This window comes from Muscardinus avellanarius (genome assembly GCF_963383645.1).
Source record: "Muscardinus avellanarius genome assembly, chromosome: 5".
NCBI lineage: Eukaryota > Metazoa > Chordata > Mammalia > Rodentia > Gliridae > Muscardinus > Muscardinus avellanarius.
The window spans coordinates 69640066-69928423 of NC_137790.1; the positions used below are offsets into that span (position 1 = coordinate 69640066).

The 288358-nt window shown below is 39.4% G+C and overlaps 3 protein-coding genes across 5 annotated transcripts; 2 read left to right on the forward strand and 1 right to left on the reverse strand.

Annotated features, from left to right (window-relative positions):
* Positions 1-9300: 9300 nt before the first annotated feature.
* Positions 9301-18708, forward strand: NR1I2 (nuclear receptor subfamily 1 group I member 2; the record flags this gene model as incomplete). Its single annotated transcript, XM_080696270.1, has 8 exons — positions 9301-9509; positions 12448-12581; positions 12803-12990; positions 13870-14144; positions 16361-16503; positions 16709-16825; positions 17101-17206; positions 18564-18708. Exons 1-8 carry the CDS (start codon positions 9478-9480, stop codon positions 18706-18708), a joined length of 1140 nt encoding a protein of 379 aa, XP_080552396.1. The 5' UTR covers positions 9301-9477.
* A 9215-nt stretch (positions 18709-27923) lies between these two features.
* GSK3B (glycogen synthase kinase 3 beta) lies at positions 27924-240527 on the reverse strand (the record flags this gene model as incomplete). Of its 3 annotated transcripts, XM_080696855.1 has the most annotated exons (12): positions 27924-27991; positions 40354-40452; positions 56186-56372; positions 59026-59064; positions 79048-79143; positions 109687-109784; positions 114163-114269; positions 118666-118796; positions 122377-122487; positions 135304-135387; positions 163227-163420; positions 240440-240527. In XM_080696855.1, the coding sequence occupies 12 exons, from the start codon at positions 240525-240527 to the stop codon at positions 27924-27926; spliced, it is 1302 nt and encodes a 433-aa protein (XP_080552981.1). The 3 variants fall into 3 exon arrangements, with proteins under 3 accessions (XP_080552981.1, XP_080552982.1, XP_080552983.1); XM_080696856.1 differs by lacking the exon at positions 59026-59064; XM_080696857.1 differs by lacking the exons at positions 40354-40452; positions 59026-59064.
* Positions 240528-280725: 40198 nt separating this feature from the next.
* LOC308263315 (histone H2A.Z-like) lies at positions 280726-281112 on the forward strand (the record flags this gene model as incomplete). Its single annotated transcript, XM_080696271.1, has 1 exon — positions 280726-281112. One exon carries the CDS (start codon positions 280726-280728, stop codon positions 281110-281112), a length of 387 nt encoding a protein of 128 aa, XP_080552397.1.
* Positions 281113-288358: the final 7246 nt, after the last annotated feature.

The following is a 288358-nucleotide window of genomic DNA, read 5'->3' on the forward strand; positions in this document are numbered from 1 at the left end:
ATTTTTTATTCTTTATTTTGAAACAGGGTCTCACTGAGTTGCAGAGGGCCTCACTAAGTAGCTGAGGCTGTCCGTGAACCGCGATCCTCCGGTCTCAGTCTCTGGAATGCTGAGATTACAAGGGTGTGCCATCATGCCCGGGTAGAGTTTTTAATCTTATCTTCTTCCAATGAATTTCTTGTTTTTGTTCTTCTCTCATATAGTCCTCTCATGCTTAGGTTATATTATTATTATTTATTGATGGCATAAAAGGAAGCTACTGGTTTTTATGCATTTATTCAATATTCTGTAGCTTGAGCACTAATTAATTTTCAGAATTTTCAGCTGATTTCTAAGTACTTTTGATTTTGCTTGCTTTGTAAAAGTTACCATCTTATTTTTTTTGTCTCATGTTTTATTGCATTAGGCAACTCCCTAACTAATTATTAACAACACTAGTCTAGCAGATGTTTTATTTACCTCCTGATTTTACTGAAGATAACTCGAGTGTTGCTTCATGAAGCATACTACTGCTATTCGGAAGACAGATTGTCATTAATACATTAGGAAGAATCATTTCATTCCTGGCTTTAAAAGTTTTGCGTAGTGTGTGTGTGTGTGTGTGTGTGTGTGTGTGTGTGTGTGTGTGTTACTGAGGGTGGAACCCAGGGTCTTTCTACCTCCGGACTATACTCGCAGACCTATTTTATACTTTATTTGGAAACAAGTTCTCACTAAGTTGCTGAGAGCCTCACTAAGTAGCTGAGGCTGGCTTTGAACCTGTGCGATCCTCCTGTCTCAGCCTTCCAAGCGCGGGGATTACAAGCGTGCTCCACCACGCCCGGCTGCTGTTGCTTATTTTTTAATCATTTTTTTAAAATCAGAAGAGACATGGCACAGTGTGACCAGTGTCCTCCTTACATACGATTATACAGGAAGCAAAGCACAGCACAGAGAGGCAGAGGCAGCTTCTATTTTAAGTCCCCTCCAGACCAATTTTCAGCACGGTACATGGTGGATATTTTCAGTGAGATGATCCCCAGTACACCCCTCCAAACTTGGTGAAAGTAGATCTTCGCCTAGGGGTGTGTAAGGATTCTAATTTCTTTTACAGTAAGAATGTTCAAGCCGGGCGTGGTGGCGCATGCTTGTAATTCCAGCGTTTGGGAGGCTGAGATAGGAGGATCGAGGAGGTTCGCAGACAGCCTCAGCTACTTAGTGAGAACCTTTGCAACTCAGTGAGGCCCTGTTTCAGATTAAAGAATAAAAATAGGGCAAGGGATGTAGCTTGGAGGTAGAATGCCCCTGGGTTCCATCCCCAGTACCACACACACACACACACACACACACACACACACGCAAGAATGTTCAAGCCGGGTGCAGTGGCACACACCTGAATGTAGTGGCGCACGCCCGTAACCCCAATACTTGGGATGCTGAGATAGGAGGATCACAGGTTTGAGGTCAGCCTCAGCACTTTAGCAAGACCCTGCTTAAAGACATGAAAAATGAAAATGGCTGGGGGTGTAGCTTGGAGGTAGAATATCCCTGGGTTCAATCTCCATTTAAATAAATAAATAAATAAATAATCAGCCTCTACTGAAAGTCGAAGATGAAAACTACAGCTTGGTTCTGTGATGGCACATGCCTGTAATCCCTGTTACTTAGGAGGCTGAGACAGGAGGATGGGAAGTTTGAGGCCAGATTGGACAATGTAGGAAAACTATGTCTTAAAATAAAAACTAGGAGCCAGGCGTGGTGGCGAGCGCTTGTAATCCCTCCCGCTTGGGAGGCTGAGATACAAGCAGAGCACAGGTTTGAAGCCAGCCTCGGGTACTGAGTGAGGCTCTCAGCAACTTAGTAAGACCCTGTTTCCAAATAAAAATAACATAGAGTAGGTCTGGGAGTGTAGCCCGGAGGTAGAAAGCCCCTGGGTTCAATCCCCAGTACCACCTAAATAAATAAATAAATAAATTAATTAATTAATTAATTAGGGCTACATGTAAGGCTCAGTGGCAGAATATTCTGGGTTCATTCCCCAGTACTGGGAAAAAAAAAAAAAAAAAAGAAAGAAAAAAGATGTAAGATACAGATGAAACTTGCAGGCTTCCCAGCAACTGTTCAAAATCCAACGGATGGCTACCAAAACCCTGAACATTTCTCTGGTTATGAAGGACAGACCCTCAGCCCTTAAGAGATCATGGGACAACATTTCTCAAAAGAATTAAAGCTCTCTGTGAATTACTTCCTGCTTCCTGCCTGGGAAGGCGGGACATCAAAGGGTCACGTGACAGGCAGGGGCTCCGAGAGGACTGGCTTGGGAAAACTTGGCCCAAAGTTTCGGAAATGAAGGCTTAATACATGGTGTGCCTACTCAGAGACAATCTTTGTGAAGCATATTAGCATACTCTTGGCTTTATTCTTTTTTGGTTTTGTTTTTTTAGGTGGTACTGGGGGTGGAACCCAGAGGCTTTCTCTCCAGGCTATACTCCCAGACCTATTTTATACTTTATTTGGAGACAGCTCACTAAGTTGCTGAGAGCCTCACTAAGTAGCTGAGGCTGGCTTCGAACCTGCGCGATCCTCCTGTCTCAGCCTCCCAAGCGCGGGGATTACAAGCGTGCGCCACCACGCCCGGCCTTACTCTTGGATTTAGAACAAAGGTTTTATCTGGCTTTGGTGGTGCACGCTTGCCTGTAATTCCAGTACTTGGGAGGCTGAGACAGGGAATTGCAGGTTTGAGGCCAGCCTTAGCAATTTAGCAAGACCCTGTCTCAAAATAAAAAATAACATCTGGCTGGGGCTGTAGTTTGGAGATATAATGCCACTGGATTCAACCTCCATTACCCCCTAAAATAAAAGAAAACAAAACGAACACACGAAAACAGGTTTTGGAGTCACACTGACCTGAGTCATCTCCTCTTAGCTAAGCTGTCAAAGGATCTCTCACCCAAGGAGCCAAGCCCCGTGAAGGAGAAACAGCACTGCACTGGTTTATTCATTCATTTACCGATGACTTTCCCCTGCTGGCCTATAGCCCGCTCTTTGGTATTCAGTGTAAATCCTGGATCATTTTACTTTTTTTTTTTTTTCTTCAAAGTCCTCACTGAAGGAGACCGTCATTTCATCATTTCAACCCTCACCTGGCTAGATTTCACAGACTACTGAGCACAGTGAAGAGCCTTCTACCTTTGGAAGCAAGCATGGCGGTATTCGGTTAAAAGTACACATCTATTGGTCTTGTGGAACTCACATGAGAGAGATGGTTAGCACGGCAGAGAGCGCGTCACTGCCATTCCTGCAGATAGGAAGACTGAGGTAGGATTGGGGGGCAGGACCCCAGCTCAGACCACCCAGGTCATTCTACCTCTGAGCTACACCTCAGCTCCCACTTCCCTGTTCAATTTTAAAACAAGGTCTTGCTAAATTGTTGCTGAGACTGGCCTCAAACCGGTGATCCTCAGATCTATCTCTGCCTCCCAAGTATGGGGATTGTAGGCGTGTGCCTTCGAACCAGGATCAGATCTCTTTCTAATAAAATCCCAAGGCCTCCGTTCCCATTATGTAACAACTCCCTCAGTTTATTAGATTAAACCAACCACTGTTAATTTCTGTAAACGGGGCTTAACTGGGGAGTTCTGCTGCAGAGGACTTGGGTGAGGCCGGGGTCATCGAGGGCTTGCAGGCCGGGAGGCTTGAGGGGGTTCGCCCGCAAGCCTAGAGCTGGTGGGGAGGACTGAGGGCCGGGCGGGGTGGTGGGCCTCTGTCTGTGGGGTCCCAGGGCACCCCTCCTCACAGGGCTCTCCGAGTGCTCTCTGAGTGTCTCTCTGGGCTCAGGGCTCAGAACTGTCATAGTCTAGCACTTCCCCACATCCTTTGGTCCCTCGTGGGAGGGGACTGCACGAGGGTGTGGCTCTGGGGAGGTGTGGTTCCGTCTTTGGAGAAGAGCTGCTTGGCTTCTCTAAGCTTCCAAAGGGTATGAGAGAACCTATGGACGATTCCAGAATCTGCTCACTTAACAGTAAACCGGAGCAAAACACAGCAACAGTTCTACAGCACCAGGGAGTGAGATTCTAGCATTAATCCTAATGCCTCCTTTTTTTTTTTTTTTTTTTTTTTTGGTGGTACCGGGGTTCCTGGAAGCCCTTCTTCCTCCGGGCTACACTCCCAGACCTATTTTATATTTTTGAAACAGGGTCTCTTACGCCAGCGCGGCTGGCTTCGAACCTGCGCGATCCTCCTGTCTCCGCCTCCCAAGCGCGGGGATTACAAGCGTGCGCCACCACGCCCGGCCTAATGCCTCCTTTTTAAGGAACTGGGGAAAGTGTTAACTGGACATGGTCTGAGTGAATCCTTCCGCCTGTCTTTTTTTTTTTTTTTTTTTTTTTTTTTTTTTGCAGGTCTGGGGAGGGAACCTAGGGGCATTTGACCTCCGAGCTACACCCCTGCCCTATTTTTTTATTCTTTATTTTGTTGTTGTTGTTGTTGTTGTTGTTGTTGTTGTTATTATTATTATTATTATTATTATTATTAATTATTTTGGTGGTACTGGGGTTCCTGGAAGCCCTTCTACCTCCAGGCTACACTCCCAGACCTATTTTTACATTTTTATTTGGAAACAGGGTCTCCTAAGCCAGCGCGCCCGGCTGGCTTCAAACCTGCGCGATCCTCCTGTCTCTGCCTCCCAAGCGCGGGGATTACAAGCGTGCACCACCACGCCCGGCTTTATTCTTTATTTTGAAGCAGGGTCTCACTAAGTTACAGAGTGCCTCACTAAGTAGCTGAGGCTGTCCGCGAACCACGATCCTCCTGTCTCAGCCTCCCCAATGCTGGGATTACAAGCGTGCGCCACCATGCCCGGCTTCCTCCTGTCTCTCACAGCATGTCTTGCATTTTCCTGTCACCTGCCAAGTTCCCCTGTGATTCATGCCACCACATTGCAACGCTCGCCTCTGTAGGGGAGTGCTGTTTGTATTTATTTGTGGGAAGCTCCGCCTCACCATCTCCTTTGCTCCAAGTTCATAATTTGCATGCACAATCATCCTGCGGCAGTCTCTCACAGCCCCTGAGTGACTGAAAACTTAAGGAAGGTTTTCTCCTCTACTGTACACTCAAGAGCACTGCCCCCCTCAAAGATTTTCTTTTCTTTTTCTTTTTTTCTTTTTTCTTTTTGGTGGTACTGGGGTTCCTGGAAACCCTTCTACCTCCGGGCTACACTCCCAGACCTATTTTTATAGTTTTTTATTTGGAAACAGGGTCTCTTAAGCCAGCTCAGCTGGCTTCAAACCTGCTCAATTCTCCTGTCTCCGGCTCCCAAGCTTGGGGATTACAAGCGTGCACGACCACGCCCGACCAAAGGATTTTCTTTTTTTTACTGGGGTGGAACCCAAAGGCTTTCAACCTCCAGGTTATACTCCCAGACCTATTTTGTATTTTATTTGGAAACAGGGTCTCACTAAGTTGCTGAGAGCCTCACTAAGTAGCTGAGGCTGGCTTCGAACCTGTGCGATCCTCCTGTCTCAGCCTCCCAAGCGCGAGGATTACAAGCATGCGCCACCACGCCCGGCTTCAAAGGATTTTCTTTAGCTATGATGTTCTTTGATTTTGGAACACTGTGTGACTATAAACCCTTAGATGGTTTCATAAAGGCCCTGGATTTTTGCCCAAAGAGGGACTACAAACGGACCCATACCGACCTTGTGTGTAGGAGTAGGTGCTCACCAAATTTGAAATAGATACATGTTCTTGAAGTAATCGCTGAGAGGAGCAAATGAGTACTATGTTTTCAGTGTTTGTCTCCTTCTAAAAGTAATATGTTAAAATCTTCAGCCCCAAGCTGAGAGCATTAGGAAGTTACTGGAGTGTTTGGGGGTGATTAGCCCTCCCCTTAGACTGGGATTAATGAAAATCTGGAGAGCCAGGTGGGTGCTTCTACCTGGGAGAAGGTGCCACCTATGGACCAGGCCCTTACCAGACAGTGAATCAACAGGAGCCTTGATCTTGGACCTTCTGTCTCCAGAACTGGAGAGATAGATTTCTGTCACTTATGAGCTTCTTAGTTTATGGTATTTTGTACCAAAGCCCGAATGAACTCAGACGAGTTAACCTTTTGCAAAGGAACACTCTGAGTTTCAATAATTATCAGCTACTGCTGGGTGTGGTGGCACACACCTATAATTTCTGTACTGGAGAGGCTGAGACAAGAGGATCACAAGTTCAAGGACAGACCCAGCAACTTAGTAAGAGTCTCAGCAACCTAGTAAGACCCTGTTTCAAATAAAATAAAATAAAATAAAATAAAATAAAATAAGGCTCAGATGTAGAATGTCCCTGCGTTCAGTCCCCATACCACACACAAAAACTTTTTTGTTAGCTACCATTTTGGTATCTGCTCCATTCCTTATTCTCCAATACAAAATCTGCCCCAAAACACTAATCCTAGAAACTTAGATTTCCCAGTCAATCTGCTGAAACAATTTTTCTCAGTGTTTTTTAAACTGGGAACATTAAGCTGGGCGTGGTGGCACACAGTTGTAATCCCAGTGCTTGGGAGGCTGAGACAGGAGAATCACACAGGTTCGAAGCCAGCCTCAGCTACTTAGTGAGGCTCTCAGCAACTTAGTGAGACCCTGTTTCCATATAAAGTATAAATAGGTCTGGGAGTGTAGCCCAGAGGTAGAAAGCCCCTGGGTTCGATCCCAGTATGACATACACACACACACACACACACACACACACACACACACAAATAAAATGGGAACATTAAATGTATTTAGCTGACAATATGTTTGTTATTCCTACTACTCTCTTAAAAACCACTTAATACTTTTATTGACACACTATTGTACATTTTTATGGAGCACAATACAATAATTCAGTGCATGTGTACACTGTACAGTGATCAAATCAAAGTAATCAGCATGCCCCTCATTTAGCATTTCCAACATTTATCATTGACAACCTTTGGATGCTTCTAGTAATTATGAAATATATCATAAATCGCTGTAGACTGTGGCTAGTCGATTGCGCAGTAGATCACGAGAGCTAGTTCTTCCTATCGAATGGTACTTTGGAACCTGTGAATCGACCTCCCTCTCACTCCTCCCCACCCCCTCCCCCACTCTCTAGTGACCACTGTCTGGCTCCTCTTTCTATGTGATCCGATTTTTTTTTTTATTTGGTTTCCACAAAAGGGTGACAACACGCAGTATTTGTCTTTCTGTTCTTGGTTTATTTCATTTAACATTATGTTCTCTAGTTCCATCTACGTTGCCCCAAATGACAAGAGTTCATTCTTTTTTTAATTTTTTTTTTTTTTTTGTGTGTGTGTGTGGTACTGGGATTCCTGGAAGCCCTTCTACCTCCAGGCTACACTCCCAGACCTATTTTTACATTTTTATTTGGAAACAGGGTCTCGTAAGCCAGCACGCGTGGCTGGCTTCGAACCTGCGCGATCCTCCTGTCTCTGCCTCCCAGGCGCAGGGATTACAAGTGTGCGCCACCACGCCCTGCTGAGTTCATTCTTTTTTATGGCTGGAAACGACAACACCGCGCATGTGCCGCACTCTCTTTACCCATTCTGCCATTCGTGGAGCCCTCGGCTGGTTCCAGGTACTATCGGTTATGAATGTGCCGGTAATCATGAGAGTGTGGCTCTTTCTTTGACATATTGATTGCATTTCCTTTAGGTGAATATCCAAAAATATTCATATCTTTTGCTTCATATGGCAAATCTAGGTGTGTGTGTGTGTGTGTGTGTGTGTGTGTGTGTGTGTGTGTGTGTGTGATGCTGGGGAATAAACCCAGGGGGCATTCTGCCTCTGAGCTATAGTCCCAACTCTATTTTATTTTTATTTTGAAACAGGGCCTCACCAAGTTGCAGAGGGCCTCATTAAGTTGCTGAGCTGGCTGCAAACCTGTAATCCTATCTCAGCCTCCCCAGTACCGAGATTAGCAGTGTGATCCACCCAGCCTCCGTATTGAGGACCCCCATATTGTTTTCCATAGTGGAAAGGCTGTACTAATTTATACTCCCACCACCACTGTATTTTAGTATCCTCATTAGCACTTGTTATTTTGTGTCTTTTTGACAATAGCCATTCTAACTGGGGTGAGATGATAACTCATTTGTAGTTTTGATTTGCATTTCTCTGGTGATGCGTGATATTGAACGTTTTTTTTTTATATACTTTTTGGTCATTCGTTTGTCTTTTCTTTTATTTTTTCCATTTTGAAACAGGGTCTCACTTAAGTTGCTGAGAGTCTTACAAAGTTGCTGAGGCTGGCCTGGAAACTGTGATCCTCCTGTCTCAGCCTTCTAAGTACTGGGATTACAGGTGTGAACCATTCTGCCTGACTTGTCTATTAAAATTTTTACAGTCAATTTTCATTCATTTTCAAATCTGCTTGGCTAATTTTATGGCTATGGCTCTTAACTTAGGTCATCAATCTTTTCTACTATTTATTTAAAAATTGTGTGTGATGATTCAGAGAGTCTTTGCGTGTCTAATTCTGCTAGAAGTTGTTTTTCGGGTTTTTTTGTTTTTGTTTTTGTTTTGCGGGTCTGAGGATAGAACCCAGAGGCATTTGGCCTCCGAGCTATACCCCCTGCCTAATTTTTATTTTTTATTTTGAAACAGGGTCTCACCGAGTTGCAGAGGGCCTCACTAAGTAGCTGAGGCTGTCCGCGAACCACAATCCTCAGGTCTCAGCCTCCCGAATGCTGGGATTACAAGTGTGCGCCACCACGCCTGGCTTATAAGTTGTTTTTGCTGACTCTCACTCATGGTGTTGTATTAGTCTTTGAATTATGATCTGTGAGATTTTACTCATTCATGAAAATTATATGTATACTTATTTGTATCTAGTTTGAAAGTGGAACGTGAGTTCCTCCAAAGAGAAGGACTTGCAGCTGCCTCTCTGGGAGAACTACTAATCCAGGAGTACTTGTGGGGTACTAGGGGTTGAATCCAGGGGCATTCTACCTCCAAGCTACACTCTGAACCCTTCTTTTAATTTTTTTTATTTTGAAAGAAAGTCTTGCTAAGTTGCTGAGGCTCTCACTAAATTACCGAGGCTGGCCTCCAACCTGCAATTCTCCTGTCTCAGCCTCCCACACTGGGATGTAGAGGTGTGCGCCACTGCACCCGGCCCCCAATTTTCTTTCCCATGAGAGGTCAGTTCTGGGGTCCAGCTTCAAACCCGAATGTGAGCCATGCTGGAAAGAGGCAGGTTCCTTCCTGAGACTCAGGACACCGCTGTTCGGCCCATTCATTCCCTGTGGGCTTATTTATTTACTTATTTACTTCTAGTCAAAGAGGCTCAGAAGCCAACCTGGAGGTGAGACCTGAAGAAAGTTGGCATCATGCTGACCTCGTGCCCTGCGAAGAAACAGACTCTATCTGTGGAAACCCCACCATCAACGCAGATGGGGAAGATGGGGGTCTCCAGACCTGCCGGGTGTGTGGGGACAAGGCCAATGGCTATCACTTCAACGTCATGACCTGCGAAGGATGCAAGGGCTTTTTCAGGTAGAGTCACCCATCAACCTTCATTCACCTGCCACCACTGACACCCTGGGTCCCACCTCACTGGGGTCCTTCATTAATCCTCCGGGTAGTGTCTCGGGGCCTTGGCTGGACCTGCCTCCTGGGTTCAGAGCGTGAGCTGGTGGCCCACCCCAAGGCCTCCTAATTAGTCTTGAGTGAGCCACTTATACCTCAGAAGAATCCTTCATCATCAAGTCTTCCCAGGTCTACCTGGGAAAGGAACCTTCCATTGTGATACTATTTCTGAATAAAAGTAAAAGAATCAAGAATTTGAAAAATCCAAACTTCAAGTCTTTAAATCGGTCTTAGAAGGCAGTTGTTAAGTAAAGAATGGCATAAAATAAATAAAAATAAAACAGGCTCAACAAAAAATAGACAAACAGAGAGGGCTTCAAAATTCAGAACTTAAACATCCCGGCTCACAGCAACGTGGGCCTGAACAGAAGGCTCACATTGCCCAGCTCAAGAACGAGAAAGACCAAAGAGAGCTTGGCAAGGCTACCCTCAGCACAGGGCTCAGACCCAGAGGGATAGATGCAGATGGGGAGGGGAAGGGAGGAGAAAGGAGTGAGGGACGGAGGACGCGCTCCCAGTGTGCCCTTGGGCAGGGACAGGGGTGCAATTCCCACCTTGAGGCCTTGCATGTTCTCAAGATGGCCAGCCTAACGTGGCCCTTTGCAGAGCTCTTCCTGGTAGTTGGACATCCGAATGGCAATGAACCCCAGGGCTGAGGCCTCACCTTGCAACCCCCAATATGGGCTGCTGGTGTGTATGTGTCAGGGCTAGCCCCCAGGGCCCACAGGTACACTTCCAGGCCCGGAAGAACCCTGGGAGGCAATGCTGCAGCCTGCATGTTGAGACCAGTCCAGTGTCATCAGAATGAAAAGGCCCCAGCTTCGGGGTGGGCAAGGCCAAGCCTAAGTAGTCCTCAGGCTGCGTCCAGTTGACTCTGCCTGGGGTGGGTCCAGAGGCGTCACACTCCAGGGAGAAATGCGCCTTGGCTGTGTGGGCTCTAACGGGCTGAGACGCAGTGGCAGTGTCAGGCTGTGTTCAGATCCAAGTCACAGAACACTTGTCTGGTTAACAAGAAGGAAAATGTGGAACCTCTCCTAAGAAGGAGCCAGCTCCATGGCCTCCCTATGGGTGAGTTCTGCAGCTCAGTCTTTACATTTTTCTCTCTCACCACCCTGCCCAAGAGCTCTGGCTTCTGTTTGGAGAGATGCAGGACAGACCATGATGTTCAGCTGAGAAACAAAAGGTCCATCTCTTCTTCCCTTCAAAAGCAAGAAAACTTTCCCCAGCCGGGCACAGTGATGCATGTCTGTAATACCAGTGCTTGGGAGGCTGAGGCAGGAGGATTGCAGGTTCAAGGCCAGCCTAAGTAATTTAGGGAAACCATGGTTTGAGAATAAAAAATAAAAATAAAATAGGTTAAGGTATAGGTTGGAGGCAGAATGCCCCTGGATTAGATTCCCACCACCCTCCCCCCCAAAAAAAAGAATACTTTCCCTAAGTCCCCCTTATAACACAGGAGCTAGAGCTGCCCAGCCTACCTCTGAACTAGTGATCAGCAAGGAACAGCGGATAGATCCCTGAGCTGGGCACATGCCCGTAGCTGCCTGGAGGCAGGTGGACATTCGAACCAGATCTGGATCCTGCCAACCTGGGGCATCTGTCCAAGCAACATCCCATAGACTGCCTGGAGGGTCAGTTCTCTGTTCTCCCCTCCCCCGGTAGGGTGCTGTTCCTGGGACTTCCAGAGGGAGGCAACATAACATAGTGGGTAGGATACTGGACTGGGTATCAGGCAGGCCTGGACTCAAATATCAGGCCATTTAACCTGGAAGTCAGGTGATGAACTATCTTCTCAAAGCTTCATTCTCTCTCATCTGTCCCAGGCAGGTCACAGGATGAATTCCATAGGGGATTTAAAACTAAATTTGCAAAAGCTTTGCAAAAATGTCTGGCTCCAAATCTGATCTGTCCCATGCCTGTAATAAATATGAGCCCCGTTCCCCCCGTTCCGGGTGTGTTTGAGAGCAGCACAGAGGGCCTTCTACCCAAGCGAGCAGGCACATGTGTGTGGCATGGTACATGTCCCTGGGCTGGTTGCTGGTCACCAGCTTAGCCTCGGGGCCACTTTGCAGGCCCCTGTCTGTTCCGATGTTTCTAAGCCAGCATCCCTCATTTTCCATAGTGCGGCCAAGAACCAGAGGTCAGAGCCAAGAGACAACTTGTTCCCTGCCATACAGTTGTGGAAGTGAGAGGGAGGGAGTCCAGGGTCCCTGGGCTGTGGGAGAGGGAGGTTGGGACCGTCTTGGGCACTCATCACCCACCGCCTGCCCGCCTTGAGGACCAGGGCCCATAGGCTCCCGGCTTACAGCCTCCCCTCTTTGCCCCTAGGTCAGTCAGGATAATCTCCTTTGCATGGGGGAGTCATTGCCAGTTGGGTAGAGGAGCTTCCTGGCCCCTCCAGCTGCCCCGGCTCCCCATGTGGAAGGAGAGCTGGAGAAGGCAGCGGGCTGCTGAGCTTCTGCTCCTGAGGTCAGCTTCCCTCTAGTTCCCTCTTCCTAGGAGGAGACATCCAGGAAGAGGCCCATCTCCATGGAAACTCTGTGGAGGAGGAAGGGGAGGACATCTGGGGAGGGGCCGAGCCTGAAGTTGAAGTGTCCCAGCAAGTGGCTGGGCTACAGGGAAAGCCCACATCCCCTTTCTGGCAGGAATGAGGCAGGAAAGTCCTGGTCCCCTGTTCCTGGATCCTTATTGAAGAGCCCCACATCTGCCCCCTGGGCAGCCTCACCAACTCAGAAGGCAAAGGCGAGGCCCACAGTGTCTGGGGCTGGGAGAGGACGGCGAGAGGTCGCCGGCGCGGGAGCCCGTGCGCCATTCAGCCTGCCTTCTGCCCTTCCTCCTCTCACAGGAGGGCCATGAAACGCAATGTCCGGCTGAGGTGTCCCTTCCGCAAAGGCACCTGCGAGATCACCCGGAAGACGCGGCGGCAGTGCCAGGCCTGCCGCTTGCGCAAGTGCCTGGAGAGTGGCATGAAGAAGGAGAGTGAGCGCGGGGCACCCGGGGCGGGAGCGGGCGAGACCCAGAGAGCCAGGACGAGGGAGACAGAGGGTCTTAACCGGGCCTCGGCCTGGAACCTCGCTGGTCAGGGCTGCGCCTACACGTCTTCGTCGCCCCTTCCTAATTGCACTCCTGGAGCTGTACCAACTGGGGGAGGGTGAGTCTGTGGGGACGCGGGCACTGAGCCTGCCCTCCTGGAACTGCAGTGATCATGTCGGACGCAGCCGTGGAGCAGAGGCGGGCCTTGATCAAGAGGAAGAAGAGGGACCAGATCGCGGCTCAGCCCCCGGGGGTGCAGGGGCTGACGGAAGAGCAGCGATCCATGATCCAGGAGCTGATGGACGCTCAGATGAAAACCTTTGACACCACCTTCTCTCACTTCAAGGATTTCCGGGTAGGAGGCCAGAGCTGCTGTGCTAGCCCCACCCCCCTTTTGCAGGTCTGGGGATGGAACCCAGAGTCATCGGACCTCTGAGCTACACCCTCTGCCCTATTTTTATTCTTTATTTTGAAACAGGGTCTCATAAGTTGCGGAGGGCCTCACTAAGTAGCTGAGGCTGTCTGCAAACCCTGTTCTTCCTGTCTCAGCCTCCCGAATGCAGGGATTACAGCGTGTGCCACCCCTAGAAATGCAAATTTTCATTCTCTCCACCTTCTGCATCCCAAACTCTGAGGTGGACCCCTTTCCTCACCCCAAGGTGATGCCAGGCAGGAAGAGGTTTGAGAATCTCTCCTTTCTCTTCCTTCAGCAGGTAGGAAGTGAATCTTAACTACAAGTGGAGGCAAAGCTAAGAAGCTCCCCAAGTTGCTGGCCTTTGGGGCTTTATGAGACAGGAGTGAGGCCCTTCATGAACCAGTCAGTGTTCCTTAATATTAGCTGAGGCTCTGCTCCCAGGCCCTTCTCCCTGTGTGCGTACAGGCATCTGGGGTGATCTGCCAACTTAGAGACCCGTATGAGCCCAGAGCCCTCGTCCTCGGCTCTGTCCACCTACAGATGCCCTGACCAGCAGGAATGCTTGGGACACACCAGGGGACATTCTGACCAGGCAGGGGTGTGTGTGTCTATTAACTCATCTCTTAGATCCAGAAAGTTATGGTTTTGTGGTGTGTGTGTGTGTGTGTGTGTGTGTGTGTGTGTGTGTGTGTGTATGGGAGTAATGGCCTGCAACTGTGTCTTCCCAGACTGCAGGTGGCGCTCTGGGGTGTGTGGGGGGACCTGTCAATGAAAACACAGGCTGTTTCTCCTCTCTCTACCCACTGTCTTGTGTCCCAGCTGCCAGAGGTCCTTAGCAGTGGCCGTAAGATTACAGAGTTTATGCAGGCCCCGCAGGGGGAAGACCCTGACAAGTGGAGCCAGATCAAGGAAGATCTATGTGCCCTCAAGTTCTCTCTGCAGCTGCGGGGGGAAGATGGCAGCGTGTGGAACTACAAGCCCCCCGCCAGCAACAGTGGGAAGGAAATCATCCCCCTGCTGCCCCACCTGGCTGACATGTCAACCTACATGTTCAAAGGCATCATCAACTTTGCTAAAGTCATCTCCTACTTCAGGTAGGGCTGAGTGGTTGGGATGCAGGAGGGAAAAGCAAATGGCCCAAAGGGTCAAAAATGTGGGGTAGATTCCCCTGAGTGTGGGGGATGTTGGTGTCAAAAGGCCCCCCTTTGTCTCTGGCCACGGTGCCTCAGGCCATGGGTCCCTGGCTACGTGGCTCATTGGCTTTGTGGGTCTTTGCCTGCCATGTGACCCAGCTGTGTTTCAGCCTCCCCATGTGGAGATGGGAGTTAATAATATGTTCTCAGGCTGCCATGCAAAATAAAACATCTGAAGAACACCCAGCACATGGTGGGCATTCAGAGTGCAAGTCCCTTCTCTATTTTCCCCACAAGAGCAGGTGTCACAAGTTGACTGTTTCAGAGTGAAGGATGAATTGAAAGGAATAAGAAGGAAGTCCAGAGAGAAAGGGAAGGAGGGAGAGGAACACATGCTGGGCCTCCAGCTGTCTGGACCAAGAGGCAGCTGAGCAGGCCTGGGGAGGATGGGCGATCCTGAATCCCAAGGGCCATCTCTCCCCAGAGCTAGGCACAGAGGCAGCCGCCATGACAGAAGGTACCAGCAGGAGGCCCAGGAACCTCAGGGGCTGTGGTCCCATAAGAAGTAGCCTGGTGGGCCGGAGATGGTGCTGTGAGTGTGTGTCCTTGGGACGGCCACCTCGCCTTGCAGAACCTGGTCAAATGGGCCTGAGTCACACACACAAGGAACCAGATTTCACAAGGAGGCAGAGGGCGGGTTGCATCCCAGGTGTCCCCAAGTTTCCCTGTGGCCCTCAGGGAGACATGCAGGATTTACTTAATGGGATTAGGGTGGCAACAGCCCAAATTAGCTCAAGAAAACAGGAAGAGAAATCTACTCAGCACTGTGGACACTGGCAGATCCCTGCTGGCTTCCTTAACACAGATAACTTAACTGCAAGACAGGAGGTCACTGGCTGCTTCTCTTGACCCTACCATCACTGTTATTGTCTTTCTAATGGACACTGAAGTTCTCCCACTTGCAGGAGGTCTTATCTGATCAGTGGTGCAGGGCAGATCTGGAAGTATGGACTTTCAGAGTGTAGACTTCATAGTCAACTACCTGTCGGGGGCTGAGCCAAGCAGTGGAGACTCTCAAGAGAATAAGCTCAGTGCCATGGTGTTTGCAGCTCAATAGTGTGGATCAAGAGGTTTTGTGTGTGTGTGTGTGTGTGTGTGTGTGTGTGTGTGTTGCTCAGAATCTGAATTTCCAAGAGACCAATGCCAGGGATGGGGCTTCCTCCGGGGAATCCATGAGCAGCCTCTATTTCCCAGGGGTCCTCTTCAAGTCCCCCTGCAGGGTGGGAAGAGAGGACCCTGCAGTATGAGATCATGAATATCAGAGGTTTATTAATCAGGCACTTTGGTAAGGCCTGGTTTTTGTGCTAAGAGTAAGGCTCATCCAGACTGCCTGGAGAGAAACAGTAGGAACAGATACATATTAAATTCAACAAGCTGGGCACGACCATCGCATCTGTAATCCCAGTACTTGGGAGGTTGAGACAGGAAAATCAAGAGTTTGAGGCCAGCCTCACCAATTCAGTAAGACTCTCAAGCAATTTAGTAAGACCCTGTTGCAAAATAAAAAATAAAAAAGATCTGGGCGTGTAGCCCGAAGGTAAAATGCCCCTGGGTTAAATCCCCAGTACCAAAAAATGAAAAAAGAAAAAAATACAACCCAGACAGCAGGTAGCAAACACCCCACTGCATGGGGCTCACACCAAAGGAAGGGGCATAGGCAGAACTCTGCACTCTGGGAGGAGCAAAGACAGCCTGGCTGGAGGAAATGGCTGGATTTACTGAAGTGCAGCTAAATAGGCCATCATCCCCAATGGGGAACCCAGGCAGAAGGTAACGAGGCTCGGACAGGAGCCAAGGCATCTACTGGAGTCGGTGACTGCAGGGAGTTGGAGAAGATGGGCTGGGCTGTAGGGAACCTGGGAGCCAAGCTGAGTGGGCACGCAGGGGTCCTGCAGGTAGCAGGAGAGAAGACCATGGCATGGAAGAGTGACCTGCTTGGCTGGATTTTGATGGAGAGAGATTGGAAGCAGCCAGGGAGTGAATGCAAGAACCTCAGGGGAAGGGGCCCCTCCAACTCTCCCTTCACCCCAGATTCTGGATTAGGGGAGTGGGTGTGGGTACCAGCCTGTGGGCAGCTTCCCTGAGAGCTCTTTTCTCCTCCCCATTCTCACTGCCAGGGACCTGCCCATCGAGGACCAGATCTCCCTGCTCAAGGGGGCCACCTTTGAGCTGTGCATCCTGAGGTCCAACACGATGTTCAACGCAGAGACTGGGACCTGGGAGTGTGGTCGGCTGGCCTATTGCGTGGAAGACCCTGAAGGTGCCCAAGGGACCCTGCTCGTCCAGGCAGAGGGACGGGAACCCAGCAGTTGTGGGAGGGAGAGAGCCATGCCGGGAGGGATGGGCCCCGCCTGGGACTGCAGGGCAGGACGATTAGGGGAAGGAACAAAGATCTGAGTGAGGAAGGGCAAGTTGTTGGGTCAGCTTCCTGAGATGCTGCCCCTTCATCCTATACCCATCCATAGGTAACTTCCAGAAACTTCTGCTGGATCCCATGATGAAATTTCACTGCATGCTGAAGAAGCTGAACCTCCATAAGGAGGAGTACGTGCTGATGCAGGCCATCTCCCTTTTCTCCCCAGGTGATGCCTCCCCCAGACTGCCCACACCCCTCAGCCTGACCTGCAGGAGGCCTGTGCCTTCCCCCCCTCCTTCCCCTCCCAGGGAAGGGTCCAGCTCATGCTCAGCCAGGGTGGGGACTCTAACTGTTTCGCCCTGGGTCAGTAGGGTGGTGTAGGGTCCTAGTCCTTCCCTCCGGGCCTGGGTGACTCTGGTCAGCAGCTCCCTCTCTGGGCTGAACTGACTTGTCTTGCCCCTGCCGGCCCTCGCTGGCACCGCCCACCTTCCCTCCCTGCAGACCGCCCTGGCGTGGTGCAGCGCACTGTGGTGGACCAGCTGCAGGAGCGCTTTGCCATCACCCTGAAGACCTACATCGAGTGCATTCGACCCCAGCCCGCCCACCGGTGAGCTGGGGCGGGGGGGGGGGGTGAGGCAGGGGAAGGGCCTCCCTGTGGCCTTGCCTCACTTTTGGGCCCCACGTACCTGGGCCTTGTGGGATAGCAGACTAGACCTGTGCCGGGTACGGTCTCCTGAGTCCTGGCTGTGTCCTATCACCTCCACTGGGGTGTTCTGCCCAGTCAGTCTGAGCAGCAGTCTGGACATAGGAAACCTGAGAGGGGCTGAGGCTGTGCCCAGCTAATGGAGACTTACCTGTCCAGGGCCCTCCATGCTGCTGTGATCAGAGGGCTAGGTACTCTCCTGTGTCTCCTAGACAGTCTTCCAGCGATGGCCAGTAAGAGCTACAGTGAGGGTAAATCATCACAGAGAAATCTGTAATGGTTCCAATTTGTTGGGGAATGCTAAATCTGGTGCCAAATGGTTTATGTGTCTTATAAGCTTTAGCTCTCACATGTCCATGGGATGGGTCCCAACACCATCCTGCAAGGGAGCTCAGGGCAACCGCCCCAGGCCCCACAGACAGCGGCGGAGGCTGGCAGTAGACTCTACCAAGAGCAGGGCCAAAGCTCTAGCCTTCAGCCCTGCCGAGGACTTTCCCAGGAAGAGCACAAGATGGGGGTGGGAAATGCCTTACCTTGTTCTGGTCATGACTTGAAAGAGAAAAGCAGCTGAAGACCTGGCCAAACAGGGGCTTCCACATCCCCTCTGGTCCTCAGCGCCTCTGTGATTTGTGTCCAGTCTGAAGCCTACATACAGGCTTCAGGACCAGGACAAACACCAATTGCAATGAGCCCAAGACTATGAAGGCTGAGGCCAGCAGTGGGTATCATGACGTGAGCTGGGAACTCAGATCCTCCCTTGGCCTGTGCTTTCCTTTTGGCTCAGTGTCCTGGGGTGCTGGGAGTAGCCATGTCTGTATTTGTTCAGTTTTCTCACCTCTAGGAGGCTAGAGGTACCAGCTTTGTTTCCCGTTATGGGGAAACTGAGAAACATGGTATGTTCAGACATTAGACCCAGAGGTAGATCCAGCAGAGATTCTATCCCACAACCCCTAACCTCCACGACAGTGCAGCTGGGTCCTAACCCCTGGACATTGATCAGGACAGTGACTCTCCTCACCCTCCAACTAACCTATGCATATAACCCCTTGTAGGATGTGAGTTTTCCACCGAGGTCTCCATGTTCAAAGGCCTGTGGATGGGGTGGGAGTAGGGAGAGTAGGCTGTCCTGCCCTTTTTGTGCACAGGCTGGGGAATGCAGCCTTTGTCAGGGCTGAGTGGAGGTCGGCCGTGCCGGGGCTGAGTGGAGGTCGGCCGTGCCCGGGCTGGCTGGAGCACGACCTCTCCACTGGCGGGCCCGCAGGTTCCTGTTCCTGAAGCTCATGGCGATCCTCACCGAGCTACGCAGCATCAACGCGGAGCACACCCAGCGGCTGCTGCGCATCCAGGACACGCACCCCTTCGCCACGCCGCTCATGCGGGAGCTGCTCTGCAGCACCGACGGCTGAGCGCGGCCCTCAGCGGAGCCTCGGTGGACAGCCAGACCCGGAGACCCGGAGCTTCTACAGCTATTCAGATGGCACCGCTGACGGCCATGTCGCTGTGACCACAGCTGGCTAGCATTCCTCAGGAAGGGGACGTGGGTCCCCAGGCCCCATTGTCTGGGCAGAGGGACCCTACGTGAAGAGCACACTGGCCCAGAGGTCAGGCCCATGGGAGAGACAACATGGCTGTCCTCCCGCAGACCAGGCCCTGTGGTCTGGGACTAGCCCCCGAAATCTCACTGCATCTCAAGTCCCTTAAGTGTTGTGGTAGAGGAAGGTCACCGCGAAGGTCATGCTGCCCCAATTCAAGCCTGAGTCTTTTAGCTGCCTCCTGCCCCTCCTCCCTCCCAACCTCTAATCTCGAGAGTGGCCTGGCAGCTTCAGGCTCGTGCCCATCGACGGGTGTGTTCGTGTCTGCGGGGTCTTCTAGAGAAGCTGAGGCTGTACTCAATGTCAGACACTTGTCACGACTTCCTGGGCGCCACTGTGTGTCTCTGCGTCTGCGTCTATGTTATTTATTAAGCGCCAACACTGCGGACCCTGCGGTGTGCTAAACGCCGCTGCCTCCAGCCTGGATCCTGACCTCAGAGTTTATAGTTAAGGAAAGGCCAGGTCAGGTGGCGCACACCTGTAATCCCAGTACTTGGGAGGCTGAGACAGGAGGGTCACAGATTCCAAGCCAGCCTCAGCAGCTTAGTGAGGCTCTCAGAAGCATGAGACCCTGTTTCCAAAGAAAAAAATGGGCTGGGTGGGGGTGTTGCTTGGAGGTAGAATGTTCCTGAGTTCAATCACCAGCAAAACACACACACACACACACACACACACACACACACACACACACACACGCTGAAACCCCAGTAATGTGGATCAAAAGAACTGAGCTGTGAACTCAGAAGCTCGAGGGACATCTTCGTGTGGATGCTGAGCTGCGCTGGGTCCTCTGGGTACCTGGGACCCAAGTGAGGCTTTCCTGAACACCGGGAGGAAGGGGTGGGAACTGTGGCCGGGTGCCTGGGTGACTGGGGAGGAGGTCTGCTCCCCACCCAACAGGCTCCTGGCTTTGCTACTGAGGCTGGAACATCGGGGCATTCTGGGACAATGCTGCAGTGGGTGAATAAACGTGCTGGAGCAGAGCCCCTCGTATGGACCTGTAGTCCTGTGTCTACATTGCTTACAAAGACAGACGAGGAAAGCAGTTGCCTTGCTTATAATTATTTCTGAGTACCAGTGTTTGCATTTTCACAAGCTACACTTTACTTTTACTTAAGGCACTCAATATTTAAGAACTAGGTTTAGCAAATATGTTCCTGGGTTTAGTCTCAGATCAAGGCAAGAGGACTTGAATTATGAACTTTTGGTCAGCAATGTAAAAAAAAAATTTTTGCCATCTACTTTGGGAAAGAAATATGGGAATGAAAAAACAAACAAAATATAGGTGCACACATTTATTTTGTGACTTAGTTATACAATTAAAAACTTTAGACATTTGAAACTGGTGGCGTAAGAACATAAAATACATTATTTAATTTGGTTTGCTCACAAAAATTGTGTATAAAAACTTAAAAAAATACATTATAATTTAAAATGCGGTAATTAAAAACATAGCAATTGAGCCAGGTGTGGTGGTGCGCACCTGTAATCCCAGTACTTGGGAGGCTGAGACAGAAGGATCATAGATTTGAGGACAGCCTCAGCAACTTAGAAAGTCCTTCAGCAACTTAGAACCTGTTTCATAAAACAAAATAGCCCGGTGTGGTGGCACAGGCTTGTAATCCCCACGCTTGGGAGGTGGAGACAGGAGGATCGCACAGGTTCGAAGCCAGCCTTGCTGGCTTGAGACCCTGTTTCCAAATAAAAAATATAAAAATAGGTCTGGGAGTGTAGCCCGGAGGTAGAAGGGTTCCATCCTCAGTACCACACACACACACACACACACACACACACACACACACACACACACAAACAAAAAATAGGCTGGGGGTGTAGCCTAGAGGTAGGCGCCCCTGGATTCAATCCTCAGTACCGTTGGCTGCACGGCAACTGAATTTTAAGGGCAGATAATCACTTAGTTTCATCATTTTACAAGAAGCAAATGCCAGGTATGTTGTGCACACTTGTGATCCCAGTATATTGGAGGCTGAGACAGGAAGATTGCAGGTTTGTGGCCAGCCTCAGCTACTTAGTGAGGCCTCTGCAACTTAGTGAGACCCTGTTTCAAAATAAAGAATAAAAAATAGGGCTGGGGGTGTAGCTCAGAGGTAGAATGTCCCTGGGTTCTATCCTCAGTAACACACACACACACACACAGATAAACTTTGAGAATGTCAAGACATTATGAGTAATGTAAATGGAAGCAAGTAAACATATTCATTCTCATCTCTCCAGATTTACCAGCCTTCTCTGCATCAAGGAGATAAAGGATCCATTTTTAGAAAGGAAACAGAGGGAAGATAGAACAAACCCTGCAAACTCAATGAATAGAGCTTTTGCTTCCAGGATTTTTGACTAAGTATAGATTCTTATAACTAGAAACAAGTTTCTAATTTGAATATGCAATTTTTACTTCCCTTTATATTCATAATATATGCATCTCCATCTCCAGGGAAGTAACTTTCAGAGTGCTCTTCATTCAAGATCCTGAAAAGGTTGCTAGCTGTAGGTTTGTGTTAACAAGGAGAGGGTAAAGTGAGGTTAAGATGGGATGTAAGGTAAACTCCCGTCCTCCAATATTAGTTCAAAAATACCCAAGTAGTTCCTCAAACATTAAACTGATATGTATGATTTATGCAGATTATAAAAACAAGAGTACGTTCTAAAATAGTTAAGTTTCACAATCAGATGCACCAAAGAGCTCACACGGGATAGATACTTCCTTTTAGCAGCTTTGTGGATGCAGCTTAAAGGACCAGGAGCCAGGTTTAACTTGTGTACTCTCACACATATTTGGATGTCCTCATTAGTCTTTCCTGAGCTTCTAGCAAGTAGCTCTAAGCATCCATTTTGAGGCATCTCTTGGGCACTGTTTTGAGTTCCCAGTTCAGTTAGGAAAGGGTGACGTTGGTCTCCAAAGCTACTGGAGCACCTCTGGCTCTCACATCCATTTCAGCTATTGAGCAGTTTCAACTTGGCCTTTGTCTAAAGTCTTGACATCCACAACAAATCTCCACGTGGGAAGGCCCATCTCTCTTACCGAGAAGAGGTTATGAAGAAACACTCGTGGGCTGGCTCATCCTGCCATCTTCCCTAGCAGCTAGTTTCCCTGATTGCTTTCTCTTTCTGTACCCAGTGCTCTCCTGACTCTGCTGGTGCCAAGGGGTGGGCTGAGCCCACCCGAGGAATGGGTGGTTGTCCTGTCACTCCCGTTCCCTTGCTTTCACAAGATGGAGTCACTGTACTGCTTCCCTGATACATGATGCCAAAGGACTGTTTCATTACAACTTTTCGGAAGGACTTAGTTAAAATGGCTTTCAGGACACTTAATCCCGATTCAAATGGCTAAATTAGGACCCCCACAAGATAGCACTAGATTCCAAACAAATGCACTTCAACTAGAAGGCCTACCTCACTAGTAACACCTTAGATTTTTGCAGAAGCAACCTCAAACCCCATCTGTAAATGCATATAATTGTTAAAATGCTAATGGTAACCATCCCCACCACCCCAGGAAATAACAAGACCAGACTTTATCGAATATAAATTTGATTTTATTGAAGCAGCAGTCACATGACCTTATATCTAGCTTTTAAGATTAGGTCTGGCAGAGTTTTCCAGCCCTAAAAAAAAAAGTTTTTTTTTTTTTTTTTTTTGCACTAAGAGACATAACATGTTTACATACATCATCCAGTATTGGAAATGAGCAGACGCAAACACAACACGTGTTGGTTACTGGGAGGTACAGCCCCACGGTCTGTGGTGTTCATATATTTTACAGAAACCCCCAAAGACCATCGACTAATAGGATGAAAGTTAAAGAAAATACAGCTACACCAAACCATGAACACAGGAAAGACAGCAGCTCTTATACATGTTTTTACAACTGTCCCTGTCAGGGATGTTTCCTTTCTTTTCAAAGCAGTGTCTGCAAAGCTAACTCTACATCAAATCCAAAGGTTTCCAAGCTGGAAGCTGCACCTCTTGCGGCTACACAGCAAAGTAAGGTCATTTGAAACAACGAGACATGGCGTTTATATCTTGATTTTTACAACAAAGATTCATGTTTCCTTTGTTAGAGGAACAGAGATGGTGATGTGCTATATATTGCAGTGGCAAAAACAGGTAGGGTGAAGAGGGATGGGTACTGAAATAAAGACCACACACTTGTGAATTTTAATTTCATTTCCAGGCTAACCTACTTTTTATTTAATGCAAATTACAGTACCAGTTAACTATTTCCAAACCAAGTCACATAGAACAAAATGTATTTACAAGGGAATGGGGGTAAGGGGAAAAGAACATTGAGCATACTTTTCACAAAAATGTTTATATTTAAAATGAAAAAAATTCAGTCACAGAGGCATTCAAGTAGTAATAATGTTATACAGATTTTGCTTTTCCTTTATATCAAGACAGATTTGCACAAGTGTTTGCAATAGTTGTATACAACCCACAGTCCTTTATATATATATATATAATAATAAAATTTGTTTTTAGATTTGTTTTTAAGATGGAAGTGGTCACGCTAATTGGTATGTGTACAGGCCCAAGTGATCCATCGGCAACACATTTATAGATGCAAATTTTACAGGCAAGCACATTTTCATACACCTATCTGTATCTGCCTGTAGACAGATATAGTAAGAAAAAACAACTTAAAATTAACACAAGGAAGTCTACTTTGTCAAGCTAACCCCTTATGTACTGGTTGTCGTTTTGTTTTTATTGCGGAGGTGAAAAACGGAGCAACAACTCGAATAAAACGGCATAACCCTTGCGAAAATAACCCAAACCCCAGGGATTACTTTCAAAGCCTCTCAAAGGAAGACCTTAGTCTGGGACTTTACTGCGCTTCTAGTTGTCTCTCTTATTTCCAGTGGCTCAGGTTTCTACCAGAAAAGACAGGTTTTATTGTAGAGCATGCTTATTTTTCTATATAGGGGCAAAAAGTGTTCGTCTCTGTGATTATGATCACTAACATGGACAATACGAATCAGGTACAATTTTGGTTTAAAACAAAGAAAAAACCCCCAAACTCCTGGGGATCTGGCATTGGCCAAACTTCCTTTGGAAGATTCCAAAGTTAAATCCTTTAAAAAGGAAAGGGAAGAATAAATGAAATGCCAGTGGTCTTTATATCCACAGGGATAGAGAATAAAACAGTCCTCCCAGAAACCTTTGCATTGGTGCAGATGAGATGACTAGTCAGGCATATTTTGTTAAAACACGAACCAAAAAGGTGGGTCTAAAAATTAAGAGGACTTTTAAAAATGACACCACATGTCATTGGAAAGGAGGTGCAGTTTTCTGCCTTGCTGGAATGAACATAGGATGTTTCAAAAATAGCAACCTTTGGTTTGGTATTTTTTTTTTCTTCTATTCAAGACATTTTTTATGGAGTACTTGGAGGCAAAACAAATATTTAATTTTTTTCCAAAAAAGGCCTTCATGTTGGGCACACAGTAATAAACTAATTTTTTAAAAAGAAATTAAAATGACAATTCACTGAACAGGGGTAAAGATGGCAGGAGGGAGGGAATGGGTTAAGAATTCCCTCATAAAACCATAGTCCTCTATGGGCACAGTGGCAATCTCTGCAGTAACTGACTAGAGCATTTTAGACCACTGATGCATGATATCCAATACTACTAAGACACCTCAATTCATAAAAACAAAATCAAAACAAAAAACACCAATTTTTTCCCTCTCTCTCTCTCTCATTTGGGAGGGAAGTATGCAATGAGGAGAGAGAGCATGGAAGGCTCCCAGAATCTGCTGTTTGCTAAGACCCGTGGCTAGGGCTTGTGGAAGAGACGAGCAACACCTAATCTATTCGATATCCTCCAGCTCTAGGGCTCCCTGTGCAATACTGAGTCCCTGAACGGACAAAGTATGAAATGAAACCGGTCACTGCTACTGAGGAGGAAGCAGACATTCAGAACCAAGCAAATGCAGAGCTTGAATGAGATGAGACTATGAACATGGTTTCCTCTTCCCGCTCCTGAGCATGGCATCACTGAAACTTAGTTGTGGAGGGGGCAAAGATATTTTATGAATTATTTCAAAGGGAAAGGGTAAAGATAGGGAGACATGAATAAAAGGAACCAATTAAAAATTAGCAAATGAAAAATAAAAATAAAAACAACAACAAAAAACAAACACATGGAAGCGAAGGCACTCCAAACTATATAGATACACTATACATTGCTAGAGTTATTGTTACAATAATACAGGCCGGTACCTACTGTACAGAGTTAAAACTATATGGCTTTAAAAAGCTCGTCTACATTTTGTCTGATTATTAAACAGAATCACTGCCCTGAACAGTAACTTTTTGCTCATTAATAACAGTTCCTGGGTCCACATATTTACATACAAAACAATAAAACTTAAATTTAAAAACATTGAAAGAAAATATAATGTACAAGCTTGAATTTGGTGAGGAGCTTTTAATTATTATTATTATTATTTACAAAAAGATACTCAGAGACCTGGATCTCACTTGTATAAAAGAGTTCTGTGATCCCGCCATGATCCTTGAGAAAAAAAAAAAAATTGAACACCTCAGCCTACACGCACGCACACACACATACACGCGCGCGCACACACACACACACATGCACACGCAAACACACGAGAGAAAAGCACCTGACTTTTCTCTCTTCTCTTACCCCATTTATTGGGGGTGGGGGGAGTGTTTTCTAAACAAGCACTGATTTTTATGGACTCTAGCAAGTATACCAAGTCCAGAGTAGTGTCTGTATCCAAACATCTGGCTGGGCAGTTTGATCTGAAAACAGGTAAATTTCTGTCACAGACCTGCCTGTTCAGATTCTTTATAAATCCTTCCTGAAAATGGTCTATCAAAGCCATCTCCTTTAAGGAGCTATGCTACCAAATACTTTCAGACTTCCTTCAATTTAATGAGCTCTCAGAAGCGCTTTATAAAAAGTAAAACTCATGTTTGGTTTGACTGAGCATGTTTCCTTTCACATGAACTCCGACACAATCGGAGGTTTGAGAAACCCCGTTCGTGGCCTAAGAGCTTAGCGAAACAGTGAGTGAAAATGAAGAGGACTCACAGTTGTCTTTCTCGGTACTGGTTCACTTCAGCAGGCAGTACGACTCTCAGGGAGCCACACACGGTCAAGAAGCAGGACAGGGTGCTGGGCCTACAGGAGGGCTGCCACGAGACTCCACGCCCCAACCACCTGGAGGGCAAGACCCGAACACGACCCCAGGTGGCAAGAGACGGGTCACCCAGGGCTCAGCTCTGCAGCCCTACTCTACCATCATCAGCCAACCTTGGAAGGCATGTGGGGAAGGAGCGGCTAGGAGGGAAAGGCGGCCATCACTCGTGATCTTTTAAATGTAAAATATAACTGATTGTGCCTTAAAGATTCATAGGTCAAGTAATGGCCCATAAGCACCAAGGTGACTAAGGTTCATTTTAGAGTATATAAGGCCCACATAGATACCAACCTTAAAAGTAGAAAACAAACTAATTGTGAAAATCTACCTCCTCGCTACAAACACAACCCTTCAGTCCTCTTTGCTTGCCAAGGAATATTGCTTTTTCTTCAAAAACAAGAGACTGATTCTTATACCACTCACGAAAAAAACAAAAACAAAAACAAAGATTCTTCAATGGGTATGTGGGGGTAAACATTCTCATGCTTCAACCAGTCAATTTTGATACTGTAGACAAAAAAGAAAAGGCAGTATTGAATATATGTATATATAACATATAGACACACATTTATATAATCAGTTTTCCTATAAAGTCAGCAGGTACAGGTGACTGTTTATCATCTTGATGTATAGGTTTCAATATTACTACCACCTAAAATCATAATGGACTACTGGGCATGCATCAATAAATAAATTTAAAAAGCATGAGGTTAAAAAAGCTGAAATTAGGTACATATTCTAGGTTTGGCTTTAAAATTAGAACTATGTGTAGAATGTGGCAACTCCTGCAAGCTCGTCTTTCAATTAAAAATATGAAAAATAAAGCAGTAGACAGTTTCAGTTCACATTATTTAACTATGACATCCTCTCTTCTCAAGTGTATCTTTCCAAGGGAGTAATTGTAGGAAAAAATCTGGACAAATTCATTCACAGTGGTGAGATTTGCCCGCTATTTCCCTTTTGTTTACACTCATCAGCCTTTGACCTCTCCAGCCAGAGCAGCCTGTTCAACACCCTCTTCAGTCTCTTTCTCGCTCACTGGTTTTAAAGCTGCAAGAAGATACGCAGAGAACCTTTGGTCATGTGAACGTAGACCCCGCAGGCCTGAGTTCTGCTTGCTACTCCCCTCTGGGAGCCTCCTACACCAGTTTCTTCACCACTAGCACTGATAAAGAGCAAACCAAACCTAAACGAACCAACTAAAAATCTTCCCCTTCTCGCCTTATAACCTACTTGGGTTACAAATGATACACATTTCCATTTTTGTCTGCCATACCTGACACCAACATGCCAAAGGCAAGTCTTCAAATACCCGAGGATATGGATTAATTTTACAAGTGACATTTAAGTCCCTGTTGAGTTATACCTGCTAAGCTCCCAACCAATTTCAAGCTGTGCACTATACCAAAGTCTTATGCTAGACTTTAAAAGAAATAAAGTTAAAAAAAAAAAAAGAAACTTCAGCACAGGACAAGGTTTTCTTCTTGTGGAAGGGGCATGAGGCAGGAGTACTGTTTTTAAAGTATACAACAGCAGACCTCTGATAAAAAAAAGAAGATTGTCGTGGGAGAGAGATTGTGTGTTCTAGTGCTCCGCTTCCCCTCCCATGATCCCTCCCACCCTCTGGGTCTCCCGCAAAGTGAGAATACAATGAAACTGGTTTGTATTTATAGATATTTTACAAGGTTAAATAAGAACAATAATAAAAAAATTGAACACTAAAATGAACAGGTTTTTTTTCTCTTTTTAATTTTCTTTCCAAACGTGACCAGTGTTGCTGAGTGACACTCAAGTAACTGGTGGTTTTTCCTGTGCAGCTGGCTGCTCGGGACTGTTCAGGTGGAGTTGGAGGCTGATGCAGAAGCAGCATTATTGGTCTGTCCGCGGTCTCCAGCATTAGCATCTGGAAATCAAAAGTCCCAAGAGAGAACATGAGCAAGGCTCTAGCACACCAAGGAGAACGCGCACACTGCTTCAACCACAGACCATAAGCCGTGTGGCCTTCCAAACTGTTACCCGGAATGTTGGTTTAAATAGAACCAATAAGCCGGGCGTGGTGGCGCACGCTTGTAATCCCCACGCTTGGGAGGCTGTGACAGGAGGGTTGCACAGGTTCAAAGCCAGCCTCAGTTACTTAGTGAGGCTTTCAGCAACTTAGTGAGACCCTGTTTCCAAATAAAATATAAAAAAGGTCTGGGAGTATAGACCAGAGGTAGAAAGCCTCTGGGTTCCACCCCTAGTACCACCAAAAAATAAATAAATAAATAAATAAATAAATAAATAAATAAAACCAGTAGTGTTAAGTCTAAATTTCTTTCTGCTGAGAGCATGGTCCTATTGCAGGGAAGAGTATATTTGACTAAGTTACAGACTCAAGGAACCAGGGACCAATTTTGACAAAGCTCCTAGTAGAGCTGGGATCAGCAGTACACGAATGTACACTCAGTTGGAGTCTAGCTCACTCGAAAACAAATGAATACCTGGCAAACCACACTACAATATGCCATCTAAACTTCAGTGAATGAATAGGTGAAAAAATGAAAATATGGTCAGTGTTGACAGGAAAAGCACTGTGCATAAATCAAACTCAAATTGCTTGTTCTTTAAGTACATTCACTCACCATTACTCAGAGACAGAAGACAACAACAAAACCCCACCACCATCGACAAAACACAAAAAGGACAGAGTGCCGATTCACTTAATTCAATAAAGCAATAAAGCATCTTGTAGTCAAGTGTGTTGGCACCAAGAGCCTACCTTACCTGACCCCTTACAAATGCCCTACAAATGCTATCGATACCTTTACAACTAACCTTTGTTCCCTTCTTCCTTTAAACATCTATCAACATTTTAAGAGGGCATCTAACTGTGTCCAGAATGGCTCTCCATCTTCGATAACCAACTGGCTGCTGTCTCCACAGCTAATCACTTGCACCACATACAATGACTAGGAGTGTATGGCTGGTCAATTTTTCTCTCAAAGATTTCATGTTAAAACCCCCAAAAGAGAGGCAGCTTGATAGGGATGACCAACATTCAAAAACTATCTCCCTAGGAGCCACACTGCTACTGGCCATCAAGGTTGGTGACACCAAAAAGGAGACCCAGTTTTTGTTTCCCTGGTTATTTGGGAGATAGATCTGCAATCTCCCAAGTCTTATGATAGGCAAAATAACCAGTATCATGGCTGAATGCAGATTTTAAATTTCTGAATTAGAGCGGGACATGAAAGACCCCCAAGGACAAACGGGAGCTTTACTGCTTAAGGACTAGCTGTTCAGTTTATCATTTCTATAGCCACTTAAAAACCATACCTCCTTCAAAATTCCAGATTTTCCTGACCCCAAACAATCTGCCCTTACATTTACTTAACCTAGCCTTTGGGGGGAATAAAAATGAACATCTCTTAATTTGAAGGGTTATGTTCAACTCACTTAATCTCTTCTCTTTGTAGTCCTGCTATTGTGTGTGACACTGGAGGCCTGTGGATTAGTCCCATATTGCCCATGGCATGGAGTTACCCTAACCCACACGAACTGGTGGCAGGAGAGAGTATATGATGCCGAACCTACTCTTCAAAGCCAAGTAGATAGCTCTGTCTAACAATCAGTCAGTAACTAGGTCTAACACTTCATTTGACTCCTGGCCTTCCACAGCCATGCCCTGTCTAAAGGAGTTTTACTGGCCTTGATCATCCAGATTCTATGGACCAACAGTGCAACATCAACTGCTGTCTGGCCCACAGACTCCATCAAGCCTTTCTGAGGAATCATTTCCATGATCCAGGTATAGGCTGCATGAAAAACAATCTTCCAGAGAAAGCCTGGAAGACCCTCCACAAAGCTCATTCAGAACTATAATGCTCCTCAAAAACCTATGCATATTGTAGCATTTCCTGGGCTGGATGAGATTCAGAACCTGCACATGATCATCATCAAACGGCACCCCTCTCACTTTTAGTATGAGACAATGACAGGTAGAATTGTTATTCTGGTCTTCAAGATGAAAACTGAAGAGAGGCATCACTCACCAGGAAGTCATCTGTGTGTCTGACCACTACAGAAGCACACACACTAGCACTGTGAGCAGCTCTGGCCTAGGTGGCCACTGACTACATTGGCCGGCACCGGCCAAGGGCGAGTTCAGTAATCCTGTCACCTGCTTGATAACCTGACAACCTGCCCATTTATGTTAATTTGTTCCCTGTAGAAGTATATTTAGTTACTAATTTTCAGAAGTTCTTTCATTGGCAATGGCCTGTCACTAGTGACACTAATGACATTGCCCACACTAGTCTCCCCTTTCCTTGGGAAAATTCAAAGGCTGTTTGTGTGATTAAAATAAAAAGTATGGGCCTTTTATGTTACCATGTAACCAAAACCAAGTTTACTTTCTGATCAATACAATTTGACAGACATTCATATTCCTCAGATTTATAATTTAATGACCTCATGTTTTTCTCAAAATTGTTTCCAAATCCCTCTGAGTACATTTTAATAGCTAATTATTTTGGTTACAAACATTCTGGATACCTGAAGTCCCAGTACAGTACTCATCAAAAACCCTTGCCTGATGTTACAAGCTCCACTAAAAATCAAATCACACATGCCTTTGCAGAGAACAACAGAATTCTTGTACAGGGAGGGGAAAGTAAAGCAAATTAAAAAAAAAAAAAAGTATGTGTATAGAGTTCTACAAGCTTAATACTCAGTATAAGGCTCAAAAGACCACCTGGCCACTGACTAAACAAAGATACAGGCAGAAGCTCTTCAATCTTATAAAAAGTCATTAGACACTAAGTATGAAGTAGGAGCTTATGTCCAGGAGGTGTTGGGAAGAACTAGTTAAAACAGAAGCAGGAAACAAGAGAACGCAGATGATCACCTCTTCAAAAATAAAGAAACAAGTCTTCAGTACATGTTTTCTTTGCTTCTACTTCATTTTGCAAATTGATTTTACATAATTGAATCTGACTTAGTATGGGCCTTCTATAATAAAAATACTATTTTAAAATTCTTATAATTATCAGATTTGAAAGTTTATTATAATTTCCACAACTTTTCTTAAATACTTAAACAGTGACTCTATAAAAGCAGCAAAGTTCAGTGGCAGCAATTAACATCTGGGGTCTTGCTTATCAATATGCCAATACTGAGGACTTTGGAGCAATCACATGGTACTCTGAAGCAACCACGAAAAATAGGGATAATTAGAACCTCCATTTTGCATACAAAAATGAGGCATAAAGATTAAGTAATATATAAGACCTGATAGTTAATATAAACGGAAGAGCAGAGCACAGAGGAAAATGATAACCTTTGTGGGTTATAGGGGATAACAGATTTTGTAGCAAAGGGATAAAAGAGTTTAAGGGGACTTTTATTTAGAACTAGCTACAACAAATTCACTATAATTTCTAGAGGCCCAAATCTATTACCTAAAAGTTATTATATACCTATAATTCCAGTACTGAGGAGGCTGAGACAGAAGGCTCACAGGTTGGAGGCTAGTCCCAGAAACTTAGAGAAACTCAACATTAAAAATAAAAGGACTTGCCGGGCATGGTGGCGCATGCTTGTAATCCCCGTGCTTGGGAGGCAGAGACAGGAGGATCACGCAGGTTCAAAGCCAGCCGTGCATGCTGGCTTAGGAAACCCTGTTTCCAAATAAAAATATAAAAATAGGTCTGGGAGTGTAGCCTGGAGGTAGGGCTTCCAGGAACCCCAGTACCACAAATAAATAAATAAATAAATAAATAAATAAATAAATAAATAAATAAATAAATAAAAAAAACGACTGGGGTTGTAGATTGGTGGCAAGGAGTCTCTGGGTTCAATCTCCAACAGCACCAAATAAAATAAACAAAGGAATAAACAAGAGTTACTATATTAAAACAGAATAGTGAATTTATAATAAGAACTAAGAAGTAAGAAGTATGAACTAAGATTATAATTGTTTTCTAATTCTACTGACTTGAAACTTCTGGTAACAATGTTCTTTCCCACCTTTTTGACACTACTATGGAAAAATAATTCCCTTCTACTAAACCTTGAATGGACTTGCAAGAAAATGTATTGGGGGAGGGGAGAGGAGATAAAAGGGAGGCAGGAAGGTATAAAGACTTTTTTAGAGATTGGGTAGCAACCTTATAAAGATGACTCCAATGATTCATGCATCTTGGTACCTTTCGCTAATGTAATCCCTTCCTACACTGAATAGGACCGACTGGTATAATCAGTAAGATATTGAAAAGTATTTAATAGTGTGTGACTTCCAAAGACTAGGACTCAAAAGTCACATGATTTTCATCTTAACCCCTCTCCTGGATAACTGATCTAACAGAAGCCAGCTGTCATGGTATGGGATAATTTTATAAGGAAAGATCCACAAGGTTGAGTGGTGGCTAAAGCCAGTGAGCATTTGCTAAAAATATGAATGTACCATCCTGGAAGTAGATCTTCCTGTCTCAGGCAAACCAACAGATGACCACATTTCTGGCTGACATTTTATTTATATCATGAGAGCCTCTGATCTAAAACCATGAAACTAGGCTGCTTCTAAATTCCTGATCCCCAGAAACCATCTTACCTTTTGGTTTAAATTATTAAATTTTGGGATAACTTGACATATAGCTACAGATAATTTTTATGACCAAAATTCCATGCCTGGTACAAATATATTTTTATAGGATAGGATCCATTCCTCCCTCCCTTTCTCAGAAATCTGTAAGAGCTGCTAGATACTGGAGTAATGGAATAATGGTCAATTGTCTCAATACTGAAAAAACTGCTCTAGCCAGCTGTTCAGATCATAAACTCAGATGTTCTTGCGTTGATTCCTCATTGTCTTCCTTATCATCCACCAACCATCAGCAATCTTTTGGTGCATTTTCTCTGCAACAAAGGTAGATGTTCAAGTATGCAAATGGAGAGTGGGAAGAGTGAATAGAAGATCTCACTGTGGCCAAGGGTTTAAGTAAAAAAAGAGCAGAACACAGGGAAACAGGTTGGGAGGAGAAGAAAGACAGTGAATGGCGGAGGTGCAGTTCCAAAGGCTCTGCCAGCATTAGTCAGTATTCAAGAACTGTAGATCTGTAAAGGATAAAGATTTCTCATTTATATAAATGCCCACTGGCAATGAAAGAAATGTTCTCTAATATAGTTATCTAAATTGAAATGAAATAAAAACTAAAATTTAACTTCTTATTTTCCCCAAACACATTTTAGGTTCTCAAAAAATTACTAAACATTACTAATTACTAATTAAAAATTACTAAATTAAGTAGTTTAAAATAATTACTAAATTAAATAATTAAACATTACTAAACATTAATAATTCTAATTTTGGCATATTAGTAAGAAAATAACTTTTTTCCCGTTTTTTAATGTGGTATTGGAGATTAAAACCAGGGGTATTTTATTTTAAAATAAGATCTTACTAAGTTGTTGAGGATCTTGTTAAATTGCCTAGGCTGGCTTCAAACATCTGCAATGCTCCTGTCTTGCCCTCCCAAGTACCAGAATTACAGGTGTGTACCACCACATCTGGCTAAGATAGTATATTTTAGATGATCAAATTTGCCTTTTACATGTACAAGTGTAAAAATATACTTGAGAAATTAAAGGTACTTTTATTCTTTATATTATACTCTCTTCTAACCCCTATCTTTTTCCTTTCTTTCTTTCTTCCTTCATTTCTTTCTTTTTTTTTTTTTGCAGTACTGGGGATAAAACCCAGGGGCATTGTATCTCCAAGCTACATTCCTAGCCCTATTATTTATTTATTTATTTATTTATTTATTTATTTATTGGAGGTACTGGGGTTCCTGGAAGCCCTTCTACCTCCAGGCTACACTCCCAGACCTATTTTATACTTTGAAACAGGGTCTTGTAAGCCAGCGCAGCTGGCTTCGAACAGGCACGATCCTCCTGTTTCCGCCTCCCAAGCGTGGTGATTACAAGAGTGTGCCACCATGCCCGGCTTTTATTGTTTATTTTGAAATAGGGTCTCACCGAGTAGTGAAGGGCCTCGTTAAGTAGCTGAGGCTATCTGTGAACTGCGATCCTCCGGTCTCAGCCTCCTAAATGCTGGGATTACAAGTGTGCACCACCATGCCCGGCTTAACCCAATCGTTCTGAAGCCCGTGTTATGTGTATTTCTATTCACCAGGCAGCATCATGGTTAGAAACATGTCATGACAGGTCAACTTTAAAAGACAGTTTTGGCAGTCTGAGATATATTATTTATAATTTGTAGCTAATTTAGGATGTTCCTAGTGGAAATGTCTTCACTATAAAACTATGTCTTAGATTCTAGTGTTACACCTGACACAGGAACAATCAAGACTATTACAAGAATCAAAGTATATCCTAAGCTTACATTTATACTGAAATTGCAATATATACCAATAAGATAAAAGTCCCACCTGGAAGGAAGAGTCATTTTTCATTTTATCTGCATAATGTCTATTATTTTGATAAATTTTGTGTGTGCTAATAAGGGGGAGGGAAAGTAAACCCACCTTAGGAATGTATCATCAGCTCTCAGATACCTATGAGGCAACCTATCCTCTAGGATACAAGAGGGCCTGACAGCAAGACTGCTTATATTTAATCTGCTGGCAGCAGAGAGGGAGGTCTCAGTAAGCTCAGAAGTAGGGCAATTCTAATTTCAACTTTAATCAATCTAATTACAATTAAATTAAAATGAAAGCCTTGGTAGTTCAGGGTACAGAACTCAAGACCATGGGGACACTACTAACATTTTCATCTTTTCTTTAAGTTAAAATGCCTAACTCAGGAGTAAAGAAAAGTTTTACACATAAGAGCAAGTTACTTCAGTCAAGGACTGGAGAACATGTGATGAACACCCGAGGACCGGGGAGAAGGAATGAGAGGATGCTCACTGACCCCACAAGAAGGCCTTAAATTACTTGTGGAGGAGGGGGCAATACCTAGACAACAGTTTGACTTGAAACAACATGTTTTACACAGAAAGAAACAATTTCCTGGAAGCTGGTTTGGTTCTAGTTATTTACATATAAACTCACAAAATAGACTTCACTCTAATATTGAATAAACCCTACTATATCATTGATGTTAGTGAAATCGTTAAACTTAGGAATAGATTGAAATGCAAGTCTAGGTAACAAATGCAGAGCCAACAGGAGTAGAATTGCACTTTAAGGAAGACATAGATATTTGAATTCCAAGTTGGTAACACTTAAAATACATATGTATGCATGTGCACACTGTAACCTCCTCCCCACTCTCTGGGGAAATGGAAAGTACATACATTGCCAGTGGGGACTATAAATAGGGTAAACTTATTGCAATTTGACAGTATGTACAAAAAACTTTAAAATTCTTTATACCCACCGGGCATGGTTGCGCACGCTTGTAATCCCAGTACTTGGGAGGCTGAGACAGGAGGATCGCATAGGTTTGAAGCCACCCTCAGCTACTTAGTGAGGCTCTCAGCAACTGAGTGAGACCCCGTTTCCAAATAAAATATAAAATAGGTCTGGGAGTATATCCTGGAGGTAGAAAGCCCCTGGGTTCCATCCCAGTACCATAAAAAAAAAATTATATATATATATATGTATATAATATACCTTGACTTCTAAATCTACTTCTAAAAATTATTTCAGGAGAATAAGCAAGGCTTTATGCAAATATACATTCAAAGTATTTTTCAGAATAGCTAAAAAAATATAATCCTGAATTCCAAAAAGAAATTAGTTAAATTGGTATGGCCTTAGAATGAGTTAGATACTATAAAGTCATGTCTTTACCTTCAAATTACCATAAGCCAACTTAAAAGAAAAGGGCCTCTCTGTCCAATTCATTTATCAAGATTTGAAATAAAATTTGTTTTAAAAAAGTCATACTTTTATACAGTTCTACACACATTTGGAGTAAGATAAAGAGGAGGATTAAGAAGGGAACACTAGGAAGAGTATGTACTGCAATTTCTACAAACAGACAAGATGTGACTATAGCTTTCCCAATGCATGTGTAACACTGGCACAGAAGCAAAGGATAAAAGTACTTGGAGAGGGGATGAGGGATGGGAACTTTCAGTTTTGAAAAGTTTAACTTGCTTAATATTCCATCTCTTGAAACCAGTAGCCACAAATAAACAATGAAAGAAATTACTATGGAATTAATTTTGCCCAACTAGAAAGAATTTGCTGGTGAAATAGAAGACAATTGGAATTCTTCAATAAAAATAATTCTAATAGTATATAAAAAGGGGACTACTGGACATGGCTAAATCTGAAGTAGTCTTTATCAGCTGGGCGTCGTGGCACATGCTTGTAATCCCAGCATTTAGAAGGCTGAGACAATTCATGGACAGCCTCAGCTACTTAGTGAGGCCTTCTGCAATTCAGTGAGACCTTGTTTCCAAAATAAAGAATAAAAAAAAATAGGGCTGGGAGTGTAGCTCAGAGGTAGAATGCCCCTGGGTTTCATCCCCAGTACCGCCCCCCCCCCCAAAAGGGGGGGGATATCTGCTAAGAAATAGGCAATTATAAAAACCAAAAACTTGATTTTTTGCAAATAATCTCATTCCAAATAAAGGGGGAGCAATCAACTAAAAGACTTTTCTCTGAAAAGCTGAAAATTTAAGAAGGACACATATGCAAAGAAGAACAGAAAATAACAATTTGACCTATGAATAGGTCAGAATTGGTTTAAATAAGGTAACAAAAGGAAAAAAAAAAAGGTTTTGAAGGTCAGATCAAGAGCAGCCTGACCAGGTAAAATGACAGAGCAGTCTTCATCTATCTCCTACTATGATTCCCTTTTCTATTACAAGGGGTTTCAACCTGGAAAGGATACAGCAAAAATACTAATAAAATATAACCCAAAGATGGTATGGTAAGGGCAACCTAAACATTTAAATGTCTTTAAATGCATAATCTTTAATGTAAGAAACAAATCTAAAATGGATTACTGAATTCACTTTACAAATATTTAAGTTTCCTTCTGTTAAAAAAAGAAGGTAACAAGAACAAGGCAGTTTAATTTCCATCTTTGATAGAGGCATTTTAATAGACCAGATGAAAATGTCATCTTTTTTTATTTGTATTTGAATGATCTAAAACTATTTTTAGATGTCCAGGAGGCATATTCTCAGGCTATTAAAAATAGGTATTATTCTACTTGTTGAAAGGGTTTTGTTATCAACTACAAGTGGCTCTGCCTCTACCAATTACGTTGGTTTATGTTCTCTAGTACATTGACTTAAATCAAGTAAGCCAACTAACTACTCTAGTAACTTTGAAGCTCATATTATAATCTAGTCAACCCAGGGCACGCAGGATATCAGCGTGGTGATGCAGTTAGGGCACATGGTTAGAAATGTTGACTGTGAATATGTAAAATGGAGATATTTCCAAGTTCAGATATTCAAGGTCTAGGGGCCTTATAGCTTAAAAGTTTATTTCATTGCACCCTGGAGTAGACCCAGAAGTGTTTTAAGGGGAAAGCTTCCTTTGTGCCCCGTGAGGCATTCCCTCAGTATGTCTGTGTGGAGAGATGAGGCGTCTATTTATCCAAGAGAGGGGAGTCATAGGCTACTGTATTATAAGAGGATGGATTTTAACCTTGCCTTCCACATGGCTGTTTATTTTATTTCTGTTTTATGAATAAGAAAACTGAAATCTGTTAAAATTAACAGAGCACATGTGAATTTTAAAGTTTTACTACAGAATGTAACCTTGCCAAGTCATTGACTAAACTATACATATGTGTATTTCAATATAGGCATTGTTAAAGCCATATAGTCTAGACTAGCATTGGTGACATACTTATTTGGCCTTGGCTTACACTGAGGGACACTGTCACTACTACATTTACTGTTGAAATGGGGATGATAACTTTTTACTTTATCTCTTTCAGTACCAAATCTGATGCCTGAAAGAAGAAATACTTCTTAAAGAGCAGGGCCAGAAACGCTGCTTCTCCTAAGCCATCACCGCACTTTTCATCTAATGAACAATGGGAATTTATTTTTTTTGGTTCAGGTCTGGTGATGGAACCCAGGGGCATTCAACCTCCGAGCTACACCCACAGCCCTATATTTTATTCTTTATTTTGAAACAGGGCTTCACTAAGTTGCGGAGGGCCTCATTAAGTAGCTGAAGCTGTCCACAAACCGCGATCCTCTGGTCTCAGCCTCCTGAATGCTGGGATTACAAGTGTGTGCCACCACCCCTGGCTAACAATGGGAAATTTTAACAGATAATCTTTATCTACTTTAGCTACTAGGAAGCTCAAAGGAGCATCTGAAATACTCTTTGATACTCAAGGCAACTATTTCTCTAAACTAATTTTAGCTCTGACCTCAATTAACTATGCCTTTATTAATTTACTCATACAGTGATTTATTCAACTTTGGAGTCACTCCCAGGGTCCAAGTCCAATATTAGTTTCTGTTTTTAAGTTGGTATTTGATATAACTATAAAAATATATAGTAATATATTTTGGTAATTTCTATAGCCTGTATCAAAGCATAATAAAAATTAGGTCATGTTAGGCATCTTCTAGGAATATAATGTGTCCCAGAACCTGCTCTGTAATCATTAACTAGTTCAATATCTCACATTAAGAAAATTAAATTGAGCCGGGAGTGGTGGTGCACTCTTGTAATCCCCACTCTTGGGAGGCTGAGACAGGAGGATCACATAGGTTCAAAGGCAGCCTCAGCTACTTAGTGAGGCTCTCAGCAATTTAGTGAGACCCTGTTTCCAAATAAAGTATAAAATAGGTCTAGGACTATAGCCCAGAGGTAGAAAAGCCCCTGGGTTCCATTCCCAGTACCACCAAAAATAAAATAAAATAAAAAAATAAATAAATAAAAATAAAAAATAAATAAATTACCCCAAACTTACCAATCATAAATCCCATTTTTATACCCAGTCTTTAGTAAAACTCCCGGAAACTAGCTCAATAAGTAAATGTTAGTTTAGGATTAGGGCCCATTTCATACTGTGAGTAATCAATGTAATCTAACCGGGTTAGTAATGTACTAAGTTTATTAACAGCTCATCTAAGCAATTCTGTCTTTGACTAGAAGTAACAATTCAGAGTGTTTTTCTTAAACTGTATTTTTACACTTAAAAAATTTAAAGTACATTTCAGAACATATTTGATTTTTATGACAATTAGGATAGTACTGGCAACTCCATATTACAGATTGAGAAAACAGGATACTAATAAAAACTAATAAAGTTCAAATGACTTTATCCATGGGTTAATGGAACTGGAGCTAGGAAAGACACTTTCTGACTTTTCCTGGAAGGTCGGAAATGAACTAGAATGAAATGGTTTTAATCTTTAAAATTAACAATATTTTAAAAGATTAAGAATAGACAGAAACAAACAAGTGTTTCAGGCAACAGGAGATGGATTTTGACCTTTACTACTGGGTGCTAAGAAGTAGTGATGAAAGATTTTATCTCCTGTAGTGTAAATGTCCTTAAGTAAAAATGGGTCAGATCCTTTTCAGTCCACTGTGATAGACAAGGTACTGAAAATGAAGTTAGCCTCTGCCATCTACTTTTTTTGAGGGTGTACCAAATTCTGAGCCCCGAATTGTGTTATTGTGTCACTAACTTTATTTAAAACAGGATCAGTCATTCTTTGGAGGAATTCAATGCACCCAATGATTAGTTCTTTTCAGAATATCTGCAAGGACAGTGATTCTCAAAAAAGAAGGCACCATTGTTATCTGGCTGAGGGTTCAGAAGCATACTCAACTCTAACCTGGGAGTCCATGTGGAATTTTCCCTTTTTTGGGAGGAAATAAGTTTAGCTGCATTCTGATCTAAAACTTGGTTGAATGTATTTTTACTGTACTTTCAGCCTTTTAAATAGTTGAAAATGATGCCAACCTCTATTTAATACTTAAAAATTTGCTTCTAGTAAAATTTATATTCAGAAGGTAGAACTAAAGTAAATTATTTTCAATATTAATTACATTACGCAGACATTATGTTTTCTGTTCTAAGCATCTCATTTTATACATACTAATTAGGTACTAAGATTTACGCCTTATAGAATATATTTACAAAGTATTTACGGGTGCTTTTGTCTTCTGCATTTTATAACTAAAACAATCATTTATATTATCTTTTAGTCATTTGGCTGTGCTATATTTTTGACACTTTAAATCTTCATACTTATCACATAAAATGGAGGAAATCACCATTTTACAAAAACAGTATGTTTTATGGAAGCGACTTATGTGTCCTCACCTGAGGCTGCTGTGGCATTTGTAGGAGTTGAAGCAGCTGCTTGAATCCGAGCATGAGGAGGAATAAGGATGGTAGCCAGAGGTGGATTACTTGACAGTTCTAGAAAAGGTAAAATGCAAATATCAGAGCCTACTCTTAACCCTGTGAAATTAGTTTATTGGTAACAATATACATTTAAACATGACTTTAGCAGGAAAAGACATAAACCTACTAAATTAACCATGAGCTAGTAATCATCATAAAGAGGAAGCGCAGAAATACTGTATGATCCATAACAAAGATGCTATTAACATATGTCTGAGGACTAAAGGTTCTTTCTTAAGGAAAGGTAGTAGCCAAAAGTTTAAGTACCTAAGTAAGATGTTTCTATCTTTCATGGACTTCAATATGCCACCTTTCTCTGGCAGTACTTGACTATAGGAATTGAGGGGGAAGGTGTTAGGACAGTGAATGTGAGTGCAGTCTGTGTGTGTGTGTGTGTGTGTGTGTGTGTATACACACGCACATGCATATACAAATACAAGTGAAGGATGTATAGACCAACCCACCCAATTTTTTAAGACCTAACTAGATACCACTAAAAGCAGGATTTAAGAAACATATTTAAACTCTTATTCTTATTTAAAAAAAGAATGTTTTTGTTTTTAACTCAAAAAGGCTTACTTCTTAAAGTTGATAAATAGGCTATTTACTCCTCTGTCAGCTCTTTACTGACCAGTTTTCTTTAAAGAATCAAATTCTGTTCAGGTAGGTGACTTAAGAAATTATTTTAAGACATTATTGAATCTGGCTGGGCATTGTGGCGCATACTTGTAATCCTAGAGCTTGGGAAGCTGAGACAGGAAGATCACAGGTTTGTGGCCAGCAACTAGGTGAAGCCCTCTACAGCTTAGTGAGACTGTTTTAAAAAGAAAAAAGGACTGGAGTGGTAGCTCATATGTAGAATGCCCCTGGGTTTAATTGCCAGTAAAACACACACAAACACACACAGCAATATTGAATTTAATGATAGAGATAGTAAGTAGTAATACTGAGCTTGTATAAATAGGCATCTGGTGCTAGTTCTAAGAAACAGTCATGTCCTCCCAGGCAAATTGTTGTAGCATTTAACTTGTGAGTGCACATATTCACTCAAGTAAGTGTCAGTTTGAATGATAATTATATGATCATACTAGCCATATGAAAACATTATCCTCGACGCCACAGCATATATTTTGTATTATTATTATTTTTTGCAGTACTGGGGATGGAACCCAGCCAGGGTCATTCTACCTTTGAGCTACACCCCCAGCCCTATTTTTTATTCTTTATTTTGAAACAGGGTCTCACTGAGTTGCAAATGGCCTCACTAAGTGGCTGAGGCTGTCTGCAAATCGTGATCCTCCTGTTTTACCCTTCCAAATGCTGGGATTACAAGCGTGCATCACCACACTTGGCTTAATCAACCATTTAAAAGTGAACATTCAATGGCATTTAGCACACTCACAATGTTGTACAACTATCATTTCTATCTAGTTCCAAAATATTTTCATCACTCATAAGAAAACACCAAAGCCATTAAGCAGTCATTCCTCATTAAATGCCCCCCCCCTTTTGTGGTACTGGGGGTGGAACCTAGAGGCTTTCTACCTCCGGGCTATACTCCCAGACCCATTTTTATATTTTATTTGGAAACAGGGTCTCACTAAGTTGCTGAGAGCCTCACTAAGTAGCTGAGGCTGGCTTTGAACCTGTGCGATCCTCCTGTCTCAGCCTCCCAAGCACGGGAATTACAAGTGTGCACCACCACGCCCGGTTATTAACTGCCCCTTTTAAGACCCTAGCTGGTAAATATGTGTTTTAATGCAATAGTTTTAAAATGATTTGGGTATAAAGTGCTTGTCAATACTGGTTTGTTCAACTTGGAACCTAAATATCTAAATTCTGTATTAGACTCCAGATGATACCAGATTCTGTCAAAGAAAAATAAACTGATGCCAAGATATGGAAAGTAAATAGGAAGAAAAACTTAAAACTGAAAGAAGATAATTATTTCTTTCCTTTAAATGAGAAAATTTAGTCTAGCTCATCAAATAATAATCTTCCTTAGGGAGACAGGTGGAAATCACCACCCTGATTATCATCATGCTAGAGATGCTGTCTTCTCACAACCAGATCTCACTGCTGTTTTGGTTCTCACTGAGGAACGGGAAGCTCCTATGCTATCATCCTATTTTGAGTCAGTCAACATTCATCTTACATTCTTATCTAGGAAAGCAACAGAATTTTGGTAATTGCCACAGCATATAACTTTATATATTTAGAAACATGAAAGCATTAATATAGCATGTTAGTTAATTTTTATTAACCTATGATAAATTTAGATTTACCACCCCAATTAAAATAGAAGGGATTCTTTAAAATCCATCAATCAGGTCAGGTGTGGTGGTGCACGTTTGTAATCCCAACATTTGGGAGGCAGAGACCAAAGGTTCGCAGTTCGTGGACAGCCTCAGTTACTTAGTGAGGGCCCCTGCAACTTAGTGAGACCCTGTTTCAAAATAAAGAATAAAAAATAGGACAGGGGGTGTAGCTCAGAGGTTGAATGGGCCTGGGTCCATCCCTGAACCTGCGCGCGCGCGCACACACGCACACACACGCACACACACACACACACACACACACACACACACCCAACAAAAACCTGAAAAATGGGGGTGTAGCTCAGAAGTACAATGCCCCTGGGTTCCATTCCTAGTACCGCAAAAAAACAAAAACATGAACAAAAAAATTCCATTCATTTATTTACCCACCCACATACCCATCCAACTAATAATATTAAGCATGAACCTGTGTTAAATTCCCAGATAGAGAGATAAAAAGATATTTGTCTTAGTCTGATCAACAAAAGTAGAAGTATACAAGTGAACATCAAACCTATTTAGGATAGGGAAGCCAACCCATCAACCTCCCCCTCTTCCTTCTTTTGTACTGGAGATTGAACCTCTGAACTACACCCCCATTCCTTTTTAATTATTAATTTTGAAAATAGAGTCTCACTAACTTGCTGAGGCTGGCCTGGAACCTGCTGTCCTCCTCAGCCTCTGAAGTTCTATGATTACAGAAGCACACCACCATACCTGGTTGATAGGACACTTTCAAATTGAAAATCTCTACGACTGTGTACTTAATACCTACAAGAAAACCTTAAAAAGGAAAAGATGACCAGAAATTTTAATGTAAGACCGTGTCACAAAGCTATTAATCCTTAAAATAAATTGGGTGTAAATGACCCATGGTCATTTTCTCATGGCAATGCTGTCTGTTTCTTCATCCATTACACTTTATCATGAGATCACCTGTTCTGTGCACCTGCTCACCCAGTTGAGGGTCATGACAGTTTTCTGTCTTACTCTGGGTGAGGGTATTGTATGTACATGCACATGTAGATGCAGGACTTGGAAAAAAGCAACCCTTGCTTTTAATGGTAGTAGACTGTCATTCTGGCCTTGGATAAGAGGGATAGCTCATAAAGGGAAAGAAAAGAACTTGAAGAAAATAAGGAGAAGCTCCAGAATCCTGGAGGCTTTGCCATATGTAAAGACCTAGAAGTGAAGGGAAAGGGGATGAAATGTTTGCCAACTTTTTTGAATCACCCTAAAAGTAAAAAATGCTAAAATGTATAATCATTGCTAGTTCTATATCTCTCCAACTTCTGTACCCCATTGTTCTTGTCTTTCTTAACTTTAGCCTTTCCTTAAGATCCACTGCTTCCATCCTTTCACTCTTACCTACTCCAGAGAACTTAGGGAGTGGCAGTTTTTTCCTGTGTGAATGAGGAAGCTTCCTTGCACTCCTGCTAGTCTTGTTCTACCAGTCTGCACCTTTGTGGAAACAAGACTATAGACACTTCTATGGGGCTGTCACAAGCAGTCTACAATGGATGCCTTTTTCACGCCCAACAATTATTATATGCTTCTAGCTGCCTCTCTACTCATGAAAACAAAAGCAGTGAGTGTGGATACAAATGACAGCAAAGGAATGCAAAAACAGTGGCATTTTGGAGGAAAGAAATAGCAAAGCCATAGCTCTGTCAGGACTAATAAGTATATATGCTTGAGGCAGAGGAACATGGAAGAATTTGAAAAGTAAGTTACTATTTATTTACTAAATATGTGAACTAAGCTTGAGAGTAAGGAGATAATGAAGGGAACAAGGAGATCTGTGATATTAAAGTAGGGCCAGCTTTAGAAAAGTGAGAAGAACCTAAAAAACAGAAAGCAGTAGAGACAGACTGCTACTTTAGAAACAAGTTAAACATAAAATGGCAATAGGTCTCAAAAGTTAATACAGGATAAAAGACTTCTTCAACCAACTGCAGATACCAAGAAAACTTGTCGAAAAATAGTAGTTTATTCACAAACATTACAAATGTTTCAATGGTGTTTAAATCATTATGTGCTCCATAATCAGACTTTGCAGGGGCATTCTACCTCCAAGGCACACCCCGAACTCTATTTTATTCTTTATTTTGAAACAGGGTCTCACTAAGTTGCAGAGGCTGGTCTCCAACTTGCGATTCTTCTGCCTCAGTCTCCCAAGTATTGGGCTTACAAGTGTGTCCCACCATGACCATAGTAAGACATTTTAATACACATTTCTTTTGGGGGGAGAATGGTACTGGAGACTGAGCCTAGTGGTACTCTACCTCTGAGCTACACCCCAGCCTTATTTTATTTTTTATTTTAAAACACGGTTTCATGAAGTTGAAGAGGGCCTTTCTAATTTGCAGAGGGCCTCCCTAACTTGCTGAGTCTGGCTTCGAATCTGTGATTCTTCTATCAGCTTCTCAAGTACTGAGATTACAGGTGTGCACCACCATGCCTGGCTTTTAATGCACAATTTAAACAAAAACAAAATTACTCTAAAAGTAGGTATCACTAGCTGATGAAGACAGATATAAATCAAACAAAAGCTAGTTATAGTAAAATTTTCTGGATTGTTGCTTATACTGTAAACTATGGTAGAAAAGTTCCCCTGGTGAGAGAAACTGAATCAATTCAACCATGACTGATAAAGCACTCTTTAAATTTAAAAGAATAGCTGGGCATGGTGGTGTCGCTTGTAATCCCCGTGCTTGGGAGACTGAGACAGGAGGATGGCACAGGTTCGAAGCCAGCCTCAGCTACTTAGTGAGGCTTTCAGCAACTTAGTGAGACCCTGTTTCTAAATAAAATATAAAAATAGGTCTGGGAGTATAGCCTGGAGGTAGAAAGCCCCTGGGTTCCACCCCTAGTACCACCAAAAAACAAAACAAAAGAAAACAAAACAATAAAATCAAAATAAAATAAAAGAATAAATAAAACCTAAATCTAGTCGTCAAAGTCTGAGGTTTCCCTTAATCTAAGGTTTCAACTCCTGCAAGTATAAGATTCCTACATTCACTGGTAGAAAGGGTTAGGTAAGAAAGCCAGGCGTGGTGGTGCACGCTTGTAATCCCAGCGCTTGGGAGTCTGAGGTAGGAGAATTGCACAGGTTCAAAGCCAGCCTTAGCTATTTGGGGAGGCTTTCAGCAACTTACTGAGACCCTGTTTCCAAATAAAATATAAAATAGTTCTGCCTGGAAGTAGAAAAGCCCCTGGGTTTCACACACACAAAAAGGGGGGGGGGGTAGATAAGAACCTTCCTAGTGTTCTTTACAGTGATGGTGTGGTAGTACTAATGTATGCTTGTTTAACTGTTGTCAGAATACTAGAGTAAATTTCTGAGCAACAATCAATATGTAAGTCACAGGGAAATCAACCCCTTTATTTTTACTAAACTTATTATAGCAATGTAATAAAATGACTAGTCAGAAGGAAATCTTTCTTTGTTAGCTTTGAAGGAGATTACCCTGTGGATCTCCAGAAAGGAGTTAAAAACAAACACCACAAAAAATCAGGTCAGATGGACTTTCTTTTTGAGAAGTAGTCTGATGTCCTCATGTATAAGTAGTCTCATGTATATAACAGACCTTTTATATGTATATAAAAATGCCTGGTATCTATCTATCTATATATTTAAAACTACAATTTCTATTCACAAAAATATTTAATTTATTTAATAATGGAGTGCCTATTTCATTTGTGTACTGTATTTTATTTTATTGTGGCACTAAAACGTAAAACCAGGGGCGTTCTACCTCTGAGCTATACCCCCAACCCTATTTTATCCTTTATTTTGAAACAGGGTTTCATTAAGTTACTGTGTACTGCCCTTTAGCCTGTGATCCTCGGCCTCTCAAATACTAGGATTACTGGCATGTAATATGCTCCCACGTCCAGCTTACCCATTATCTTTAAAGCACAAATTCAAGTTTACAACAGTGCTCCTTGAGGTCACACATTACTAACATATTACTGTTACTTATTTGTATGTACTTTTTAGATGAGTAAATAACCACATCATAACTGATTATCTCCATTGCTAACAAGGTGCCCGGGAAATCCCTGATCAAGTTCCTAACACTGATTACATACTGTAGGCTCATTAAGAAAATTAAATCTAAACCAATCAGGAAATCAGATAAACAGTGAGCAAGTTACAAGGCATACTCCTGCAATTTGAGATACTGCTGATATTTCATGTGAGGACTACATGATCATTTGCATGACTCTTGTCTTACATTTCAATTGCCCAAAAGGGAACATTACAACTCATATTAGTCATCAAAAAAAGTCTTAATGTGTTAGTGTGCTACATTTATAGTACAGATATATTTGAGAAGTTATTTAGAAAAATGGTAGAATTTTCGAAGTTCTAGTGCTTAGCCTGAAAATGTTATACCCCAGAATTCCATTATTGGAGTCATTTGTTTTTATTCTTTTAATCGGGGAGGGGGTTCTACCACTAAGCTACATCCCTAGCCTTTATTATTTTTTATTTTGAGACAGGGTCTCATCAGGTTGCCCAGGCTGGACTTTGAACTTGTGATCCTCTACTCTCAGGCTCCCAAGTTGCTGGGCTTATAGCTATGCAGCCACCATGTCTGGCTGAGTCAATATAATCCAAATTTTGAAGGCTAAGGTTGAATATCCTATAATTATATAATTTTTCTTTTCTTTTCTTTTTTGGGTGGAACTGGGGATAGAGCCCAGGGGCATTCTACCTCTGAGCTATACCTGCAATACTATTTTATTCTTTTTTATTTTGAAACAGGGTCTCACTCGAACCTGCCATCCCATATACTAGGATTATAAGCACGCACCACCATGCCCAGCTTAATTATATAATTCTTTAAATGGGAAAACTCAGAGATAGTGCCTTTGCCAAGGTCTACAATTATCAACAAATATTCTCTATCAATTGGTTAGAAGGCACCAGGCTTTAGATCTGATTTACTCTTTATTATTTCATTACCATTTCATTAATATGTACCACAGTGTTTTGGTCTTCCTCGAAGTTTCTGTCCTAACTACACATAAATTTTTAGTTAAGATATTAGTATTTTTGGACTGTTTATCCCTACATCATTTTACATCCTTCCCAGTATTATGTTCAGAGTAGCAGAGTGGACCAAATAATTTTAAGAAAATGGATAGTCTTATATAAAATTGAAAAACTGGAGCTTAAAGTTCTGAATAGAGTCAACACTGCCCTCAGTACTATAGTGGCCTGAACTAAACTTACCTGTCCCCTTTTAGCCTATTTATGAATTTTCTTGAATTCTCTGACAGTGTGTCTCTTCTGGCCTCACATTTCAATTTGTAGAAAAATATCATCTGATTACCTAGAAATTTTACTCTTATAGATTATTTAAAAATTAATCATTCTAGCCAGGCGTGGTGGTGCACGCTTGTAAACCCCACGCTTGGGAGGCAGAGGCAGGAGGATCATGCAGGTTCGAAGCCAGCCGCGTGCGCTGGCTTAGGAGACCCTGTTTCCAACCAAAGAAAAAAAGTATAAAATAGGTCTGGGAGTATAGCCCAGAGGTAGAAGGGCTTCTAGGAACCCCAGTACCACCAAATAAATAAATAAAATAAAAATTAATCATTCTAAAGTCAATTCCTTTGATATATCCTACCTATAAAGAGCTCGTGTGTGTGTGTGTGTGTGTGTGTGTGTGTGTGTGTGTGTGTGAGATGCTGGGGACTGAACCCAGAGGCATTCTACCTTTGAACTATACCCCCAGCTCTTTTATTTTTTTAAATTTATTTTGGAAACAGGGTCTTGCTAGGTTGCTAAGAGTCTCACTAAGTTTTCGATGCTGGTTTTGAACCTGAAATCCTCTTGTCTTAGCCTCCCAAGTACAGGGATTACAGGTATGTGCCACTATGCCTGGTAACAAACAGCTCTTATCCTATCTAAATTTATTGTTGCCAGTGTAAATTATAAGTCTACAGACCAAAAAGCTTCATTTCAGGGTTCATCATAATTGAGAATAATATTAGACAATACTTCATTACCTCAGGCAGTTGAAATACTGTGTTCACACTCAGGTATATCTGAGCATAATACATTTTAGTAGAAAATATTCAGGATACAGAAGGCAGATGAGTTGACCATATTTATGTCTATTGATATTTTATAACAGAAAAATAGGTTTAAAAACCACTGCTATAAAAATGATATAATCTCATTATTTTACTTTTGTTTTTTATTTTTATACTGGTGCAATGTAGCTGTACATCTTAATGGACTACAAGATGGTAGAGGCATACATGCACACACCACCTATTAGCCCTTCCCCAATTCCTACACCATACCCTCCCCCTTCCTCCTTCTCATGTTTGATTAGTGAATGACTTCTATTAAATTATAGTAAGTTTTAATTAGTCCTTTAAGTAAGTTATAAATAAGCAGCCTAGCCAGGCATGGTGGCATACACTTGTAATCCCTGCGCTTGGTAGGCGGAGACAGGAGGATCATGAAGGTCCGAAGCCAGCTGTGTTGGCTTACGAGATCCTGTTTCCAAATAAAAAAAGTATAAAAAGGTCTGGGAGTATAGCCCAGAGGTAGAAGGGTTTCCAGGAACCCCAGTACCACCACCAAAAAAAAAAAAAAAAAAAAAGCAGCCTATTTGGTTGCAAATGAGCTAAGTTTCTAAAACACTTGCTTTTGTTGCCCATCACACCAACTAATTTTCAATTCCTGTTTTCATCAGTTCCTATTTAATAACATATTCCTGCATTCTTTTAAAAAGTCTTATATTCTCCTAATTTTTGTTTTTTCTTCCTCTGTCCTTCTTACACTTGCTTGCTAGAACCCCTTTCTATCTCATCATCTGCTTTCTTCATCTTCAGATATTCCTGACCCCCTACCCCACAACACAGTCTACCCGAGTCTACGTGAAGCTCTCTGGCTGTCCCACATGCACTGTTTTAACTCTCCACTAAGAGCTCTTGTGAATTCCTAAATCACTGTCTTTTTTTTTTTGGTGGTACTGGGGTTCCTGGAAGCCCTTCTACCTCCGGGTTACACTCCCAGACCTACTTTTTATATTTTTATTTGGAAACAGGGTTTCTTAAGCCAGTGCGATCCTCCTGTCTCCACCTCCCAAGCACAGGGATTACAAGCGTGCGCTACCACGCCCGGCCTAAATCACTGATTTTTCTGTCTAGCCAATACTTCCTCTTATTCTCTCACATACTCGAACTGTATATAAGATTCTTCAAATTAAATCATACTAAAGTAAATGCCTGATAATCATTACCTATCTCTAGATCCAACCTTATCCTGTTCTACAGAACCTTCAGGAGGGCAATGCTTACTAAAAATAATTTCAAATGGTAAAACTTCATATAAATTGGGTAAAAAATTGAGATTTGGGTGTATCTTGGTAAAATTAGAGGCAGACTCTCATTTAAACATAAAACAATTATTTCCTAATATGCTCTAGCCTTGTAATAGGCAGCAAAATAGAGAAAAAGAAAATGCTGATCCCTGTTGGGCTTTCTTCCTGGGAATGGGACCTGCTTCCTGAGGTCCATTTGGCTATGCCCAACCTTTCAGATCTAATGACAGGAGAAAAGGGAGAGAAGGGAGTGTGACAAAGGTTTGTCCTGGATTCTAAAGTCTGAATGCATATAACATTGTGGTACAAAGACCCGAGAGAGGCTTGTTATCCTCTGGAGGTATAGAGTCAGTCAGAAGAATCTCAATGTTTTTTGTCCCATATGTGTTCATCTCTCCTCTTTCTCTAGCGTCTCACGAAAATACCTCTGTGATTATATGGAAGTAATGCTAATTAGTGCTATGGCTAATTATTCAAGGTACTGTGGCAAACATCAAATTGAAGTTAGCTTTGTTGTAAGCTTTGTTTTAATGCAACACTGTATTTTACTCAAGTGTTAATCTCCAGTTTGGTTCATATGGCAGGCTTGACTTAAAACAACAGTAATAACAACTAGAGGAAACATTACAAATGTCCAAAGAATGCTAGTTGTATGAATAAATACTGTGTTTAATATTTAAAGTGGCATTTATGAGCCGGGTGTGGTGGCACACGCTTGTAATCCCCGGCTTGGGAGGCTGAGACAGGAGGATCCCACAGGTTTGAAGCCAGCCTCAGCTACTCAGTGAGGCTCTCAGCAACTTAGTGAGACCCTGTTTCCAAATAAAGTATAAAATAAGTCTGGGAGTACAGCCTGGAGGTACAAAAGCCCCTGGGTTCCACCCTCAGTACCACACACACAAATGTACACACACACAAACAACAATAATAATATTCATCCTTTAAAAAAGCTTATAAACATTAAATATGTATAAAGGTTGAACCAAATTCTTTGATCTTGAAATTGACCCTTTATTAAAATGTGTGCTAATGCTTTTTTTTCTTTTCCTTTTTTTAAAGGTATTTTTTTTCCTTTTTCCCCCCCAAGTGGTGATACTTTCAAAGGACTGATTCTACTAGCTAAATGGTATGAAAACTATTAACTTATAGAAGTGCTTTTTATATTTTCAAGACCATATTCTGAAATCTAAGCAAACTTACTTCTGTGTAAGTTTGTCTGATGGATGCAATTTATTACAGAATAGGGAAATAGTACTTATCAAGTCCTGATTCATTACATTGATTATATTGGAATATGCTTATGAACACAATGAGATACTATTCCATATCCACCAGGATGACTAAAAAAATGAAAAAATGACAAGTGTTGACAGGGATGTAGAAATATTAGAAAAACCTGTACATTGCTGGTATGGGTATAAAATGTGCAGCTGTGTGGAAAATAGTTTGGTGGTTCTTCAAAAAGTTACAGAATTACCTACTGACTCAGTAGTACTCCAAAAATGAAAAACAAGTATCAAAATATGTGTACATGAATGGTCATAGCAGCATTTTTCACAATAGCCAAAAGGTACAAGCAGTCCAAAAGTCCAAAATGTGATATATTCACACAGTGGAATATTACTCAGCCACAAAAGAATGAAGTACTAATATATGCTATGTGGCTGAAGCCTTAAAACATGTTAAGTGAAAGGAATCAAATACAAAAGGTCAAATGTTATGTGATTTCATTTGCAAATATAGAAAAAACTACACGGATAGAAAGGAAATTGATTGTTCCTTGGGGAATAGAAGACATATTACTGGGAAGTTACCACTTACTAGAAAAGAGTTCCCTTTAAGAGCAATGAAAATGTTTTGAAACTTGATAAAGGTGGTAGTTGAACAACAGTGTGGATGTGCTAAATGCCACTGAGTTTACTTTACCTTTTTTTTTTTAATGTTACTAGGGATTGAACCCAGTGACCTTCTACCTCTGAGCTATATCCTCAGCCCTATTGTATTTTATATTTAGAAACAGAGTTTCAGTAAATTAAGGGCCTCACTAAGTTGTGGAGGCTGGCCTTGAACCTGTGATTCTCCTGACTATGCCTCTCGAGAACTGGGATTAAAAGCCTGTGTTACCATGCCTGGCTTGAGTTGTTTTAAAAAATGCTTAATCTTATGTAGGTTTTACTTCTGTTTTTAAAACGCTTAGAAATTCATAGAATTAGGTTTTTTGTTTTTTGTTTTTTTTGGTGTTACTAGGGGTAGAACCCAGTGGCTTTCTACCTCCGGGTTACACTCCTAGACCTATTTTATACTTTATTTGGAAATAGGGTCTCACTAAGTAGCTGAGGCTGGCTTCGAACCTGTGCGATCCTCCTGCCTCAGCCTCCCAAGCGTGGGGATTACAAGCATGCGTCACCACACCCAGTTTGAATTAGTTATTTTTGAACATAATCTTCTTTAAAAGGTACTAATGAAAACTTTAAAACATAATTGTTTATAAAAATGGCACATATAAACTATGGGATATTAACTCTGGGTTTTAAAATCTAATTAAATAAAAAATTCTCATTTTTAATACATGTACACACAAAATGAAGACTACATAAAACCAAGTATGTTTTTATGTTTTATATGAATATTAAAAGAATTATTTTTCCAAATCTAATAATCATAAGTATCAGGTAGTACTTGATGTTTTACCAAACCATGCATCTGATAAGATTTCTTGATTTATTTATTCTGCACAGAATAAACTCTTTGGAAAAGAAAAAACCTTAATCAATGCTGGTTTGTAGTACTTTAAGATCACTTCATGGAAAATGGTAAAAAAAAAAACGAGGCAAAGAAATCCAGGCATAGTGGTGCACGCTTTTAATCCGAGCATTTGGGAGGCTAAGACAGAAGGATAGTGGTTCATGGACAGCTTCAGTTACTTAGTAACTTTGCAACTCAGTGAGACCCTGTTTCAAAGTAAAGAATAAAAAATAGGGCAGGGCATGCAGCACAGAGGTAGAATGCCTCTGTGTCCCAACCCCAGTACTGAAAAAAAAAAAAAAAAAAAAAAAAGGCAAAGAAATTTAACACTAAGTAGTCCTAATGGTGAGATCCCATAGCTGCAAGTGCAGATGTTACTGTGTCAGCCTTTTACAGATCAATTTAAAAATAATCCAGTAAAAGAGTTATATTGTATAGATAATAAATATATAACTACAGTATAAAAGAAGATCACTTGTAAATGGGTACTTATAATTTCAGGTGACACAACCTAAAATATTAGGGTAGTTCCGTTGACTATAAACACACAGATATACAAATAAAAATATTGAATAAAATTTGAGATGTCAAAAAGTAAAACTAAATACATAGCCCTATGCAATATGTAGCTTGAAATACATTCAAGTTAATAAATGCATTTGGGATCTTAGTAGGAAGATTATTTTATATTCTAGAATTATCAAACAGCATCTGGTTTTAAGGCTACATTTGGCATAACTAATTTTGCATCACTATAGTTCCAAACTCATCTGCCTAAAGTGTGGATTAAATAACAAATGTTATCAGCAATATTATCAGTAATTTGTCAAATTACTAATCTTGCACAAAACAGGAAGCATAAAAATGAATTTTACTTCATGAAAAAGCCTTTACACTTAAACAGATTCTTTTATTACTATGTTGAAATTTATCTGTGAGATCTCACTCTGGAGACGGCCCTCATTCTCCCTTGAATGAATATTTCTTGCTTTCCTAAATATCTATGTCTCTGAAAAAGGAAAACAATAAAGAATTATCAATATATATGTCAGAAAAATTTAAAACAAACTATACTATGAAATGCTAAAAACAAATTAGTTTGAATGCTATTAGTAATTATTTTGGAGTTATCATTTTTCATTTTCCTCTATTTCTCTTGTGTTTACATTTTCCTCCCTCTACATGTATTAAAACAAAGCAGTAAGGTATAAAAATAAAGTTTATCTTCTAAAGAGGTCTAAAACTAACACGGCATAGGATCAAAGAATCTTTGTACTGAAACGGTCAACTGTCTTTCAGTACTCCCTTTGTGATATTGGGGTAACTATCTATCACAATCTCATCCTACCTACCTGACTCCTCATAAACTTTATTCAATCTCTGTACCAGACACTTAGGTCTTTATAGTAAGTCCAAAATACATAGTTTTCTAATTTTATGCTACTATTTTCAATTTTACAATCTGGAGAAAGAACATATGTTCATTCTTTTCTTAAGCCTGTCCTTGAAGCCAGGCATGGTGGCACATGCTTGTAATCCCAGCATTTGGGAGAGGCAGAGATAGGAGGATAGCAATTTGAGGACAGCCTCAGCTACTACTTAATGAGGCCCTCTGCAACTCAGCAAGACTCTGTTTTAAAAAAAAAAAAGAATAAAAAATAGGGCTGGGAGCATAGCTCAGAGGTAGAATGCCCCTGGGTTCCATTCCCAGTATTACAAAAAAAAAAAAAAAAAAAGATTGTCCTTGAGGTTTTTTAGACAGCTATGAGCACCTTAACTTCCCTTTTCTAGTCTCTATATTCAATCTGCTTCTTTGGCCTACTAACCTACCTCCCAAGCATTCCAAATGATTTCCAGTCAGCTTTAAGTGTAGTGAATTATCCTAGGATATCAGGATATTCTCTCTCTCTCTCTAAGGTGGTACAGGGTATGGAACTCAGGGGCATTCTACCTCCAAGTTATACCCCCTATTTGACCTATTTGATTCTTTTATTTGGAAACAGAGTCTAAGTTGCAGATGGCCTCACTAATTTGCTGAGGCTGGCTTCAAACCTGCAATCCTCCTGTCTCAGCCTCCCAAGTACTGGGATTACAAGAATGTATCACCACACCCGGCTTTCAGGACATTCTCTTATTAATGTAGTTTAAGATCACATCAGCATTGTTAGTCATTACATAATACTGACAAACTTATGTTCAGAGTCAACTAAACTATACAAGTATGCCATTTATTTATTTATTTTATTTTTTATTTTTTGGTGGTACTAGGGGTGGAACCCAGAGGCTTTCTACCTCCAGGCTATACTCCCAGACCTTTTTTATATTTTATTTGGAAACAGGGTCTCACTAAGTTGCTGAGAGCCTCACTAAGCAGCTGAGGCTGGCTTTGAACCTGTGCGATCCTCCTGTCTCAGCCTCCCAAACGCGCGCCACCACGCCCGGCCCAAGTCTGCCATTTATATCATGCAACTTCCCACATTCAATTTTAGGAAAGTTTATATATGGGGTTTTTATATTCAGCTTAGGGTAAGGAAGTACTTCTCTTCCTTGGTCACACAAAGAAATCTGTCACCATTCTATATATTCTTGCTTGACTATACTTACTACTTAGTCAATCAAGATACCTACTACTCTTTCCCCTACTACTTCTTTTATCTGCTGGGAATTAAAAACCTTTTATGTTCAGTTTAAGAAGAAAATCACATTATTAGAGGCAATGTGAATGAATGGATGTTTTGGCATATTAAATCAGGAAGAAAGGAAAAGTGAACACAGGAATGGTAAAGAAATAATGACTATCCCTAGGTTTTTTCTTTCCAAAAATCACTGCTGAATGCACATATTGAGTTTTCCCTTTGATGTTTCCTCAGTAGCAGCAACGGTGCCAAATCCCAGAGGGGATGGTAATTTCTTTACCTACATCTTTTGCCTACATTCTTTGAAGAGGTTTGTAGGATTCTAGTTTTCCTTCCATTTATAACTGATTTTATATACATATAACCCCCTATTTATCTGTATCTTAAAAACTTGATATAAATCCCTGTGAAACAAAAATGCTAATATTCTAAGCTTCAGATTCAAATCTAAAGGTTACACTGTCCATTAGGTTTATTAATAATAAACTTACTGATATTTCTAAACTTCTCATACACTAAAATTTATTATAATCTGCAAAACGTTAGAGAAACTATGCCTATCTGATAATTTTTATCTGCCATTATTGTGTTCAAGACCATATAAAGATTGGCCTAATAAGTGGGAGGGTGATGTATACCTCCAAATGTACTTAATATATAGTCCTTTCATATCCATTGTGTGCTAAGTGTTTGGAATTACCTTGAGTGGTGAAGTTGAAGAGTGCAGGTGTGTCTCGCCCATTGGGTAGTTTGACATTTGGGTCCCGTAATTCATCAAAAAATGAATGTGCACAAGCTTCCAGTGGTGTCAATCGGGCAGTTGGTGTATACTCCAGTAGACGGCTACACAGTGCAATTGCCTCTGGCGGAGTTCGGGGTCTGAAGACCTGCAGTACAAGAAAGGAAAAGAAAGAATGTCTTAATATAAAAGTCTAAGTAAATAATCCTCTGAGTACTGAGTTAATTTCCACCATGTACAAAAACATGGTTGCATTTGGGAAAGGAGCCTTCTAGAATGAAAAGAGTTAACAGCATAGGATTCATCACACTGAGGTGAACTGCTAATTAAAGACTACATAAAAAAATCTACATATGCTAGTCATAAAACAGTATAAATCATGCTTGCATATAAAATATGACAGGCATATGAGAAAGGCTGAGTTCTGGAGGCAAGCACAAGAAAAATACTTTAAATTGCCTCTGGCATAATTACAGCAGAAAAACTGTTGACAATGGATGGTACTGTTCAAGTTAGGCAATCAATTTAAAAAAATAGAAAAAAACCCTGCTATTCTAGGTTCATTAGTGCTAATGATTTGGTATTATGTTGTCTATAAACAGAACCTATCATTATTTGAAGCAATACTTGAGTGCCTAGACTTTGATGATATCTAAAATTGTTTTTTTCAGTCTCATATGAAGAAATCTGACTATCAGGGAGAGAATAGTAAGGTCTCTTAAGTCACACAAAAAAAGTCAACTGAAGGCTATACTAAAGTAAAATGTAATTAAACTAATTTGATTAAAGGAAGAGAACCCAGGGGCATTCTACTTTTGAGCTCCACCCCAACTCTTTTTATTTATTATTATTATTTTTAAAATTTTGAAACAAGGTCTTGTTAAGTTGCTGAGGCTGGCTTCCATCTGCAACCCTCCTGTTTCAGCTTCTCAAGAACTGTGTATGTACCACCATTCTCAGCTTCACCTGTGTTTTAAAGGGAATCAATACATAAAACTATGAAAATAAACCTCATAGTTAAAAAACAAAAAGGATACAAATAGAAATAAAGAGATGGACAAAAAGCCTTTTAACTAAAGAAAAATGAAACATATAACCCTTGATAGAAAGATACAGCCAAAATAAAAGGTGTGGTGGCCAAGAAAGATAATACACACAGAGAAGCACACAGGCATAAATGGAGGGAAATAGCCCTGTAAGTGAGGAAAGGACATGCAGCTTGTGACTGAGCATGAAGGGCTCTGGGAGGCTAAGGACCTTAGGGAGGTTTCCTGATGAGACAGCTCATGTGACATGCCTTGTGCACTTGGCTGAGGGGAACTAGTTACTTCAGAGTTCATCAGATATTCAGGACACTAGGAGCACTTTCTACAAAAACAGTGAAAACTGGTAGCTGGTGGTTAGTTTGTTTCTACACACAGTTTATTACTAAAAAATGATTATTTCCAATGGAATTTGAGAAACTGGGTTGAGTAGGACCTTAGGAATTCATCTGAGAACTTTCAAGGTCTTAGCCAATTTACTGGAGATGTTAGAAAGCCTTTTGTAAGGTCAAAAATGGCCTCATCTTTATTTTTAAGTATGTTGATTTGCCTTAATATAGAAAACCTGAATGTTTGTGTTATTTAAAATGTTTACATCTTCTACTGCTTTGGGTCATTTTCCTTCCTCTTGCTCCCAATATCCACAGTCAAATACAGAATGGAAAATGAAAATGGTCAGGGGGAAAACTCAAGACACTTTTTCATAAAAAAAAAATTAAACATGCTGGGAATGCAGCACATGCCTATAATCCCAGTACTTGAGAGGCTGAGAAAGGAGGATTACAGGTTTGAAGCCAGCCGTAACCACTTAGTAAAGCCCTCAGCAACTTAGTGAGACGCCTTTTCACTAAAATAAAAATAAAATAGGGTTGGGGTGTAGCTCAGAGTTAGAACACCTCTGGGTTCAATCCCCAGCACTGCAAAAACAAACAAAACAAAACTCTACTGACATGTTTTATTCTGGAGAGCAGTCAGTATATGAATTTAATCCAAAATGATTTGGAAGAATAATGGTATCACATAAGAATAAAATCCTCACCAAAAGTAAAAGTATCTCCCACTAAAATTCAAATATAGGGTAACTAGATGCAGAGTTACTTAAAATTAAAAAGAAAAGTTGTGTTATATTAATGAAGATTTCATCTTAAAGGTTTAATAAACCAGTATTGTAAGCTGTATTTCTGATTCTTTTTAAAACATCATCTCTGTCTCTTTGGTGTTTTATTGAATACAAGTGATCATCCATTTTGGTACTAAGACATATATTAGCCTATTTTGTTGGGAAATCCTAAGTCATAGATTCAAAGTTTAAAAAAAATAAAGAAAACAATTCATTTTAAGAAACTACATTAAAGCCAAGAGTAATCTGCCTTTAAAAATAAGTATACACTGTTCCTTTAAACCTTTGCGAGTTTCTTGATGAGGAAGTCTTGGTTCAGTACTCTGCTCAACACTTAGAACCATTTGTTCCGTGGATATTCACCAGTATTTATTCTTGTAAGAATAATAACTTAAAAACCTCCAAATTCTTAAACTTTAATCTAGATGTCAATGGATCACCTAGGAAACTGCCAATCTATTCATACCAGAAGAAAACCTATACCAAACAATGAATAAAAACAGAAACCACCACTACCTACATTGTTTCTATTGCTACATTTCAAGAATGAACAATTGTTTTACCCTTTCAAAAAATGTTTTCCCCCTAGTTTTCTAGACTTGCCCTGAAATTTTGGGAAAAAAAAATTAAGTACATACCCGTACTCCTGAGGTGAAATGTCCTGTTCCTGACGAATCCTAAAGATGATAATGCAGTGAAATAATCCAAACAGGGGAAGTCAATCCAAAAGAGAATAGTCCAGCAAGGAAAAATATATCCAATGTTATGAGAAATCCATGGTGTGGGGGGACATAGAAAATGTTTATACAGTTATAAACTTTAAACATTAGTCTCCACAGTAGCAAGTCCAAATTTTTAAAAATTATTTCACCACAGTGTATGCAAAAATTTTTGATTGTGCAATGGTGAGGCACAGTAAAGAAACATTTTAGTTTTAGTTTATTATGTTCCAATGCCAGTGTGTTTATTAAAAAAATACAAAACCAAAAAAAGTTAAAATTAAAATGAAATCTAGAAGTAAAGTTCCCAAAGTAAAGTGGTCTTCTGTGACCTGGATTCATCATCCATAGACATGGCTGGGAAGGGGCATATTAGTCTGCTTTTAAAGATGTTAAGTTCCCCATATACTAATTTTTCACATTTAATGTGTCCCAGTTATATGGTATAACTTTTTTGCTAAATTATTAGTGATGAGAAATATATTACATATATTTAATTTATATTACTATAGATTTCAATCCAGATATTTTCAATTTGTGTGAGCTAAGAAGGTTCAGGCCACCGCGGATTATTCTCCATTTTTGGATTGACTTCCCTGCTAAAAAGATGTTTATTTGCTTACATTCTCATGATCTTAGGACTCTTTAGGAAATTGACATATCACCTCAGGAGTGCGGGTATAAACTTACTTTTTCTATCGTGGGCAAAATTTTGTCCCCACATACCCTTGCACCCACTACTTAGAAAAAGTAAATATAGAACATTCTTTCCTTTTCGAAAAAACTCACTGAAAAAAAAAAATCCTACGTCTTTGAGCACTACAAATTCAACAACATTTCCATCTGCAAATATGCCCAATTCACCCACCAAAAGCTAAACAAAAATTTATACAATAAACAATACAACTAAGGGACAGTCACAGTTACAGGTGACACATATAGTAATGTACACCAACACCTAGGCACAACGGAGCCAAATATGCGAGGGAGGTAGCAGGGTCTATTATGTCTAGGCATTGAGAACAACAACAACAACAAAAACAAAAAAAATTGGCAGAACTCACCAGTAGCTGTGAACTCCCTTGGCTATTCTAAGAGAATATAACATTCTTTTAGGATAGTTTCCAGTGGGGGAATTAAATATTTTGCAAAAATAAATAATCCGCGGATTATTTTTAGTCTGCAAACTAAAACTTAGAAAACCAGCCCATTAGAATAAAAATCTCAAAATACAACCAGGTGGACAAAAATAGAAAGCCATACTAAAGGAACTGACAGCACCAATTAAGATTCAACTGGGCCAACTAACAATTAGTGTGCAGACTAAATATGGCCAGCCAAGTATGCAGCAAGGCCATGGAGATCCCAAAACACCCCTTTAGAAACTAATAACAAAATCAATAAAATGAAACAAAACAAAGCAAAAGCAAAAGCAAAAAAAAAAGCAAATAAATAAAGCAAAATAAAAATAAAAATAAATTGAAATAAAAATTCAAAAGAACCAAAACACTGACATGAACTTTTAAAGTGATTCAAATACTACCTCACCTATGCATCAACATATTTTCTTATATTGAAACAAATATCAACTCTCATCATAAATATTAATCCATGGGAGAAACTAACAGAAAAAAAATCTTTTTTTAAACAAAAAGAGTCTCTGTGGTATTGAACAAATGCAAACAAATCTTTAAATAAAGAATTATTCAAAATAAATTTGCATTTGGTTAACTCAAAAATGACAGAGGCATTTTTTTTCTCTATGTATCCTAGAACAGACTTTAGCTATCACAGTTCAACTTGGAAATAATTGTTATGACTGACTCTCAAGCCCTTTAAAATGTCCATTTATATAAGCAATCGTATAAAACATACAGAGTCTATACTTAAGCTGCTTCTCACAGAATCAGCTCTCACCAATTCTACTGTATTTTGCAGCCAACCACAGCAATATAAAAATGCCTACTTTTTATGGCTATGGGTAGTGGTAATTAACTGAAGAGAACACAGAACAAATACTGTGACTGTTCAGATATTTCTCACTAGTTATTATAATAAATTTACAACACTGACCCTGTTTTCTAGTCATACACAAAATATAAGCCCCCAGTTTTTAAAACTAATAACCATAAATATTCCTAAAGAGCAACTCCAATATTGACTTTTAAGTACTCTATTAATCATCTAAAATTATTTGCAATTTGTAAAACCCAAATACAAGATTAAAAGCATAACAATATCACAGATCTATTGAATACCTATGTTAACTAAGAAATTAAATCTACCTAAGTGCTTATACATTAAACCTGAGTTAATTAATCTACTCTATTTTAAAAACCATTCTTTTGTAGTGTTTTACATGTTATTACGCATTGATCTAATACCTTGAGATACAAGATAATTCAATTCACTTTAATACTATCAGAAATAATTACCAACAGTTACGGACAACCAACTTTCAGAGAGTCCTCAAGCCAAGTATAACTGCTATGTTTAGATACACAAACTAATTATAGCTCCAGCCTACTGAACATATACATTCTTTAAATCTTTGAAGATGTCAGTTCCTAAATTCAGATAAAGAAGGTTGAGCACAAGAAACACAAAGAATCCCTCTTTAGTCATGACAGAGCTAGCATTCAATGCATTTCAGCTGCAGAAATTAATAGGCTAACTTTTCCTGAACTCAACAACTCATAAAAACGTGTATGTAGATGTTGGCATCTAACATCATCCACTGATAAAATAGTATTGCAGGTTTACCCATAAGTGTGATTTACCAAATGTCCACTTAAATAATGTAATCTTTTATTGTTCACAAAATAATTACTGCAGTCAGGCTGGCCTTCCCAAAAATACAGAAATATTTCCTTTCCATGCACATTTCCCTATTTTAAGGAATATTCACCTAAGGTTACATTTCCAATTTCTAACCTTTTCTATATCTAAGCAAATTCCAATTTTCCTTCTACAGCTCACCTCCTCTTACCATCTTAAAGGAAGCTTCCTTACCCTCCCTCTTCACTAAAGGCCCACCATCTAAGACCCAATGTGGAATATCCAAGTATGGGGCTATATTGTATTTTACATTATTTAATATTTGCTTCAACTAAGCTTCTCAACTGTAGACTTTTCAAGGACAAGAATTACGTGTTTTACTTCTTATCCATCAGAGCACTAGCTTCAGAGAACACACAGGATTTAAAGAACCAACAATAAATTAAAAATGGAAATTTGCCTTGTTTTTCAATCCGGCTATAGCCCCATCTTCTATCCTTCACAAGCAATCTTTAAATTTATGCTTTACAGCCGGGCGTGGTGGTGCACACTTGTAATCCCCGCGCTTGGGAGGCTGAGACAGGAGGATTGCACAGGTTCGAAGCCAGCCTCAGCTACTCAGTGAGGCTTTCAGCAACTTAGTGAGACCCTGTTTCCAAATAAAATATAAAAAAAGTCTGGGAATATAGCCTGGAGGTAGAAAGCCTCTGGGTTCCACACCCAGTACCACACACACACACAAAAAAATATGCTTTACTATTCTTCTCTTGTTACACTATTCCTTTCCCATGTAGACTAGCCACTCTATGAGCTGGATCTTAATATGTATAGTTTTCAGTTAAGAAATGGGAATATATACTTGACCTATACAGAAACGTGAAGAAGGCTATTCACCTAGGAAAATTAATACTAGAAAAGGAGAGGAAGTAATGATTTTGAACTAATAAAAATTGAGATAGAAATTTTAGTAGAGAACATACTATGTGTATTCATGAGATAAATGATAATGAATTAGAATGTTCAGGGCAGAGGGAATTGAGTAATATTATAAAGTGTGAGTAACCATAAGCAACAGAACAAGTAGATAGGTGGCAACTGCAAGAGCCAACAGAAATTCCCAACATGATTTTATGTTTTCTGAAATACAGTTGAAACAGTTCTGAAAAATCTTATATTGAAAGGGTCAGGGAAAAAAACACCACGAAGAACATTGTAAAAATAAACTTAGTGTGTTTTTGTTTAGCTTTAAGTGTAGGAAATAACCTGTGTGGTCTAAAATGGTTTCTTTGATAGCTAAAATGACTTCAGAACACAATTCTCTGTTTACTCTGTTAGCCAGTTAGAAACATTAGCATTCATTCACATTGAAGCATGTCAACGGGGTCCAAAGAAATCAAGTGTGAAAGGGCTAATTTTTGTGGATAATGCTTTCTGGTATACTTATTCAATGACCTATAGGCCCACATAACCTATAATCACTTAACTATTATTACATTATTTTATATGCCAAACTTGGCAAACAACATTTTGAGGTCATTCATATCCACATTATCATTCTGAAACAGAAATTAGGATATATATAGTAATATATATAATGTGACTTGGTAGGTACTTACTATGGCAGTAATAACTAACCATGGAGAATTTGGGCAATGAGAAAATGTTTCAAAGAAAGGTTAAGACTTGGTAAGCAGATAATGGAAGAAGAAAAAAGGAAAAGAGCACTCTAAGGAGGGCAGAGGACAGAAGGAGACATCATTAAGATAGAAATAAATGTAGCTTTCCGAGGAATATCAGATAATAGTTGGTTTGATCAGAAAATTTATCATTACTGCATGGTCTTTCTAAAGTAGACTGTAAGTTTAACAACATTCCCATATGCAACAAACATATTAAGCAGCCCTAATACAATTATAAAACATAAGGGCCCTTGGGATTCTAATCTACTTCCTTATTCAAATCAGTGTATCACTTATGAATTCCATTATTCTGAAAGAACATGCAGTTATCAATGTTACTTAACTGACATCATAGGATTATTTACTACCAGGATGAAGAGAAAATATTTGCTTCTAAGAAATTTAAAAAAGTAGCAAAACCATGTATTCATAATGGGGGGGGTGAATAGGCTCATACATACTATAATTTAAATTTTAAGACATTTTATTTGGTACATTATGGGTATACACAATAGTATAATTCACTGTCACATATTTGGACCCCGGTGTTCACATTTATTCTCCCGGCCCACTTCCTCCACTCTACCATTCTCCCTTCTATTTTCATGAGACAGACCTCCCCCCACCTTTCCCTTTTTCTCTCTAGCTTCTGCTCACGAAAGAAAACATAGCATTTGACTTTCCGAGTTTGATTTATTTCAGTTAATAATGCTCTCCAATTCCATCCATTTTCCTGCAAATAACATAATTTTGTTCTTTATGACTGAGTAGAATTCCATTGTGTATAAACACATTTTTTATCCATTCATTTGTTAACAAACACCTAGGTTGATTCCATAATTTGGCTACCCTACAAACAAAAGTATTCATGTATCACTAATACAGTATGCTAATTCTTTTATATAAATAGAAGAGTGGTATAACTGGGTCATATGGTGGTCCATTTCTCATCCCTTGAGGAGTTTCCACACTGATTCTGACAGGTGTACTAATTTATAGTCCCAGCAGTGTATAAGTGTTCTCCCACCCCCCCACATGCACACAAGCATTTATTACTTGTACTCCTGAAGAATGCCAATCTAACTGGAGTGAGATGAAAATTGCAGTGTAGTTTTGAGTTGCATTTCCCCGATGGTTAAAGATGTTGAACATTTTTCACACATTTGCTGGTCATTTGTATTTCTTCTTTTGAGTAATGTCTGTTTATTTGCCCATTTATTGATTAGGTTATTTGCATTTTTGCTCAGATTTTTAAAATTCTTTATATATTCTGGATATTAATCCTCTGTTAGAATAGTAACGGGTAAATATTTTTTCCCATTCTATAGGCTCTCTCTTCACACTGTTTCCTTAGCAGTGCAAAAGCTTTTTCATTTGATTAACTTTTGGTATTATTTCTTGAGCTTTAGGAGTCTTATTGAAGAAGTCATTGCTTGTGCCTATGTGTTGGGAGTGTTGACCCTACATTTTATTCTACCAACTGAACTTCTACCTAGTTTCTGGCTTAATTTTTACATTTCTGATCCATTTTGTGTTGACTTTTGTGCAGGATTAGAGATGGGGATCTAGTTTCATTCTTTACATATGGATATCCAGTTTCTCGGGCAGTATTTGTTTAAAAAGCTGTCTTTTCTCCAACTTATGATTTTGGTGCCTTTGCCAAAGATCAAATAATTCTGTGTAGGTTTTTCTGTCTTTGTGTTTTCTATTCTATTCTTTTGGTGTATGCACTAGTTTTTGTATCCTCCTGTTGGTTTTTTTTTTGGTGGTACTGGAGTTCCTGGAAAGCCTTCTACCACCGGGTTACACTCCCAGACCTATTTTTATACTTTTTTATTTGGAAATAGGGTCTCTTAAAACAGCACAGCTGGGTTCGAACCTGCGCGATCCTCCTGTCTCCGCCTCCCAAGTGCGGGGATTTCAAACGTGCACCACCACGCCTGGCCCCTCCTGTTTTGTTTTGAACTATGGCTCTGTAATATAATTTAAAATGGAGTATTGCTCCCCTTCCCCCACGTAGAACTGCTTTGGCTATTGTGGATATTTTATTCTTCCACATACATTTTAAGCCCTCCCCCCAGTTCTGTGAATAATGTCACCACTTTTTAAATTTTTGGTACAGAGGATTGAACTTAGGGGAATTCTGTCTCTGAGCTGAGCCTCAAGCCTTTTTATTTTGAAATAAGGTCTTGCTAAATTATAGTGTATTCTTTTGATCTCAGCCTCCCAAATATTGAGATTGTAGGCATTAGCTATAGCACCCAGCTATGCCCCTGGTATTTTGATGGAAACTACATAAATCTATAAATTGTTTTTTGGTAATTTAACCATTTTAACAATATTGCTTGCCTATCCATGAACATGGGAGGCCTTCGCATCTTCTAGTGTCTTTAATTTCTTTCTCTGGTGTTATATAATTTTCATTGTAGAGATCTTTCATCTACGATTAGGATCACATCATCTACAAAGAGTTATAATTTTACTTCCTCCTATTTGTATCCCTTTCATTTCCTTCTCTTGCCTAATTGAAGAGGAGTGGTTCACCATCCAGAACAAGATTTCAGTTTCCCCCATTAAGATTGATGCTGGCTTTGGGTTTGTCATAAATTTCCTTTATGACATTGAGGTTAGTTTCTTCAATTTTTTAAAAAAATCATGAATGGGTGCTGAATTTTCTCTCAGGCTTTTTATATATTAGAGATGATTGTTGTCTCTAATTCTATTTATGTGGTAAATGAATTTATTGATTTAAGTATGTTGAACCATTCTCGTATCCTGAAACAAAACCAACTTGGGCATGATGTACAATCTTCTTGATGTGTTGTTGAAAATAATTTGCTGAGACTTCCGGGAAGATGGCGACCGAGAAAAGCGGGGCTTAAGAGCCCCGCTAACAACCAATCTCCATTATCACAAAATCAGCGCCTTTAGCCAGAAAACACCATCAGCAGAGAAACAAAAAAAATCACTAGGCTCCAGAGAGAAAGCAGACTGAGAACAGAGCTCAGAGCCACAGAGGAGATACACCGGCCTCACGTCCGAGGATGCGGCAGCAGCACCATACTGCTGTCGGCAGCGGTGAGTTCACCGGACGGCTACAGCAAGCCGAGGTGAGCCGCTGCGGAACAGCCGGGCGGGATTTTTCAGCGCAGGGAGCATCTAAAGCTCCCAGTGGCTGAGCTCAGCACACGCTGCAGAGACTAAGAGTGGAACTCAAAACCAAGAAGAAATAAGCCAGCCTCACGGCCAAGGGCGTAGCAGCCGCGCCATATTGTCACCAGCGGCAGCAGCAGCGAATTCACCGAGTCCAGTACAGCTACATCTGCGAACTCAAGAACAGTGAGTCAAATTGTGGGCCCCAGTGGAGAAATCCCAGTACTGTACTCCCTGGGACTTGATCCAGTGGGGGAGTGGCGGTGGCAGAGATATCACACCATAGGAGAACGCGCAACCTGGCACCCCCCATAGTTTAAAGCAGCCTCTATTGACTCCCTGGGTCGGAGACTCTGTGATACAACCCAGTAAAGGAGTAGTGGGGTCTGAGATACTACAGACTCGAGATCCAGAGCACCTTAAGTGAAGTCGCAGTGACCCAGGGAAGAACCCAGAGAAGGCACAAACTTCTGAAATCATGGGAAAGAGGAATAACACTGGAGCAATAAATGCCCACAACCCCACAACATCAGAACCTGATAAAACAGAAAGTCAGAGATTTCTAGAAGATCAAATCAGGAAAATAACTGTAGAAATAATAGAGGTGCTTCGAAAAGAACTCAGAGAGAGCCAAAAAGAGATAAAGGATGCAATTAATGAAGTAAAGGCCTCAATTCAAAGCACAAACAACCGATTAGACCACATGGAGAACAGAATCTCGCTCTTAGAAGATGATCATTCCAAAAATGAACGCATAGTTTCTAATCTAGGAAAAAAATATCCAACAGCAGGAATCTGACATTGAAGAAATATGGGCCCATTTTAAGAGAGCTAACCTAAGAATAATTGGAATAGAGGAGGGAAAAGAAAGTGAAAGCAAAGGGATCAACAATCTCTTCAAAGAAGTAATAGCAGAAAATTTTCCAAACATAGAGCAAGAGGTTGATACACAGGTCCAGGAAACTTATAGAACTCCCTTTAGACAGGATCGGAGAAGAGGACCCCCACGCCACATAATTGTCAAAATGACCAATGTGGAAGCCAAGCAGAGAATCTTAAAGGCAACAAAAACAAAGGGCCAAGTGACATTCAGAGCAAACCAATTAGAATCACTCCAGACTTCCCAAACCAAGTCATGTGAGCCAGAAGGGCCTGGAGTAATATATTCCAAACTCTGAAAGAAAACAACTTCCAGCCAAAAATTTCCTACCCAGCAAAACTTTCTTCAAATTAGATGGAAAAATAAGAAGCTTCCATGACAAACAGAAACTGAAGGAATTTATGTCTTCAAAACCAGCGCTAGAGAAAATACTCAAAGAGATTAACTACAAAGAATAGGTAACACACACCAGAACCAGAGAAACAAGATTTTCCATCCAACAGACAACTAAGATTGGTTATCTGTGGAGATTCATTATTTATGTTAGTCTTTTACCTATCTCTAAAGGGTATTGTTTGCCTTTATTGTTGTTAATTTTTAGGAATTCTAGTTGGAATATTAATATACCTTCAGATATAGCATTTGGAAATATTTTATCCAATTCTATTAGTAACTTTTAACTCTGTTTACATTGTCTTTGGATATACAATTTTTTATTTTTTATTTTTTAGGGAGTTTGTATACTCTTCTGTTGCCTGTGCCATTGAAATCATATCCAAGAAATCACTGCCAATTTCAATGTTGTGAGGTTTTATGACCCAGATTTTCTCCTAAAAGTTTATAGTCTTAAGATTTATATTTAGGTCTTTTATCTATTTTGAGTTAATATTTGTATATGGGATTAGGTAAGGGTCCAATTTTATTCTTTTCCATGTAATTATTATTTTTCAACAATATTTAGTTAAAAGATTATTATTTCCACCACCAAATGTTCGTGGAAACCTTGTCAAAAATAACTTGACAATATAGGGAAGAATTTAGCTCTAGGCTTGTATTTAACTCCAATGGTTTATATATCTGCCTTTAGAACAGTACTACACTGCTTCAATTATTGTAGCTTTATATGGTGTGAAATCAGAAAATATATATCTTCTAGCTTTGTTCTTTTTCAAGATCGTTTTGCGTATCTAGAATCCATATTCCATATTAGGATAGATTTTTTTCTGAAAAATAAATATATAAATATATGAATAGTTTCACCTAAAAAATAGAAAAAAATATTCTCTGGTAAGAAAGAAAGCAAAAAGAAATATTGAAATGTTATCTTTAAGTCATCAAAAGCTTGGTATCAGACAAATGAAACTGTTATGTGAGATTATCATTTTTAATTTTGGATAAATTGCTATAATACTAGATGTCAACCACTAAGCCAAGCATGGGAAGGAGGGATGGGGAGAGAATGGGGTGGGGGCTAACTGGGATATGTGTATGTATGTCTACAAAAGTTTGTATCCCACTATGATGTATGAATACAGTGCACCAATAAAAAATAAAATAAAATAAAAAAGAATTTTTTTTGGCTAATATTCTATTAAAGATTCTGCATTTTGTTCATCAGGGATACTGGTCTGTAGTTTCCTTTCCTAAACGTGTCTTTATCTAGTTTGGTTACCACAGTGACAATAGATTCATACAATGATTTTTAAGTGTTTCATCCCTTTCTATTCCATGGATCAATTTGGGAAGCATTGGCATTGGTTCATTTTTAAAGGTCTAGTAGAATTCAGCTGAGAATCCATCTGATCTTGGGCTTTTCTTTCTTGAAAGGCTCTTCATTACTGTTTCTATATCATTGCTTTTTATTGTTCTGTTTAGGTTTTCTATATCCTTGGTCAATTTTATCAAGTTGCCTGTGTCTAGAATACATTATCTTTCTTCTAGATTTTCCTATTTATTGAAGGATGTCTTCAAAATAGTCCCCAAAGAGCCTTTGGATTTTTGTGATGTGTGTGGTGATATCTCCTTTTTCATCTCTAATCATATGAATTTTGGCACTGTCTTTCTTTTAGTTATTTTGGCTATTGCTTTACTAATCTTATTTATCTTTTTAAGGAACCAACTAACCCTTATATTCTCTATTTCATTAGTTTTGGCTCTGATCTTAATTGTTTCATGCCTTCTAATGGTTTTAAAATTGGTTTGTACTTGTTTTTCTAAGTCCTTGAGATGAATAATTAAATTATTTGGGGTCTTTCTAATGTTTTTATTTGGCTTCTCAAAACTATAAACTTAGAACAGTATAGTGTCACAGGGATTCTGGCATTTTGTATCCTCACTCTTGTTTGATTCTATAAATTTTTAAATTTATATCTTGATTTCAATTACCTATTCATCATTTAAAAGTGTATATCTCAATCTACATTATATTTACATAGCTTTATGTAGTTTTTTTGTTGATTTTTAATTTTAAGCCATTATGATAAGATGCAAGTAATTACATCTTTTGTTATTGTTTTTGTATCTGCTAAGATTTGCTCTGTGGACTAAAATATGGTATGTATACTTGGAGAATGTTCCAAAAATAGTTGAGAAGAAAGTGAATTCAGCTGCAGACAGACATCTGTTAATCCATTTGATTTATAATATATTTTTTTCTGAAGGGTCTTTGCTGAGTTTATGTCTGGATAACCTATTGTTGAAAGATATATGCTGAAGTCACACAATATTATTGTACTGTGTGGTCTAGCTGGGTCTTTAATTTCTGTAGTATTTGTTATGTATAATTAGGTATACTGATGTTTGGAGCATAAATATTTACTCTCATACTTCTTGTTGGGCATTTCTTTAACCAAAAGGTAGTGACCCTTTTTGTCTCTTGTGATTAATTGTGGCTTGGTCTTCTTTGTTAGGTATAAGCATAGCTACTCTTGCTTGTTTTTGGATTCCATTTGTATGAAATATAATTATCCATCCTTTCACTTTCAGCCTGGTTTTGCCTCTGAGTCTCAACAACTTATAGTTGGGTTCTGGTTTTAATCCATTGGCTAGTCTTGTCTTTTCACTGAACAGTTGAGATCATTCATATTTAGTGATATTATACAAAGATGTTTGTTAATACTTGTCATTTAAGTTGATTGATTGTGGTACTGGGGACAGAATTCAGGGGCATTCCAAAACTCCAGGGGCATTCTTAGCTACAACCTTGGCTCTACTTTTATTATTTTTATATATAGACAGGATCCCACTAAGTTGCTCAGGGTCCTTGCTAAATTGCTGAGGCCAGCCTCAAGCTTACAATCTTCCTATCTCAGCTTCCCAAGTATTGGGATTACAGAAGTGCAATATCATGGCCAGCTAATTTATTTTTCCCCCGGTACTGGGGGATTGAACCCAGGGGCATTCTTCCTCGAACTACACCCCCAGCCCTATTTTTTTTAAAAATTCCTTATTTTGAAACAGGTCTCACTAAGTTGCAGAGGGCCTCACTAAATAGCTGAGATTGGCTGGGAACCTGTGATCCTCCTGTCTCAGCCTCCCAAGTACTGGGATTACAAGTGTGCACCACCACACCCAGATTGGCCAGCTAATTTCTAATATTTAATTCAGTCCAATTTCTCATTTGCTTAGCTATTCTCTGATGAGATTTGTTCAATTGAGAGCTATGAAGTTTACTTGTAATTTCTTCTGTGTGTAGTATTTTTAAAGTTTTCTTTTTTCTATTTTCTATACCCACCCTTTTTTTCTTCTGTTGTTTTGAAACACAGTCTCACTACATTGCTAAGGTTGGCCTCTAACCTGTGATCCTCTTGTCTCAGTCTCTCTGGGATTACAAACATGCCCATCATGCCCAGTTTAAGTATTTTCTGTGGTGCCAACTTAGTAGTCATGAATTCTTTTACTTTTTGCTTATCTTGGAAGGTTTCTATTTCTCCTTTGATTCTAAAGGATAGCTTTGCTGGATATAATAACCTTAGCAGTTATTTTATTTATCTATTTCTTACGGCTTGAAATACCTCCTCTTCCAAGTCATTCTGGATTTTAGAGTTTGTGTTGAGAAATCCACAGTAATTCTGACTGGCTTACCTCTAAATGTGACCTGACATTTTTCTCTTGAAGCTTTAACACTGTATTCTTGTTTTGTACATTAAGCATTATGTGTCATAAAGAGGATATTTTAAAATCTTATCTATTTAGGGTTCTGAATGCCTCCTGTATTTGAATTTTCTAAATGCAGGCTGTCATTAGTGTTTCCCTGAAAAGGTTATCTATGCCTTCCTTTATCCTGTACCTCAGATCCCTCCTTGATTACAGTGTGTCTTAAATTTGGTCTCCTAATGTTTTTGCAGGGTTTTTTTTTTATATATTGCTCATAGTTATTCTATTTTCCTTAATATTGTTTGAATATATTTTGTCTTCCAGGTCCAAGATTCTGTCTTCTACATGATCTATGCTACTAGAGAAACTTTCAATGAAACTTTTCTTTTTGGTGGTACTGGGGATGAAACTCAGGGGCATTCTACCTCAGAAATACACACCCAGCCCTATTTTTTTAGTCTTTTTATTTTTAAAACAGGGTATCACTGAGTTGCAAAGGGCCTCACTAAGTAGCTGACTGAGGCTATCTGTGAATCATGATCCTCCTGTTTCAGCCTCCCAAATGCTGGGATTACAAGTGTGTGCCACCATGCCTGGCACTAGAAGTTGTTGGTTTATATAATTTCTGCTGCATCATTCATGTTACTGTAGTTAGTAGCATGGTGGATGTTCTAGTTGCTACCTTGTGTTTAATGCTATAGCTAGTTCACAACTATTAGTAGTTACTACTATTGTTGATAGCTGACTCAACCCTTTCTCTTCTTTGGGTTATTAGTGTTACAGATGTCAGTGGACACCTGGTATTTGTTTTTCTTCTGTATATTGTTTGCTGCTATTATTTATTTCCCCATTTCCTGTGAGATTCCATCCCCAGTACTGCAAAAAAAAAAAAAAAAGCTTCTAAAGGATAGTAAAATTCACTGAGAGAAAATAGAGTAGGTAGATAAAATAAAGTTCAAAATATTAAAAAACTGAAGAGAAAACAGAAGAGAGGTAGCAAATAAAGGCTATAAAAAATGAGAAAGATAAAAGAGAAGAAGGGGGAGAGAAAAGAGAAAGGAGAGGAAGCAAGTGTATGTGCGGGGTGTGTGTGTCTGTGTTATTAAGGGGAGAAGTAAGGGAAAAACAGTAATAAGAGAAAAAAATCTAACCCTCAAAACACAAAATGATAATAAAATAATGAAAAAAGAAACAACTACATGTATATGTATATACATGAACCAATCAACAAATACAGTAAGAATAAAAAATTCTCAATGAATATCAAATAGTTTGTGAACGAAGATGGATATTCACTGCTTATGCTAGAATGCCCTTCTTTCTCTTTCTCTGTCCTCTCCTTAGAGCAAGAGCTGACGGTTATTAAATCCTTCCTCCTTTAGCACTGTTTGCCTCACTGCTAGCTGGTGTGGCCTGGAAGCAAAGCTGATTGAAATGGCGCTGAGCTTTTTATCAGGCACAGGTATGATGGAATAAAGTACTGTTGTCTACTGGAGTTTTGTTTGGATAAACTAGATAGATACACTCCTAGAGAGGGGCTGATTGTTACTGGGAAGTTTCAGCAGTTGAGGTCTAGCTCTGATTGGGACTTTGTTGGGTAGAAACTACCCCAGAGAGATTAGATCAACAAGCTCCTAGGGCCATTAGATCTCAGGGGCCTCACAAGGATTCCACTTGCAGAGTGGTCCCACACACTTCAGGACCCATAAATATGACCCTCCAAGGTCTAGTGCTGGAATGTAATTATGTCAACCTATTCAGTTTCTAGACCTTATTCTGCTCATCACCCAAACCACCAGACTCAAAGGGAAAGGAAAACTGCCCTCCTTTTCCTTCTGTAGCTCTGATCTAAATTCTTCTGGGTATAATCTTCTCAGTGCCTGTTTCAATCATGTTCTTCTAGGCACACCCTAGGCCACTCAGTAGATGCTGGTCAGACAGTGTGGCAACATTTCCTAAGACTTCCAGGGTTTCTGTAGCCACAGCTTCAGCATGACTTCAAGGTGGCTCCCTGCCTCAGCTCTCTGATCCCAAGAAACACGGAGTACTTTTCAAACAACAGCTCCCTGTACAACCTCTAATCTAGCTAAATTCAGACTGCCTTTCTACTCTACAGATGTTCTTGTGTCAAGTTGTCTGCTAATGTTTTTCTCTCTCCTTCAGTTTGCGTTACCACTTCCCCCTGAGTGACCTGGGGCTGCTGCTACCACCACCTTCTCTTTAATGTATTTTTCCTTGTCCTCAGTTTGAAACACCAGGATTTCTGGGTCTCTCTGAGTCTCTGACCATCAAGTACTGAATTTCAGTGGACTCCCTCAGTTGCCCAACTCATTGAGAAGCAGTATTCCCACTGCTTCCATTCCAAGTCTCAGAGCAGCTGGAAAACAAAGCCTTCTACTCCATCTTTGTTCTATAATAAAACAATACTAGAAATCCTTGATATATACTAACCAAACACTAAACTTTTATATTCATTGCCTAACAACAATGCATTTAAGGACAGAAGAAGTTTGGAAAGAGACTAGGTTTAAGCAATTAGATACCTCCAAGAAGATTAGGAGCAACAAAAACTAAGCTTTCCTATTTATCTGGAAATGAAAAGTAGAAAAGATCATGAACAGTTACTCAATCTGTCATTCAAACAGATATTTTTGAGATTAAAGGGGTCATAAATAATAACTACAGTTGGCAAGCAAATATCAGGAGGTAAGATAATTTTTGTTATTATATGTATTTTAGGCCAAATTTTCTTTAAGGTTACTAGGACCCAGAAAAGAACTTTTAAAGAGGAATAACAGTATCACATACATCTTTTTTTGTGGTACTGGGGATAGAACCCAGGGGCATTCTACCTTCCAGCTACACACCCAGCCCTACTTTTTATTCTTTATTTTAAAACAGGGTCTCGCTGAGTTGCAAAGGGCCTCACTAAGTAGCTGGCGGCAAACCGCGATCCTCCTGTCTCAGCCTCCCAGATGTTGGGATTACAAGTGTGCGCCACCACGCACAGCTTCACATACACTTAAGAAAGCAAAAAGCTAACTTTGAAAGCAATGAGGAAAATGAATCAAAATTATGTAAAACAGAAGGAGGGAAGTCAGTTAGGAGAGAAAAGATTGTTGTGTGATTCTATCATGTGACAATAGCCTAAACTAAAGGCAGGGAAGTAGAGGCAGAAATAGGACAAATAAGAGAACTATACTGAGGGTACAACTTTCACATTTATTCAAAACCAAAATCATCTTTCATTTATGCATATGGTAAGTGCATTCTCAAAAGAACTAGAAGATATGACAGATAATCACTGTTGTACAAAAGAGTGAGACACAAACATCAGAAGCAGTAGTGTTTCAACTAGATGCTCATTTTATACCCAAAAGCCTGTCAGTTATTCCCAGCCCCACATTCTACATGCAGAATTTAATGCTTCTCTTCTTTCTGTGAATCTGACTCTAATTCATTCTAAATCTACTTTTATATCACATACTGTGGGATACGTACAAAACTGTGGGATACGTACACAATGGATTTTTACTTCGCCATTAAAAAAAAAAAAACAATTGCAGCACTTACAAGGAAATGGATGGATCTTGAGGACATTATGCTAAGCAAGATTAGTCAGTCACAAAAAGTAAGAAATTAGATGCTTTCCCTAATATGTGAAAGCTAAGGTCAAAGAGGTCATAGGAACTCCAGGTGAAAAGGGAGATCCTATAGAGGAGCAAATAAGGCAACCTAACTGTGGAGATGGGAGGAGGGGAGAAGGAAACTCTTTAAAGGCGCACAATGTACTAATTCATATCATAGTCCACCACTAAGCCGAACATGAGAGGGAGGGATGGGGAGGGAGTAGGGTGGAGACTGGGAGGGGGCTGGCTGGGTGATGTGTGCATTTATGTCTACACAAGTTTTTTGCTTCATCATGATGTATAAATACAATGCACCAATAAAAACCAATAAATAAATAAATAAATAAATAAAAGAACACGGGGGGTTCACAGGCCCACAGCTTTAGGAAATGGAACTAAAGTGGGTTCTAACAGAAGACAGCAATAAAGGAAACATAGTTGTTTCCAAACTCTTTCCAGACTCTAGAAGAGTTATTGAGTCAAGTTGCTGTTCACTATTATATGGGAAGAGTGGAAAGAGGGAACTGAACTACCCTTAGGAAGCTTAAGTGTTGTTTTTTCTTTTTGATAATAAGAGTCTAGCTGACAGAGTGGAACTATGGAATTTCTGTGCGCCACCTAATTTATGTGTACTAATGAGAAATTAATACAAATCCTACTTATTAAATAATTTGCATAAAGTAAAAACCAAATGTCAAAGGATACTATATAAATGAAGGGTTCACACTATTTTTAACAGACAAGAAGTCTTTTTTTTTTTTTTTTTTTTTTTTGGTGGTACTGGGGTTCCTGGAAGCCCTTCTACCTCGGGGCTACACTCCCAGACCTATTTTTACGTTTTCATTTTGGAAACAGGGTCTCCTAAGCCAGCGCACGGCTGGCTTCGAACCTGCGCGATCCTCCTGTCTCTGCCTCCCAAGCGCGGGGATTACAAGCGTGCGCCACCACGCCCGGCAAGAAGTCATTTTTCTACACATGACACAAAAATGAATGTCTAAGTAAAAGGGTTTTATAGAACATCAGGCATCCAAGAAGGCAAAAGAAAGTTTAAAGTATACAAATTCACCACAGCTCTCCTTTTAGCCACATTTTAATTATAACAAATCATCCCTCACATTCCACTACAGCCAATATTTCAAATGGAAAGAGATAGTCCAGGGAGAAAATGCAGAGTAAGACACACACTAATGGTGGTGGTAGTATTGATTAAACAACAACAAAACAACTGTTAAATAAAGAGCGTTAAAAAGATTCCATGACCTCAATTTCAGCATTATATCTATGTCACTTCTACAATGAATGTAACATGTGATGAATACTTAACACTATACAGTAAAAGAACTTTTCTTCTCTTTCTTCCTTCAGAAAAGGAATATGATTATTAAAATATGGATAGATAAAACATATTGACACTGTTATTACACAAATCTGTTAGCATTTTGGAATATTCCTCTGTATTTATTCAAGCCACAGAATTCTGTGCACTGCTTTCCCTTTAGCCTGGTTGAAATCATACTGCAATACAAACCATTCATTTATTTATTTTATTGGTACACTGTCAATGGAGTAAAAGATGGTAGGGGCATATATACACACATCACTCATTTAGCTCTTCCCCATTTCCACCCCACCCCCATATTAATATAAACCATTTGTTATAAACACCTTATAGTCAACTAGTTAATTCAAACCACAACTCAGCCTCTCAATCCAAAATAGGGCTTCTGAGGTTCTTTGGATTTAGAGCCAGGTAAGAGCCTCTAAATATCGTCTGACTCAGATTCAAAATAAGACTTAAGTACAAAGATCAAAGAATACTTTCTCAACAACTATTTGGTATTCATCATAAATCTAAGAAGTAAAACCAACATCTTGGTCTCTTGGCCAGTGATACTTAGTCTGTAATCCTGGCTCTAAAATACTAGTGGGGCCTTTATTTCAAATAGAAACTAATTAGTAATGAGGGTTTTCTAAAGAGAGGTAGTGAAATTGTAAGAACTTTAAGGACAATAAGTGGAATCATAACTGAGAGACAGTTTTATCTAGTCCCAGTACTTGAGGGAACCGAGAAAGGAAGATTCTAAGTTCAAGACCAATGTCAGCAACTTAAACCCTATTTTAAAATAAAAAATAAAAAGGACCAGAAATGTAGCTCAGTAGCAGAGGGCCTTTAGGTTCAATCTCTAGTATCCTCACCCCCGGAGAAAGATCTACAGCCAACTAAGGAAAGTTATTAATGCATAAACAAACTGTAGTATGGATATTTTTAAGTGCAGAAAGTTCTGCATGAAATAATATAAATTAGAAAGTTAACTGTTTCTAACTCACAAAAAATATACAATGAGATACAAATAAATGTTGCTTGGCATGTGACTATATGTTTAAAAGAGCCAACACTGAGTGTGTGTGAGAATAAGTAGAAGGTGAATTCTGGCTTTGTCACAAGCCACTTAGGTAATTCTGAATAACTTACTTGATATCAATGGCCAATTTCTGAATCTGTGTGATGGAGATTCACTCTACCTACAAGTCCTATGAAGTATTCTACTTGTTTTTTCTCTTAACACAAGCTCACAAATCAAACTGAGGTGACAACATTTTTTTTTTTTTTTGGTGGTACTGGGGTTCCTGGAAGCCCTTCTACCTCCGGGCTACACTCCCAGACCTATTTTTACATTTTCATTTTGGAAACAGGGTCTCCTAAGCCAGCGTGTGCGGCTGGCTTCGAACCTGCGCGATCCTCCTGTCTCCGCCTCCCAAGCGCGGGGATTACAAGCGTGCGCCACCACGCCCGGCTGGTGAAAACATTTTTAAATAAAATATTTCTTAAAATAATTTCAAGTGCTGGGCATGGTGGCACACACTTGTAATCCCCGTGCTCGGGAGGCGGAGACAGGAGGATCGCGCAGGTTTGAAGCCAACCGTGCTGGCGTAAGAGACCCTGTTTCAAAAATATAAAATAGGTCTGGGAGTGTAGCCTGGAGGTAGAGGGCTTCCAGAAACCCCAGTACCAAAAAAAAAAAAAAAAAAAAAAAAAAAAAAGAAAGAAAAAAAAGATCAACTTAAGTAACAAAAGGAAAAGAAAAAGGTCTTCTGGTAAATCAGCAATTGTACTTTTTCGAATTGGTTCCATCTAATGTTAAAGTTAGGCTTTTCCAACAGCTAGTGATATCCTGTAAACCTATAAATTGCTTTCAACACATATTCCCAGTAAGATTACATCTGCTTTTTATTCCTACTCCCAGATACCAACAGGAAAGTAAACAAACAAAAAACCCCACACAAGACCATCAAGACCATCTATAATAAGGTCTATGCATGAACAGTTGAAAAGAATAAAGAAAATACATGCTGTGATTTCCTATATGATACTGAACTACAAATCTCCCTGTAAATAAATTGACTTGTGAACTTTAGGTTGTCAAATATTATATATAAGGTCCTGCTTCAATATTTTAATGATACAGTTATACTGTCCTTACCTCTTAAATGAAAGCCCAGGCTGGAAACTGTCTACAGGAAATCAACAGGAACAAAACTGTATGCAGTCAATGAAACACTAAAATATAACTACTCAACTATTTTAACATGAAAAAATATTATGTACCTGTGTTCAGGTATCTTGTCTCAAAATAATTTAACTTGTGAACAGTAAGAAACCCAAGTTAGTTAACTATTTAGTTAACTATTGCTTTAATTAACTTCTTAAAAAACAATTTTGACTTACCTTTGTCCAAGGATGTGCCTTAATTTGAGGGAATTTGAATTCTGTGTAGTTTGGGTTCATTTCTCTAATTTGTTCCCTCGTTGGTGTTCCCAGGACCTAGATTAAAAAAAAAAAATCACTAACATCTTTTCTCATATAAATATATATTTATATATATATATTTTTGGTGTGTCTGGGGATGGAACCCAGAGACATCTGACCAGAGGCATTTGACCTTTGAGCTACACCCCCTGCCCTAATTTTTTATTCTTTATTTGAAACAGGGTCTCACTGAGTTGCAGAGGGCCTCACTAAGTAGCTGAGGCTATCCGTAAACTGTGATCCTCCGATCTCAGCCTTCCAAATGCTGGGATTACAAGTGTGCGCCACCACACCTGGCTTTCTCATATGCTTACAAATATAGTCTTTATATGTTAATGCATTGGTTTCAGTGAAAAAAGAAATTCTAAAGATCAGTAAGCAACTCAGTGACTAAAATAGACTTTGGAAAACCTTTCAGTTTACAACTGATCACAGATTCCATCAATAACCTTAGACAGAGGTCTATGATCACAAAAATGTTAAATATGGGTTAAAAGAAAAGATTACTACAAAATATTCAAGTAACCCTCTGGTCTTCTTTCCCAATGGATCTGAGTATTGGTCTTGATGGTTTGTTTGTTTGTTTATTTATTTGTTTTTGGTGGTACTGGGGTTCTTGGAAGCCCTTCTACCTCTGGGCTACACACTCAGACCAATTTAATACTTTTTAAAAATGTAATACTCAAGCAAGCCTCTCACTGTTGTAGTATGCCACACAGTATGTGGGTCAATTTCAAATAGTTAAAAAAAAAGAGGCACAGCTCAGTACCACAGAAACAAACTGTAAATCAATCAAACTTAAAAAAAATCAAGTCAAAATATTGATCCATTTGCAATGATCATATCTGAAATGAGAGTATATTTTATTCACTTGGTAAGAAACAGCCAAAAATTATATTAACAGTATGTTAATTAGGAGACCCTTACCCAAGGTCTGTCATCATCAATTCCATCCAATCACTGAATAATCAGTGTGTGTTTTTACTGTGTGCAAAGAACTATTCCATCAACTGTGAAAAATACAACTAACAAGATTCTCTGCTACGATGAATTAATATATTTTATATTAAGAACATACAGCCAAGTATGGAGGTATATGCCTATACTCCCAGTATGGAGGGAGGCTGAGACAGAAGATTCGCAGGTTTGAATGCAGCTCTCAACAACTTAGCAAGACCCCATTTCCAAACAAAAATGGGGGTTATAACTCAGAGGCAGAGTGCCCCTGGGTTCAATTCTCAGTATCACATATACACATATACACATACACACAAAACAAGTAACCATCCAAAGAAATAAAAAAGAAAACACCAAAAAGTAACAATAACAACAACAACAAAACCATATAACTACAGTAGAAAGCAACTTTGTAATGAGTACTTCATTGTCTCTAGAAATGTACTACATATTAGAAAAAGTAAATTATATGGACCTGGCTTTGTGAAACAGGTATTGGGAAGAAGCATTAAATGTAAAAATGAGCATTATGAAGAGATATGCCACATATTACTCATCTTTATAACCCTAAGAACTAGAATAAAACAAGTTTGCTAAAATAAAATATGACAGCATTTATAATTCAAGGACAGCGGCACATAAGGCGAAAAATACAATAAATATATAATTTGTAGTGGCAACCAGTGAATAATCAAAGATAATTCTATAACCATTTGGATAAGGAGAATTTCTATAATTTTTTTATTCTAATTTTCCAAACTCCATTAAAGCTTTCAAAATTTCACTATAACTTTGAATAGCTTGTTTTTCAAAAGATACTCTTAAGAAAATGAAAATGCAAGTCATGGACTGAGAAAAACATTTGTAAAACATTCTGCACAGTATCTAAGAATATAAAAAGAACTACTATAATTCAGAAAATACTGAAGAGATATTCTCGCTCACATATTTATTCAGGTTCTATTCATAATAGCCAAGATATGGAATCAACCCAAATGCCCATGACAGATAAAGGGATAAAGAAAATATGATACACATACATTCAAATGTTGAATTATCATTCAGCTATAAAAATAACAAAATTTTGTCCATGCAGCAACATGGATGGAACTGGAGGATATTATATTAATAACTCAAGTCCTGAAAGACAAATACCACATGGGCACATGCGTGTAATCCCAGCATTTGGGAGGAAGAAACCAGAGGACTGTGGTTCATGGAAAGCCTCAGCTACTTAGCGCGGCCCTTCGCAACTCAGTGAGACCCTGTTTCAAAAATAAAAGGACTAGAGCCAGGAGTGGTGGCTCACGCTTGTAACCGCACTTGGGAGGTGGAGACAGGAGGATCGTGCAGGTTTGAAGCTAGAGACCGTTTCCAAACAAAAATATAAAAAAGGTTTGGGAGTGTAGCCCGGAGGTAGAAGGGTTTCCAGGAACCCCAGTACCACCAAATAAATAAATAAATAAATAAATAAACAAACAAATAAATGGACTGAAAATTAGGGTTGGGGGTGTATCTCGGCTGGGGGAGTAGAATGCCCTTGGGTTCCATCCCTGTACTGCAAAAAAAAAAAAAGAAAAGAAAAGAAAATCACAAGACATCACCACATATCCAATAAGGCTAAAATTAAAAAAGACCGTGCCTACCATGTTTTGGCAAGGGTGCAGAACAAATGACTCTCATTACTGCTAGTGAAAATGTACAATCTACAGCATCTTACAAACAGACTGGAAGTTTTTCACAAAGTTTTTATATATATATATATTATGTACATTCACATTTACATTGTATGACTCATCATTCCCACTCCTAGGTATTTACCAAGGATATGTTCATACAAAGACTTGTACAAATATCTACTCCTGATAGCCAAGAGGAAAGCTGCCAAGTTTGGAACTTTTCTCTGAAAACTGAACCTATCAAGAATAAGAATGTCTTTACAGAGAAGGCAGTTCTATGGTGTTCTTGGTCACTTATTTATGGAGTTTCTGAAAGGTTGTGGAGATTACTGCCAGGAATGGCACCACCTCTAGGCAGACAAGTGAACAGTATAAGTTCATTCCTATTCCACTATGAAGCTCTGTAAGAGTGGTTAACCTGGACACAAGTGTTGAATTGAAACCCACAGAACGTTGCGCACAAGTTCTGACCTGGACAGGGTAAACCCTGGTGCATTTCTCTTCTGTTGCTTCAGTATTACTATATGGAAGAACTGCTGCTTCTTGTTAGAAGACTCATTTCACTTCCCATTACTTCCAACTTCATATTCAAAGCACTGAGCATTTCAAGTGGAGTATATTGAAGTAGACTTCAATAACTTTGCATAATTTCTGTATTCAATTATTTAAATTCTTTCATAACTCTACTGAGTGCTTTTTAACTAAATTAATATGGCTTGAATAAACTGCCCTGCTCCTGTGGAAATCACATTCAAGAACATGAGATTCTTTATTACACACCAACCAAAGTGACCTGGTAGTTGTACAGTTGTTCACTGTATTGCAGGTCCTGAAAGAGCTCTGGTGCTTGTTGCCCTAGCAGTAATTAAAAATGGAATGAAATATAAATATGTAATGCACTTAAAAGAAAAAAGCAGTGTGGAGAGTTTAAACTTAAGCAATTGATTTATTTGGAGACGTATCATTCTTAACTGTACTGTGCTTCACTCCAATTATCACAGAAACAACTTGCATTCAATAAAACTGAAGTATCTGATGCTATTGCCTCAGAAACGTAACTTGAGACAGAATTTTAATATGTTGTATACATTAGCCAACATGGTAGTAGCTTGTGAATAAGTCTAATTAAGCTTCCAGAGATGCATTTATTGGATAGCAGTTATACCAGGCCATGTGCTTGATAGAATTTCAATGTCTATGTTTGAGTTATGATTAATCAAATTGGACACCTGGCAAAAGATTCTTGCAGTTCAGTATTTTAAATGTGCTTATCTTGTTGGTGGGACTGCAAATTAGTGAAGCCGCTATAGAGATAAGTGTGGTGAATTCTCAGAAAACTGAAAATGGATCTACCATGTGATCCAATATACCACTCCTGGGTATATTTCCAAAGGGACTGAAACTAAAGTATTATAGTGATACAGCACATCCATGCTTATAGTAATACAATATACAACAGCCAAATTATGCAACCAATTTAGGTTTCGTCGACAAATGAAGGGATTACAAAATTATGAGATATACATAGAATGGAATTTTACTCAGCAATAAAGAACAAAATTATGTCATTTGCAGGAAAACGGATGGACCTGAAGAACACTATGTTAAGTGAAATTAGCCAGTCTCAGAAAGTAAAAGGTCATATGTTTTCTCTTATATGTGGAAGCTGGAGAGTAATCAGGATATATAAAGGACTTTAAATAATGGAGGAGAAATCCAGTAGAGCAAGGGAAGTGGTCTGGAGGGGTGGGGGGAGAATTGCTAAAGGAAACACTTCCATTGATGTCATGTGAATGTGAGAATACCAATGCCAATCTTACTATTATGTTTATGGGTGGGGAGGGAGGAGAAGGGAAGGTCACCAAAATGTGTGCATATGTCACTATCACTCTGAACTACATTATGATGTACGACTACAGTGCACAATAAAAGTGTATAAAAATAAAGTGTGCTTATCGTTTGTACCAACAGACTTTTCCTAAAATTATGTGATATTGAGTTATATCATTACATTTATTTCCAGCTGCGCATGGTGGCACACACCTGTAATCCCACGACTTAGGAGGCTGAGACAGGAGGATCACAGGTTCAAAGCCCACCTCAGCTTTGAAGCTCTCAGAAATTTAACAAGACTGTTTCCAAATAAAAAAAAACAAAATAGGGCTGGGGGTGTAGCTTCGAGCCAGAATGCCTCTGGGCTCGATCCACAGCCTGACCAAAACAAAAAACTATGTTTGTGCCAGAATGTTAATATATAAGAAATTTAGAAAGATTAGGTTCCAAAATATTTTATATTTTTAGTGTCATACAGAATCAAAATTACAGGAACTATGAACACTCTAGATCTTATGTGATTTTTCAAATATGATAAGACTATATGGTTATATGCCTGCTTACTTTATGTTTACATCTCACACATTCATACTAGGATACATCAGGTTTGCTTAACTGTTGGTTGTTTTTGTTTTTCTAAATTTTACCAAGTCTTATGGTGATTATTTAATGTCTTTCTATGTATATGTCTTATTTTGTGCTGTTATGAGAGATGTACATTTAAAAAATCTATGTTAGTATAGAGGTATATGTTTTTAATGTTCCCAGAAAATGTAAGCTTTCTAGTTAATTTTGTTTGCACTCTGAGGTACAACTTAACAGGGAGGGCATGAAAGAAGAATGAGAGGGGGCTATTAAATATTTTTAGTAAAATGTTGCATTTGTCTCATGCAGAACGTGTAGAAAATGTTCTTTAGAGAATATTTTTTAAGCCGGGTGTGGTGGCACACACTTGTAATCCCAGTACTTGGAAGGCTGAGACAGGAGGATCGCAGGTTCAAACCCAGTCCCAGCAGCTTAGTGAGGTTCTTGGCAACTTAATGAGACCTTGTTTCCAAATAAAATATAAAATAAATCTGGGAGTACAGCCCAGAGGTAAAAAGCCTCTGGGTGCCATCCCCAGTACCACACACACACCAAAAAAATGTTTTAAACATTTTGTTATTTTAGCTAGAACCAACCAACCTTCCAAACAACCAACCAACCTACCCACCTACCTTCCTTCCTTTTTGTAGTACTGAGGATGGAACCCAGAGACTTTCTACCTCCAGGGTACACTCCCAGATCTATTTTATATAGAAACAGGGTCTAAGTTGCTGAGAGCCTCATTAAGTAGCTGAGGCTGCTTCAAACCTGTGCAACCCTCCTGTCTCAGCCTCCCAAGTACTGGGATTACATGTGTGCACCACCATACCTGGCTCAGCTAGAACAATTCTTAAACTTCCCGAAATTCTTGTAATTTTTCCATACTTTATGGCTGTTTACCAACTTATCATTTCTTTGTTTTTAAAAAATGTGATTTCTCTTTTCCTTCTCTTCCTAACCTCTTTAAAAAAAAAAAAGTAGGTTTCTATTAATAAAGTGTATACCTAATATTTTATATATCTTTTCAGCAGTTTAACTTACTATCTGGATTCTTGATAAGTTGTTTTATTATATAATTGATAAAAATGGTGATGTATATTAATGCTAGTTCAACCACATGTTTATATTATCTGAAATTGTGTGGGTATATTTCTGTGGAAGCAATTATTTGTTAGGGTTCATCGTTTGTAAAACTTAGTGTGAGAACTTAAACATATAAGTAAATAATAAAATGCATTTATCATTAAAAATAAAACAAAAAAGAGCTTTGTACACACATGCAGAGTATCTTTTTTCTATCTGTTAAAATCTTGGGACAATGTAAATGTCACTCAACAGGGAAATGAAAAATGGTGGTCTATCCATATAATGAACTACTACTCTGTAATAAAAACAAAAAAAGTTCCATTGGCATGGACTGCCTTCTCTAGCGCTTCACCTTTAGTTCCTGAGTATCCTTACATGTAAGGTTTCTTATAGGTAACATATAGATTCTGATTTTTAATCCATTTTGCTACCTTATGTCTTTTTATTGGGGGAGTTGAGGCCATTTATATTGAGCGTTATTATTGAGAGATGATTTTTAATTCCTAACACTTTGAATTTTAATTTCTGTTTGAGGTAGTGTTTATTCTTCTTTGCTTAGTGGTTTGTTTGATGGAAATTATTGTTGCTCTGGTTCTGGCATTTATTTATTTATTCTTCTTCGTAATTAATCTCTGAGTATTTTCTCTAGTGCTGGTTTGGAAGGCATACATTCTTTCAACTTCTGTTTGTTGTGGGAGGTTTTTATTTCCCCATCAAATTTGAGAGATATTTTTGCTGGGTAGGATATTCTTGGCTGCAAGCTGTTTTCGTTCAGAGTTTGGAATATGTCGCTCCAGGCTCTCCTGGCATAATGTGGTTTGGAAAGTGTAAAGTGATTCTAACTGGCTTACCTCTGAATGTCACTTGGTGTTCTGCTTTCATCGCCTTTAAGATTCTCTCCTTGGCCTCTATGTTAGTCAGTTTGATTATTATGTGGCTGGTGAATCTTTTCTCTGATCTTGTCTACTAGGGGTTCCATATGTTTATCGTATCTGTATGTCAATCTCTTTTTCTATGTTTGGAAAATTTTCTGACATTACTTCTTTGAAAAAATTATTGATTCCTTTGGTTTCATCAGTGGGAACTCTTAATACATCGTTAGTGTGATTGTAAATTAGTGCAACCACTTTGAAAAACAGTATAAAGGATTCTCAGAAGAATGTGAATGAATCTACCATATGACCCAGCAATATCACTTCTGGGCTACTAAAAGAATGGAAATAAAACTATCAGACTAACACATCCATGTATATAGCCACATAACTCACAACTGCTAACTATGGAACTAGCCAAGATGATCATCAACAGATGAATGGATTACAAAACTATGGGATATGTACACCATGAAATTTTACTCAGCCATAAAAAGAACAAAATTATGTCATTTTCAGGGAAATGGATAGAAATGGAGAACATTATGCTAAGTGATATTAAGTCACAAAAAGTAAAAAAAAAAATCAGATGCTTTCCCTAATATGCAGAAACTAAGGAGAAAATGGGTCATAAGAGGGACTCTAAAAGAAGAAACTTTAGATGAGTAAAGAAGGTGATATAACTGAAGGAGATGGTATACATTCACAAACAGATTAAAGGCAATATCTACACAGAGCATGGGAAGAGGGAGAGGGGAAGGAATGGGGTGGGAATTGGAGAAGAGCTGAATGAGTGAGCATGTATGCCGTTACCATCTTATATCTCATTAAGATGTATTATTACATTGCATAAAAAAAGACAAAAGAAAATGGATGAATCTGAAAATAACTATGCTGAGCAAAATAAGCCAGACTAAAACAAATACCTAATATATAATCTTAATCATATGGAATTCTAGAAATATTTGTGTATTGTGACAAAAAGATCCATTCTTTCTGTAAAGGGATGAAGGGGAAATTATAATTATACATAGGTATCAGAAAACCACTGGGGATTATGCATATATTCATTATTTTGATATTATGGATATAAACATACCCAAAATGACCAGACTATATACTTTAGGCTTGCCAATAATACTTATAATCGGAATATTCAGAGAGTACTCATATATTAGAACACATAGTTTGTTCTATGTGTTCTATGTGTTCTATGTGTTCTATGTGTTTAAAATAGATGGAAGGGATAGTCTAAGCTATAGAGCTATAGTATTACTAATTAATATAAATAAAAGTCTAGTTAACTATAAACTGACCTTTAATTGTTTATAATTTCTGAGCAATCTTCTGATATTCTTGGAAAGAAAACAAAAATATGAGATAAAAATGAACTAAATTATAAAATTTATTCTTATTTCTAACATTAATCTGGGGAAAAACTCAGTCTTGGGTTACTAGAAACACCCTCCCATTCCTCTTGTAGTATAATTGTAGTTTAACAGAGAAGAATAGTATCTTTTATCAGGAAATCGCTGGTCTTGCTAGCTAGAGATAACAAACATTTGTAAGTCAGAAACTATGCTTAGAATATGAAGACTAAAAAGAAGTATTGGTTTTTATTTTGAGGTATAATGCAAGCACTTAGATGCTATAGTAAACTTCTGAGATGTGTGTATGTGTGTAACACATAATGAGGGAGAGGGAAAGGAGAGAAGAATGGATGAGTGCCAGTGAGCTTATCAATAATTCTGTCCCCGATATTCAACTCCTTTGGATTCTTCTGATTGTAGATAAGAATAAAAGAAAGGCTAAGAGTAAATGAGTATTTACAAATGCATACCTTTAATGACTACTGATTTCATTTCAAGGTATATATTCTAAGACTAGTTCTTACACATTCAAAACAAGATTATTCAAAATAATAAAATACAAAAAACTAAAAGCAAAAATCAACAAAATTAATATAAACTGTGGCATAGCCATATAATAATTAGCAGTAAGAATTAATAAACCAGAGCTCCACAGAGTGGTGAGTTTTAATGATGAGTACATATAGTACATCACATATAAAGCTCAAAACCAGGCAATGATGAATTATTTTTCATTTACATATAAAAATTTAAAAATCTAAACCATGAGATTATTCATCACACAGACAAAAATCAAGTACACATTAGATAACAAGATTATCTAATCTTGTTTAGTAGCGAGGATGTGAGACAAGGGTCTGAGACTGAGATCAGGGACAAAAGTAACTAATTTCAGATGAGTGGCAGTTATACAACAGATACTCATTTTACTGTGCTTTAAACCCAGTATATTTTATACAGTTTTATATGACATATTTCATAATAAACAAAATGACACTTAAGAAATTCCCACTCTCAAATCAGTGTATATTTTTTCAGTATCCATTATGTATTTAGGACTTTGTTAATATAAGACACAGTCCTAATTCACTATGAGCTGGTAAGAATTGCCAAATGAAATAAGATTTATATTATGTACATTATAAATGTATCTTTTGTGTATGTATGTCACCACCATCTTTTATCCCATTAAGATGTATGACTATAATGCACCAATAAAAGTTAAAAAAATAAAGTGGATCGTCTGGCTCAAAACAAAAATGTATCCTTTTAGTGTATGGATAGAGAATACTTGAACTCAGACATTTAGCTAACTCATATAAGAGCTACATGACAGAATTCAAGGATTACAGTATGTAATAAAAAAAATCAAGATGCTCCATGAAGGAAATACTATAATTCTTGTTTCTAATGTTTCTTGAAAAGTAAATTCATGAAATAAATAAACCAGCTGAGATACATATACATACATATACACAAGTTTGCTTAATATATAAACTTATAAATTTACTGATTTATTTAGTATAAAGGCAAGACACACTCTATGTGTTAATTCTTTCTCCCTGAATTCACTATCTCACAGCCAGTTAGACTTTAACTTTTTTTTTTTTGGGGGGGGGGATACTGGGAATTGAACCCAGGGGCTTTCTACCTCTGAATTACATTTCCAGCCCTTTTATTTTAAAACAGAGACTCACTAAATTGCTGAGGCTGGCCTTAAACCTGTGATCTTTTTGCCTCAACCTCCGAAATAGAGGCAACCTCCACAGAATTAGAGGCATGTACCACAGTGTCTGACACTAAATCTAAACATTATATCCAACTTTACATTAAAAGTGAAAAGCTTATTCAGGAGGCCGAGATAGGAGAACCACAGTTTACAGAAAGCCTCACTACTTAGGGAGGCCCTTTGCAACTCAGTGAGATCCTGTTTCAAAAATAAAAGCCTAAAAAATTGGGCTGGAGGTGTAGCTTGGAGATAGAATGTCCCTGGGATCCATCCCCAGTACTGAAAAAAAAAAAAAAAAAAAAGAGTGAAAAAGCTGCAAAAACTTTATAGTGAAACCCACCCACAAACCACTAACCAAACTCTAGAAATGTTACACAATATTTGGCTCAACACGTTTCCATTTCTCTATTCATTTACCAACTCAAAATAAGTTGCTGATGTCAGTATACATCAGCATATATATCATTAATGAGAAAGTTCAATATTTATGACTTTTTTTGGGTTAATCATTTTTACATAACTAGACTCCTTCAATATATAGCAGTGCATGCATGTGGAAAATCTTTTATCACAAATGGACATAACCTCCTTACATGAACAGAAGTGATATAAAAAACTTCTTAATTATATTTATAATCTGTGGTTAGAATTTAACAAGCTATGTACTTTACTTTGAAATATGAATCTGTGGCTTTTAAGAAGCTTTAATCATTAACTTGTAAATATAACTGTTCTTGTTATATTCACTATAGATTTCTTTAAAAAGCAATTAACAAATGAAGTTTGCCAGCCCAAAATGAAAATCTAATTCAGCTGTTAAAAGCAACATGAAGGCCAGGCATGGTGGCGCACGCTTGTAATCCCAGCGCTTAGGAGGCTGAGACAGGAGGATCACACAGGTTTGAAACCAGCCTCAGGTACTTAGTGAGGCTCTCAGCAACTTAGTGAGACCCTGTTTCCAAATAAAATATAAAATAGGTCTGGGAGTATAGCCCAGAGGTAGAAAGCCTTTGGGTTCCACCCCTTAGTACCACCACCAAAAAAAAAAAAAAAAAAAAAAAAAAAAAGCCACATGACCTTGACTCACTAGGGTTGTCAGATGGGGAAACAGACATTCCAATTTATGTTCAACTTTTCTTGCTAAACATTCAGCTAGAATAATCATTTCCCTATTCTTTTTTAAAATTATTTTTAAAATTTAAGACCAAGTTCTTCCTATTCTGGATAACAGAGATGTATCACATCACACACACACACACACACACACACACCACAAAAGGCTCCTAAACATGAAAAAATGAAGAATATTATGACAAACATTAAAAAAGACTATTTTTATTAAGATAAACCAGTTAAAATTAAACATCGAACTTTTTTTTTTTTTTTTTTTGGTACTGGGGATTAAACCCAGAGGTATTCTACCTCTGAACTACACACCCAGCCTGATTTTATTTTTTCCTTGGAAACAGGGTCTCACTGAGTTGCTGAGGTTAGTAGGGAACCTGTGATCCTACTTGTCTCAGCCTCCCAAGTACTGGGATTACAGGCGTGCACCACCACACCTAACTGACATGGAAAAAATTTTAAAGTATAATTCCTATACTAAATGATAAGTGGTTACAGAAAACCACAAAATTTTACAAAATAAAAACAAGATGGGAGATCTTCTGGAGGTTGGAGAACTTTCTTGAAAGGAACACGGAATAAATTATTTATGCTATTGAGCCATATTCTTTCACTACAGAATACTGCTCTTCTGGCACAAAGAAAAACATAAACAAGTTTATTTATGAAAACAGGCTTCACTAAAAAAATAGAAAAAAAAATTCTCTGGTAAGAAAGAAAGTAAAAAGAAACATTGAAATGTTATCTTTAAGTCATCAAAAGCTTGGTATCAGACAAATGAAACTGTTATGTGAGATTATCATTTTTAATTTTGTATAAATTGCTATAATACTAGATGTCAACCACTAAGCCAAGCATGGGAGGGAGGGATGGGGAAGAGAATGGGGTGGGGATCAGGGGGGTGCTGACTGGGCGATGTATGCATGTATGTCTACAAAAGTTTGTATCCCACTATGATGTATGAATACAGTGCACCAATAAAATAAAATAAAATAAAATGTAAGGTAAAAAAAAAAAGAAAAAAGAAAACAGGCTTCAGACTGTATTTGGCCCTGACCCTTAAGTTTGTTGACTCCTGATCTGGTCCACCTATTTTCAGACATAAGAAAAACTGAAGCCCAGAAGAAGCATCTTTTCAGAAGTGAAAAGTTCTTAGAGACAGAGCTGGGACCAAATTTAAATTTCTTCAGGGGCAAATGAATTTTAGGAGGTGGCATCAAAACGTCTGGTTAGGTTGGGCATGGGGCATTTTTGTAATCTCAGTACTTGGGAAGATGAGACAAGAGTGTTGCAGGTTGGAGACCAGCCTCATGAATTCAGCAAGGCCCTTAGCAATTTAGCAAGACCTTATTTCAAAATAAAAAATAAAATTGAGCAGGGGCACAGTCAGAGGTAGAATTCCTTTGGGTTCAATCCCCAGTACCCCCCCACACACACACACACAGAGGTCTGGTTATGGGAGTGGGGCTTAGTGGCAATTTCAAGGATAGTCTCAGCAACTTAGTGAGACCCCATTTCAAAATAAAAAATAAAAAAAGAGCTGGGGGTATAGCTTGAAGGTAGAATGTCCTTGCATTTAATCCCTTGTTACCCCCCTTCCTTGGAAAAAAAAAAAATCTGGTCATGGGATTTGGTTGGAAGGCAAACAACCCAGCTAATAATTTCAGAAGTTGTGAAAAAATGTTTGGGCTATTATTAGGCATAAAGGAATAGACTTGCAGAAGAAAAATATTTGAGAAAAGTCAATAAGGAAGAACCAGTAGGAGCTCTCCACCAAGTGGTGGATATTAGATATAGCACTTATAGGAGAGCTAGAGTCTAGAAGACAGCTTAGGTAGTACGCCTGCTACATAGAAGCAAGATGGCTGGGTGTTTTTAATAGGCAACACAGGAGATGAGGAAGACTGCTAAAGATGGGGGTATAAGTGGTACAAACATATGGAAAAAGTAAAATTTAAAAGGGAGAACTTATGACACAATAAACCACATTAAAATGAAGACCAACGTCGGGCGTGGTGGCGCGCGCTTGTAATCCCCGCGCTTGGGAGGCGGAGACAGGAGGATCGCGCAGATTCGAAGCCAGCCGCGCTGGCGTAAGAGACCCTGTTTCAAGAATATAAAATAGGTCTGGGAGCGTAGTAGACCGGAGGTAGAAGGGCTTCCAGGAACCCCAGTACCACCAAAAAAAAAAAAAAAAAAAAAAAAAAAAAAAAAAAAAAAAAAAAGAAGAAGACCAAAAGATGTTCATTGCAGCTGCCCATGAACACTTCCTTTCTGACCTAGGTGTGATCAAATATGAGGCGAGCGAGCTGACTATACTCCCATGAAATGACTCAAGTGGAAACAGAAATGTAGTTCTCTTTTCAAAAGTACATCAGAGAAAGGAGAAAACAAAGAAATATTTATTGAGCTCATAGCATGTAAAAGCACTGTGCTAGCACTCTGACAATTCTCTTTTCACATTTAAATTTTACAAATCTATTATACCTTATTTTACACTTGGCTAAAGTCTCAAAAGATGCAGCTTGTGAAGGCAGATATGAGATAAATTCATGCATAACTGGGTCCTAAACTGTCTACCTAGAATTCAGGATGGAAGATAAGGAAGTTGGTTTGTTTTAAAAAATAATTTCTAAAAAGTCACTTTCTTGCTGGGTTTGGTGCTGCGTGCCTGTAGGTTGGGAGGCTGAGGCAAGAGGATAGCAGGTTTGAAGACCAATCTCTGAAACTTAGGCTCTCAGCAATCTAGCAAGACCCTGTTTCAAAACAAAAATAACAATAAAAATATCTTGGAGATAGGATGTCCTTGGGTTTAATCTCCAGTACCATTAAAACAACAACAACAACAAAAGCTGCAGAGTGTGGTGGTGCAAGCTTGTAATCCTAGCTTGGGAGGCTGAGACAGGAGGGTCGCACAGGTTTGAAGCCAGCCTCAGCTACTTAGGCTCTCAGCAACCCTGTTTCCAAACAAAATATAAAATAGGTCTGGGAGCATAATCTGGAGATAGGAGATAGAAAGCCCCTGGGTTCTACCTCCAGTATTGCCCCCCCCCCAAAAAAAGCCATTTTTTAAAAACTACATTAGTTTTACCATAAAAAAGAAATAAGTTATTTTGAGTTGTGTATTATAAGTAAATACTAAAAACAAGAGTAATACAAGTTTTTGACAACTTCAAAAATCATGATTTGTACAAAATCTAGCCATCTCATAGTAATTCAATTTAACAAAAAGCATCTTGGCTGTTAAGTCTTAGGCAACAGAAAATTATAAAGCACAGTTATCTAACTAGTTAAGATCAAATAGTATAAGACAACTAAAATTTACTTTAGAATGCTTCATAAATATATTTTATAAAAATTTTAAATAATCTAGCAAATTTTCTGAGTTCTGTATAGCTATAGAAACTCACTGTAAATACCTTATGTTCATGTTCATATTTGCTATAAAAAACACAAAATCACTAACAATCATACAAGTATACTATTGTTGGTGACTTTTTTCACATGTGTAGGATTTTTATTAGGAGGTGCAATGATGGGCAAATACTGCAGCTGGACATATGAGAAGTAATTTTAATTGTAAGACCCATGTTGCAGAAACAATTGATTTTACTAAATTGTTTCATGTATAAATATTATAGAGCAGAAAACATAACTAATGTATTTAAATATAATTAAAAACTTTAACTAAAATAGTACAATTTTTGTATAACTGAATACCAGTAGTCCAGTAAATTTGGAACACCATGCAAGAATTTGTATTATTAAAATAGGGCTGTGGAATGAGAATGGGGCTACTATACTATGGAATTCTGCTACTAGTAATAATGAAGTAACTGGCACTAGAATTGTTCTTCAGATATAAACTGCGGGGGGGGAGGGCTGACTGGCAACAAAACTCAACAGGTTTAAAGAAATAGCAAAATACAACTTGGAGGTGGGGTGGAGGGGACAAGTCAATTCAACAGTCCAGAAAACACAGATGACAAAATTAGCACATAGGACTTTTAAAATAGTTATTGTAATGAAGACAGAAATAAAAATAGAAAAAAGGAAACTATAGTGCTGAAAATATTACACAAAAATTAAAAATTCACTGGGTGAAGTTAATAGACTCCATAAAAGAAACCACTGAATAAGAAAATAGGAAGAGAAACTGATCACAGCTAAGGCACAAGGCAACAAGGGCAGAGAAAGCGATCTGAGTAACCCTTATCCAAAATGCTTGGAATCAGAGCATTTCAGGTTTAATATTTTCTTTTATGATTTTGGGGTATTTGCATACACATAATGAGATATCCTAGAGATAGGACCCAAGTCTAAACACTAAAGTCACTTATATATGTAATTCACAAACAAACCTTCTATAAACACAGCTTGAAGATAATTTTTTTGCAATATGTTTGTTGTGTCTTCACATGAGGTCAGATGTGATATTTCCCATTTGCGGCATCACGTAGGTAGTTTTAAAGCTTAAGATTTTGGGCATATCAGGTTTTGGATTCGTGGATTAGGGATGTTCTACCTTATACAGTGACTAGAATCTGAGGAGGGGATTAAAAAGGGGATAAAGAATGGGGCAGATATTAAAAAAAAACCCATAAATTTGGTAAAACCATGCATAATCATGCAAATTTAAGAAACTCAATGAACCCAAACCAGTATAAGTACTAAGAGAATAAAATCATGCCACAGTCTACTGGAGAAAATGATAAAGGAAAACCTTTAAGACCACCAGAAACAGGAAACCAAAAACAAGACATTATACATCAGAAATCAACAAAAAGGAATGACAGAAACAATGCAAGTTAGAATACACACTTCCCAGCCAGCGTGGTGGCGCACACTTGTAATCCCAGCATTCGGGAGGCTGAGACAGGAGGATCGTGGTTCAAAAAGACCCTCAGCTACTCAGTGAGGCCCTTTGCAACTCAGTGAGACCCTGTTTCAAAAATAAAGATTAAAAATAGGTCTGGGGGTGTCACTTGGAGGTAGAATGCCGCTGAGCTCATCCCAGTACTGCAAAGAGAAAAGAAAAAAATCTTGCGAGAGAAGGAAAGAAAAACCAGCCACCTTGGTTTTCTTTCAAGCCAGGAAAGTCTATAGCTAATTTCTAGGCCAGTAAAAGGTAAAACAATTTGTTACCAGGAGATCTTCACCACAAAAGAATACTTTGGAATAAAAGAAAAAAAATTCCAAATGGACAGTCTGATGTACATAAAGGAGTACTGAACATCTAAGATGGTAAATATATGTAATATTTCCCTCTAAATAAAAAAAAATTTGGAAAAAGCCAAAATGGGTTAAAGCAAAATAGTAACATATCGTAAGGATTTTAACGTAGATGTAAAATATATGTCAATTATAGTGCAAAGGACATGAAGGGGGTGAAAACACACCATTATAAGGAGTGTGTGTGTGTGTGTGTGTGTGTGTGTGTGTGTGTCATTGGGGATTAAACCCAAGGGCATTCTACCTCTGAGATATACCCCCAGCCTTATTTTATTTTTTATTTTGAAAGAGGGTCTCACTAAGTTGTGGAAGGCCAAACCTGTGATCCTCCTGTCTCAGCTTCCTTGGTACTGGGATTACAAGTATGTGCCACCTTGCCCAGCTATAAGAATCTTGTTTTATATGTGAAATGCTATATTAAAGACAGACTTGACAAATTAAAGATGCATATCTTTAATCCTAGGAAAACCTTTTAAAAAATGGAACAAGGAGGTACAGCTTAAAAAGCCAATAGGAAAACCACAAGAACAATCATTTACTTCATAAATTATCAGTAATTTTTTAAAAAATTGAGAATAAATGGGATGACAAGAAAACAAATATCCAGATGCATACTTAAACCCAACTGCATTGATAATTACATTGAATGCAAATGGTTTAACTTTTGTGTGTGTGTGAGGGGGGGAGGGTACTGGGGGTAGAACCCAGGGGCTTTTGACCTCCAAGCTATATACCCTCAGCCATGTTTCATAATCTATTTAGAAACAGGGTCTCACTAAGTTGCTGAGAGCCTCACTAAGTAGCTGAGGCTGACTTTGAACCTGTGTGATCCTCATGTCTCAGCCTCCCAAGTGCTGGGATAACAAGTATGCGCCACCATGCTTGGCTGAATACAAATGGTTTAAACATTCCAAGTAAAAAGGCAAAAACAGACAAGATTTAAAAAAATAGAGAACTAAGTATATATTGTTCATAAGAAAGATACTTTTTGTTCCTGGCAGTGCTAGGAATCAAACCTAAAATCCCATGCGTGCTAGGCAAGGACTCTACCTCCGAACTATAGCCCCAGTTCAGAAATGCACTTTAAATAAAAGACACATAGGTTAAAGGTAAAAAAAAGCAAAGACTTATACTATTAAACACAAATCATAAGGAAGATGAAGTGCCTACAGTAATGTCAAAATATGTAGATTGCAGGATGGGGAAATTCAACAAAAACAAAAAGGAACATTTCCTAAAGTATTATTATTATTGTTGTTGTTGTTGTTGCTGCTGTTATTATTATTAATTAATTTTTTGTAGTACTGAGGATTGAACCCAGGGGCAGTCTATCACTGAGCTACACCCCAGCTTTCATTCGTGTGTGTGTGTGTGTGTGTGTGTGTGTGTGTGTGTGTGTATGTATGTATGTATGTATGTATATATATATATGTATGTATGTATATATATATATATGTATGTATGTATATATATATATATATATGTATGTATGTGATGGAACCCAGAGGCATTGTATCTTTTACCTATAACCCCAGCCCTATTTATTTATTTTATTTTTTCAATTTGGAAATAGGGTCTCACTGAGTTGCAAAAGGCCTCACTAAGTAATTGAGGCTGCCCGTGAACCATGATCCTCCTGTCTCAGCCTCCCCGATGCTGGGATTACAAGCGTTCGCCACCACATTTGGCCCCAGCCAATGTTTTGAAACCGGGTCTCACTAAAGTTGCAGAAGACCTAAGTAGCTGAAGTTGTCCTCGAACCTGGACAACTTTTCCTGTCATAGCTTCCCAAGTACTGGGATTACAAGTGTATGTAACCACTCCCAGTTCTAAAAATTATTGAAAATACCATGTGTTGTTGAGAACATGGTATACTGAAATTGTCATATGTTGCTGGTCAGAATGTAAAATAGATAAATGCTTTGAAAAAACTAGCTTGGTGATTTCTTTAAAGTTAAACATATACTTAGAATATGACCAGCAATTCCAGTCCTAGTTGTTTTTATTTGAGAAATATAAAATATGCCTATAAAACTTAAACATTTATAGTAGCTTTACTTATAAAAGTAAAAAATTAGTCCAATGACCATCCACAGGTGAGATGATATAAACAAAATACTCCTCAGCATGAAAAGAAACAAGCAATACATACAACATAGATTAATATCAAAAACATAATATTAAGCAAAAAGAAAATAGCGAGATACAAAAGAAACACATTCAATGATTCCACTCATACGAAATTCTAGAATACTGAAAACCAATCTGCAGTAATAAAAAAAGAGCAGTGGTCATTTAAGAGAGAAGATGAGGAATTAATCGCAAAGGGTCATAAACAGGATGACCAGCCATTCTGATTTGCCTGGAACTATCTTGGAAAATCTTTAGTCCTGGACAAACAAGGATGTTTGGTTTTACCTGGCTATCAAAAGGTATAATTCTGAAAAGTGGAAATGATCTAAATATTTTTTTCTTATTGTGAATGTATTTTGAAAAAATTGTCAACACAGTAATTATTAAATACAATACAGGAGTTGTATGAAATAATTCAATACATGTATATACAATGTATTGATCAAATTGGAGTAATCATTATCTCCTTAAATGTTTACTATTTCTTTATGGTGGAAACCTTCAAATTTCTCTCTTTACCAGAAGAGAGAACTTTATAAAATATATAGTTAATTGTTATAAACTACAGTTGTTCAATAGAGCACTAGACTTTACTCTGAGTATTTTTGTTTGTTTGTTTTGCAGTACTTGGGATGGAACCCAGAGGCATTCTACCTCTGAGCTACACCCTCAGCCCTAATTTTTATTCTTTATTTTGAAACAGTGTCTCACTGAATTGCAGAGGACCTCACTAAGTAGCAGAGGCTGACCTTGAACCTGCAATCCTACTGTCTCAGCCTCTCAAGTACTGGGATTACAAGCGTGTGCCATCACGCTGGCTTCTAACTGTATTTTGATATGTTATTTGAACTCCTTTCCCCCTGCCCTTCCTAGACTCTAGTAACCATGTCTATGAAATCAACTTGTTTTAGTTTCCACGTCAGAACACGTGGTATTGGACTTGTCCTCCCATTCTACTTACAGATGTAAATGATAGGATTTCATTCTTTTTTTTATGGCTAAATAGTATCCTACTGTGTTTATATACCATATTTTCTTTATGCATTTAACTCTTGATAGATAACTCACAGCTAATTTCATATCTTGGCTTTTAGGAATAGTGCTGTAATAAACATGGGCGTGTAGGTATCTTTTTTATATACTCATTCCATTTTCTTTGGAGATATACCTAATAGTGGGATAAAAGGATCATAAAGCTCTATTTTAGCTTGTTGAGGAATCTTCAGACTTTTCCATAATGGCTATACTAATTCACTTTCCCACCTACAGTGTGTAAGAGTTCCTCTCACCAGGCATGGTGGTTCATGTCTGTAATCCCAGTAATTTGGGAGGCTGGGACAGGAGGATTGCAGGTCAGGTTTAGCAAGTAAATGAGACTCTTGGCAACCTAGTGAGACCCTGTTTCAAAACAAAAAATGTAAAGGACTTGGGGGTATACCTCAGAGGTAGACTGTCCCTAGGTTAAGTCCCCAGTAACAAAAAACAGAAGTTCCTCTTTTTTTGCATCCTTTGATAGCTTTCTGTTTTATTTTTGTCTTTCTGACTATAGCCATTTTACCTGGGGTGAGAGGGTATCTGCTTGTGGTTTTGATTACGATTTCCCTGATAATTAGTTATGGTTTTCATAGTCTGTATACTTTTTGGTTTGCATATCCTCATTTGAGAAATTTCTATCCAGTTCATTTTAAAATCTGATTTTTTTTCTTGCTGTTGAATTTTTTTTTTTTTTTTTTTTTGGTGGTACTGGGGTTCCTCGAAACCCTTCTATCTCTAGGCTACAGTCCCAGACAACTATTTTTTTTTTTTTTTTGGTGGTACTGGGGTTCCTGGAAGCCCTTCTACCTCCGGGCTACACTCCCAGACCTCTTTTTACATTTTTATATTTGGAAACAGGGTCTCCTAAGCCAGCGCACACGGCTGGCTTCGAACCTGCGCGATCCTCCTGTCTCTGCCTCCCAAGCGCGGGGATTACAAGCGTGCGCCACCACGCCCGGCTCAGACATCTATTTTTTATATATTTATTTGGAAACAGGGTCTTCTAAGCCAGCGAGTTTGGCTTTGAACCTGCGTGATCCTCCTGTCTCCGCCTCACACGCGGGGATTGCGCGGGGATTACAAGCATGTGCCATCACGCCTGGCTTGCCATTGGGTGTTTTATTTCTTACATATTCTAGATGTTAATCCCTTGTTGGATAAATAATTTACAAATATTTTCTCCCATTCTGCAGTCTGTCTTCACTCTTTTTTGTTCCCTTTGCTGTGCTGTGCAGAAGTTTTAGTTTCATATAAATTTCACTTGTCTATTTTTGCTTTTTTCCCTCTACTTTTAGGAACTTCCTCAAAATGATCGCCAATACTGATGTCTTGGAGTGTCCCTCCTGTGTTTCTTCTAGTAATTTCATGTCTTACATTTAGGCCTTTGATCCTTATTGAGTTGATTTTTTATATGGCAAGTGAAAAGGGTTTGTTTCATTTGTCTGTATGTAGGTATCTAGTTTCCCCAGCACCATTCTTTGAAAAGACTGTTCTCTCTCCAGAGTGTGGTTTTGGTGATTTAGTCAGATTGTTTAGTTGCAGATACTTGGATTCTATTTCTGGATTATCTGTTCTGTTCCACTGGTCTATGGGTCAACTTTCATAGAAGTACCATGCTATTTTGGTCACCTTAGCTTTGTAGTGTGTTTAAAGATCAGGCCGTGTGATGCCTCAGCTTTGTTCTTTTTTGCTCAAGACTGTTTTGGCTACGCAAGGCCTTTGAAGTTCAGGACTTCTGTAAGACATTTAGGACTTTTCTTTTTTCTAAGAACTGTTCTGTATCTTGATAAGGGTAGTAGTTATAGGGGTATGCATGTTTGTTGACACTCATTAAGCTGTATGCTTAAAATGAATACATTTCATTATATGTGAATTGTATATCTATTAACTTGATTTAAAAAGGAAAAAAAGACTATTCTGTATTTTGTGCTGTCTTTACTAAATACAAAACAGATCCTTCTTAAACTGCTATTTTAAGGCTAGCACTAAAAATATCAGAGTCAAGCTGGGCATTGTGAGGCATGCCTGTAATCCCAGTAGTTGGGAAGCTGAGACAGGAGGATAAAGGGTTTGCAGACAGCCTCAATAACCCAGGAGGCCCTCTGCAACATAATGAGACACTTTAAAAAAACTCAGAGGTAGAATGCACTAGAGTTTAATTCCCAGTACCCCCTCCAAAAGAATCAGAATCAAACCTTAATATTTTATATAGAATCTGAATATTCTTTAAGAAAGTAAAGGCAAGACATAACTGAGGTAATTTAAAAACCCTTTTCAGCCTTTATTAGGACCAAATCCTTAAGCAGCTCTAAAGTAGAGACTTGCACATAAGTACAGCAAAAAACAGTACAAACAAAATAAATATAAGCTGGTGCGCATCTGTAATCCCAGTGACTCAGGAGGCTGAGGTAGCAGGATTGCAGGTTTCAGGCCAGCCTGGCAAACTTAGCAAGACTTTATCTCAAAATAAAAACAGAAAAGGCTTGGATATAGCCCAGTGGTACATAGATAACGTGAAGTGAAAATGTTATACTTCACTGGGTTGAGGAAGGGATTCAGGAAAAGTCTTGAAGGAAAGATAAGCACTGATTTTACTTAAAGAATCTAGGACACATAGAAGTACATTCTATGCCATAGGAGTGAAGGTGAAAAATATCATGCTAGTAGATAATAAGGATAGAATAATGAATAGATGACAAAATGAAAGGCTATAAAGAGCAAAGATTCTGAATATATTACCATCTATAACTGATACCAGAAATAAAATTTTAATGAATGAACTTCTATCATCCTATTTCAACTTCTGTCTGTATTTAGGCTTTATATTAAGTTGTTATTAGGCTTTTTGAGTATATTTATACCAGCTGAGTTATATATGTAGAAATTTTGAAAGTGGATAATAATTTTTTTAATTTTATGGGATAGAAAAGATATGTAAGATTAATATCATTTCGGACACAAAGCCTTAGTATTCTCTTGAATTTAAGGAATTTTTTCAAAACATAGACTGAGGACATGTTTAAAATTTAATACTTATTTCTTGATTTCCTAAAATTTAGTCCTTCTATGTTTTATGTCCTCTTCTGTAAGTATAGCATCTCAACACAATAAAAGAGGTAGAGGAAAAAATTTTAAATTATGCTACTACTAGGAAGTGAATGCATTCTCAGTCATCTATCATTAGAATTTTTTCCCCTTTCTTTTTGTGCACCTTTCCTTTTGTCTACCATCCTAGACTATCATGGGGATGGGTGGCAGAAAGATCCAAAGAATCAATAAGTCTGCCACATCCTTTAAGGATACTGTTCATCTCTTTACAATAAATTGTTTCAGCTCTACCTAGTACCATTCATATTTTTTGTAATATTTCTCCATTTTCTTAAAATTTTATCCAGACACTGGGAAATATAAAATCAGAAATTTTGAATTATTAATTATTGTCTTCAAAGAAAATGAAGCTAAAGAAAATATCTGACAAAGGCTCTGAGTTAAGTTTCTTCCACAGGACTGCTTTTTTATAGCTCAACAGCAGAGGCCGCCAAACTTCAGCAATACAGCTGCAAGTGTGAAATAAATGAAATCATATTATAAATAGTTTACTCCTCTGCTTATTTTAGTTCTGCAGTGGCTTCCAGCCTCCTACTAACTAATGTGATTTGGCAACCGCTTATAGCTCCAGACTTCTCTTTCCTGATAAACTCATACCATTATCAACTCCATCATCATCATCATCATCATCATCATTCACAATCTTAAAATTCTAACAAAATAAAATACACAATAGATCTGATTTCACTAAGTAAGCATTCTCCTCCTCACTCTAACTAGTGAATATATTTCCATGTTCAAGATTCAGCTCAAGGGTTATGTCTCTTATAAAGCATTTCCAGACATATTACTTCAAATGGAATGCTTCAGCCTTTGTACTGTGCTTAGATTTCTGGGGTAATTCCTGCCTTACTTCTGTTGCCCTTGGTTTCCTCCTCCTCTCCATCCATCTATGAACTCTTTAGAGGCATGGGCCCTCTATGTTCTAGGGCTAATACCCGTCAAAAATTGTTCACTAAACCAGTACATGTAGTTAAGGTGTTATGCACCTTAAAAGACTTAAAGGATGTATGGCTAGGCCAATATATAATAAATTCAATTAAAAGACTTTAAATAAGTGGCAAAAATTATATAATACAATAACATGCTAAAACTATTGTTTTTGTTTTGTTTTGTTTTGCAGGTTTGGGGATGGAACCCAGGGGCATTTGATCGCCGAGCTACACTCCCTGCCCTATTTTTTATTCTTTATTTTGTTTGTTTGTTTTTTTTGGTGGTACTGGGGGTGGAACCCAGAGGCTTTCTACCTCTGGGCTATACTCCCAGACCTTTTTTATATTTTATTTGGAAACAGGGTCTCACTAAGTTGCTGGAAGCCTCACTGAGTAGCTGAGGCTGGCTTCGAACCTGTGCGATCCTCCTGTCTCAGCCTCCCAAGCGCGGGGATTACAAACGTGCGACACCACGCCCAGCTTATTCTTTATTTTGAAACAGGGTCTCACTAAGTTGCAGAGGGCTTCGCTAAGTAGCTGAGGCGGTCCGCGAACTGCGATCCTCCAGTCTCAGCCTCCCAAATGCTGGGATTACAAGCTTGCGCCACCACACCCAACTATGCTAAAACTACTGTATACATGGTTGATTACACTATTTTTTAACTAAAAAAAACCTGAATATTCAATTTGGAATACTGTTATATATATATATATATATATATATATATATATATTCTATTTCAAAGTATCAGTCTACTATTGATAACAGAATTATTATTATCCATATTTACTTCCAGAGGACTGATGAAATGTTATCTCCTTTGGGATTTCTCTACAATTTATAGGGTTTCCTTTTTTTAAATCTATGAGATACAAGTAGCTAAAACAATGTGCTCTCCATACATATAATTTAATCAAAGTTCTACCTTTCTTACAGGACAGCAATTTTGGTCTATGGAAATTCTTTTCTTGTGGTCTAATATTTTCCTCTTGGAGACACCTTCCAATTTTCAAAAACCAGGTAATAAAAAGCTACAGTAGTAAAAATTTAAGTATTAAGCCTCACTAAAAGTCCAGTGAAGAAAAGAGCAGTGGTTATGTTGAGAACAACTAGAGTCTGGGTAAAGTATTTATTCATTCAGCCTAGAAGTGAAAAAGTACCGGCCGGTCCCCTTACATGATCATGCACTATTCCATTCACTTTCTCACCATCTGTTGTTACTTGTTCCCCCCTTTTTCTGAGGGCAGGCAGGGGTAGAAGGTACAGATATAGGAGGTCCTCTAGACTCCTTTGTAAACCCACGGTAGAAGTTTATTGCATTCCTTAAAATACCTCATCAATAATTTCACAGGTAAATGTTCATATTCAGTTTCTTTATAAATGTATACAGTGCAGAATGATTAAATCATAATAGTTAACTTTTCCATTTCCTTGAATACTTATTGCTTATTTATTTATTTATTTATTTATTTATTTATTTATTTATTTATTTATTTGGTACTGGGGTTTCTGGAAACCCTTCTACCTCCAGGCTACGCTCCCAGATCTATTTTTATATTTTTTTATTTGGAAACAGGGTCTTCTAAGACAGCGCGGCTGGCTTCGAACCTGCGCGATCCTCCTGTCTCTGCCTCCCAAGCATGAGGATTACAAGCGTGCGCCACCACGCCTGGCCTTACTGCATATTTTTAATTCCAACCTTCTGCCCTTTGAACAATGTCTCCCATTCTCCCCACCTCTTATCCTTTGGTAAGCACAAGTCTATTCTCTCATTCTGAGTTCAATTGTTCTGGACTCTACAAGTAAGTGAGAACACAGGGGTTTTGGCTTTGTGTCGATAAGTTATTGCAAATGACAGAATTCCCTTCCTTTTGAACGTGAGACAGTATCCCATTATATACTTATTCCATTCTTCATCTATTCATCCAATGAAGCATATAGTTAAGTTGACTCCCTATGTTTGCTATTGCAAATCATGCTGCAATGTTTCAAATACTTAGTATATGTACCCAGAAGTGGTATTCCTGGGTATATTATAATTCTATTTTTAGTTTTTTGAAAATCCTCCATATCATTTTTCATAATGTCTATACTAATTTACATTCCCATCAACAGAATACAAGGGTTCCCTTTTCTCCATATGAATTGATTTTGTATACAGTGTGAGGAGGGAAGTCCAACTTCCGCTATTTTCTTTTTGCATATAGATATTCAGTTAAGCATACTTTGTGGAAAAATACTATTCTTTCCCCCACTGAATTGTCTCAGAATCCTCATAGCTGAGTGAAAATGGGATGTGCAAGTCTTGCAACTTTATTCTTCTTTTTCAAGATTGTTTGGCTTTATATTTTATCTGAATAAAATTTCATACGTGGAAACAAGTCCCCTCCTTCCCTCAAAAGAGGTGACTATTGTTTTGATTATGTAACTATTGAACATAAAGTGAAAAATTCATTTTTGTTTGATATATACTTACAGTAGTCACCCCCCATAAATCTCAAAGTGATATGCTTAGCTTGAGAAAGACAATATAAAATATGGAGGATATATGAATCTCTTGGATTAAAAAAAATGAAGAATCATATCTCTCTGTACTAGGGTCTGAATCCAGAGGCATTCTACCTCCAAGCTATGCCCTCCAGCCCCTTTTATTATTTGTTTTGAAACAGGTTCTCACAAGGTTGCTGAGAGTTTTACTATATTGCTGAGGCTGACCTCAAGCCTGCAATTCTCTTTCGCAGCTTCCCAGGTACTGAGATTACAACCTTGCACCACCATACCCAGAAACACTGTATTTCTTTTAAAATACCATTCCCTTTGCAAAATATACATACAAAAATTCTGTGCACATATCAACCAGTTCTTACTTCCTTTAAGAACCACAATAGTTCTTTGTTAACACTCTAAGCCAAGATTTGATTTCATTCATATTTTCCTTGTATGTTATATATCAATAAAAGAACAAAAATTTTGTGTTATAAATATGAAACAGCATTAGGTGTGCTTTTAAAAGCTATATATGCACCCTCTACAAGACTGCTGTGTTTATGTTTTTTTCTACTACCAACCTGTTAACAATTATTACTCAAAAATCTTAGCATTTTGTGGCAAAAAAGTAGATTAGTAAAACATTACCCCATTAGATAATTTATAGATTATGTCAAAGTTGCTGAAAATAAGATTGAACTGTACTTGAAATAAAATGAACTGACCACCATACTCTTGACTGTATTAATTGAAATAATAAGACCTAGTCTGATGAGATTACAAACTAATTTTGTACATTTATTACAGTAAGATTTGGAGGTTGCTTCCTATATAAAGAATTGGTTACCAATTTTTTTCCCCCTTTGGCACTGGGGATTGAATCCAAGGGCATTCTACCTCCAAGCTACACCCCCAGCCCTATTTTATTATTATTTTGAAACAGGGTCTCACCAGGTTGATGAGAGTCTCACTATTTTCTGAGGCTGTCCTCAAACCTGAAATCCTCCTGTCTCTCAGACTCCTAAGTACTGGGCTATAAGCATGTGCAGTTCTCCTTGTCAAATTTTTATACTATTTTTATGCTAGACATATACTCAGCAGTAAATATGACTCTATGGGTTCTGGATATCAAGTTGACATTAAGGATAATATTGCTTCCTCCAAAGCTATGAAATTCCAAGAACAGACCATATTAATTTAGCTAATAATGAATCAGATTCCACTACCTCACCTCTCCTAGATATGGCGGCGGTGGTGGTAAGAGTAAGAATGCTTTCGAGGGTTAATATAAAGATTAAATGTGGGAATGAATATAAAGTGATTAGTTCAGTGTTTGGTACAAAGTAAGGCCTAAGTAACAACCTTTATAAATAGCAGAAGTTTCCCAATATTTGAAAATGGAGAATGCTGAGGAACCAGGAATGCACTGCTTTCTTTGTTTATTTAACTATAAGCCAGGTAGGTATAGTGGCGCACGCTTGTAATCCCAGTAATTGGGAGGCTGAGACAGGAGGATCTTGCAGGTTTGAAACCAGCCTCAGCTACTTAGTGAGGTTCTCAACAACTTAGTGAGACCCTGCTTCCAAATAAAATATAAACTAGGTCTGGGAGGTAGCCCAGAGGAAGAAGCCCTTGGGGTTTGTAACAAAATATGGCTTTCTTAACTCTATGTAACTGTCTGCTTATTTACCAACAAAGCAAAAGTATCCATGCCTTCCTAGTTCCTGTGATTGTAAAAAGACATGACTGCTTAAAATAAAAAGCCAATATCAGAAAACAATAGAAAAACAAAAGTGAAAATGTTCTTTATCCAGCCTCCACTGGTGAAAATTTAAGTCCTCTTCGTCTTTTATTATTGATAGGCATCCTAAGAAACAAAGTACATCTACTTGTCTACGAAAGTATAACAAAATGATTACTGTTACTGTTATTAGGATACTAGGGATGAATGCTAGCTCCTCATGCATGTTAGGCAAATGTTTTACTAACTCTGAGCAACATTCCCAGTCCTCAAAAGATTATTTGAATCTCATGTGTTCTATCTTCAAATTTCTTGTAATAGGTTTGGTTAAAGATAAGATGTTACTGGTTCTTACCTGTGTAAGAGCTATCCATACAAATATCTAAATTATTACTGAGAAAACTAAACCATAGTTTAATAAAGTTATCTTACAAAAGAAAGTAACTTTACCATATGAAAATTTTGTCACTGCAAATGACTAAATCTCAATATGTTCAATACTAGGCTATTATAAAAGAAACATACCAACCTTAAAGGCTGACTAAAATTAAGGAAGCTACTGAAATTCTATTAATCTGAGGTGGGACTTTGACCAATTCTGCCCTAAAACTCTTCCATTCATTAAAAGCAATGGTTGAACTATTACTATAGAATAAATGAATGTTTATATGTGAAAGTATTTACTTATAGAAAACTAATTAATTTAAAATATTTAAAAAAGGTTGTCTTCCCAACTTTCAGTTTTATGACATTTTAGTCCAGAAATTGAATACCTGGGACTCTAACCTTTCCTTACTTGAAATTTATGGTTTAAAATGGGAGGGGGGTCATGAGAGAAACTATCAGTAAAACCTATTAATATTCTCAGATCCAGAATGTCCTAGATTCCTTCAACTTCAATCGATTTGGGCAGTTTGTGGGACATTTGTCAATTATATAAGAAATTAATGAATAAACATCAAGAAGTCAGCAAATATAAATTTCTTTTCAAAAATAATATATTATTATTATTAATTTATCTTAATATTATTCTTTGCAGAATTATGAAATTCAGAAATAACCTATACAGAATTCTATAAAGAAATCTATATAGACATTAAACATATACTTTTTGAATATAAGATGTATGCAAATGTTAATTATTTAGTAAGAAATATGCAAATGTAATATAAGATCACATTTTTATTTAAACTTACCAATCTAATGCTGGAAATACTCAAGAAAACATTGGAAAATCATCAGTCAGGAATGTAATTAAAAGGTCCTTTCATTAGATAAAAGACAGGACTGCATGATCTCTAAGGAGATTTTCAGTTTTATAAATCTATTAAAATTTTGAGAAATCATGAATAAGACCCAAACTGAAGTCTTAGTGAACCCATCTAGCAGATTAAATATAGACACAAGAGTTTTTAAAGGTTGTGCAGGCTTCCTTTAAGATATCAAATATTAAATTTTTTAAATGACATTTAAAAATTAAAAATCTATGGTCTCTTGTTGTTTTTTTTTTCTTTCTTTCTCCTTCCTTCCTTCCTTCCTTCCTTCCTTCCTTCCTTCCTTCCTTCCTTCCTTCCTTCCTTTCTTTCTTTCTTTCTTTCTTTCTTTCTTTCTTTCTTTCTTTCTTTCTTTCTTTCTTTCTTTCTTTCTTTCTTTCTTTCTTTCTTTCTTTCTGTGGCACTGGGAGTGGAACGCAGGGGCTTTCTACCTCCAGGCTATACTCCCAGACCTATTTTATACTTTATTTGGAAACAGGGTCTCACTAAGTTGCTGAGAACCTCACTCAGTAGCTGAGGTTGGCTTCGAACCTGTGTGATCCTCTTGTCTCAACCTCCCAAATGCTGGGATTACAAACATGCGCCACCAAGCCTGGCTTATGATCTCTCAGTTTTAAAGAGAAAATATTAATTCTAAGATAATATTTTTTTTTTCAGTTCTGGGGATGGAACCCAGGGAAAATCTACCTCTGAGCTACACCCCTGCCCTATTTTTTATTCTTTATTCTGAAACAGGGTCTCACTAAGTTGCAGAGGACCTCACTAAGTAGCTGAGGCTGTCTGCGAACCACGATCCTGCAGTCTCGGTCTCCCAAATGCTGGGATTACAAGCATGTGCCACCACGTCCGGCTCTAAGATAATATTTTGAATTTAATATTAACAAAGTGTTCAATAGAGCCAAATAAAAAGTTGTAGTTAACTTAGAAGTCAAAATTCTGCTTTATCAGTGGGTTAGCCAAGCATACGAGCATTCACTCTTTCATTTTTTAAATACTTATATACTAAAAAACATACATGTATCACCCCTGTGCTTCTAGGAGTATTCATTTGCACAATGCCTAGTGTGCAAAACCAGACACAGCTTCTACTTTTATCCAGCCTTGCATACATGTTAGTGAACTTATTTTGTTTCTTAAGTACTTTGAATAAAAATAAATCACTTTCTTAAATCAGATATATAAAAGAGCTTTTCCAGACTCACACAAAACAGAATTCCAACTACTGGTAGGTTCTTTACCTACTTTACAGCTGAACTTGCTCAGTGACCTTTGAGCACTTGCTCCCTTCTTTCCATTCCTTGCACATGTATATGTATTTGTGTTATCAAAACAGCACCAAAATTACTTTAGATTCAAAAATTCTAACTGAACTTTCTCACCTTGATTATTTCCACCAATTGATCCACACCACTGTCCCCTGGAAATATTGGTTGTCCTAGCAACAGCTCAGCCAACACACAGCCGGCAGACCATACATCTGAAGAGAAAATAAAAGCTTGTGAATACTCTACCTTGAGTTGAAAAATGTATATATGTTCTACTTTTACTTTGATCACATAGTAATTATCATATGCAAAAAGCTGCCTAATCCACAGCGGGGGGGAGGGGATCAAAACAAAACTTCCCTACTGCATTAAAAAACAAAACAAAACCCAAACAAGGTCTCACTAGGTTGCTGAGAGTCCCACTAAACTGCTGAGGCTGGTTTTAAATCTGTGATCCTCCTGTCTCAGCCTCCCAAATACTGAGATGATAGGTATGCACTAGCATGCTCAACTTCCCTGATGCATTTTAAAATTAGGTATTAAACTTTTATAAAAGAGGAAACATTGGCCAATTATACTATTCCAATAAAAGGTAAAGCCCACCATTACCAACTATCAGGTCTTCAATAAGTAGCTAGGATAAGTCCCAAAGCTAGAGCATGATTATATGTTTTTAAAAATCTTAGGTTTTTAGATGATTGACAAAAATGTGCTTACACATACATCATTTTAAATGCAAAGTAATGGCAAAGACAGAGATATATTTTATTTTACCAATTATAAAAAATAACTTTAAAGTAAAAATAGGAACCTAAACCCTGAGAGAAAACTAAAAAATAATGTCAATACACTTTGACGACTTAATACACAGATTTAACATATATATATATATATTTTAACATATATATATATATATTTTTTTTTTTGGGGGGGGGGGTGGTGCTGGGGTTCCTGGAAATCCTTCTACCTCCGGGCTACACTCCCAAACACCTATTTTTTTATTTTTTTAAAATTTGGAAACAGGGTCTCATAAGCCAGCGAGGCTGGCTTTGAACCTGCGCGAACCTCCTATCTCCACCTCCCAAGCGCGGGGATTACAAGTGTGTGCCACCACACCTGGCTAACTAATAAATTTTAAAGTAAATATAAAGCATATATCCTGGACCATCCAGGATAGTCCTGGTTTTTTTTTTAATCTATTATCCTGGTATAAGCATAAATAACATCTTTTTTTTTTCCTTTCAAAATCTCAAAAATATTTTGAGAGCTAAATGTGGTGGCATTCACCTGTAATCCCATTACTTGGAAGACTGAAATAGTTTAATCACAAATTTGAGGCCAAATATTTTTTTCTTTGGGTACAGGGGATTGAACACAGGGGCTTTCTAGCTCCAATCTATACCTCAGGGCTATTTTTTATTCTTTATTTTGAAACAAAGTCTCACTGAGTGGCAGAGGGCCTTGCTAAGGTGCTGAGGCTGTCCTTGAACCTTTAATCTTCCTGTCTCAGCCTCCCAAGTACTGGGATTACAAGCATGTACCACCATACTCAGCTTTGAAGGCCATCTTTAGTAACTTAGAAAGACCCTAAACAACTTAGAGAAACTGTTTCAAAATAAAACATAAAATAGGGCTGGAGGTGTGACTTAAAGTAGAATGCCCCTGGGTTCAATCCCCTGTACCAAAAAAAAAAAAAATCTTTTTTAAGATAAATTATATATGATCACTATTTTGAAACACAACACTCTGCAGAGGCTGGCTTCAAACCTGCAATTCTTTTGTATCAGCCTTCTAAGTACTGGGATTACAGGCATTCGCCACCATGCCTGGCTGATCTCTTTATTTAAAGCCTACTATTAAAACTTCCTGTAAGGAAAGGCTGTTTTTTGATTTCCAGGTTTCTGTGATTCTGTGATATGTACCAACACTGAAGTACTTTATTAAAATAAACATTAAGTCAATGATGGGTACTAATCTTCAAGTAGGGAGGGAAAATGATGGCATGGAGAGAATAAAAACTGAAGAATTGGAAGTGAGACGTACTATATCAAAAGGGATTAAAAATCTCTGTACAAGTGACTACTTTGGGTAATCTAGAAAAATAATACAGAATTCATTTAAGAAACTCAAGCTAATTTTGTCCAATTCCAAGTAATGGCAAGCAAGACTCCTGTAACACAGATCGAGAGAGTCCAACTTATTATATTAAGAAATTGCTAAAGGAAGCAAATATAAAAACCTGTTAGAGACTCTGCTTCATTCAGAGTATTATTACACTAACTTTTACAGTCAAGGGAAAACATATATTGTAAATGCTTTATTTTAATCCCAGTTTTAAAGTATCCCCTTATCTACCTAATTACAATGGAAGGTGACATGCACCTACTTCTTTCTTTTGTAATAGAAAATGCAATGCTTCCTTGGGTAGGACTGAGCTATAAATATGGAAGACAAGGAGTAAAACATCATGGAATATTATTACCTAGTATTTATCACAGAAGTTAACAATAAAAAAACTCAGATAACAACTATACTAACATTACTTATCACTTACTTTCTGGGACATATCAAAATCTCTTTTTTTTTGGGGGGGGGGTTCTGGGGATGGAACCCAGAGGCATTTGACCTCTGAACTACACCTCCTGCCCTATTTTTTATTCTTTATTTTGAAACCAGGTCTCACTGAGTTGCAAAGGGCCTCACTAAGTAGCTGAGGCTGTCCTCGAACCATGATCCTCTGGTCTCAGCTTCCCAAATGCTGGGATTACAAACATGCGCCACCATGCCTGACTTTCTTATATTCTTATTTCATAGGACAAAATGATGAAACTCTTCAAATAGAATAAAACTTCAATTACATAGAAGGCTTATCAATGAAAGTAATGCTTTTGCCCACTGAATTTTAGTTATTTGGAACTTAAGCCAAAGTATCATTCTACTTTACACAACATTTGCTTTAATGATAAGGAAATTAAGGCATGACAAAGTTAAAGGAGTTTCCAAAGGTAAAGCTATAGTGTTACTGGGTAACACACCACTAAGCCTGGAGTCCAGTCTTAATCCGCCCCCCCCAAAAAACAGCATTAACATAAATACCTGTCTACCTATCTCAGAAACACAGCTTTTTTAAAAGTCTGTAAACTCACTTCCTTGTTCTAAAGAAGGCTTTTGTTCTCTTTCTGCCATTTCTCAGTAAGACAATATAACCAGAGGCATTGGCTTTAGCTTTGGTTCTATGCAAATATGACAAAAATCAGCTGGCCGTGGTGGCGCATGCTTGTAATCCCAGCATTTGGGAGGCTGAGACAGGAGAATCACATTTCGTGGACAGCCTCCACTACTACTTAGTGAGGTCCTTTGCAACTCAGTGAGACCCTGTTTCAAAATAAAGAATAAAAAATAGGGCTGGGGGTGTAGCTTGGAGGCAGAATGCCCCTGAGTTCTATTCCTAGTACTGCAAAAAAAAAAAAAAAAAAAAAAAAAGAGACAATAATCTACATCAGAATTAGTGATTCATTTTTAACATTAGTATACTTTCAAATACCTTTTTTTTGCCGGGCGTGGTGGCGCACGCTTGTAATACCCGCGCTTGGGAGGCAGAGACAGGAGGATCGTTTGAAGCCAGCCTCGCTGGCTTAGGAGACCCCGTTTCCAAATAAAAATGTAAAAATAGGTCTGGGAGTGTAGCCTGGAGGTAGAAGGGCTTCCTGGAACCCCAGTACCACCAAAACAAAAAACAAAAAAACAACAAAACAAAATACCTTTTTTTCTTTCTTTCCGTCTTTTTAAGTTTTCAATTACTGAGGGGTTATTTCAGAGTTGTGTTTTTGTTATTTGTATGCTTTTATTTTTGTCTCTGAACTAAGAACAATGTATGGAAGTAAAGCAATGTTTGCCTCAACCTGCACAGCTAGCCTACTCTTGCTTCTTGATCCTGAGGTTCCTGTTCTTTTCTAGCTGATCAGTCTATCTGTTCATGACTGGCATTATCAATTAACAAATTCTTATGTGGGCATGGTGACACACGTTTGTAATCCCAGTACTTGTGAGGCTGAGACAGGAAGATAGTGGGTTCGTAGCCAGCCTCAGCTACTTAGTGAGGTCCTCTGCAACTTAGTGAGACCTTGTTTCAAAATAAATAAAAAATAGGGCTGGGGGTGTAGCACTAGGGTAGAATGCCCCTAGATTCAATCCCCAGTACCACACACACACACACACACACACACACACACAGTTCTCTAGGAATCAAAATCAGAAGTGAATATTTCAGGAGAATTTTCTAAAAAGATAAAGGTGTACCATTTAAGGTTTGAAACTTCAAGGTGAAGACAAACGTATTAACTAATAATAAAGCAATAATTTTTATAATACTAGTAGTCAAAAACCCCTAAAAACTGAGTATCTCTTAAATTCTAAAAGGTAAAACATTTAAATTCTCTATATTTTTTGTATCTTGTCTTTAAAGAAAACAGAGTATACCTTCATTTCTATATATTCTTTGAATATATCCTATATTCAAAGTATAGTTTAGTGATAATATAACACTAAAATCAAGATGCAATTAATATTACACTTAGATTTCATACTTACCTATACTAGAGGTATAATCAGTGGCTCCAAAGATCAACTCTGGTGCCCTATAGTACCGAGAACAGATATATGAAACATTGGGTTCTCCTCGGACGAGCTGCTTTGCACTAATAAAAAAATAAAAATAAAGAATGTTTAAATCTAAACCTTAAGGAAATCTATTGTTATAATTCACAATACCAAATGCTTATTTAAGCTTCATATCATTACAATGATGTATTATACAAAAACAATATGTAAACCATAAGTATCTCCAAGAGAAGAAATCCATAATTTTATTACAATGCTCTTAAAACTAAGTGATTTTAAAAGAAAGCATTTATCAACTGTCACCTAAAGAAAGAGATGAAAAGCAACAAAAGTATAAATGTTGAGTTTCTTCTAATTTCTTGTTCCCTGAATTTTACTTCTAAAATATAGAGGGAAGTGCAGAAGACTAAGAGGTGCTTTTTTTTTCTACCAAAAAAAAAACTAATAATAATTTTAGAATATGAAAAGGAATACTTATCGCTAAATCATTTTTTTATTTTAAGGGTGAGAAATTAGCCACTGTCAAGGGGTCAAGAATTGGGTAAGGGCTAATTGGGTGATGTGTGCATGTATGCCTCCACCATCTTGTACTTCATTAAGATGTATGGCTACAATGCACCAATTTAAAAAAAAAAAAAGAAATTAGCCACTGTCTTAAAATTCTACTTCTAACTCAGGGTAAATATCTTGAGGTTTACAGACCCAGGCTCTTCCCCCCTCCCCTACACATTTTGGTCAATTTGTTAACTGCCTAAATATGTACTACCCAATAAATTACAAAAAGATAAGCCTTCAACTTTAGAGAATAAATTATTCATAAATTATGAATTCTATCTCTGCTGTGGTAAGTTTATGTCTTCCTTGCTCTATTTTTTGAAGTACTAAAATACTATTTTATTATTTTTAATTTTATTGATACTGGGAATTGAACCCAGGGACATTATACCTCTGAGCTATATCCCTAGCACTATATTTTGTCCTTTGTTTTAAAACAGGGTCTCTCTAAGTTGCAGAGGGTCTTACTAAGTAGATGAAGCTAGTTGTGAACCTGTGAATCTCCTGTCTCAACCTCCCAAGTACTAGGATTACAAATGTGTACCACAGCACTTGGCATATATATATATATATATATATATTTTTTTTTTGGGGGGGGGTGGGTGGGTGCGGTACTGGGGGTTGAACCCAAGGGCATCCTACATTCCCAGCCCTATATTTTATTCTCCATTAAATTGCAGAGGGCCTCACTAAGTAGCTGAGGCTGGTGGCCAAACTGTAATCTTCTTGTTTCAGCCTCCCAAGTACTGTGAATAGAGGCATGAGCCACCATGCCCAGCTAATAGTGTATAATTTAAACATTAAGTTACAATTAATATCTTTTGAACTACTCTCAAAATAACCTGAAGGGCCGGGTATAGTACTTGGGAGGCGGAGACAGGAGGATCATGCAGATTCGAAGCCAGCCTCACTAGCTTAAGAGACCCTGTTTCCAAATAAAAAAAATATAAAATAGGTTGGGAAGTGTAGCCTGGAGGTAGAGGTAGAAGGGTTTCCAAGAACCCCAGTACCATCAAAAAAAAAAAAAAAAAGATAACCTGAAGGCACACTGAAATAAATAAGCTGCTTTAAAAGCTAACCATTTTGATATGCAATAATATCAAAGGTAAATATGGGAAATAAATACATGCAATAAAACCCAAACGGTAAAAATAAAAATTAAAAAAAAAGGTAAGAAAATTTGAGGAAAATAGGGATAAAGAGAGATGAAAATACAAATAAGTATTTCAAAGTCTAGTTTATCCTTTCTTACATTTACTTGTAGTCAATGACTAATTTTAATTCGTTCACTCTTCATTGGCAATTCTGAAGTTTACTTTATTTCTCCAAGTACTAATATGCAACAACAATTTCATAAATTAAAAATATTAATCTGTTGGGCATAGCAGTGCATGCCTGTAATCCTAGTACTTGGGAGGCGGAGACAGTAGAATTGTAGATTCAAAACCAGCATCAGCAACTAAGCAAGATACTTAGCAATCTCAATGGGAAAGATACCCAATAATAATGACTCATTTGATTTGGGCAGTTTTTCCTATAGATAATGAGTAGATAACTTTTTTAAAGAAACAAAGTTTTAAGCCAGGCGTGGTGGCACACTCTTGTAATCCTTGTGCTTGGGAGGCTGAGACAGGAGGATCGCACAGGTTCGAAGCCAGCCTCAGCTACTTAGTGAGGCTCTCAGCAACTTAGTGAGACCCTGTTTCCAAATAAAATATAAAGTGGTCTGGGTGTATAGCCTGGAGTTAGAAAGCCCCTGGGTTCCACTCCCAGTACCACCAAAAAATAAAATAAAATAAAATAAAAAATAAAAATTAAATTAAATTTTAAAAAAGAAACGTTTTGATACTTTTTTTTTTTTTAATACATTACTATAGTCCAGAGGACAGTGTTACATCCAGCAGAGTAAGCTGGATTCTGAGATAGGTTGGAATATAGATACCAGCAGCTGTGGGTCAATATGTAATATATAGAGCTGAGTTAAAAACTAAAAATCTGTGACAAATTGACAAAAAAAAAAATTAATCTAAAGATCCAAGTTATATAGAGGTGTCTTAGGGATTGAGAGAAGAGAGATTACTCAAGGTGATTACAACAAAGAGAATGTAGCAAGGTAACTGCCTGCTTTACATGAAAATACAGGCTCACAGCATGAAGTTACGATGAAGTTAGGACGATAGAGGCACAAGATGCTGAAAATTATGGAAATGGAAAAGATGAGCGTTTATTGTAAATTTGTAAAATGTTATAAAAATAAGTTTGAGAAATAAAAAAAATTTTGGAATACACCGAAAAAAGAAAGTAAAAAGATTAAATGATTGAGGAAAAAATAAAACTGGTACTAGACATACCTTTTACCTCATTCCTGAATTGAGGTTAATTCGGAAGTTAAAAGGAATCACAGTAATCCATAATAATATTTTTAAATTAGTTTTTACTGCAAACTGATTGTATACACACAAATTCAAGCAACACTAAAGTACAATCAATGAAAAGATGAGTTTCCCAACTACATTATATTCTCCAATTTTCCCTCTGCAGGAACAACCAATATCATGGATTATATATCATCTGAGAAACAAGTTGTATCTATACACACATACATTTACTTAGTCATATTCCAAGTGCTTATAAAATAAAAGGTTACATATTATACACAGGTTTTTTATTTGTTTTGTTTTTGGCAGAACTGGGAATTGAACCCAGGGGCATTCTGCCTCTGAATGTGTTACACCTCCAGCTCTACTTTTTTATTCTTTTTTTTTTTTTTAAAACAGGATCTCATTAAGTTGCAGATGGCTTCACTAAATAGCTGAAGCTGGCCGCAAACCTGTAAACCTCCTGTCTCAACTTCCCACATACCAGGATTACAAGCATGCACTATCACGCCCAACTCTACTCATAGTCTTGACCTTGCTTTTTCCATTTAATATTTCTTAGAAATCATTACTTTCCAGTTCACAGAGGGCTGCTTCATTCTGTTTTATTTTTTATTTGTATATACCATAATTTATTTGGACATGGTTCTATTAACAAACATGTATACACGATGCTATGATAAAAAAAATCCCCGTATATAAAGTATTTTGCAAATGTCAATTTTCAGGGAAATAATTCCTAGAAGTTAAATGAAAAAGCACACACATTTATAATCTTTTTTTTTTGGGGGGGGGGAATACTGGGGATGGAACCCAGGGGCATTCTACATCTGAGCTAGACCTCCAGCCCTATTTTCAGTCTGTATTTTATTTTAATTTTTTTGCAGGGCTGGGGGTAGAACCCAGGAGCATTCAGCCCCTGAACTACACCCCCTGTCCTATTTTTTATTCTTTATTTTGAAACAGGGTCTCACTAAGTTGTGGAGGGGATCACTAAGTAGCTGAGGCTGTCCGCAAACCACAACCCTCTGGTCTCAGCTTCCAAAATGCTGGGATTACAATCGTGCACCACCACTCCAGGAACTATAATTCTAATAGAAATTGTTAAAACTACCTTCTCAATGAACTGCATTAATATATATTCCCTGAGTAAGGATGATGAAGGATGACGGGTTTAGACTCCTATAGTAATACACACACACACACACACACACACACACACACACACACACACACTTTTTTTTTTTTGCGGGTTTGGGGATGTAACCCAGGGGGCATTTGACCTCCGAGCTACACCCCCAACCCTATTTTTTATTCTTTTATTTTGAAACAGGGTCTCACTGAGTTGCAGAGGACCTCACTAAGTAGCTGAGGCTGTCCGCAAACCGTGATCCTCTGGTCTCAGGCTCCCGAATGCTGGGATTAAAAGCGTGCACCACTACGCCTGGCTCTATAGTATTATTTTTAAAAGAGTAATATTTTGACTATAACTAAAAGCATGGGCAGGGGAGAAAGAGAGGGTTATAGAGAGCTAGCTTACCTTCCAAAGTCACAGAGTTTTAAGACAGCTGTATCAGGATCCAACAAGAGGTTCTGTGGTTTAATATCCCGATGGCAAATTCCAAAGGAATGGATATAGGCTAAACTTCTGAACAGCTGATACATATACAACTGGAATAAATAATAAACATTAATTGAACACTTCATATTTCAAACAAATCAAAATCATTATGTAGTAAATAAAGCAACATTTTCAGAACAGAAGAGGGGAAATACTGGTGATTATTAGCACTCGATCTTCCTTAAACATGTTTCAGGTCATTTCCATATAAATTAGCTAGTTAAAGTATCATTAATCATATATTTATACCATCCTTTAATAACTAAAAATGAAACTTTACAATGCATTTTATGATTTTTAATTTTATCAACATCTTATCTCAAGCCAGCTAAGATGGGCTTTTTATTTATGAAAACCAGAGAGATATCCCAAACCATAAAATTATAGTGGAATCACCTTTTAGCCCTAGCACTGGATTCAATAGAAATTCTAGACTCCTTGCCAAAATGATACGTCTACTGAAAAGTCCTAAAAGAACTATCATTAATGTTTTTGTCTTTGTACCCATTTTAATAACTGTGAAGTTTAAAAAAAAACTTCAAAACTCTGATCATAATTTATAGTTGATGCCATTTTATTTTCCAGCATCACTTCTAGAAAGGCAAATTAAAAAAAAAATCTGAGCATCTGAACATTCAAACTTAACTCCTAGTTAATTTTCACAATACCATAGTTAACAAAATAATCTGATCCCAATCACTGTCATTTTAATCAGGATTATATTAGATAAATTCCTACTCACTCTGCCATGATATCTATCAAATAAGATGGCATCAAAAAAATTAGACAATACCTGTGTATGTGTACAGTTGTCAAGTTTGATTTTTTGCTACAGATGGAGCAAATGTCAACAAAATATTGAACTTGAACATATGTATAAATAAGATTTTATGCCAGGCGTGGTGGCACACACTTGTAATCCTCGCGCTTGGGAGGCAGAGTCAGGAGGATTGCGCAGGTTCGAAGCCAGCTTTGCTGGTTTAAGAGACCCTGTTTCCAAATAAAGAATATAAAATAGGTCTGGGAGTGGGAGTATAGCCCTAAGGTAGAAGGGCTTCCAGGAACCCCAGTACCACCAAAATAAATAAACAAACAAACAAGATTTTACTTTTTATATGATATGCTCCTACTTTGGTCTGTGACACAATAAGATCAAAAATTAAATGAAGAAGCTGGGAATGGTGGCGCATGCTTGTAATCCCAGCATTTGAGAGGCTAAGACAGGAGGATCAAGGTTCGAAGACAACCTCAGCTACTTAGTGAGGCCTTCTGCAACTCAGTGAGACCCTGCTTCATAATAAGAATAAAAAACAGGGCTGGAGGTGTAGCTTTGAGGTATAAGGCCCCTGTGTTCCATCCCCAGTACCACAAAAGGAAGGAAGGAAGGAAGGAAGGAAGGAAGGAAGGAAGGAAGGAAGGAAGGAAAAGAAAGAAAGAAGTAAGTACTAAGCCGGGTGTGGTGACGCACACTTGTAATCCCTGCTTGGGAGGCAGAGAAAGGAGGATTGTGCAGGTTCGAAACCAGCCTTGCTGGCTTAAGAGACCCTGTTTCCAAACAAAAATATAAAAATAGGTCTGGGAGTATAGCCCGGAGGTAGAAGAGCTTCTAGGAACTCCAGTACCACCAAATAAATAAATAAATAAATAAATAAATAAATAAATAAATAAATAAATAAATGGTGTGTGTGTGTGTGTGTGTGTGTATAGAGAGGGGGGGGGCTAAGGCTAGCTGAATTAAAATCCATTAATTGTTTGTGAAAATTTTCACATTTTATTAAAGTGCTTTAATGATGAGTCCAAAAAGTGAAGACTTCATATCTTAAAACCGTGCAAGAAGCCAGGTGTGGTGGCACACGCTTATAATCCCAGCATTCGGGAGGCTGAGACAGGAGGATCGTGGTTCCCGGACAGCCTCAGCTACTTAGTGAGGACCTCTGCAACTCAGTGAGACCCTGTTTCAAAATAAAGAATAAAAAATAGGGCTGAGGGTGTAGCTCAGAGGTAGAATGCCTTTGGGTTCCATCCCCAGTACTGCATGCAAAAAAAAACTTCATATGGAGAAAGAAAAGACCTAGAATAGCCAAAGCAATTCTCAACAATAAGAAACATGCAGGAGGCATTACAATCCCAGACTTCAAACTATACTATAGAGCAACAGTAGTAAAAACAGCATGGTACTGGCACAATAACAGATATATTGACCAGTGGATTAGAATAGAAGATAAAGAAACAAACCCACACATCTTTAGTCAATTAATCTTTGACAAAGGGGCCAAACACATACGCTGGAGAAAAGACAGCCTTTTCAACAAGTGGCGCTGGGAGAACTGGCTAACCATTTGTAAAAAGATGAATCTAAACCCCTATATCTCACCAAACACAGGAATCAACTCAAGATGGATCAAAGACTTAGAAATTAGACCTGAGACTGTGAAGTTAGTAGAGGAGAGCATAGGTTCAACACTACAACATATTGGCACAGGCAGTAACTTTCTCAACAAAACTTCCAAAACTCAAGAAATTAAAGCAAGAATAAACAAGTGGGATAGCATCAAACTAAAAAGTTTCTTCTCATCAAAGGAAACTATCAATAACCTAAAGAGGAAGCCTACAGAATGGGAAAGGATCTTTACCAGCCACCATTCTGATAGGGGGCTAATATCCAGAATATACAAAGAGCTCAAAAGACTCTACACTAGCAAAACAAACAACCCAATCAAGAAATGGGCAAATGAACTAAACAGACACTTCATAAAAGAAGAGATACAAAGGGCCAATAAATACATGAAAAGATGTTCTTCATCACTGGCCATCAGGGAGATGCAAATCAAAACAACACTGAGATTCCATCTAACCCCATCAAACAACAACAAATGCTGGCGAGGATATGGGGAAAGAGGAACTCTTTTACACTGTTGGTGGGAATGCAAACTAGTTCAACCACTATGGAGATCTGTGTGGAGATTCCTAAGAAAGGTGGGAACAGATCCACCATATGATCCAGCTATACCACTCCTGGGTATCTTTCCAAAGGGGTTGAATTCAGAGAAATACAGCAACATATGCATACCTATGTTCATAGCAGCACAATTTGTAATAGCCAAAATATGGAACCAACCCAGATCACCATCAACAGATGAATGGATAGCAAAACTGTGGGAAATACACACAATGGAATTCTATTCAGCCATAAAGAAGAACAAAATTATATCATTTGCAAGAAGATGGAAAGCCCTGGAGAACATTATGGAGGGGAAATACCAGCAAAGTTTGAATGGAAAGATAGGAGAGGAAGAAGGCTGATCTTGATTAATGAGGGTCTACATCTGAACATGTGTAAAATTATGAATAAGACATGGTTAACCTGGACAACCATTGGTGGGAGGGGGGTAAGGGAATACGGGGGCGGGGGGAGGAGAGGGCACCAAGTATAGTTTAAATGTATACTATTTATGTTCAATAAAAAAATTGTTAAAAGAAAAAAAAATTGTGCAAGAATTTAAAACACTACTTTGCAGTCCTCCCCACCCCTGGAAATTAAATGTAATAATGCCATCAACCATGCCCAATGCATTCCCTGGCTCACAATAAATATTTCCTAAAATGGAAAACCGTTCGATTTTTACATACCTTGACATAGATCACAGGGAGCGTCTGTTTGGCTCTACTATAGTGTCTGGCAACTCTGTATACTGTTTCCGGAACATAGTCCAGCACCAGATTAAGGTAGACCTCATCTTTCTGAAAGAGTTTATTCCAAAGAAAAAAATGAAACAGATTAAAACTGGTCTTTAAATAGTCAAATAAATTCTCTATACAATCATTTGTTCAGATTTTTAAAGAAAAGATTCATGAGTTTATAGAATATAATCATAAGAATAAAAGCATAAATGCCATACCTTAGTAAGAATTCCATGTTAAAATCCCCACACTTGGGAGGCTGAGACAGAGGATTGTACAGGTTTGAAGCAAGCCTCAGCTACTTAGTGAGGCTCTCAGCAACTTATTGAGACTCCGTTTCCAGATAAAATATAAAATAATAAGTCTGGGAGTATAGCCTGGAGGTAGAAAAGCCCCTGGGTTCCAAACCCAGTACCACCAAACACAGAGGAGAGAAGAGGGGGGGGGGAAGGGGAGGGGAAGGGGGAGAGGGAGAGGGAGGGAGGAGAGGGAGGGAGGGAGGGAGGGAGGGAGGGAGGGAGAGAGAGAGAGAGAGCGAGCATGCTATTTAAATATCGTTAAAATTCTCAAGCATAGTCTACAGATATACCACTCTGAATGCGCCTGATCTCATCTGATCTCAGAAGCTAAGCATGGCTGGGCCTGGTTAGTACTTGGATGGGAGACTGCCTGGGAATACTGGGTGTCATAGGCTTAAAAATAAATTCCCAAGCATATTTAAACCATTACTTTGGTTACCATGATTTTAGAGGGACACCACCTAACCTAAAATTTCCACCAAAGGCAGCAAGAATAATACTGAAGCAGGAGCTAAGAAACACAAATTTGTAGCTCTAGCTCTGCTAACTCGTGTACAAGTCACAATCTTTCTAGGTTTCGGTTTCTTCAGCTATACTATAAAAGGCTCTATTAGATATTCTTAAAATATCTATCCTTACCCTGTTCATGTGAACAGTATCAAGTTAGGTAAATCAAAGCAGAAAACAAAGCTGAGAATCACTACTGATTACTGAGTGGGGAAAACTGCAGGTAGATAAACTTATATAATCTCCTGATTTGAAATCTTTTTACCTACCAAAATTAAGTAGAGAATTTAAATTTTCAGCAAAGAACTACTAAGTAATTCTCGTATGTCCTTAGTCACAGCAGAAGGCGTAGAAGTACTAAGTGTGCTGGTGTAAAAAGGGCACTAAAATTCAGGATGAAAGGAGCATTTCGGGTAGAGAGAAAGCTATATTCATAATGTGAGGTCAGAGAGGACAGCAAAGCTTAGAAAACTGGTGAGACACCGTAACACTGGTCCTACCACCTTGTCACCATCTCTTGCCTTCCCTGTTCTACTCTCTTCCTTCCACAGCCAATTTAAATTCTAGGGTTTACCATTATTCTTGCTCTTTAACACTGGAGTAAGCAAACAACAGCCTGAAGCCTGTTTTTATAAATAGCTTTAACGGAACACAGCCATGAGCCTTGCTCATACAGTTAAATATCATCTGTGTCTGCTTTGGGCTACAATGGCAGAGTTGAGTAGTTGTGACAGTGACCAGATAGCCGGTGAAACCAAAAATTTTAAGAAAAAATGGCTTTGCCACAACGTTAGTGAAATTCAGCTTTCTATAGTCAAGGCCTGAATCCAAAGAGCTGAACAAGGATACAAGAAACATATAATGTGCTGACTAGTCTCACATGTATGTAATCATCAAGAAATTCAAATTGATCCACTAATATTTTCACATTTGTCTAGTCTACTCTTCCAAACTACTTCATTTTTTCTTCCTCCTCTTCAATCTCAGCTTGATAATCTTGCTTGTATAACAATATATACTATATCTATCCCTATAAACTCTTCCATCACTTCTAAAACCAAAAATAATTTGACTAAGTTTGTTTCTAAGATAAATATTGCCACATGCTTTTTAAAAGAAGTATTCTGTTTTTCCTACTTAAGGTCACTGTTTCAGAAATTCTAGGTTCAAGAATAAGCAGATAACATTTAAGAAACAAGAGGAAGTTAATTTAGTTTATTTTTTTTAAAAAAACCTTGTGGTGAAAATAAAAAGTGCTGGGACTTGGTAGCCCAAGAGGAGACAAAAATTGAAGGAAAACTTGTTGCTGTGCTTTTTGTTTGCTTCTACTAGTAAAAACAGACATAAATTTATAGAGTAAGAAGATAAAATGATAAGAGGGGGAAAAGGATAACTGATAAAGCAAGGTTGTAGAACATTGGAAAAAGAAAACAAGAACATCCAAAAAGCTATATGGTGTAGTAAAAATTCAAAATTTAAAACACTTCAATAAAGTTTTTTGGTTTGTTTGGTTTTTTTTTTTTTTTTTTTTTGGTGGTACTGGGGATGGAACCCTTCTACCTCCGGGCTACACTCCCAGATCTATTTTATATTTTATTTGGAAACGGTCTCTTAAGCCAGCAAGGCTGGCTTAGAACCTGCATGATCCTCCTGTCTCCACCTCCCAAGCGCAGGGATTCAAGCGTGCACCACCACGACCAGCAAAATCTCAAGTTTTTTGAGTGCCAACATGACACCACAGGTAAAAAATTCTACACCTGACCTCATGACAAGTCATAGTCAAAACACAGGTATAAACTGGGTGTGGTGACACATGCCGGTAGTCTCAGCTATTTGGAGGCTGAGGTAGGAGGATCACTTGAGCCCAGGAATTTAAGACCATCCTAGGCAACATAGCAAGACCTCATCTTAAAACAAAAAGCAAAAATCAAAACAAACAGGCGCACTAAAAATGTGTTATATGAGCTGGGAGTAGTGGCCTGTAATCCTAGTACTTGGGAGGCAGACAAAAGGAGGATTGCAGGTTCAAAGCCAGCCTTTACTCTTAGTGAGACCCTCAGTAATTCAGCAAGACATTGTTTCAAAATAAAAAATAGATAAAATAAAAAAGACGGGGCGTAGTTCAGAGATAAAAAGCCCCTAGATTCAATCCCCAGTACCAAAAAAATGCATACATACACACATATTAGTATAACATGGTTATCTAAAACATCAATAATTCCATGTTTAAACTTGGATGTTATTTCTATGAACTCATTAAGTGTGTGCAAATATTCTAAAACCTAAAAAATTCAAAAATCCAAAAACATTTCTGGTCACAAACATTTCAGAAAAGGGATATTTAACCTATATATGAGCAGAATTTAAGGAATGGTGAATTTGAGGTATTAATACAGATAACAAAGGTATTTTTTGGGGGGGGGCAGGTCTGGGGTTTGAACCCAGGAGCATTTGACCCCCGAGCTACACCCCCTGCCCTATTTTTTTTTTTATTCTTTATTTTGAAACCGGGTCTCACTGAGTTGCAAGAGGGCCTCACTAGGTAACTGAGGCTGTCCGCGAACTGCCATCCTCCGGTCTCAGCCTCCCGAATGCTGGGATTACAAGTGTGCACCACCACGCCCAGCCCAAGGGTATTTTTTATAACAACATACTCGGTTAAAAGTTTCTTGGTTTTAATAAACCAGCTGACAAGTTAATCATGATATATTTATGAATAACCTAGAAATGTAACACTAAATTACTATTTATTTATGTATTTGCAGGTATAGGGATGGAACCCAGGGGCATTTGACCTCCGAGCTATACCCCCTGCCCTATTTTTTTTTATTCTTTATTTTGAAATAGGGTCTCACTAAGTTGGAGGGCCTCGCTAAATAGCCAAGGCTGTACGCCAACCACGATCCTCCAGTCTCAGCCTCCCAAATGCTGGGATTACAAGGGTGCAACACCACGCCCAGCTACTATATTACAATTTACTTCATTGTTAAATAAGCATACCAAACATACTAAAAGGGAAAAATACAAAGATTAAAAGATGAATGTCACATTCCACGGAGGTTTCTAGTGGTAAGACTACAAACTCTGTTCTTTATAAGTGATTTCATTTATCAGGGATTGCAAAAGTAAACGCCTTCGACAGTTAAGTAACAGATGTAAAGGTGTAGCCAATCTGTGTAATGCAGTAAAGGGCAACGGCTGGCTAAATCAGAACATTCTAATAAAAAGAATAAAATATTTACAATGTACTCGCTAGCCAAATAAAACACATTAGGGGATAGACCTGACAATCAGCTTACAATCTCTGGTTTCAACACAGCCATGTAAGACTGACACAAACCAAAGAATAGCTTAAAATGAAAGACTGAATATGAAAGACTGAATAAGAACTTCTTGCTCATAGGCTGGAATTGAAGATCAAACCTACAACATGAATTTTTTTTTTTTTTTTTTTGGTGGTGGTACTGGAGGTGGAACCCAGAGGCTTTCTACCTCTGGGCTATACTCCCAGACCTATTTTATATTTTATTTGGAAACAGGGTCTCACTAAGTTGCTGAGAGCCTCACTGAGTAGCTGAGGCTGGCTTCGAACCTGTGCGATCCTCCTGTCTCAGCCTCCCAAGCGCGGGGATTACAAGCGTGCGCCACCACACCCAGCTTACAACACGAAATTTAACAAAGATAAAGATAGACCCCTATTCCCCAAATCAAAGTATCATTTTATTATACAGAGTGACAGACCACACAGAATCAAAATCAAATTCAGCAGCAATTCATCTGAAAATTAAATAATGGATTTAACTGAACAGAAGTGAAAAGGAATCAACTGGAGATAGTACTAGTGAAAAACATAATGCAATATTAAGATATAGTGGAAGTACTGTGCTCCCATCAATAAAGATGGTCCTACTCAGCACATTTTCAGGCTTCATTTGAAGTCTAATGATACCTCTTTTACACAGCACATTTTATTCATAATACTAGCAAAGCAGACAGAATACGTCAAAGGAAGGTTAACAAAATCATGTCTGCTATAGGTTCAGTGCTCCAATTTACTACAGTAATAAAAATAAGGTGACTCAAATAAATAACCTTTAAAATTTACAATTTTTTTTTTGGTACTGGGGGTGGAACCCAGGTGCTTTTCTACCTCTGGGCCATACTCCCAGAACTATTTTATACTTTATTTGGAAACAGGGTCTCATTTAAGTTGCTGAGAGCCTCACTAAGTAGCTGAGGCTGGCTTCGAACCTGTGCGATCCTCCTGTCTCAGCCTCCCAAGCGCTGGGATTACAGGTGTGCGCAACCATGCCCGGCTACAAATGTTTTTAACAGAAGTTAAATAACAACAAGAACAACCCCTAAGGGGAGAGGGCTCAACCCCAGGAAACATGTCTAGAGAAAAGAGTAATATTTCCACATTCTCAAAGTATTATTGAGAGTAAGTAAATGTTTTATTTCAAGGTTTCTACAAAAGATTCAGAAGGCTGGGCATACTAATATTTCAAGAAGGAAGAAGGACCAAATTCAGCATTTTTAGCCTTATAATTTTCTGAAACATCTTAGATCCCCTGCTGTGTGTGTGTGTGTGTGTGTGTGTGTGTGTGTGTGTGTGTGTGTTACTGGGGTTCCTGGAAACCCTTCTACCTCGGGGATACACTCCCAGACCTATTTTTATATTTTTATTTGGAAACAGGGTCTCTTAAGCCAGTGCAGCTGGCTTCGAACCTGTGCGATCCTCCTGTCTCCACCTCCCAAGTGCTGAGATTACAAGCGTGCACCACCATGCCCGGTCCCCTGTCTTCTTAATGTACTCTTTCTCAGATTACCAGACTGAATGCTAGGAAATTCAGATTGGCGGTAAAATTTAAAAGCTAAATACAGAAATAAAACATCTTTTAGATGTAGAAAACACTCAGTTCATTAACATAATGAAAAAGTATTGAACTAAAAAAGTTTATAGGCTTCCAAAATTGCTAAGAAGTCACTATTATAAATCATTTGAAAAGAATCTTGTATTATACAGGATGGATCTTATTCAGAAAATTCCCCCCAAATTATAGGATATATAATTCATAGAGCATTTCTTGTCATGACGCAGTTTTCTGCGTTATCATTTTTTATCAGTATGTCTAATCACTGAAAATCATTCCTCTATAAAGTCATACCAAGTGAGAAATTTATTTTTATTTATTTATTTAATTTATTTATTTTTTTGTGGGTCTGGGGATGCAGGGACATTCGACCTCCGAGCTACACCCCTGCCCTATTTTTTATTCTTTTATTTTGAAACCAGGTCTCACTGAGTTGCAGAAGGCCTCACTAAGCAGCTGAGGCTGTCCACGAACCATGATCCTCCAGGTCTCGGCCTCCCAAATGCTGGGATTACAACCGTGCGCCACCATGCCCGGCTCCAAGTGAGAAGTTTAAATGACAAAATTTTAATCACACCTAACAACAACACAACAACAGTAGCAGCATTGAAAAGCATTTCTATCTGTAGATAACACAATGTTTGTTTGTTTGTTTGTTTGTTTGTTTGTTTGTTTGTTTTGGTGGTACTGGGGGATGGAACCCACAGGCTTTCTACCTCTGGGCTATACTCCTAGACCTATTTTATATTTTATTTGGCGACAGGGTCTCACTACATTGCTGAGAGCCTCACTAAGTAGCTGCGGCTGGCTTTGATCCTCCTGTCTCAGCCTCCCAAGCGCGGGGATTACAAGCATGCGTCACCACACCTGGCTAGATAACACAATGTTATATGTAGAATATTTTAAGAATTCTACTAGAAAACTTTTAGAAATAAACATACTCAGCAAGATTAAGAGATACAAGATCAACATACAAAACTCAATTCTATTTCAGTGTTAGAAATAAATATTCCCAAATAATTCCCTTTATAATAACACATAATTAGTCTATAAATAATTATTATACTACCTATAATAAATTTAACTTCAAAATCTAAATGTTAGGCCGGGAGTGGTGGCGCATGCTTGTAATCTCCGCGCTTGAGAGGCTGAGACAGGAGGATCGCACTGGGTCAAAGCCAGCCTCTACTCAGTGAGGCTTCCAACAACTTAGTGAGACCCTGTTTCCAAATAAAATATTAAAAAAAAAACCCTAAATGTTAGTATCTGTGCTAAATCCTACTTTAGCACACATTTTTCTAGGAATATCTATAAGGCTTTTCAATAAGTTATAACTGATTTTAAACACTTACTGACCCAGGTACTGGGTTAAGTACAAAAAAACCAAATTGAGTCAGACATGGGAGCACACGACATAATCCCAGTTCTTGGAAAGCTGAGATAGGAGGTTTATAGGTTCATGGCCAGCCTCAGCAACTTAGGCTCTCCACAATTTCATGAGATATTGTTACAAAATAAAAAAAAAAACAAAATAGGCATGTGGTTATAACTCAAGAGGCAGAATGGCCCTGGGTTAAATTCCTAGTACTACAAAAAAAAAAAAAAAAAAAAAAAGGCAGGAAAGCAAACAAGTATGCAAACAGTAATATCTAGCTATATGCTATGAGAATTTCAGGGTCTTAGTAAAAAGACCTAGTGAAAAAAAATAACAAAAACTTATGTAAAGCAAGTATTTCTGAAACATTTCATTAAAAGATAAGTTTTGGAGGCTAAAAGTGGAAGGGAGGGAGAAAACAGAGATATCAGATGGGGTTACATTTGAACAGAGAGAAGCAACAAACAAGAAGGGGTGACCTAACAGAAAACCAGTTGGGTTGGAGTATAGAGAAAAGGCATTCCAAAGCGCCCCCCCCCCCAAGACAGTCAGGAATAAATCCAAGGGTATTCTATTGCTAAGCCAGATCCCCAGCTCTTTGAAATTTTTTTCAGATTTTGAGACAAGGTCTCATTAAATTGTCTAGGCTGGCCTCAAATTTGTGGTCCTCCTGCCTAGCCTCCCAATCACTGGGATTAAAGATGTGCAAGTGGTATGCATGTCCTGCTTTCCAAAAGGCATCTGCATTAGCTGATCACAGCAGCACATGTCTGTATTCCCAGTATTAGGGAGGCTGGGTCAGAAGGATCACAGGCTCAAGGCCAATTTGTGGTAATTTAGTGAGACCATTTCAAAATAAAATATGAAAAAACACTTAGGTGTCCCTCAGTGGTAGAATGTTTTTGGGCTCCATCACATACACACATACGCACACCTAGCACTTGCATTATCAAAAAGAATACAACATATTGTGAGGACAGCACATCCTTTGGCAAGGCTGGACTATAGAGAAGCCCTTGCAAAAGAAGAGATGCAGTAAGTAAAGTCACAGTATGGACGTCAAAGATCTTGTATAAGACTAGGCGTGGTAGCCCTACCACATACTGTGTAGAGAATAAAAAATAAAAGTAAGCTACAATCATAGCTCTTTGTCTCTTAAATGAATGGCTCAATCATTATTCTCTTTGAATTGGAGAAGTTTTTCAGAATCTAGTAAAAGATAGAAGTCTTGTCCCTCCAAAAACTGTACAACCCTCATTTAAAGAGAGTCACGTGCCTGCAGGCCTCCCATTTGAACTACTAGGTTTAGTCACTCTACGGGCAGGTCATTCAACGTCCCTTTGCCTTCTCTTCGTGGGACTCTCATGAGCTTTAAATGACTAAGTGTAAATGAAGTATTTAGAGTAATGCCTGGCACACAGCAAGTACTGTGTAAGTTTTAGCTATCACCAGAATAAACATATTGTTCAGCCAAGCTGAGGTCAATGAAAATATTTGTCTAATATTACAGAAATCCTACTTTAGCTCCACCAGAGGTGAGGAAGATTCAAGCCATACAGAAATACATACTAAGCTGGGCGTGGGGGGGCATACTTGTAATCCCAGCATTCAGGAGGCTGAGGCTGGAGGTTCGCGGTTCGCGGACAGCCTCGGCTATTTAGTGAGGCCCTCTGCAACTTGGTGAGACCCTGTTTCAAAATAATGAATAAAAAGTAGGGCAGGGGGTGTAGCTCGGAGGTCGAATGCCCCTGAGTTCTATCCCCAGACCTGAAAAAAAGAAAAAAAAAAGAAATACATATGAAGATCTATAAGGTTAGAGGTACAAGAAAGAGAGTGAGATGCAGAGTAACCCAAAAAGAGGGGCAGAAATGCACAAAAAGATGGGGGCAAAAACAAAAAAGAAAGGATTGAGAGAAGACAACAAGGACATAGTTACAGAAGGAAATCTGAAAAGAAGGGGGTATCAATGATGAAGAGAAAGAAACAAAAGCCCAGAGACAAAAAGACAGAAGTCCAGAGCCTAGAATAAAGGGGGGCAGAAACCCAGAAAGGGGGACAGAGACCAAAGAAAAAGGAGAGAAAGAGTAAAGACTAGAAGAAAATGACAAAAAGAGGAGAGCTGGAGATGACTATAGAGAATGAGAAGATCTCTAAAATTCCCATTCACATTAACTCATCTACCCTGGAACCTAACCTAGCCTTCCATCTCTAAGATCCTGAAACACTGAATTCCTGCTCTTCCTCATTTATGCAGTGACTTCAACTCATCCCCCTACCTGCCTCCTCATGGCCTCCTTTAAGCTCATGGTTTCATCACTGATATCTTTCCCAAAGCTTCCCACTGTGCTCTCTGAAACCAAGAAAGAAACTTTCTGATTAACCTCAGTTTCTGCATGAAGATTTGTTTGTTGTTGTTTACTGCTTTGCCCTAGACAAAATCTGAATCTCACCCCAAGTCACTGGTTTCCTTGCAGCCGTCTCAAATGAAAGTTGTTCTTACCCCTCAACACATTCTAGGAATAAAAAGCAGTACTGTGAAACAGCTGGCCTTTCCTGTCCTGGCCTCAAAGAATACCCAGTCTCTTTTCTCCCCTCTATCCAACTTCATCATTATCACTTAGAGCTCCACTATGTAAGAAGTCATTCAAGTGTTTCCCTGGCATACTTACTTACAGGTTCAGAGGCCATCTCAAATATTAGTTTATTCCTTTCTCCAAAACACACACACACACACACACACACACACACACACACACACACACACACACACATCCCACATAATGCTTCTGCTAGAAAAAAATACACACCAGGTATAGCACTGCTAGATTCAGAAATAAATAATCTAAGATGTTGTATATCCATTTTAAATGGCAGTGAAAGCCTATTCCTAGAGTTAAGAACTCTCAACCCTAGAGTAGAACCTATTTTCTCCTATGTTTTGCATTGGTTTACTGTTTGGTCTCTTGAAAGATATATTAGGTCTACCTAATTTCAGAAGTATAGCATATGAGTGGGGCAACAAAAAATTATTCTGTTGGTGGCTGGAAGATATGCAAAGCTTTGAACCTGTGTATTTTTACATTTCTTCAGAAAACTTTTCTTTTTTGATATTAAAGGATCATTATTTTCAACAATACATCCCCTTTTTATTTATTTTTAATGCAGTTACCCAAAACTAAGAGGTATTATTTACTTTGGAAAATTTATAGCACTCAAGAAAAAGTTACGAGATATACAAAATTTTAGAAAGTATATTTCTTTTTCTAATAGGCAGATGTTCACCGCCCTTTTTGTTAACTTCTGTTACTGACTTGTCTGTACCTGGAAGAATGTTTAAGATAAAATAGAAAGCTGTGGGTAGGAACAGGGAGGAAACCACTCTCCCCAGTACTCAGATAACAGCCAGTCAGCTGTCACCACCAAGGCAGGATTAAATATGGGTAAGGGTTGCCAATGATGGGAGCTTCCCACCAAACCAAAACCAGACAGGTAAACCATTAGGTCCCTGGCATTCAAAAGTTTGATATTCTTCTCTTTCTATACTTTAACTTCATAGAAATTAAATGAATTAATATTTACAAAGTATTATAATAGTGCCTGGCATACAGGGAATGCTATATAAATTAAAATAAACAATCAAGAGAAAATGTTTAGGTTGTACAGAGGCCTTTGCAAATGAATCTATACGTAATCTAGTGGCTCATGGAACGTATCTGACCTTTACTTTTCTCCCTGGGGTATTATAATGTCTAGCATCTAATAACAAAAAGCCATGAGGATGTAAAATCTCATTATAAGAATGCTGTGAACATAACAGATGCTCCATAATCTTATTTGGGAAGAGACAGGAGAAAACAAAGACATGCCAAAAGAGTAAGATTAAAGACAGTAATAGTTTGTTAGATAAAAATAAAAAAGAAAGTGCATGAACCAAGTAATTTAGTTTAAAATAAAGAACTCAAAATATCTATAAGGGTTTATAGTCTCCAACATAAATTAAACCAATATCCAGCATAATTTAAACCAAAAAAACCCCCACATACACAAAACAAGTGAAAAACAAGGGTCAGTAAAGACAAATTTGTTAATTATGCTTGATGAACAGTATTAGCGATGACATGTAAGTATATAAACAATTACAGATCTGTAGGCATGGCCATGATGGTATCCTTCCATATTACAGGGTTGTTATGGGAAAGAAAGAGAATTTCTAAGTAAGGCTTAAAGGACAATTATTTTTAAAAAAAAACTAGAAAACATTTATGTTAAGTAAAAAAAAAAACAAAAACAAAAACAAAAAAAAAAACACTGGGTTAGAAAGAAGCATTATTGCTGGGTGTGGTGGCGCATGGTTGTAATCCCAGCATTTGAAAGGCTGAGACAGGAGGATCCTGGTTCGCGGACTGCCTCAGCTAATACTTAGTAATGCCCTTTGCAACTCAGTGAGACCATTTCAAAATAAAGAATAAAAAATAGGGCTGGGGGTGCAGCTCAGAGGTAGAATGCCCCTGGGTTCCATCCCCAGTACCACCAAAGGAAAAAAAAAAGGCATTTTGAATCTAAGTTCATTACATATATGCATGAAATATCAACTACAAAATGTCAAATGTACTTCTCTCAAAGTCCTATCTATTTTGTAAAAATAAAAATAAATGTTTGTTACTTGACTGCCCCTTCACACCAAACCAGTGAAGGAAAAAACCATAACTGAAACTGGGAAGAAGGCACAGTGACCAACAGAAATATAATAAGGTAAAACAGAAGAAACTGGTTTTCTTTTCTTCCATCTCCAGTGAGTTCAACTGACATTATTTATTGCTGCTGCTGGTTCTTCTTCTTTTTAATTTGTGGCATTGGGGACTAAACCTAAGATTACTTTACCTCTGAGCTACACTCCCAGTCATTTTTATTTTTTTGTTTTGAAACAGGGTCTCCCTAACATTGCTGAGGCTGTCCTCGACCCTGTGATCCTCCTGTCTCAACCTCCCAAATACTTTGGTTATGAGTGTGAGTCACTACACCTGGTAGCTACTGCATGTTCTGAAGAAAATAACCAAGGGAGGAAAAAAGAAGGATGAGTGTTCTTAGCACAAACTCATAATTATCCTTTACTTTCACAGAATTAAATGTGATCAGAAATGGTGACCACTTACAATAAGTTCTGTTACAGTTATTTTTTTCCAGCTTTTTCTCTGGCTGAGGACAAGTTATACTTGCTTCCCTAATGTTTGACCCTCATTCTAGTCCTACCAAACTCCTACTTCCTCCTCCTCTCTAAGAAAATTTCTATTTAACAAAATGACATACATTTCTTCCCTCTAATACACACATGAACTGAGTTCCGTAAGTATATAAGGAACCCATACATATTAATAAAATACATAAACTTGCTTGAGAACTGAAAGTAGATGTTGAAAAAGAGAAGAACTAGGCATGGTGGTGCACACTTGTAATGCCAGCTAACTCAGAAGACTGAAGCAGGAGTTAAATCAGAGATCAGCCTGAAGAACTTAGTGAGACCCTGTCTCAAAATAAAAAAGTAAAAAAGGCTGAAGATGTAGCTCTGTGGTAGAGTATCCCTGGGTTCAATCTGGAGTACAAGAAAATAAAAATACTTAAAAATCCATTCCCTCTATCTTCTCACTTCCCTGATATAACTACTGGTATTCAATGACTGTGTGTTGGGCCCAGGATCGCGGGGCTGTTGCTTTGAACTCTTCTACTTATTTAACAAAACTGTTTAGCTGGGTCAGGGAGCAGTTATTTTTAAAAGAATAACAAGTTTGTCACATATCCAGTACATGCTATCTGTCACACCTACCTTCTCACCACTTGAGTAGAAGAAATACCGCAATCGGACTATGTTACAGTGATCTAGCTTTCTCATGATCTGGAGCTCTCGGTTCTGAAAGAAAACACATGAAAATGTTTTTCAAAGGACAACACAGGTATACATCATTATGACCAAGATGCTTCTGAAATAACATTAACTACCAGATATGCTGAACTGTCAACTACTTATTACTAGTTCATGAACAATTCAATACTACTCAGCAAAAAGATGATAATAGAAATTGAGCGTTCAGAATCTTTCATAGTAACTTGATAGAATATTTATATTTATGATTCTGATAGTAAGAAGTGGGACTTATACTCCGTATATTTTATTTCTTTTTTTAAGTACTTCATACAAAAACTGGTATTTTAGCATAAATAGCTTTGAGGAACTGTGATCTACAGTTTGTAAGAAATATCTGAAGTAAGTAGAAACTATTGTAATTTTTTGCAACTATAATTTAAAAAATGTCAATAAACAAATGAAGCAGGGGACAAAGAACACTCTTATCTTTTTATTTTTCAAGATATAGTGAAAAACAAAACATAGGAGCTAACTCCATGAAAAGGGCTCAGCTGCCAAGTTTTAGAAAAAGTTAAAATATGGTACAGTAATTTCTAATGATATGTAACTACACAATTTCCAGGCCCGTAAGTTTCAAAGTTACGCTCATTCTTTCTAAAAACACTAAATACTATGAGGATTTCTTTACACCCAATTATATTGTGGTATTAATTTGAATAGATTATAGATAACAAAAGAGGATATATTTCAAGAACATACTAGGCTATCTGAATACCAAAATACCTGCTAAATGACCAGGAAAAAAAAAATTTTTAGTTAATGTAATGCTTCAGAGAGATAAAATCTATATGCTATAGACTCTGGACTGAAAATTATGTTTTTTGAGAAAAGAAGAGCAGCAATAAGCCAAAGTTTCTTTAAACTGATCTTGAGATCTGGGCTTATGCATACAATAATATTTTAAATTCTTTTGTAAGATATCAATTTGTCATATTATTTTAAAATGTGTAACTAAAGCAATATAGTACAGCAAGATAGTACAGTACAATGGCTTTAACAAAGATAATAAAAGTTTTAGCCATGGACAAGAAAAGCATATAAAAAATATTACCAAATTCATATTTAGGTAACTAGCTTGGCGAGAGAACTGCCAGTACACTAAGACTCCTGCCTCTTGTGACATATTGCTAGTAAAATCATTTTTAACATATATAACATCACATAGCTGTTTTTCCAGACTCATTACCCAAGGTGTTGTGATTTGAACCTGGAATGTCCTCCAAAAGCTCCTATGTTGAAGTATTGGTTCTTGGTGCAACAATGTTCAAACTGGAACTTTGAGGAAAGAAATTATTGGATCGTGAGGTTTGACCTCATCAGTGGGTTAATTTATTGATGGGTTTATAATCTGAATGAACGATAGGGAGATAGTAGAAACTAGAGGATCTAATAGAAGGGAGTAGGATCTGCGGGAACATGCCTTTGGGGACCAGGTGTCACCCCCCTGCTTCCCAGCTGCCAGAAGGTGAGCAGCTTTCCTTTACCACGCCTTTCTGCAATGTTCTGCTCTACACCTCAGGCCCAAAGCAATGAAGGCAGCAAGCAAGGACTGAAACCATAAACAAAATATATCCTTCTACCTTTAAGTTTGTTTTCTCAGGTATTTTCACACAATGAAAGCTAACTAACATACAAGGTAGCCGAGGGCTATTAAATATCCATAAAACAGGAACAGAAGATTGTGCCTAGTATTATTAATCAAAAAGAATGCCTAAGAATATAAATACCAGAGTCTGAGTACTTAAATCTTCATATATCCTTTCTCTTCTGTTTATATTCTATTTCTTTAGAAAGGATGCTTAAATGTCCTCATTTTGGGGGGGGTGGGGTGGTACTAGGGTTCCTCGAAACCCTTCTACCTCCGGGGTACACTCCCAGACCTATTTTTTATACTTTTTAAATTTGGAAACAGGATCTCTTAAACCAGCCAGGCTGGCCTCAAACCTGTGTGATCCTCCTGTCTCCACCTCCCAAACACAGGGATTACAAGCATGCGCCACCACGCCCGGCTAATTGTCCTCATTTTAAAATTCCCTAGGTACAGAGGTAGAGCATTTCTCTAGCACATCCAAGGTCCAGAGTTTGATTCTCAGTACAATATAAACAAACAAACGAACCGAAAAAGATCCAAAACAAGTTTCACAGAGCAATTTTTTATAATGGTATAGAGTAAGACTAACAAGGTTCCTACTCTCATAAAATCATCTATGGAGAAAGAAGGTAACAATCAATATATTTGCATTCAAAGTAAGAGGATAGGTGGAGGAGAAGAGAGGAAGAGGAGGAGGGAGGAATAGAGAGGGGAAGGAGAGGGAGGGGAAGGGGGAGGGGAAGGGGGAGGGAAAGGGGGAAAAGGGGGAGGGGAAGGGAAGGGAGAGGGGGAAGGGAGAGGCAAGCTATATTCTAGATCAGGAACTCAGAGAAGCAACCCTGTGAAGGAGGTAAAATTTTCTTTGTGTGTGGTATTGAAGATTGAATTCAAGGGCATTCTACCCTGGAGCTATATCACAGCCCTATTTTATTTTTTATTTTAAAACAGGGTCCCACTACATTGATGACAATCTCACTACTGGCTGAGGCTGCCTGGGAACCTGTGATCTTCCTGTCTCAGCCTCCCAAGTACTAGGATTATAGGCGTGCACCACCACGCCTGGCTCAGGAGGTAAGATCTTTACACAAACCTAGACAATATGAAAAGTGAGAACGATTTGAAGCTCTGAGGGAACAGTGTTATGGTCATGGGAGACTGCAAATGTAAATACCTAAAAATGGGCTTTGCACATCCAAAAAATAGCCAAAAGTATAATGTTTAATTCTGAATACTGGTAGAAAGGTAAGTTCAGAGGTAAGTTCAGAGAGGTAGGCAGGGGCAATAACAGGTAAGAAACTGAATTTCACTCTAAACATAAAGGGAAGTAGGAATTTTGATAAAGAAAGAAATACAATATAGTTTACGTTTTCACAAGAGCACTCTAAAAATTAAAAAGAATAAGTTTGAAGGAGAAAGTAGATCAAGAATTCTGTCTTTTATCTACCAAGTTAAAAATTCTTATTAGATATCAAGTAAAGTTCAGGGAAAAAGCTGGGGTTTAATATATGCATATATCGGTCATCTGTGTATGCCCTGCATGGGCGTGCACACACGCACCCACGTGCGCGCACGCACACACTAGAATTTAAGGCAAGGGCATATGATGGTATCCTCTAAGAAAAACATTCATACTGGGGGGAAATTGCATGGAATAAAAAGGAGTGGTTAGAGGGAAGGAGTAAAGTAAGAGGAAAGATGGGAAAGAATGTTATCTTGGAAGCCAAGAAAGATTTTTCAGAAAAAGTGAGTGACCATTTACATTGAAAGATGCATAAGAAGAAAGAAAAGTGACAGTTGATAAGGCAAATGCAGGATGCTGAAGACTTGTTACAAAGAGTGGTTTCTGTAGAACAATGATGACAAAAGCCTAACTAGATTGAGTTAAAGTGAGTGTAGGAGGCACAGGGTATGAAGAGGTGAGAAAGTTTTAAAAGAAGAGATTTCCAGCTACAGAAGAATGGTAAGAGCAGGAAATTCACGTCCCTAAAACACCTATAAAACTGAACTGCATTATAGAAAACAACCATTTCAGGGCTCTGGAAATTGATCAAAGGAAACAAAAAATCAAGAAGCTATTACTCACGAAAGCTTGCTACAGTTAGAACAATAAAGTGGTCTTCTTGCCAGGGGATATCATCCGGATCCACTACCAAACAACTCAATAAGTAACATGGTTTGATCAGGGTGAGTTGCCATGAAAACCTGGATATTTGTTTCTGGAAGGAGGCTGCCATCATTTAGAACAGAGAAGTAAAGTCATGCCCAATGGTACTGATTATAAAAATAACAAATCTGATACAAAAAAAAAAAGGGGAAAGCCCTCACTTCTGCTACACTAAGGCTGCAGTCTGAGCTCTGGAAAATTCCAGACTGGCAGGATATTTCTAGAATCTAGGGAGATCCTAGAAATGAAGATAAGCGCCCAGGGCCTAAAGAAGCTCCCTACTCATCTCTGACTTACTGAGCAACTGCACCCAAGTGCAGATGGGACCAAAGGAGACTCAAAGGAAGTGAAAGCTGAGATCAACTTGATAACTGTCTGAATTTTGAAAGTATTCTCTAACTCACATAAAGGATAATCATTAAAATATGATGGGAGCCTTGTAAACTAAAAGTGTTTAAACATAACCCCAGCCAATAACTGAGTGACCAGTAAACTGAGACAAAGAGTTGATTTCAGAAGTCAGGCTAAAAAATGAAAGTTGGAATTAAAATTTTCACACAGAATTGAGCTGGGCGCGATGGCGCAAGCCTGTAATCCCAGCATTCGGGAAGCTGAGACCAAAGGATCGCGGTTCGTAGACAGTCTCAGCTACTTGTGAGGCCCTCTGCAATGCAGTGAGACCCGGTTTCAAAATAAAGAATAAAATATAGGGCAGGGGGTGTAGCTCAGAGGCCAAATGCCCTGGGTTCCATCCCCAGACACCCCCCACACACATACACACACAAAAAACCCCACAGAATTAATTAGGGCTTTATTTGTTGTAGAAAAAGATTCTGTAGATTACAACTATGTAAGTTATAAATAAACATACCCAAGCAACCCACTTTGATATGTTAAAAAAAAATCAGAACCCAGAGTCGGTATGTCATGTAAAATGTTCAATTTTTAAAAATTGTTAGAAGGCGGGCGTGGTGGCACACGCTTGTAATCCCCGCACTTGGGAGGCTGAGACAGGAGGATCTCGCAGGTTCGAAGCCAGCCTCTGCTGGCTTAAGAGACCCTGTTTCCAAATAAAATATAAAAATAGGCCTGGGTGGGTGTATTCATTTCGAGCCACCCCCCATGCCATTTTGGCATGGGGCTGTATTTCTATTTTCTGTATTTCTATCTTTTAATAAACTTCTTTAAATCTTAAAAAAAAAAAAATGGGCCTGGGAGCGTAGCCTGAAGGTAGAAGGCCCCTGGGTTCCATCCCCAGTACCACCGCCACAAAAAAAAAAAAAAAAAAAAAAAAAGAGTTAGAAATGCTAACAAAAGAGAAAGATGACCTATATTCAGGTTAAAAAAAAAAAGTAGTCAGAAGGAAGTGACTCCTGGTAGACACAGCTGTTAAATTTAGGGAACAAAGAAAATAGAACAGTTATTATAATCAGGTTCAAAGAATTAAAGGGAACTATATTTTAAAAATTAAGGATATATCAGCCAGGATTGGTGGCGCACGCTTGTAATCCCAGTACTTGGAAGGCTGAGACCCCTGGGATATAATCACAAATAAAGGCAGTATCAGAAAAAGACAGCAAGGAGAAAGGAATAAATATTTTGAAGAAATAATAACTGAAAATTTCTCAAACTTGACCAAAAAAACTTATGAAACTCAATGAACCTCAAATACGATAAACACAAAGATCCACATCTAGGCACATTATATCCAAGAGGCCTGAAGCCAGAAGGGAATGGGGGTTCTGAGAGCAATAATATAGAAATGCCCTGCCACATATATGGGGAAATCAATAGATTAATGGTGCAATAATGGGGGAGGGTTTAAAAAGGAAATGACACCAGACTTAATTTGACTCCTCAAAGAGAAATGAAGATACTAGAAATGCTAAATATGAGAAAATATAAAAAAGACAGTAAAAAATTTTTTAACGTTAGGTAATTCCAAAAAAAGGTACACGATATAAGAAATAACAGCACAAAGAGAAGGGGAGAATATGAAGGCACATATGAACAAAGGTACTATATTTTACTGGAATTAAGTTAATATTAACTGTGTTAGATTGAAAGCAAACTGTAATCCCTAGAGTAACCAGTAAGAAAATATTTAATATTAAATTCAACACTGGACCTGAGATGGTAGAAACATTAAAAAGTACTTTATTAGAACAGAAGAAGACATTAAATGAGAGGGAGAAAAACATCATGAGAGATAGAAAACAAAGAGCAAGCCGTGCGCGGTGCTCAGGCTGTAATCCCAACACTTGGGAGGCTGAGACAGGCCAGCCTCGGCTACTTAGTGAGGACCTCGGCAACTCAGCAAGACCCTGTTTCAAAATAAAGAATAAAAACTAGGGCTGGGGGTGTAGCTTGGAGGTAGAATGCCCCTGGGTTCCATCTCTAATACCACAATTATATAAAATATGTATATACACAATCAAAAGGCAGAGACTGCCAACTTAAATGAAAAAGAAAGCAGCAATTACATTCTATCTATCCCTGTATGATGGGAGGGGGGTGAGAAAAGACAGACGATACAAAGAGTAACCCAAAGACAGCTGGACAGAAAATGTTATTATCTGGAAGGCGGTGGGGATGAAGAGCCAAAGCCATTTCCTATAAAATACAATCTACATCACTTTATAATTTGGCTTTTTCCTTAACTCATGAACAATGTGACATCTCCATTATACCAAAGTCCTACTTCTTAGCCCTAAGTGAGACTACTGCTAATTCTAAGCCACTAATCACACTTAATATCACTGGAAAGTCTTGACCCTCCCCCTCCCACCTACCTGCATCCTCTATATCCTTTAATTGCTACTTAATTCCCAACCCTTTGCCAGGCCATCCTCAGCTGTTCCAACACATATTAATCTTTTCTTGCAGCACTCTTTTATTTTTGCAGCTACAGTCCAATGGTGTCATATGAAAGAATGCTTTTCTAAGGTAGCTTATAGAAATAATATATTACAGTATAGCTACTACATAGGCATGAGTAGTGTGTACACATCCTTGCCCAACCAATTTACTAAAAGCTCCGTTAAGAACACAGTTAAAATTTGAATCTTTATCACAGAACTTTCAGAGCAAGTTACTTCGTCTTTGACAAGTAAATTTTGTTTCTGTAATTGCTTCTACTTTCCAACTTGCTGTAGGCCAGGTATTTTACAACTTATAGGACCCAGCCAATCAACACTGAGAAGGAAGTAGGGACAAAGAATGAAACAAACACAATAGAACAGAACTTTACCTACAGAATAAGAACTTTCCCAAGAAACATGCTTTGTTTGAGTCCTCCCCCCACTCTCCACACCCCACCCCACCCCCACACACAGAGCTGCAATGCAAAAATGTGTATTTCACTGTAAGGTCCTAATTAAAAATCATTATAGGTCAGTGGTAGGACACACTTAGTAAGAGTAAGAGCCCTGGGTTCAATCATCAGCACAAAGAAGGGGGGCATTCTTTCCAATATAGGAGAAAAAAGCACTCGTGTAAGTTAAGATTGTTACTAATCATTCCCATCTTACTTTAAAAAACAAGATGATGCCGGGCATAGTGACGCAGGCCTTGTAATCCCTGCGCTTGGGAGGCTGAGACAGGAGGACTGCGCAGGTTCGAAGCCAGCCTCAGCTGGCTTAAGAGACCCTGTTTCCAAATAAAATATAAAATAGGTCTGGGAGTGTAGCCCAGAGGTAGAGTGTCCCTGGGTTCCATCCCCAGTACCACCAAAACAAAACAAAAACAAAAACAAAAAAACAAAAACAAAAACAAAAAAAGATGATGCTGGTCGTGGTGGCACATGCTTATAATCCCCATGCTTGGAAGGTGGAGACAGGAGGATGGCGCTGGTTCAAAGGCAACCTCACTGGCTTAAGAAAGCCTGTTTCCAAATAAAAATATTTAATAGGTCTGGGAGTGTAGCCCGGATGTAGAAGGGTTTCCAGAATCCCAGTACCACCAAAATAATAATAATAGTAATAATAATAATAATAATAATAATAATAATAGTAATACTAATAAACATAAAAAATGAAGATGACATAAAAAAACAAGATGACAGCCCAAAATGGAATATAGAGTATACCAATATAAGAAAACCTGAAAAAACACATCCTTTTATTTTAACCAGTAACCATTACAATGTGTCCATCTCTAAGTAGAACAGAAGCTTTGTTCATTTTTACATCACTTACCACCTCACAAATAAAGAAGAAAAACTTCTAGAAGTTAAAAGCATAGAGTCAAGGGATTCCTAGAAGGGTACTTTATATGCCATTATATAAAGTTCAGTAAAGGAAAAGTGAACATTTATGTGATAAAAACAACCAATAAGCTTAAAACTGTGGGTGTATGGTAGGCAGTATAAGGCTATCATTTTTTCTTCTTCACCAAAGATTTATCTTATTGAAAACTACTCCACCTCACCCCCAGAGAGAGCTCTAGTTCCATAAAATCCAGTAAAACAGAATGTAGTCCAAAGGTTTTACTTTAAAGAATATTTTCCTAAAATATGTCTTCTATTTTTAAAAAAGGGGACAAAACAAAGTTTTACTGTCCATTCTTAGTAATTATACTAAGACTTAAAAAGATTTACCCCATGTCTAAATCTTTGATTTCACAGTAAATTCAGATGCCTCCAAAGACCCTATAGTTGGTAAAATAACCCCATGTGTACAAGTATTTTTAAGTTAGCATGTATCAGAACTGGTGCTGAGTATGCAAAAATCATTGTCGCTACAGGTTTCATATTCTAATGAGTAAGCAAACCAACAATAACAACATATTATGATTAGGTCTAGCTCTCTCTCTCTCTCTCTCTCTCTCTCTCTCTCTCTCTCTCACACACACACACACACACACACACACACACACACACACACTACTACTACAGATAAATTGAGACAAGAAATAAGAAAAATCTGTTATTACTTTATAAAACTCTGGACAGGGATCAAATGGAAAGTTTAAAATACAAGGCTGAAGAGTTTACATATTACAAGCCATCAAGACCCACTCACTGATGTATCTAATACAGATTTTCATTTGGGGAAGATCACTAGGTATGAAAAAAGGTTACTAAAGGATGACAGAGGAAATAAATAAAACTAAGATGTGCACTGAGGTAGAAACTGTGAAAACAGAAGGAAGAAAATAAGTTTGAGAGGCAAGGTCAAGTTATTTGAGCTGAATGTGGTGGCCAATATTTGGAATCCTAGTACTTAGGAGACTGACAAAGGAGGATCACAGGTTCAAAAAGAGTTTGCACTAACTTAATGGAGTAGTTGTTTCAAAATAAATAGGGTTTGGGGTAGAGCAGAGTAGTAGAATGCCCCTGGGTTCAATCCCCAGTATCACAAAAATAAAAGCAAAACCAATTGTTTGATCAGCTACTACTACTAGATTGGAAACTGGAAGGGATGGGAGTGATAAATCCCATCTTCTTGTTTATGTGACTACTAACACAGCAGTAGGGTTTACTGGCCCAGGAAATTGTTTGGGAAGCAGGAGGACATGAGGTCAGTTTGGAATGTTTTCAGCTTGAAATGACTGAAGGACACTGAGGTAGAAAGGTTCTGAAAGCAATCTGAATGTGTCCGTCTTATCTTCTAACAAGAAGTCCATGTGGTTATTGAAAATCACAGCAGTATATAAAAATTGCCTATAAAATAAGAATGGCCATACTTGGCCAGAATCCCAAGCAGCAGGAAACTCTATAAACAACACTAAAAAAAAAAAATTGATCATAGAGTAAAACCTAGAGTGTGTCACAAAAACCCCAAGAAAAGTAAGATATTCAAGAAAGAGGTCTGGAAGCCAGACATGGTGACATACATCATCTCAATACTTAGAAGGGTGAAATAGAAGATCACAGGTTCAAGGGTTGCCTCAGCAACTTAGGGAGACACTCAGAAACTTAGTGAGACCCTGTTTCAAAATAAAAAGGAATGGGGATGTAGCTTGGGGGCAGAAAGTTCCTGGGTTTAATCCCTAGAAAAAGAAGAGAGAAGAAAGAAAAGAAGGAATGAAAGGAGAGAGGGAGACAGGAAGCTTACTTCATTCTGGAGAACGTAAAGAGAGGAAAAGAAATCAGTACAAGAAACAGAATATGCAAAGTTTAAGAGCCAAGTCACAAAAACACTACCCTGGAACAAGAATAAAGAACCAGATAATAAATACTTCAAGCTCACAGGCTATACTGACACTACTGCAACTACTCAACTATGTAGGTGTAATGGTAAAGCAGTCATCAATAATATGCAGAGGGATGGACATGGCTCTGTTTCAATAAAGCTTTATTTACAGAAACCTGGCCCAAAGTTTGCATGTCCCCACTTTAGAAACCAAGAAAGAAAAGTTCCTGATATTGTCTGTGAACTCTAGGATCTTTTAGCCAACTGCCTCCCTAACAATTCATCAAAAAAAAAAAAAAAACTCAACCTGATGTAGCACAAACAAAATTTCTAATCTCCCTTAAACCAGCTCTGCTCATAACTTTCCTTTCTCAGTCATTGCTAATTCCACCCTTCCAGTCGCTCTGGATCAAAAGCCTTTGAGTCTTGACTTTTCTTCTCTCGAACTCACATTCTGTTAAGAAATTCTGTTGACTTCACCTTCAAATTACAGCAGGATCCCAGTAACTGTATTATTGAGAACATACCCATAGAAATAAAAATTTATGTTCACACAAAAACCTGCACATAAATATTCAGAGCAACTTTATTAAGAATATCCACCAAGGATTATAGTCATGTGGGTTTTTTTAATGTTTCTTACAATTAAGTGAAGGAAAACAGATATTCAGGTATTCATAAAACTGTAAGAACTATACTCCTTATCCAGTTTCCTTCAATGATCACATCTTACAAAATGATAGTACAAAATCAAAATGAGGACACAAACCACCAATCTGTTCATATTCCCTCCCACATATTTGTATTCTTTTGAATATACTGTGTGTACCCAAAAAACATTGTGTGTGTGTGTGTGTGTGTGTGAGAGAGAGAGAGAGTTCTATGCAATTTTATTGCATGTATATGTTGTGTAACCATCACCACAGTCAGTATACAGAATATTACAAGGATCTTCTCCTTGCCCTTTTAAAAACATATTGTCTTTTTCTCTGTGTCTTCCCTCCATCACTAACACTGAGTATAACCCCTGGCAACCCCAGTAATCGGTTCTCCATTTGCATACTTATTTCAAGAATATTAGTAAATGGAATCACATGCGCTATGTAACCTTTTGGGACTAGCTTTTTTTTGACTCAGCATGCCTCTCTGGAGATTTAGTCCTTTTTTTTTTTTCCTTTACATTTGCTGCTTCTTCACTATCATTATTACTGTTGTTATTGATGTTGTTTGCAGCTGAGTACTTTAGTATTCCATAATACAGATCCACCAGAGTTTATTTAACTGCTCAACCAGTGAAGAACATTTGATGTTTTGTCCTAGAGAAGAATGAAGTCATTTTTTCTTTTTCTTTCTTTTTTTTTTTTTTTTGGTGGTACTGGAGGTGGACCCCAGAGGCTTTCTACCTCCAGGCTATACTCCCAGACCTATTTTATATTTTCTTTGGAAACAGGGTCTCACTAAGTTGCTGAAAGCCTCACTAAGTAGCTGAGGCTGGCTTCGAACCTGCATGATCCTCCTGTCTCAGCCTCCCAAGCACAGGGATTACAAGCGTGCGCCACCACGCCCGGCTCTTGAAGTCAGTTTTTCTATGTTCACTTCATATCCTGCAGTATACTGGACTAATTTATTAATTCTGCCAGGGTTTTTTTTGTGTGTATGTGGAGTCTTTAGAGTTTACCACACATAATACTGTTTCATCTTCAGAGATAATTTTACTTCGTCCTTCCCAATTTGGATTTCTTCTTTCATTCTTTTGCTTAATTGCTCTAGTTAGGACTCCCAGTATTACGTTCACTAGAAGTAATAGGAGTGAACATCTTTGTCTTATTCCTAATCTTAGAAGATTTCCGTTTTTTACCATGAAGTTTGTGTAGGCTTTTCTTAGTTAGGTTTTGTTTTATTAAGGTAAATTTCTTGTACATTTATTCATCATGAAGACTATTGAGCTTTGTCAAATGGTTTTTCTTTATCAAGATGATGTGATTACTGATTTTTATTCTGTTAGTGTGGAGCTTCACATTGATTTTTTTCCATATTTTGAGTCATCCTGGCATCCCAGGGATAAATCCTACTTTGTTATGGTTCATGATCCTTTTAATGTGCTGATGAATTAGTTCTGCTGATATTTTGCTGAGGATTTTTCTATCTGTGTTCATCAAGGATTTTGGCCTATAGTTGTTTATTTTTTCCTCCTTTTGGTATCCTGACATTGGTATCAGAGTAATGGTTGGCCTCATAAGATTTTTGAAGTTTTTCGTGTTTATCTTTCTTTTCTTTTCTTTTCTTTTCTTTTTTTTTTTTTTTTTTTTTTTTGGCAGTACTGGGGTTGGAACCCAGGGGCATTCTACCTCTGAGCTATGCCTCAGCCCTATTTTTTATTCTTTATTTTGAAACAGGGTCTCACTGAGTTGCAAAGGGCCTCAATAAGTATCTGAGGCTGTCCACAAACCCGGATCCTCCTGTCTCAGCATCTTGAGTATTGGGATTACAAGTATGTGTCACCATACCCTATGTGTTTGTTTCTTTTTTTTTTTTTTTAGGATTTAAAGAGGGACTGCAAAACCATCTGGTCCTAGTCCTCCTCCCCACCCCCGTACTGGGGACGGAACCCAGGGATACTCTACCTCCGAGCTACACCCCCAGCCCTATTTTTTTTATTCTTTATTTTGAAACAGGGTCTTGGTAAATTGCAAAGCCCCTCACAAAGTAGTAGCTGAGTTTGTCCATGAACCATGATCCTCCTTTCTTAGCCTTCCAAATGCTGGGATTACAAGCGTGCACTGCCATGCCCGGCTGTCCTAGTCCTTTCTTTACTGAGAGGTTTAAAATTTATGACTCTGTTTCCTTATTTATTATTGGCTTATTTCTTCCTGATTATGTTTTGGTATGTTGTACATTTCTAGAAATTGATTTACTTTTTCTAAAGTTTGTTCGTATGTAGGGGTTCAAAATAGTCCTATATGATCTTTCTTTCAAATTATCTGTCAGTTTTATCAGTAAGCAGATTTTCCCCAAGTGACCTAAATTGTTATAATAAATACAAGTAATTAGGTACCTAAAGATAGGACTACCAAATTTAAGAAGTAAAACAAATGGGGGAAGGGGTTGAGCTCAAGAGAATAACAATTTGTGGTAACATATATTTCTAAATATTAATAATAATGATACAGCTTAGTATAGAGTTTTTTTGTTTGTTTGTTTGTTTTTGTGGGGGGGGTATTGGGGTTCCTGGAAGCCCTTCTACCTCTGGGATACACTCCCAGACCTATTTTTTTATATATATTTTAATTTGGAAACAGGGTCTCTTAAGCCAGAGCAAGCAACTGGCTTCGAACCTGCGCAATCCTCCTGTCTCCACCTCCCAAGCGCGGGAATTACAAGTGTGCACCACCACGCCCAGCAGGAGTTTTAAAACAGAAAATGTTTTTATAATACACTGCTTTAGCCCGGTGTGGTGGTGCACACCTGTAATCCCAGGAAGTAAAAAACTGAGCCAGGAGACTGATAGGTTCTCTGCCAGCCTCAGCTACTTAGTGAGGCCCTCCACAACTTAGTGAGACCCTGTTTCAAAATAAAGTATAAAAATGAGGGCTACTTCCGTAGCTCAGAGATAGAATGCCCCTGGGTTCCATCATCCCCAGTTACACACACACACACACACACACACACACACACACACACACACACACACCTCTGCTTCATCTGTGCTTCACATAGCACTGAAGCTGAGAAAAAAGGGAACATATATTTACTGAATTTTTTTTCATGTTGAACATTGAACTGAAGCATAGCTCAAATAGTAACACCAAGTTTTACATATGACAAAGCTCAGGTTCATAAAGCATATGCATATGCTCAAGTTTTCAAAACTAAATGTCTTTTTTTGTGCTCTCTCCAGAATACTAACAGAAGAATCATCTCCTTAAGGATCAAAATCAGATCCTATCCCTTTTATCACTTCTAAACAGTAGGACTACATTCTCAGTTCACAATAAAGCATACATTGCCCTCCCCTTCATCCAAAGTACTGAACAAGTAAGTGAAATCAAGCAAGAGACCTGAAACCTATGACTTAGTTCAAAGGAGAACTGAAATTAATAATTAATGAATCTAAGATCACTAATTAATTAAAAATGCAACTTACTGATTTCCATATTGGAAAAGCCAGTCTCAACAAACATAAGTAGCTTTGGGGGGTGATCACCTTCTCTTTGATATTAAGGGCCTCCTATATTAATTAGGTATCTAAATTTTAACCTCACAACAAAAGTTTTTTCTGTTGCAAGTACTTCCAAATTGCCCAATTAAAATATTTTAGTTAAGCAATTTTTCACTGTATAATGGGTATGAAGGGGGGGTATTTAAACTATAGATGAAACACTTCTGAAATAAATTTTATTATGAGAAATTATTTTAAAAAGCTAGTATTTGGGGTTTCGTTTGTATCACTATTGACACAAGGATTATTCTTGGCTTTTTCTCTCTTAGCATTATCTCTCTTCTTTTCCCAAAAAAACTGCCCCTCAATGTCACTAGGAGGTTCTACTAGCTAGTTTATTTAATCAGGCAAAGAAAAAACTCCATTCCTAACTTTTTTCTTCTTCTTAAACTGCAGATCTTAAATTACCAGAGAAAAACTTTTTTTGTGTGTGTGGTACTAGAGATAGAACCCAGGGGCATTCTACCTCCAAAGCTACACCCACTGCCCTATTTTTTATTCTGTATTTTGAAACAGGGTCTCACTAATTTGTGGAGGGCTTAAGTAACTGAGGCTGTCCACAAAACGCGATCCTCCAGTTTCAGCCTCCCAAATGCTGGGATTACGAGCATATACCACCATGCCTGGCTTCAGAGAAATTCTTACTATTTTACAATAATCAAGAGAAACAAATTGGTCAATATATCAAATTTTTTTGATACAACTATTTGTACAGTTAACATTAAGGGAGCTGGGCATGATGGCACAGAACTGTAATCTCAGTACTTGGGAGGCTAAAATAATAGAATCACAGGTCTGAGGCCAGCCTCAGCAGTTTTGCAAGGCTCCAGAAACCTACCAAGATCTATCTCAAAAAAAAAAAAAAAAAAAAAGAGGTTTGGGGATGCAGTTCAGATGTAGAATGCCCTGGGTTCAATCCCCAGTACCATTAAACAAACAAACAAGAACAACGAACACTAAGAGAGAACATATAATATGTAAACTCTAAAAAGGAAGGGCGATACAATGGAAAGAACTGAGCTCTGTATAAGGCAGCCTGCAACTTCTTAGCATATATTAGAAAAAAAATATATATATATATAATAGCAATAAAATATTAATAAACTTAGCAAGAAATGTAAAAAACCTGTATAAATAAAATTCCTAAAGGGCATAAAAGTAGATTTGAACAAATGAAATGATATCTCTCATTCCTGGTTACAATAACTAAACATCACAAATGTCAGTTCTTATTTATAAATTTAATACAATCTCAATTTAAAATGCAACAAGCATTTTTATGGAGTTATACAAACTGATAATAAAGTCAATAAGTAAAAATAAATAATCAAGAGCTGGGTGTGGTGGTGCACACTTGTAATTCCCGCACTAGGAAGACTGAGACAGGAGGATCGCGCAGGTTCGAAGCCAGCCTCAGCTACTTAGTGAGGCTCTCAGCAACTTAGTGAGACCCTGTTTCCAAAGAAAATATAAAATAGGTCTGGGAGTATAGCCCGGAGGTAGAAAGCCCCTGGATTCCACCCCCAATTCCACCAAATAAATAAATAAATAATCAAAAGTAGGCAGAAAACATCAACAGAAAAAGATACTAGGGCCTAATAATCCTATCAAGATTTTAAAATATATTGTAAAGCCTCTATAATTAAAATAGTGTGGTAGTTTCACAGGATTTATGTAAAGAGCCTGGAGAAACAAAATCAAAAGTCAATTAACAGACACAGGTACATGCAGAAATTTAAGCACAACAGTAATATCTGATATTTAGCATAACAGTAACACAATAACAGTATCTAAATCACTGGGGGAAAAGACATTCTAATAAGTTGTACTTAGCTAGCCGCTTAATGACTTAGAGATAAAATTAGATCAGTAATTGATGACAGACATAGAAATAAACTTCAAATGAATAAGTGATCTAAATGTAAAAAATGAAGCCTTATAATTACTAGACAAAAATATTAATGGATTTATCTTTAACCTGAACCTAAGGAAAGGTCTTCTAATCATAACACAAAATCAGATAAGCCAAAAATACGACATACAAAGTAAAAACACAACATATACTTTATAGGTAAGGTTCATTTCAAAATAATGAACTAGGTGAGATTGATAGGATAAAACCAAAATATCACTTTAAAAATACGTGAAATGAGCCGGGCGTGGTGGCGCACGCTTGTAATCCCCGCGCTTGGGAGGCAGAAGGGCTTTCAGGAACCCCAGTACCACCAAAAATAAATAAATAAATAAATAAATAAATAAATAAATAAATAAATAAATAAATAGGTGAGATGCTCGGCACGGTGGTGCATGCTTGTAATCCCCAGGCTTGGGAGGCGGAGACAAGAGGATCACGCAGGTTCTAAGCCAGCCTCTCTGGCTTGAGACCCTGTTTCCAAATAAAATATAAAAACAGGTCTGGAAGTGTAGCCCAGAGTTAGAAGGGTTCCATCCCCAGTACCACCAAAAAAAAAAAAGAAAAGAAAAAGTGAGAATGAGCCAGGTGTGGTGGTGCACACTTGCAATCCCAGTACTTGGGAGGCTAAGACAGGAGGATCCCAGGTTTGAAGCGAGCCTCAACAACTTAGCCAGAGGCCCGCCACAACTTAATGAGACCCTGTTTCCAAATAAGAAATAAAATTGGGCTGGGGGTTTAATTAAGAGGTAAAATGCCTCTGGGTTCAATTCCTGGTGAAGAAGGAAGGAAGGAAGGAAGGAAGGAAGGAAGGAAGGAAGGAAGGAAGGAAGGAAGGAAGGAAGGGGGAGGGAGGGAGAGAGGCAGGGAGGGGAGAGCAAGAAAAAATGAGGATGAATTCACACACACACACACACACACACACACACACACACACACTGAACAAATGACAATTAAGAAGACTATAAATTAGCACAGCCATTAGATTAGTAAGCCTTGAAAAGTAAAGCAACTTTTGTAGGCAAGGCTATGATGAAATAGACAGTCATATATTACTAGGAGAGTGTGAATTAGTATAACCATTATGGAGGGGTATTTAACATGATCAAACAAACTACATTATGTATTTACATTTTGACTAAACAGATCCAACTTCTATTAATTTACCCTGATGATCCACCTCTAATACAAAAGTAGATCTACACAAGGTTATTCAGAGCAGTCCTCTTATTTTATTTATTTTTTGCAGAACTGGAGATGGGACTCAGGGGTATTGTACTTCCAAGCTATAACCCCCCCCCCCACCCTATTTTTCTTCTTCTTTTTTTTTTTTTATTCTTTTTATTTTTGAAGCAGGGTCTCACTGAGTTGCAAAGGGCCTCACTGTAGTTGAGACCGTCCCCGAATGCCACCCTCTAGTCTCAGCCTCCAGAATGCTGGGATTCTAAGAGTGCGCCACTATGCCTGGCTCAGAGCAGTCCTCTTTTAGATTGCAAAATAGTAAAAATAACTTAAATACCTATAAATAGGAGAATGGTTGAATCATCCATACAATACTTACTTACTATGCAGTTGTGCAAAGAATGAGAAGTCTCTCAACTGACTACAAATGATTGCCAGGATATATAGATATAGATATAGTTATAGATAGATAGATAGATAGATAGATATCATTATAATTAAGAGAAAACCACAATACAAAAAAAGGTTAGGCTCACTTTTTTGAGAAATCAAAAAAAATTACACATACTGGCTCATTTGTGCAAAAAAAAAAAAATCAACATAGAAAAAGTATATCAGAGCATAAAGAGACTGGCTGGCCACAGGGAGTAAGTTGAAACAAAACAGAAGGAATAGAGGGAATAACACTTTCTGGCTTTTGGAAACATGTTAAGTGATTTACAGACAGAAAATAAATAAATAATTACATACAGAATAAGATGAGCTAAGTAAGCTATTCTAAAAAAAAAACTCACTACACTAATGGGCAAAATGTATTTTTAAAAAAACCAAATATTTTCTAAATAGTATGTATGGGCCATATTAACAAAAAGAATGTATAAGCAAATGCCAAACTTTTAGTAGGCTGGTGCAACTGCTCCAAGGTATGAGTTAGTAGTTCTGAAGCTATTTTGTGAATTCCAGGATTTAGCAAATAAGTCAATATTGTAGGTAATTGGAACCAAGTTTTTCATTTAAAAAAAAAAAAGGAATTACAAATATAGAAAGAAGAGAGGTTAAACTTTGTAGTGTCACTATAAAATTGAAGTATAAACTTGTGGGAGGAAGGCTGGGGGGATTGAACTCAGGGCCATTCTGCCTGTGAACTACATCTCCAGCCCTATTTTGTTTTAGTTTCAAACAGGGTCTCACCAAGTTGTAGAGGTCCTGGCTAAGTTGCTGAAGCTGGTCAAAAATCTGCAGTCCTCCTGTCTCAGCCTCCTAAGTCCTAGTATTACAGGTGTGCATCAATATGCCTGGGTGAAAGTATGAGCTTTTAATAAAAATATAGAAAAAGACAAAGATGTGTAGGTATGTATACATATGCATGTGTGTATATACCTATGTGCACATGCAGACACACAAATCCCATTTGAAAGGGCTTTTGGCCCAAATCTGAGGCAATTTAAGTAATCAAATAAATACCTAAAGATTATAAATAATTTATTAAGAGTCAATGAGTCCATATGATAAACACAAATAGAGAGCGAAAGGAAAAGGTCTTTATTTCTTAAAATCATACAGTAGAATTCAATTAATCAAGAATAAAAGAATTTGAAGCCAGGCATGGTGATGTACCCTTGTAATTCCAGTACTTGGGAAGCTGAGGCAGGAGGATCACAGGTTTGCAACCAGCCTCGGCTACTTAGTGAGGCCCTCTGCAACTCAGTGAGACCCTGTTTTAAAATAAAGAATTAGCTGGGCGTGGTGGTGCATGCTTGTAATCCCCTAGCTTGGGAGGCAGAGACAGGAGGATCGCACAGGTTCAAAGCCAGCCATGCTGGCTTAAGAGACCCTGTTTCCAAATAAAAATATAAAATAGGTCTGGGAGTGTAGCCCAGAGGTAGAAGGGCTTCCAGAAACCCCAGTACCACCAAAAGTAAATAAATAAATACATTTAAAAAATAAAAGAATTACAAAATGAGGGTATAACTCAGAGGCAAAATGTCCCCAGGTTCGATCCCCAAGTACTGCAAAAAATAAATAAATAAATAAAACTATTTGAAAACCACTAGTTTTCAACTTAGTGAGACCCTGTTTCCAAATAAAGTATAAAATAGGTCTGGGAGTGTAGCCCAGAGGTAGAAAAGCCCCTGGGTTCCACCCCCCAGCACAACAACAACAACAACAACAACAACAACAACAACACATATATATGAATAAACTATAGACTATAGAATAAACTATAAAGAATAAACTATAGACCAATGTGAAAACCAACATCTGATCTTAATTAAAAAGTATTAATTTAGCCGGGCGTGGTGGTGCATGCTTGTAATCCCTGTGTTTGGGAGGCAGAGAAAGGAGGATTGCGCAGGTTTGAAGCTGGCCTCACTGGCTTGAGAGACCTGTTTCCAAATAAAAATATAAAAATAGGTCTGGGAGTGTAGCCCAGAGGTAGAAGGGTTTCCAGGAACCCCAGTACTACCAAAAAAAGTATTAATTTAGAATTAAAAATTAAAACAACAAAAATCACTCCAATTAACCACTAACAAATTCAAACTCAAGTTTCTAGATGAGCTAGAAAATGTTAGCGTGGACATATATCGATTTTTTAGGACAGTGATACAGTAGTCCCTACTTAAGGGCAGCAGCACATTAAGAACTGGGATTACAGACACAGACCACCATGACCAGCTCTGTATTCCTTTTAAAGGATTTTATACAGCAGTATAAATTTTAAAATAAGACAATGAGCTGGGCCCAGTTGCACACACCTATAATACCCATATTTGGGAGGCTGTGACAGAAGAATCAAAGTTCATGGCCAGCTTCAGCAACTTATAGCAAGGCCCACTGCAATACAGTGAGACCTTGTTTTAAAATAAAAAATAAAATAGGTCCGGGGGTATAGATCGAAGGTAGAATGTTGCTAGGTTCAATCTCCAGTACTGTCCACATTCACACACAACCAAAAGACGAGGAACCATCAGAAATGCTATCATTACACTGTTCTGTGAGTCTTGGTCAATATAATAACACACACAAAAAAGGAAAATATGCAATTATAATTGGCATGGTCATTTATAAAATCAAAGCAATCAACTATAGTGATAAAATTTAGTAAACCAGAATACAAAAAATTCTAACTTTAAATTACATTCACAATAAAATTCTAAACATCTGTAGATGAAATAGCCAAGTCTAAGGCTAACATAAAACTACAAAACTTTCTATTTTAAAACTGCATGAAATGTAGAGAACTTTCACATTTCTAGACAGAAAGACTGGGTATCACTTTATACAATATCACCAAAAATCCGGTTTTTTTTCTTTGTTTTGTTAGGGATTAGCAGATAGACACTGATAACACTGTTTTTTTTTAAACACATAAAACAAAAAGGGGACAATCAAAATGTACTATTAGTTCTCATCATTAAAGAAGTGTTACCTAACTATCAGAATCACAAATCAGTGAAAAAGAACAGGAAAGAAAGTCTAGTGCATATTTGGTTATATTACATATGATTTTTAAAATGGCATTTGCCCACTAGTAGGAAAGTTATGGACTTTTAACTCACCTGAGACAAATGACATACCATTTAAGGAAAAGTTAAGTTACATCACTACCTCACACCATACACTATAATATAATTCCAGCAGGATTAAAGAAAAATGTAGCCGGTTGCAGTGGCACATGCTTGTAATCCTAGCACTTAGAAGGCTGAGACAGGAGGACTGCACAAGGTCGACGCCAGCCTCAGTTACTTAGTGAGGCTCTCAGCAATTTAGTGAGACCCTGTTTCCAAATAAAATATTAAATAAGTCTGGGAGTGTAGCCCAGAGGTAGAAAGACCCTGGGTTCCATTTCTAGTACCACAACAACAACAACAACAACAACAACAACAACAAAAGTAAAAAGAAATTAAATTCCTAGAGGAAAAGATTATTTATAAAGAGAGGGTAGGCCTTTTATTCAGCATGATACCAAAGCCTAAATCAACAAGTGAATAATAAAAGACATCATAAAATCAAAACAAACTAAAAAGTTTTTTTCTCATTTTGAATATATGGCTCAAATTCTTCTAGGATGGTCTCTAATGACTCTCACCTCCTGGTATTCACACCCTTGTTAATCACCTCATCCTTCTGATATTAGGTTATAAAAAGACTGTGGCTTCTGTCTTGGCTTTGCTCACTATTTCTCTCCTGGATCATTTGCTATGGGGAAAGCCAGCTGACTTGTCAGGAGAAAGCCTGGTGGACCAAAGTCTGCCAACTACCACATGATTATGCTTGAAGGTTGTTATCTTCCCCTCCAGTTAAGTCTTCCAATGAGACTGCATCCCCACGTCTACAGCCTTACCACTCTGAATGCACCCGATCTCCTCTGATCTCAGAAACTAAATAGAGTCAGGCCTGGTTATTACTTGGATGGGAGACTGCACACACAGCTGACACCTCGGTTATAGACCTGTTAGAAACTCTGGGCCATACTTCCTAGATAAGCCACACCTGAATTCTGTACTTACAAAAGCACTGAGATGTTTTTTCTTTTGCATCATTAAGATTTCTGAGTAAGCCGGGCATGGTGGCATATGCTTATAATAGCAGCGCTTGGGAGGCTGAGACAGGAGGATCACACAGGTTCGAAACCAGCCTCAGCTACTTAGTGAGGCTCTCGGCAATTTAGTGAGACCCTATTTCTAATAAAATACAAAAGTAGGTCTGAGAGTACAGCCCAGAGGTAGAAGGCCCCTGGGTTCCATCCCCAGTACCAAAAAAATAAAAATAAAAAAAGAGTCAAGAATTTAAAATAGTGCTAGGGTGTGACTCAGAGGTAGCATACCCCTGGGGTTCCATCCCCAGTGCAAAAAAAAAAAAAAAAAAAAAAATTTGAGTAAACTTTATTTAATAGTAGATAACTAGGGTCCGGGCCTCTGGCCCTGACCCTGGGCGGGTGGGCAGGCGCTGGTGGGGCACCCTTCAGCGACCCCCTCTCCACCCAGAAGGACCCTGTGGTCCTGGCCTCTGGCCCCGACCCTGGGCGGATGGGCAGGCGCTGGCGGGGCACCCCTAGGCGACCCCCTTTCCACCCAGAAGGACCCAGTGGTCCGGGCCTCTGGCCCCAACGCTGGGCGGGTGGGCAGGCGCTGGCGGGGCACCCTTCAGCAAACCCCTCCCCACCTGGAAGGACCCTGTGGTCCGGGCCTCTGGCCCCGACCCTGGGCGGGTGAGCAGGTACTGGCAGGGCACCCTTCTGCGACCCCCTCTCCACCCGGAAGGACCCTGTAGTCCAGGCCTCTGGCCCCGACCCTGGTCGGGTGGGCAGGCGCTGGCGGGGCACCTCTAGGGGACCCCCTTTCTACCCGGAAGGACCCTGTAAAAAAGGAAAAGAAAAAGAAAAAAGAAAAAAAGGAGAGGGATCAAGGAGGCCGTGGCGGATGCCAGGATACTGGAGATGCAGACAAAACTTAACCAAATGAACTGGAATTATTGGAAAATTCCCCGCTAAGGAGGACTGCTTCTTCTCTACATTGTTAAGAATCTTGGACATCACCTGTAAGGAGAGAGACTTTAGCGGAGACCAAGGAGAAAGGAAGTGCTGAAAGCAGTCTCCGCGTTGGCGGTAGAGACTTGTATTCAGGAGAAGCAGAAATCAGAGCCTACCAACCTTATTTTTTTTCTTGGAGAAATTACACCAAAGGTCGAATGCTACCATCACACATGCTTAGGAACACTGGACAACATTCAGAGTGGAAAAAGAGCTTGGGAAAAATTTGAAATGGTGGAGGCAGTGGTAAAGGCAGTGGCCAGTACTCAGGGGAGGCAGAAATCTGATGCATTACACCTGGAACCTTTGAAGTAATGACCTCAGAGGCAGAATGTTACCACCACGCACCCTCGAGAATGTGGGACAAATGGTTGGGTGAAGAGGGTGCTCGGATTAGAGCCTGCCGAGGGGTGAGGCCGGAGATGAACACAGCAAAGCTGGGATTGGAGCCTGTCATGAGGCAAGGCCGGTGCTGGAGCCTCCGAGGCCGGGATCGGAACCTGCCGAGGGGTCAGGCCAGTGCCAGGGCAAGCATGGCTGGGATCGGAGCCTACCGTGAGGCAAGGCCGGTGCTGGGGCCTCTAAAGCCAGGATCAGAGCCTGATGAGGGGTTAGGCCGGTGCCAGGGCCAGCGAGGCTGGGATCGGAGCCTGCCGTGAGGCTAGACCGGTGCAGGGGCCTCCGAGGCCGGGATCGGAACCTGCCGAGGGGTCAGGCCGGTGCTGGGGCCAGCGTGGCTGGGATCGGAGTCTGCCGTGAGGCAAGGACAGTGGTGGGGCCTCTGAGGCCAGGATCAGAGCCTGCTGAGGGGTTAGGCCAGTGCCGGGACCAGCAGCCGGCATCGAAGCCTTCCGTGAAGCAAGGCTGCTATTGAGGCCGCCGAGGCTGGAATCGGAGCCTGCCATGAAGCAAGGCCGATGCTGGGGTCTCAGAGGCCGAGATCGGAGCCTGCCTAGGGGTTAGGCCAGTGCCGGGGCCAGCGGCCCGTATCGGAGCCTTCCGTGAAGCAAGGCCGCTGAGGCCTCCGAGGCCTAGATCGGAGCCTGCCAAGGGGTTAGGCCGATGCCGGGCTATCGGCTAGCATCGGAGCCTGCCGTGAGGAAGGCCGGTGCTGGGGCCTCCGAGGCCGGGATCAGAGCCAGCTGAGGGGTTAGGCCAGTGCAGGGGCCAGCGAGACCAGAATCGGGGCCTCCCATGAGGCAAGGCCGCTGCTTGAGCCAGCGAGGTCTGGATCAGTCCACCGGGAAGCCAGGCTACAACTGGGGCTGTCAAGAGTGGGATCGGTATTTGCAATGCGGCATACACAGAGAAATATCACAGAAAATAAAAACCAGATGCTTCCCCTAATCAGCAATAACTAGGAGGAAAGGGGCAACAGGAAGTGGTCGAGCTATAGAAAGGGCCCTATAGTGAAGCAATTAAGGTGACCACTCAGAGGGTATGGAATAGGGGAGGATGGAGCCTCTTTAAAAAGCAAGAGGTACATAAACAAATGTATCAGTTAATCACCAAACAAACATGGGATCAAGAGAGGGGGAGGGAATGGGATGGGGACTGGATGAGGGCTAATTGGATGATGTGTGCTTGTATATCCTCTCAAGTCTTGTATTCCAGTGTGATGTATGATTACAACGCACCAATAAAAATAAATTTAAAAAAATAGTAGATAACTAATACAATCCTGTCTAAAGGGAGTTCTCTAAGTTTCCTGGACCCGTGTATCAACCTCTTGCTCTATGTTTGGAAAATTTTCTGCTATTACTTCCTTGAAGAGATTGTTGAACCCTTTGGTTTCACTTTCTTTTCCCTCCTCTATTCCAATTATTCTTAGGTTAGCTCTCTTGAAATGGGCCCATATTTCTTCAATGTCAGATTCCTGCTGTTGGGTATTTTTTTCTAGATTAGAAACTATGCGTTCATTTTTGGAATGATCATCTTCTAAGAGCGAGATTCTGTTCTCCATGTGGTCTAATCGGTTGTTTGTGCTTTGAATTGAGGCCTTTACTTCATTAATTGCATCCTTTATCTCTTTTTGGCTCTCTCTGAGTTCTTTTCGAAGCACCTCTATTATTTCTACAGTTATTTTCCTGATTTGATCTTCTAGAAATCTCTGATTTTCTGTTTTATCGGGTTCTGATGTTGTGGGGTTGTGGGCATTCATTGCTCCAGTGTTATTCCTCTTTCCCATGATTTTGGAAGTTTGTGCCTTCTCTGGGTTCTTCCCTTGGGTCACTATGACTTTACTTAAGGTGCTCTGGATCTCGAGTCTATAGTATCTCAGACCCCACTACTCCTTTACTGGGTTGTATCACAGAGTCTCCAACCCAGGGAGTCGATAGAGGCTGCTTTAAACTATGGGGGGTGCCAGGTTGCACGTTCTCCTATGGTGTGATATCTCTGCCACCGCCACTCCCCCACTGGGTCAAGTCCCAGGGAGTACAGTACTGGTATTTCTCCTCTGTGGCCCGCAATTGGACTCACTGCAATTTGACTCACGCAGATGTAGCTGTACTGGACTCGTTGAATTCGCTGCTGCTGCCGCCGGTGACAATATGGCGCTGCTGCCACGCCCTCGGCCGTGAGGCTGGCTTTTTTCTTCTTGGTTTTGAATTCCACTCTGAGTCCTCGCAGCGTGTGCTGAGCTCAGCCACTGGGAGCTTTAGATGCTCCCTGCGCTGAAAATTCCCGCCTGGCTGTTCCGCAGTGGCTCACCTCGGCTTGCTGTAGCCGTCCGGTGAATTCGCTGCTGCCGCCGGCAGTATGGCGCTGCTGCTGCGTCCACGGGCGTGAATCCGGTGTATCTCCTCTGTGGCTCTGAGCTCTGTTCTCAGTCCGCTTTCTCTCTGGAGCCTGGTGATTTTTTTTTTGTTTCTCTGGTGATGGTGTTTTCTGGCTATGAAAGGCGCTGATTTTGTGGTAATGGAGATTGGTTGTTAGCGGGGCTCTTAAGCCCCACTTTTCTCGGTCGCCATCTTCCCAGAAGTCCACAAGTCTCCTATTTTTTATTCTTTATTTCGAAACAGGGTCTCACTAAGTTGTGAAGGGCCTCGCTAAATAGCTGAAGCTGTCCACAAACCGCAATCCTCCTGTCTTAGCCTCTCTCGAATGCTGGGATCACAAGCATGTGCCACACGCCCTGCCTAATTGAGTTTTTATAAAAAGCAAGCTTGACCCCTGGAGTCACTTTCTGGCTTCTTGCCACCCATGTGCTCTCTCCCTCTTGCACATGCTCTGGCCACAATCATCTGCCACCACGTGATGCAGTCAAAAGGGCCCTCACCAATGCCAGCACCATACTATTTAGGCTTTCAGTCTCCAAAGTAGTGAGCTAAGTAAGCCTCCTTATAAGTTACCCAGCCTCAGGTATTCTGTTGTAGCAATGGAAAATAAACTAATATAGAAGCTGAATAAGAGTTACGAGCCTGCAAAGACCAACATTTTCAGGGATAGTGATGTGAACATTTGGAAAGCTCAATATTTAGAGAAAAGACTATGAGAACTCCTGAGTGTTGGTTTATTATAAAGGTAGATTTATTTTCTAGACTGTGATGAACCATAGGAGATTTATGCACAGGACATCCAGCATGACCAAATAGAATTTGGAAGTTATTCTCATGTTAGTATGCAAAAAAAGACTAGAAGGGAGAAGACCAGGACAGAAGCTTACTAATGGCTACGACAAATGAGGACAAGCCCTAACAAGAATAGTAGTGATGAAAAGAGAAGAGATACTTCAGTAAGTGAGTGGAGAGAGGAGGAAGGAAAATCAACCAAGTATGACAATGAAAGGATACTAAAGATGAGAGAGTCTAGATGACAGGGTAAATGATAAAAACCATTAGAAGGAAAAAGCAATATTAAAGGTATGAAAACCAAGACAAAGGCTCTCCACTGGGTCTTAAAAGTTGGTGTCAGGGCTAGAAACCCCGACAACTGAGATAACAGTAAAATATTTAGATATCATGATCAAGTAGGCAATTTAGCAACAAAAGAGTCTAGTGCTTGGCAGAGAGATGAGAACTGCAAATATAAACTTTAGAATTTAAAAACACAACTCCTTACAATGCTCTAGATATTCTAGTGCACATCGACATTGGACTCTGTTCTATTTCAGAACAGTGGTCACTTCTTATTTATGTTTATATTCCTAAATGTTTAGCATAGTTCTGAGCACATGGGAAGCTCTTAGTAAAAGCTGCAGAATGGGAGAAGTAGGGAAGGGAGAAAATATTGCTCAGATTGTTAATGGCGGAATCTTAACTGGAACTCAGGTCTCTTGACTCTCTCCACTATCCCACAACACAAAGATCATATCTGAGCTTCCATGCACAGGATCCCTTAAAGAAATAATGTAAGAAATGAAAATACAGTACAAGAACTGAACTTTGGGGGTTGCTTGGCTCTAGGGGCAGAAGGAAAAGGAAACAAGGGAAGACAGCAAAGAAAGAGAAGAGTTATAAGGGGGAAACAATGGTACTGCATCATTGATTAAAGGATTTTTTTTAAAAAAAGGAGCTCACAGTCAACTCTATCAAATGCACATATGCCACAAGCAATTTTTCTCTGGTCTCTTACACTAATGAAGTACAACACAAGAGGCTGATTTTTTGAAGAATAAATAAAAAATTTTTAACTTCTTATAAGATTTTTATATACATATATCACTGATAGTGGTTATTAAAACATTCTTCAATAACCAGCAAATTTTATCTCTATAAACTATCTAAACAGAAATAAAGCCACTATAGGAGTTTTGAACAAAAATTAACATAATACATGAAATTTTTAATTTGTGTATGTGCATGCATGTGTGTAGTACTGGGGATTGAAACCAGGGGCATTCTACCTCTGAGCTACACCCCAGTTTGAAACAAGTTCTCACTAAATTGTGAAGGGCCTCACTAAAGAGCTGAGACTGGCTGCAAACCTACCATCCTTCTGTAATCCCAAATACTGGGGTTACAAACATGTGCCACTAAACCTGGCTTAAGAGATGGAATTTAAATAAAAAAAGAAGCAACTTTTGAAAAAGTAATCATTTACATGTATTAAGAGAGCAACAAAACACATGCATTATCAGGTGTTTTACCTTGAATCTCTTGTCCTGCAATACTTTCTTGATGGCAACCAGTTCTCCTGAATCACAAAGTTTGGCTTGATATACCACACCAAATGACCCATTTCCAATCACTTTCGTGTCTGTATAGCTGACTTCTTGTGGCCTGTCTGGGCCCTGCCCAGGAGTTGCCACCACTGTGGTCACCTTGCTGCCATCCTTGTCTCCTAAAGGAAGGAAGAGATTTTTAAAAAAGAGAACTGTATATAATTATACTAAGAAAGCGGCTGAAGTATACAAAATAAACTATAGGCTTTACTATAAATTACTTTTAAATGTATATCTTAAGTTTACCATATACAATTATTTCCATTATTATTTGAATTATAAACAATGCTTTACCACTTATTCACTCGCTGTATGTATCTGGTACCATGCTCAGTTTATACACATGATATCATTTGCTGAAAACAATCCTATTAAGTAGATATCCTGTTCCTGTATTAAAATTAATACTGTTACATTTGACCAAGGTGAAATAGCAAATGGTTAAATCATCAAGGTTTGGCCTTATGTGTAATTTAAAAGGTACTAGTTTGATCTTCAATGTCTCTTTATGTTCCTTGAAAATAAAATATATGCATCTAAAAATATCTAAATATGCCAAGTCTATTCAGACAATTCTGCCTTTAGGAAGGTAAGATACTGAGTTTTTACTTCCCTGTACCTTATTTCTTTTTAACAAATCAGTATAGTTATTTTTCCGATAAAGGTCAATGGGAGAAAGAATGTTACTTTGGGGTTAAAAGACATAAAACCTAAAAGCAAAGTCAAACCCTTTGTGAACGGAGCCACATTTTTAAGGTGCTTCCTGGCTTAGTCTCTGTTCATTCATAGTCTTATCTGACTTCCCTCATCCCTAACAGCAATCCAAAGGCTTTCTTCAACTGAAGCTCAAGATCCACCTCCTACTTGGGTAGGCATAACCCATCATCATTTTATTCTCTGAATTCTTAAGCTATTCTGAAGTGTACTAGGATACCTAGCACCTGGTTATTTTATTATTATTTTGTGTGTGTGTGTGTGTGTGTGTGTGTGTGTGTGTGTGTGGTACTGGGGATGGAACCCAGGGGCATTCTATTTCTGAGCTATATCCCAGTCCTATTTTTTTTTTTTTTTTTTTTTTTTTTTTGGTGGTACTGGGGTTCCTGGAAGCCCTTCTACCTCCGGGCTACACTCCCAGACCTATTTTTACATTTTTATTTGGAAACAGGGTCTCCTAAGCCAGCGCGCGGGGCTGGCTTCGAACCTGCGCGATCCTCCTGTCTCTGCCTCCCAAGCGCGGGGATTACAAGCGTGCGCCACCACGCCCGGCTCCCAGTCCTATTTTTAAGACCTCAATAAGTAGCTGAGGCTGTCTGTGAACTGTGATCATCCTGTTTCAGCCTCCCAAGTACTGGATTACAAGCATGGCTTAGCACCTGATTTTAAAGAGCTTCTTGTTCTTTTAGTGATTTCAGAATACACACCAGTTCTACCAGAATCATGTTGAAACAGAATTTATGTCTTCTACTTCACTCTTTCCTGACACATCTAAAAACCAATTCTCAATACAAGTTCTTTAGGCCTACCGACAAAAACATATTTTCTATTACTCTTCCATTATATCAATTTTATTTTTAAAATGCTGACTGAAACTAGCCTAACAAAACAAAAAGTAATATAATACTTAGGAACGAACATCTTCCCCTTCTAAAAACAAATTGCTAGGTAAAAGAGCATTTTGTGGCCTTTCTAGACAATCTTTATCTCCTAAAAGATGGAAGGGAATGCGGAGGAGGAGGAAGGGATCTGTACAGAATTATAATAAGAAAGTTACCAAGCTATATAAAGTAAACTATATTATTTACTACAAAATGTTGGTGACATATTACAACCAATATTTGTAACCATTGAAATTCATGAAAGTATTAATTTAGACAAAGGCTAATAAGCAATATCTGTGAGATTAACTCATTGTTTAAACAAAAGCTATGAGTGAAAGCAATGTGAGATTTCTACATACGATAACTAGGTGATTTACATTCCATATTATAACCTGACCAGCTGTCTTGAACATGTATGTGTTTGGTTCCAAGGTAAAACATACAAGTAGGTATAATTTAATTGGCACAATCCAATGACACTTGTAGAAATAAAAAAATCCTTGTCAACGCCAGTTTTATTTATATTATTATATATGCTTTAAATACATAGAAATGCCAACACATATATAGCAGTTCTCCAAGTTTTCAAATGTCCTCAAGTCTCAACTCCCAATAAAATCAATCAGATGCATTTGCTAAAAACTTACCTTAATCTTACTGAGCTCTAAAGTATTATGCTCCAATCCTCCAAAATCTAAATGTTAATCATAAGTACAACTTTTCAGATTGACTGTAAAGCCTACCCAGTTATTTTTGTTTGTTTGTTTTATCAGGTTTTTTGTTTGTTTTTTTGTACTGGGAATTGAGCCCAGGAGCATTTTTACCTCTGAGCTATTTTTTTTTTTTTTAAGGGTCTTGCTAAATTGCCGAGGCTGCCTCAAATCTGGGATTCCACTGTGTCCATCTCCCAAGTACTAGAATTAGAGGTATATTCCACCACAGCTGGCTCTTTCCTCATTTGTAAAATAACTATTTCTCTTCCTATTTTTTTTTTATTCTTGAAGAAAACCTCAGTCTTTTGAACTGAAACTCTGAGTGAAGAAATCCAGGAAGGTTAGATCCAAAATATTGAATGCCTTCTTATAATCATTTGTCCTAAAGAAGTTAAATGCAGAAGTGATTTCAAACAGTCTGACTTTCTCCTAGGATCATTCAAATTAAGTGCAAATCACCAAAAAAAGTCATCTAAAATTCTGAAATAATAATTCTATTGCACAAGTTTCTTGAAAATCTCACAGGTCTCACTTACAAGTATCTTAATTAAGGTAAATTAATAAATGTTAAGATGACCACTGTACTCCACAATTTTAATGGAAAAATTATTTAAAATACAATAAAATTGTTTTTCTACTGTATATTTCAGTAAAGAAAACAGGAACCATGGTTTGTATTTGCTCATTAAGAGAATTGAAGCAATAGAAGCATATGTACTGACTTTCCCTGCTCGCCTCCTTGGGTTATACTTCATTTCAGGGATTTGAGAACAAGCTATGAAAAATACCCATCACAACCCTGGATTTTAGCATCTATCCATTTTTCTAGCTACTAAGTCTAGGACCATTCTAACATAATGATTCACTAATGGGAAAAAGCACAAATGAAATAATTCTGCTAAAATATTAAAAGTAGAATGAAAAGATACAATGATAGGTTTTATCCATACTATGATTCAAAGAGGTTCTTGAGGCCTCTTAAGTTTTTTTTGTTTGTTTGTTTTGTTTTGTTTTGTTTTGTTGGGTCTGGAGATGGAACCCATGGGCATTGGACCTCTGAGCTACACCCCCTGCCCTATTTTTTTTATTTTGAAATAGAGTCTCACTGAGTTGCAAAGGGCCTCACTAAGTAGCTGAGGCTGTCTGCGAGCAGTAATTCTCCAGTCTCAGCCTCCAGAATGCTGAGATTACAAGCTTTTGCACCACCACGCCCGGCTTAAGTTTAAACTGAGACCTGATATCCTTAAGGTCCAATTCTTTAACTCTTTTGTTCATCTAAGGGAAAAGCACTTGCTATCTAAGTAGGAATTAAAACGATTTACTCTATTTTCTCTTAAGCAGTTAAAGAACCCTTATAGGCTATACTTTACTAATATGAAAAGTTTTAGTACGCTAAGAGCAAAGGCTCTCAGACTTTCTATATATCCCAAGCATCCTGGATTTTTTTTTTTTTTTTTTTTTTTTTTTTTTTTTTGGTGGTACTGGGGTTCCTGGAAGCCCTTCTACCTCCGGGCTACACTCCCAGACCTATTTTATATTTTTATTTATTTGGAAACAAGGTCTCTTAAACCCGCGAGGCTGACTCCGAACCTGCGCGATCCTCCGGTGTCCACCTCCCAAGCGTGGGGATTATAAGCGTGCGCCACCATGCCCGGCAGCATTCTAGAATTTTTATCCCAATCATCAATCTTTTCAGGCTACTCTATCAAGGATCTGCAACAGCAGAGCTGAAAAGAATGGCTGGGTACTGCCAGTGTTAACTTGGCATAAACACTGCTAGCATTAGCCATCAGCAGCTACTTCACCAAGGAAAAGCATGTCACCATTTGGCATCATAACCAGTCAACTTAGCAGTAAGATAATAACCACACAAACTACAATTGTTTATAAAGAACTTTCTCATTCATTGCTTCATCTACTTTAATACTTAGCAATAAATGTAGGGATATATTGTTATGTCTACTATGCAAATGCAGAAAGTAAAACTAAAAAAATTAACAAAACTTTAAGTGGCACAAATCTTCAGATGCCTTGTACTGCCTCTGCTATACTTTATAACCTCATTATTGCTAAAAACTAACTTTACATATTCTTTCCTAAGCATCAAGGAGGTATTTCTGATAAAATAATATGAAAAGGTCAGGTCCAGAATAAGAAAGGAAAAAAGGAACAGTTTTTACAGTTTTCAGGTCTTAATTATTCACTCCTTATTAGCTAAAGAACTAATTCCAAAGCTCCTTTGACAGGATTTGGTTTAAAATTCATCCAAAGCAAAAGCATATACACAATAAAATATTAGAACAATGACTGTCATATATATAAAATTAAACATTTGTCACTAAACTGGATTATTTTGTACTACAGCAGTGGAGTAGCACTGTTTCTACAAAATCCTTATAAAAACTAGAAATAACAAATTTATCTCATTAAAAAAATTACAAAGTAACCTCTCTGCCCAATACTAAACTTTCCAGAACACATGGTATACTGATTCTCACACTAATTCTATGAGACCAGCTGTTATAACAAAACTGGTCTTCAAAAAAGGCCAGTCTCTCAGGTACAATGGCAGAGCTGTGGGAATTAGTTCAGCTCCTGGCTCCAGAGCACTCCTGGGATCCATTATTACAATTAGAACCTCCTTAAACGGTATGAACCTCCTGCTGTAATTAGAACATAAAATTATATTTTCTATTTTATTTACCACTGAAAGAAATAACATACATAAGTAGCAACAGGGTGCTCAAGAAACAATGAAAAACAGTATGAAATAGAAAACCACTTTCTTTTGAAGGTTGTTAAATATAGAACACAAACTTTACGAAAGCCTTAGTTATGGCATATCTCAAAATTATACATGCAGTCTAGCCTCCAATCTCTCACAGTATTGTACCTGTGAAACATCTTATAGTCGTATTTTTTTAAGTCTTCAGACAAATCCACCCTGAAGTGAACAAACACTATAACATGGACCACATCTGACGTATGGAAAATCAAAGACTGCAGCCACTTAAGTATTTAGGAGGTTCTAGCACTGACATTCTAATTTTAAGTGAATGATAAATATTAAAATTGAACATACTTTGCTCATTTAACAAAGTTGTTAATTTGATGTTTTTATTGGGGCCAGTTCTTAAAAATCAGAGCTGAGAAAAAACAACTAAAATACTTTTTAACTAAGAGGCTTTTGGAAAATATTAATAAGCCATGCCACTGAGACATATTTAATGAGGTCATAACAATCCAAGATATACTCTATTGACCTTCCTGTGGGGATCAAGTTTGCAACAACTACCCCTATAAAATCTTCATTTACCATAAGAAAGTCTCTCTGTATAAATAACAGAAAGTAAAAAAGACTACAACAAAAGTCCAGAAAACCCACAATACTACCTATATGACTGCATAGCAGATAGAAAGCACTTTCCTGATACTTTCAACAAAATAGAAGTATTCATAGGCTTTCCATCAAGTTTTTCACAGTTGTGATCAAAACATCTGACAACTTGAAGGAGACAATGTTTGGCTCCCGATTTTTAGAGGTTCTGTTCATAGTTGGCCAGCTCCAAGGCCACCTCCATGGCAGGGCTTCCGGGCACAGTAGAGGAAAAGCACTTCATGGCAGTCAGGACTGGGACGGACCCACTAACACTCCCAGTAACCCACCTCCTCCAGCCTCCAGCCATGCCCATCACTCAACCTAGTTACTTTGGAGACCATGCATTCAATGCATGAACTGTTTTTTACATGGGGGGGGGGGGGCATTTCAAATTCAAACTAACAGCAGAGAAAAATAGCACTGCCAACCATTTTCTATTAATATGAAAAGAAATAACAGCTATTTTTAGGCAAGATTCAAGTTATAAAAAGAAAAACACTGATCTTTGTCAATTATTTTAGGCTTTTAAAAAAAATCAAAGTTCAAACAACTCTTTATTCTATGTAACTGGCTAAAAAACTTTTATTAAAGCACAATATTCTCATTCCAAATAAAACTACTAGAAACTTGAAAATAGCATATAAAATAACTAGGTATAAAATAAAAAGAAGCTAAAGCCCACAGAATCAGAGTTAGATAAATTCTAAAATGAACTTATCCTCATTATGAAAGTCGTTTTATGCTGCAATCTCCAGCCAGAGCGAAACTGCTCACATATCTTGGAGCAAATGAAACTATTTAAAAAGGGAATAAAAACAAAGCAGCCAAATCAATCCTAATGATCAAGAGCATAATAAAAATTTCAGGGTAATTTCTATGTAATCTCAACGTGCTAAAAGTCTAAAAGGGCCTTTTTTCTTAGACACCATTTGTCCCACATGATTCTATCAAGAAGTGGGAAAAACAAAGCAAACAAAAGAATTTGCTAAAATTCTTTTGAAGATAAAAAGAATAAATAAAAAGGGAGGGAAGGGAAACAAAATGGGCAAATGTTACACAGAGGCTAGCTCTGGAGGACTCAGGACAGAAATGGAAAGAGAACACAGGATAACAGAGTACAGAGATAAGAAACAATTCCAGAGTCTTTCTCAATCACAAGAAGAGGTCAGGCTAAAGAAACTAACAGAGCATCAATTATTAAGCATTATAAAATTCTCCTTAAAAAAGTCAAAATATGTACCTTGAAGTCTTACCAAAATTTGAATTTACACAGTCTACCACTTAATATCTATAAAATGAAAATAGCTACTACTTCATAGGATTCTTGTGATGATTAAGTAACAGGTGGAGTGTGATTTCTTATGGGTATGCCACATAGTGTGTTCTCAATAAAGTACACCTTCTCTGAATTTTGAATTATTAGCAGTAGGAATAGAACATTATTTTTCCTGATCCAATATACTCTTTTACCACTCTGTATGTTCTGTAATTATTAAAGAGTCTGGGCCCATCACACATCACTAAAAACTAATAGGGAAAGCAGACATTATCTCAATAATTTGCATTTCCCTACTTATTCAGCAAATACTTGTTACTCAATTAATAGACGAATCATTTAAGTGGAAGAATTGCTAAGATTTGGAAAGTGCCTACTTCATGTCAAACCTTATTAATGTTTTTACTTTTGCCAATGCTTGCCACTGATCCGTGGGGGATATATATACACATTTTATTAGTAGTAAAAAAAAAAAAAAAAAAGAATGGAGGACTTAATATGGCCACAATGAGTAAACAAAACAAATGACCCAATTTTCCACATGTGGATTTATTTACAGGTAGAAGAATCACTTTACTTCATAACCTCTTTTCAAGGAATTCTGGTTTATTTGGAACATTAATATGCAGCAAAGGTAGAAACTTGGCAGGAGAAATATCTGAAGTACAGTTTACCTTAAGTACAGTTTATATCAACTGCTAAAAAGTTTGTTTGCAAGCAGCATTCACAGCGGGCTTAAGAATCACCAGAGTTTATTAAAAGATGAAGATTTTATGATTTTATCCCCTAAAAGGTTAGTAAGGTCTGAGGTGAGGTACATCAAACTACATTTTTTTATTTATTTATTTATTTATTTATTTATTTTGGTGATACTGGGATTTCTGGAAGCCCATCTACCTCCGGGCTACACTCTCAGACCTATTTTTATATTTTTATTTGGAAACAGGGTCTCCTAAGCCAGTGTGGCTGGCTTTAAACCAGCGTGATCCTCCTGTCTCCGCCTCCCAAGCATGGGGATTACAAACGTGCGCCACCACACCTGACATCAAACTACATTTTTTAATAAGCATTCCAAGTGATTCTTAATGCAGCTCCACCTACATACTTCGAAAAATAACGTTGGGACTATGGTATGTTTGGAGGAGGTGGTTCACTAGGAGCTATGGCATGTGTCTTGTCTGTCTTTCGCGCGGGCTCTCTCTCTCTCTCTCTCTCTCTCTCTCTCTCCCTCCCTCCCTCCCTCCCTCCCTCCCTCTCTCTCTCTCTCTCTGCTCAAATAAATTTTTCCTGTTCTAAGTAATTCTCATTAGGTATTTTGCTCACAGCAACAGAAAAGCAGACTAATACACACTTTGCTGCACTTAATTCCTACAACAAACCTATGACACACAGAACTACCATTTAACAAATGAGGAAAATCTAAGTTATTCAAAAGGCTTGTTTTATTAAAGGAAACCTCCTCAATAAAACACACCCACAGGATTCAGACGTGTTACTCTAAAATTTGTGCCCTACTTATAGACCTATGATTATCACTCTGAGGACAATGAATCCCCTCAGAATGTATGCTCAGAGGTAGAATGCCCTGGGTTCCATCTCCAATACCGGGTGAAAAAATCAGAATGATCCATGCTAACTTAAGTCTGAACTTAAATATTATTTTACTTAAAAACGATGAGATGGCATCAAGCATATTTTCCTTTTTTCTAACTTATGTAAATTGTAAAATCAAACCAAACCCAAATGAATAAATATTTCACTTGATCTAAACATTCACTTGAAATAATTTCAAGATATATTTTAGAAACAGGTTTATTTTCCATGAAAGTCTGAAAGAATTATCAGTGTTATGCATAAAACATGCTTCCACTTTTAGGAATTTATATTAATGTTAGTTTTTGTTGTTGTTCTGTGATAATGGGAACTGAAGCCGGGGCATTCTCTCTGGTCCTCCATCCCTATTTTATTTTTTATTTGGAAACAGAGTCTCGCTAAACTGCTGAGGCTGGCATCGAACCTGTGATCATTCTGTCTCTCCCACCTCCTAAATATTGGGATTACATGTGTAGGCTACCATGCCCACTTGAATATACAAATTCTAAACATGCTTAACCTGCATGATTTATGAATTATCCAATTTAGAAGAACAAAAAGGAAGACAGTATATTTGAATATTTTTTAGAAAGGTCACCAGATTATCAAAGAAATTATAAAATATACACAGATGTAAATGGTAAGTACTTGGACGGAAGAAGCTAATGATTACTTAAAACAAATACAATGACTCACTAATCCTATCAGTGGTCGCACACTGACAATATCAATCTTGAGTAGCCTTAAACCCTGAAGAAAATCAAAAAATAGCTCTTAACAACACTTCATTAATGATGTTAGTCTAGTCGTTAGTGAGGATAATACCAGAGTCAATGCTCTACATATTTTCTAACGTTTTCAGTCTGTTTGAGCCATATTAGGGCATCACATCAGCAGGACATCCCATGTATATATATATATATATATATATATATATATATATATATATATATATATATATATATATATTTTTTTTTTTTTTTTTTTTTTGCAGGTCTGGGGATGGAACCTGGGGGCATTCGGCCTCTGAGCTACACCCTGCCCTTAGTTTTTATTCTTTAATTTGAAACAGGGCCTAAGTAGCTGAGACTGTCCACGAACCGCGATCCTCTGGTCTCAGCTTCCCAATGCCGGGATTACAAGCGTGCGCCACCACACCCGTCTGTCATCAATATCTTTACTAGTGATTTTGACCTTGATCACTTGGTGAAGGTGCTATCTGCTAAACTCCTCCACTGTAAGCTTACTGTCTTTCCCTGTGTAATTAATAAATACCTTGGGAGATACCAGTCTGGTGGCACATCACACATCCTTTGAACCTAGATACTGCCTTCTGAAAAACCAAATACCCCAATGTAACAGCTCTCCCAATCTTTCCGTCTCCTGAAACATGCACTGAAGATAATCATACCCTTTAATCCAAACTCCTTTTCCTATAGCACAGCATACTTTTTATCTACATTTTCGCACATATTTTCAAGCAGAAATTATTAAGCTAAAAATTGTTATTAAATTTCAAACAGTGGCAAGGGGGAGGAGAAGAGGATTTGTTTTCGCTTATAAGATTACTGCTTATTCCAGGTTGGTCCTATATGCTTTAACAATTACAGCTGAACAACTAATATGCAGTTCATGGATACAAAAGCCATACTCATCACATACTGACTCATGTGGCTCGTTTTATTCCTATGCATGAAGCAGCCTGTAAAATAATTGTTCATTAATAAGTAAACAAATTAGCTAGGTGTGGTGACACATATCTGTAATCCCAGTAATTTAGGAGGCTGAGACAAGAACATTGCAGGTTCAAGGATAGCCTCAACAATTTAACAAGACCTTCTGCAACACAGTGAGACCCTGTTTCAAAATAAAAGAGGACTGGGTGTTCATTCAGAGGTAGGGGGAGCCCGGGTTCAATCTCCAGTACCTGTAAGAAAGGTGAACAAATTTATGCAGGTTTCCACTATACTTTGGAAAAATCAAGTGGGTTCAGGGATACATGCCCATAATTACAGTACTCGGGAGGCTGAAATATGGATCTCAGGTTCGAGGTCAGCACAGTAACTTAGTTAGTGCCTATTTCAAAATAATAATAATAATAAAAAGGGCTAGAGCTTTAGTTCACTGGTATCAACCCCCTGGGTTCAATCCCTAGTACATAAAAATCCAAAGTCACCAAAATAAACACCTCTGAAATAACACTGGACCCCTATAATCATCACCTCACAGAGATTAAGTCAATCATTGGACTTACAATAATGTGAACACAAAAAGCACCTTTTTGACAATTCTCTAATTACCACACACCATTACAAACAACATACTTGTAGGGAACTTTATAGTTTACTGAAGCATGTTTAAACACATTACTTCATTTTATCCAAGAAACAATCCTATGAGGTAAGTAAAATTAATATGAAATCAGAAAGGTGGGAACTAATGCTCAAAAATTAAGTCGGGTGTGGTGGCGCACGCTTGTAATCCCCGCACTTGGGAGGCAGAGACAGGAGGATCGCGAAGGTTCGAAGCCAGACGTGCTGGCTTAAGAGACCCTGTTTCCAAAATTTTTTTAAAAAGTGTAAAAATAGGTCTGGGAGCATAGCCCGTAGGTAGAAGGGTATCCAGGAACCCGGTACCACAAAAAAATAATAATAATAAAGAAAAATTGCTCATGGTTATATTTCAATAGTAAAAACTAAATCCAAGTTATCCAGTGCTCAAGTTTAGTACATTTCTCGTGCCTTTTAATATAAACTTTAAGAATACTTTTTAAAATAAAGTTGCTTCATTTTGCCTGAGATAAAGGCTACTTGAGAGACAAATCATCTAAAATGAGTAAAAGAGTCGGGCGTGGTGCTGCACACAGGTACTTACTGAGACCCTGTTTCCAAATAAAGTATAAAATAGGATAGGTCTGGGAGTATAGCACAGAAGTAGAAAACCCCTGGGTTCCACCCCCAGTACCACTAAAAAATTAAATTAAATTAAAAAATGAGTAAAAGGAGGGCCAGAACTTCCCTAAGGAAAATCAAATCAGGGAACTAATAGCAAACATTTAAGCACTTGAACAGATTTATCATAATACAAAGTAATCCATGGATTAACAGCAGCTGCTACTTTTGCAGAAATAAAAGGAACATTCCCCCCCCCCTTTTTTTGAACTAGTTTATTTTACATATGAAACAGACTGGGAAAAGCAGGAAAGCATGATTTTTCTAATCAATAAACAAGAATATGAAAACTAAGTCCCTTTGTATCAACACATTTGTTTTAGAAATTTTGTTGATTTAGCTAAAGTATAATATTTTACTTTTTATAAATACAAAAACTGTTGAGTCCTAACAATAGAATTTATTTAAGAAAGATAACCCAGATGTATTTAAATGTTTTTGATGATTGCTTTCCAATGTCATAAAAAAATCAACTCTGAAAGAGTTCATATAAAAATAGCAATATAGCACACTGCTCTCCATTTCCCATTCTGAACAACTTTCAAAGATATGCAGCAGTAGTTACTGACCAGTACAAGATTTGCTAGCCCAACATACTTTAACATCACTTTCTCTTCCATCAGTAATCATTCATGTTCCTTAAACTTGCACAATTTTTATATCAATTAAATTTATCCCAAGAAATTTATTTTTCAAATAGACATCTGAAGCTACATTTCACTGGTTTTTCAAATCTTATTTACCTGAGAAAACTCTCTTCCTTCTAATTTCATTTGACTCAACTGCTAAAAATAGAATATTCTTACAGCCGGGCATAGTGGCGCACACTTGTAATCCCAGCATTTGGGAGGCTGAGACTGGAGGATTGTAGTTTGCGGACAGCCTCAGCTAGTTAGTAAAGCCCTCTGCAACTCAGTGAGACCCAGTTTCAAAATAAAGAATGAAAAAAAAAATAGGGCAGGGGGTGTAGCTCAGAGGTCGAATGCCCCTGGGTTCCATCCCCAGACCCGAAAAAAACAAAAAAGAAAAAAAAAACCTATTCTTACTTTACCTAGTAAGCAAGAAAACAAACATACAACAACAACAAAAATTTCTCTATACCAATGTCAAGCAAAAATGCCATCAACCTATAAAGCTCCTGAAAATATAAAGAAAGGCCTGTCAGCCTCCCACTCTCCACTTCTTATCTACCTCTGATTAAATCCTTTTATCAAGTGCTTCCTAACAGCTTTACAATCTCTTTAAAGTAAAAACAGAAAACAATCAGGTAATAGTTAAATTTCTGTCATTAATTCAAGGCACACCACAATTTTTAAACAGTGACTATTTTTAGTTTACAGCTATATGAGTAAATTGCTAATGTTTATAGCTAATATAACAAGGAACATGCCTGAGAGAAAAATGTCAACCAATTATAATAATTTTAATAAAATCCATATTAGTTTTTGTATTTGCCTCTCCTCTCCCCCTAAAAACTAGCTTAACATCCCCCAACCCTCTCCCTACAAAAAACAACCTTTTGAGAATTTAGCAATGCCATCCAAATAGGGCAAGTCCAGGCCTACCTCTCTAGTAAGGGAGAGTATTATCAGAACAACTGGGTCAAATAAAAAAGCAGAGCCATTTAGCATTTCTGCCAACAAAGCTCTGCTAGAAGAGACACTTAACGGGGCTTATTTAAATATGGGCTATTGGAATGACACCTTTTTTTAGACTGAAACTTTTTCCCATGTCCACATACAATGGATTTACTATTATTAGTTTGGGTTTTTTTTTCTTTTTTAAAAAAAATTATTGGTGCATTGTAATCATACATCACTACAATAACAAGGTACAGAATGGTAGAGGCATACATGCACACGTCACACTTTTAGCCCTTTTCCAATTCTCACTCCATTCCCTTCCCCTCACTCCTTGTCAAATTTGGCTTAGTGATTGATATGTCTGTGGATGTACATCATGCAAATTAGGGTGACTCCCTCTTCCCCCTTTCCATTTCCCTCAGTTAGGTCACCCTTATTTAAGGTTTCTTCTCCTTTTTCTTTACAGTTTCACATTTTAAGGTTTCTCCTTTAAAGCTTTAGAGTCCTTCCTATGACCTATTTTCTCACTAGCTTCTGCATATTAGGGAGAACATCTGACTTTTCACATTTTCTGACTGACTAATCTCACTTAGCATAATGTTCTCCAGTTCCATCCATTTCCCTGCAAATGACATAATTTTGTTCTTCTTTATAGGTGAGTAAAATTCCATTGTGTACATATCTCATAGTTTTGTAATCCATTCAGATGGACATCTTGGCTGATGCCATAGTCTGGCAACTGTGAACTATGCAGCTATAAACATAGATACACAATGCATTAGTCTGGTAGTTTGGTTTCAATTTATTTGGGTAGATACCCAAATTTTTGTAAAAAAAAAAAAAAAAAAAAAAAAAAGGACTTGGTTCCAATATCACTGCCTAAGAAGTATAACTGAGCCAGGCGTGATGGCACACAATTATAATCCCAGTAACTAGAAGGCTGAGACAGGAGGATCCCAGGCTCATGGCTAGCCTCGGCAACTTAGTGAGGACCTCACTATTTCAAAATAAAATATGGCTGGAGGTATAGCTCAGAAGTAGAATGTCCCTGGGTTCCATCCCTAGTACCACAAAGCGGGGTGTGGTGGCTGGCTGATCCCCTTATTAGTGGATCATGAAAAAACACAGTAGGATAGTCCATAACAGAGCACACTGCATACTCATTACTCATGTCAGAAGCGAAGGGCAAAAAGGCAGAAAGCAAATCTTCTTGAAATATAACTCTCACCCCTATGAAATACCTACATCCCTAAATTTTCCCTTTTTCAGATCGTCTTTGTCATTCCCAACCAGATATTTCAAATAAAATGAAAGTTAATTATTGAATGAAAACAAAAATGCTATTTTTAATTTTTAAAATTCATACAGGCTAAGAAAGTAAAGTCAATTGTTATCACTACTCCTTTTCCTTCAGGAAAAAAAGAAACAAAATGGTAATTGTTTTTTTGACAAGAAACATCTATAAGAATCTTCAAAATGGTAAAAAGGTGGGGCATGAAAAATGCCACAGGCAGCTATGAAGGGGCCTGAAAAGGTAGGGAAGGGGAGATCTAGGAAGTTTCCTACTTCATGTTCTTTGCCTAAGAGTCCCCTACAATATATGGACTCACCTATAAGGTCACCATCGCCCAGGTTAGTATACTCAACTGAAGAAAGAAGCAGAATCCCACAGCAGGGAGCAGGGTGGCGGACACTTGTAAAATTCAAATACTTGAAAGGCTGACACAGGAGGTTCAAAACAGGTACAAGGTCAGCCTCAGTCACTTAGTGAGGCCCTCTGTAACTTAGTGAGACTCTTTCAAAATAAAGAATAAAAAATAGGACTGGGGGTGTAGGCTCAGCAGTAGAATGTCCCTGGGTTCAATCTCTGGTACCACAAAAAAGGGGCGGGGAGGGGAGAGAAGGAAACAGAATCCCGCAGAAGCGGAATGTACACCAGGGCTTGGTGGTGAAAGCATGAGTGGTAGAAAGGACTGCCCTGGACTGGCCTCTCCTTACCTCACTACCACACCCTCAGGCTCCAGAAGGGTGAGTTAAAACCAACAGCCACATTCACACAAGAAAAAGTATCCAGAAAAAGGTGAAAATGAATCAGGAAAGATCCACTGATGAGCATTATATTAAACATAAATGACATGGAAAAAACTGCTTAATTTAACCTTGAAAAAACTGACAAAAAACATATGGCAGAAAAAAAAAAAAACATGCAAAAAGCTAAACCAGGAACTATAGCTTGAAGAAAACCTAAGGGTGGAAAATAATTCTTTCCAATAATAAGGTGCTACAGAAGAACTTAAAAACATGAAATGAATAGGAGTCCAAATATAAGATAATAAAATAACATTAAAAAGGGAAAGTGATTTGGTTCCTGTTATTTGTTGCCATGTGATAACAAATTGCCACAAACTAGATGGCTTAAAACAACGAACATTATTCTTTCTCAGTCCTTGAGACCAGAAATCCAAAATCAAGATGTCGAAATCAAGATTCTACTCATCTGGAAACCTGGACAAAAGAACCCATCTATCTTTGCCTCCTCTATCTTCTGGTAGCTGGAAACATTGTATGACTTGTATCCCTGTCACTTTATCATTCCAATTTCTGCCTGCTTAGCTAAATTTCTCCTCTCATGTCTGTTCTCTCCTGTATCTCTTAAAAGGACACTTGTCACTTAGGTAGGCATAGTGGTACATGCCTATAATCCCAGTACTTGGGGAAGCTGAGACAGGTTTGAGACCAGCCTCAGCAACTCAGCAAGACTCTCAAGCAGCTTAGCAAGACCCTATTTTAAAAAATTAAAAAGGGCTGTTCCTAGTTCCAAAATAAAAGGACACCTGTCACTGGATTTGGGTCCCACTGATATAATATAGAATGATCTTATTTCAAGTTTCTTAACTGCAATCTGCAAAGCCTCATTTTTCCAAGTAAGGTAACATTTATAGTTTACAGGAATTTGACATATATATTATTACCAGCTGAATATCTGAGTCCCTCTAAAATTCACAGGTTGAAGCTCTAACCCCCAATGTGATGGTATTAGGATGTAGGGCCTTTGGCAGGTAATTAAGTTTAGATTACATCTTGAAAGTGCATGATGGGTTTAGTGTTCCTTACCACAGCTTCCACTCTCCATTATATACAGTAAGTTGCACATGCTCAAGGCAAGACTAAGAATGGAATCAGCTGATACCTAGATCCTAGAATTTCTAGCCTTCAGAACTGTGGGAATTATGTGTCTATTAATTAAATCACCTAGTCGGCTGGACTGTGTTGTAGCAGCCTAAGCTAACTAAAATATCTTTTGAAGGGCCTACTACAATTCTCAACTTGCTTCTTAGTTAAACAAAACATAGACCTAAAACTTAAAATCAGCATAGAATAGGAGATTGGTGGTGAAAAATGAATGGCACAGAGAAAAGGAAACTACAGTGAATGCAGAGGAAATCAATGAAAAGTTGAAAATAATTCTGGAGAGGATGACAAATGTGATGATTTGACATAGGATAATTATGATTCCAAAAGCAAATTCTACAAAGGGCTATAAAAAGTATTCAAAGACACAAGTTTCCTTGAAGTTGAGAAAACTGTATCAGCAGGACATAAGGTACAGAGTATAAATGGAAAAAACAGACTCAGAAAGAGCAAATATTCTAGTTAAGCTTAAGGATAAAAAGAATCTACTGGGTATCCAAATGGGAAGAAAAAAAATAATTACCTAAAAGTAAGGAAAAGGACAGTGAGCCCCCAGCTCCCAGTCAGCCTGGCACTCATCAGAGTAAACAACCAATACTGTAGTGTTCTATGTTGCTAAGCTATGATATTCGGTAAGGTAGATATTAAATGCATTTATAATTTACTATATTTTAAACTAAAAAGGAGCTTATTAGCAAGTAATCCCATTGTAAGTAGAGTAGCATCTACACTAAAAGAAAAGAGAAAAAAGAAGCCCTTGGGGTTAACAAGGGATACTATAAAACTACACATTCTAAAACACAAGTGTTCTACCACAGAGCTACACCATTCCCACGAATATGGTTTATTTTCTTTTAAAGATACTAGGAATAGAACCCAGTGCCTCTTTCATGCTAGGCAAGCTTTCTACCACTGAACTACATACATTCCCAGCCAGTTTTACTTTTGTTTTTGCGAAACAAGGTCTTGCTAAGTTGTTGCCAGGCTGACCTGAAACCTGCAATACCTTTTTGCCTCAGCTTCCCAAGTAGCTGGAATTATAGACATGTACCACCATATCCAGCAAACATAATTTTAAAAACCCTTAAAATTATTCCCCAAATTAAACAATGTTAAAAAAAAATAAGCAGTGAATCAAGGAAAATTTGTGAGGGGCAATGAAAAGGTGCCTGCCAGTGAAAGATAAAGTAAGGAATCTCTGGTAGTAGTTCTTGACATATGAGCCAGAGACATTGTAAAACTGTCTAAGTGCAAAGGGGTATGCAAATCCACACATGATTCAACCATTGGGGGATTATATACTACATACTGACTTTTAAATAGGAGGTGCTGCTTAATAATGTATAAGAATGAGTCACCAACAACAAAGCTCTCCTTTGACCCAGTATTTCCCTTTCTAAAAATATGGCAAAAGAAAATAGTAAGAAACTAAGAAAAGTAACTAATGTATTTAGATACTGAAGCTTTATGTACAATATCAATAAATTAGTGCCAATCAAGATGCCTAATAGTAAGAAGATCATTAGGTAAACTACTGATATGCTTACACTAAACAGAATATTAAGCAGCCAGTAAAATTTTATTTCCAAAGTATTTAATGTTATAAGAAAATATCTATATCACAAGGTTACATGAAAGGAGGTCGAAAACTGCTATATATGGTGTAATACCAATTTTGAAAATAAATGCTACATAAACACATTAAAAGAGAAATGTTTTGACAGTGAGAATGCATTTTTATTTTCAAATAAATTCTCTACAATGAGCACATATAATTTTTATGCATAAATTTGCTTAAGTTCTAAAAATATATTCTTAGCCAGGCATGGTAGCACACGCTTGTAATCCCAGCATTTGGGAGGCTGAGACGGGAGGATCTTGGTTCAAGGACAGCCTCAGCTACCTAGTGAGGGCCTTTGCAACTCAGTGAGACCCTGTTTCAAAATAAAGAAGAAAAAATAGGGCTGGTGTGTAGCTTGGAGGTAGAATGCCCCTGGGTTCCAACCCCAATACTGGGGGGAAAAAAAAAAAAAAAAAAAAAAATATATATATATATATATATATACACACACACACACACACACACACATATATGTATATACAAAGGATATATATATATATATATCCATTCAACAAAAGTATTCTTGCTATAATCTTTATTATAGTAATTTCTTTACTAAGTTCTAAAAAATCCAGTAGGCTTAAAAACTGCTTAAACTAAAACTGTGCAAAGAGCTATTTCTTGAATGATTTGTCCTTAGTTCTAAAGTTGAGTATAGTCGCATTATCAGAAGATACACTGAGTGCCTCATTCACCGCCAACATTGAGCCTTCCATTAAGTACCAATTCTTGTATTCAGTGCAGGGAAAAGTGACAAGAATATAACTTGGTTCTATCATAGTTATGATTTATATTTAAAAGATTTCTTAAAGGTTTTATCTACTCAGTTATCTCACTGTTTAAATTAAAAAAAATAATCAGTGAAGTATTACTATTATTTTACAAATAAAAAGTGGCCAGCCTAGAGCCTTATCACATCACAACTACAATCTGCTAAAGCAGACTTGCCTGAACAAAATCTTGTTCCTCACTCAACATACTATTTAGAAGCTTCCAGACTATGCATCTGAGGCCATAGATAACTCTAGCCTGTAAGAGACAATAAGGACTAACTCTACCACACTTTTTTCCTTACTCTGGGACCAGCAAACTACATTCTGGCCTTAAGGAAAATATAATTCCTCCAAAGGGATAGTTTGACAAATCCCACAGAGGCTGACATTATTAAGTCTTTTTACTCATCTCAAGAAAATGTCCCCCTTGTTCCCTACTGCCACTTCAGAACTATTATATTCTGTCAATCATCTAAGAAAACTCCACTCACTTGAGGTCTGTTATGTTTTAAAATGTCTCCTAGACATCATGCATCAGATAAGGCAGTCATGTTCAGAGGTCAGACCTGGTTGCTGAAGGAAGGTCCCTGGGGGCATGGCCAGGGGTGATGGTTTCTCCCAGTTAGGACATGTTGTCCTGGGCTGGCTGCGGCTTCCATTTGCTCTCTCCCCTGCTGCCAAGATCTGATACAAGCTCTTGCCCTCTCTCTTTGCTCCCTGCCATTATGCCCTGAAAACCTGCAGCCCTGGCTCCTCTTGGAAGCCAGTCTAATATAGACTGAAATCTCAGGAACTGTGAGCAAACTTCTTCCTCTAAGTTCTGCATGTCAGGTGTTTGAGGCACAAGGTCCTTCTATGCTGGCTTCTCCACTACCTACCTCTACATGTTGGAGTTCTTCTGGGCTTGGCCCTAGATTCCCTTCCTCTTCTCTCTTCTGTCTGCATATTCTCCCCAGATTATTTTATGAATTCCTAGAACTTTAAATACATGTTATTTACTTAAATTATTATTATTTGAGAGCTGTTAGTCCTCACATTTATTTCTGCAACCCAGATCACTCTTTGGACCTTTGGAGATGCGACTTCTCACTTGAGTTCCACTTCTCTATCTCATTCCCCTGAATAAAACTCTTCAATGGTTTCCACATACTCCTAAAGAACCTGAAGAATCTCGTTCCATTCTCATCTCATACCATTCTTCCTTTTCTCATTACCCTTCAGGTACACTAGGCTCCTTTTACTTTACTAAACACACAAAGTTCCTTGTCATTTCATCTGTGGAATGAAACACAGATGGAAATTTCTTTTTTTAAAAAAGTAATTACATTCTTAAATTAATCCACTGAAACCCACTTAATGCTGTTTAAACAACCTTTAGAACAAATAGTACAAACCTGAGTTCTGGGGCCAGGAAGCAAGGCCCTATAATGAAAGAAGGCTGAGGATAAAAAAGGTAAGGGCTCATTAAAGTCTGTGGGTAGACAGGACTTTGCCCTCTTAAATTTTTTCATGCCATGCTCCACACTGATGCATTTACCAAAGAGGTAAGACAGAGGGTGAAGTGGAAACAAAGAAGACAAAAATTCTTAACAACCAGCAAAGAGTTGGGCATGTTACTACTGATATTTCTCTTAGTCCCACCAATCCCACAATGCAGCTATCATCATCCTATTTCACAGGGAATAACTAACTATAAGACTATAGACGGAAAAAAATGTCTAAATTTTTCCCTGCAATTTTCTATATTATATAGTAAGAACTCAATTGTTACATGAATAGTTGAAACAGTAAACAAATTAATACATAAGCAAAATAATTCAAGTACTATGACTTTTCCCAACCATTCCAAGCTACAAAGTTTATTTCTGGATTCACACTGATTGTCTCATCCTGTACTGACCAATACAATGGCCATTATATAAATATATTAAACACTTAAAAGTGCCTAGTTTGACTTGAGATGTGCTGTAATGCCTAATGGACTAAAGACTTAAAAAAATAATAAAAATAAGGGATGCAAACAATCTCAATTTTATATGGTCATGTGATGAAATAGTAATACTTTCGATATAAGGTTAAACCAATACATTATTAATATTAATCTCTCCCATTTTTAAATTAATTATAATTATTAGTGCATGTTAATTGTAAAAATAATGGGTTTAATTGTGACACTCGCATACATGCATATATAACAAACTTTGATCACAATTACTCTCCCTATTATTCTCTCTTACCCCCTGTCCCTGGTTCTATGGTTCCCTTCCTCTTGTACTTTATGCCACCTCCCCAACCACCTCAGAGCTCACATGAGAGAAAAAATACGATACTTGTCTTTCTGGGTCTGAATTCTTTAGCTTAACATGATCTTTAGTTTCAGCCATTTTCTAACAAATGACATGATTTCATTCTCCTTTGAGGCTGAATAATATTCTATTGAGTATATATAACGCATTTTCTTTATTTATCCACTGGTGGGATATCTAGGCTGATTTCAAAACTTGGCTATTGTGAATAGTGTCATAATAAACATAGGTAGGCGTGGTACCTCTATAGAATAATAACCTTGGTTCCTTCTGATATATACCTGAGTAGTGGAGCTGTGCCATATGGTAATTCTACTTTGTATTCTGAAGAATCTCCATACTGTTTATAGTATTTTTTTTTGTGTGTGTGGTTCTGGGGTTCCTGGAAGCCTTTCTACCTCCGGGCTACACTACCAGACCCATTTTTACATTTTTATTTGGAAACAGGGTCTCCTAAGCCAGCGCGCGCGGCTGGCTTCGAACTAACGAGATCCTCCTGTCTCTGCCTCCCAAACACGGGGATTACAAGTGTGTGCCACCACACCCGGCTTTGCTTTAATTTTTTTTAAGAGGCTGTTATATGTTGCATCTTAAATGTCCCCCCAACAGCCATATGTTGGAGGCTTATTCCTCAGAGTGGAGCTATTGGGATACTGTGGATTTTTTTTTTTTTTTTTTTTTTTTTTTTTTTTGTGATACTGGGGTTCCTGGAAACCCTTCTCTGGGCTACACTCCCAAACCTATTTTATATTTTTATTTGGAAACAGGGTCCCTTAAGCCAGGGATCTGGCATTGAACCAACGCGATCCTCCTGTCTCCGCGAGGCGCGGGGATTACAAGCGTGTGCCACCATGCTGATCCTGTGGAATCTTTTAAGAGGCCAAGCCTGGTGAGAGGTATAAGTGATTGGGGAAGGGGTGTGCCCTCACAGGGGACAGTGAGACCATAGCCCCTTCTTCTCTTTTATTTCTAATCATGAAGTAAGCAGTTTTGCTCGGCCATGCACTCCCATCATGTGTCACCAAAAGCCAAAAGAAATGGGTCCAACCAACCATAGAAAGCTAACACTGTAAGCCCAAATAAACCTTTTTTCTTTTTTCTCTCTGTGTGTGTTTGTGTGTGTGTGTGTGTGTGTGTGTGTGTGTGTGTGTGTGTGTGTCACTGGGGATGGAACCCAGGGGCATTTTACCTCCAAGCTACACCCCAGCCCTATTTTTTATTCTTTATTTTGAAGCAGGGTCGCACTGAGTTGCAAAGGGCCTCACTAAGTGGCCGAGGCTGTCTTCAAACCGCAATCCTCCTGTCTCAGCCTCCGAAACACTGGGATTAAAAGTGTGCGCCACCACGTCCAGCTAACCTTTCATTTTTATAAGTTGATCATAGCAGGTATTTGTTATAGTGAAACTATATTTGTTATACAGAAAGCTAACATGCTAGCTATTTTGAAAATTTTAGTTACAGATTGGCTTGATATACTCTTTTATTGAATAGCACTAACTAGACAATCCATTTGTTGGTATGTAAATGTCTATTTTCATACCCTCTCTTACATTATTTATTTAAATATTCATATTCAAATGTGTATGTTTCCTTAGGATATGGAGTTCCTAAGACTTATAAAATCACAATATAGGGACCAGGATGTAGCTCAGTGGCAAAGCGCCTGCTTTGCAGGTGTGGCGCTCTGGGTTCAATCCCCAGTCCCAAAAAGACAAAATAAAGAACCCCTTTAAAATCACAATATAAATACTATTTATTTATTTTTGCGGTACTGGGGGCTGGACTCATTCTACCTGAGCTACATCCCCAGCCCTATTTTATTTTAATTTTGAAAGAGTTTCACTAAGTTGCTGAGGGCCTTGCTAAGATGTTGAGGCTGGCTTTGAGCCTGTAATCCTCCTGTCTCAGCCTCCCAAGTACTGAAATTACAGGCAGGTACTACAACATTCTGCTTTGAATGCACTTTTTAAAACAGTAAATTACATACTATGTAGTTTACCCACCAAAAATATACACTTCAATGGCTTCCCAAAGCACGGACTTTGGAAACCATCACACCAATCAATTTCAGAACATTTTCATTATGCCAAAAAGAAACTACACTCAACAGCTCTCATCTCCCAGTCCTTCCATCCTTCCAACTCTAAAAAAAACACTGACCTCCTCCATCTCCATGAATTTGCCGTGGAACAGGTCCATAAGTGTTGATGAGACATGAATAAGAGGCACTTTCTGCTGGGTGTGGTGGCGCATGCTTGTAATCCTAGTGCTTGGGAGGCTGAGACAGGAGGATTGCACAGGTTCGATGCCAGCCTCAGCTACTTAGTGAGGCTCTCAGCAACTTAGTGAGACCCTGTTTCCAAAGAAAATATAAAATAGGTCTGGGAGTGTAGCCCAGAGGTAGAAAGCCCATGGGTTCCATCCCCCAGTACCACAAGAAAGAAGGAAAGGAAGGAAGGAAGTCCTATGTGGTGGCACATGCTTGTAATCCCAGCATTCAGGAGGCAGAGGATCCTGGTTCAGAAATAGCTTCAGCTACTTAGAGAGGCCCTTCGCAACTCAGTGAGACCCTGTTTCAAAAATAAAATACTAGCCAGGCGTGGTGGCGCATGCTTATAATAGCAAGGCCTGGGAGGCTGAGACAGGAGGATTGCGCATGTTCGAATCCAGCCTCAGCTAGTTAGTGAGGCTCTCAGCAACTTAGTCAGACCCTGTTTCCAAATAAAGTATAAAATAGGTCTGGGAGTATAGCCTGGAGGTAGAAATAGCCCCTGGGTTCTACCCGCAGTACCACACACACACACAGAAAAAAAAAGAGTAAAAAATAGGGCTGGGGGTGTAGCTCAGAGGTTGAATGCCCCTGGTTTCCATCCTCGGTACCGCAAAAAAAAAAAAAAAAAAAAGTGACCCACCTTAAAAGGAAAGCCATAAAATCTCATCTTTGACTATGAAGTAGGACATTAGGTCAGGATTTTTCACAGATGCTCTTTATCAAGCTGAGGAGGTTCCCTTCTATTCCTAGTTTGCTGAATATTTTTAGCATGTATAGAATATATTTTTAAGTCTTTGTATTCTATACAATGTGTAGTTCACTGATGTTCTGTGATACACTGAATGACTCAAAATGGTATCAGATACAACTTAAAGAAAGACTCTTATTTTAGTTTAGCAAAAAACTATAAATACCACCTTAGTCTAATAATTCCGAAGATATCCTCATTAAGAATGTGCTGTTAAACTAACACTGATCACTAGTTTTCATTTTTTGTTTTATTTTTAACATTCTGAAGATATTACCAATTAAAGTATCTATAGGAAGGAGGTACCAAGACTTTAATTACTAAGTGAATCTAAATGGAAAAAAAAAAATTTTAATGCTATCCAGCCATTTTAGAAAAGCTAATTTAAGGCAGAAATTTAAATAATAGTATACTGCAACACATGTTTTAAAATCAGACATATTTACAAGTTTCTAAACAAAGAAACAGAAATAACCCCAAAATCAAATTTAGAGAACAAAACACAAACTTTATAATAACTTGGTAGTATAGCAATTTCTAAACACACAGAGATGCTGAATACAGAAGAGGCGTAGAGATGCCCTATATTCATTAGCAAGTACTTGAAGAAAACAAAAAAGTCTGAAGAACTCTTGTTCCCCTAGCTTACTCAGTGCTAACGTGAAAACTAGATAAGCATTTAATTATAATATTAGTGGTTCCTCCATCCAATCTATAGAAGAAAAGATCAAGTGGCAAGATAAATGAAAATAGTAATTTAAAACTAATAGTTTATCCATATCAATTAAGAAACATGGGCTTTTCTATCCATAAATTCTATGGCTTTTTTTTTTTTGGGGGGGGTGGTACTGGGGGTTGAACCCAGGGGCTTTTCTACCTCCGACTATACTCCCAGACCTATTTTATATTTTATTTGGAAACAGGGTCTCACTAAGTTGCTGAGAGCCTCACTAAGTAGCTGAGGCTGGCTTCAAAACTGTGCGATCCTCCTGTCTCAGCCTCCCAAATGCTGGGATTACAGGTGTGCGCCACCACGCCCAGCCTAGTTCTATGACATTTTGAAAAAGTGAAGAATACTACATTAAAGGACTTGAACTCTTATTAGAAAGAGAACCCAAATAGAAACTAAAATTTAAAAAAGAAAAATTCTAAGCTGGGCATGGTGGTATATGATTGTAATCCCAGTACTTGGGAGGCCAAGACAGGAGGATTACAGGTCCTCGGCCAGTCTTAGCATTTAGGAAAGGCCCTCAGCAGCTTATGTGGTTGAAGGTGTAGCCTGAAGGTAGAATTACCCTGAGTTCAATCCCCAGTACTACCACATACACACACAAAAAGAAGCAGAAAGTATGTGATACATCATATGTGAAGAAATGAAGTAAAAAGTACTAGAGTTGTTCTTTACCGTCATCTTACACACATAACCTTTGGTCTTGAGCTATTACTGATGATGTTTCTTGATTTTAGAAAATGCTAGTTATGTTGAATACAGGATTTTATACTTTGGGCTCTTAAAATGACAGTCAGTCTCTAAACTCCCCTATGTAAATCTGCTTCTGCCAAAAGGCATTAGTAATGGCATAAATAGTCCAAGTATACTATTTATTCTTGTTTAGATTAACACAACTATCATTTACCTGGAATATACTGTAGAGAATAAAAAATAACAGGTATTAATGGATTAAAAATATATAAACATCTGAAGAGTCATTATTAATAGCCTTATATAAGTGTAATATCTGCAAGATAGTGTGTGATTTATTTATTTATTTATTTATTTATTTATTTATTTATTTTGGCCAGTAACAGGGATGGAGCACAGGGGCATTGTACCTCTGAGCTACACCCCCAGCCCTATTTTTTTAGTCTTTTTATTTTTGAAACAGGATCTCACTGAGTTGTGAAGGGCCTTGCTAAGTAGCTGAGGCTGTCCACTAACCATAATCCCCCAACCCCAATGCACAAGCATGTGCCACCATGCCCAGCTATTTATTTATTTATTTATTTATTTATTTATTTATTTATTTATGGCACTGGGGATTGAACCCAGGGACATTCTACACCTGAGATACACCCCTAGCCCTATTTTAATTTTATTTGGTAAAGAAGTCTCACTAGGTTGATAAGAGTTTCACTACTTGCTGAGGCTGTTCTCAAACCATCTACCCTCCTGCCTCAGACTCCCAAGTACTGGGACAAGCATGCACCATCGTGCCCAGCTTAAGAATACTTTTTTATGTGAACAAATTGAGATACAGTTCAGTAACTCATCCCAGGTCACAGAGAACAAATGGCAAATACACAATCCAAAGAAAAGAATTGTCCTATCCTAGGTCCAAACTCTTAACATTCACCTCCTATTCAGCTATTTTTAAGGGCATAAAGTCACAATATGAATTATGATAACCCCAGGTTTCTTGCTTGATTTTTTAATTATCACAATTCATGCTCAAGAGTATGCTGCTGAAAGAGATCAAAAAGAGATGACAAAGCCAGGTGTGGTGGCACATGCTTGTAATCTCAGTACTTGGGAGGCTGAGACAGAAGGATTGCAGGTTTGGCCAGTCGGAAGCTTAGTGAGGCTCTCAGCAACTAGTATGACCCTCTTTCCAAATAAAATATAAAAATACATCTGGAGGTATACCCTGAAGATAGAAGGCTCCTGGATTCCATTCCCAGTACCACACATACACACACAAAAAAAGACAGGACACTTGCCAGGTGAGGTGGTGCATGCTTGTAATCCTAGTATTTGAGAGGCTGAGACAGGTTTGAGATCAGCCCCAGGAAAGGAGTGAGATTCTCAGCAACCTTTTTCGAAATTAAAAAAATAAAATAGGGTTGGGAGTGTAGCTCAGAGGTAGAATGCCCCTGGGTTAAATCCCCAATTACACACACACACACACACACACACACACACACACACACAGTATTTTTGAAAAATTATATTGTACATCCACATTCAAAAACTGAAGACAATAACTTTAAAAACCCAAAATTATGTCGAGTGCACAAAAATTAACAAGATATATCACAGACCTAAAGGAAAGCATAAAACTACAAAACTTTTTTTTTTTGGTGGTCCTGGGAATGGAACCCAGGGGCCTTCTACCTTCAGGCTACACTCCCAGACCTATTTTATATTTTATTTGGAAACAGGGTCTCTTAAGCCAGCTCAGGCTGGCTTCGAACCTGCGCAATCCTCCTGTCTCAGTCTCCCAACCGCAGGGATTACAAGCATGTGCCACCACGCCCAGCAACAAAACTTTTAAAAGATAAAACACAGGAGAAATCTAAATGACCTTGAGTTCAGTGATAACTTTTTAAATAGAATACCGAAAATGGTTCATTAAAGAAAAATTGGTAAGTAGACCTTCACTAAAACCTTCTATTCTGCAAAAGACAACAGAATTTTTAAAAAGACTGAAAGAAAATATTTACAAACTACATATAAAGAATTTATATTCAAAATATACAAAGAACTCTTAAAAGTCAACAGTAAGAAAAGAACTCAATTAAAACGTGGACAAGCCAGGTGTAGTGGTGCATACCTGTGATCCCAGTACTTGAGAGGCTGAGATAGGAAGATCGCAAGTTCCAGGTTTGCTTCAGAAACTTAGAAGGACCCTAAGCAATTTAGTGAAACCCTCCAAAAAAAAAAAAAAAGTGGGCAAAAAATCTGATACCTCACCAAAGATGATAGAATGATGGCAAACAAGCAAATGAAAAGACCTGTCATCAGAGAATCTCAAATGAAAATGCCAATGAGATACAAGATACGACCACACGCCTATGAGAGTGGCATAACACCAAGGGCTAGTGAGCACAGGAAGCAACAGGGACTCTTACTCCTTTCTGGTGGGAATGTGTAATTGTACAGCCACTTTGGCAGACAGCTTGACAGTTTCCTACAACGCTAAACATAGTCCTACCATATAATCTAGCACTCACACTCAGATCTTTACTTAAGCTGAAAATATGTTCACATAAATCCTGCACACAGATATAATAGCTTTATTCATATTTGTCAAAAAGAGGAAGCAACTATGTTGCACTTCAAGAGGAAACAAATAAATTTGGTACATCCATATAATGGAGTACTATTCAAGGATAAAAAGAAATATATTAAGCCAAGAACAGGCAGAGAGGAACTCTAAATGTATATCGCTAAGTGATATAAATCTGTCTAAAAGTAAGTCAGACAGTCTATACTGTTAGACTCTGATTTTTGACATCCTGGAAAAGACAAAATTAATGAGAGGAAAAAGTTCAGTGGCTGTCAGGCAATTAGGTGGGAGAGTGAATAGACAGAGTATGGGATTGGGTAGGCAGTAATATTATTCGTACACTACTATAATAGTAGGTATCTAACATTATTAGTTGTCAAAACCTATAAAGTTATAAAAACAAAACCTATGGGTCTAATGGCAATATTATTACAATAATAAAGTATCAATATTGCTTCATCATTTGTAAAGCTTTAGCAAACCAACGCAAGATGACAATACATATTATGAAATATGGATGGTGGAAGGGATTACACAAGAACTCAATATTTTCTGTTCACATTTTCTGTAAACCTAAAACTGCTCTAAAAATAATCTATTAATTTAAAAGAAAAGGCATGGTAGCACAATGGTTCCAAGCCGCAAGACAGTATACTACTTGAAAAGTTTATTCATTATTAAAATTTTAAGGAGACAGAATGGTTTGGGTTTACTGGTTTGCTCTGCTTTATATCTTTTCACATGCCTGGGATTCACCTCAAACCTAACTAAAAATAAAAATTGGAGGGAAGCAAACCCAAGCACATGTATGTTTATAAAGCTCCCCAAGTAATTCTACTGTTGACATGACAGAAAAGAAACAGGAGCTTTTAAGTTAAATAGAGAATTTGACTGTTGTCATGTGCTAGAATAGAACACAACTTTTGTCCCTCTGTTTTCTCAAATGAAAAGAGTGTTAAATTATTATTATTTTTGTTGTTGTTATTTGTTTGTAGTGCTGAAGATTGAATTCAGGGGCATTCTATTTCCAAGCTACATCACCAGGCCTACTTTTTATTCTTTATTTGGAAACAGTGTCTCACTACGTTGCAGAGGGCCTCATGAAGTAGCTTAGGCTGGCCTTGAACCTGTGAACCTCGTCTCTGCCTCCAAAGTACTGGGATTACAAGAGTGAGTCATCATACCCAGTGAAGAGTATTAAATTTCACAGAGGAAAGCATGAAGCAGAAATTCAGGATCACATTCAATTCAAAACTTTCTTCACCTCTACATGAATGTAAGTTTGAGCTAAAACAATGTTGGGGTTGTAGCTAAGTGGTAGAATGCCTACTAGTACTCAGGAGGCCCTGAGTAAAATTCTCAGCATTCCCTCCCCACATTACTTCTAGGCCACAAACCCTTTACTTAAATCTAATAAAGATAAGCAAACAGAATTCTGTTTTCAACTAGGTATTACAAAAGACCTAGAAATACAGCTGACATAGCTTAAAAATAAACTAATGATTAATTTCCCTATCAAAAATTCTCTCTCGCCAGGAGTGGTGGTGCACATTTGTAATCCCAGCATTCAGGAGGCTGAGATGGGAGGATTGCGGTTGATGGACAGTCTCAGCTACTCAGTGAGGCCCTCTGCAATTTAGTGAGACCTTGCTTCAAAATAAATAAAAAACAGGGTAAGGGGTGTAGCTTGGAGGTCAAATGCCCCTGGGTTCCATCCTCTGACCCTCAAAAAAAAAAAAAAAAAATTCTCCACAAGAACAAGCATTTATTCTTTACAACTATTTGAGGTATTCAAAAAGATAATCAAGAAGTGTAAATTAAGAATCTGAGATAACTATAAGAAACAAGATACTCTCAAAAAAGCAATCCAATAGATAGGTTGCCATTATCTCTCACTGGTAGCAACTTTCTCCTATTTCCTAACATTCACATGAACAAAGACTATGTGAACGTTTAGTCCTCAATGCAGCAATCTTCAGAGATGTGCTTTGAGAACTGATTGGATTATAAGGGTTCCAGGCTCATTAATCTATTAATCCACTGATTAATTCATAATTGAATGGACGATTGAGAGGAACCTAGTTGGGGTAAATAGATCACTAAGGGCAAACCCTGGGAGATCTTGTCCCATCAGTCCTCTCTCCTCCATCCCTTCTTTCTCCCTCTACCCTCCTTCCCTTACTCTCCATCTCCCCCCTCTTCCAATGGGGACATACTCTAGGAGAGTTTGTCTCCATTCAAAATCAATCTCTCTCTCTCTCTCTCTCTCTCTCCCTCTCCCTCTCCCTCTCCCTCTCCCTCTCCCTCTCTCCCTCCCTCCCTCACTCTCTCCCTCTCTCCTCTCTCCTCTCTCCTCTTCTCTCCTCTTCTCTCTCTTCCCCCACCTCCTGTCTGCCAAAAGGGTAGTGCCCTCTTGGTTATGATACTCTCCCTCAACAGAGACCTGGAAGCAATGGAACCAGCCTACTATGAACTGAAAACTGTGGAATCATAAGCCAAAATAAGCTTCTCCTTTAAGTTGCTTTTCTCAGCTATAGTATCACACCCGCAAAAAGCTAGCACACCCAGTAAAGAAACAGTATAGAGAGTCAATAGCAAAGAGCACTGGCAGCATTCCACTTCTGCTCCAATTTATACCTGGACTATCTCAGTACTTTTAGAACAACTCTGCCCTAAAACAATTCACCAACTTAGCACATTCCATCTAAATTATTTCTTGTGTATGCACTATATAGAACAGATATAAGATCCCTAATTGATAACACAAAATACTGAAGGAGTCAATCAAATTCCCAGTACAGAAGAGAATAACAATGCTTAAACATGACAAAGGGAGAAAGTTAGTAGTTCCTTAGTAGGTAAGTATTTAAGGAATCAAATTCTTTTAATGGGCTTAATTTTACTTTGATGATCTCCACCCCTCTAAAAGAAATCTTTGTGCATCTTCTCTTGATCTAGATGAGAATTAAAATCAATTTGCCATTTTTATTAATAGTTAGGAAGAGTCTAATAGACTGCAAAAGCATAGACTGCAAAAGCAGTCTATTCATTCAGTCAACAAACACTTCCTGAGTATCCAGTGCCTAGCTCCAGGAGTGGCCCTGACTGGTTTTAAACTCTACTAGGGCTAGGCTTGGCGGGATATGCCTGTGATCCTAGTATTTGGGAAGCTACCATAGGAGGGATCTCAGGTTCATAGACAGTCTAAGCAACTTGATGAGAGCCTGTTTAAAAATTAAAAAAATTAGCCGGGTGTGTACTAAATGCCACCTAACTGTATACTTTCAAAAGACTAATAATTGTTTTATGACCATTTCATCTCAATTGAAAAAACAGCAGCAGCAGCAGCAGCAAACAAGCCAGAGAACAGAACACTGGGATATAAAACTGAATAGAAAGAGAAATCAGATTTATTTAGTGTGGTTTAGGCTTTCTAAATAGAAAAGCCTTCAAAGAAAGGCAAAAAGTTTTAATCAGATTAAAATAGGCAACTGTTAAACCAGGCATGGTGGCGCACGCTTATAATCCCAGTACTTAGGAGGCCGAGACAGGAGGATTGCACAGGTTCAAAGTCAGCCTCAGCTACATAGTGAGGCTCTCAGCAACATAGTGAGACCTTGTTTCCAAATAAAATATAAAATAGGTCTGAGAGTGTAGCCCGGAGGTAGAAAGTCCCTTGGTTCCATCCTAGTACCACACACCAAAAAAAAAAAAAAAAAAAAGGCAACTGTGCAATTTTAGACATATCTTTCTCAGTTTTCTTAAAAAGTTTGAGATAGATCAACTATCATCTTCTATCCTTTCTACTAATTAAAATGTGTACTTAGGAAACCTAGTTTACAGTATGTGGGAAAGCTGTAACTGTGAAGGAAATAAATCAGATGTTAGAGATAAAGCACAGCATTCAGAAGAACTGATATGTGCTTTATCACTGACAATAGCTTTTAAAAATATACATAATTGAGTACTTATAAAAAGTACTATGCTAAACTTGGGGATCAACTGCAAAAATGCTACACATTTTTCACGTCTCCCTGATATATCTATCAATGTGGCTTTATAGTCTTTCCCCACCTCTTGAATCCGAACTGTCCTGATGACTTGCTTTGGTCAACAGAAGACAACGAAAGTGACATCAAGCCAGTTCTAAGCCTAGACTTTAGAATCCTTGCAGGCTTCTACACCTCTTAGAAATCAGCTCAACCATAATGGAAAACGAACCCGAGCCAGACAGTACCTAGAGATACCTACAGGACAAACGCTGTTAACCAGCTGACACCTAGCAAACCAGTGAGTGAAGCCACCCTAGACCAGTGAGCTTCGGCCAGTCTACTAGGTAAGCCACCAGGCATTGAGCAAACCCACAAAAGATAACTTAGCTCTGGTCTAGTCTCAGCAAACCTACCCATCTTTTCCAGAGTCATGAGCAATAATAAATGGTGGTTGTTTCAATAGAAGTTGTGTAGTGGTCTGTTATAAAGGAAGAACTAAACACTGACAATCATAGAGATGATAGGAAAAGGCCAATGACTAACCAAAAAGCTAGATTTATGCTATGAGACATTCACTTATTCAGTGTGGTTTAGGTTTTATAAATATGCACCTATAATTTAAAGGGAAAGAAAATGACTATTATGAAAAATTACTTTGTGAATGAAATTTGAAAAACGAACTATAAGGCCATTAACACTTTCCTCATTTCCAAAAATTAAAGTAGCTTAAAACCATTAAAAAATATAAAGGCAATTTTTACAATATGATATGCCTTTGGGAAACAGATATCATATTGTAGTAATTGATTATACTTTACTTTAGGGAGAATTCTTTTCATAGCTAAAAAAATTGGGGTTTGGAGAGATTTTGCTTTAAGTAAGTAAACCACAAGTTATTGAATTTTTTTTTTTTTTTTGAGGTACTGGGGATGAAACCCAGGGGCATTCTACCTCTGAGCTACCCCCCAGCCCTATTTTTTATTCTTTATTTGGAAACAGGGTTTCACTGAGTTGCAAAGGGTCTCACTAAATAGCTGAGGCTGTCCACGAAGTCATCCTCCTGTCTCAGCATCCCGAATGCTGGGATTAAAAGTATGCACCACCACACCCGGCCTAAGTTATTGAATTTTCCAAGTGTTACTGTGATTTTTACCTTTAAGAACACTATACCATAAAAGCAACTTTTTAATAAAAGGCAATCACTAGGCGTGGTGGCCCACGTTTGTAATCTCAGTATTTGGGAGGCTGAGACAGGAAGATCGTGGTTCGAAACCAGCCTCGGCTAATTAGTGAGGCACTTTGCAACTCAATTAGACCCTATTTCAAAATAAAGAATAAAAAATATGGCTGTGGGTATAGCTTGGGGGAAGAATGCCCCTGGGTTCTATCCCCAGTACTGCAAAAAACAAATAAATTTATAAATTAATTAATAAATAAATGGCAATCATATTTACTCCAAGTAAAAAATACAAAATCAGAGGCAGGTGTAGTAGTACACACTTGTAATCCCAGTACTTGGGAGGTTGAGACAAGATTATCACAGGTTTGTAGCCAGCCTCAGCTACTTAGTGGCCCTCTGCAACTTAGTGAGACCTTGTTTCAAAATAAAGAATAAAATATAGGGCTAGGGGTGTAGTTCAGAGGTAGAATGCCCCTGAAGATTCAAGATTCAATCCCCAGTACCGGAAAAAAAAAAAATTATACTAGCTCATATCTCCTACAAATAAATAGCACAGACATTTCAACTAACAAGCAGCTAACATTTTAGACTACAGAGATCCCATCTCTCCCATGCCGTGTGTGTGTGTGTGTGTGTGTGTGTGTGTGTGTGTGTGTGTGTATTTCTGAGCACTGATTTCAGGGTCTTGGGCATGTTAGGCAAGTACACAGCTCTCTTCCCTTCTAGAAAGAAGAAAAAAACTAGCCATAACTTAGAAAAAAATATCAGTGTCAAAGTCAACAAGCTCTACCAATTGCTGGGAGAAGAATTTTGTATTGGCAAGAACCAAGGTACTCTATGAGTCATTTGATAAGACTACAGACATAGATTTGAAAACATAAGTAAGTACTTTATTTGTTAAATCATTGCCTTTTTTTGTGTGTGTGGTACTGAGGATAGAACCCAGAGGCACTCTACTCTGAGCTACATCCCCAGCCCTATTTTTTATTTTTTTTTTTTATTTTTTCTGAAACAAGATCCCACTAAGTTCCAGAAGACCTCACTGAGTAGCTGAGGCTGTGCATGAACTGAGATATTCCTGTCTTAGCCTCCCAAGTACTGGGATTACAAGCATGTGCCATCATACCTGGCAAATCATTGCGAAATATAACAATCTTTTTTTGGAGGGGTGATAACTAGGGATTGAATCGAGGGGCATTCTATCTTTGAGCTACACCTCTTCCTTTATTTCTTTCTTTATTTATTTTTATTTTTGTGGGTCTGGGGATGGAACCCAGGGGCATTCAACCTCTGGACTACACCCCCTGCTCTATTTTCTTATTCTTTTTTTTTTTTTTTGTGGTACTGGGGGTGGAACCCAGAGGCTTTCTACCCCCAGGCTATACTCCCAGACCTATTTTGTATATTTTATTTGGAAACAGGGTCTCACTAAGTAGCTGAGGCTGTGCGATCCTGTCTCTGCCTCCCAAGCGCTGGGATTACAAGCATGCGCCACCACCCCCGGCCTTTATTCTTTATTTTGAAACAGGATCTCCCTTTTTATTTATTTTGAAAATAAATAAGGCCAGGCAATGTGGTACACACTTGTAATCCCAGCATTTTGTAATCCCAGCATTCGGGAGGCTGAGACAGGAGGATAACAGCTCAAGAACACCATCAGCTACTTAGTGAGGCCCTTTGCAACTCAATGAGACCCTGTTTCAAAATAAAGAATAAAAATAGGGCTGGGGGTATAGCTCAAAGGTAGAATGCCCCTGGGTTCTATCACCAGTACCCAAAAAAAAAAAAAAAAAAAGGAAAAAGAAAATAAATAAGTTGTTGAGAGTCTTGCTAAGTTGCTACAAATGTTCTCAAACCTGTGACCCTCCTATCTCAGCCTCCAAGTACTGAGAGTACAGGCATGCACCGCCACATCCAGCTAACAACACAATCTTTTTACTAAACCAGTTACCAATAAAAGTAAAAACTGTTTCTGTGGCCTACAAAAGAAGTGAAAACATATGTATTTAGCAGCACAATACCTTAAACACCATTAAAACATCCTAAGAAAGTCACCAGATTACTTAGTTTACTATTTTATTTTATTTATTTATTTTTGTGGGTATGGCAATGGAACCCAGGGGCATTCGACTTCCGAGCTACACCCACTGCCCTATTTTTTATTCTTTATTTTAAAATCAGGTCTCACTGAGTTGCAGAGGGTGAGTTGCAGAGGGCCTCACTAAGTAGCTGAGACTGTCTGCAAACCGGTCTCAGCCTTCCGAACGCTGAGATTACAAGTGTGCGCCACCACACCACCACACCCGGCTTAGTTTACTGTTTTAAACATTTTAAGTGTTCCTCTTCTTTATAAAGGAGATTTGTGGGTGTTCACAAAGATAGAGAAGTTCAGTAGAGAGGGCTACCCAACAAAACAGGTTTTTCATTCATTCACTTTTTAATTTTCAGTTCTGGGGACTGAACCTGAGGGCATTATTCTACCTCCAAGCTATACCCCTAGCCCTTTTTTTTTTTTTAATTCTTTATTTTTTTAACCAAGAGCCTTGCTAAGCATCTGGCCATGAACCTGCAATCCTCCTATCTCAACCTCCCAAGTACTGGGATTACAAGCATGTGTCACCAAGCCCAGCTTCATTAATGTTTTACTATATCAAAAATGTACAATTCTCAACAGGAATAGAAAACATTAAACCAAACAACATGATTTATTTGATAGATGGAAGAATGGCTAAATTGATGGTTGTCAAATATCCTAAATAACTTTATTCTTTGTAACTGTTTTAACAGAATGAGTCTGATATAAAAAAGGTGAATACAGGCTTTCTCAGACCATGGCACAAACCCTAACTTCCTGCCCTCAAAGTAGTGTACTGGGTTAAATTACAGGTTACCCAGTAGTTCTGATACTAAACCTGCAATATTCATGAACTCCACCAGGTAATGTTAATTTCCTGTCTTAAAATAGCTAGTCCACAAAACCTCTACTCTCCACACCTCCCCCCACACTTCTTAAGTAATATATCTTGTACAATAAGTCTACGTCATCTTTTAACCTCCTTTAGAGCCTTCAATCAGAACACAGAGATTACAAAACCACTTGAAGAAAGAGTGTTTCAAATGCCTCTAAGAAAAATCTTCCCTAACTGTAAGTTAGTAAAACCTGTATGGAGATTTGTATAGAGGTTCCTCAAAAGACTAGAAAGGAACCATCATATGACTCGAGTATACAACTCCTCAGTATATTTCTAGAAGAATTAAAAGTCAGAATACTACACTGATACAGGCATGTTCCTGTTTACAGCAGTACAATCTATAATAATAAAATTACGGAATCAACTGAGGTGTCTACCAACAGATGAATGAGTAGAGAAAATGTAATATATACACATAATGGAATTCTATTCTGCCATAAAGAAAAAATTATGTCATCTGCAGCAAAATGGATGGAACTAGATGTTTTCTCTCATATGTGGAAGCTAGAAAATAGGAAACAAAAGGGACTTCATATAAATGAGAAGACCTATAAAACAGTGGAAGAGGACTGAGGGAAGAAATGAAAAAAAAAAAAAAGAGAGGGCTGAGGAAGGAAACAATTCAAAGAATGCTATGTCCATATGAAGATATCACTACAGATTTCACTAATATGTACTACCAAGAAGGGGGGGGGGGAGAGAAGTGCAGAATACAGAAGGAAATAAACTAAATGCTGTATGCCTGTATGTTTTTATCATTTGGAATCTGTGGTGTATAATTACAATGCACAAGTAAAAGTATAAAAAAAGAAAAATCTTCCCAAAGCAGCTGAAGCAACCAACCAATCTACCTCAGATGATAGATCTAGCCGGGCATGGTGGCACATACTTGTAATCCAAGACATAGGATGCTGAGATAGGAGGATCACACTTTGAGGACAGCCTCAGCTACTTAGTAAAAAATAAGGCTGAGGATATAACTCCAAGGTAGAATGCCCCTTGGGTTCCATCCTAAGTACTGCAAAATAAATAAACAAATACATACATACATACATACATACATACATCCTTGTTTATATATGCTGCAAATTCTCACTTCCCTCTCAAACATATAAAATCTAACAAAGGGTGCTATCTATTCCTTTTTTCAAATAAATTCACATCCTTCTAATAAAGAAGACTTTGAGAAACATTTTAAAAAGCAATATTCTGAAAATAGAAAAAAAAATCCAAACAGCTAATATTTACTAATAAGCACCCACTCTGTGCCAAACTGTGTTCCTCATGCATTGTATCTATTTTTTTTGGGGGGGGGGCTTTTATATTTAAAACAGAATCTCACCAAGCTCCCTAGGCTGGCCTTAAATGTGCAATCCTACTGCCTCTGAGTTATTGGACTACAGATACATACAACCATGCCCAGCCCAAGCTCTACCTTCTTAAGTGAAATGGCAATAGAAAAACACATGTATTACAGACTAAGCTTTATGGAAGCAGAGCTACTTCATAATCTACAATTTGGAAACATATATTCCCAGTTCTCAGTTACTTAGCAAGTTTAACAAGTGCTACTGTTAGGACCAACCACACTAATGAGCTGGAGGTACTAGAAAATATGACAAACAAAGAAAAGATTAAATGACTACTAAAACCTGGGTGTGTGCGGTGGTGCCCACCTGTAATCTCAGTACTTGGGAGGCTGAGACAGGAAGATCACAGGTTTGCAGCCAGCTTCAGCTATTTAGTGAGGCCCTCTGCAACTTAGTGAGAACCTGTTTCAAAATAAAGAATCAGAAAATAGGGCCAGGGGTATAGTTTGGAGGTAAAATGCTCCTGGGTTCAGTCTCTAGTACAGAAAAAAAAAAAAAAAAGACTATTAAAAAACTACTATATTAATTGGCAGTAAGACATATTTTAGAATGAACAGTTTCTATACCCTTCAGTGTTCAATAGGACAGTAAAATAACTGATATTCATGAAATTATGGATATCATAAAAGTGTCCAAAATCACATTTGGCACTATCTGAAATATACATTTTATAATACTTTTCTTAAAAACAGTAAACAAGCCGGGTGTGATGGCGCACGCTTGTAATCCCCGCGTTTGGGAGGCAGAGACAGGAGGATTACAGAGGTTCGAATCCAGCCACACTGGCTTACGAGACCCTGTTTCCAAAAACAAAAAAGTATAAAATAGGTCTGGGAGTGTAGCCCAGAGGTAGAAGGGCTTCTAGGAACCCCAGTACCACCAAAAAAAAAAAAAAAAAAAAAAAAACAAACCAGCAAACAAACCAAGTGCCATGGTGCAGCATTTGGGAAGCTAAGGTAAGAGAATCACAAGTTTGAGGTGAGCCTTGGCAACTTAGCAAGATCTTATCTCAAAATGAAAAATACAAAGGGCTGAGTATGTAGCTCAGTGGTAGAGCACTCCTAAGTCTCTCATACCACAAAAATAAACAAACCAGGTATAGTGGCACATACCTGTAATCCCAGTACTTGGGAGACTGAGACAAGAGGTTTTTGTTTTGTTTTGTTTTGTTTTGTCTTTGCAGGTCTGGGGTGTAACCCAGGGACATTCCACCTCTGAGCCACACGCCCTGCCCTATTTTTATTTTTTATTTTGAAGCTGGGTCTCACTGAGTTGCAGAGGGCCTCACTAAGTAGCTGAGGCTGTCTGTGAACCGCGATCCTCCAGTCTCAGCCTCCTGAATGCTGGGACTACAAGCATGCGCCACCACACCTGGCTGAGACAAAGAGAATTTTTGAAACAGTATCCTGTTTCAAAATAAAAATTGAAAATATGGTTGGGAATGTAGCTAGGGAGGCAGAATGCCCCTGATTCAATCCCCAGTATAAAAATAAAGAAAGAAAGCAAACGGAAAGCTTAAAACATTTCTCTCAGCTAGGCGTAGTGGCACAGGCTTGTAATCCCAATACTTGAGAGGCTGAGACAGGAGAGTTCACACGTTCAAAAATAGCCTCAGCAATTTACCAAGGCTCTCAGTAACCTACTGAGACCCTGTTTCCAAATAAATAAAATCAGGCTGAGGGTATAGCTTGGAGGTGGAATGCCTCTGGGCTCAATCCCCAGGACCAAAAAAACTAAAAACTTAATAAACATTTATCTCTTAACAAAATTCTCCGCAATGTAAATGAGACCCTGTTTAAAATATAAAATAGAGCTGGGGGAATACCCCTAGGTTCAATCTGTAGTAACACAAATTTTTTTCCCTAATAAGTTCAAGATGATAGTATTTCCTGCCATCTTTTTTCTTCCATAAATCATAAACATTTCAAATTCCTGTTTCTTCCAACTTTTAACCAACATCCTTCTTTTGAAAAAAATTTCAAAGAAAAAAATCAACATTATCCTCTATTTCCTCCTCCTATTCTCCTCTGGCTCCTGAACCCAACTTCCCACTTACGTTGTTTCTGCCAAAGTCGTCAATGCTCTCCTTATTCCACAATTTCCAGGTATTACTTGCCCTTTAAGCAAAATTTAACATGTTAGATCCTCTTCTCCTCTATCCTTCTTTCTTTGAACTCTGGTCAGTTGTCTTTTATACTACCATTTTGCTTTCCATTTTTGACTACTTCTGACTACTTCTTGCTACATTTACCTTTCTCTGCTTGTCACTCAAATGTTGGAGGGTCCCTGGCCTTCTTCTCTTCTGGTAAAAATTCTCTAAGAATGAGCTTAACCTCCACTCAATCATTTTTTTTACACTGCTAATTTTAGTCCACACAAGCCTCCAGGCAGTTCTCTAAACGCCTCCCACACATCTCCACCTGAACATTTCCCAGGCCTCTCAAACCCAACATATTCACAAATGAACTCATCTTGGAAGAGGCCTTGTAAAATACAGGCCATGCAAGGAATTTTGTTCTGTTGGTTGTGGGGGGAAGGTAATAGCCTACATTTTGGTAAATAACATTATCCACCCAATCTTCCAACACAAAAAAACTGGGAGTCATTCTTGACTACTTCTCTCTTGACCCACAAATCCAAATAAATCATTGAATATAAAAGATTACACAACCTTAATATTCTCAAATCAATACCCTTCTCTTTATTCCCCCATCATTAATCAACAATAGTTTATCGAGGCTCCTCCATAATACTCATAACGGCTTGTGGCTATAAAACTATCATATATCACATGTATATTTCCCCATTAACCTGCAAACTTAGTGGTGGGTAAACTGTAATGTTCTTTTTATCCAAAGCACGTTGGAGCACACAAAGAGTTGTCAATAAAAGTTGAGGGAGAATGTAGAGCATGGTGGCCCTTGTAATCCCTGCGCTTGGGAGGCAGAGACAGGAGGATCGCGCAGGTTCGAAGTTGAGGGAGAAGTCAGCCATAGTAGCGCATGCCTCAGTAACTTGGACCCTATTTCAAAATAAAATAAAATAAAATAAAATAAAATAAAATAGGACTAGAGTAGTGTAGCTAGAAGGTAGAATGGCTAGGGTTTAATCCTCAGTACCAATACCAAAAAAAAAAGAAAAAAAAAGTTGAGTGAGTATGGGGTACCAGAAGCTAAGTGATACATCAGCCAGGCATGGTGGCACACACTTGTAATCCCAGCATTCGGGAGGCTGAGACAGGAAGATTGCGGTTGGAGGACAGCCTCAGCTACTTAGTGAGGCCCTTTGTAACTCAGTGAGATCACGTTTCAAAATAAAGAATAAAAAAAATAGTGCTGGGGGTGTATCTCGGACATAGAATGATCCTGAGTTCCATTCCTAGTACCACACATGAAAAGAGATATTAAAAAAAAGTTATACTAGGGCTCATTCCAGATATAAATTCAGCCATAAAAGAAGAAAATGTCTGTTTTGGGGGTTTTTTTGTTTTGTTTTTGGGGGGTTTTTTGGTGGTACTGGAGGTGGAACCCAGAGGCTTTCTACCACCGGGCTATACTCCCAGACCCATTTTATATTTTATTTGGAAACAGGATCTCACTAAGTTGCTGAGAGCCTCACTAAGTAGCTGAGGCTGGCTTCGAACCTGCACAATCCTCCTGTCTCAGCCTCCCAAGCGTGGGGATTACAAGCGTGCGCCACCATGCCCGGCTTGTATTTATTTAAACAGTCCTCAAGGTGTAGTCCATGAATCGCTGGACCCTTTCAGGGTCCCACAAAGCCAAAACTATTTTCATAACAATAATCCCTTTTGACCTTTTGACTATCATTAGCTTATAAGCATACAATAATTTTTCAGAGGTTATACATTCTGTGATTTTGAAACATTATATGCAGAAGCAGATACAAAATCCAACTACCAAACTAGCCAGAGTTGGTTTTTTTTCCAAGTAAAATGTCTCAGTAAATTTTTAGATTGGAAAAATACATTCTTCATAAGCATTTATGTTAATATATAAGGAACTGTTACTTAATAAATTAATAAACACTTTCCAAATTTCTTAAGTCTTAATTTGTAATATAGAATTACCTACAGATATAGCCTACATAAACAAAAGTTCTTTGGGGCTGGACGTGATGGCACAGGCTTGTAATCCCAGTACTTGGGAGGCTGAGACAGGAGGATTACAGGTTTGAAGCCAGCCTCAATTACTTAGTGAGGCCCTCTGCAACTTACTGAGGTGCTATTTCAAAATAAAATACATTAAAAGAGGTCTGGGATATAGCCTGGAGGTAGAAGGCCTCTAGGTTCCATCCCCAGGACCACCAAAAAAAGTACCTTGGATCCTCAATAGGAGACCTAACAGCAAAATGTTTGCCAAATTTTTATACAGTTTGAGCGAGCAAGCTTCTCTGAGCACAAGAGAAGACTGACAGACATTAACATATCTTAACTTCTATGTATTCCAAAATAAACATAAGCAAAAGTACAAGAAAAAATGACAATTTGGAGAGAAAATATTTGCAACATACAACAATGGATTCATACCACTTAAATGTAACTCAACCCATTAAGACAAATACCAGCCTCAACTGAAAAAAGAATACACAAGGGTTCAATATGCACAGAGAAAAATAACTCAAACTTATTAATAATCAAAGCAATAAAAGAGTGATAAATCAATGATGTTTTAAAATCATAATATGTAATACAGTAAAAACTCTGGGAAACAGATGCCAAAATAAATTAGGACCATAAACTGTTTTTATGCCTTTAGAAAGACAACTTAGCAAAACGGATCAGAAATCTTCTATTTATTTATTTATTCATTTGTTTGTGTTTGCAGTACTGAGAATTGAACCTAAGGTCATTTTATCTCTGAAGCTATAAACCCAGTCCTGTTTTTTATTCTTTATTTTGAAACAGGGTCTCACTAAGTTGCAGAGGGCCTAAGTAGCTGAGGCTGGCCATGAAACTCTGTTCCTCCTGTTTCTGCCTCCCAAGTATTGGGATTACAAGTGTGTGCTATCACACCTAGCTAGAAATCTTTAAAAAAAGATATATATGCCTCAACCAGCCAATTCTTTCCTAATGGATATGCATTCTGCCACAAGAATATTCACTGAAGCACTATGTATTATTGCAATGAAAAAAAAAACTGGAAATAATTAAAACTACTAGCAAGAAAGAAATGGATGAATTGTATGAATTACTTATGATGAGTTAAAATTAGGAAGATAATCTTGACATATTACTTTTTAAAAAGTATTTTGTGTGTGTGTGTGTGTGTGTGTGTGCGCGCGCACGCGCGCGCGCTGGGGTTGGAACCCAGTAGCTTTTCTACCTTCAGGCTATACTCCCAGACCTATTTTATACTTTATTTGGAAACGGGGTCTCACTAAGTTGCTGAGAGCCTCACTAAGTAGCTGAGGCTGGTTTTGAACCTGTGCAATTCTCCTGTCTCAGTCTCCCAAGCGCTGGAATTACAAATGTGAGCCACCTTGCCCAACTAAAGTATTTATAATTTTGACAATCTATTTCAGTAAATGATATCTGCAAAACACTAGAATTTCCCTTGAAATTTTACATACCTTATTACATTTCATCTCCAAAACCCCATGAGGTAAACCAACCTCTGTAAACTGTTCTTCTTAACCACAGAATCATTAAACCAATAAGCAATGGGATTCCATGTCTCATGGACTCTGGAGTCCAAACTGTATTATGTTAAATGCTACTTGTACACCTAAGGGTTAACAGTGGGTTAATCAGAATATCTCTCTCCATAGCTCTTCTACCTTTTTTTTCCCCCCAATATTATGTTTCTTTCTATAATAAACACATTTTACTGGTGATGTGGTTTGGAGTTGGAGTTGGTTCAATACCTATACCACACCAAAAAAAAAAAAGCCACAATTTTTAAAAATATTGTTTCACGGGTGTGCTGTAGTCTCTCATCATAATGTGGTTCAGAGTGATAGGATATGCATGCACACAGCACTTGGTGAGCTTACCCAGCTTTCTCCCCACTCCCTTCCCTTCTCCATATATGATATTGAGACTGGTATTGATAATTTCACATATGTACAAGTGTTTCCTTCACTAATTCTCCCTCCCATCACCACACTCCTCTCCACCCCAGCTTCCAAGACACTTGTTTCTCCTCCTTTATTTAAAATCGCTCTTGTGTTCCAATTACTCCCCAGCTTCCACTCATGAGAGAAGACATGTGACCTTTCACTTTCTGTGACTGACTAATCTCACTTAACATAATGTTCTCCAGGTCCATCCATTTTCCTCCAAATGACATAATTTTCTTTATTGCTGAGTAGATTTCCATTGTGTGTGTACCACATAATTTTGTAATCCATTCATTTGTTGATGGACACCTAGGTTGATTCCATGCTTTGGATACTGTAAATTGTGCTGCTCTAAACATGTATATACATGTATCATTATAATATTCTGATTTCAATCCCTTTGGAAAGATCCGCAGGATTGGTACAGCTGAATCATAGGTGGATCTATTCCCCATTTTCTGAGGAATCTCTAGACTGATCTCCACCAATTTGCAACTGCACCAACAATGTATAAGAATTGCAATTTAGCCGGGCGTGGTGGCGCATGCCCAGCATTTGGGAGGCTGAGACTGGAGGATCAACCGCGGACAGCCTCAGCTACTTAGTGAGGCCCTCTGCAACTCAGTGAGACCCGATTTCAAACTAAAGAATAAAAAACAGGGCAGGGGGGGTATGCCCCTGGGTTCCATCCCCAGACTCACAAGAAAAAAAAAAAATGAATTGCAATTTATCCACATCCTTGCCAGTATTTATTGTTGTTTGTATTCTTAATGAAAAATCCACAACTTGTACTTGTGAACCTTAATCAAATTACTTAACATCTGTAAACTAAATTTTCTTACTTTTATTTGTAAAATTCAGGTTTAATAATTCCTGAGTCTCAAGGTTATTATGAGGACTATTAAGACTGCATGTAGAGTGTAAGATATAACAAATACTCAGTTATATTTTTTATATCAGTTAAATCAGTAAATGCTGATTTCTCCCAAAAAAGATGCATGCAACCTCTGGCTCACTAGTAAACTGCTATGAAAATCATGTTGATGAATAGTTGATGGCTTACATTCACTTTAAATTTAAATTAAATGAAAAGCAAAAATTTCCAAGAAAATAAATTCCTCTGCCTTTTGGAAAACCCCACCCTAGAGAAAGCATTATGGGATAAACATATTTTATTTAACCTTATCTTCATTATCCAATCTGCCCTATTTTACTTTTGTATCTTCAGGAGTCTAGCTGTACCTACATATAGTTGGCCTTATGTATTAAAGGAATAATGTGGAAGCCTTAGAATATCAAATACTCTGTGTCTCACTAATAATGAGCCTCATTATCACTTAAATCTAAAAGCCTTCATACAAAGCTGTGGGGCTAATTAACATTCAACAACAGTTTTGATTCCAAAGAAGCAACCCTGCAGCAAGTTTTATCCAACACACTTTCTCACAACATCCTATTTCCAAGGAATATATTAATAAACACAAAGTCCTGGGGTGAATCTTAACGTCAGTGAGAGCAGAAGAGGAAGAAAGAGAACTCTGAAATCTTAGTTCAACTCCCTCACCAAAAAGGCTGTGCCTATTAGGCCAGAAACTCACAGCAAAATGATACCATACCCACCCAAACTGATACTTCAACCTTTTCTGGTATTCATTTAAGAAGATTTAGCAAGCTATCATAAGCCAGAGAGCAAACTTCTGAAATCCTAACTTGCCTACAAGTCTAATTATGAGACTTAAACAGTCATACTATAAAATGACTCTGGTTCCTAACCTTCTGTAAACACATTTTTCCTTCACCAAACAAAACATGCAACCATCTATCAATACTGACCACATGCTATCACTTATTCAAGCTAGGCATGGTGGTACACACCTATAATCCTAGTACTTGGGAGGCTGAGAGAGGAGGATAGCAGGTCCAAGGAAGCCTCAGCAAGTAATGAGACTCTCATCAACCTAGTGAGACCTTGTTTCCAACTAAGAAATAAAATCAGTAGGAGGGTATAACTCAGAGGTAGAATGCCTCTGGGTTCAATTCTCAGTATCACAAAAAGAAATTTTTTTTTGTTTTCAAAGTCCATTTTGTGTCAGGTATCACTGGGAACTTTGGGAATACATAATGAACTAATAAAGAAGCAAAAACCTTATACATATAGAGCTTACATCTTAAAGGAGAGAGGGAGGAAACAGTAGACACAACGTAATTTAATTATACATTATAAAGTAATAAGTGTTTGAAGAAAAAAATGAGAAGGAAATGGAAGTTGTAGGGTCATAGCCAGCAATTTTTAAATTAAGAAGTAGCCAGGTGTGATAATGCAAGCTTGTAATCCCAATACTTGGGAGGCTTAGAAAAGAGGATCACAGGTTTGCAGCCAGCCTCAGCAATTTAGTAAGGCCCTCCCCAACTTAATGAGACCTGATTTCAAAATAAAAAAATATTTAAAAAAAAATAGGACTTGGGGGTGTAGCTCAGAAGTAGAATGTCCCCTTGGTTCAATCCCCAGTACAAATAACATAAAGTAAGGGAGTAAAATAAAATAAGAAGTAAATGAAAATGCAAGAAAACTACTATTTTAACCAAGTCTTAAAGATAAAAGTACATATTCTTTGTTTTTTGTTTTTTGGTTTTTTTGGTGGTGCTGGGGATAGAACTCAGTGGCATTCTACCTGCACACTATACCCCCAGCCCTACTTTATTTCTTATTTAGAAACAGGGTCTTGCTAAGTTGCTGATAACCTCACTATGTTGCTGTGCTGAGGCTGGCTTCAAACCTGAAATCCTTCTGTCTCAATCTTCCAAGTACTGGACTACAGGCATGCACCACCATGCTGGGCTGAAACTACAGAAAAGTAGCAGATGTTTTAGCTATAGATAGATCAGATTCATTAACAAAAACCTATTAAACTCATTTTTTTTCACTTCCTAAAAAGAGCAGGAACAACCTGGGCATGGTGGTACATACTTGTAATCCTAGAATTTGGAAAACTGAGACAGAAGGGTCTCGGTTCACCGCCAGCCTCAGCTACTTAGTGAGTTTTGCAACTCAGTGAGACTCTGTTTCAAAATAAGAAATAAAAAATAAAATAAGGCCGGGTGTGATGATGCACACTTGCAATCCCAGAGATTGGGAGGCTGAGACAGGAGGATCGCACATGTTCAAAGCCAGCCTCAGCTACTTAGTAAGACTTTTATCAACTTAGTGAGACCCTGCTTCCAAATAAATTATTTAAAAAATAGGACTGGGAGTGTAGCCCAGAGGCGGAAAACCCCTGGGTTCATCCCCCAGTACCACAAAAAAAAAAAATTTTTTTTAATAAAATAAGAAAATAAAATAGGGCTGGACATGTAGTTCAGAGTAGAATGCTACTACTAAGTTCCATTCCCAGTACCGCAAAAAAAAAAAAAAAAAAAAAAAACGGGGTAGGAGTGGAAGAAGACGAAGTCTTGAAAGACTTAAGAGAAACCAATTTTTTTTTCTTTGTTTTCAGTACTTGGGATGGAACCCAGGGGCATTCTACCTTGGAGAAAAGCTAGTATTACAAATTCTGGGATTACAAGCATGTGCCACTTTGCCTGGGAGAGAAACCAATTTTTAAAAAGATGAAACAATCAAGACTTAACTCAGTTCTGACTAGGAAAGAAAAGTATCCAATCACAGTAACATGAAAATGTGGCAAGCCATTCATTCACGCCTTCATTTATTTTGGTAAGGCTTTATTGTGAGCAACCACAAAAATTAACATTAAAAAGAATCTGTCATTACTGACTGTCAGGCTACCAACTTACCATGGCCAGATACTTAATTTTCCAAGTTTTCCATTCTATCATCAAAAACAACATTGAATTAGCAGAAATCAAAGGCTGTATTAAGTAACCTTCACTTTAATTCCCATTACACATTCTCACTAAGAGTTGCTTATAGATTTCAACTGTTACTAAGGAAATTCTATTTTAAAGGTTCTTAGAGAGTATACTGTTTATAGAAATTATGAAGTAAATTAATTTGCAAAACCAGAGGATAGTTTTTTAAATAACAGGTTTCAGAGCTAGGAGTGGGAGCGCTCTTCTATAATCCTACTACTTGGGAGGCTGAGACAGGAAGAGCTTAGGTTTAAGGCCACCCTGAGTAGTTTAGCAAGACCCTGAGCAACCTAGGCAGAATCTGTTTAAAAATAAAAAGGGATGCCGGGCGTGGTGTCGCATGCTTGTAATCCTTGCTTGTAATCCTTGCGCTTGGGAGGCTGAGACAGGAAGACCGTGCAGGTTCGAAGCCAGCCTCAGCTGGCTTAAGAGACCCTGTTTCCAAATAAAATATAAAAATAGGTCTGGGAGTATATCCTGGAGGTAGAAAGCCCCTGGGTTCCATCCCCAATACCACCAAAAAAAATAAATAAATAAAATAAAAATAAATAAAAAATAAAAAGAGATGAGGTATAACTCAGAGGTAGAATGCCCCTGGATTCAATCTCCAGTACCAAAAGATAAATATTTCTTACAAGATAATGTATGTCACTGTAAAATAACCAAAACTTAAGATAGCAAAAGAAAAAAAACTAATGACTTTTTTTGTTGGGGGTTGGGGAGGTACTGGGGACAGAACCGGGGTTGAGTTATATAGCCCCTGTCTTTTTTTTTATTTCTGAAGCAAGATCTTGCTAGGTTGATGAGTCTCACTACTTGCTAAGAATGTCCTCGAACCTAGACTCCCAAAATTATACGCTTGTCCCACCACGCCCAGCTGAAAACTACTATTTTAAAAACAGGATTATAACTGACAAAAGATTCTAGAAAATATTCTCACAGGTTATTATCTAGATTTTTTGTTGCAGTTAATGAATGCACACTGCAGATATTCCTTTGCAATGTGCTATTTTCATCCACTACTATAAAGTTATTTTCATGATAAATGGTTTTCTGCAAATTATAAAGTTATTTTCATGATAAATGGTTTTCTACAAATTATCATTTGTCATCCCAGTTTGTGATTATCATAGGATTATTAAGAGAATTAAATAAATGGGTAATTTTTGACACACAAAAAATGCACTCTTTTAGTACTATTATTACTAGTCCTAGGACTAAAACTTTCATGAGCACTCAATTACGTCTAAGTTTAGGAGCATATTTTTAATTTTTTCCTTAAAATAAAGTCTGCCAAACTGCCCTCTATAAAGAAAAAAAATCCTGCTGGGCATGGTGGCACACGTTGTCATCGTCCCGTGTCCCCCGCCCCGGGGAGGCAGAGACAGGAGGATCACGCAGGTTCGAAACTAGCCTCAGCTGGCTTAAGAGACCTTGTTTCCAAATAAAAAATATAAAATAGGTCTGGGAGTGTAGCCCAGAGGTAGAAGGCCCTTGGGTTCCATCCCCAGTACCACCAAAGGGGGGGGAAAAAAAAGAAGAAAATCCAGACTTATTCTACATTAGCAACAAAAACTCAGAAACCCTTGTCCCAAACTATTATATTTCTACTCTCTGACAATCTGACAAAGGGAAAAAGAATATCATCTCCTTTTATTTTTGTTTTCCTTAATTATAGTTAATTACACTGAACATTCTTTCATTTGTTGACTATTTTACATCAATTGTCAAAATATCTTAAAACTAAATCATTCTACTATTCATAATCCAAATAATCACATATTAGGGTTTTGTTTTTGTTTTTTTGCTCTGGGGATGGAACCCAGGGGCATTCTACCTCCAAGCTACACCCCCTGCCATATTTTTTCTTCTTTATTTTAAAACAAGGTCTCAAGCCGGGCATGGCGGCGCACACTTGTAATATAATCCCCGCGCTTGGGAGGCTGAGACAGGAGGATCATGCAGGTTCGAAGCCAGCCTCAACTGGCTTAAGAGACTCTGTCTCCAAATAAAATTATAAAACAGGTCTAAGAGTGTAGCCCAGAGGTAGAGGGCCTCTGGGTTCCATCCCTAGTACCACCAAAAAAATAAATAAATAAAAATAAATAAATAAATAAAACAAGGTCTCACACAAAGTCGTTCACTAAGTAGCTGAGGCTGTCTTGCGAATGTGATCCTCCAGTCTCAGTCTCCCAAACCCTTAGGATTACAAGGGTGTGCCACCACACCCAGCTTTTTTTTTTCTTTTTTTTTTTTTTTTTTTTTTGGTGGTGGTGGTACTGGGGTTCCTGGAAACTCTTATACCTCTGGGCTACACTCCCAGACCTATTTTCTTATACCTTTTTATTTGGAAAGTGTCTCTTAAGCCAGCAAAGCTGGCTTCAAACTATCTGCCTGTCTCCACCTCCCAAAGGTGGAAGTGCCACCACACCCGGCCACACTCAGCTTTTAAGAGGAAAGACTGAGACAACCTCAGCTACTTAGTGAGGTACTTTGCAACTCATTGAGACCCTGTTTCAAAATAAGGAATAAAAAATAGGGCTGGGGGTGTAGCTCAGAGGTAGAATGCCCCTGAGTTCCATTCCCAATACCGCAAAAAAATAAATAAAAATACTAACTCTAAAGTAAAAGGGAAAATAAGACTCAAGGTATAGTCTTTAATACTACTTAATTGTAGCTGGGTGTGGTAGTCCACACCTGCAATCCCTAGACTCAGGAGGCAGTAACAGGAAGATCACAAGTTCAAGGACAGCCTCAGCAACTTAGGCTCTCAACAATTCAGAGAGACCTTGTTTAAAAATAAAAAATAAAAATAGGGCTGGGGGTATAGCTCAGACGTAGAAGGTCCCTGAGTTCAAACTCTAGCAACACACACACACACACACACACACACACACACTCTCATACTCTCTCTCTCTTTCTCTTCCTCTCTCTCTCATTCTCTCTCTCCTTATGTAATTATTATAATGGTATCCCCATTTCTTCTTTCATTTAAAAGAATAAAGTAAATAGTTAAGTACTGACATGGAAAATACCCATAATATACTAACAAATTTTAAAAAAACAAAAATGCTTTGTGTAGTGTAGTCTAGCTCTATTTCTAATTGCAAACAAGAAAAATAACAAAGAACAGAAAGAATGGAGCGCCAGTTGCTGTCCAAGGTGCTAGGGACCCAGTAATGAACAGGTGAGCAAGCCTGTTCAGGAACTTCATCCAACTCTGAGAAAGCCTTATTTGTATTCAAGAATCTACTTTCATATTCAACTTAAAGCTCAACTTATGTTACATGTTTAAAAATCAAGTTGCAGAATACTTACATAATCTCAATTTTATTTTGATGTTTAAATGTTATACATGTCTAAAAAAAAGTCCTGAAGTGACTTACTAGTGGTAATTTCTGAAGCTCAGACTAGAGAAAAGGTGAGTAATGGGAAGCAAAAAAGCATTAAAATTTTTATTGAATGTACTCAATAATACTGTTCTTAGCCAGGTGTGGTGGTGCACACCTGTAATCCCAGCTTTTGGGAGGGTGAGATAAGAGGATTGTGTTTTGAGGCCAGCCTCAGCTACTTAGCGAGGCCCTTTGCAACTCACAGTGAGACCCTGTTTCAAAATAAAGAATAAAAAATAGGGCTGGGGTATAGCTTGGAAGTAGAATGCCCCTGGGTTCCATTCCCTGTACCCCCCCCAAAAAAACATCATATATATATATATATATATATATATATATATATATATATATATATTTCTGAATATCTTTGGTAAAATAGCATCAAGATAAAAATGAAAATAAAATACTTCAAAGCTGCAGTGCCAGAAGAACCAAGTACCTAGTCCCATCAAATTTTTCTTAGATAATAAATATCCTAAGATCCATCAATATGGAACTGCTTGATTTAAAAAAAAAAAAAACTAAAAAATGCTACACAGGTATAAAAAGCAGTCAGAAAGAACTCCGTGTACTGCTATGAGTGATCTCCAGGATTTTTACTAAGTAAAAAATTACGAATTACAAAACAGTCCAAGAAGAGAAAATACTAATAAGTATAGATATGCTTACTTTTTTAAGTAACCAGAAACTAGTAAAAAGTGGTTACATTCAAAGGAGAGAGACTAGCTGGGCGTGGTGGCGCACGCTTGTAATCTCAGTGCCTGTGAGGCTGAGAAAGGAGGACTGCACAGGTTCGAAGCAAGCCTCAGCTACTTATTGAGGCTTTCAGCAACTTGGTGAGACCCTGTTTCCAAATAAAGAATAAAATAGAGCTGGGGTGTAGCCTAGAGGTAGAAAGCCCCTGAGTTCTACCTACAAGTACCAGAAAGAAAAAAAAAAAAAAAGGAGACTGGCTAAAAGTAGAATTTTCTGACTTTACCTTGTATTGTAGTTTTGGCTTTGGTAACCAAAACAAAACCATGAAAATATTTTGCACAATTATAAAACAAAATCAAACTAAAAAAGTTATTCCTAAAAACTGACTAGCAAAATAAACAAATGAACCTAACTATATATCAAACCTATGCCTATGGCTAAGCCTAGAGTCTTTCCAAATTATTTTAAAACAGTAATCTGACTATACAATTCTGTGTTAGACAGCTTTCCCTCACCTAAGAATAACAATTTAAGGAAAGGTTTACTTTGGCTCACAGTTTCAGAGGTTTCACAGTGGTCATATGGCTCTGTTGCTTCTGGACCTATGGTGAGACAGACTATCATGGAGGAAGGGTCTGGCAAAAGAAAGTCCCTCCCTCCATAGCACGCAGGAAGCAAGCCTCTCTCCTCAAATCCATTACAGTAAGAGCCCATCAATGGATTAGTCCACTGGTAAGGTCAGAGCCTCCAATCCCCTCTCAAAGGCCCCCTACTTCCCAACACTTCATCACATGAGTTTTGTGGGAACATTTCAAACCCAAATCATAACACATCCCTAGTAAAATTTATATTAATTTAAAAAGATTCTTAAATTGTTTGTAACAATTATTTTCCATAATAATTTTGAAACAAAACTAATATGCATGTATATATAAACATAAAATATTAAAGTGGCAGGGCATGGTGTAGCACACTTGTAATCCCAGTACTTGGGAAACTGAGACCGAAGGATCACAGGTCCAGGGCCAGCCTCAGCTACTTAGAGTAAGGCCCTCCACAACTTAAGTGAGACAGTGTTTCAAAATTAAAAAAAAAAAAAAAAAGCAGGGCTAGGAGTATAGCTTGAAGGTAAAATTCCTCAGGGTTCAATTCCCAGTTCTGGGGGGGGGAAAAAAAAAAAAGAAAGAAAGAAAAAAAGAAAGACAAGGTGAATCAATCACTCCTCTCAAGATTTTCAGCATAAGAGAAATGACCTATTAGTTTAAAGCTTTTCAAAATATTTATTTTAAATTCTAAACCCTTAATCTTAATGGAATATTACCACTGGCAATCTCCACTAAAATAATGATCAAGATTGGGATTAGCATCTTTTTCTATAAAGAGCCAGAGAGTAGTGTAGGCTTCCTAGATCACAGTCTGTCTTACTCAACTCTGCCATTATATTACAAAAGAAGCCATGGACAGTGTGGACAGGAACAAGTGAAACCACATAAAACTTTATTTATGAAATAAGGAATTCCATCAGATTTGGCCAGTGACTGTAGTTTGCCAAAATCACCTTCTAGACAGTCAAAACTATTAGATGAAAGGGAAATTCTATAATGGACAGTGGACAGGCTAACTAAATTAAACCCACTGATCAATCTTAATATCACAAAAACAGTGGTAACTGTGGGGAGCCATTAAGGCTTTCCCCTAGATTGGTGTCTCTGACTCAGCTGATTGTCCTTCCCCAGAGTCAACAAGGTTTGGGGTTATGGAAAGTTCAAAGAGGTCTGAGAGAAGATCAGGTGGTGATGACACGAGGGTACTGATAGACCTATCTGTAATATGTGTTTTGTATTGGTCTTTATTGTATTCTGGTGGTGATAGCACGAGGATATTGACTGACCTGTAGCTGTATATAAATACCTCTGGAAAAACAAACCCAGCGTCGGTGTCGGCGCAATAAATAAGAGATTGACCCAGAAGTTGTGTTGGCCAAGAGTGTCCGCGCAATAGAGAATAGTGACCCAGGCATAGTCGTCAACCCATAGGAAATATTGACCCACGAACAGGGGTCGACCAGTAGAGATAGTAGGCTGGCGGCTCCCCCACGTTAGGGTTAAAAACTCTTCATCCTCATGCCTCACTTCAGAACCCCTATTCTTGCCGGCTGGCTCCGGCAGGTACCTCAACATTAGGAGGAAATACTGAGTACCACCCAATAAAGTGACCTAAAAATTCTTTAACCATAGAGTTGTATGAAATAGAGGAAAGTGTTAAAAGACCACAGAGACAAAACCAGTAAAATCTAGAATGTAAGCAATTCCAAAAAACAAATTGTCTGATTTCAGCCAGGGTTGGTGGTACAGGTCTGTAATCCCAGTACTTGGGAGGCAGAGACAGAAGGACTGCAGGTTCAAGGACAGCCTCAACAATGTAGCAAGACCCTCAGCAACTCTGCAAGTCCTTGTTTCAAAACCAAAAATATTAAAAGGGCTGAGGGTGTAGCTCAGAGGTAGAAGGCCTCTGGATTCAATCCCCAGTAGCGCACGCGCACACACACACACACACACACACAGAAAGAAAAACATTTTTTGGTCTTATTCCTTCAATAAATAAATGGCAAGAAAAAGAGGGGTAAGAGAAGGTATAATGAATTCAAAGGAGATTTAAAAATAGCAACCAAATGTAATATATAGACTTTGTTTTGGATCCTAATTGAAATAATGTGTATGTGTATGTGTGCATATGTATACACCTGTTCACGCATGTGTGGAGGATTAAATCCAGGAACATTCTACTTCTGAGCTATACCTCCAGCTCTTTTTATTTTTTATTTTAAAACAGGGCCTCAGTAAATTGCTGAGGTTGACCTCAAACCTGCAATCCTCCTCTCAGCCTCCCAAGTACTGGGATTACAGGCCTGCACTACCAACCCTGACTGAAATCCGACAATTTGTTTTTTGGAATTATAGGCACACAACGCTGCACCCATCTCAAAACAATTTTCCCTTCTAAGGAAAAAAAGATACAAGGAAATGCAAGAAATAAATCTGATAACAAGGGTTTGGGGTTTTTTTTTAAGGTAGAATCAAGGTGCTACAGTTATATCTGTTCCATTGCTTTAGGCATTCTTCTAAAGTGATACAATATTTTATAGCAAAAATCATGTTTTCTGAATTTTACTTTAAAAACACTTGAGGGTAGGGATAAGAGTAGAGATGAAACAAAATTGATTATGTACAGCTAATTATAGTAACTGAAGATAAATATATAGTGGTTCATTACGCTGTGCTATCCAGTTTTTTATATAATTGGGAGCTTTTTAATATTTTAGAAGTAACTTAAAAATAAAAAACCCCAATGGAATAAAAGTTCAGCATCTGTTTGATAATACCAGGATGCCTAACAAAGAAAGTTGAATGAAAATTACTCTATTGGACTAGAAGCCAAATTCAGTAACCATAGAAAGTCAGGCAGAAAGTGAAATAGAAAAGAAAAAGAAGGAAACTGATTCGTTCTTCCTTCCTCACCCTAGATATTGACAAAAGAGTGAGGTGCTGCTGGCTGCTCCTTTAAAAATGTCCTAGCAAGGACAAAGAGTATCTTACTTTATAAGAAAAGGTTTCCAATGAAAATCATTCTGCCTCAAGCTGTGAAAACTGTTTGATGTTCTTAGAGCTCCCAAAGAACATGGCTATTTCAAAGCAAGAAATAAAGTTAGAGAAAAAAAAAGAAAAAAATGCTCAGAGGGAAGATAAAGCTTCTCTCTCCCACTTCTCAAATTTATAAGGAATACAGCCGGATGTGGTGGCACACGCTTGTAATCCCGGCACTTGGGAGGTGGAGACAGGAGGATCACCCAGGTTCGAAACCAGCTTTGCTGGTTTAAGAGACCCTGTTTCCAAATAAAAATATAAAATAGGTCTGGGAGTGTAGCTGGAGCTAGAAGGGTTTCCAGGAACCCCAGTACCACTGAAAAAAATTTTAAAAATATAAAAGGAATATAAACTTGGGTGGAAGCTAGGCCCAGTGGTGCACGACTGTAATCCCAGTACTTGGGAGACTGAGACAGGAGGATTACAGGTTTGAGGACAGCCTCAGCAAGTGGTGAGACTCTCATCAACCTAGCAAGATACCATTTAAAAATAAAAATAAAATAGGGCTGGAGATGTAGCTCAGAGGTAGCATGCCCCTGGGTTCAATCCCTGGTATCACAAAAATAAGCAAATAAAAACTGAGGAGGAAAGCATACAATATTCTACTTACTTCACAACTGACAGCTTTAGTGGTTCCGAACGGTCCTAAAAAGTTATACACATTTTTGTAGGGCATCTCAGACTACTTAAATTAATGCTACTGAATAAGACTGTAGACATCCCAGTTGAGGGAAAAGATGTTCACATCCTATAATTATTTTGTATGTCCCTCATATAAACATTTTAATTAAACATTTAAAACCTAACAGTCAATGCAAGTCAAATTGCCACTGTATGCCAAATAGCCAGAAAAGGTATCTTAAAAACAAATGCAGTTTTTGTTGTTGTTGTTGTTGTTGTTGTTTTTGGTTTTTTGTTTTGTTTTGTTTTGTTTTGGTGGTACTGGGGGTGGAACCCAGAGGCTTTCTACCTCCGGGCTATACTCCCAGACCTATTATTTTATATTTTATCTGGAAACCGAGTCTCATTAAGTTGCTGAGAGCCTCACTAAGTAGCTGAGGCTGGCTTCAAACCTGAGACCCTCCTGTCTCAGCCTCCCAAGCGTGGGGATTACAAGCATGCGCCACCACACTGGGCAACAAATGCAGTTTAGAAAGTTTAACAAGCAGGGAATGGTGGTATACACTTGTGATCCCAGCATTTGGGAGACTGAGACAGAAGGATAACGGTTCTCAGACAGCCTCAGCTACTACTTAGGGAGGCCCTTTGCAACTCAGTGAAACCCTGTTTCCAAATTAAAAATTAAAAATAGGGCTGGGGGTGTAGCTCAGAGGTAGAATGCCCCTGGGTTCCATCCCAGGTACCAAAGGAAAAATAAAAGTCTAACTATACTGGGTATGGTAGCTCACACTTGTAATTCCAGTCAGTACTTGGGAGGCTAATACAGGAGATTTCCAGGTTCAAAGAAAGCCTCAAGAAGTAGTGAAACTCTCATCAACCTAACAAGACCCTTTTTCAAAATAAAAATTAAAAATTGGGATAGGTTATAGCTTGGAGGTAGATTCCCAGTATTGAATTGGGATAGGGTAGAGCTCGGAGGTAGATTCCCAGAATTGAACCCTTGGTACCAAGAAGGGGGGGGGGGGGCGCTATACATTTTATCTACTTAAAATATAAATCTAACATTAATAGCAAACAAAAATTTAAGGGTACTTACTTAAGCCAACATTGCTAATTACTACTGGTTCTCACTAAAGAAGTGTCAGGTCCCTAATAGCAATTACAACTTTCTTAATGTCCTATAAAATATATTCAAGATGAAATTTCTACTATTTTAAAAAATGCACCTGGTAATGTTATTTTTTTCTCAAACAGAAAAGAGTTGGAAGCTGTCCTTACAACCCTCCTATACATATCAGTTTTTTAAAAAATGAAAAGGACATAGAGAAATAACAACCCACATCTAAGATAATTAGATAATAATATCTAATGATATTATCATTCTACTGCTAATAATAACAGCAGCTAAGATTACTGTGTTACAGATACTGTGCATCTTATATGCATAATTATTTCCTTTACATTTCACAATCATTAAGAAAGTATTATTATCACCACTTTCAGATAAGGAGACTGAAGATACAAAAGTTAGTGACTAGACTTTACTATCCCTAATCAGAGAAGGGGGGTCAGAATGGCTTTACAGTGCCAAAAAGAGATGAAAAGCCATCCATACTCACTCAAAAAGCACTTTAATTTACAATGTTCCCTGAACTCTTCCCCAATGGAACATGAAGTTTATACAAAGCAAAAGATGTAGGACCTATATCAGATGGTCAATTATCCTTTTCCTCTAGCCTAAATAGTGCAGCTTAGTATTTTTGTAGTAAAACTGCTATTTTACTACTAAACTGCTTTTTCTAAGAAAACCCAAAGGGCAGCAGATGATTACAATCACATAATAGTATAATAAGGTCAAAAGAACAAAAACCTGAGAGATTATGGGTCCATTCGGAGTTCTATCCCATTACTAGTTTGTCCATTAGCCTCCAACAGAGCCTGGGGCTTTTAGTCTATAAAATAGAGGTGCCACCTACACCCTGTGCAGTAAATGCTCATGAATTATTGGCTTCCTTTTCTTCCCAAATAAAAGCAAGTTTCAACTATATCTAAGGCAACGCTTCCACATTGCGAATTAAAGAATACCAGTCCTTGGAAGGATGCTACAGATGGCCTATCTTACATCTTGTTTAGAGTAAGCACTATAGGAAACACTGCCCAAATGACTGTCAGGTAGGTTTAAGGGAAAAAATGCTTCAGATTCTGTGATAATTCTTTTGTTCCTCATTGTTTTTATCTACTATCTAGTTCCCACCTTCGTTCTATGTAGTTGAGCAGGCAAGTTAAGCCCTCAGATATGAGTACTTTATCTATTCAATGCTATTCATTAAAACCCTGACATACTCTTCTGAATGTCATGCAAAAATCCAACTTCATGAAAGACAGGTTTGTTATTGCAAAAGTTAACAGAAAAGAATATTTTTACTTGTATTCCAAGTACAGAGGGAAAGGAAAAATTCACATAATCAGTTTTCATACATTAGAAATGTCGACTACTACAAACAAAATGTGTATTGGCCCCTCATCTGTACACAAAAAAGGCATGATAGAGAATGGAAGCCAATTAAACTATATATGCATTTTGTATTATCACCTGGACACTTAAAACAATCAGAACTAGGAAAAGTTTAACTCAGAACCACAACAATGTTCTCCAAATCATGAAAACTTCCAACCTTTTCTATTATTATTTACCTACCTTCAAAAGCCATAGGACTTGGGTTACAGATCAGTAGCAGAGCATCTTTTTTTTTTTTTTTTTTTTTTGCAGTACTAGAGAATGAACTCAAAGGCATTCTACCTTCAAGTTACACCAAGTCCTATTTTGAAACAAAGTCTTGCTAAGTTGCAGAGGGACTCACACTAAGCTGAGGCTGGCCATGAACCTGTCTGTGATCCTCCTGTATTACCCTCTGAAGTACTGGGATTACAAGTGTACATCACCATGTCAGGCTTGCAGGACATCACCTTAGCATGCAGAAAACTCTGGGTTTGATCCCTAGCACTACAAAAAAATAAATAAATAAAAGTAAAAAATACTTTCTAAAAATTAAAACATGAGCCAAGCATGGTGGTGCACACCTGTTATGTCAGTACTTGGGAGGTGGAGACAGGTGAATTACAAGTTCCAGAACAGCCTCAGGAAGTGATGAGACTCTCATCAACCTAGTGAGATATTTCCAAAACAAAAAATCAAAAACAAAAACAGGCCTGGGATGTAGCACTGAGGTAGAATACCTCTGGGTTCCATCCCCAGTAACACACACACACACACACACACACAAAATTACAATCTGGTCTCTATTTCAAATTCAAAGTTTTTAGTATCTGCTTTAATTCTTAACATTCATCATTTACAAATGCCAAGTAAGTAAATAAAGAGGGTCTTTATGTGCATTAAGAATGCAGGCAACAAGAAAAAATAATGAAACCAGTGACCACAGGAAATAATATGGATAGACGCAGGTGAAGTATAATACTCCTGTTCTTGCCTTCAATCAAACTATGATGTGGTTAATCAGGCTCCACTTTTGCACAATCATTCACACATGCTGAAGAACAAGTATGAACTCTAGATTAAATTACCTGAGTTGGAATTCAGGCTCTGCCACCTGCTGGCTATGAAACCTTGGCCAAAATTACCTAATCTCTGTAAACCCGTTTCCTTAAAGATAATGAGCTCTATTTCAAAACTCACTTTACAATATGGATCTCAATTACACCTTTATACATCTCTTCTAGACACTTTAACAGACATCCTGATCAATTTTAAAAGAAAGCTATTTGCTCTTTTATATTAAAAGAAGAAAACAGAGCCGGGCGTGGTGGCGCACGCTTGTAATCCCCGAGCTTGGGAGGCAGAGACGGGAGGATCACTCAGGTTCGAAGCCAGCCGCGCGCTGGCTTAGGAGACCCTGTTTCCAAATAAAAAAAAATGTAAATATAGGTCTGTGAGTGTAGCCCGGAAGTAAAAGGGCTTCCAGGAACCCCAGTACCACCAGAAATAAATAAATAAATAAAAGAAGAAAACAGTACTTTTTTTTGGTGGTACTAGGAATTAAATCCAGGGACATTCTACCTATGAGCTACACCCCAATCCTATTTTTTTACTCTATTTTGAAATAGTTCTCACTACATTGTCAGTTATTCTAGAAAATTGTTGTTTTTCAGTCCGGTGTGGTGGCACAATCTTGTAATCCCTGCGCTTAGGAGACTGAGACAGGAGGATCACGCAAGTTGGAAACCAGCCTCGGCTACTTAGGCTCTCAGCAACTTAGTGAGCCCCTGTTTCCAAATAAAATATAAAATAGGTCTGGGAGTGTAGCCCAGGGTTAGAAAGCCCCTGAGTTCCATCCCCAGTGCCACACACACACACACACACACACACACACACACACACACAAAGTCATACAGTGTAGCAGTTAAGATAGCAGCTTCAATGAATGGCTATAAATCTTGCTGAATTTAAGACCCAATAAGCCTCAGTTTCCTCATTTGTAAGTTACACACGTGCCTTACAGAAGTGTGGTAAAGATTAAATAAGACAGAATTAAACTGGTTAGTACAGTTCAATAATGCATTAAGTACCCAAAAAAAGTCCAGTGGGCCTGATTCAACATCTGGATTTATTCCCTACTAGCTACAAGACCCTGAATTAACAAATTAAAACATGTTTACTTCAGCTTTCTTACCCAGATAATACTGTCTCAAAGCATTATGAAAGTTAAATGAAATGACAGTACTTGGCACAATTAATTCTGATTTATTCCAGTGCTAAGATCCTTTATATCTCAACGAAGTCCTGTTTCAAAATAAAAATTAAAAAATAGGGTTAGGGAATCCCCAGCACCACAAAAAAAAAAAAAAAAAAAAAAAAAAAAGAAAGCCAAGAAGAAGCCAAGAAGAAGCCAAGAGTGGTGGCACACACACTTGTAATCCCAGTACTTGGGAGGTGAGACTGGAGGACCACACAGGTTTGAAGCCAGCCTCAGCAACTTAGTGAGGCTCTTAGCAATTTAGTGAGACTCTATTTCCAAATAAAATATAAAATAGGTGAGAAGGTATAGCCTGGAGGCAGAAGGCCCCTGGGTTCCATCCCCAGTACCATAAATAAATAAATAAATAAATAAATAAATAAATAAATAAATAAATAAATAAATAACAAATAAGAAGCTAAAATAAACTGCACATAATATAAAGCTGGCCAGACGTGGTGACGCACACTTGTAATCCCAGCACTGGGGGGTGGGAGGGCTGAGACCAAAGGATCGCGGTTCGTGGACAGCCTCCGCTACTTAGTGAGGCCCTCCACAACTTAGTGAGAAATAAATAAAATAAATAAATAAATAAATAAATAAATAAATAAAAGTAAAAAATACTTTCTAAAAATTAAAACATGAGCCAAGCATTTTAGTTTTAATTCACTCACTTAGTGAGTGAAATAAAGAATAAAGCCGAGCGTGGTGGCGCATCCCGCGCTTGGGAAGCTGAGACAGGAGGATCGCACAAGTTCAAAGCCAGCCTCAGCTACTTAGTGAGGCTCTCAGCAACTTAGTGAGACCCTGTTTCCAAATAAAATATAAAATGGGTCTGGGAGTATAGCTCGGAGGTAGAAAGCCTCTGGGTTCCACCCCCAGTACCACCAAAAAAAAAAAAAAAAAAAAAAAAAAATCAAAAGGGATGTAGCTCAGTGATAGATAGCAAGGTAATCTATGCTAGCCTAGCATGGGCAAGGCCCTGGTTCAATTCCCAGTGTGGCAATAATGATGATGATGTTATTTTTTAAAAGATTAGGAAATGCTTGATTTTTCCTAATCAAGAATGAAACCCTGTGCTCTTAAAGAGGCAAAAGGCACAGGCTTCATTGACCCTGATGTACTCTGTGCCTTTCATGTCTCAATAGAACATGTTTTTTCATCTAAGATGTTAGAAAAATGAAAGTCAAAGGAAAAAATGAATTACCCTTTGTCTTTTTATTTACTATGAAATAAATATCCATTTCCAGAAAGAACACAGATATCTACTTGGCACTAGAGATAATTTCTTAAATGTACACACTTTAAGAAATATTTTTAATGTGATATTAAGTTGGGTGTGGTAGTGCAGGCCCATAATCATAGGTTCAAGGCCAACCTCATAAACGAAAGTGAGACCCTGCTTCAAAATAAAAAATAAAATATGGGTGTAGCTCAGAGGTAAAATATCTCTCTGGGAATTAAAAAAAATACTAAATGTTCACTGCCTAAAACTATTAGCATTTTACCTCTAAATGCCAGGAGAGGTGCTCTCAACTTTGAACTTATTCCCCATCTAACTCACATGCAGACAAAGATTTAGCAATCTACTAGGTTGAAAAACAACAATTTTTTTTTTTTTTTTTGGTGATACTGGGGGTGGAACCCAGAGGCTTTCTACCTCCAGGCTATACTCCCAGACCACTTTATATTTTATTTGGATACAGGGTCTCACTAAGTTGCTGAGAGCCTCACTAAGTAGCTGAGGCTGGCTTCAAACCTGTGTGATCCTCCTGTCTCAGCCTCCCAAGTGTGGAGATGACAAGAGTGTGCCACCACACCAAACTGAAAAACAATTTTCTAGGATAACTGATTTAAATTTTGTTTTAATTCAAGCCAGGCATGGTGGTGCATGCTTGTAATACCAGCATCTGGAAGGCTAAGACAGGAGGATCCCAGTTCATGGCCAGCCTCAGCTACTTAGTGAGGCGAGGCCCTTCACAACTTAGTGAGACCCTGTTTCAAAATAAAGAATAATACATTGGGCTGGGGGTGTAGCTCGGATGTAGAATGCCTCTGGGTTCCATTCCCAATACTGCAAAAAATAAATAAATAAATAAATAAATAAGTAAATTTTGTTTTAATTCTATTGCTCTTCTGCTAAAGCCAGTGTCAATTTAGGCACATATCCACAAAATGCCAAGTCCATTAATTTTGCATTAATGCAAAAATCATCTATCTGAAAAGATACAGAATATCTAGGGAAGGATACTTAAATTGTGATAATGCCTATCTCTTAGAGAGAAAACTGGTATTTGCAAAGTAGGAACAGGGGAAACTGAACACCTTTTAAATTTTGAACCATTTTTACATTGTTTTAAAGCAAAATATATAATAAATTAAGCATGTAATTATCTAGGACATCATACCCAATTAATATGATTGTGGTTATTACCATGTTATATAGAGATAACACCTTGCTCTTACATATTCATATAATTATGTATCTTTATTAATACTCTAGTTACTCAAAAGTTTAAATACTGTGTAAACAGCTCTGAAAGACCACGAGGCCAGCTAATGTACCTGCTATCATACTGTTATTGTGATGTGATATGTAACTCCGTATTTATAATTTTCAGGTGCTGCTTCTACAAACTCAAAAGTCTAACATAAGCAATTTAATTGACTCAACTAAAAAACTTCAACACAAGTCATGAAGAGAGTGGTTAATTCCAAAGTAATTAACTTAGTTTACAGAATACAAGAAAGTAGAGGATACCACACTTAAAGATAAGTTAAGCTTCCTTGTAAGGAAATTTAAAACATACAATCTTTTTTTGTGTGTGATAACTGGGGATAGAACCCAGGGATCCTCTACCTCCAAGCTACACCCCCAGCCCTATATTTTATTCTTTATTTTGAAACACAGTCTGAGTTGCAAAGGGCCTCACTAAGTAGCTGAGGCTCTGCACGAACCACGATCCTCCCCCAGACTCCCAAATGCTAGGACTACAAGCATGTGCCACCACGCCCAACTTAAAACATACAACCTTTTGAATCTATTAGCCAATTAAGCCTCTAAGAATTCTTAGTTCTAAACCAAGGGTGGTGGCACACACCAGTAATCCCACTACTTGGGAGGCTGAGACAGAAGGACTGCAGGTTCGAAGCAAGCCTCAGCAACTTTAGTGAGGCCTTCAGCAATCTAGAAAGACCCTGTTTCAAATAAAAAATAAAATAAGGCTGGGGGTGGCTCAAAGATACAAGGCCCCTGGATTCCATCCTCAGTATCCAATCAAAAACAAAAAAAAGAAGCTGAACATGGCACATGCTTGTAATCCCAGCGCTTGGGAGGCTGGGACAGGAAGATCGCGAGCAGGTTCAAATCCAGCCTCAGCTAGTTAGTGAGTGAGCACTGTTTCCAAGTAAAGTATAAAATAGGCCTGGGAGTATAGCCTGGAGGTTGAAAAGCCCCTGGGTTCCACCCCCAGTACCACTAAAAAAAAAAAAAAAAAAAAAAAGAGAGAGAGAGAGAGAGAGAGAGAATGAATTCTTATATCTACAAAAAAATAGTACTGCACCAGAATCATCCTTTTTTCTTCAGAGAAATAATTAAGATATCTATCTTTTTTATTTTCATTACATAAGCCAGAAGTATATTTGGCAAATTTATTCTTTAAATAGCTATTCATAATTCATAAGAAAGCTTAAATGACTCCATGCAGAGCCTAAGCATTCTATAAACAGAAGGTGCTGGCAGGTAAAAATCCAAACTGCAATTTCATACATATACCAAGGAGAAAAACAAGTAAGAAAACAAGACTTAAAACAGATAAACTCGGAGGCAGGTGTGGTGGTGTGTGCTTGTAATCCCGGCATTTGGGAGGCTGAGACAGGAAGATCCAGGTTCGTGGACAGCCTCAGCTATCTAGTGAGGCCCTTTGCAACTTAGTGAGACCTTGTTTCAAAATAAAGAATAAGCCAGGCTTGGTGGCGCATTTGTAATCCCTCCACTCAGGAGGCTGAGATAGGAGGATTGTGCAGGTTCGAAGCCAGCCTCAGCTGGCTTAAGAGACCCTGTCTCCAAATAAAATATAAAATAGGTCTGGGAGTGTAGCCCAGAGGTAGAGGGCCCCTGGGTTCCATCCCTAGTACCACAAAAAATAATAATAATAATAAAAATAAAGAATAAAAAATAGGGCTGGGGGTATAGCTCGGAGATAGAATGCTCTGGGTTCCATCCCCAAATCTGAAAAAATAAATAAATAAGATTGTTGAGTAAATATGTAGGTGGACAACGGAAAGAGTTGGAAATATACCCTGAGCTAGCATACTAAAGACTTTAGTACCTCTTTCTATACCACTGAAATCCAACTAGAAGTTGGCCAATCAGACAGAGATGACCCAGTTCTCTTCATCAAATCAGAGGCTGTTTGATGTGAAGTTATTGCAGAACCCCAGCTCTCCAGAAGAGACTTTCCTGCCTCCTGCCCCTTTAAAAGAGAGTTCACTTAATATAACTTAACCTTCTCTGCCATGGTTTGTGATCCCAGAATTTGAGAGGCTGAGACAGGAAGACCACAGGTTCGTGGCCAGTCTCAGCTACTTAGTGAAGCCTCTGCAACTTAGTGAGACCCTGTTTCAAAATAAAGAATAAAAAAAATAGAACTGGCAATGTAGCTCGGAGGTAGAATGACCCTGAGCTCGATCCTCAGTATACTGCAAAAAATTAAATTAAATTAAAAAATCCCAAATCTTCTCTAGATGAACATTTTTTTATGGATGGTGGTACTGGGGGTGGAACCGAGGGGCTTTTCTACCTCTGGGCTATACTCCCAGACCTACTATATACTTTATTTGGAAACAGGGTCTCACTAAGTTGCTGAGAGCCCAAGTAGCTGAGGCTGGCTTTGAACCTGTGAAATCCTCCTGTCTCAGCCTCCCAAGCGCTGGGAATACAAGCATGAGCTACCCCGCCCAGCTTAGATAAACATTTTGAACAATTCACTAGTGATTTTCCCTGGAGCTGTTTGAGTCTACACTAAATAATCCCAATATGCTTTTTTTTTTTTGAATGCCCTATTATTTTTAGTAGGTGTAATACTTAACATCAGTATCCATCCATTCCCTTCTAAAGTATGGTTTTAAAACACCAGACAACTAGCTGAGCGTGGTGGCACAGGCTTGTAATCCCAGCATTTGGGAGTCTGAGACAGAAGGATCTGGGTTCGCAGCCAGCCTCAGCCACTTCATGAGGCCCTCTGCAACTTAGTGAGACTCTGTTTCAAAATAAAAAATAAAAAAAAATAGGTCTGGGGAGTGTTGCTTGAAGGCAGAATGCCCCTGGGTTCCATCCCCAGTACCACAAACAAAAAAAGACAACTGAATAAATTTGACCTGTGTTAGACAATAACTGTTAATAAGAGCCTGAAGAACCAATCCATGAGTGAAGTATATGTTCCATTTGTCAGATTATCAGATGCTTAGGAGACTTTCTGATTTATTTTCTGATTATAAAGAACCCAAAAATTGACATTCCAAATAATCCAATTCTACATTGATGTATACCTGCTATGCTTTGGGGGGAAAAAATAGGGTAGGAGATCCAGTTTCAAACACTGAAAAGTGCCCAAAATGTATTTGCCTAATGGGTTAAGTATACTTTCATGCTGGGTATAGTGGCACATGCCTGTAATCCTAGTATTTGGGAGGCTGAAGACAAGAGGATCACAGGTTAGAGGTGAGCCTCAGCAACTTAGCAAGACCCTTTTTTTTTTTTTTGCGGGTCTGGGGATGGAATCCAGAGGCATTTGACCTGTGAGCTACACACCCTGGCCTATTTTTTATTCTTTATTTTGAAACAGGGTCTCATTGAGTTGCGGAGGGCCTCACTAAGTAGCTGAGGCTGTCCGCGAACCGCGATCCTCTGGTCTCAGCCTCCCGAATGCTGGAATCACAAACTTTTGCCATCATACCTGGCTTTATATCAAATTTTAAAAGAGGTACAAGACACTTTTCATAAGCCATAGAAAGAGAGAAGGAAAAATATAATCCTTAATAAAAACTAACTTGAAAAAACACACTCTAGAGCCGGGCATGATGGCATATGCTTGCAATCCCCCACGCTTAGGAGGCAGAGACAGGAGGATCACGAGGATCACACAGGTTCGAAGCCAGCCTCAGCTGGCTTAAGAAACCCTGTTTCCAAATAAAATATAAAAAAATAGGTCTGGGAGCTGGGCATGGTGGTACACGCTTGTAATCCCCACACTTGGGAGGTGGAGACAGGAGGATGGCACAGGCACAGGTTCAAAGCCAGCTTTGCTGGCTTAAGAGACCCTGTTTCCAAAAAAAATAAAAAATAAAATAAAAAACAGGTCTGGGAGTGTAGCCCGGAGAAGGGTTTCCAGGAACCCCAGTACCACCAAAAAAAAAAAAAAAAAAAAAAAAGGTCTGGGAGTGTAGCCCAGAAGTAGAAGGCCCCTGGGTTCCATCCCCAGTGCCACACACACACACACACACACACACACACAATTACCTGAGGATATAAATATACTAGGATTTATTTACAAACTATCAGTACTGTTCAGTAGAAACCAGTACTCTGACTTGACAATTTTGTTATAAAAATTAAAAAAAAAAAAACCTTTTTCTTCTTGGGTTGTCAAAAGCCCTAATATTTTCCTTTTTAATGTTTGCCTAGAGTTTTCCCAGAAATGTTTAAAGAATTGAGAAAATTTCCAAAATAATTACAAATGGATAAATAATATATTTGCTATCAGGCATGCCTGGAACTAATTTCAAAGCAGTAATAGTGATGAAAGTTTTTTATAGTCATTACTAAATTATCATTTTAAGACTATCCTAAAAGCAAAGGGGACTTTAATTTATCTCTGGAATCCAGGTATTCAGGTAACAGCAATCCATTCTCCTTAAGAGAGCAATGACTGTGGAATCCGAATGCCCGCTGAGCAACTTTCTAGCCAAGTAATCTTTGACAAGTTGCTTCATTTCTCTGAATCTCATTTATCTCATCTGTAAAGTGAGGATGATATTAACTACTTTATAAAGTTGCCATATTGACTAAAATGAGATATTGCATGTAAAGAGTTTAGCAGAGTACTTAGTAAACACTCAAATCAGTATTATACATGTTAACTACATTATTATTCATGGTCACTTTCTATTAAAACAACTTAGTTGTTTTTCCCTTCCTCAATCAGGATTATGCTATATTGCAGTTAACACTAATTTTAAAGAGTATTAATGTTGCTGCTTTATACCAACATTTCTAATATTTTTGCCTAGCTATTTTTGGCTTTAGGGCCTATTAAGCCTAATCAAGCCTTGGCCTATAAATTCATTCAAATTATACACCCATCTAAAATACAAATTTCTAGAAAAAAGTTCCTCCTTCAGTCATGTTTACTCTCTATTACTTCAGTGACTTGAAAGGACAATCATGAAATTAAGAACTCGAAAACAAGAAAGTAACAACACCAGACAGAACATATTAATAAAGGAACAAACATCATAAGAGTTCAGAGCTTTATACCATTTATGGCCATGGTACCTAGAAACAAAAGAAAAAGCTGGTTTGGCAAAATTGGTTTCAAGAAAAATACATCATCAGAACTACTAAGAAAATTCTTCAATGGAAAAATAAAAGATACAACCACTTAAAAAATTGTAACTTACCTACACTTTCTCTCTAAAATATAAGCAAAAGTGAAAATGGAGACTTTAAATTCAGAACCCAAAGTTACATCTTTACATCCTGTGCCAGATCAAGTGTAATACAGGCACATATTGGAGTCATTTACTGAACATCCATTATATGCTGAGTATTATTATTATTATTATTATTATTATTATTAGTGGTGGTACTGGGGTTCCTAGAAGCCCTTCTACCTCCGGGCTACATTCCCAGACCTATTTTATATTTTTATTTGGAAACAAGGTCTCTTAAGCCAGCAAGGCTGGCTTCGAACCTGCGTGATCCTCCTGTCTCCACCTCCCAAGCGCGGGGATTACAAGTGTGCGCCACCAAGCCCAGCGCTGAGTATTATTATTTTAAAAAATGAGAATTAAGCCAGGTATGGTGGTACATACCTACAATCCCAGTACTTGGGAGGCTGTTGGAGGAGGATACGCGTTCAAGGAGAGCCTCAGCAATTTAGGAAGAATGGAGACTTTCAGCAACCTAGGAGATCCTGTTTCAAAACAAAAAAATAAAAAAGGGCTGGGGGTGGAGCTTAAAGGTAGAATGCCTCTACATTCAATTCCCAGTACCACACACACAAAAAAAAATAGAATTAAAAACTCAATAATACTAAAATGGAATAAATATTCCTTTATTTTATAAGATTAATGGTAAGGAAATTTGAGAAAACAAAGTGTCCTCTTTAAACTCTTTAATTGTCAGTTTTACCTTGCTGTTCTACTCAAACAGGTTTTTATATAAATAATCATATCTACGTCATATTCAACCAATTTCAAAACAATTTCTGTATGACTAAGGAAGACTGGTGTAACCAAAGATAGGAGCAAAGACCTCTTACAGCCTATAAAACGCCAGGCGTGGTGGCACAGGCTTGTAATCCCTGCGCTTGGGGGGCTGAGACAGGAGGATCTTACAGGTTCAAAGTCAGCTACTTAGTGAGGCTCTTAGCAACTTAGTGTAACCCTGTTTCCAAATAAAATATAAAATAGGTCTGGGAGAGCAGGGCGTGGTAGTGCACGCTTGTAATCCCCGTGCTTGGGAGGCTGAGAAAGGAGGATCATGCAGGTTCGAAGCCAGCCTCAGCTACTTAGTGAGGCTCTCAGAAACTTAGTGAGACCCTGTTTCCAAATAAAAATATTAGATGGGTCTGGGAGTATAGCCCAGAGGTAGAAAGCCTCTGGGTTCCACCCCCAATACCACCAAAAAAAAAAATATATATATATAGGTCTGGGAGGTTAGCCCGGAGGTAGAAAGCCCCTAGGTTCCATTCCCAGTACCACAAGAAGAAAGAGAAGAAAGAAAGAAAGAAAGAAAGAAAGAAAGAAAGAAAGAAAGAAAGAAAGAAAGAAAGAAAGAAAGGCTGACTATAAAATGCTGGCATAATGACCTACATCTGTAATCCCAATACTGGAAGGCTGAAACAGGAGGATCACAGGTTCAAAGGCCAGGCTCAGCAATTTAGCAACAATTGTAGCAATCTCGCAAGACTGTTTCAAAACAAAAAATAAAAATGTTAGGGGTGTAGCTAGGAAGTAGAATGCCCCTAGGTTCAACCCACACACACACACACACAAAAAAAATCTATGAAACATAAAAATGTTTTTATTCTTGAAATCATGCAAAATTCTCCTTCCATGACCACCACCACAATGACAAAAAAAAAAAAAATCAGCTAGAAAAGGATGCTAAATGTTCCAACAAATCCATATACTTGTGATTACGTTCTTAGTAGAACAGTATGGAGGAATCAAGTTGGTCCTGTTAGTACCAGCGTACACTCCAGTCACACCCACATGCTCTGCCCCTCCATTCTTCACTGTAGGCTAGAGCATCACAAGAGGCATCACATTTTCACATGCTGCCAGCCTCATCCCTGTCTCATAATCCCAACTCTCACTTAAAAGTATGGGACTATGGCACCAGGGTCAGCAAATGCAAATTTCTGTGTGTGTTACTGGGGATTGAATCCAGAGGTATTTAAACACTGAGCAACACCCTCAGCCCCTTTTCTTTTTCTTCCTTTTTTTTTTTTAAACAGGGTCTTCCGGTTTATTATTTATTTATTTATTTATTGGTGGTACTGGGGTTCCTGGAAGCCCATCTACCTCCAGGCTACACTCCCAGACCTATTTTTATACTTTTTATTTGGAAACGGTCTCTTAAGCCAGCGTGGCTGGCTTCGAACCTCCGCGATCCTATCTCTGCCTCCCAAGCGCAGGGATTACAAGCATGCACGCCCGGCTAACAGGGTCTTCCTGTTTAAAAAAAAAAAAAAAAAACTAGCCTTGAACCTACAATCCTCTTGTCTCAACTTCCCAAGTAGTATTCCTGGTGGCATGGGTATATTTCTCAGCATTTCCATATATATAGCTCAAACAAATAGCTTTTCCAAGTCTCAGAATTTGCTGATGTTACAAAAACCCTTGACTTTCCCAATATTGTAGTTTAGCCAAAACAGTAACATTCAAAACAGTAGCTCACACCTGCAACTCAAGTCCAATATATGAGAGACAGAACATGGTGCAAATACTGTCTGACATGCCAGTGAAATATTGTGGTTCCCAATTAGCCATAATTGGTTTGTGACTATATGAGTTCCTTTAAAGTTTTTTTCTAGTGCCTGTGCTTTACTGTCATTTCACAATTAATATTCTACAGGTACATCCAACAAGAGTACATACAATTCTCATATGAATATCTAAGTGTCTTAACAACTCTGAGTAGTATAGTTGAGAAAGGAATACAAGTAAGGTTCTGGTTTTCAGTTTCACAAGCAAGCAATTTTTCTTCATTAATATACAACAGGCAAAAATTTGATAACTTCCTTTTTTTTTTTTTTTTTGGTGGTGGTGGGGGGGGACCCAGAGGCTAACTCCAAGCTATACTCCCAGACCTATTTTATATTTTTTATTTGGAAACAGGGTCTCACTAAGTTGCTGAGAGCCTCACTAAGTAGCTGAGGCTGGCTTCAAACCTGTGTGATCTTCCTGTCTCAGCCTCCCAAGCGCAGGGATTACAAGCATGTGCCACCACGCCCGGCTATTGGCTAACTTCTAAAAACTTAATTTTTAGATGTCAAAGGATTAAAATTTCCCTGGGGAAGAGAGAGATACTACCTTACTACCTACTCCTCAATTTTTTTAAGTAAACATTTTTTTTTTTTTTTGGTGGTACTGGGGATGGAACCCAGAGGCCTTCTATCTCTGGTCTACACTCCCAGATCTATTTTATATTTTATTTGGAAACAGGGTCTCTCTAAGTTGCTGAGAGCCTAAGTAGCAGAGGCTGGCTTCGAACCTGTGCAATCCTCCTGTCTCAGCCTCCCAAGCGCAGGGATTACAAGCATGCGCCACCACGCCCAGCTCCCTCTATGATTTTAATCACCATACAACTTAATATTGTAGAGTAATATGCAACCGTCATTAATTATCCTCTGCTAAAAAAGTGATTGGAAAACATTTTATATAAGACAAATAATATTCTCTGATTTATTTTCCTCTTCAAATCTTATTTGTAAGCATTGAACCTATGCAATTAGCTAATTCTCTCCAATAGTACATTAAAAGCATTTATGCCAGACTCGGTGGCACATACCCCTAATCCCAGCTACTCAGGGGTGCTGAGGTAGAATTATAAATTCAAGGCCACAGAAAAGAATTGGGGATGGGGCTCAGTAATAGAGCACCTCTAGGTTCAATCACCAGTATTCAAAAAAAAGCACTTATTAGCAATATTTTAAGCTAATTTCCATGTGTAGTTCCTTACTTTTTCTATTTTGAGTAAAATATGCAACTCTAAAGAAGAAACTGAGCTGGGTGTAGTGGCATATGCCTGTAATCCTAGTACTTGGGAGGCTGAGATAGGAGGATCACAGGTTCAAGACTAGCCTCAAGTAATTTAGCAAGACTCTTAAGCAACCTAGCAAGACCCTGTTTCAAAACAAAAAATTAAAAGGGGTTGGGGTGTAGCTCAGAGGTAGAATGTCCATGGTTCAATCTCCAATATTGCAAAAAGAAAAAAAAATGCATATTATCCTTTATTCAATAACACAGAAACTTGGATGTGAATAAAAAATGTTGATTTCACCATAGCAAGTAAAAAGCTTTTGAAATATACTGATTTAAACTTAGGAGAAATGCCTTAACTCAATAAAAAAGCAAAAAAATTAAAAGGCAAAAATACCTTTTATAAAATAAACTTTCAAGCTGGACATGGTGACACACGCTCATAATCCAAGCATTTGGGAGGCTAAACTATTTAGTGAAGCCCTTTGCAACTCAGTGAGATCTTCTTTCAAAATAAATAATTTAAAAAAAAAAATAGGGCTGGGGTTTACACCTCAGAGGTAGAATGCCCCTGGGTTCCATCCCCAGTCCCATAATAAATAAACAAACAAACAAACAAACAAACAAACTTTCAGCCAGGCACAGTGGTATACACCTGTAATCCCTGTGCTAGGGAAGCTGAGTCAGGCAATTCACAGATTAAAGGCAAGCATTATGCCCTCAGCAACTTAATGAGACCCTGTTTTAAAATAAAATATGAAAAAGGCTAAGGGTATAGCTTGGAGATAGATTACTGGGTTACATCCCCAATAGCACATAAACTCATACATAAAGCAAACTTTTAATTTTTGCTGGAGTCTTCAAAGTAAAGATTCTTAGTATTTTCAGTATTTTAAGTGCAAAGTTTGCCTAAGAGTAATTATTATTTGTGAAAAGCAAGTTTTAAGCATACACCAAGGATAACATTAAAGCTCATATGAAATACCTAAAATATTCAAATAACACTTTAGTTCCTAAAGTATTTTCACTGTTTTCGAATAAGTTACCACAGAACTATTAAGGTTTCAAGTGTGAAGTTTTTAAATCTACACTAAAGATTATTTTCTTTTTAGTTATTTTAACCAAAATCATTTAAATGCAAACCTTTAGTTTACTACGCCCAAATATAAATTCAATATTTTCAGGTGTAGAAAGGTTAGAAAATGGGCAATTTGTAGATTGGGACCTTAAACATCATTGCCAGTGACTAACTCATAGTTTTGTTGGTTGAATTTTAAGGGAACATGTATTGGCTATAAAATTTTTAAAAAGTGAACTCATCTACCCTCTCATCTCAGCTTTCTCAATTTTCCCATTACAATTAACAATATAACTAACTTGGTGATCAAATCTTCCAGACCAGTAACCTCAGAATTTATTTTTAACTCCTGACTCGTTCAAAAATATTCCCCTTCAGTCCAATCCAAAGTCCTGCCAGTTTCTTCACTTATGTCTCTCAATCTGTTCCTTTCATCTTATTTTCACATTTTAATTTATACCCTCATTATTTACAACATCCCTTACTATCTCCCTAAAAGGGTTATAATGTCTCTCCATGCAAATGCATCAGCTTGGCTGCCCAAATCATTCTCCACCATCTTGTTTGGCAATCTACAGCGAATCCACATCACTCTTGAATCTCAGCTAAACTTTTTTTTTTTTGGTGGTACTGGAGGTAGAACCCAAAGGCTTTCTACCTCCAGACTATATACTCCCAGACCTATTATTTTATATTTTATTTGGAAACAGGGTCTCACTAAGTTGCTGAGAGCCTCATTAAGTAGCTGAGGCTGGCTTTGAACCTGTGCGATCCTCCAGTCTCAGCCTCCCAAGTGCGGGGATTACAAGCATGCACCACCACGCCCGGCCCAACTAAACTTTTAGAGGCCCCCTTTTCTATCAGCTAACTGTCCCAAAACTTCTCAAATTCCATCTCTTATTTTCTCATTTAGGCCCCTCTAACTCACGTTTATCACCTTGCTTGCTGCCTCTACAAAAAAAACTCACCTCATCTCTCTGCTTCTGTACATTTCCTTAAACTGCTTCTCCATCAGGTCAAGTTACAGCCCCTTTAACACAGACTTAAAACACACCTCTGCAGAAGTCTTATTTCTCCAACCCTCCTTTCTCACCCCTTTATTCCTTGACCCCTAAACAAAAGGTTCAATTTGTATTTTCTAATCTGTGCAGTCATCATGCTATTATTTTCAAATGCTTTTTTCTCAAAACTTGCCTTTACTGCTAAATAAGCTTTTGAGGCCAAGTACTGTAGTTCTATGGATCTCTTCAACAGGAGTCCTTTAGAACATCAGCACAAGAACAAATGCTTAACAGCTCCCATTTCTCCTAATCCCATTTCTACTAGAACTCTTTAATGTCAGGTTGTCAAAAACCCATAATTAGCAGGGCACAGTGGCACACTCCTGTAATCACAGTACTTGGGAGGCTGAGAGAAGTGCAGTTAAGTTTAAGGCCAGCCTCAGCAACTTAGCAAGACCCTGTTTCAAAAAAAAAAAAAAAAAAATTTTTAAAAAGGGCTGGGATGCAGTTCAGAGACAGAATGTCTAGGTTCTATCCCCAAGACCAAATAACAAAAACAGAATTAGTCATTACCTCCAACTTTTTAAATGTTAAATTGAGCTAAAATGTAGGTTAAGCTTTGTATGTGTGTTTGCGCACGTGTGTGTGCATGCAAGCGCACACAGGAGCAGTCTACCTTTGAGTTACACACCCAGCCCTATTTTCTATTTTACTTTAAAACAAGGTCTCAGCCAGGCACAGTGGCACACACTTGCAATTCCAGTACTTGAGAGGCTGAGACAGGAAGATCACAGGTTCACAACCAGCCTCGGCTACTTGGGCCCTTGGCAATTTAGTGAGACCCTGTTTCAAAAAACTAAAGAGTAAAAAATAAGGTTGGGGATATAGCTTCAAGGCAGAATACCCTTGGGTTCAATCCCCAGTACCACAAAAACAAACAACAACAACAAAAAAAAAAAAATAGAATGTCTCACTAAATTGCTGAGGCTGGTCTGGATCTGGGACTCTCCAGTCTCACTCAGCCTTTCAAGTACTGGGATTACAGGATTACACTGCACTCAGCAAGGTTAAACATTTTAACCTGCAAATTTAAGAGTTATTCCATCCTCAGCCAACATCTATAAGAAGTAGTCTCCAAAAAATAAAAATCTTGGAAACAAAAGTCTCCAAATTTAACATTAAAATCCAGCATTACAGTTCTGTCTACAAAATAAATCTAACAAATGAATTACTGAAAATTTATTTTGCATGAGTTTTAGAGTATATTACCAAGATGCAAAACATACACTTTAGTACCACCAAAGCTTTTAAGTAACTATTTAAAGATTTGCTTCATCATAGCTGGGAATTACCCCAGAATTTTTAAAAAATTCTTTTCAAATGACCCCATAAAGTGCTTAGAAAGCATGACCCTTCCTTGAAAGATGCAAAATCAGCTTCCCTCTTCACAAACCCTGTGTTCTCTACACTAGCTAGTCAGTTATTATTTCAAAAACATTTTCCCATTCAGCTATTTCCTTGGACTACCTCGTTTCAAGCAAGTTCCAAAAGCCAACATGAATTGAAATCTTGAGGTCAATTAGAAAGTAATCATTTTGTGATGCTTAAAGATATAATCTATTTCACATAATTGCAGATACATTATGGGTTTTTTTAAGTCTCCATTCTTTCAGGCAACAAAATATTTTATCTTTGCCTTCATCAAGCCCCTTTCTCAGAGAAGAAATAGATATTTTGTCAAATTCTGTAAGTATGTTTAAATGGCTGTTATTAAATACCACATAAACATCCCCATAAATAGATACAATGGAACACTAGATACTTAGTATACAACACTTCAAGAGCATAGACTTTCCTGCAAAAATCCAGAGCAAGAGTACAGTCTAGCAACAACCCTGAACACAGCTGTACACAGACCAACATAGCCCAAATACTCCTAGTATTTCCAGGACCACAGCCTTCTGCAAAAGCTATCATAAAAAGAACTTAAGTTCACAGTCTTAGCTAAATGTAACAGAAACTAATGCAACCATATTTTAAATAATCCTAAAAAGAAATCTGTTCTGTATTCCACAACATTTGACAAGTAATGAATGCCATGACACCTCAAAATTGAACTTAAATGACAATGAGTCAGTAACAATTAACATTTAACTCAGTTCTGGCACTAGGACAATACAAACCTCAATCAAAACTTGGACCTACTTCCAAGCTACCTTTTGACTAAACAAATTATACGGTAGCAGATTGGTAATGTCAAAACAGGAAGGTTAGGAGATAACACAATAAACCACTTATCCAATTGAAGACAATGCATTTAAGAGATGCAACTGCTGCTGGATATTTATCAGCTCCTCCCCGCCCCTACTAAAGAGAGAGATCAATGCTTCCCTCCAAATGTGAATGCCGGTTACCGAGGAAGTTCATCCCCAGATTAAGAACAAACAGTTTGTATAGCCACAAAGGCAAAAAAAGAAATGTAGGAGGCTGGGACATTTTATGTCTCTATTAAGTATACAAAACTAGATAACCCCTGAGACCTGAGCTAACTAAATATTCTCCCTCGCTGCAGAAGACATATCACTCTACAAATGTACATATGGCTTATGGATCAAGTCCTGTCCTCCTCATTATTCAAAAGGATGGAAAGTAAACACTTTCATCGCTATTTTAATGTGGAAATACTCAAGAACCAGATAAAGCTAACTACCACCAGCTCCCCCGAAAAAAAACACTATAAGAAATGTTCCAAATCGAACCATCCAAATAAAAATCATATTCCTTCAACTCAAGGTTAATGAGACCGGGGGAGGGGATATGGGAGGAGAAACGAGGGAGCTGCCTCATCTTTGACTAAAGACAGGTTTTGCCCTTTTCCATTACCTCTGATTGTTCTATCTGCAAGTCTCATATTTTAAGATTCTGGTATTTCAAGGTTTCTTATTTTAAGGGTGAGGTGGAGAAGGGGTGTAAAATAAAATCGATACTCACTGCTAACTTTCAAGCTGCCAAAAGCTGACGGCTGCTGCACTGGCTTGCAGCTCTCCGCAAAGGAGGTGGTTCTGGGCCGCCCTGACATGATCACTCTTCCCGAATCACCTTTTCCTTCCTTCCTCCTTTTCTTCCTTTTGTTTTAAGTTGGGTGTTAGGGTAATAATAAATGCAGCATTAAGTTCTCCCACAAGAAAAAGAAAACGACTTCGTCCTCCTGGCCTTTTACTTTTTTTTTTGTACAGCTATATATATATATATATGTTAAAAAAAAAAAGACAAGCGATGTATTTCTCCTTCAAGACAGATCGGTACGGATACTTAACATATAAATGATCTGGGGCTAGGGGGGAAAAAATTACAATTCTTTCACCTCCCTTTCCTGGGAGGGGGACGATAGGGATGGGAAGCAAAATCCTTAAAAAATATATATCACGTGAAACGGGGGGGGGCAAATACTTGATTGAAAATAAGTACTTTGAATATTATATTTTCCTCGGGGATTTTTTTCCGAGTCAATGAAGAAGGGAAGCGGCGGAAGGATCACGAGTCTCACGCTGAAGAGCGGGGGATGGGAGCGGCGGGAGGGGCGCTCGGCACGGCGGCCGCGCTGCGGCTCGGAGCGGCGGGATCGGGCGGGCGGGCGGCCCGGCGAGCGGAGGGCGGCGGAGTCGCGAGTCAGTCAGCGGCGGGCGGCGGCGGCGGCTCCTCTCCTCATTGCGCCAGGAGCAGCTGCAGGCGGCGGCTGGACCCAGCGGCCATGGCGGCGGCGGTGGCGGAGGCAGCTCCCTTCAGACCCCAGGCAGCGGCTCCTCGACTGCTTCCCGCACGCCGGGGACATGGGAGCCCGGCAACCGCTTCCGTCCCTCGGGGCCCCCTCCCCGTGCACGGCCCCGGCGCGGCCGCCCTCCGCCCCTCGCCTCTGCTCGGTGCCCGCTCGGGAGGCGTCCGCGCTGCGCCCGAGCCGGAGCCTGTCAGCGGCCGCGGGGCCAGGTCCTCCTCGCTCGCTCGCTCGCTTCCTTCCTCCCTTCCTTCCTTCCTCCCTTCCTTCCTTCCTTCCTTTGTCACTCGGCCCGGGCGGCGGCGGCGGCGGCGGCGGCACAAGCCCGCAATCGTCCGGGTCGGGGGCTGCTCTGTGTGAGGAGCGCCGTCTGCGCAGCCGCCTGGCGCTTCCCCGCTCCCCCTCCTCCTCCCTACTCGTTCTCCGCCTCCTTCCTCCCCCACCCAGCCTTCCACCGCCCAGCGCCCCGCCGCCCGCGTAACAGGCGTCTGGGAATCGCCGTCCGAGCCCGCGCCACCCGCGTCGGCTTGGAGGCCGAGGCCCGGAGCGGAGCCAATCACTGACGCGGCTCCTCGGCGGCTCCTTCCGGAAAAGGCCGATCGGCCTGAAGAACCAATAGGAAGCCTCTCGGGGAAGCCACGCCTCGTGAGCGGAAAATGCCGAAGGCAGCCGAATGGGGAAGAAGGTGGGTTCGCCTTGTTCTGTGGCTGGCTGGAGGAGAAATTCGACTATAGCCACAATGGCCAATCAGAGTTGCTGGCCCTCAGAAAAAAGCATGAAGAGTTAAGAACAGTAAAACCCGGAGTTGCGGCTGAAACTGCACGGCAGGACGTCGCGGCCGCTTCGTAATTGGCTGGAGGACTCCGCTGGGAGGGTACCTTTCTCGGCATTGGCTAAGGGAAGGGGGCTTCCGAGGACAGCTGGCCAGTCAGAACTTCTCCTCCCTGACCGAGGTGGGAAGAAGAAGAAAGCAGAGGGAGGGAGTCTATAAAGTGCCGTCTCATTGGCCACAGAGGCTTTGGAGCTGGGGTGGAGGCTGAAAGGGAAGGGAGGGAGGCCGAAACCCCTGGCGGCAGCCAATCGGCTTTCACTGCCGTGCCATCGCAAGACCTAGCTGCAGTGTGATTGGCTTCCGGCGGCGGTCCCTGGAGCGGGGAGAAGCACGGCCAGGGTCTTGGCGGACTGTCTGACGGGCTCGCCTGCGGGTGCTCAGCCTGGGCGGGAACCACGTCTGGGGCAGCGTGCCCTCTTGCACAGCCCGTCCGAAACTGCTGCGGTCTGCGGGCCTGGGCGCGGAGCGCTCAAGCGAGCAGAGGGGCGAGGGGCTCTCCCCACCCGCGGGATGCTCTCCGCGGGGCGCGGCTCGCTGCGCGCCTGAGCACGGGATCGCGCCTGCCGAGTGCCTGGGGGCGCCTTTCCCGAAAGGGCCGGCTGGGTCCAGGGGTCGTTAGGCTGGGTATAAGTTCTCGGCCCCTAAAGTGGAACAAAGCCTCCAGTGAGGCAGCTCCTCTGGGCAGCCGCGGGGAGCGGCTGAGTGGGGCCCGCGGCGCCGGGTGCGCGCGGCCGGCCGGGGCCTCCGGGAACGCCCCTGAGAGATGAGCTCATGCTGCATGCGCGCGCTCCTAGGGCGCGACTACCCGGCACAGACCCGGCCCCCGAAAGCAGGTGAGGGGAAATGCCGTCAGGCCGGATATCCTGAAGCCTCCCAGGAAATAGGGAGTCAAAATTGCCCGTAGTAGCTTTGGGTCTTTGGGAACTAGGGTGGTTCTACAAAAGTGCTATTACAAAAGGCTTCACACACGTAGGCCAGTGTCCATTGTTCTACCAGAGAAGCAGTTATTTAGGCGTGCCTGAGAACAATGAGGTAGGCTACATCAGACTACAGAAAGAAGAATGACCACTTGACATCCTGATTGTAATCCAGTGGTGCTTGTAATTTGCACCTGCAGAGTCATCCATTTCTGTTAAGATGCTATCTTCAGAAAGCGCATGTAAAAGTACAGGTACTCGATCAGATTACCTATCTATTGCTTTGAAAACTGATGAGGGACTTGAGACAAACAGTAAGCTGTGATAGGAAACAGGAAAAGTCTAGAGAGGGTTTGCAGACTCATGTCTACAAAGACTGGACAGGTAAAGCGAATGAGTGAGACTTGCCTGGTGTAAGACAATGGGGAACTATAGGAAATGTGGCAAATGGGAGCATCCCTGCGGCTACTAAAGGGAGTTGCTGCTCAGTTCCAGCACGTTCTTGCCCTCAGGAATGTCGGTCCAGTATTATGAGCTATTCTATTTATTCCTCCCAAGAGGAATGCCAAAGTTGAATTTTTGTGTGAGATCTCTAGATTTCTTAATGTTGGTAGACGGTATCTCAAAACCCTACGGGCCAAAGTAAAAACATCCCAGGATGGATGTGGCCAACAAGCAATGAATTTTTAATCTCAAACCTGAGCATAGGTTTTATAGCCCAAGAGCAATAGAGGCTCTTGTGCTTTACAATTAAAAGAGAACATGAGGTCGCTGGATGCCGTGGGGGAGGGTAAAAATGTTAAAAGCAAACTCATTGCTTGGCAACTTTGTCATCTGAAAGGTGCCTCTCCATGCCCTTATGAAAGACCTTTGCACTCTTCCTAAAATGCTGTGAGGCAAAGCTTTAAATCTTGCCCAGCCTTTCCTTCCCATCTCTACTCCCATTTATACCAGCAAGAAAGTAACTACAAATGTTTAGGTCATACAAACAAAACATGGCTATTTAGTCTACCTTAAGGTTATGTATGATTAGTTTTGCAATTGTTGCCCTCAAATAATTTGAGCTGATCTTTGTTTTTAATTTAAGGAATTTTTTATAGAATTTCAGTCCTAAAATCGTATTTCAAGAAGGAAAAGGGAGCCGGGCATGGTGGCACACGCTTGTAGTCCCCGCACTTGGGAGGCTGAGACAGGTTCGAAGCCAGCCTCAGCACTTAGTGAGGCTCTCAGCAACTTAATGAGACCCTGTTTCCAAATAAAAATAGAAAATAGGTCTGGGAGTATAGCCCAAAGGTAGAAAGCCTGAGTACCACCAAAAAGAAGAAGGAGGAGGAGGAGGAGGAGGAGGAGGGAAAAGGGTTTTATTTTGTTTTGTTTGGCAGATCTGGGGATGGAACCCAGGGCATTCTACCTCCCAGCTACACCCCAGCCCTATATTTTATTCTTTATTTTGAAACTGTCACACTGAATTGCAAAGGGCTTCATTAAGTAGTAGCTGAGGCTGTCTGCGAACCTTGATCCTCCTGTCTCAGCCACTCAAATGATGGGATTACAAACACGTGCCACCACACCTGGCTGGAAAAAACGTGTGTGGGGTGGGGGTAGTGGGAGTAGAACCCAGGGGCTTTTCTACCTCTGGGCTATACTCCCAGACCTATTTTATACTTTATTTGGAAACAGGGTCTCACTAAGTAGCTGAGGCTGGCTTTGAACTTGTGCGATCCTCCTGTCTCAGCCTCCCAAGCTCTGGGATTACAAGCATGCGCCACTACACCCGGCTTGAAAATTTTATTTAAAAAAATAAAGAACTACTGCAACTAGCATTCAGTGTCCATTTCTCTGAACTTTTAAACCTCTTTACCTTTCCATCTACTGTCAACCAGTTATCAATTTATTTTTCTTTTCTTTTTGCAGTACTGGGGATTGAACCCAGGGGCATTATACCTATGAGCTACACCTCCAGCCCTGTTTTTGTTTTTGTTGTTGTTGTGGTGGTGGTGGTGGTGATGGTGGTGGTGGTGGTGGTGGTGGTGGTGGTGGTGGAGGAGGAGGAGGAGGAGGAGGAGGAGGAGGAGGAGGAGGAGGAACTAGGAATTGAATCCTGGGGCATTCTATCTCCAGGCTACAGCCCCAGCCCTATTTTTTATTCTTTATTTTGAAACAGTGTCTCACTGAGTTGCAGATGGTCTCATTAAGTAGCTGAGGCTGGCCCTGAAACCAGTTCTGTGTCAACCTCCCTTCTGACTCCCAGCCCTGTTTTTTATTCTTTGTTTTGAAACAAGGTCTCACTAAGTTGCAGAGAGGCCCATAAAGTAGCTGAGGCTGACTGCTAACCTGTCATCCTCCTGTCTCAGCTTCACAAGAACTGGAATTACAAGTGTACACCACCATGCCTATCAATTTATAATTCTAATAATATTTTTTGAGTTTACAGTATGCTGGGTACTGTTCTTAAATGCTTCTTACATGTTATCTCATTTAAATTTGTAACAATCCTAAAAAGTATGAACTGTTATCACCTAAAATTTTCACAGGAGGAAACAGTCCTAGAAGATTGACTAACTTATCCAAGGTCTACAAAATTAAAATAACAGAACCAGGACTCAGGTCCCCTGTTCTTAGCCTCTATTCTATATTTCTTTATTGCCTATAATCCCCATCTCTCTCTCTCTCTCTCTCTCTCTCTCTCTCTCTCTCTCTCTCTCTCTCTCTCTCTTGGTGGTACTGGGGTTCCTGGAAGCCCTTCTACCTCCGGGCTACACTCCCAGACCCATTTTATATTTTTTATTTGGAAACAGTGTCTCCTAAGGCAGCGCGCGCAGCTGGCTTCGAACCTGTGCGATCCTCCTGTCTCTGCCTCCCAAGCGCAGGGATTACAAGCGTGCGCCACCACGCCCGGCCCCCATCTTTCTTAATATATCTTGCTTTCTATATCCCATAGTCTGAAACTTCTGCCTTGTACTTTTAGTCCCTGCTTATGAGTATAACCCCTAGAATGAGAACAACTGGGTCTCCTCTAGGGTTCATCAGATGGTCCTTGTAGAGGTCAGTGACTATAAGCTTAAGTAACAGTAAACAAAGGTGTCAGTAAAGATAAATGTAAGAGCCGGGCGTGGTGGCACACACATGTAATCCCAGCTTTTGGGAGGCTGAGACGAGGATCACGGTTGAAGGACAGCCTCAGCTACTTAGGCCCTTTGTAACTCAGTGAGACCTTGCTTCAAAATAAAGAATAAAAAATAGGGCTGAGGGTGTAGCTTTGAGGTAGAATGCCCCTGGATTCCATCCCCGCTAACACACACACACACACACACACACACACACACACACACACACACAAAGATAAATGTAGGAAAGCTTGGTGGTTCAGATCTAGTGAGTAGTATAGTGGGAAAGAAGTTGGTAAGCATTCTCTAGAATAATAGGTGTAAATTAAAATGCATCTCTTCTAAGCCGGGCGTGGTGGTGCAGGCTTGTAATCCCCGTGCTTGGGAGGCTGAAACAGGAGGATCACACGGGTTTGAAGCCAGCCTCAGCTATTAATGAGGCTCTCAGCAACTTAGTGAGACCCTATTTCCAAATAAAATATAAAATAGGTCTGGGAGTATAGCCCGGAGGTAGAAAGCCTCTGGATTCCACCCCCAGTACCACCAAAAAAATAAAATGCATCTATTCTGTAGTAATAACAAGCATTTGTATAGCAATTTATGAAGTACCTTGACATATCATTTGGTTCTTGTAACAACTCAGTAAAATGAAAGGTAATCTATTTTTTCACTTTTACAAATGAGGAAACTATTCACTAGAGTGACTTAATGACTTGCTTAAAATCACATAGCTGCACTTTTAAATTGAAACTACGAGAAAATATAGGCAGGTTTAATAATGAAGAAGAACATAGAAAATGAGAGGCAATTTATTTAGATAGACGCATAGTAAATCATTCCAAACAGAAGTCTATGAGCAAAGTTTTCCTAGGGTCTCATTTACTTAATTAATATATATTGAACACCAAAATGTTGTAGGGTACTGGTCTTTAGAATTTAATAAGCTAGCCAAACATGATGGTGCTAGTTGTAATCCCAGCATTCTGGAGGCTGAGTCCAGATGATCAAGGTTAGCAGACAGCCTCAGCTACTTAGTGAGGCCTGCAACTTAGCGAGACCCTGTTTCAAAATAAAGAATAAAAAATAGGGCAGGGGGTGTGGCTCAGAGGCTGAATGCCCCTGGGTTCCATCACCAAATCCGCAAAAATGATTTTAAAAAAAAGGATTTAATAAGTTAGCCAAACGTGGTGGTGCACACTTGTAATCACAGCATTTGGGAGGCTTCCATAAGAGGTTTATGGTTGTCAGACAGCCTCAGCTACTTAGTGGGGTCCTTTGCAACTCAGTGAGACCCTGTTTCAAAGAATAAAAAAAAAAATAGGACTGGGGGTGTAGCTTGGAGGTAGAATGTCCCTGGGTTGCATCCCCAGTACCAAAAAAAATAAGCTATCTTTTCTGTGTTGAAATACTTGCAGCCCAATACTATGAGATGGAAAGAATGGCTTAATAATGGAGCCTAGAAAGGCCTTCCAATATCAAGGTCAAAATAGAAGATTAAGGGAAAATAAATTTACATTTTATTGAGTGCCTATTGAGTCCTCTCCCAAACCTTTAGAGATAAGCATTGTTCGCCTTTTTTTAGTAGATGTGGGGGTAGGGATGAGTTTTAGGAAAAGCACATTGCTCAAGGTCACACAGTAAATGGCAGAGTTCAGATGAGATTTACATCAAGTGGATTTGACTCCAGCCTCTTCATAATAGCTCACTTTGTCTTCTCTCAAGAAGTAATACTAAAGCCGGGAAAGCCGGGTGTGGTGGCGCAGGCTTGTAATCCCCACACTTGGGAGGCTGAGACAGGAGGATGGCGCAGGTTCAAAGCCAGCCTCAGCTACTTAGTGAGGCTTTCAGCAACTTAGTGAGACCCTGTTTCAAAATAAATAAATTATATATATATATATATATATGGGCTGGGAGTATAGCCTGGAGGTAGAAACCCTCTGGGTTCCACGTTCCACCCCCAGTACCACACACACACACACACACACACACACACACACACACAGGAGTAATACTATAGCTGGGCATGGTGGCACACACTTGTAATCCCAGCACTTGGGAGGCGTAGACAGAAGGATCGATCGCACAGGTTCGAAGCCAGCCTCAGCTACTGAATGAGGCTCTCAGAAATTTAGTGAGACACTGTTTCCAAATAAAATATAAAATAGATCTGAGAGTATACCCCAGAGAAGGAAAGCCCCTGGGTTCCACCCCCAGAACCAAAAAAAAAAAAAGAAGTAATATTGTTAACTCCATTAATGTGAAATCCTGTGTATGTGTATTTGCACACACACATAAACATCTGGAAGTATTAACTTCAGTGACAACTGGGATGATCTTTCCTCTTTCCATCCTTTTCTACCTTTTGTCAACAACTCTGATATATATTCTGCAGGAAAGTAATCTGACAGAAAACATCAGTTGCAACAGCTAGACAAGCATTATTAGGGCAATTGAAGAAGCAGTTTGAGGGCTGAGCAAAAGAAAGAACTGGAAGGTCAGGTAAAGTAGCAGTAGAAATTTGACCCTGCAAAGACAGTTTTTAATGCCAAAAGAAGATTGGTCATGACTAACAGTGTAGCCTGTAAAGGAGTTGATTTATATCACAGGAAGGCTGATGAAATAACTTCTTGACTGTATTAGAAGTCATCAGTAGGAGCTGAATTTGATCGTAATATCAAGAGCCAGTTAACACTTTGATTAATAATGAGTTAACTCATCCCAGGTACTATGCTCTGTGTTTAGAACACAATGCTCCGAGCTCTTTAGTGTTCTAAAGAATGTAGATACAATTTTATTAACCTCTGTTTCACTGATAAGAAAACAGAAACAAGAGAAATAACTTGCTTAAATTCACACAGCTGGAAAGTGGGTTTTGAGACCTATAGCTTAACTCCTGCACCTTTGCCCTGGCAATTTCTACTTAGAAAATTATTCAAAATAAATGAATTGAACCTCACTCAAGTCTATTTAGTGAACATTTATTCAGTTCTCAGTATCTTTGTAGGATACTATGCTAGGCCCGAGGACTACAATGGTGAATAAAAGCCACCCAGGGACCACTGCTGTCTTGCCCCGGCCCACTGAAAGAGGAAAGTTCTCTTACAGTGAGAGGAAAAGTACAGGGACTGCACTAGAACTGGGGAGAGGAAGTGTCCCAGAGATTGTTTTCCAGGTTATAAACTAGTGGTCTTCACAGTTGTGCCTGTGTATACCCAGAGGTTGAACAAGAGAATCCTTTAAAGTGCTAGAACCATTAGAAGTGATGTTTTTATAAAGTAAGAAAAGAAGCTATATCTTTTTTCTCCGTGTGTGTGTGTGTGTGTGTGTGCGCGCGCGCGTGCTTGTACTATGGATTGAACCTCAAAGCATTCTGACTCTGAACTATCCCCCAGCCCTGTTTTACTTTTTTTTTTTTTTTTTTTTTTTGTACCTAGGATGGAACCCAGGGGCAGTTTACCCTTGAGCTACACCTCCAGCCCTATTTTTTAGTCTTTTGTGTGTGTGTGTGTGTGTGTGTGTGTGTGTGTGTGTGTGTGGTACTGGGGGTGGAACCGATAAGCTTTCTACCTCCAGGCATACTCCCAGACCTACTTTATACTTTATTTGGAAACAGGGTCTCACTAAGTTGCTGAGAGCTTCACGAAGTAGCTGAGGCTGGCTTCGAATCTGTGTGATCCTCCTGTCTCGGCCTCCCAAGCACTGGGATTACAAGCGTACACCAGCACGCTGGGCTAGTCTTTTTATATTTTTATTTTATTTTTTTTAATTTTTGGTGGTACTGGTGTTCTTGGAAACCCTTCTACCTCCGGGCTACACTCCCAGACCTATTTTATATTTTTATCTGGAAACAGGGTCTCTTAAGCCAGCAAGGTTGGCTTCAAACCTGCGCGATCCTGTTTCCGCCTCCCAAGCCGGGGATTACAAGCGTGCGCCACCATGCCCGGCTTAGTCTTTTTATTTTGAAACAGAGTCTCACTAAGTTAAGGCTGGTCACTAACCTGTGATCTTCCTATCTGAGCTTCCCAAACACTGGAATGACAGATGTATGCCACTCTTCCTGGGTTAGAAATTATATTTTCAGTGGTTAATTGGGAATTAATTGGAAGACATCATTGCCCTCCTTAGTTCCTAAATCAAAGGAATAGGGGCCAGGCCTGGTGGTGCATTCTTGTAACCCCAGCATTCAGGAGGCTGAGACAGGAGGTACGCGCAGACAGCCTCAGCTACTTAGTGAGGCCCTCCACAACTTGGTGAGACCCTGTTTCAAATTAAAGAATAAAAAATAGGGCTTGGGGTATAGCTCGGAGGTAGAACAGCTCTGAGTTCAATCCTTAGTACCATAAAAAAAAAAATACACAATGTGCTGATCAAATTTTGACAGGTGGGACAGAAAATTTTGAAATTCTTAAGGACAATTTATAGTTACATATTTATAAAAGGACAAAGTGATCTTATAATTTTTAATAACAATGTGAAGGATTAGATCGAGCAATTAGCATATTAACTGATAAGTAAAATAAAAAATTAAATGTGAGTAAAATAAAAATAATGTGCGTACGGCGGAGTGTGAAAAACACGAGAGAGGTCCGGTACACGTGGCATGTAAAGTTTTAATTGCACGGCTCTCCCGGGGATCAGGGCGAGGCACCGTGGGGCCCGTGCGCCTGTCCGAAGCTAGAGGACGTGGGCTCTCCTTTTAAAGGCATGCATCTCGCGAGATGGGGGTTTACTCGCGGGAATGCCCAATTCTCGCGGGGGTTTCAGCCCCTCCCTTGCCCTGCAGAGGTCATGTGACACAAAGTCACATGAGTGCAGGACCCAACTTAACATTAACCACTTCAAATACTTGAGATTCTTTGTAATAGAACATTTGAGATTTGTTTCTTTGGCCATACTGGAATGCACAATATTTGACTGTTATTTGTATTCATCATGCTTTGCAATAGATTGAAAAAATCTAAATTGGTCTTCCTACCTAATAATTTTCTACCCTTTGACTATCAAATCTCCCCATTCTCCTGATTGGAGAATGTTTGGAATATAAAGTTACTGTCCACAATAGTTAAAGCTTACACTGAATTGAAAAATGATTGAAATGCAGCGATGCTAGCCGGGCGTGGTGGCGCACGCTTGTAATCCCCGCGCTTGGGAGGCTGAGACAGGAGGATCAGACAGGAGGATCGCACAGGTTCGAAGCCAGCCTCAGCTACTTAGTGAGGCTCTCAGCAACTTAGTGAGACCCTGTTTCCAAATAAAATATAAAATAGGTCTGGGAGGATAGCCTGGAGGTAGAAAGCCCCTGGGTTCCACCCCCAGTACCACCAAAAAAATAAAAAGAAATTAAAAAAAAAGAAATGCAGCGATGCTAGTCTAAAGTCTTCAGTTATCAAAATATTTAAAGATGCATCAAGGAAAGTGTTAATTGGGAGTGGAGGGTAAGAACAAAATGGTGTGGCCCTTAAATAAAAGTTATTTTAAAGTCTATTGTACCTTTTATCTTTTTACTTCTGTGTACATCTTATGATGTGCATGTAGTCAAAGATCACAAACAAAAAAAGTTTGTAAACGACTATTTTAACCGAAGTTTAGTTACCCAGATGAATAAGGAAGAGAAGACTATTGAAGGCAAAGAAAAAAGGTTATACAGTAATAGAAATGTATGTAACAAGGTATTCAGAGACCTGGAGGTTGTTTGAAATTATGTAGCATATAACATCTTGACTAAGAGAAAACAAAGAAGAACATTGTATAATAGAAGCAGTAAGTTATGCTATATTAATACCATATTAAAATCCTTTTCATATAAAAAAAAGTGCTGCTTGACCACAGCATTCACTTAATTTTATATAAACACCTTCTTTGAACAAATCTGAGTGGTTTTCCGTGTGAAAATAAAACTGTTCTTGGGAGTTATTTCTAAACAGAAGTTGTCTTTAATCTTAATGTAACAGAAAAAAAATATATATAGGATGTTCCGTATTTAGTAGTTTGAGGGGGAAGGTGGAAATTTGTGTAATTTCGAGTTATCTGGGGGTAAATGCTAGGTCCACAAGCACTGCTGGCAAATCTGTTTGCTTGTTTGTTTGTTTGTTTTTGTTTGTTTGTTTTGGTGGTACTGGGGTGGAAACCAGAGGCTTTCTACCTCCGGGCTATACTCCCAGACCTTTTTTATATTTTATTTGGAAACAGGGTCTCACTAAGTTGCTGAGAGCCTCACTAAGTAGCTGAGGCTGGCTTCAAACCTGTGCAATCCTCCTGTCTCAGCCTCCCAAGTGCGGGGATTACAAGCGTACGCCACCACGCCCGGCGTGCTGGCAAATCTTCACAAAGTAAACAGGAAAAGGGTTAAGTAACCAGTAAAAATAAATGCAATGACTAAAAGCAGGTCAGAAGTGTTTCTGAAACAATACTAATTGAAGAATATAGAACTTTAGGTTGTATGTGTACCATATTTACAATTCTGTAAAATATAAATATGTTAGGTTCAAGATTTAAAATACAAAAATTAAAATAATTTTGTTAGTATATTGGTATATTATTGACTAAAACATTCAATTTAAATGTCTTCATTTAGTTTTGTTTGTTTGCTGTGGTACTGGAGATTGAACGCAGAACATTCTACCTCTGGACTACACCCCAAACCCTTTTTTAAAAAAACAGGTCTCGCCAGGCGTGGTAGCGCACGCTTGTAATCCCTGCATTTGGAAGGCGGAGACAGGAGGATTGTGCAGGTTCGAAGCCAGCTGCGCAGACCCTGTTTCTAAATTTAAAAAAGTATAAAATTGGTCTGGAAGTATAGCCCGGAGGTAGAAGGGCTTCCAGGAACCCCAATACCACATAAATAAATAAATAAATAAATAAATAAATAAATAAATAAAAACAGGTCTCACCATGTTCCTGAGGGCCGCACTAAACTGCTGAAACTGGCCTCAAATCTCCAATCCTCCTGTCTCAGCCTTCCAAATATTGGAATTTTAGGCATGCACCACCACACTTATTTTCATTGAATATTTTTATAATAAATTCCTATTTGTTTGATTTGTGTGTGCGTGTTTGTTTGATGCTGGGGATTACTGATAAGTCAGGTCCCTCACCTCCCCCATGTGATCTTGCAGCAGGGACAGGAGGCAGAACTGTGGAAGCAGAGATATTGCGAGAATCCAGGTGCCTCGAGACTCCAAACATACAGATGTCAGGAGATAATCAGCCTGCTTATAAAACTTAGGTACTTCTGATCCACCACGTGACGCAGCACAACTTTCCAGATCAGGACTATGTGCAACTTTCCAGATCCGTGGCCCATCAGTCTCTTCCCCCATGGCCGGCTGACTCTCCAGAGGATGCTGGGTTGAGTCCAAATAAACCCAGTTGGTGTTTTTACCTCCTTCCTAAACTCCCTAACTCTATTTTCAACCTTTCATCTGGTGCCAAAACCTGGGAGGATTTTTTGGTTCACCACCTTTGTTTTTTCTTTTCTCTCTCTTTTTGAGCCCCAGACATTCTAACCCACCACCAGCTTGACCGCAAGGTCCCACGTCAGCATTCGGCTTGCAGGCATGGCTCAGCCCAACCATCGCTGTCACTGCCGTGTGTAGGCTCCATTCCTGCCGCTGCTTGCAGGGTCCATGCAGCCTCAGCAGGCACTGCCAGCCACCTAGCCACCAGCTACCAGTGCCACCTGCCACAGGCACCTCCACCTGCCCCGTGCCCGGCCTGGCTTGCAGGTGCAGCTCCACCTGCTGCCACCACTCCATTCTGCCCTTCCTGAGCCAGGCTCGCTGGGTGGTGCGCGCCCCATGGCCCAGCCTCAGCATCTGTAGTATGCCTGGCAGCCATTTTATTTCTGCGCTGTGGACCCAGCAGCCACGCCGCCCACGTGCCACCATTTGATTCCACCGGCGCAAAGCCAGTCCCACCAACAACAGGTGCCCTGCGCCATGTGCCCGACAGCCATGCACCCACCACCACTGTTCTGGCCCAGTGCTCCTTCACCCCACAGAGGTCTTTCAAACAGGGTAAGCTCCCTTCCCTTCCCTTGGTCAGCAGGTTCTGGCTTCTTGCCTCCTTTCTGGACGTGGGTCTTCTGCTGGTCCATTGGGACCCTGAAATCCAGCCGTTTGGTTCCCATTGTCTTCAGAGCAACTCGGTTGCTCTTTGGTCCAGTAAAGAGAGTTGAGACGTCCTTCTCGACCACAACCCCTGTTTCGAGACGTTAAGCAGGATTATCAGGGATGCCTGTTTCCTGTTTTTTGTTCTCGCCTGCAGACCAATTATGGGAAGCCAGTGGGAGACTTATTCCCTAAGCGCCTGTCTGGCCTTGATACAAGTTGGGTCATGACTTGCGGTGGCCCAAGAGTGGTTAGCAATTTTTGTAAGTGGTCTGGTACATGGTTGGAAGTCCTTTATGTCCAGGCTTTCTTTTTCCTGCACTCCCATCCCTCCAAATGCTCTCCCCCATCAGCCTCCGTTTTGTGATGGCACACAGTTGCTACCTGGTGACATTACAGTCACCATCTTGTGACATTACACAGTCGCCATCTTGGCTCGGACCACCTTGCAGTTTTTCTGAGTCACAGCCACAGTCTGACCCAGCTGTATTGCAGGCACTGCTTTCTGAGGGTCCTGATCCACAGGTTCTCTCCTCACTGCCCTAGTCACCATCCTATCCCAGGATAGCCTCCAACTCTAACCCTCTCTATTCCCCTGCCATCCTCCCTTAAAGAACCAACTTAGGAGGCTTTTCAAGAAAATTAAGAAAGGCTGAGGACAGTCCTCAAACCACTATCTGAGATTCGGTTAACATGGCATTTAAAGGTTTTTTTTTTTTTTTTTTTTTTTTTTTTGGTGGTACTGGGGGTGGAACCCAGAGGTTTTCTACCTCTGGGCTATACTCCCATACCCATTTTATATTTTATTTGGAAACAGGGTCTCACTAAGTTGCTGAGAGCCTCACTAAGTAGCTGAGGCTGGCTTCAAACCTGTGTGATCCTCTTGTCTCAGCCTCCCAAGCACAGGGATTACAAGCCTGTGCCACCATGCCCGGTGGCACTTAAAGTTTTTAATTCCAGAGAGGAACAGGTGGAGATGGAGTATGCACTCCAACTTCACCAAAGGCAGATTCCTGGTAGCTGCCCTGTGGCCGGTGGTGATGGCTCAGCCCTCTGGAGTGTTACCTAGGGGTGGAGGATAGCAATGACAAACACCTCTAGGAGTCTGTTTTCAATGTGGACTAAATGGCCACTGGGAACGAAGTTTCCCTCAACCGCGTACACCAAACACACCGGAAAAGTGAGTGACCTTGGAAAAGCGGTGAGGCCCAGGGGCCTTAACATGGGGGACCACCCTTTCAGACCAGACCTGGCCGAAGACAGCCCCTGGATCCCTTTGACCTCCATCCTCCTTGCCAGCCCAGGGTAACTCCCCAGGTAGCAGGTACGCCAATCTCCCTTTTGGTTGCCTGCTCAGTCCTTCCATCCTTTCAGGTCCTAGTTTTCCCTTTCTGATCTCAGTAAAGGGGATTGACAGCAAGCTCTCCTGCCCACACACTATAGGCCCTCTTTTACAGGACAAAATTGCTCTGCCTAAAGCTCAGGCCAAGTCTAAAAAGTGCTCCTCTACAACAGCCTCATGACAAATTCTCTTGTACAGTGTTGGGGCCCACTGCCGGAGCCAGCCGGCAAAAGTACAGGTTCCGAAGAGAGGAATGAGGATGAAAAGAATTCAATTCTAAGAATTTGATTCAAAGAATGTTTAATTCAATCATGGAAGGATTGCCAGTACACTCCCAGGTCTATATCTCTACTGACCGATCCCGGGTTTATCTCTCTATTTATACAGCTCCAGGTCAATCAACCCTCGTGCTGTCACCACCTGTGCACATAACGGTCAAGTCAATCAATCCCACCTGAGCTTCTCTCGGATCTTGAACTTTCCATGACCCCAAACCTTATTGGCTCTGGGCAAAGGACAGTCAGAAGTATTCTTAAAGGGGAAAACCTTAATGGCTCCCCACAGCCCACTAAGCTTCATTTCTCTTGACATAATTCTCTTTAATTTTTTTTTTTTGTGTGTGTGTATGATACTGGGGTTGGGACCCAGGTTTTTTCTACCTTCAGGCTATACTCTCAGACCTATTTTATACTTTATTTGGAAACAGGGTCTCACTAAGTTGCTGAGAGCCTCACTAATTAACCGAGGCTGGCTTTGAACCTGTGTGATCCTCCTGTGTCAGCCTCCCAAGTGTGGAGATTACAAGCGTGCACTGTTGGGGTGTGTCCATACAGCGCCTAAAGAGATGCAGCCTCCCTCGGCCTGAGCGGCCCACAGGCTAAGGCAAAGCTTTAGGTAAAGTTTAAGAACTTCTGCAATAAAATGATTCAGCAGAAAAGGGGCTAAGATGGCGCCTGGAGGAAGCTACAAAGGCGTGGTTTCCCCATTCATTATGGGTGGGGAGACTGAGCAGTTTTTCCCTTTTTACCTTTAAAGGAGCTTCCGCACACATGAATGGCTCATGTACTGGCCTGGGTTTGGCTGTGAACTACGTGCTAGTGATCTTTATCCCGATAGGCTAGGCTATTTCCCATTGGAAATTCCCCTCATGGTTTTGTGCTATATATATGATTGCTTGGAGAGGGATAAACAAGATCTTGCTTGACTTGACTCCCTGCTCGTGTGTGTGTATTCGAGTCATCAGCACTCAACCTTCCTGATCAGCCCCGCCACTGATGACAGGCAGGACCCCCGTCAGTCTGGTGCCCCGTGTGAGGCACTCTTTCTTGATGAAACGCTGACAGGCCAAGCGGTCCGCGGGTGAGTGTTCCACCATAAATTATGGGGAAGTCCAGTTCTAAACCTGACCCTGCCCTACAATCCCTTCGACTCTTTCTCAAGAGCCGAGGACTTAATCTTGCTGATAACCAAGCCACCCAGGCCTGGGGGTACCTTTTAAAAACTGCTCCATGGCTCCCTGAAAGTAATCTTTATGATTGGGATACCTGGGATCACGTTGAGGGGCTGGTTAGGCGAGCCCAGACAGAGCAAGGGGAGATTCCCCCCTTGCGGTTCTCCCCCACTCCGCGCTTAAAAGTTGTTTTCCCCCGTGACCCCCAGAGAAACTCGCTGACCGTATCCCCAAGCCAACCAAAAAAAGGGGCCGCCGAGCATACACCCCCCTCTGGTCCTGAAGCCCCTAAAAAACCTCCCAATCCCTCCGATCCCTTTGGGGACGCTAAGGACTCCCCACAGCCCCTTTCCCTGGCCAATTCATTCTCTGTACCCTCCCCTCCACCGCCATATGCGGGCAAAGTGGGAGCCAGAGGAACCCTAGTGGAAGGGCTGGCCCAGCAGGCTGCGCCTCCCAGACTGCCTTGTGGCTGCACCTCCCTACCAGCCCCAGCCCCAGCCCAGAACACAGGGCTGCACGCCCTGCCGCCACCCTTGCCTGGTGGCTGCTGCTCCTGGGCTCCACCTGGTGGCTGCTGCTTCTGGGCTTGGCCCTGCTCCAAGGGCGCAAAGGGGCCTCTGTGATTATTTACCCCACTTTTGTAAAAGGAATAGATCCTCAGCCCCCCAAAACCATCTTCCAGCCTGTAAAAGGATCCCCCCAATTCAAAGAACCTTTTGCCATAGCCCTAGCCCTGCAAGAATTTTTTGAATCTATAAATTTATTGTCAGATAGTTTATATGTAATAAATTTGTTACCTACTTTAATAGATACTTTTATTAAATTAGATGCCAATCCTGCCATCCCCTTAACCTATGGCATGCTTACGGGGAAGGCCGAGCTGCATACCACTGGCCTACAACAGGCGGCCTTGCCCACCCCATACCAGGATCAGGTTAGGGCGGTTGCACTGGCAGCATGGAGAAAACTAGACGATGGGCCCACTGAGGTCCCTATTGCGGCAATCACTCAAAAGCCCGGTGAGGATCTACCTACATTTATAGAGAGAGTGTATAACAGCCTTAAGAGGAAGTTTCCAGCCGGTCCATTAAGAGACAAGTTTGTCAGAATGCTAGTGTGGGACGGGATGACAGCCGATCATAAGCTGGCCTGCTCAGGGTTGAAGGGGCATACTCTAGAGAGATGGATCGTGGCTTCTCGGGATGTTGGCTCTATGAGCCACCAACTTTAAGCCATGACAGCTGCGATAAAGGAAGGGCAACAGGAGGGCCTACAGACTCTGATACAGGCAATACAGCAGTCAAGGGTTGCCCCCCCATGTGTTTCAAATGCAAGAAAGAGGGCCATTTCCACTGAGAGTGTCTGTCCCAGGCTATGCCTCCTTTGGGAGGAGGAAAGAAAGGGGAAATTCCCCCAGATGCCCTATTCCAAATGCCATAAGGGCTTTCATTGGGCCCGGGACTGCTGGTCCAAATTTAACTTAAAAGGGGGAGCCTTTAACTTCCCAAGGGGGCTTCCCCCAGCCCCGTTAAAAAAAGGGGAACGGTTCCACTGAGATCCATTGGACGGTACCTCTGGTGACTGGATTAAGACCCAAGATGGTCATCACAATTGGAGATAAGAATTTTAAATGCTTAATTGATATTGGAGCCGATCGAACAGTGATTAGAAAAGAGGAAGTCCCCCATTCATGGCAGCTAGTCCCTAAACCCCCCGTTCAAGGAGTGGGTGGTCAATCTTCATCTTGGAAAACCTTCACAAAAGTTCAAGCCCTATCTGTAGAAGAGGCCATGGATTTTCATCGATTAACCCATATAAATTGGAAAGGATTAAAACACAAATATCCTCAAATCTCTACTAAGGATTAAAAAAAAAATTGTTCGCACTTGTAAATCATGTCAACCCTTCTTGCAAATACCCCCCCTTCAATCGTGCGGAGTTAATCCGAGAAGCCTACACCCCAATGGATTATGGCAAGTGGATGTAACTCATTTTCAACCATTTGGAAAACTTAAGTATATTTTTGTTTCCATAGATAACTATTCCAGGGCTGATTGGGCCTCAGTTCATTCGGGTAAAAAGACAAAACATGCTATAAATTATTTTCTTCATTGTTTTGCTATTCTTGGTATTTCTAAACAAATCAAAACTGATAATGGCTCTTGTTTTATTAGTCAACATTCTGCCTCCTTCCTACAATTATGGAAAATTGTTCACACTAAGGGCATTCCATATAACCCAAAAGGACAAGCTTTAATAAAAAAAATATAATCATACCCTAAAGGTTCAATTACAAAAACAAAAGGGGGAGTTGCTACCCCCACATGATCAATTAAGAAAAGCATTATTAACCCTAAATATTTTAAATTTTTCAAAAGACTCCAACCTGTCCCCTTTTCATAGGCATTAGACCACAAAGATCCCCTTTTCCTTCATCAAAATAGCTAGAGATTGTTGGCTTTATCTTCAAGCCAGACCACTTCGTTCCTTGTCCCTAATTAATCAAGAGGAATCCCCAAAACTAGATAACCTCAATTGCTCTATGTCCTTCCCATTATCTGTTCAGCTGTTTAAAATATCAATAAATAATACCTGTTACTGGGCCCCAACGTTGATGGTTCAAGTTTTTGCTCTATAAATATTACTGTTGAATCTCCCTCCCAAACTCTTTGTCCCCCTCTCAGGTTGGTTTTTGTTTGTGGTGATAGCATTGCATATGGGTCTTTGCCCCCATCATGGACAGGCCTTTGCACCCTTGCCTCCCTGTTCCCCAATATAAATATTATCCTTGGGGAGAAACCAATGCCCATCCCCCCCTTTTGATTGAGGAGGGCGATAAAGGAGAGCAGTACAAGCCATCCCCCTCTTAATCGACCTGGAGATTACTGCAAGAACTGCCACGGGTGCAGCTGGCCTTGGGATGGCCTTTGAGTTACATAGGAAATTCTTCCTCCAAATGATTGACAGTATTAAGGCCATCTCAAAAACTGTCCGAGACTTACAAGCCCAATTAGATTCTCTAGCCAATTACAAAAAAGACGGGAATTGGGTTTATTAACAGCAGAAAAGGGAGGCATCTGCTTATTTTTGCAGGAACAGGATAAGATTAAATAGCTCCAACATGATCTGGAGAGGCGGCTAGGAGATCTTCAGGAGAATCTGTTCTGGACCAGTTTTTATGGACTTTTGCCTATTTTCTTCCTCTGTTGGGCCCCTTACTGTTTATCATAGTTTTGTGCATCATAGACCCCTGTGTTTTTAATAGATTAGTTCAATTTCTGTTAATATCAACCAAATAGAAGTACATTACCAAAGGCTTGCCAGCAAAGAAAATGAATCTTATGATTGGCACTCTGAATATGACTGGCTCTCTCCCGCCTTACAAGTTCCCCAGATGGGGAAAATCACAACATGTTGAAGGGCTGGTGACCAATGATGTGTAAGATCTCCATGGGCCAGGGAAACCTAAGACAGGAGGTACAGCATAGATCTGTGCTATCCAATGATGGGTAATCTCTGGTACTCAATGGGGACAACCTAAGACAGGCCCAGTACTGATTAAATAAAAGAAAAAGGGGGATATGTTGGGGTGTGTCCATACAGCGCCTAAAGAGATGCAGCCTCCCTCGGCCTGAGCGGCCTGCAGGCTAAGGCAAAGCTTTAGGTAAAGTTTAAGAACTTCCACAATAAAATGATTCAGCAGAAAAGGGGCTAATATGGCGCCTGGAGGAAGCTACAAAGGCGTGGTTTCCCCATTCATTATGGGTGGGGAGACTGAGCAGTTTTTCCCTTTTTACCTTTAAAGGAGCTTCCGCACACATGAATGGCTCATGCACTGGCCTGGGATTTGTTGTGAACTACATGCTAGTGATCTTTATCCCGATAGGCTAGGCTATTTCCCATTGGAAATTCCCCTCGTGGTTTTGTGCTATATATATGATTGCTTAAAGAATAAATGAGATCTTGCTTGACTTGACTCCCAACTCGTGTGTGTGTGTGTGTGTGTGTGTGTGTGTGTGTGTGTGTGTGTTCGAGTCGTTGGCACTCAACCTTCCTGATCAGCCCCGCCACTGACGACGGGCAGAACCCCCGTCAGTGACCCACCATGGCTGTCACTCTTTAATGTTTTTATTTCAGCAGGTGCACTTGTTTACATAGTATGGTGCTTTCCTGCTCTAGATGCCAGACAGCCATAAGTATTAAACTCTCTAAAATCCATTATTGATGCTTCTGACCCAATAGCATGTTTTTCGTTTGACCAGACTGACCCAAACCCACTCACTGCTGAAAAGAGTGGCGTGTCTCTCTCTCAGGGAAAATGCTGCTATTACATTAATGATTCTGGTCTAATGAAGGAAAACTGTTAAAAGGGTGGCATATGTCTCTTTCTCAGAAAAATGCTAATACATATATATATATATATATATATATATATATATATATATCAATCCAGTGACAATCTACCTCATATCTCAAAGGGCTCCAAGGGCCAGCAGCTGCTGGGCTCCTTCCCTTCCCAGGACCTGTTCCCACTATTTGCCTTTTCTTTTACTAGCTCCTTGTCTGTTAAAGTCTCCTCAAACACACATTACCAAGCTGTCCAGGGTAACCTCCAACTCCCACTGCAGCCATACACACCCCTGTCCATTCTGGAGGACCTCTTCCGGCCAAGGGACCCCTTACAACGCCTCCTGATAGCAGGAAGTAGCTTAGACTTGATCTCTGCCCATTATCACCAAAAGGCCAGGATGATAAGTTGGGTCCCTTCCCTCCCCCATGTTATCTTGCAGCAGGGACCCTGGAAGTGGAGATATCACGAGAATCCAGGTGCCTAGTGACTCTAAACATTGCGAGACTACAGATGTCATGAGAGAATCAGCATACCTATGAAACATCAGTGCTTCTGTTCCACCACGTGACTCAGCTGTCTGATCAGGACTATGTGCAACATGTGGCCTCTCAGTCCCTTCACCCATGGCTGGCTGACTCCCTGGAGGGTGCCAGGTTGGGTCCGAATAAACCAGCAGTCTCTGATAGCCCGGTTGGTGTTTTTACCTCTCTCCTAAACTCCCTAACTCTATTTTCAACATACAATTACAACCAGGGGCTTCTGCCTCTGAGCTACACTCCCAGCCCCATTTTACATTTTATTTTAAAACAGGGTCTTGGCCAGGCGTGGTGGCGCACGCTTATAATCCCTGCGCTTGGGAGGCTGAGACAGGAGGATCACACAGGTTCGAAGCCAGCCTCAGCTACTTAGTGAGGCTCTTAGCAACTTAGTGAGACCCTGTTTCCAAATAAAAAATATAAAATGGGTGGGAGTATAGCCCGGAGGTAGAAAGCCTCTGGGTTCCACCCCCAGTACCACCAAAAAAAATAAAATAAAAATAAAAATAAATAAAACAGGGTCTTGCCAGTCATGGTGGCACATGCTTGTAATCCCTGCACTTTGGAGGCGGAGACAGGAGGATCACACAGGTTCAAAGCCAGCTACCACTGGCTTAAGAGATCCTGTTTTAAAATTAAAAAAATATATAAAAATATGTCTGGGAGTGTAGCCTGGAGATAGAAGGGTTTCCAGGAACCCCAGTACCACCAAAAATAAATAAATAAATAAATAAATAAATAAATAAATAAATCAGAGTATTGCTAATTTGCTGAGGTTAGCTTTCAACCTGTGATCCTCCTGTCTCAGCCTCCCAAGTACTGGGGTTACAGGAGCCTGGATATTTTATTTTATTTTATTTTTTTATTTTAATTTATTTTATTTATACGGTACTGGAGATGGAACCCAGGGGCTTTCTACCTCTGACCTACACCTCCAGCCCCATTTTTTATTCTTTATTTTGAAACTGGGTCTCACTGAGTTGCAAAGGGCCTCATTAAGTAGCTGAGGCTGTCTGTGAACTGTGATTCTCCCAACTCAGCCTCCCCAATGCTGGGATTACAAGCATGCCCCACCATGCCTGGTGTATTTATTTGATTTTGAAAGTGAATTGGCCCCCAAAATAGCATATTTCTTCACTCTGAATTACATGTTTCTCAGAAGCCTCTAATTATAATGAAATGCTCAACAAAGTCCTCAGATTTCTCTAGAAAGCTTTCCAACCAATGGTAATTATATAAGTTAAATTAATAAAACTAGCAAATATTTATTAAATAAATATTAAATGTTAGACATCTGACACAAAGAAGTACCACAGTGGCAATATATCCTTGGGGAGCTTAGCCTCTGGGAAAACAAATACGTGAAAATTTAAATAATAGCCGGGTTTGGTAATCCCAGCATTTGGGAGGCTGAGACCAGAGAATCGCAGTTCGCAGATAGCCTCAGCTACTTAGGCCCTTCGCAACACACTGAGACCATGTTTCAAAATAAAGAATAAAAAAAAAATTATAGGACAAGGGGTGTAGCTCAGAGGCTGAATTACTCTGGGTTCCATCCCCAGACCTATAAATAAATAAAATAAAATAAGTTAAATAATAAAAGCCACTTTTTTGTGGTAGTTGGGATTGAACCCAGGGACATAATTGAAACAGGGGTCTCACTAAATTGCAGAGTCCCTTACGAGGTAGCTGATGTTGGCCTCAAACTTGTAATCCTCCTGTCTCAACCTCCCAAGTATTGAGATTACAAGTGAGTGCCCCCATACCCAGTTTAAAAGCTATATTTTGAATCCATCAAAAAAAAAAAAATACCAGCATTTGGGAGGCTGAGATGGGAGGATCACGGTTCACGGACAGCCTCAGCTATTTAGTGAGGCCCTCTGCAACTCAGTGAGACCCAGTTTCAAAATAAAGAATAAAAAATATTTACCCCAATAAGTTATATGAATATAATGCACCAATAAAATAAATAAATAAATAAATAAATAATAATAATAATAGAAAATAGGCAGGGGGTGTAGCTTGGAGGTTGAATGCCCCTGGGTTCCATCCCCAGACTCCCCAAAATAAATAAATAAATAAGTAAATAAATAAATAAATAAATAAGCAAGCCGGGCATTGTGGCACACACATGTAATTTCAATACTTTGGAGGCTGAGACAGGAGGATTGCAGGCTCCAGGACAGCCTTAGCAAGTAGTGAGACTTTCATCAACCCAATGAGACTCTGTTTCAAAATAAAAAAATAATAAGGTAGCTGGGCGTGGTGGTGCACGCTTGTAATCCCCACGCTTGGGAGGCGGAGACAGGAGGATCGCGCAGGTTCGAAGCCAGCCTTGCTGGCTTAAGAGATCCTGTTTCCAAATAAAAAGTATAAAATAGGTCTGGGAGTGTAGCCCGGAGGTAGAAGGGTTTCTAGGAACCCCAGTACTACTACTACTACTACTACTACTACTACTACTACTACTACTACTACAAATAATAATAATAATAATAATAATAATAATAATAATATTGTAGGGATGTAAATTGAAGGTAGAATGTCCCCCTCCTCATTTCAATCCCCAGTACTACACACACACACACACACACACACACACACACACACACACACAGAGTTGTGAGGCAGAACAATTGCTATAATGGTTGTTACTCATATGCTGAAATAAAGTACTCTTGCAGTCCTACTTTTAATAGTTGAGTAACGGACACTTCAACTGAAGTGAGTCTGCAAGGAAAAGCAGTAGTATTTGGAGATGAAGAAAGGAAAAGTAAATTAATTACTCTCCATCACTTCAATTCCAACCCATCAGACAAACCCTCAGGTGGGTGGAGCTGTCAGCAATTAAGGACAGTGGGAGTCTGTTCTTGCAACTTCAGAAAAACCAGTTAGGCTAGAACAGAAAGCTGATAGAGGAGTCTAGTGGAAGATAAGGTGTGAAAGGTAGTTTGGAGCCAGATGTGAAGGAGCCTTGAATATTACACCAAGAATCCAGGCTTTGTCCAATAGACTGCAGAATTATGGAGGTATTTTAATAAATGAAAGACATTACTATTGTAAGAAAGCCTCTGAAGTAATAGACATTGTGAGGTTTTTCCAGATGCTAAATATCTACCTGAGTTAATAAGACACAGTGTATGTGGTCACACATCTTAAAACCAAGGAGGAATGCTGGCACACGCTTATAATCCCAGCATTTGGGAGGCTGAGACAGGAGGATCAGGGTTGGCAAACAGCCTCAGCTACTTAGTGAGGCCCTTTGCAACTCAGTGAGACCCTGTTTCAAAATAAAGAATAAAAAAAGTTGCCTGGGGGTATAGCTCGGAGGTAGAATGCCCCTGGGTTCCATCTCCAGTACTGAGGGGGGAAAAAAAAAACCCAAGGAGGAATGCCCAAAAGAGAAAGTAATGAATGATTACCCTTAAAGAGCAGGTATAGTCATGCATGCCTATAATCCCAGCATTTAGGAGGCTGAGACAGGAGTACCACAGGTGTGAAACTGACCTTAGCAACTTAATGAGGTCCTCCGCAACTTACTTAGCCAGACTCTTTCCAAATAAAAAATAAAATAGGACAGGGAGTGTAGCTTGGAATAGAATTCCCCTGAGTTCAATCTCTAGCACCACACACACAAAAATAAATAAATAAAAAATTTAAAAAGAGGAAGAGTGTTTGAAATATTTCTCCTGTTAGGTAGATTAGCTATATTAAAAGTTTCAAGCCAGGTGTGGTGGTGCATGCTTGTAGTCCTGGCATTTGTGAGCCTGAGACAGGAGGATTGCAGTTCACTGCCAGCCTCGGCTACTTAATGAGGCCCTTTGCAACTCAGTGAAACCCTGTTTCAAGATAAGGAATGGAAAGTAAAACTGGGGGTGTGGCTTAAGGGTGGAAGGCCCCTGGATTCCGTCCCCAGTACCACAAAAAATAAAATAAAATAAAAAGTTTCATATCAAGCCTTTAACAGATCACATAAATGCTCTAATTTTACCACCTAAAAAAGTAGACTATTTAAGAAAAGAAAAAAACATCTTTGATTATTCCTTTCTTTTTTGGGACTTTTGTTGTTGGTTACTCTGGTCACATTTTTGTTCCTAGGGTATAATTATATGGCTTACTATATTATTCTTGATGGGATTATTTCAAATGAATTGGATTTTATCTTGCCCAACTTCCATTCACTATTTTTTTCTTGTCTTTTCCTTCCTTTTTTTTTATTTTTGGTGCTACTGCTGATTAAACCCAGGGGCATTCTACTCTGTTATACCCCTACTCTTTTGTTACTTTTTACTTTGAAACGGGATCTCCATAGGCTGCTAAAAGTTTCACTGCATGGCTAAGGCTATCCTCAAAATTGCTATCCTTCTGTCTCAGCCTCCCAACTGTTGGGGTGACAGGTACACATGATAATTCAGTTCGCATTTTTTTGAAAAGGGCTTTTTTTTTTCTTTTTTTTTTGGTGGTGGTGGTACAGGGAGTGGAACCCAGAGGCTTTCTACCTCCGGGTTATACTCCCAGACTTTTCTTTATATTTTATTTGGAAACAGGGTCTCACTAAGTAGCTGAGGCTGGCTTCGAACCTGTGTGATCCTCCTGTCTCAGCCTCCCAAGCGCAGGGATTACAAGCGTGCGCCACCACGCCCGGCTTTGAAAAGGGCATTTTAAATAAGAATGTAAATATTTTCACATTGAATTGAATAAAAAATTCACATGAACTGAAAACAATATGAATATGTTGATTGAATACTTTGATTCAAGCATATTGCTTTACAATAAATCCTTATTAATTCAGCTTTGTTATACATGTCTTAAAATATATATATATATATATATATATATATATATATATATATATTTTTTTTTTTTTTTTTTTTTTTTTTGTGGTGCTGGAGATTAGGGCATTCTACCTCCAAGCTACACCCCAGCCCTATTTTTTATTTTTATTTTTATTTATTTTTTATTTTTTATTTTTTTTTTGGTGCTACTGGGTGTGGAACCCAGAGGCTTGTACCTCGGGGCTATACTCCCAGACTTTTTTTTTTTTTTCTGGTCTAGGGATCCAACCCAGAGGCATTTGACCTCTGAGCTAAACCCCCTCCCCAATTTTTTAAAATTTATTTATTTTTAAATATTCTTTGGCCGGGAGTGGTGGTACACGCTTGTAATCCCCGTGCTTGGGAGGGAGAGACAGGAAGATCACGCATGTTCGAAGCCAGCCGCGCTGGCTTAAGAGACCCTGTTTCCAAATAAAAAAATATAAACTTGGTCTGGGAGTGTAGCCCAGAGGTAGAAGGGCTTCCAGGAACCCCAGTTCCACCAAACAAACAAACAAACGAGCAAACAAACAAAACAACAACAATAACAACAACTAAATAAATAAACAATATTCTTTGTTTTTTGCGGGTCTGGAGATGGAACCCAGGGGCATTTGACCTCCGAGCTACACCCCTGCCCTATTTTTTATTCTTTATTTTGAAACCGGGTCTCACTGAGTTGCAGAGGGTCTCACTAAGTAGCTGAGGCTGTCTGTGAACCGCGATCCTCCAGGTCTCAGCCTCCTGAATGCTGAGATTACAAGTGTGCATCACCACACCCGGTTTATTCTTTATTTTGAAACAGGGTCTCACTGAGTTGCAGACTTGGGATGCTGAGATAGGAGGATCATAGTTCGAGGACAGCCTCAGCTAGTACTTACCCTTTGCAACTCAATGAGACCCTGTTTCAAAATAAAGAATAAACGATAGGGCTGGAGGTGTCTCTCAGAGGTGGAATGCCCCTGGGTTCCATCCCCAGTACCGCAAAAAAATAAATAAATAAATAAAATAAAAAGTAAAAAATAAAAAATAGGGCTGAGGGTGTATCTTTGAGGTAGAATGCCCCTGGGTTCGTTCCATCGCCACAACTAAAAAAAAAAAAAAAAAAAAAAAAAAAACAAAAAAAAAAACGAGCAAATATCTTTTAAGTCTTTATATTATGTTGATGGAAATATGAAAGCCTCAACAAAAATGTTTTTTTCTTGGCTACTTAATAACTTGACTGAAAAAGGGAAGAAATCATGAAAAGATAAACAAGTCTAAGGGATCGAATGAGAAGGAAGTCCAAAATGCCTGCCCCCCTCAGTCTGGTCTGAGTTCCTTTTGGATTTTGTCCATTTAGATGCATCAGGCCCTGACTTCATCTCTGTGCTCTATGGGATGGAATTCTGAAAGGAAATGGGAGGGAATGCACAAAGCACTGAGGAATGTGTATTTCTGGGTAAAGTGCCAGATACCAGACCAGAAAGGGTTCTTATGGAAGGGGGTTTACAGCTCAATTTGGCAAACCCATTAATGTTTCACCATGTCTCTTGTTCCTTAATTTTTATAATTTATATTGTGTGTGAACTAGTAGCGTCTAATACTTTAAGATAAAAGTAATAATTTGGAGCATTTGCAAGGTCCTGGGTTCAATTCCCTGAATGCCAAAAACTGTAATAATTTAGGGGAAATAACCAAATAAGCATTATTTCTCTAAATAACTCTTACTATTCTTTTTAGAAGTATTCGAGTATCTCAGGAAAATACCAGTTTATATTTGTTTTTCTTTTCTTTTTGGAGAATCAACATGTTTAAGACTATTGAGCACATCCTTCTATTAATATTTCTTTTTCTGGCCTCTTTTTTATTTGAATACACTTTTTCATTTTTAGTTTTCTTTTCTTTTTTTTGGGGGGGGGGTCTGGGGATGGAACCCAGGGGCATTTGACCTCCGAGCTACACCCCCTGCCCTTTTTTTTATTCTTTATTTTGAAACCGGTTCTCACTAAGTTGCAGAAGGCCTCACTAAGTAGCTGAGGCTGTCTGCGAACTGCGATCCTCCAGGTCTCAGCCTCCCGAATGCTGGGATTACAAACTGCGCCACCACACCCAGCTTTTAGTTTTCTTATCAAGGGTTTTCTAATTATTCTTGTCTTTTTCATTAAGCTTTTTTTTTTTCTTCAGTACTGGCGATTGAACTCAGGGGCATTCTACCTTCCAGCTACACCCCAAAACCTTTTTTTTTGCTTGTCTAGGGACGGAATCCAGGGGCATTTGACCTCTGAGCTACATGCCCTGCCCTATTCCTTCTTTATTTTAAAACAGAGTCTCAGCCAGGCATGGTGGGACACACTTTTAATCCCCACGCTTGGGAAGCAGAGACAGGAGGATCGCGCAGGTTCGAAGCCAGCCTTGCTGGCTTAAGAGATCCTGTTTCCAAATAAAAAGTATAAAAATAGGTCTGGGAGCATAGCCCAGAGGTAGAAGGGTTTCCAGGAACCCCAGTACCACTAAAATAATAAATAAATAAATAAATAAATAAATAAATAAATAAATATAGCTGGGCATGGTGGTGTATGCTTGTAATCCCCGCGCTTGGGAGGCTGAGACAGGATGATCGCACGGGTTCGAAGCCAGCCTCAGCTACTTAGTGAGGCTTTCAGCAACTTAGTGAGACCCTGTTTCCAAATAAAGTATAAAATAGGTCTGGGAGTATAGCCTGGAGGTAGAAAACCTCTGGGTTCCACCCTAGTACCACCAAAAATAAAAAAAATAAAAAAAATAAATAAATAAAAAAGAAACAGGGTCTCACTGAGTTGCAGAGGGCCTCATTAAGTAGCTGAGGCTGTCTGCAAACCGGGATTACAAGTGTGCACCACTACACCTGGTTTATTCTTTCTTTTGAAACAGGGTCTTACTAAGTTGCAGAGGGCCTAAGTATCTGAGACTGGCCATGAACCAGTGATCCTCCTATCTCAGCCTCCCAATTACTGGTATTAAAATTATGCACCACATCCCAGTGTGGTGGTGCACCCTTGTAATCCCCATGCTTAGGAAGCTGAGACAGGAGGATGGTACAGGTTTTGAAGCCAGCCTCAGCTACTGAGTGAGGCTCTCAGCAACTTAGTGAGACCCTGTTTCCAAATTGAAGGGTCCAAGAATTGCCCACCAACTCAAATATCGAAGGACTCACAAGAGATGTAAAATGCAAGAGAGGTTTATTGTGCTGCAGCTCTGTCCCGGCTAGCCAGGGGTCGAGACCAAGACACTATGGCTGAGGTTCGACCCTCCCCACTCCACGCTCTGAATTTTATAACCCTAGGAGGGAGTGGTTACACACGAGGGAGTGGTTACACACGTCAGAGCCCGCCAAAAGTTCGAGCCCGCCAACCTTAGAATACAACCAATCAGATACAAGGACAAACAAGTACAACCAATAATTTTAAAACATGCATCCACACACGTCAGAGCCTGCTCTGCCTTTCCCACCCACCTTGGCTGGGCCAGGCTTATCTCTGCACTGGAGAATCTGCCTGGAGAGCAGATTAGCCTGGCCTTGTTTGCTGATCTAGCTCAGAGATATGGGGATGGGGTCCCATTTACAAAGACCTTGGCCGGCAAGCTGGAGATTAGAAGCTTTGACCTTGTGGGTCCCCTACCCTCGTCCTTGAATCCTGCAACCTGGGCAGCTGGGCTTATGGATCTCCATTCTATTTCCAATCCTACCTTACTTCTATATCTTAACTCTATATTTTAATACCTTATTTCTAATCCTAATATGGAAGAAGACTTCTCTAGTTAACTTCTCATACTGGGGGGAAAGCACTTCTTCCAGCCTGCTTTCCAGCACCCCTACACAAATAAAATATAAAATTTGTCTGGGAGCATAGCCCGGAGGTAGAAAGCCTCTGGGTTCCACCCCCAGTACTACCAACAAAAAAAGTATGCACGACTATTATTGAGCCAGACATGGTGGCTCACGCTTGTAATCCCAGCACTTGGGAGGCTGAGACAGGAGGATTGCACAGGTTCGTGGCAAGCCTCAGCTATTTAGTGAGGCTTTCAGCAACTTAGTGAAACCCCTGTCTCCAAATAAAATATAAAATAGGTCTGAGAGTGTAGCCCGGAGGTAGAAAGCCCCTGGATTCCATCCCCAGTATCACGCGTGCGCGCGTGCGCATGCGCGCGCGCACACACACACACACACACACACACACACACACACACACACACACAAAAGCATGTACCACCATACCCAGCCCATCATTAAGTATTTTGATGGCTGCGATTGTATGGAAGCATATGAACTTTGCTGATCTGTGTTGGATAACACTAGAAAAGACAAAACACATTTCTGGATATTTTCATTCCACCAGGAAGTGCTTATTGTGTGTTTATAATGTGCCCAGGACTGTGCCAGATATGATGACACTGTTGCTTACAGCAAATTGAGAAAACTGTTGTGCTTGTTTTAAAATTTAGCTATGATTTATTCAGCTGCATTTTAAAAATATTTCCAAAACCAAAGGAGGTATGGGCCCTTTTAGAATTAAAAACAGATTTCTTACACAACCATATCAGCTGGAACTCTGAGTAAGTTTCTATGGAGTTTAAGCTTTTAATCTGACAAGAGTTAAAGTGAAGTACTTCTAGGCACCAAGGAGACAAGAGGAAAAAAAATTTCAACAGGGAGTTGCCAAAGGAGGAGACACGAGAGTTGCCTTCATGTCTAGTTTTCTCCTGCTTCAATGGAAATTACATGGATATGTAAAGCATTTCTCTTTATCTTGGTTGATGCTGTGCACATAATAGGAACTCAGTAAATGTTGGCAAAATGAGTAATACCATTGTAATTGAAAAAATAAGACCTAATTGTTATGGATTTGGAGTATGGTGTGAGGAAACTGTTCCCCGGGAACCCCTGCGAGGGTCCCGGACACACTTTCCCTCAACCCGTAACAAAATCCAAAACGACCAAAACCAGAAAATTACTGAGGGTTCTTGTCCTAAGCTAAGAACAAATATGCATAGCTTGGACAGTTGCTGAAGATTTAAAGAAGTTTATTAGAAAGATAGAAATACAGAAAATAGAAATACAGCTCCATACCAGACTGGCATGGAGGGGTGACTCGAAATGAATACACCAAAGGGATTACACGTGGACTTGGCCTTTTAAACCCATGACCTCCATCTTGTTTACATAATTCTGATATAGTGAACATCCCTGTAAGGTACCTCCCCCAGCAAGGTGTGGCAAGGTGTCTTCTTTCATGAAGGGCAAGGTCAAACCCTGCTCCATCCTCCCTAGATCGTCATGTGGATCTGTCTTTAGATAAAGGCCTAGTTCTCCTCTCTTAAGATCTGTCTTTAGATAGAGACAGGCCTAGTTCTCCTCTCCTATTGACTGGTTAATTGCTTTTGGCTAGGTTAATTTACATTGGAATAGTTGTCTGCTTTTAGGCAGAAACCAAGTCCTTGCACAGACTTGCCCCTTACCCAATTTTTGAAATATATTAATAATCATAGCTTTCTCAAATTTTCCTAGGCCATTCCCAATACTGGTACACAAATGTTTTATAAAATTATGATTTTATTGATTGTAATTAGTGTACCAGTATTGTGAACAGCCTAGGAAGATTTTTGTGTCAAAATGGCGGCAGACATGGGTAAAGAAAGGACTTGATTTCTGCCTAAAACAGGCAGGTATTCCAATTTAAATTAACCTAACCCAAAGTAATTAACCAGTCAATAGGAGAGAACTAGGCCTGTCTCTATCTAAAGACAGATCTTAAGAGAGGAGAACTAGGCCTTTATCTATTTTCTATTTTCTGTATTTCTATCTTTTAATACACTTCTTTAAATCTTCAGAAACTGTCCAAGCAACTGTCCAAGCTATTGAAGGGTCCGAGAATTGCCCACCAACCCAAATATCGAAGGACTCACAAGAGATGTAAAATGCAAGAGAGGTTTATTGTGCTGCAGCTCTGTCCAGGCTAGCCAGGGGTCGAGACCAAGACACTATGGCTGAGGTTCGACCCCTCCCCACTCCACGCTCTGAATTTTATAACCCTAGGAGGGAGTGGTTACACACGAGGGAGTGGTTACACACGTCAGAGCCCGCCAACCTTAGAATACAACCAATCAGATACAAGGACAAACAAGTACAACCAATAATTTTAAAACATGCATCCACACACGTCAGAGCCTGCTCTTGCCTTTCCCACCCACCTTGGCTGGGCCAGGCTTATCTCTGCACTGGAGAATCTGCCTGGAGAGCAGATTAGCCTGGCCTTGTTTGCTGATCTAGCTCAGAGATATGGGGATGGGGTCCCATTTACAAAGACCTTGGCCGGCAAGCTGGAGATTAGAGGCTTTGACCTGGTGGATCCCCTACCCTCATCCTTGAATCCTGCAACCTGGGGGGTTTCTGTTTCTAATCCTACCTTACTCTATATTCTAATATCTTATTTCTAATCCTAATATGAGAGAAGACTTCTCTAGTTAACTTCTCATGCTGGGGTGGGGGAAAGTGCTTCTTCCAGCCTGCTTTCCAGCACCCCTACACTATGCATATTTATTCTTAGCTTAGGACAAGAATCTGTGGTTTTTCTTCTGTTTGGGGTCGTTTTGGATTTTGTTTTTGTTAGGGGTTGGGAGAAAGTGTGTCCGGGACCCTCGCAGGGGTTCCCAGGGAACAGTTTCCTCAAACCACATTCTCTCAATTTGTAACAATTTGCATATGGACAAGAACTCAGAGGAATGTCTCAGCTTCACAACCACTGGGATTAAAAGCATACACCACCACACTCAACTCATCATTAAGTATTTTGATGGCTGTGATTATATAGAAGTGTATGAACTAGAAAAGACAATACAATAATACAATTCTGAATATTTTCATTCAGAAATAAAGTTATTTTATTTGTTGATTTTCTTTTTGTGTGTGTGTGGTACTGGGGTTCCTGGAAACCCTTCTACCTCCGGACTACACTCTCAGACACCTATATTTTATATTTTTATGTGGAAACAGGGTCTCTTAAGCCAGTAAGGCTGGCTTCAAACCTGCTCGATCCCCCTGTCTCCGCCTCCCAAGCGCGGGGATTACAAACATGCGCCACCACACCTGGCTATCTGTTGATTTTCTGAAAGTAAATTTTGCATTTAAAAATTTTCCACTATCGTGGCTACAATATAATCTTGGATCAAAATTTTTAAACTAGATGCATTCAAATATAACAATGACAGCTTAAGACAAGGCTCTATCCACTACCAGGATTTAAACATATCTTAGCATATCTGGCAAACTGGTGTGTTTAGGCTGCTTAGAGATGATTTACATAAGGAAAAGACAGTTAAAAAAAAAAACACCTTGAATGCCAGGGAGGAGGAGTTTGCCCACCTCTGTTTCAGTCATGTCCCACTTCTTCAGTGCCCCAGGTTGGTCAGCGTTCCCTTTGGTTGGTGCCCACAACATGCCCAGCTGTTAACCGATTTGGGATGTCACCCTTGAGTTGAGGGCACAATGCCTTACCTAGGTTAAAGATTCTTTTTTGTGGTACTGGGGATGGAACCCAGGGGCATTCTACCTCCCAGTTACACTACACTCTCAGCCCTATTTCTTTTTCTTTTTTTTTTTTGCGGGTCTGGGAATGGAACCCAGGGGCATTTGACCTCCAAGCCACACCCCCTGCCCCATTTTTTTATTCTTTATTTTGAAACCGGGTCTCACTGAGTTGTGGAAGGCCTCACTAAGTAGCTGAGGCTGTCCTCAAACCGTGAGCCTTCCAAATGCTGGGATTACATGCATGCACCACCACGCCCACCCTTAATGATTCAGCTGCTCATAGCCTCACAGACTCCTCCTGGAGAGCACCAACAAAAAAACAGGCATGTACTGAACCTCTATTGCATCACAAAATTCAATTAAAAATGAAATATTGGGACTTAACTCCATTTGTGCAGAAAATACAACGTAATTTTTGCAATATCAGAGGCTCCAGAAAACATAGAAGGGTTTTGATTCCCTGAGGGCAACACCAGAAATTCCTGTTTCCAAATAAAAATGTAAAAATAGGTCTCGGAGTGTAGCCCGGAGGTAGAAGGGTTTCCAGGAACCCCAGTACCACCAAAAAAAAAAAAAAAAAAAAAAAAGAGTAGACAGTAATTATATCATTTTATTCAATTCTTTATTAGGAAGCCAGTAGAGAACTCCATGAATATGTAGAGTTGGAACTTATGAAGATGTGTTCATGTTGCAAAACATTGAATAGATAAAATACTTAAACTAGCTAGGCTTGGATGCACACCTGTAACCCCAGTACTTGGGAGGCTGAAACAGGAGGAGTGCAGGTTTGAAGACAGCCTTAGCAGGATAATGAGACCCTGTTTCAAAACAAAGAAATTTAAAAGGGCTCTGGATGTGGCTCAGAGGTAGAATGTTCCTGGATTCAATCCCCCGTTGTCCTCTTTCCTACACAAAAAATACTTAAACTAAGGAATTCAGGATTCGAGTTAGGTAACAATCCACTAAGAAGATAAGGGGATACAAATGTTTCTCTTGGAAGCAAAACATAAATTTTCCTTACACCTACACTGATACCATACTGTGTTAAAATAGCTACTCAAGGTCAGTATGATTACCACTCTGGGAGCCAAGAGTGAGCACAGATATAGGAATTAAGATTTGCATTATTTGTTAAGAGAATGGAAAATTGAGCTGTAGTTTGTAATCTCTGTCATGGAAAAAATGCAGATTAAATTGAGAAAATCCACATTGATATTTGTACATTTCCAAGGACAATAATAATCTATAGGGTATTGTCAAAGACACATTATCTCCAAACTGAATGAGTTAAAAGTGCAAATTTTAGAGACTGATTGAGGCCTCACTAAGCAATCTAATCGATTTTCTCTGCTCTGGAAAGTAGCCCAGGACCCAGTGATTCTGGGGACAAACTTCAGTCCTTTTGCCAGGTTCCCATTTAAAAGAGTGACTGGACCCTTGCCTTGGCTTTAACCTCCAAATGACGATTTATGAAAGAGGCTTCATCATGCTCCCCAAAGAAACAACTTGTACCCTGCCAAAATTAGGATTATCTTGTTTTAGGATGAGGATGCTTGCTATGCTGACAGCCAAATTGTTGCTTCGAAAAAAAAAAATTGTACAACTCCATCATGGACAGCAAGGCACCTCATATAACCCCAAAGTGGGAGAGGAGTCCACATTAGGATGCTGTTACAGACTATGGGTAAGAAACTTGATAAAGACGGCCCTGAATGCAAAATAGTGGTAACTGGGCATTTCATTAATTTAATGACCTGGCAAATTGCAAGCTACCTCGATATAAAAATAAGTCCTTGGGTGGGAGGTTTAAGACCAAAGTGGCCCAGTACAGGCATGGAAAAAAGGAGAGCCTGCTCTGCCATTCTTCTCAAATCAACTCTGCACTTGAGGTAACTACTACCGAGTAACAGGAATTCTTGCATCATTTAAAAGCCATTTCCAGCCAGGCGTGGTGGCGCACGCTTGTAATCCCCGCGCTTGGAAGGCGGAGACAGGAGGATCACGCAGGTTCGAAGCCTGCCGCGCTGGCTTAAGAGACCCTGTTTCCAAAAATAAAATAGGTCTGGCAGTGAAGCCCGGAGGTAGAAGGGTTTCCAGGAGCCCCAGTACCACCAAAAAAAAAAAAAAAAAAGCAAAAATAAATAAATAAATAAATAAATAAATAAATAAAAGCCATTTCCTTACCTATATATAGGTTCCATGGAATGCATGCCTGGTCTACCTTTAGTTTAGAGGATACCTATCCTGAAAACCAAAATTGTCTGTGGGAGAGACTCTCATCTCCCAGAGGCTGGGTAGCAGAACTGAGTCAATGTGCACTCGTAAAAATGTCCTGGAGGGATCCACCTGCTATTCAACTGGGGGTAGGGAGAACTTCCATGCACCCAGTTGAATAGAACTTGGAGCCCACTCCCCAAAAGTGCCCGCTCTTACTAGACATCAGCTGAGCAAACTGTCCCATAGGATATGATATTGTGGCCACGTTGACTAAAGGAGTCTGCAGTCCGTTTGTTTCTGGCCCCGATTTAGGACTGTTTCTACTGGTGGAAAATACTTGATTCTTTTTTTTTTTTTTTTTTTTTTTTTTTGGTGGTACTGGGGATGGAACCCAGGGGCCTTCTATCTCCAGGCTATACCTGCGTGATCCTCCTGTCTCAGCCTCCCAAGCGCAGGGATTACAAGCGTGCGCCACCACACCCGGCAATACTTGATTTTTGAGGGGATGAAATGAAATGGTACTTGTGAAAATTGAAAACTTTAGTGAGGATGATTATCAGAAGATAAAAAGTTAAGCCCTCCACCCTGAATTTTCCCTTTGGCTTACAATTTCATTTATTTATTTATTTATTTATTTATTTATTTATTTATTTATTTATTTTTGTGGTACTGGGGTTCCTGGAAACCCTTCTACTTCCAGGCTACACTCCCAGACCTACTTTATATATATATATTTTTAAATTTGGAAACAGGGTCTCTTAAACCAGCACGGCTGGCTTCAAACCTGCGAGATCCTCCTGTCTCTGCCTCCCAAGCTCGGGGATTACAAGCGTGCGCCACCACGCCCGGCCTACAATTTCTTATTTAGTTGGCTCTTTTCAAGATGGCTGGCATGGAATCTTTCCCCTTCTGGCAGGCAAAAATAATGAGAGGATGTTTGCCTTGACTTTGCTACTCCAGTGTGTGTGCGAATCCTTAAATCCACTCTAGTGCACTTGTCAGACTGCACTTGTCAGACCGACAACACTGCCATTGCTTCACCCTGTCTCTCAGGAACCTATTTTATTTTGAAACAAGGTGTCTCTGTCTGGTGGAGAAAAATCTCAGCTCTTTACTTTTCTTGCCTTTAACTTTCCCTTCAACTACCTACTCCTGCTCAGAATCACCACCAGCCTCCACTGCCCATCCACTCTCACCTCTTCTTGCTTCCTACTACAAAAGCAGGGACTGTTGGAGCTGGCAGACATCAAAAAGATGGTGCTCATCTAACCCTGGCATTTTATAACTAGGGATCCAGAAGCCCAGAGAAGTGAGGTGATATTTCCAAGGCCACACATAGCCCTTTCACCACGGGCAAAAAACTGTGCTTTCCATTCCTAATGGAATGTGTTTCTCTGGTGCTAAGCACAGGGTGTGTAGAATTGATATGTCCTGGGATAAATGATGCACGAAGCAATATGAGAATCCAAAACTCCAATGTGCTTGCAACATACTGTGTTTGCAGCAAATGACCTTTATGTAGAATGTGTCAGCCTCTTGTAGGGGATTTGCTAGAGCTGAGAATGAATGTGCTAAGATTACAAGTGGGTACCACCATGCCTGGCTTTGGTCAGGTTTAAATAGACTTACAAGTTAATATATAAATCCAGGTGAAGATTTGCTACTTTTGAACTTTAACACTTGAAAAATATCCTCTAGGGCACTAGAACATGCCCATGACAAGGCCCAAAGGCAGCCCAACACAGCAGACTTTGTCCTCCATCTCACAAGATGGCTGTTTGTTTAAATACAGAAACACATACGCACTTAACTCCTCAGGACTTTTCAGAAAGATGCTCCCCATCATCCGCAGCTTCCCTCTTTGCTGGCACACAGCAGAGGTTCTCCACGAGTCCTCCATAAGGCAGGGTGAGAGTGGGGTATGCTTGGTATGTCTTTAAGAAAGATATCTAGAGGCCATGTCATCCAATTGACAGAAAGTGGCTATCCTTCGAATATGAGAGTTCAATAGATGTTTATTAAATTGTTGTGGGTTTTTTTTTTGCTATCGAAATGAAAACCTTTTGTGACTGAAAATCCCTTTATAAACATAGCATATTATGCATAAAGAGCAATGTTAGGTAGTCCCTTTGTATATAATTATTTTAAGTAAACACTCAGGAAGAGCAACAGCTGTGCCTTTTCTGTCTCCTCCCTTGAAGGCCTTGGCCTCTTCTCTGCTTATCTTAGCCTCTCTAGTTGTTCCCTTGCTAGAGATCAGAATACCTTTGCCTTCTTGCACTCTTTATGGACACCACTCACTTCTCAAAGAGCAAGAGGGAGTGCGGGCTATCCCATTTTGAGTTTTGCTTCTTGCTCCAAACATTGTATGAAAAATGTTTTTGCTGGGCTCTGGCACTTTGGGCACCCGTGGATCCATTTCAGAGTTTTCCTTCTCGACACACTGGATGCAGAACCTTGCACTGCTCTCTTACCTCTCCTGGTTAAATGCACACCAGACAGGGCCCAGGTCCTCTGCCTTTGCCATGGCCCCAGCTCTCACAGAGGAAGCCAGATCACTTCACCTGCAGGCCCCGGCCTGCCTAGCATGTGAGTCAGTTTTTCCTGGAATAGAATATCCACATAGAAAATCCACAGCCTCAATCCCAACAGTCCGAAATGAGGCTTGCCACACACACTGTGCTCGCAATGGAGTCTTGGGGGGCGTAAGGATTGGGAGCAACCACATCTTCAATCAGGGTTGGCCTCAGCCACGCAACAGGGATGCAGCAGAGTGCACTGAGAGAGCAGTGGTTAAGACCTGAAAGGTTCCCATTTTGACTCTTAGCTGGGTGGCTTTAGGCAAGTCACCAAACCTCTCTGAACCATATCTTTCATTATCTCTCAAGGGGAGGGTGTCTCTAATTCCAGTCTCTTACAGGGGCTCCTGGTGGTATCTATAGTGTCTTTCTTTTCTTTTCTTTTCTTTCTTTCTTTCTTTTTTTTTTTTTTTTTTTTAGTGGTACTGGGGTTCCTGGAAGCTCTTCTACCTCCGGGCTACATTCCCAGAACTATTTTATATTTTTATTTGGAAACAGGATCTCTTAAGCCAGCGTGGCTGGCTTCGAACCTGTGCGATCCTCCTGTCTCCGCCTCCTAAGTGCGGGGATTACAAGTGTGCGCCACCACGCCTGGCTTATATTGTCTTTCTATTACATTATTTTCAACTTCAACAAAAGTAGAGGCGTACCTCTTAATTTCACATTTCAAATTACCTTTGCCTGCTAGGATAATAGCAATTTTACCTGATAGAAGATCAACCATGCCAGATGCAGTGGCTCATGCCTGTACCTCCAGCCACTTGGGAGACTGAAGCAAGAGGATAGCAAGTTTGAGGCCAGCCTGGGCAACTTAGCAAGACCTGTCTCAAAAATAAAGTATTTTATTTATTTATTTATTTATTTATTTGTTTATTTATTTATTTATTGGTGTTACTGGGGGTGGAACCCAGGGGCTTTCTACCTCTGGGCTATACTCCCAAACCTATTTTATATATTTTTTATTTTTTTTGGAAACAGGGTCTCACTAGGTTGCTGAGCGCCTCACTAAGTAGCTGAGGCTGGCTTCGAACCTGTGCGATCCTCCTGTCTCAGCCTCCCAAGCGCGGGTATTACAAGCGTGCACCACCACACCCGGCTTAAAAATAAAATATTTTAAAAGGGTTGGGAATGTAGCTTAGTGGTAGCATACTTGCCTAGCATACACAAAGCCCTAGGTTTTATCTTTAGCAACACACACACACACACACACACACACACACACACATACACACATACACACATATATACATGCATTCACACAAATACACATACACACATATACACACATACACACATACAAACACATATACACACATACACACATACACATATACACACATACACACATACACATATACACATACACACATACAAACATATACACACACGCATACACACATACACACATACATATACATACAAACACATACATACAAACACATCAACGCATGCACACACATACACACATACACATACACACATACATACACATACACACATACACATACAAACACACACACATGTGAACATAAAAACAGATCAATCACTTGCATTCTTCTCTCATTTATGTTAAAAAATTCCTTACAGGCAGTTTGAATCGCGGTGCGATGAAGGAGTAGGTGGTGGGATCTCGCTGTGGGTCTGTCTGACTAGCCTTTTCTCACCCTTTCTCTGCCTTGCTTGTCTGAGCTTCAATAGAATTCGAAATGGCTGGTGGTAAGGCTGGGAAGGACTCCGGAAAGGCCAAGACAAAGGCAGTTTCCCCCTCGCAGAGAGCTGGCTTGCAGTTCCCTGTGGGCCGTATTCATCAACACCTAAAATCTAGGACAACCAGCCATGGACGTGTGGGTGCGACAGCCGCTGTGTACAGCTCAGCCATCCTGGAGTACCTCACCGCAGAGGTACTCGAGCTGGCAGGAAATGCATCAAAAGACCTAAAGGTAAAGCGCATTACCCCTCGTCACTTGCAACTTGCTATTCGTGGAGATGATGAATTGGATTCTCTGATCAAGGCTACAATTGCTGGTGGTGGTGTCATCCCACACATCCACAAATCTCTGATTGGGAAGAAAGGACAACAGAAGACTGTCTAAAGGATGCCTGGATTCCTTATTATCTCAGGACTCTAAATACTCTCAACAGCTGTCCAGTGTTGGTGATTCCAGTGGACTATATCTCTGTGAAAAACACAATTTTGCCTTTTTGTAATTCTATTTGAGCAAGTTGGAAGTTTAATTAGCTTTCCAACCAACCAAATTTCTGCATTCGAATCTTAACCATATTTAAATGTTACTGTGGCTTCAAAGAAGCTATTGATTCTGAAGTAGTGGGTTTTGATTGAGTTGACTGTTTTTAAAAAACTGTTTGGATTTTGATTGTGATGCAGAAGTTATAGTAACAAACATTTGGTTTTGTACAGACATTATTTCCACTCTGGTGGATAAGTTCAATAAAGGTCGTATCAAAAAAAAAAAAAAAATTTTCCTTACAGCCGGGCGTGGTGGCGCACACTTGTAATCCCAGTATTTGGGAGGCTGAGACAGGAGGATCATGGCTCACAAACAGCCTCAGCTACATAATGAGGCCCTCTGCAACTCAGTGAGACCCTGTTTCAAAATAATGAAAAATAAGGCTGGGGGTGTAGCTTGGAGGTACAATGTCCCTGGGTTCCATCCTTGGTACTGCAAAAAATTTTAAAAAATAGGGCTGGGGTTGTAGCTCGGAGGTAGAATTCCCCTGGATTTTATCCCCAATACCACATAAATAAATAAATAAATAAATAAATAAATAAATAAATAAAACATTTCTTACTTTTCATTTTTATTTTTGTATCCTAAACCATGCCTTTAAGCCATAAAGTTTTGGAGGGTAATAAATCTATCATAAGTACAATAAAGCAGGTATGATTGCTATTGTGTAGATGAAGAAACTGAAAAGTGAAGATGTCCTCAGGGTCACATAGCTAGAAAGTAGAGACAGATACAGTATGTATAGGGAAAGAAAGTTCTTAATCCAATAGGCAATTCTCTTGTTCACTTCCATGGGTTGTCATATCGAATTCACTACAGGTAATAATGAGTAAACTTATTCCCTTGTGCAATATGCATTTATTTGTTGTCTGTGTATAGGAATATTTCCACTAAGGCAGGTAAAAAGAAGAGAAAAAGATGGTCCCTGCCCCTAAGAAAATCAGCAGCTAGTAAGGAACCAGTGAGAAATAGTAGAGTCCTTTACAAGTAAAATACAGGAAGTGCTGTAACAAACAGTGCTACAGGCTTATTGCTGCTATACCCAAGGGGGACACCATCTATTTCAGTGTCCAGTAGGCTTGATAAAGAGTTCATCTTTAGCCACACATTGTGGCGCACGTTTGTAATCCTAGTATTTGGGAGGCTGAGACAAGAGGATCGCGGTTCACGGACAGCCTCAGTTACTTAGTGAGGTCCTTTGTAACTCAGTAAGGCCTTGTTTCAAAATAAAGAATAAAAAAGAAAAATCTGGGCATGGTGATGCATGCTTGTAATCCCAGCAATTGGGAGGCTGAGACAGGAGGATCACGGACAACCTCGGCTACTTAGTGAGGCCCTCCACAACTTAGTGAGACCCTATTTCAAAATAAAGAATAAAGCCGGGCATAGTGGCTCATGCTTGTAATCCCAGCGCTTGAGAGGCTGAGACAGGAGGATCACACAGGTTCAAAGCCAGCCTCAGCTACTTAGTGAGACTCTCAGAAACTTAGAGAGACCCTGTTTCCAAATAAAGTATAAAATAGGTCTGGGAGTATAGTCTGAAGGTAGAAAAGTCCCTGGGTTCCACTTCTAGTACCACCAATAAATAAATTAAAAAATAAGTAAATAATAAAAGAAATAGGGCTGAGGATGTAGCTCAGAGGTAGAATGCCCCTGGGTTCCATCCCAATACTGAAAAAAAAAAAAAAAATAGGGCTCGGGGTGTAGCTCAGAAGTAGAATGCCCCTAGGTTCCTTTCCCTGTACCACAAACACCAAAAAAAGTTAATCTTTGGCTGGTTGGGGTGGTACATGCATGCAACCCTAGTACTTGGGAGGTTGAGATAGGAGGATCACAGATTCAAGACCAGCCTCAGCAATTTAGCAAGACCCTATCAAAAAAGCAAACAAACCAGCCGGGCGTGATGGCACATGTTTGTAATCCCAGCATTTGGAAGGTTGAGACAGGAGGATCCTGGTTCTCGGACAGCCTCAGCTCCTTAATGAGGCCCTCTGCAACTGAGTGAGATCCTGTTTCAAAATAAAGAATAAAAATTAGGGCAGGGGGTGTAGCTCAGAAGTCAAATGCCCCTGAATTCCATCCCCAGACCCATAAATAAATAAATTAATTAATTAAAAAAAGACCAATTAAAAAAATGAAAAAAAAAAAAAGGCTGGGGTGTAGCTCAGAGGGCAAATGCCCTTGAGTTCAATCCCTAGTACAAAAGAAAAATAGTAACTCCAGAGTCGAGCCTTTCTGGACAAGTAGGATTCTGAGTGGCAGAGAAGTGAGGGAAAGACATTCCAGGCAAGGGAACCACGTGGGTCAGTACTCACCCTGAGTCACTATTGACTCATTAACCTCTGTGCAGGCCTTGTTCCTGAAATAGTTAGAAACTCCTGTTCGTAGTTTCTAAGCCTTGGGGTATCTGTGAGAAAATCCTATCTTGTTAGGTGATGATAGAAAGGGAAAATCATAAAATCTGAGAACTGAAGTGTCTCCCTGGGTCTTCTAAGTCAACGACCCATCCAATGCCTGAATCTCTTCTACAACCTCCCTGCCAAGTGGGTTGAAGCCAGCTTCAAATACTCTTCATGTCAGATATATTATAGTTTCCCATGGCAGCCGATTCCATCATTTCAGAAATTATATGGCTTGTTTCTTAATTTGCTTATTATCTGCCAGTTAGACTAACACCCAAGTTCCAGGAGGCAGAGACCATCTCTCCTTTCATGTGTCTCAAGGGCCCAGCAGAGAATAGACCTACAATGGACATTTGTTCAAATGAATGCATTCTCTCTCAGGACGACTCTAACATCCCCAAAGTTCTTAGGTGATTGCCACAAGGTTACACTTTTCATATATAAAGACAACTAAGCCGGGCGTGGTGGCACACACTTGTAATCCCAGCATTCGGGAGGCTGAGACTGGAGGATTACAGTTTGCGGACAGCCTCAGCTACTTAGGGAGGCCCTCTGAATTTTAGCGAGACCCTGTTTCAAATTAAAAAAAAAAAAAAAAAAAGGGCAGGAGTGTAGCTCAGAGGTCAAATGCCCCTGGGTTCTATCCCCAGACCCACAAACAAACAAACAAACAAACAAACAAACAAACAAACAAACAGACAAATAAAAAAGACAACTAGCTGGGTGTGGTGGCGCATGCTTGTTATCCCAGCATTTGGGAGGCTGAGACCAGAGGATCGCGCTTCGCGGACAGCCTCAGCTACTTAGTGAGGCCCTCCACAACTCAGTAAGACCCTGTTTCAAAATAAAGAATAAAAAAAAAATTAGGGTAAGGGGTTTAGCTCAGAGGTCAAATGCCTCTGGGTTTCAAGCCGGGCGTGGCATGGTGGCACATGCTTGTAATCCCCGCGCTTGGGAGGCTGAGACAGGAAGATCGCGCAGGTTCGAAGCCAGCCTTGGCTGGTTTAAGAGACCCTGTTTCCAAAATAAAATATAAAATAGGTCTGGGAGTGTAGCCCGGAGGTAAAAGGTCCCTGGGTTCCATCCCCAGTACCACCAAAAAAACAACAACAACAACAACAAAAAAAACCCCACAAATGCCTCTGGGTTCCATTCCCAGATCCATAAATAAATAAATAAATAAATAAATAAATAAATAAATAAAATTTAAAAACAAACAAATAAATAAAGACAACTATAGCATCCTCCTTGTACCTTTTCCAAGTTGACAATCTCCAGTTAATCCATGATACCTCATGAGAAATCACTTTGCGTCCCTACACTGACCCAATTACTCTCTCAAATAAACTCTATTTTGTCTCCATTTCTTTTACTCTCTTTTTGCAAGAACAGAAGGCAGTCCTTCAACTTTGCAACACCCTGTGATGAGAAGTCCTATCACCTCACCTGTTTTAGGTCTTACAGTGTGAGCCAAGATGTAGTGAGCTCTGTTGAGGTCCACCTCACACTGTTGTCTGGTTGATGATAGGTTGGGTCTCCCCTTCACCCATGGGATCCTGAAGCAGGGACAGGAGGCAGAACCCCAGAAACCAGAGTAGAGATGCTGCAAGACTCCAGGTGTTTTGAGACTCCAAACATCATGATACAAATACCGGGCATCGTGAGACTCCGGTTGTTGCTAGAAAATCGGCATTTCCACACTGCTAACCCTACCCCAAACCCCCTGCTTTTTTTTTCTTTTTCTTTTTGGTGGTGGTATTGGGGATGGAACTCAGAGGCTTTCTACCTCCAGGCTATACTCCCAGACCTATTTTCTATTTTTATTTGGAAACAGGTCTCACTAAGTTTCTGAAAGCCTCACTAAGTAGCTGAGGCTGGCTTCGAACCCGTACGATCCTCCTGTCTCAGCCTCCCAAGCACGGGGATTATAAGCATGCGCCACCACGCCCGGCTACCCTCCTGCTTTAAACATCAGTACTTTCACTCTACTGTGTGACTTTGCCAACCGACCGGGACTACTGGCCAACTCTGCTGACCACGTGGCTCATTGGTCCCTTCCCCCACAGTTGGCCCACCTGCCTGAAGGTACCAGTTGATTATGTTGATTAAAGCCCCTTTTAATAACTTGGTTGGTGTTTACCTCCTTTGCAACTCCCCAGCTCAATTTCAGCTTTACAGTTTTATGTGCTGGTCAGCTAACCACCATCCTCCCCTCTCTTCCTCCACCACATGCTGTGTCCTACTGCGTGCTCACATACATCTCTCCTATCTTGACCTATACAGATAGATTTTTTTTTTCTTTTGGTGGTACTGGGGGGTGGAACCCAGAGGCTTTCTACCTCCGGGCTATACTCCCAGACCTCTTTTATATTTTATTTGGAAACAGGGTCTCACTAAGTTGCTGGGAGCCTCACTAAGTAGCTGAGGCTGGCTTCGAACCCGTGCGATCCTCCTGTCTCAACCTCCCAAGCGCAGGGATTATAAGCGGGCACCACCATGGCTGGTGAACAGATAGATTTTGAAACCTAAGTCCAACACTTTATACTTAGGAGGCTATCACAATAATCCATACAAGGTAGCTCAATGTGGTGACGAATACTTATAATTCTAGTACTTGGGAAGCCAAGACAGGAAGATCACAGGTTTGCAGCCAGTTTCAGCAACTTAGGATATTGGCAACTTAGTGAAACTTTATTTGAAAAATGAAAAATAAAATAGGGCTGAGGGTTAGCTCAAGGTAGAATGCTTCTGGGCTCAATCCCCAGTAGCATACACACACACACACACACACACACACACACACACACACACACACACACTATGAATTAGAGCATGTGATCAGAAAGAAAGAGACACAAAGAAAAACCTACTTGAGGCATTATATATTAGATTTGCAATCTACTGATTTAGTGACTGAAGGTACATTTTTTTTTTTTTTGGTGGTACTGGGGGTGGAACAGAGGCTTTCTACCTCCAGGATATACTCCCAGACCCCTTTCTTATATTTTATTTGGAAACATGGTCTCACTAAGTTGCTGAAAGCCTAAGTAGCTGAGGCTGGCTTCGAACCCATGCGATCCTCCTGTCTCAGCCTCCCAAGCACGGGGATTACAAGCGTGCGCCACCACGCCTGGCTTGAAGGTACATTTTTTTCTATGGATGTCTTATCCTCCAGACCACCAGACCACGTTTTTTTGTTGTTGTTGTTTTGTTTTGTTTTTGCTACTGGGGATAGAACCCAGGGGCAATCGCCCTCCGAGCTACACTCCCAGCCCTATTTTTTTTTCTTTATTTTGAAATAGGGTCTCACTAAGTTGCGGAGGGCCTCACTAAGTAACTGAGATTGTTCGTGAACCTCGATCCTCCTGTCTCAGCCTCCCAAATGCTGGATTATAAGCGTGTGCCACCATGCCCGGCAGACCACTTTTAAATTAGGAGCATTCACAACTTTTCCCTACCTCACTGTTTGTTTTGGTGGTACTAGTGATTGAAACCAGAGATATTCTACCTTCAAGCTATCCCCCAGCCTATTAATTAATTAATTAATTAATTAATTTATTTTCGGGTGTGGAGGTGGAACCCAGGGACATTTGGGATTGAGCCCAGGGACATTCTACCTCTGAGCTATACCCCCAGCCCTATTTTTAAATTCTTTCTTTTGAAATAGGGTCTCAACAAGTTACAAAGGACCTCACTAAGTAGCGGAGGCTGTCTGTGAACCGTGATCCTCCTGTCTCAGCCTCCTGAATGCTGGGATTACAAGCCTGTGCCACCATATCCGGCTTATTTTTTATTTTGAAATAGGGTCTTACTAAGTTGCTGAGGGCCCAACTAAATTGCTGAGGCTAACCTAAAACCTACAATCCTCTAGTCTTAGACTCTCAAGTACTGGGATTATAGGCATGCACCACCACACCGACTATTTTACTGTTCTAGAGGCAAGGGTACAACTCTTTTTTTCATGTTTTATTGATTTCTGAATTATTTTTCTAGTAACTACGTGAGTGTGGGGGTATTGGAAATTGAACCAGGGGCATTCTTCCTCTCAGCTACACCCTCAACCCTACTTTATCTTTTATTTTGAAATAGGGTCTCACAAAGTTGTTGAAAGCCTCACTAAATTGCTGAGCCTGGCCTAGAAACTGTGATCTGTGATCCTCATGTCTCAGCCTCCCAAGTACTGAGATTACAGGCCTGTGCCACCATACCAGCTCCTGATAAATACATACTATATTTTACAGTACATATATTTATAAACACATATATGTATACATCTCATAATAAATATAGATTATATTTATATGATCCATATGTGCTAAAATATAGTATGGAGTTAATTATTATCTTACTGTAATTTCTAGCTGACTCTAGAAATTATTTAGAAACATATTGGAAAAAGTCAAAAGCAATAAGATTTCTAGAGTAGACAACTGAAAGGATGGAAGTTTCATCTGAGGTAGGAAATTCAGAAGAAGCAGACTTCAAGGTGACCATAAAGCACTTGGATTGGGACATGTTGAACTCAGAGGCCTGAGGATAGCCAGCAAGCAATGACGATGGGTTAGTAATTTGGCTCTGGAGCACAAAGTCAACGTGTAGACATGTGAGTCATCAGTGGGGTACCTTGAACTTCCCCAGAGGATGAGAATGTTGAACATCATCGATACTGGAAAGACAAGCCTAATAAA